At 41.3% G+C, this 288,358-nt stretch overlaps 1 protein-coding gene and 1 pseudogene across 1 annotated transcript; both read right to left on the reverse strand.

The window, feature by feature from the left end:
* Positions 1-3,515: 3,515 nt before the first annotated feature.
* On the reverse strand, positions 3,516-138,158 carry LOC127328277 (protein FAR1-RELATED SEQUENCE 5-like; annotated as a pseudogene).
* A 22,407-nt stretch (positions 138,159-160,565) lies between these two features.
* LOC127321349 (subtilisin-like protease 1) lies at positions 160,566-162,892 on the reverse strand. The gene has a single exon (XM_051350373.2). The coding sequence runs from the start codon at positions 162,862-162,864 to the stop codon at positions 160,621-160,623; it is 2,244 nt and encodes a 747-aa protein (XP_051206333.1). The 5' UTR covers positions 162,865-162,892; the 3' UTR covers positions 160,566-160,620.
* Between the last annotated feature and the right edge of the window lie 125,466 nt (positions 162,893-288,358).

A 288,358-nucleotide genomic window follows, 5' to 3' on the forward strand; every position in this document is an offset into this window, starting at 1 on the left:
CCTTTGTGACACTTGGTCAAAACATGTGCATTGTGATGATCCGGTAGTCCAAGCTAATTAGGACAAGGTGCGGGCACTATTAGTACACTATGCATGAGGCTTGCAACTTATAAGATATAATTTACATGATACATATGCTTTATTACTACCGTTGACAAAATTGTTTCATGTTTTCAAAATCAAAGCTCTAGCACAAATATAGCAATCGATGCTTTTCCTCTATGGAGGACCATTCTTTTACTTTCAATGTTGAGTCAGTTCACCTATTTCTCTCCACCTCAAGAAGCAAACACTTGTGTGAACTGTGCATTGATTCCTACATATTTGCTTATTGCACTTATTATATTACTCTATGTTGACAATATCCATGAGATATACATGTTACAAGTTGAAAGCAACCGCTGAAACTTAATCTTCTTTTGTGTTGCTTCAATGCCTTTACTTTGAATTATTGCTTTATGAGTTAACTCTTATGCAAGACTTATTGATGCTTGTCTTGAAGTACTATTCATGAAAAGTCTTTGCTATATGATTCACTTGTATACTCATGTCATATACATTGTTTTGATCGCTGCATTCACTACATATGCTTTACAAATAGTATGATCAAGATTATGATGGCATGTCACTCGAGAAATTATACGTGTTATCGTTTTACCCGCTCGGGACGAGCGTAACTAAGCTTGGGGATGCTGATACGTCTCCGACGTATCGATAATTTCTTATGTTCCATGCCACATTATTGATGTTATCTACATGTTTTATGCACACTTTATGTCATATTCGTGCATTTTCTGGAACTAACCTATTAACAAGATGCCGAAGTGCCGCTGTTGTTTTCTGCTTTTTTGGTTTCGTAAATCCTAGTAAGGAAATATTCTCGGAATTGGACGAAATCAACGCCCGGGGGCCTATTTTTCCACGAAGCTTCCAAGTCCGAAGACGAAACGAAGTGGGGCCACAGTGGTGCCCAAACCCTAGGCGGCGCGGCCCACCCCCGGCCGCGCCGGCCTGTGGTCCGGGGGCCCCCGTGCCCCCTCCGACTTGCCCTTCCGCCTACTTAAAGCCTCCGTGATGAAACCCCCGCATCGAGAGCCACGATACGGAAAACCTTCCGCAGACGCCGCCAACGCCGATCCCATCTCGGGGGATCCAGAGATCGCCTCCGCACCTGCCGGAGAGGGGAATCATCTCCGAGGAGGACTCTACGCCACCATGGTCGCCTCCGGTGTGATGTGTGAGTAGTCTACCCCCGGACTATGGGTCCATAGCAGTAGCTAGATGGTTGTCTTCTCCCCATTGTGCTATCATTGTCGGATCTTGTGAGCTGCCTAACATGATCAAGATCATCTATCTGTAATTCTATATGTTGCGTTTGTTGGGATCCGATGAATAGAGAATACTTGTTATGTTGATTATCAAAGCTATGTCTATGTGTTGTTTATGATCTTGCATGCTCTCCGTTATTAGTAGATGCTCTGGCCAAGTTGATGCTAGTAACTCCAAGAGGGAGTATTTATGCTCGATAGTGGGTTCATGTCTCCGTGAATCTGGAGGGGTGACAAGAACCTCTAAGGTTATGGATGTGCTGTTGCCACTAGGGATAAAACATTGGTGCTATGTTCAAGGATGTAGTCACTAGTTACATTACGCGCAATACTTAATGCAATTGTCTGTTGTTAGCAACTTAATACTGGAGGGGGTTCGGATGATAACCTGAAGGTGGACTTTTTAGGCATAGATGCATGCTGGATGGCGGTCTATGTACTTTGTCGTAATGCCCAATTAAATCTCACTATACTCATCATGATATGTATGTGCATGGTCATGCCCTCTTTATTTGTCAATTGCCCAACTGTAATTTGTTCACCCAACATGCTGTTTGTCTTATGGGAGAGACACCTCTAGTGAACTGTGGACCCCGGTCCAATTCTCTTTCTTGAAATACAATCCCATCGTAATCGTTTCTACTGTTTTCTGCAAACAATCATCTTCCACACAATACGGTTAATCCTTTGTTACAGCAAGCCGGTGAGATTGACAACCTCACTGTTTCGTTGGGGCAAAGTACTTTGGTTGTGTTGTGCAGGTTCCACATTGGCGCCGGAATCCCTGGTGTTGCGCCGCACTACATCCCGCCGCCATCAACCTTCAACGTGCTTCTTGGCTCCTACTGGTTCGATAAACCTTGGTTTCTTACTGAGGGAAACTTGCTGCTGTACGCATCACACCTTCCACTTGGGGTTCCCAACGGGCGTGTGCTTTACGCGTCATCACCTCCCTTCTCCGATGATAGCCATCATTGTGGTGGGTGGGGGACCCCCTCTCCAGTACATACTACACATGTAGCTAGGATTAGGTGCTTTATGCTAGGGTTCAGCTCAATGCCGGGTCGTTGGAGCTTGGTGCCACTGCACTAGAGCTGCAGGTGGTGATTTCGGCGATGCTCTTCTTGGTCGTGGCGGCGAGGTACTACGATCGTCTGGCGAGAGCAGCGTTGGCATCTCCTTTAATAAGCCCGCATATCGGCAGATTCAAAGGTTGTGGTTGAATCAAGGTCTCCTCCTTTCAGTTGTCATCGAGACGAGGGAGGTTGCGACCCTGATGCTCGTGCATGTAGCAGGTCGCATCCGCGGCAGAGAAGCGTCGAGGCTTCTCTTAGCGGGAATGTTGCAGTCGCTACCGTCTTCGATTGTCGAAGGGCGACCACTCCCACCTCTGAGGCAGCTTCGGTTCCTTCTGGCCGACGACTGATGGCGTTGAACAACCTCCAGACTGCCATGCCAAAAAGGAGACCCCTCTGTTCTACTACAGTGGGCTCACGCTGCCTTGTCCGAAGTAGTTTTATCCCCAGCTGCCTTGTCCGAAGTAGTTTCATCCCCGACAAAGAGGTGGTTGACTATGCTGTGACACAAAGCTTCGGTGGAGAAGGAGCCGGACCCAATAATTGTTTCTTTGTATACTTTTGGTTGACTATGCTGTGACACAAAGCTTCGGTGGAGAAGGAGCCGGACCCAATAATTGTTTCTTTGTATACTTTTGGGATCTTTAGTGTAAAAAGTGTGGACCTGATTGTACTTTTATATTTTTTTGTTCATCCTTGATGTAATTTGTTGCCCCACCGACGATCTAAAATAAAGCTTCTCGGTTCTACGGGACCATTCGCTATTCAAAAAAAAGGTTGGTGGCCAGCTGTTTTTTTTTTGTCGTGTTTGAGCGGGAAAAAATAGTTTTTGGTCGGTTTAAGATATAGCAAGTCAGGAAAGCTTATGGGCCAGATTTGACGGCCCAATGTAAAAGGAGCCTGTAGCGCCGGAATTTTTTTTGCTGGGAACGGGCCGCACGCTGCCTCTTTTAGGGCCCCTGTTAGATTGCGACACGTCACCCTCCGCGCGCATCGTAAAGCTGCTTAGAATCCCCTCATCAGTAGATACGTATCTGAAGAAGCTGGGCGTAACCGTAATGCTGTACAGAGTAGTGTTTCCAGGAAAAAGAGCATCAACCGCACGGAACCCTCACCAGCTGCATCTCACGGACGCGCCGCCCCCGGTGCCAGTGCCGACGACCGTCCGCCTCATCGCCGCGGCTTTCCGCTCACGAGCTGCCCCAGCTTGGCGTACTGCATCTCGCGAAAGCGATGGACCAGCGAGCGACCGATTCCTCACCGTCGCCTTCTGCTCGCAAGCCACCTCGCCGCGGCTTCGCTGCTTCTTGCGGAAGCTCGGGTGCTGGCCTGCGCCGATTCCAGTGAAGGAAAAACTAAGCTCAGCCCATGCCGTTCCACATATTTCTTCTCCACTTGTATTTTGTCCTATAGTTTTTAACTGAATTTTGGTGTTCTGTTATGCAGGATTGCAGGCACTGAACTTGTTCAGTAATTTTAGACTTCTCACATTCAGCTAGCAAAGATTTGATCTTCGATGCATAGAAAGCTTGCCACTAGAGTGCTGGATTGCTAGCAAGGCTCCCTCGGTTGCACTCATGCTACACTGCTATTATTCTTTGTGCCAAATTCTTTGAGGAAGTCTTTGAAGATGAAGAAAAAGCTTGTCAGCTGGGGCTCCAGAGCATCCATGATCCCTTTACATGGTCTGCCATCTTCGAGTTTGACAATGAAGGTGTAGAAAAATAGGAAGATTGTAATTCAGCAGCTTACTTTGTAGCTGCTTTAGCTAGAAATTCAAGTCAAAAAAGTTTCTGGTTAGGTTCTGTCCCAAACAGTCTAGCTGATCTAGTTGTCAAGTCTGTAAACTTTGTTATTACCAATCAATGAAATCCCTTTTTCCCGCAAAAAAGAACAATTGTTCTGTGTGCTATATGTCTATATTCGGATTGATGAATGAATGAACATATGGTTTTTTCCCCTCAAGCATAAGATTATTTGCAATATTTTACCGAAAAGGATAATCCTACCGCTAGAATGTACCCAGTAATACTTCAGAATGCTTGACATGACCTATATTTGTCATTGGGCTTGAGCTCATACTTGAGTGCAGGTGGAGAAAGCAAGCACTAGAAGTCTACTGCATCATTTGGTAAGAAGTACTCACTCTAATGATCCAGTGCAACATTATGTAAATTTTAGTTGTACAACTAACATTTATACATTTACCAGAAGAAGGAATACTACTATGTCTACTCCTTCTGTCCTCCAGGATTCGGTTGATCAAAATCCAATCTTCGCGAAGGGTGCAGCACCTCCGTAGCTTGATCAGTTTGAAGTAGAAGTTCAGTGTATCCTCCTTGGATGAATGGACGAAACATGGTCGAAGAATCCCCGTAAAAAGTAGTATTTGTGAAGTGTGGTACTGTACTATTAGAACTTGTGCCTGCCTCAAAAGATCCCTGTGCAATGAAAAGTTAGGAAATTGTTCAGAGGCTTTGTTTTATAATTATGTTGCATAAAAATTTAAGAAAAACTAGAGTAATTTGTCTTACTGCAAATTGTAAGGGACCTTGTCCATTAAACATATTATTGGAAAAGTGTGGCATTGTAATATTAGAGCTTGTTCCTGCCTGAAAAGATCCATGTGTCATGAAAAGTTAGTAAATTGTTTACAATTGTTCTTGCAAAATTATGTTACATAGAAATATAAGAAAAAATTTAGTAACTTGTCTTACAGTAAATTGTAGAGGACCTTGTCCATGAAACATATTATTAGAGAAGTGCGGCATTGTAATATTGGGACCCGCTCCTGCCTGAAAAGATTGATGTTTCATGAAAAGTTAGAAAATTGTCTTGAGTTCTTGTGGTACAGTTAAAAAACCTTGTGAGTCTGTCTTACAGTAAACTGTAGAGGACTTTGTCCCTGATACATATTATTTGAGATGTGTGGAATTGCTATATTAGTTGTTGTACTTGCGTCAAAAGTTCCCTGCGTCATCATAAGTATTAAAATATTTCAAAATATCGTGGCACAGTTGAATTGCATGAAACATATTAAATAACCGGCAATAATTTGTCTTACGGTAAACTGTTGAGGGCCTTCTCCGACCGGAGGATCCGCCTTTACTTTGTTTCCAGCACCTGCTATTGATGAAACCATATAAACAAGACGAACTTTACTGCTTGTCTAATCGTGAGAGAAAGAATAGTTGGTGTAGCACTACCTTTTTTTGTTCCAGATTTTGGCTTCTTTGTTCCACTTTTTGGCTTCTTTGGTCCTTTCTTTTCAACTGCATCTTTTGCTCTCTTTACCATTGGACCTTTTATTGCTTGGGGAACTTTAAATGATATATTTGCATTGGTTACATTTTCACTGCACACATTCGAATTCATGGCTACACTTTCAGGTTTGGAAGGTCCTCTTTGGCTTAGTGATTCATCTGCTTCTAGATCTAGCATATCTATAGCTTTCTCTAATTCTACAAGTAGCTCTTCTGAAATAGAGCACTTAAGTGCAACAGCAGTTGCTTTCCGAGAAATCCGAGCAGCATGTGTTTGTAAAGTTTCTTGAGGATTGTCCGGGTTATTAGAAGAGTAACCTCTTTTTGCATATTTTGTCCATCTGTGCAGTATATATTGCGATGGCAAAGTGATAACCTCATTGATGTTGAACACTCGGAGTGCATGCTTGCACAACAGACCTATGACATAAATACACACATGTTATGAAATATTATCATATACTGAAAAATTGTCAAAATCTGATTGCATACCTTTGGATTCGTACTTTCTACAGGAACATGATATGGTCACATTATCATGGTTGAAGGTAACTAGTGCGTCATCCTCAAATTGCATCGACATGACCTTATATGTTCTGACTGTTCCAACTGTGGAAACAATTTCGCACTTGACTAAATGTTGTTGTTTGAACTCCTCCTCAAAATCATTATAAATCCTCCTTGTATATGACTCAGCTGCAGTCTTCAACATAGGTAAATTTCTTACAAAAGGGACCGGTTTAGACTTTCGTGACTTGAAATCTGCATCTAGTTCATTTTCACGAAGGCTAGCAGCACACTTCTCATATTCTACTACGAGCTCTGAAAGACAGAGCTTCTTGCGAAATTGTTTCTTGAATACATTGTTCATACCTTCACTTCTTTGAGTTGAGGTCATGTCAGCGGAAAACGAATCATTGCGGTACACCGCAGCCCACTTCTCACGCAAACCATATAGATTTTGTATCCATGAGTTCTCCACAAGATCATAAGTAATCAACAATTCTTTCCACTTCTGCTCAAAGTATGCCACTGAATTTTCAAGGTATACAACTCTCTTAAAGTCAACAAGAAACCGAGGATGGTTTGAAATTACATGGCTAAGATGCTTGGCAGCATTTTGATAAATGTGCCAAAGACAGAGGCGGTGCTTCGTGCCTGGCAAAACCTTGTCAATTGCCTTGGCCATAGCTGCACATTTGTAATATCCCAGATTTACAGGCAATAAAATGAGAGAACACCAAAGAGTGCATTGCATTCATGCATAGAAAATCCGGGGGATTTTCGCGCTTTCAAATAAAACTTACCACAGTAACTGAAGTTTCACTTGACTTGCTGGAATTGAAGTAGATCATCAAGTCAAGCGCTATAAACTTCACTGTGATCTTTGCTAAAACCCTGTCTTGGGGGTAGAGATGATTTGATCTATGGGCTAGATCAAATAGAATTAGTTTTACAACAAACAACACCTTAAGTAAGGATCCACTACAAGATTTTATAAAAGATCTCCACATGGCATTCCTTACAACAACACATTCTTTAAGAATCAAATCCTAACTTAATAATACTTAAAAGTTAGCAACTACCTTTGTGTGTAATTTAATTCACTTCTAAATAAGGTAAACCACAGGGTTTAAAATGCATACAAGCCACACATTCTTATTTAAATCATAACTTATTAAGTATATGTAATATCATAAAACTAAATCCATTTACATTACGATTTATAGTTCAAACTATCTGAATCAAACTGATTATGAGTATTTTGAAACTCATATGATCATGCCTTGGTGAAATCAAACACCAACTATCTAAATCTGAGGAAATACCTTCAACCTTGATCTTTTGATCAATATTATAATATAAATCTAATCCAATATGATAAAGTGACTCATCCACAATAATAAAACCATCCACAAGATATTTAGTAACAAATGCCACTTGGCTATCCAAAAATAAATCATATGAGAGGATAATGATCTTGCCACATAGGATGAAAATATCTACATAACTTGCTTTCCAAGCTATGCCACCTCATGCTCAAAGGATTGCTATGGATGAGGGCATGACACCCAAGCACCTTACTCATCAAACCAACACAAGAGTCACCACCTATGTGTCATGATGCTAGAGCTTGCCCAAGCCTATAAATAGAGCCACACCTTTCATCCATTTGCTCATCAAGTACCATGATACATGGGAACAAACACATAGAGCCACTCCATGTGAATTAGCTAGGATCAAGATGAAGAAGCTAGGAGGTGGAGGCATACCACAAGATGCAGGTTTATCAGATTTCCTACACCGATTGAGAGAGACGAAGTCCCTGTCCCTTCGCATGCATACGTAAAGAAAACCTCCTCGTTATGATCCATTTACGAATCAAAGAAAATCTCTGAGGTGATTTCATTCCACAGTATCTTTGGACCCATCAATTTCAACAAGCTACAGAAGATACCAAGGTAGAATTCCTAGGCAAACCATATATTTAGAGGATCATATCATCATATCTTGAGTAGGACCTTAGGCTATTACAAGACATTTAGAAGTGAGAGAGATTATAGATATGTGCATAATCCTTATTATGATGTACTAGGCAAACCTAACAAAGTGTTCACCAAGCACATGTTATAATTTTCAACCATTCAAACAGATTGGTTCCTAAATAAAAAGGAATAGAGATAAACATTTAAACCATGACTATTTTCAATTTAAAATGCATTTCACAAGAACACCAAATTAATCAATTATGAAATGGTTGTTTATAAACAAAACAATACAACAGGTAGCATTATCAAATTGTTCCGATATTAACATATTTTAGAATCTGTAAAACAAAACAGAGTTCAAATTTGAAATCAAATAGCAAATTTAAATCAGTAAATAAATACAGCAAAATAAAATTTGAGATGAAAAATGGAGGGAAACTTACCTGGACCACCGCAGCCCAACAACCACCTCCGCAGCAGCCCAAATCCAAGGCCCAGGAGAAGCCCAGCCCACGAACAAATGCAACCCAACACTTACTGTTTCGTTGCTTTAGAAATCGTGCGAAGAGAGTCGTCGTCTTCGTCTTCCTCCACGGCGTCGACAGCGCAGAGAGAAGCTCTGGCCACGTCCTCGTCGTGGATAAGCTCACCCCGGACGCCGCAGAAGGTTCTAGAGCTCCACACTATTATCCTCGCGTCCGAGCCTATCCGGAGACATCAAGATTCGCGCCCAAATGCACTTCACCGTCGCCAGTTCATCTCCACCTCTGTCGCCGGCGAGCCGACGATTCTGACCTAATCATGGCCTATAAATAGGAGGGGAGAACCGCCGTGTAATCCTTGTTCTTCGCCGCTCATCCAATCCCTTCCTAGCCCTCTCCACATCTCACTGGAACCCCAGCCATGGCCGGCCAGTTCTCCGGCTAGCCTTCGATTGAGAGCACCCCGGAGTCTACCGTTAGGTCGAGGAGGTGTGCCTAGGCGTGTAGATCATCTGGGAGCATGATACGTCTCCGACGTATCGATAATTTCTTATGTTCCATGCCACATTATTGATGTTATCTACATGTTTTATGCACACTTTATGTCATATTCGTGCATTTTCTGGAACTAACCTATTAACAAGATGCCGAAGTGCCAGCTTGTCGTTTCTGTTTTTTGGTTTCAGAAATCCTAGTAAGGAAATATTCTCGGAATTGGACGAAATCAAAGCCCAGGGGCCTATTTTCTCACGAAGCTTCCAGAAGTCCGAAGGAGAGACGAAGAGGGGCCACGGAGGGGCCACACCCTAGGGCGGCGCGGCCCCCCCCCCCCTTGGCCGCGCGGCCCTGTGGTGTGGGGCCCCCGTGCCGCCTCTTGACCTGCCCTTCCGCCTATAAAAAGTCTCCGTGACGAAACCCCCGCACCGAGAGCCACGATACGGAAAACCTTCCAGACGCCGCCGCCGCCGATCCCATCTCGGGGGATCCAGAGATCGCCTCCGGCACCCTGCCGGAGAGGGGAATCATCTCCCGGAGGACTCTACGCCGCCATGGTCGCCTCCGGTGTGATGTGTGAGTAGTCTACCCCTGGACTATGGGTCCATAGCAGTAGCTAGATGGTTGTCTTCTCCCCATTGTGCTATCATTGTCGGATCTTGTGAGCTGCCTAACATGATCAAGATCATCTATCTGTAATTCTATATGTTGCGTTTGTTGGGATCCGATGAATAGAGAATACTTATTATGTTGATTATCAAAGTTATGCTATGTGTTGTTTATGATCTTGCATGCTCTCCATTACTAGTAGATACTCCGGCCAAGTTTTTGCTATTAACTCCAAGAGGGAGTACTTATGCTCGATAGTGGGTTCATGCTCGCATTGACACAGGGACAAAGGATGAAAGTTCTAAGGTTGTGTTGTCTTGTTGCCACTAGGGATAAAACATTAGTGCTATGTTCAAGGATGTAGTCACTAGTTACATTACGCACCATACTTAATGCAATTGTCTGTTGTTTGCAACTTAATACCGGAGGGTTCGGATGATAACCCGAAGGTGGACTTTTTAGGCATAGATGCGCTTGGATGACGGTCTATGTACTTTGTCGTAATGCCCAATTAAATCTCACTATACTCATCATGATATGTATGTGCATGGTCATGCTCTCTTTATTTGTCAATTGCCCAATCGTAATTTGTTCACCCAACATGCTGTTCGTCTTATGGGAGAGACACCTCTAGTGAACTGTGGACCCCGGTCCAATTCTCTTTACTGAAATACAATCTATCGCAATACTTGTTCTACTGTTTTCTCGCAAACAATCATCTTCCACACAATACGGTTAACTCTTTGTTACAGCAAGCCGGTGAGATTGACAACCTCACTTTGTTTCGTTGGGGCAAAGTACTTTGGTTGTGTTTTGCAGGTTCCACGTTGGCGCCGGAATCACCGGTGTTGCGCCGCACTACATCTCGCCGCCATCAACCTTCAACGTGCTTCTTGACTCCTACTGGTCCGATTAAACCTTGGTTTCTTATCGAGGGAAACTTGCCGCCGTGCGCATCACACCTTCCTCTTGGGGTTCCCAACGGACGTGCCAACCACACGCATCAAGCAAATTTACGGCGCCGTTGCCGGGAGATCAAGACACGCTGCAAGGGAGTCTCCACTTCTCAATCTCTTTACTTTGTTTTTGTCTTGCTTAGTTTTATTTACTACTTTGTTTGCTGCACTAAATCAAAATACAAAAAAATTAGTTGCTAGTTTTACTTTATTTGCTATCTTGTTTGCTATATCAAAAACACAAAAAAATTAGTTTACTTGCATTTACTTTATTCATCATGTTTCCTTTTAATTTTACCACAAAAAACATACCGGTAGGACGTGGGTCTATAGTTGGGAGAAATAATATAGAAGAATTTTTCAATCATGTTAGTACTATTGAAAATTTTGAAGATAGACACTTGGTAGACCTTGCGCCTACTTATGAAATTGCTGCTGCGCATTTAGTTCGCCTGTTGGAAACTAAATTTGTTAATCTTAATCCTATAATCCAACACATGTTTTTCACACTTGGTGATATGGAAGAGGGGGAAAAGAAAGATTTTGTATTAGAAACCCTTCTTAGAGAATTTGGTGGTCTAGCAAGAGAAGCTAGAAAGGTGTTTGCTAAATTTAATATGCTTGGTTCTCCTACTAATTTTGTTAGTCTCCTTGAAAGGATGGATATGGATAGAATAAGATACACTAATAATATTGATGATGGAGGGGAGATCAAAGCACCAATACCATGTAAGCTCTTAGCTATGAATGATGCATTAGAAAATAACTATGCTTGGCTAGTTCTGAAAATTTGTTTGATGAGAGTAGCACGCCTAAGACTAATGAAAAGGGAGATGCTGAAACTTATGTATCCAATATACTATGCCTAGTTGAGAAAACTCCACACCCCGCTGAGAATGCATCACCCTTCGATAATACTTGATACACACTTTCTGCGCCTAGCTGAAAGGCGTTAAAGAAAAGCGCTTATGGGAGACAACCCATGTTTTTACCTACAGTACTTTGTTTTTATTTTGTGTCTTGGAAGTTGTTTACTACTGTAGCAACCTCTCCTTATCTTAGTTTTGTGTTTTGTTGTGCCAAGTTAAGCCGTTGATAGAAAAGTAAGTACTAGATTTGGATTACTGCACAGTTCCAGATTTCTTTGCTGTCACGAATCTGAGTCCACCTCCCTGTAGGTAGCTCAGAAAATTAAGCCAATTTACGTGCATGATCTTCAGATATGTACGCAACTTTCATTCAATTTGAGCATTTTCATTTGAGCAAGTCTGGTGCCATTTTAAAATTCGTCAATACGAACTGTTCTGTTTTGACAGATTCTGCCTTTTATTTCGCATTGCCTCTTTCGCTATGTTGGATGAATTTCTTTGATCCATTAATGTCCAGTAGCATTATGCAATGTCCAGAAGTGTTAAGAATGATTGTGTCACCTCTGAATATGTCAATTTATATTGTGCACTAACCCTCTAATGAGTTGTTTCGAAGTTTGGTGTGGAGGAAGTTTTCAAGGATCAAGAGAGGAGTATGATGCAACATGATCAAGGAGAGTGAAAGCTCTAAGCTTGGGGATGCACCCGTGGTTCACCCCTGCATATATTAAGAAGACTCAAGCGTCTAAGCTTGGGGATGCCCAAGGCATCCCCTTCTTCATCGACAACATTATCAGGTTCCTCCCCTGAAACTATATTTTTATTCCATCACATCTTATGTGCTTTTTCTTGGAGAGTCGGTTTGTTTTTGTTTTTTGTTTTGTTTGAATAAAATGGATCCTAGCATTCACTTTATGGGAGAGAGACACGCTCCGCTGTAGCATATGGACAAGTATGTCCTTGGTTTCTACTTATAGTATTAATTGCGAAGTTTTCTCCTTCGTTAAATTGTTATATGGTTGGAATTGGAAAATGATACATGTAGTAATTGCTATAAATGTCTTGGGTAATGTGATACTTGGCAATTGTTGTGCTCATGATTAAGCTCTTGCATCATATGCTTTGCACCCATTAATGAAGAAATACATAGAGCATGCTAAAATTTGGTTTGCATATTTGGTTTCTCTAAGGTCTAGATAATTTCTAGTATTGAGTTTGAACAACAAGGAAGACGGTGTAGAGTCTTATAATGTTTTCAATATGTCTTTTATGTGAGTTTTGCTGCACCGGTTCATCCTTGTGTTTGTTTCAAATAAGCCTTGCTAGCCTAAACCTTGTATCGAGAGGGAATACTTCTCATGCATCCAAATACTTGAGCCAACCACTATGCCATTTGTGTCCACCATACCTACCTACTACATGGTATTTTCCGCCATTCCAAAGTAAATTGCTTGAGTGCTACCTTTAAAATTCCATCATTCACTTTTGCAATATATAGCTCATGGGACAAATAGCTTAAAAACTATTGTGGTATTGAATATGAAATTATGCACTTTATCTCTTATTAAGTTGCTTGTTGTGCGATAACCATGTTCACTGGGGACGCCATCAACTATTCATTGTTGAATTTCATGTGAGTTGCTATGCATGTCCGTCTTGTCTGAAGTAAGAGAGATCTACCACCATATGGTTAAGCATGCATATGTTAGAGAAGAACATTGGGCCGCTAACTAAAGCCATGCTCCATGGTGGAAGTTTCAGTTTTGGACAACAATCCTCAAATCTCAAATGAGAAAATTATTAATTGTTGGTATATGCTTATGCATAAAAGAGGAGTCCATTATCATTGTCTATGTTGTCCCGGTATGGATGTCTAAGTTGAAGAATAATCAATAGCGAGAAATCCAATGCGAGCTTTCTCCTTAGACCTTTGTACAGGCGGCATAGAGGTTGGGGTTTGTGACACTTGGTAAAAACAATGCATTGTGATGATCCGGTAGTCCAAGCTAATTAGGACAAGGTGCGGGCACTATTAGTACACTATGCATGAGGCTTGCAACTTATAAGATATAATTTACATGATGCATATGCTTTATTACTACCGTTGACAAAATTGTTTCATGTTTTCAAAATCAAAGCTCTAGCACAAATATAGCAATCGATGCTTTTCCTCTATGGAGGACTATTCTTTTACTTTCAATGTTGAGTCAGTTCACCTATTTCTCCCCACCTCAAGAAGCAAACACTTGTGTGAACTGTGCATTGATTCCTACATACTTGCTTATTGCACTTATTATATTACTCTATGTTGACAATATCCATGAGATATACATGTTACAAGTTGAAAGCAACCGCTGAAACTTAATCTTCTTTTGTGTTGCTTCAATGCCTTTACTTTGAATTATTGCTTTGTGAGTTAACTCTTATGCAAGACTTATTGATGCTTGTCTTGAAGTGCTATTCATGAAAAGTCTTTGCTATATGATTCACTTGTTTACTCATGTCATATACATTGTTTCGATCGCTGCATTCACTACATATGCTTTACAAATAGTATGATCAAGATTATGATGGCATGTCACTCGAAATTATACGTGTTATCGTTTTACTGCCGACGAGCAGAACTAAGCTTGGGGATGCTGATACGTCTCGACGCATCGATAATTTCTTATGTTCCATGCCACATTATTGATGTTATCTACATGTTTTATGCACACTTTATGTCATATTCGTGCATTTTACGGAACTAACCTATTAACAAGATGCGAAGTGCCGATTCTTTGTTTCTTTGTTTTTGGTTTCAGAAATCCTAGTAAGGAAATATTCTCGGAATTGGACGAAATCAAAGCCCGGGGCCTATTTTCTCACGAAGCTTCCGGAAGTCCGAAGGAGAGACGAAGAGGGGCCACGGAGGGGCCACACCCTAGGCGGCGCGGCCCCCCTTGGCCGCGCGGCCCTGTGGTGTGGGGCCCCGTGCCGCCTCTTGACCTGCCCTTTCCGCCTATAAAAGTCTCGTGTGAAACCCCCGTCACAGAGAGCCACGATACGGAAAACCTTCCAGACGCCGCCGCCGCCGATCCCATCTCGGGATCCAGAGATCGCCTCCGGCACTGCCGGAGAGGGGAATCATCTCCGGAGGACTCTACGCCGCCATGGTCGCCTCCGGTGTGATGTGTGAGTAGTCTACCCACTGGACTATGGGTCCATAGCAGTAGCTAGATGGTTGTCTTCTCCCCATTGTGCTATCATTGTCGGATCTTGTGAGCTGCCTAACATGATCAAGATCATCTATCAGTAATTCTATATGTTGCGTTTGTTGGGATCCGATGAATAGAGAATACTTGTTATGTTGATTATCAAAGTTATGCTATGTGTTGTTTATGATCTTGCATGCTCTCCGTTACTAGTAGATCCTCTGGCCAAGTTTTTGCTATTAACTCCAAGAGGGAGTAGTTATGCTCGATAGTGGGTTCATGCTGCATTGACACAGGACGGTGTGAGAAAGTTCTAAGGTTGTGTTGTGCTTGTTGCCACTAGGGATAAAACATTAGTGCTATGTTCAAGGATGTAGTCACTAGTTACATTACGCACCATACTTAATGCAATTGTCTGTTGTTTGCAACTTAATATCGGAGGGTTCGGATGATAACTTTGAAGGTGGACTTTTTAGGCATAGATGCAGTTGGATGACGGTCTATGTACTTTGTCGTAATGCCCAATTAAATCTCACTATACTCATCATGATATGTATGTGCATGGTCATGCTCTCTTTATTTGTCAATTGCCCAACTGTAATTTGTTCACCCAACATGCTGTTCGTCTTATGGGAGAGACACCTCTAGTGAACTGTGGACCCCGGTCCAATTCTCTTTCTTGAAATACAATCTCTTGCAATACTTGTTCTCTGTTTTTTCGCAAACAGTCATCTTCCACACAATACGGTTAACTCTTTGTTACAGCAAGCGGTGAGATTGACAACCTCAACATTTCGTTGGGGCAAAGTACTTTGGTTGTGTTTTGCAGGTTCCACGTTGGCGCCGGAATCACTGGTGTTGCGCCGCACTACATCTCGCCGCCATCAACCTTCAACGTGCTTCTTGACTCCTACTGGTCCGATTAAACCTTGGTTTCTTACTGAGGGAAACTTGCCGCTGTGCGCATGATGGCGTGTATTTCACACGTTCGTTGGGCAACCCCAAGAGGAAGGTATGATGCGCACAGCAGCAAGTTTTCCCTCAGAAAGAAACCAAGGTTTATCGAACCAGGAGGAGCCAAGAAGCACGTTGAAGGTTGATGGCGGCGGGATGTAGTGCGGCGCAACACCGTAGATTCCGCGCCAACGTGGAACCCGTACAACACAACCAAAGTACTTTGCCCCAACGAAACAGTGCTGAGGTTGTCAATCTCACCGGCTTGTTGTAACAAAGGATTAACCGTATTGTGTGGAAGATGATTGTTTGCAGAAAACAGAGAACAAGATTGCAAGAGATTGTATTTCAAGAAAGAGAATTGGACCGGGGTCCACAGTTCACTAGAGGTGTCTCTCCCATAAGACGAACAGCATGTTGGGTGAACAAATTACAGTTGGGCAATTGACAAATAAAGAGAGCATGACCATGCACATACATATCATGATGAGTATAGTGAGATTTAATTGGGCATTACGACAAAGTACATAGACCGTCATCCAACCGCATCTATGCCTAAAAAGTCCACCTTCAGGTTATCATCCGAACCCTCCGTATTAAGTTGCTAACAACAGACAATTGCATTAAGTATTGCGCGTAATGTAACTAGTGACTACATCCTTGAACATAGCACTAATGTTTTATCCCTAGTGGCAACAGCACATCCATAACCTTAGTGGTTCTTGTCACTCCTCCGCATTCACAGAGGCATGAACCCACTATCGAGCATAAATACTCCCTCTTGGAGTTACTAGCATCAACTTGGCCAGAGCATCTACTAATAACGGAGAGCATGCAAGATCATAAACAACACATAAGCATAGCTTTGATAATCAACATAACAAGTATTCTCTATTCATCGGATCCCAACAAATGCAACATATAGAATTACAGATAGATGATCTTGATCATGTTAGGCAGCTCACAAGATCCGACAATGATAGCACAATGGGGAGAAGACAACCATCTAGCTACTGCTATGGACCCATAGTCCAGGGGTAGACTACTCACACATCACACCGGAGGCGACCATGGCGGCGTAGAGTCCTCCGGGAGATGATTCCCCTCTCCGGCAGGGTGCCGGAGGCGATCTCCGGATCCCCGAGATGGGATCGGCGGCGGCGGCGTCTCCGGAAGGTTTTCCGTATCGTGGTTCTCGATGCGGGGGTTTCGCCACGGAGACTTTTTATAGGCGGAAGGGCAGGTCAAGAGGCGGCACGGGGGCCCCACACCACAGGGCCGCGCGGCCAAGGGGGGCCGCGCCGCCCTATAGTGTGGCCCCTCCGTGGCCCCTCTTCGTCTCTCCTTCGGACTTCTGGAAGCTTCGTGAGAAACTAGGCCCCGGGGCTGTGATGTCGTCCAATTCCGAGAATATTTCCTTACTCGGATTTCTGAAACCAAAAACAGCAGAAAACAAGAATCGGCACTTCGGCATCTTGTTAATAGGTTAGTTCCAGAAAATGCACGAATATGACATAAAGTGTGCATAAAACATGTAGATAACATCAATAATGTGGCATGGAACATAAGAAATTATCGATACGTCGGAGACGTATCAGCATCCCCAAGCTTAGTTCTGCTCGTCCCGAGCAGGTAAAACGATAACACAGATAATTTCTGGAGTGACATGCCATCATAATCTTGATCATACTATTTGTAAAGCATATGTAGTGAATGCAGCGATCAAAACAATGTATATGACATGAGTAAACAAGTGAATCATATAGCAAAGACTTTTCATGAATAGCACTTCAAGACAAGCATCAATAAGTCTTGCATAAGAGTTAACTCATAAAGCAATAATTCAAAGTAAAGGTATTGAAGCAACACAAAAGAAGATTAAGTTTCAGCGGTTGCTTTCAACTTGTAACATGTATATCTCATGGATATTGTCAACATAGAGTAATATAATAAGTGCAATAAGCAAGTATGTAGGAATCAATGCATAGTTCACACAAGTGTTTGCTTCTTGAGGTGGAGAGAAATAGGTGAACCGACTCAACATTGAAAGTAAAAGAATGGTCCTCCATAGAGGAAAAGCATCGATTGCTATATTTGTGCTAGAGCTTTGATTTTGAAAACATGAAACAATTTTGTCAACGGTAGTAATAAAGCATATGTATCATGTAAATTATATCTTACAAGTTGCAAGCCTCATGCATAGTATACTAATAGTGCCCGCACCTTGTCCTAATTAGCTTGGACTACCGGATCATCACAATGCATTGTTTTTACCAAGTGTCACAAAGGGGTACCTCTATGTCACTTTGTACAAAGGTCTAAGGAGAAAGCTCGCATTGGATTTCTCGCTATTGATTATTCTTCAACTTAGACATCCATACCGGGACAACATAGACAACAGATAATGGACTCCTCTTTTATGCATAAGCATATAACAACAATTAATAATTTTCTCATTTGAGATTTGAGGATTGTTGTCCAAAACTGAAACTTCCACCATGGAACATGGCTTTAGTTAGCGGCCCAATGTTCTTCTCTAACATATGCATGCTTAACCCTATGGTGGTAGATCTCTCTTACTTCAGACAAGATGAACATGCATAGCAACTCACATGAAATTCAACAAAGAGTAGTTGATGGCGTCCCCAAGAAACATGGTTATCGCACAACAAGCAACTTAATAAGAGATAAAGTGCATAATTACATATTCAATACCACAATAGTTTAAAGCTATTTGTCCCATGAGCTATATATTGCAAAGGTGAATGATGGAATTTTAAAGGTAGCACTCAAGCAATTTACTTTGGAATGGCGGAAAATACCATGTAGTAGGTAGGTATGGTGGACACAAATGGCATAGTGGTTGGCTCAAGTATTTTGGATGCATGAGAAGTATTCCCTCTCGATACAAGGTTTAGGCTAGCAAGGCTTATTTGAAACAAACACAAGGATGAACCGGTGCAGCAAAACTCACATAAAAGACATATTGAAAACATTATAAGACTCTACACCGTCTTCCTTGTTGTTCAAACTCAATACTAGAAATTATCTAGACCTTAGAGAAACCAAATATGCAAACCAAATTTTAGCATGCTCTATGTATTTCTTCATTAATGGGTGCAAAGCATATGATGCAAGAGCTTAATCATGAGCACAACAATTGCCAAGTATCACATTACCCAAGACATTTATAGCAATTACTACATGTATCATTTTCCAATTCCAACCATATAACAATTTAACGAAGGAGAAACTTCGCCATGAATACTATGAGTAGAAACCAAGGACATACTTGTCCATATGCTACAGCGGAGCATGTCTCTCTCCCATAAAGTGAATGCTAGGATCCATTTTATTCAAACAAAACAAAAAAAAACAAACCGACGCTCCAAGAAAAAGCACATAAGATGTGATGGAATAAAAATATAGTTTCAGGGGAGGAACCTGATAATGTTGTCGATGAAGAAGGGGATGCCTTGGGCATCCCCAAGCTTAGACGCTTGAGTCTTCTTGATATATGCAGGAGTGAACCACCGGGTGCATCCCCAAGCTTAGAGCTTTCACTCTCCTTGATCATGTTGCATCATACTCCTCTCTTGATCCTTGAAAACTTCCTCCACACCAAACTCGAAACAACTCATTAGAGGGTTAGTGCACATTATAAATTGACATATTCAGAGGTGACACAATCATTCTTAACACTTCTGGACATTGCATAATGCTACTGGACATTAGTGGATCAAAGAAATTCATCCAACATAGCGAAAGAGGCAATGCGAAATAAAAGGCAGAATCTGTCAAAACAGAACAGTTCGTATTGACGAATTTTAAAACGGCATCAGACTTGCTCAAATGAAAATGCTCAAATTGAATGAAAGTTGCGTACATATCTGAGGATCATGCACGTAAATTGGCTTAATTTTCTGAGTTACCTACAGAGAGGTGGACCCAGATTCGTGACAGCAAAGAAATCTGGAACTGTGCAGTAATCCAAATCTAGTACTTACTTTTCTATCAACGGCTTAACTTGGCACAACAAAACACAAAACTAAGATAAGGAGAGGTTGCTACAGTAGTAAACAACTTCCAAGACACAAAATAAAAACAAAGTACTGTAGGTAAAAACATGGGTTGTCTCCCATAAGCGCTTTTCTTTAACGCCTTTCAGCTAGGCGCAGAAAGTGTGTATCAAGTATTATCAAGAGATGAAGTGTCAACATCATAATTTGTTCTCATAATAGAATCACAAGGTACCTTCATTCTCTTTCTAGGGAAGTGTTCCATACCTTTCTTGAGAGGAAATTGATATTTTATATTACCTTCCTTCATATCAATGATAGCACCAACAGTTCGAAGAAAAGGTCTTCCCAATATAATGGGGCAAGATGCATTGTATTCAATATCCAAGACAACAAAATCAACGGGAACCAGGTTATTGTTAATGGTAATGCGAACATTATCAACTTTACCCAAAGGTTTCTTTGTAGAATGATCAGCAAGATTAACATCCAAATAACAATTTTTCAGCGGTGGCAAGTCAAGCATATTATAAATTTTCTTAGGCATAACAGAGATACTTGCACCAAGATCACATAAAGCATTACAATCAAAATCTTTAATCTTCATCTTAATGATGGGCTCCCAACCATCCTCTAACTTTTTAGGAATAGAGGCTTCACGCTCTAGTTTCTCTTCTCTAGCTTTTATGAGAGCATTTGTAATATGATGCGTGAAAGCCAAATTTATAGCACTAGCATTAGGACTTTTAGCAAGTTTTTGCAAGAACTTTATAACTTCAGAGATGTGGCAATCATCAAAATTCAAACCATTATAATCTAAAGCAATGGGATCATCATCCCCAATGTTGGAAAAAATTTCAGCAGCTTTATCACAGGCAGTTTCAGCAGTTTTAGCAGTTTCAGGCAGTTTTTCGCGCTTTGCATTCGAAGTGGAAACATTGCTAACACCAATTCTTTTATTAGTATGAGTAGGAGGTGCAGCAACATGTGTAGCATTAGCATTACTAGTGATGGTAATAGTCCAAACTTTAGCTATATTCTTCTCTTTAGCTAGTTTTTCATTTTCTTCTCTATCCCACCTAGCACGCAGTTCAGCCATTAATCTTATATTCTCATTAATTCTAACTTGAATGGCATTTGCTGTAGTAGTAATTTTATTATGATGATTCTCATTAGTCATAACTTTCGATTTCAAAAGATCAACATCAGCAGCAAGACTATCAACTTTAGAAGCAAGTATATCAATTTTCCCAAGCTTTTCTTCAACAGATTTGTTAAAAGCAGTTTGTGTACTAATAAATTCCTTAAGCATGGCTTCAAGTCCAGGGGGTGAACTCCTATTATTGTTGTAAGAATTCCCATAAGAATTACCATAGCCGTTGCCATTATTATAAGGATATGGCCTATAGTTGTTACTAGAATTGTTCCGGTAAGCATTGTTGTTGAAATTATTATTTTTAATGAAGTTTACATCAACATGTTCTTCTTGTGCAACCAATGAAGCTAATGGAACGTGATTAGGATCAATATTAGTCCTATCATTCACAAGCATAGACATAATAGCATCGATCTTATCACTCAAGGAAGAGGTTTCTTCGACAGAATTTACCTTCTTACCTTGTGGAGCTCTTTCCGTGTGCCATTCAGAGTAGTTGATCATCATATTATCAAGAAGCTTTGTTGCTTCACCAAGAGTGATGGACATAAAGGTACCTCCAGCAGCTGAATCCAATAAATTCCGTGAAGAAAAATTTAGTCCTGCATAGAAGGTTTGGATGATCATCCAAGTAGTCAGTCCATGGGTTGGGCAATTTTTAACCAGAGATTTCATTCTTTCCCAAGCTTGAGCAACATGTTCAGTATCTAATTGTTTAAAATTCATTATGCTACTCCTCAAAGATATAATTTTAGCAGGGGGATAATATCTACCAATAAAAGCATTCTTGCATTTAGTCCATGAATCGATACTATTCTTAGGCAGAGATAGCAACCAATCTTTAGCTCTTCCTCTTAATGAGAAAGGGAACAATTTTAGTTTAATAATATCACCATCTACATCTTTATATTTTTGCATTTCACATAGTTCAACAAAATTATTAAGATGGGCAGCAGCATCATCAGAACTAACACCAGAAAATTGCTCTCGCATAACAAGATTCAGTAAAGCAGGTTTAATTTCAAAGAATTCTGCTGTAGTAGCAGGTGGAGCAATAGGTGTGCATAAGAAATCATTATTATTTGTGGTTGTGAAGTCACACAACTTAGTGTTTTCAGCGTTGGCCATTTTAGCAACAGTAAATAAAGCAAACTAGATAAAGTAAATGCAAGTAAACTAATTTTTTTGTGTTTTTGATATAGCAAACAAGATAGCAAGTAAAGTAAAACTAGCAACTAATTTTTTTGTATTTTGATTTAGTGCAGCAAACAAAGTAGTAAATAAAACTAAGCAAGACAAAAACAAAGTAAAGAGATTGAGAAGTGGAGACTCCCCTTGCAGCGTGTCTTGATCTCCCGGCAACGGCGCCAGAAAATATGCTTGATGGCGTGTATTTCACACGTTCGTTGGGCAACCCCAAGAGGAAGGTATGATGCGCACAAAGCAGCAAGTTTTCCCTCGTAAAGAAACCAAGGTTTATCGAACCAGGAGGAGCCAAGAAGCACGTTGAAGGTTGATGGCGGCGGGATGTAGTGCGGCGCAACACCAGAGATTCCGGCGCCAACGTGGAACCTGCACAACACAACCAAAGTACTTTGCCCCAACGAAACAGTGAGGTTGTCAATCTCACCGGCTTGCTGTAACAAAGGATTAACCGTATTGTGTGGAAGATGATTGTTTGCAGAAAACAAGAGAACAAGATTGCAAGAGATTGTATTTCAAGAAAGAGAATTGGACCGGGGTCCACAGTTCACTAGAGGTGTCTCTCCCATAAGACGAACAGCATGTTGGGTGAACAAATTACAGTTGGGCAATTGACAAATAAAGAGAGCATGACCATGCACATACATATCATGATGAGTATAGTGAGATTTAATTGGGCATTACGACAAAGTACATAGACCGTCATCCAACCGCATCTATGCCTAAAAAGTCCACCTTCAGGTTATCATCCGAACCCCCTCCGTATTAAGTTGCTAACAACAGACAATTGCATTAAGTATTGCGCGTAATGTAACTAGTGACTACATCCTTGAACATAGCACTAATGTTTTATCCCTAGTGGCAACAGCACATCCATAACCTTAGTGGTTCTTGTCACTCCTCCGATTCACGAGAGGCATGAACCCACTATCGAGCATAAATACTCCCTCTTGGAGTTACTAGCATCAACTTGGCCAGAGCATCTACTAATAACGGAGAGCATGCAAGATCATAAACAACACATAAGCATAGCTTTGATAATCAACATAACAAGTATTCTCTATTCATCGGATCCCAACAAACGCAACATATAGAATTACAGATAGATGATCTTGATCATGTTAGGCAGCTCACAAGATCCGACAATGATAGCACAATGGGGAGAAGACAACCATCTAGCTACTGCTATGGACCCATAGTCCAGGGGTAGACTACTCACACATCACACCGGAGGCGACCATGGCGGCGTAGAGTCCTCCGGGAGATGATTCCCCTCTCCGGCAGGGTGCCGGAGGCGATCTCCTGGATCCCCCGAGATGGGATCGGCGGCGGCGGCGTCTCCGGGAAGGTTTTCCGTATCGTGGTTCTCGATGCGGGGGTTTCGTCACGGAGACTTTTTATAGGCGGAAGGGCAGGTCAAGAGGCGGCACGGGGGCCCCACACCACAGGGCCGCGCGGCCAAGGGGGGGGCCGCGCCGCCCTATAGTGTGGCCCCTCCGTGGCCCCTCTTCGTCTCTCCTTCGGACTTCTGGAAGCTTCGTGAGAAAATAGGCCCCTGGGCTTTGATTTCGTCCAATTCCGAGAATATTTCCTTACTAGGATTTCTGAAACCAAAAACAGCAGAAAACAAAGAATCGGCACTTCGGCATCTTGTTAATAGGTTAGTTCCAGAAAATGCACGAATATGACATAAAGTGTGCATAAAACATGTAGATAACATCAATAATGTGGCATGGAACATAAGAAATTATCGATACGTCGGAGACGTATCAGCGCATCACACCTTCCTCTTGGGGTTCCCAACGGACGTGCCAACCACACGCATCAGAGCAAGCAGGCATCAAGGGGAGCTCTGAGCCAGGAGAATTTCATCGTTCCCTCTCCGTCGGGTTCGCCGGGAAATGGTCAATCGCCGATGTCTCCGTCAGCAATCGTCGTCGCCGATCACACCCAAGGTAGTCAGAATCCCGATCCTACTACCAGAATCCTATGATTTGACGATCTTACATCACCGTATCGATCCAAATCCCACTTTGAATCCCAATCGCGTAGAATCCATGTTGAGTCCCAATCCAAATCATAGAATCCTTTAGATAATGTAGAATCTCGATCCCTTTTATGGATTTTTCCGATTCTACTTAGTCATTATTTTTCTCATCTGCAAAACCATACAAGGATACTACTTATATCACTTGCTTTACTACCCTTTATTTACCTACCAAATCTCAAATGATCTATCGCTAGAACCTTATTGCTAGAAACTTTATGTATTATAATTTTTATCTCCATTATACTTTTACACAAACTTTCTGTGTGATAAAAAGATCTTCTATGAGTAAGTATTGTAGGATCCCAGATTCTACGATTCGATACTACGACTCGATTCTGCCTAACGAAAATCGATCTGACTCCGAATCCTGACTCTGACTACCTTGATCACACCAGCAAGTTCACGGTGAGCTTGCGCATCTCTGGACTCCACTATTGTTTCCTGGAACCATCTATAGCTCCGTTTAGCCGTTTCGCCGGAGTATACCGCCGCGGGACATGAACGCTGGCGTAGCTCCGGTGATCTCCTCACCAAACCAACACCACCATCGTGTTCCTCTTCTCCTTCTCGTTCGATTGGTATCGACCACGCATCCAGGGGTACCCTGTAGCGGCGTCGCCGTCGCGTTCTGACCCGCCGGCGTCAAGCCGCCGGTGGTGTCGACGTGGCAGTGGGACCCGTTGAACTTTTTGACCTAGTCAACTGCCAACGAGGCAGGTGACCTGACACAGGACCCACCTGTCTGTCTCTCTGTGTGTAGAGTGAACCGGTATGTCTAGTAATTAGCATTTGAATTAAAAAAACCAGTAAATAGTTAAAACTTTGAAAAATCATATAAAATTCATTTCAACTCATAAAAATTCAAATAATATATCAAAATGCTCACAAAAATAAAATCTATTCAAATAAAATATAAAAAAAAATGTGTGTCAAAACAAAAATCCACTTATTTTTAATTTTGTTAATTATGCCTTTTCAATTATTTGAAATCCAATTTGAAATCAATAAATTAGATAGGTTCAAAATTAAATATTAGTTATTCAGTAACTAAGTAAAATGATAGGATTAATTTTGTTTATCATAACTGCATTAACTTAATTATTAGTGATAATTCATAAACCCTAATTTATAATTACTATTTTCTATTTTTCTTTAAATAGTAATAACTCAAGAAAATATTATAAGCCAATATTATTTTCATAATTCAAAACTTATTTACTTAAACATCTTTAGTTAACAAGTCATTATTTTAAAACCCAACAATAATTAGGAAACCCTGATTTCTAATCAAACCCTAATTAGTAATTATTTTAATTCTTAAACCCTCTAAAAATTAATAGCATGTTAAAATTATTAATAACTCTATTTCAACTACTTAATCACATTAGTTCTAGTATCAAGTATTACTTTAAGAATTGGAACATAATTTAGAAACCCTAATTTTATTATAAGTTAGAATCTGGATCCCATTATTTTATGTGATCATCTAAAAATACTTCAACCCTAAAACCTAGTTGATTATCACATATGATCATGTGAACTTCACCTTACATAAAGAACCTTATTATGTGACCAACTAATACAAGCCATGATCCACCAATATAGAACCCATTCACATGAGTCATCATTTTATGTCTCTAGTCTTGATTAAAACCTATATGATCCACTAATACCACCTAAGTATAAACCCTAACTTGTTAATATTTTAGCACCATTAATACTCATACTTAGTATCACACCATTCATCACCATACCACACCATTAGAATCAACCTCAATCATCCAACCCTAGTAGACCCATAATGATAAACCCTAGTATAACCTTATGTAGCAATTCACAACACATGCTCCTATTTCAACTAAACCTACTTAGGAAATGATAAGCCACTTAGCTTAGAAACTATTAGAGATTACTTAATGAAGCAATTGTGAAACCATAGTAAGCCCTAATAGCTAATTTATAGAACCATCTTGATAACCATCCTTTGATATGATACCATAATCAACCATCATAATAAACCTGCTAATACTTGCTATATAGAAACCCATTCAACTTAAGAACCCAACTAGTTCTTATTAGTGAACTAAATGAATCCAATAGTAAACCCTAGAAAGCCATAACACCTATGTATAGTAGTTCATGTTCTTATTTAACATGTTCTTCAAAAGTTATTCTTTTGAAGTACAAATGTCAATCAAACCTTAGAAGCCTTATCCTTCTTTGAACTACTAAATATTTCTTAAACAACATGTTCTTCAAAAGTTACTCTTTTGAAGTATAGTATAAGTAATCATCAACCATGATATGTAGCACTTAAAATTGACAACTGTTCTTTACATACTATTCCATCACTATTCTATGTGTATGATTGTTATGATGCCTTATATCACTTGGTTATGATGCTAATATAACCAAACCCTAATAAGAACCTTGTTTGAGAACCATTCTAAAAATGCAACCAACCCTAAAGAAATCTTTACAACTCATACATCCTAAATCATCGAGGTTAGGTTACGCTCGGAACGATTGCATCTCATACTATGCATTATAGCATCTTTGCCAGTTCTTTAAACATTGTCCTTACCGGACGATGATGGTATTTCAGCATTTGGAGTTCTCACGTATCGAAGCTTTTGCCTGCATAATCTTGCAGTCAAGAAAGGCAAGTTCATCGCTTGCTCATGTCATTTGATTATTTGTATCAAACTATATGCAAAGTACTATACTTATCACTCATGCATTGAAAAGCAAAGTATTATTTTACAATTATGAATATGACTATGTGGTGGGCAATGGAACCATGGTATGTGTTGATATGGTGGAGGTTCCATTGCATGGGCTATATCACCATAGGATTAATTACCAATGCCGTCTAGTGATTCTAGCGCCGTACAAACCGCGTTGACCATAAGATCTATAATGGCTCTGGGGAAGTCAGCTGTATCTTTTCCCTTCTGCACGCCAACGGATTGGTAGAGCCGGTGGGGTGTTGGAGGCACTGCCGCAATAGGTTGTGATATCCTTTTAAATCCCCATCCATTAGTGATGATAAGCTCTACGATCTATGATGGATTGTCCGGAGTACACCGTGAGTAAAGCCGTATTATCGGGAGAAGTCTACTGGGGGTGTACGGTTGGACAAAAGGGTGGGTTTGCAGTCGCGGAGAAGGCGGTGTGGACTTGGATCTTACACCTGGCCTCACACCAAAGGAAGTGTGGACGGGAAAGAATTCGCCTGGTTGGCAACAAGGATAAGGTCTCTTATGAGAAAAGTAACGCACCTCTGCAGAGGATACTGAATTGTGACTGTCACTCCCTGTTCCGGGAAGAGAACTGCGAACGCGGCAGGAAAGGAACTCCATGAAGTTCTGGTCAACCTGTGAAGACTGACGGGCATAGTTTTCAGAATAAAATAAACCTTTTGAAGAAATGTTTATGAAAACTTGCATTGGCCTATGACTTTCTGGTCTATGGCTATAGCTAGTGCATGATACACATATTTCCTAATATAAACTTGCTGAGTACGCTCGTACTCATTCTATCCCATTTGAACCCCCTTCTTAGATCAAGTCACCGAAGGAGAAACTACCGTGGAACTCGAAGACAAAGGAGTCAACTGCAACAAGATGAAGAATCCAATCAAAGAAGTCAATGGAGTCAACTTCTGTATCAGCTATAATGGAAACCTAGACTAGTATTAGAAGGGAACCTTTCCCTAATCATAGCACCTAAGTAGCTAGATTTCTATAGCAAGCCAAGTAGCTCTTAAACTTGAGTTAGCAATAAGATAGACTACGAGTCGTTCTTCTGGAGCTTTATTTGAAGTTTTACCTCACTGTAAAGTAGGAGGCTGTGTTGATCTTATGTAAACAGTTCGTGTGTACTTCTATAGACATACCTTGGACTCGCATATGTTTCTGTTGTACCACTCTGAGAGATATAATATGAGTGGAACGGTGTTTCACTTGTGTTATGTCAACGACTTGTGTACTACACCATGCAGTGGTACGCTGGGTCATCACAGCTGGTATCAGAGCAAATGTTTTGACCCTAGGATTAAAACCCTTTAAAGGAGACCTATAGGTTTGGTAGTGTCTATAGGAAGTGTTTTAGCTAAGCTAATTATGCTAAACCAACCATTCTTTTGACTTGAGAGGGGTATTCACTTGAGAATAATCCTGACACACTTGAGTCAATCTTTCTTATCCATCTTTCTTAAATAAAGTTAGTTAGTTATCTTGCTTCATTCCAAATAATTAGAACACCATTGGAGTTTAAGATAATGGGTGGTAGTAGACCACAGTTGGTATACAATACATGGTAGTCCAAAGAGAGGATACAACCATAAGGAAGATATCCTATTGGAAGAAGTATACCAATACAAGTATGGCTAAGTAAAAGTCAGTTAAAATGTTAAATGACTGATGTTAAGTAAGGGAGATAAGTTACATAAGGTAGTATATGTCTATGATGAGTCAATGATAGGAGGTAAGGAAGAGTGATAGGAGTTACATGAGTCTACTTTCAATAATAAACTAGGTACTCATATATGATTCACTTGAGAATCATGGTATGATGGAGTAGAACATCATAAGTATGATCGATAACAAAAGGATGATAAGGAGTAGGATTTAGGGAATAGTTCGAAAGCTTAGGCCTTAAAATCCTAATAACTGTACCAAGTATGTTAGAACCATAGTCCTTAATTTGAAGAAGGCTTATTTAGAGCATATCACATAGAGAAATCCTAGAGTTATAGGTGGTATATTCTAAACAATCATGTGTTTAGAGTAGACATGTTAGAACTAATTATATTTTAGGAAGTAGTCCTCAATAGCACACATATATGGTATACTATTTGTTAGTACTTCCAAAGAAAACTAGGTTAACTTCAACTATCCCAGGCCATTTTGTTTCAAGTTTGTCTCATTGCAAATGTGCAATTAAGACAAATGTTGAGACAAATAGTAGAAATTCACGTATTCGTGCTAAGTATCACGACCTAAACCTATCTTATGTGGTGTTATATATTGCACATCTGATCCTGATGTTTAGGGATGTCTTACCTAACTACTATATTCAGGCATATAAGGATGTGTATTATAAGCACAAAGCTGAATCTTCTTGGATTTTCTTGAATCTTCATTGATTGACTAGATCCATACATGAAGTTTGACTTTGATATGCAAATGCATGTTGCAATATCAAGCTCTTACTTGATGATATAGGTCTAGAGGGTAAAGGTATTCGTGTGAGGAAGTGACGAATTATGAAGATTTTTGGAAGACAAGATGAAGGTTTCCTAGAAGAAGGAAGTAAAGTTGTGGGAAGCAACCACAACAATCTGAAGGAAGGACCAATTAAAACTCATTTTTATCCTTAATCAAGGAGTACTTCAACATGGAAGTACCATGAAAGTGAGAAAAATAGTGAATATGGAGCAGAAGAAGTAGAGCTATATTCATTATTGAAGAAGGGAATGCAAGTGAAGTCACTTAAAATACTATTTTCATAGTATCCACAAGTGGTTATCTTGCAAAACAAACCCTAGAAGAAGGAAAATAGACAAGTGAAGTCGCAGCTGGTATAATAAGACCGCAGCTGATATAGGATAACCATGAAGAGAAAGAATGTGAAGTGAGGAATATCTTAACTAAAACTATGTAAGTAGCCACATCTGGTATCCAATAAGCCACATCTGGTACTAGGTAGTTTGCAGCTGGTACCAGATAGCCCACAGCCTGAACATTTCTTTACCCTAAAAGAAAGGGGGATTCCGCAGCTAGTATTTCACAGCTGGTATCTCGTAGTTGGTCAATATTTAGTCGAAGGATTCATAATGGATACCCACGACTGTGTGGATACACCGCAAAGAATTCTTCGTGAGACTTTAGAAAGGTACAAAATATAAACCAGACTTAAACCAACTATCTAACCTTGGAGTTTAATGATTAGAAGAAAGGAAGTTTGAAGATCATTAGTAAACTCCAAGGGGGAGAGGAAGGCTGAAGGAGAAGTATTAAGATATTATTTGTAGTGTGATAGATGGAGAAAAAGGTCTGAACTGAAAGGAAGTCCGATCTTATTTTTATAAGGTTGTTGGGAAGTACCCATATAATAGTACTCTCAGGAGGATGTCAGACCAGAAGCCGAGGTTCATATCTCGAGGAAGTAAGGGTTAGACCTTAACTTGAGTGGGTAATTGTAATTACTCGAAACCAAGAGAACTTAGGTAAGCCTTAGATACTGAAGTTGGAGGAAGAAGTTATCGGAGGACAATCAAAGCCTAAGAAAACATAAGACCGAAGGGTTTGACCATACCAAAATTGATGATTATTAGAAACATTCCTTTCATGGAACCTAAAGAAACCAAAAGGAAGATAACTAGTATAAACAAGAAGCCTTGATTGGATGGACTAAATGAGTCTAATTCATTCGTAGGACTCAACCACCAGGATCATGCCTATTGTAAATACCTTACGAAGTACCATTACTTTCGTTATGGTAGTAAGGGAAAACAATACCCTACCTTAAATAAATCTTTAGACTTAAGGTTTGGACATCGCAGCTGGTACACCATAGTGCCATATTACATCGCAGCTGGATTACCGCAGCTGGTAGAACCAAGATTTGAGTACCCAAATAGGAAGATGTCACCACAACCATTAGTAAAGGCCATTAACACAATAAGATGTTCTAATCCAAGAATCTTTGGATAGTAAGCCTATAATCTTAGAGTGTTGGAAGAAATCATAGAATAGAAGAAAGTATCAGTGCCAGACATCAGAAGACTCCAGGAAGGATCGGGACAAGGGATATATTCCACTATATCTAGGGTGATCACCATGGAGTTGAATGATGGTGATCTGTTCAAGACATTTCAACATTCCGAAACATGAGAGCGTTCGAACTTCGGGACGAAGTTCAGTTTAAGGGGGAGAGGCTGTAATATCCTAGGTTTAGAGGCAATAAAATGAGAGAACACCAAAGAGTGCATTGCATTCATGCATAGAAAATCCGGGGGATTTTCGCGCTTTCAAATAAAACTTACCACAGTAACTGAAGTTTCACTTGACTTGCTGGAATTGAAGTAGATCATCAAGTCAAGCGCTATAAACTTCACTGTGATCTTTGCTAAAACCCTGTCTTGGGGGTAGAGATGATTTGATCTATGGGCTAGATCAAATAGAATTAGTTTTACAACAAACAACACCTTAAGTAAGGATCCACTACAAGATTTTATAAAAGATCTCCACATGGCATTCCTTACAACAACACATTCTTTAAGAATCAAATCCTAACTTAATAATACTTAAAAGTTAGCAACTACCTTTGTGTGTAATTTAATTCACTTCTAAATAAGGTAAACCACAGGGTTTAAAATGCATAAAAGCCACACATTCTTATTTAAATCATAATTATTAAGTATATGTAATATCATAAAACTAAATCCATTTACATTACGATTTATAGTTCAAACTATCTGAATCAAACTGATTATGAGTATTTTGAAACTCATATGATCATGCCTTGGTGAAATCAAACACCAACTATCTAAATCTGAGGAAATACCTTCAACCTTGATCTTTTGATCAATATTATAATATAAATCTAATCCAATATGATAAAGTGACTCATCCACAATAATAAAACCATCCACAAGATATTTAGTAACAAATGCCACTTGGCTATCCAAAAATAAATCATATGAGAGGATAATGATCTTGCCACATAGGATGAAAATATCTACATAACTTGCTTTCCAAGCTATGCCACCTCATGCTCAAAGGATTGCTATGGATGAGGGCATGACACCCAAGCACCTTACTCATCAAACCAACACAAGAGTCACCACCTATGTGTCATGATGCTAGAGCTTGCCCAAGCCTATAAATAGAGCCACACCTTTCATCCATTTGCTCATCAAGTACCATGATACATGGGAACAAACACATAGAGCCACTCCATGTGAATTAGCTAGGATCAAGATGAAGAAGCTAGGAGGTGGAGGCATACCACAAGATGCAGGTTTATCAGATTTCCTGAAGAACAAGCTACAGAAGATACCAAGGTAGAATTCCTAGGAAAACCATATATTTAGAGGATCATATCATCATATCTTGAGTAGGACCTTAGGCTATTACAAGACATTTAGAAGTGAGAGAGATTATAGATGCTAACCATAGCCATGTCTATCCTAGAGAATTTTAGAGTAGTACTGATATGATATTTAGACCTTGCTTATCCAAACACTTGAGACAAATCCATCCAATTAAACATAACCAAGCTTATGCTCATACATAATCCTAGTTGTGTACCACATTGGTGATCACTACTAAAACCCTAAACCATATTTAAATTCCAATCCAAGTATTACTTTGGACCATAAGTAGAACCCTGCCATACCTCATGCCTATTCAATACTTCAATTAGTGAAGTATTCCCAAAACTCTAACCCTTCCATAAAGGATCCACCCCACATAAAATATTATGCCCTAACTGGTGTATCCTAGATCACAAGTGTAAACCAAGCCATATATACCTAAGGACTAGATTCCATTTGGTGAGTAGAGTGAAACCAATCCAATCACCTTGTCTACTTGCCCAAATGGAATATTGTGTCATAATTAAATCAACACCTTAATAAGTGAATTAACCATAATGAGCTTTTAGGATCTATGTTAAATAATTCAAGTCAGAAGTTTGCTAAGCAAGATTATTTAACACAAAGTGAAGCCAACCATATTCTTAAATCTTTGGAAACAATTCTTCACATAAAATCATGAACCAATCCATTCTCATTGCCATTTATTTTAAACTCTAGCTATAATTATAATATGTGCATAATCCTTATTATGATGTACTAGGCAAACCTAACAAAGTGTTCTCCAAGCACATGTTATAATTTTCAACCATTCAAACAGATTGGTTCCTAAATAAAAAGGAATAGAGATAAACATTTAAACCACGACCATTTTCAATTTAAAATGCATTTCACAAGAACACCAAATTAATCAATTATGAAATGGTTGTTTATAAACAAAACAATACAACAGGTAGCATTATCAAATTGTTCTGATATTAACATATTTTAGAATCTGTAAAAGAAAAAAGAGTTCAAATTTGAAATCAAATAGCAAATTTAAATCAGTAAATAAATACAGCAAAATAAAATTTGAGATGAAAAATGGAGGGAAACTTACCTGGACCACCGCAGCCCAACAAACATCTCCGCAGCAGCCCAAAGCCAAGGCCCAGGAGAAGCCCAGCCCACGAACAAATGCAACCCAACACTTACCGTTTCGTTGCTTTAGAAATCGTGCGAAGAGAGTCGTCGTCTTCGTCTTCCTCCACGGCGTCGACAGCGCAGAGAGAAGCTCTGGCCACGTCCTCGTCGTGGATAAGCTCACCCCGGACGCCGCAGAAGGTTCTAGAGCTCCACACTATTATCCTCGCGTCCGAGCCTATCCGAAGACATCAAGATTTGTGCCCAAATGCACTTCACCGTCGCCAGTTCATCTCCACCTCTGTCGCCGGCGAGCCGACGATTCTGACCTAATCATGGCCTATAAATAGGAGGGGAGAACCGCCGTGTAATCCTTGTTCTTCGCCGCTCATCCAATCCCTTCCTAGCCCTCTCCACATCTCACTGGAACCCCCGCCATGGCCGGCCAGTTCTCCGGCTAGCCGTCGATTGAGAGCACCCCGGAGTCTACCGTTAGGTCGAGGAGGTGTGCCTAGGCGTGTAGATCATCTGGGAGCAAGCAGGCATCAAGGGGAGCTCTGAGCCAGGAGAATTTCACCGTTCCCTTTCCGTCGGGTTCGCCGGGAAATGGTCAATCGCCGACGTCTCCGTCAGCAATCGTCGTCGCCGACCACACCAGCAAGTTCACGGTGAGCTTGCGCATATCTGGACTCCACTATTGTTTCCTGGAACCATCTATAGCTCCGTTTAGCCGTTTCGCCGGAGTAAACCGCCGCGGGACATGAACGCCGGCGTAGCTCCGGTGATCTCCTCACCAAACCAACACCACCATTGTGTTCCTCTTCTCCTTCTCGTTCGATTGGTATCGACCACGCATCCAGGGGTACCCTGTAGCGGCGTCGCCGTCGCGTTCTGACCCGCCGGCGTCAAGCCGCCGGTGGTGTCGATGTGGCAGTGGGACCCGTTGAACTTTTTGACCTAGTCAACTGCCAACAAGGCAGGTGACCTGGCACAGGACCCACCTGTCTGTCTCTCTGTGTGTAGAGTGAACCGGTATGTCTAGTAATTAGCATTTGAATGAAAAAAACCAGTAAATAGTTAAAAGTTTGAAAAATCATATAAAATTCATTTCAACTCATAAAAATTCAAATAATATATCAAAATGCTCACAAAAATAAAATCTATTCAAATAAAATATAAAACAAAAATGTGTGTCAAAACAAAAATCCACTTATTTTTAATTTTGTTAATTATGCCTTTTCAATTATTTGAAATCCAATTTGAAATCAATAAATTAGATAGGTTCAAAATTAAATATTAGTTATTCAGTAACTAAGTAAAATGATAGGATTAATTTTATTTATCATATCTGCATTAACTTAATTATTAGTGATAATTCATAAACCCTAATTTATAATTACTATTTTCTATTTTTCTTTAAATAGTAATAACTCAAGAAAATATTATAAGCCAATATTATTTTGATAATTCAAAACTTATTTACTTAAACATCTTTAGTTAACAAGTCATTATTTTAAAACCCAACAATAATTAGGAAACCCTGATTTCTAATCAAACCCTAATTAGTAATTATTTTAATTCTTAAACCCTCTAAAAATTAATAGCATGTTAAAATTATTAATAACTCTATTTCAACTACTTAATCAATTAGTTCTAGTATCAAGTATTACTTTAAGAATTGGAACATAATTTAGAAACCCTAATTTTATTATAAGTTAGAGTTTGGATCCCATTATTTTATGTGATCATCTAAAAATACTTCAACCCTAAAACCTAGTTGCTTATCACATATGATCATGTGAACTTCACCTTACATAAAGAACCTTATTATGTGACCAACTAATACAAGCCATGATCCACCAATATAGAACCCATTCACATGAGTCATCATTTTATGTCTCTAGTCTTGATTAAAACCTATATGATCCACTAATACCACCTAAGTATAAACCCTAACTTGTTAATATGTTAGCACCATTAATACTCATACTTAGTATCACACCATTCATCACCATACCACACCATTAGAATCAACCTCAATCATCCAACCCTAGTAGACCCATAATGATCTTTACTATTAAATTGCAATGCAACCGTGGTAAGTCATCGCTCTTTGACCGATTTACCCCTAAATTTAGAGAGAAATTACCCACCGTTGCCATAGGCAAAGTGGATTATTTTCTCTCATCAAAGTTTCCTAAAATCTTCCGTACCTAATTGTCCGCCGCGTTTGATTTTCCTTGCATGTAGTACACCCGTGTTACGTTCAGAGTCCTAGCCGATTATTTATTTGTCCAATCTCCCCCAAGCTATCCGGCTGGCAGGACCACTCGGCCACTCCGTTAACCATCGTAAGGAAGAGAAGGCGCAGGTCCCTGCCGGTGACGTATCCGCGTCGTGCGAAGCCTGAGTGGCCGCCTTGTTTTTTCTTGAGCGTCAATTTTCTCTGGTCATTCAATGTGCAGCACTGCGCAGTGCTTGGGCTCGATGTACTCGGGATCTGATGCGACACACAGTTCCTCACGCAAGGGCTCTCAGCTTGGGATGACTCCACACAACACAACGGAAGAAAAATATCAGCTCACGATAGGGGAGAAATTTGGGGATCACGAAAGCATCTCCAGGCTCCTTCTACCATTTTTATTCACTACATGGTACTTGTGTAATACTACTATCGTACCAAAGTTTAAAATAGCCGGCTATAGCCCGGCTATAGTCCGCTATAGCTGGTCGGAGGGACCTGCCGCTACGGCTATGCCCTTCAAAGGCTAAGAAGGGATAATCCACTATTAGCCTCAAAAACCCGCTATTAGCCCAAAAACAGGTAAAAAAATAGCCGCTAAGGCTATAATGTTGTAAATATAGTGGGAAAGAAAAGGAAAAAAGGAAAACTAGAAATTATTGCTACTTATAATGTTGTAATATGTGGACCGAACTGTGTCTTATTCATAGCTTTGTATGTAACCGTGTTAATATGTTATGTCTAATGCCAATAAATTATCAAATTTGTGAATTGGTGATAGAGATATATATGAATTTTGATTTTTTTTCCATGAATTAGCAAAACCGCTAAATGGATGATTTAGCCGCTATAGCTCAGCTATAGCCTTTCATAGCTGCCAGAAATACTGCCGCTATTTCCAATAGCCGGCTATTTTAAACTATGCTACGTACGGGGTATGATAGAGCAGGCAGATGGGCAGAGCTTTGGGACAGGTGCACTGGTATGTAACACTCATGTGCTAGGGCTAATTGAAATCAAGACCCTGTGTAAGAATCCAACAATGCGGCCAAGTAACTAATTCCTACAAAGTGATTCCCCCAAAGGGTATGGTTGGCACTGACCGAGCCGGTGGCGCCTGTACTGGTATCAACAAATTTCTCAACGAAATTCACATAGATGGGATATATATACATTCTTGCAAGTGAATTTAACAAACAACAAATTTAAGAAGTCGTCAGCAGGAAATCCAAGTTTGCAATTATGTTTGTTAAGGTAATGTACTATTTATGTCACTCATAAATCACAGATTCTTGCTTATAAGATTATTCGACTTTCTTTATAGTGCATAAACTTCTGGTGGTGTATTTGATATGATCTTTGTAATATTTTTTTTATGAAACTCATATGACTATCCCTTGCACATATACTCTCGAACTTTCATGCATTTAGCCGTACATGATGTGTCTATGACGTGCCATTATTTTTGCATGGGGCCACAACATGGATACATCTTTTTTTCATGAAGATGGATATGTCTCTTGCAATAGTACGATCAATAACATGTTATTAAAAAACAGATAGATAAAAAAAAATCAACTGTATAGTTTCTAAGCGGATTTACAATCGGCTAATCTCTGTGTTCCAATATGCTGGTTGACAATGTTGTCTATAAAAAAAATCATATGTTCAGCTTGGTGGAGAGAGAAGCCTCCCTCAAGGGATGAATAAAAAACCATGGATAATACATTTGAAGGCATTCCTCTAAAGTTTTGATGTTCCGGTCAATTTTGTCTCGTTTTCTACCCGGATGGTCGCTGAGGAGAGCGAGGATGAGATAATGCGAGATCTCATTAGGGAAATCATGAGTACCTTAGGTGTGGCAGTAGCTTTGCCTCAACGGCGTGCTCAACTTAACTCGCTGTCAACGTTGTGACTTTGACCTCACTGTCGGTGCCCAAGTCTCTGCCGCGCCCGTACACATCCGAGGTAATATTCAAATTTGATAATAAGCATCAATTTTTCAAGATAACTTTGGATTTCTCAAGTAGCAAGTACATCAAGATTCATAGAAAATACTTTTTTCTGATATGAAGAGTGCAACTAATATGCTTTCAATGGTACACAAGATAATCCGGAGGACACCTAAGTTGTTTGTAACAAAAACAAAATCTAGCGTAAATAAAATAATTTGTGGTATTTTCGGATGAGGATAATTATACATCTTTAAATTTGACCCATCGCAACGCATGGGCACTTTTGCTAGTAAACCCTAGTATAACCTTATGTAGCAATTCACAACACATGCTCCTATTTCAACTAAACCTACTTAGGAAATGATAAGCCGCTTAGCTTAGAAACTATTAGAGATTACTTAATGAAGCAATTGTGAAACCATAGTAAGCCCTAATAGCTAATTTATAGAACCATCTTGATAACCATCCTTTGATATGATACCATAATCAACCATCATAATAAACCTGCTAATACTTGCTATATAGAAACCCATTCAACTTAAGAACCCAACTAGTTCTTATTAGTGAACTAACACTACAAGAAAAGTTCTGATAGACAACGTCTCAAAATCGTCCGCTAAGGGGTATTTTTCGTCGCCTATGGGCCTAACCCGACGATATGGGTTCTGTTGTCGAAACTGCGTCAGGCAAAGTCCTACCACGTTTTTTTCGGTCCGTCGCGCTTGGGCGCCCTTCCGCCACGGAAAATCGGACCGTTGCAGAAGTGTTTCCGGGAGCCCGTTGATCGCCGACGTCATGCAACCGACACGTGGCGACGCCGTTAATCGCGATTAACGGCGTTAACCGCCGAAACCCGTGGTAGATGGTAGGCCCACACGAGGCCTGCCACGTCTTAAGCGGGCCGGCCCATTAAGTTTGCGGGCCGGGCCAGCTGACTTAGTTTGACCGGTCAACTATATAGCTGGGCTGGTCCATTAGTTACGTGGGCCGGGCCTAACCTCTAAGGTTGACTGATCAAAAGATTAATGGGCCGGCCCACTAAGCATGTGGGCCGGGCCGAATGCACTCGTTTGACCGGTCAACAGGCAAAAGGGCCGGCCCACAAAACATGTGGGACCCACTTTCATGTTATCGGGCCGGCCCATTTACCATGTGGGGTCCACCTTAAAGCAAGTGGGCCGGTCCAAGAAGTTATTGGGCCGGCCCAATTAGCATGTGGGTCCCACTTTCCTGCTATCGGGCCGGCCCATTTAGTACGTGGGGTCCACATTAGCTCAAATGGGCCGGCCCAAAAGCACAGGTGGGTCCCACTTTCCTGTTAAAGGGCCGGCCCATTTAGTATGTGGGGTCCACCATATAGCAAGTGGGCCGGCCCAACAAGATAGCGGGCCAGGCCAAAAGCACAGGTGGGTCCCACTTTCCTGTTAAAGGGCCGGCCATTTAGTATGTGGGGTCCACCATATAGCAAGTGGGCCGGCCCCACACGCAAGTGGGCGGGCCAAAAACAGTGGGTCCCACTTTCCTCTTAAAGGGCCGGCCCATTTAGTATGTGGGGTCCACCATGTAGCAAGTGGGCCGGCCCAACAAGATAGTGGGCCGGGCCAAAAGCACAGGTGGGTCCCACTTTCCTGTTAAAGGGTCGGCCCATTTAGAACGTAGGGTCCACCATATAGCAAGTGGGCCGGCCCAACAAGATAGTGGGCCGGGCCAAAAGCACAGGTGGGTCCCACTTTCCTCTTAAAGGGTCGGCCCATTTAGTATGTGGGGTCCACCACAAAAGCAATTGGGCTGGCCCAACTAGTTAGTGGGCCGGCCCAGTAGTTTGTGGGGTCCACCTTATAGTAAGTGGGCCGGCCCAACTAGTGTGTGGGGTCCACCATAAATCAAGTGGGCTGGCCCAATAAGTAAGTGGGCCAGCCCGTTTAGTTGCTGTTTATATGACGGCATAATAGGCGCTTTAGGATTTTGCGGGCCGGCACATATGTGATTTCGCTTAATTGGGCCGTTTAAGGGATGGGAATTCGTGATTTAGATACTTAGAATATTTACGCAAAGATTGATTTACGTCGGATAGCCTCACTTACCACAAGCACCAAAGAAAAAATGCGCGAAAGAACTATAAAAACTAACTAAATATTACATCAGCTGCAAGGCTTTGAAAAAATATTACAGAACCCAGCGAAATTGAATGGTAATTAAACCTAGCAATACAATGAAGCGATCCGGAAATCTTTTAAGTTGTCCATGCAGCACCTATATCTGAAACAAAGACATTACAAGTTAAGACAACAACAATGGAAAGGAAAATACACTACAATATTGTTTGCCAAAGAATTTGGAAGTCATCATTTCGTCGTTATAACAAGATCATTGTAATGCGCACAATAAGCAAACAAAGAATGCATGCCGCATACCAACAGCCAATATAACAGAGCATGTTAGAATGAAACAGCAGACTTACTACTGTCGAGTCCCATGCAAACCAACATGTTCAGGGAGTACAAAATTGGCATGAACAACATAGTAGCAGGCTATAAATTTTGTAACAACGACTGATCAAGATGAAGTTATGATGGCTACATCTACAGAGCAGGGAATGTAAACCAAACATAGTAGCAGGCTATAAATTTTGTAACAACGACTGAGCAAGATGAAGTTACGATGGCAAAAGCTAAAGAGGAGGGAATGTGAACCAACATGTGCCAAGTGCAATTACTTCATTTTGGCCGTGAACTAAATAATACTCCTGAACTTATAGTGAAGGGGATGCAAATCAAGATGTTTCGGGATATAAACTTGTAATGAGCAACACATAGAGGATAGTTAATGCTGGAGCTTAGGATGGACCAGATACAGAATATAGTGGGATCACATGTAAACTTGTCATATTACTAGATAATAATTTTGCGTGCCATCTTGTTCTTCAAAAGCTGCATTATTGACTTGTTTCTCTGACTTGGCATGACGCTCACATATGGAATGCTGAACATATTGGTCAATGGCATCACCTGTAGTACAGGGAATGCAAGCCAACATGTTCATGGAGTAAAAAATTGGCACAAACAACATAGTAGCAGGCCATAATTTTTGTAACAATGACTGAGCAAGATAAAGTTATGATGGCTAGATCTATAGAGCAGGCAATGTAAACCAAATATATAAGTTACGATGCCAAAAGCTATAGAGCAGGGAATGCGAACCAACATGTGCAATTACTTAAAATTGGCCATGAACTAAATAATAGCAGGATGTTACTATAATACCTATAATTTTTGTAACAACGACTGAGCAAGATAGAAGTTATGATGGCTACATCTACAGAGCAGGGAATGCAAACCAAAATGTTCAATCGCTTAAAGTTAGCAATGAACTAGAAAATAGCAAGGTGTTACGGTCATAGCTAGAAATGAACTAAAAGAGCTTCAGACAAACAAGCATCTGAACCCAGAACATGGCGCTAAAACAAGGGACTTACATTAGGAGAAGCACTCTGTGGGAGTCACAGCAGATCTTCTTGGGGTTGATAGATCCGGTGATGAAGTACGCAACATGTGCTACTTGGGGTTGGAGAGACAGCCATTACACTTCATGGTTACCCATCTCATCTGCAAAAACGTAACGGCGCGTCGTTAGCACAAACAAGTTCCCCCAAGATTAAACAAGAACTTGCAGGCAAGCAATAGAAAAGCGACAGTAGAAGAGTTTAGATCATGCACGGCACCGATGAAGCAGATCCGGTTCATGCACAGCGGTGTCGGTGAGCAAGATCCGATGCGCTGGACGACGGATCCGGCGAAGCGGCTCCGGTGGGGTGGACGATACCGCAGCTGAAGCGACTGCGGTAGACTGCTGGATGAGCATATGGTTTCGAGGTTTGGCGGGGATGATCCGGTCCGGTTGATGACGGCGTCGATGAAGTGGCTCCGGCAGGCAGCCGGATGACGAGGATCGCGAGGCCTCGGGTAGGCCAGGGAAGTCCGGCGGGGATGTTCCGGTGCGGTGGTCGTGGAGGTGGGAGAGAGGGACTTGGAAAGTTCCGGTGGGTGGTCTGAGGGAAATGAATTTTTTTTGGGAGGGTTTCCGGGCTAGGGAGGTGGTGATCCAAAAAATGACGGGCAGACCCCCCCCACCAACCGAATTTGCTATCATCTCCACAGGGGTAGAATGGGAATTTGGAAGCGTGTGAAATTTTTGTATTTTGTGGGCGGGAAGTTTTGCCGCTATGAGATTTTGAATTTGGCTAAGGTCCAACTATAATGATAAAAAATTGTGAGACCGTACTAGTACCTCTGTTCATGGCCGAGTGCAAAATCAAATCATCATCACATTAAATACCGGTTACTACCATGATCATCATCTATCTTCTGGACAGAGATCCAGTGCCCCCACGTTCACAGGGCGCAGCGTGACCTGAGGCTTCCCATCCACCATTCGTTTCAATCCAACGGCAAGGAAAGCAACAGCGTGACCCGATTAATTTCTGCTGAACTGAAGAGCTGTTGTGTTCTCTCGAACCTGAACAAATAGAGAAGGGAACAGAAGATGATTTCGGTTCCGAGCGCATCTGGCCGGGCCAAACATGCGTCTGGTACAAACTCCGGCGGGACGACGCATAGTGACTGGGCCGTTCGCAGCGACGCAAACATGCCCAAATATGCGTCTCGGATCCGTCGCGCGGACGATGCGTGGACGCGTAAAGTGTCCGCTCGCGTCTGGCGAACGTTTCGTCGGGCCCGCTTGGCAGTGACCCAGCGTCGATGCGTCTTCTTAGGGCGCCACTTCGGCAGTCTGCAGCCGCGTAATGGCGATGCCTCGCGTGGCGCGCGCCGTCACCTACCTCTGCGAATGGCGACGCCACGCGTGCAGCGGCCGTCGCCTGCCTCCGACATATATATACAGGGGTGCGTGCATATCGTCTCCTCCCACACTAAACCCTAGCCGATGTCGCTCAACCTCCTACTCGCCGCTGTTTAGTGTGGGAGGAGATGATATGTGTGCGCTCCTGTTTATATAGGTCGGAGGCACGCGGCGGCCGCAGCACGCATGGCATCGCCATTCGCAGAGGTAGGTAACAGCTCGTGCCACGCGAGGCATCGCCATTTTACGCGACTGCGGACTGCCGAAGCGGCGCCGCTAAGAAGACGCATCGACGCTAGGTCACTTCCAGGCGGGCCCAACGAAACGTCAGCCAGACGCGAGCGGACACTTTACGCGTCCACGCAGCGTCCGCGCGACGGATCTGAGGCGCATATTTAGGCATGTTTGCGTCGCTGTGAACGGCCCAGTCACTATGTGTCGCTCCGCTGGAGCGTGTACCAGACGCATTTTTGGCCCAGCCAGATGCGCTCAGACCGAAATCATCTTCTGTTCCCTTCTCTATTTCTTCAGGTTCGAGAGAACACTGCAGCTCTTCAGTTCAGCAGAAATTAATCGGGTCACGTTGTTGCTTTCCTTGCCGTTGGATTGAAACGGATGGTGGATGGGAAGCCTCAGGTCACGTTGTGCCCTGTGAACGTGGGGGCACTGGATCTCTGTCCCTATCTTCTTAATCCAATTCAAAAATGCGTTTGAAATATTTCAGGATTGGTGGGAGATTTTGCCGCCCGACTGAGATTAAATTAAACCACACGTTCGACAATTCAAACTTGAGACCTTGGCTATGATACCATTTAAGTTCGAACTGATTGAAAAAGGCTATGCAATTAATTTATATAACATCCACAGGAACAACTACCAAGTTGATCCCAAACGCAAATAAATGCATCCACCAACAAAAGTAGGAAAGGTGCCATAATCTAAGGAAACATTTCACAAGACCAATGTACTCACTATGTATTGTTCATCTCCAATTATCTATGGCATTTTCTTAGTCTTTGGGAGATTATAACGAACTTGATTGGCCTCGTGCAGTAGGGCATCACATGCTTCTAATCTCGATCTCAACATGTCAACTTTTGTTTTTAGCATAGCTGTTGCAACTCGTTCTACTTGGAGTTGTTCCTCCAAAACTTGAGCAGAGAAAGACTTGGACTTGGGCTTCAAAACCCAGCATTTCGCAGGAAAGAGTTTTTGGTGATATCTTTATCTTTCCCATGTTTTGCCATCTCGAATTTCATATTAGCATGACAAGTTTTGAGTTGTGTAAAAAGAAAAGTTATTACAGAGAAAAATGCAGATGGTAGATTTAATGTGTAGGAACGACTTTTAATCATACAAGTTGGCATGCCTGACTATAATAAGGACCATCTATCTTGCTAGCAGGCATAATTATTAAGGTATTATTAATGGGCTACCATGTTCATAGTCTTCGAAGAAACAGCCTTTATTGCATTACGAGCAGAAAACAGTTCACACGTGCGCTCAGATTCAAATTTTCAGCATGCAGCCGATTTATGGTTTAATTGAAGTACACAACAGGATATTATTTCACACAAAATACAGCAGCCACATGGAACATATCTAATTTTAGTACAACAACAAAATTTGCAATTATTACAGACCACGAAATTTTGAACGAAATTTTGAGCAGTAAGTAATTACAGCATTGGCATCAGCAGTCCACTTGGTGAACAATGAGAATCAAAGTTTATTTAGACACCTTCAATTCCCAGACACATCACAACTAGCTTACCATGACAAGTGCATAGGAGATTCTTTAGAACATTTTCTGTCAAAGTTTGCCTATTTTTCAATTCATGTATCTCTTGGCGTGTGTTGGCAATTATTTCATCAGTATCTTTGTTTTCCCGCCCAAATATATCAACTGCCTCTTGGAATGCATCCCCCAAATCTCTTTGTGCCGGATTAAGTTGAGCAATAGATACCATGGGCCTATGCGAGCAATATGCACTCTCACTGCTGCTTTGTGAAACATCAATACTTGAGGCATTGGCCCTTGCTTCTGGCTTTGTAGCTTTATTTGAAGCCTGAAATTTAGATAAACAAGTTACAACATCATATGATGCAATAAAAGACCTCCAATTTCAAGAGCATCATTGAGCTGATATAACATAGCAAGCAATCCAAAATAGAGCCTCGTACATCTATTTCTTCTGGAACGGTTGGTGTACTGGACTCAGTGGACCAATGAGAGCACATGCCACTGTCACTGTTGCTCTGTGAAATGACCGCAACAATTGATAAATGGGTTGTCCCTACTGACATTACAACTTTGTTTGCAGGCTTAAACTAAGACAAAACAAGTTAAAATGCAATACAATACACGGCAAACAAACAACACTGTTGACATAATTTTGAAAGAACCATGGGCAGATATAACAAAGAAACCAGTTAAGCCACATGCCTCTTAGAACAAACCAAACTAGATCATGGCGATGATGTATACAATGAACCAAGCAACTAGACATCATGTGCCCAATAACGAAGCCAGGTCACTGCACAGAAGAAATCTAGCAAATAGCCAAATACAGTCAAAACATGTGCATGTTGGATTGGCTACAATTAGGAAAATAATGTATGATTGATTTAAGCATGACTCAGATAGTGCCTTCGACAACGTAGAAGGTCAATGCAACAATTAATTGTATGGCTTGTATGAAGTGCCATAACATTTAAATTAAGCATAACGAGGCATTGCTTAATCTGAGAACTGAGTGCTATCTCAGTGGCAAGGCTTGCGAGTGCACAGCCAGCCCACCTGGGTTTGAGTACCAACGGGACCGAATTAAACACGAATGAAGCGAGATGTCAGTACAAGTAGTGGCAATAGAAATGCAAAATCCATAACAGGGCCAATGACAACATTCACTTGCCAACAAAATCTAAGGCTTTAGCTTTCATATACCATCAAAATTTAAAATAGTGTAATCCCCCGAAAGAGTATCATGGTATCATTTAATCTCAGCCATCTCACCCCTAATACCAAACATGTATCATTTAATCTCAGCCGTTCTTTTGTTTTACTCAAGAAAACATTTTTGTTTTGGGAGTTTATAGAAGCACAAGCCATCGTCTACATTGGCACTGTGTTATGAAAAATATCATCTTCATCGTACATGGTTATGTGAAGATATTGATATATAATTCTATGCTAGGAAAACAAATAGCAATTACTATGTTACAAGAACCATCTTCAAGCTCGAAGATACGAAGTTCATTGGTCCACCAACCAAGGCTGATAAAATATTATATATTAATTTAGTACTAATATTTCGTATTTACTCATATTAAGGTCTAACTTTTTTTCCCATGACAAACCAGTTTTGATATAAAATCTAACGGTGGCCATGTGTGGGTCACATAAAAAGTATTGAGGTAGTAAATTTATACATAGATATTGGATAATGTATTTTAAATTTCAAAAAATATGATACGGAGTAGAAATTTATAAATTAGATAGTCTTGCCGTGCAATATGCATGCCGCAAAAGGTAAGATAGATCCTTAAAAATTCTCGACTCTAATCACAAAAATATACATAATCCTAATGGGGTGTCCATGAAAAAGTTTTGTCACTTTCGTATTAGGGTATACTTCTATTTCATACTGACTAAAAAACTTAATTGTAGTGAACTCACATATTATTCCTTCCATTACTTCTTTTAGGGTGTATTAGTTTTTCAAAAGCCAAACTTTAGGCTTTGTGAGTAATTTTAGCAAAAAATAATAATTATCAACATCAAATAAAATATGGAAATATATTTTAAAATTATATATGTCGTGATGTGCAAAGCACGTGCTACTTACTAGTAGATTACTAGAAAATGAATGAAGCAATTGAACATGGAGCGTATTATATAAACAGCCAGATCATTTGAATATGGATATACCACATCATGTCAATGGGACTCAGAAAAACAAAGCTAGACATTTAAACAAGTAATATAACTATTTTTTTTCACAATGTTTCAAGTAGAATAGGAAGCTAGGTTAGGAATAAAGCAATCATGTTTCAAGTAGAATAGGAAGCTAGGTTAGGAATAAAGCAATCATGTTTCAAGTAGAATAGGAAGCTAGGTTAGGAATAAAGCAATAAAAAAACACGAAGTGCATCATTTCAGCTAGGATCATTTCTATCAAACTTCATGCACTAGCCATGGAACAACAGGCAAACTCAATGAAGCAACAGGCAAAAAATTAACATAATAGAATTTCAGGACTTGTTTAACATAGCCAAATCATGTAACTTATACCCAGGCATGCCGGATGCCAGATGGGTCAAAGGCAGTGTGCAATGTTCCATATGGTAATTGTTTATATTTTATTAGATTCCATTAGGCAACTTAGGTAGTGCAACATACAGAAAAATGATGCAATTGAACTACGCACAGGAGGTAAATTCACATTCCAAAAAAATAGGGAACTTACGTGAGCTTTTTTTTGAGTCACACGGACCTCATCAGGTACTTGGACAGAAGAACCTGGTGCCTCACTGTTTCTCCTCTGCATGAAGGAGAGGCCAATTGTAAACAGAAACAGGATCCAAGATATAGAAGTTTGCATTAAGCAATATACAAAAAACAGCAGGTACTTACATGATTATAGGCGAGCTTTACTCTACGTTTCTGAGTGTAAGATGTGCCTGCTGCATGTGTAATAACAACAAACAGTTACGAGTCAAGGATTTGCTATAATTAAATTGACACCAAACAGTAGTAGAAGCATTATGACGTGCATAAACATGTAATACAGGATCGCAGAAAGATATCAAACATGATGTAACTAGAGCAGTAGCCTACGGCCAAATAGTGAGAAATTGTAATCGTGTCAATGGTGGACTTGTATAGCCTACCCCAACTTGTTTGGGAATAAAGGCTTTGTTGTTGTCAATCGTGGACATGTAGAGCATTCAACGGTTCATGATTGGTGGCTCATATTTTGTAGAGTTTCAGCGAATGGGTGGGTTAAATCACTCAGACCACCACACTCTATATTTATATCATCTGAGTTAGGGTTACAATACCACTGGACATGGGCCTCTATGGGCCTCACACTGGATACAATATTACTACAGCGCTACTACTAAACTCACTCATGGTCCAACACACCCCCTCAAGATGATCATGGGTAAACAACCATGGCCATCTTGCAACAACAACATGACACATATGACAACGACGAGTAATGAACTTTCAGCATAAATCCTAGGATACATGACAGCATTGCACTTTCCATCATCTTGTCATCTCGATTCATCTCTTCATCAGCAGCGAAGACATCCAGCTTCAACCATCTGGGATAGGCACAACTCCTAACCATACACGTCCTCAACAACCCCGGCTGCCTCACCACATAAGTTCCGCAGAACCATCCACACTCGCCTCAATGTCCTCAGCCTCTCTTCTCCACTGCCCGGCCACTGACCTCTTCCGTCTCTCCCACAAACCCCCAGCCAACTCCTGCCTCAACCATCCACTCCTCAAGCACCCATGCCTATCCCCCGGTCAGGCCTCAACCAGTCTCACCTCAGGCACGCATGCCTTTCCCCTGGACATATCCACAACCATCACCATCACTACTAAACCGCAACCTCATCAACTCCATCACGACTCAACCGCAGCCTCATCAACTCCATCACAACATATCCTCACAGCCTCACATCTCCATTTTCTCCTCACTTCCACTCGGATGGCGCCTCGTCTGCGCGCCCTGGCCAACCTGGCAGACCGCACCTGGCCACATCGACCGGCACGCGCTGGTCAACATCCAGCACCAACCTCCGGCTCCGCCCTGCGCTCAAAGGCTCGGCCCACTCCGCACGCCTCCAACATCTCCCCCTCGCACGGATCCAGATCTCTCTGCCACGGATTAACTTCCTCTTCTCTCCTTTCTAAACCAAAACGATTTTCACCCTCTTCTTTGTCCCCGCGCGAGCAGCCGCCGATCTCACACAACTCACATCGCTGTGTGTGATAGCCGCAACCCACGTAGAGCACCTGATGCGGCCTCCCGCCGCCGGGATTTCTACATCTCAACGGTGGTTTTTTGGTCAAAGGAAGAACTTGTATGGTACTGTTTGGGGCGGCTAGCACTAGCAGGAAGGAAACCTAGGCTCTGATACCATGTAGAGTTTCAGCAAATGGGTGGGTTAGGTCAGGGAAAAAATACTTATGCATCGTGTTTAAATCTAAAGGATGAGGTGGTTACGAACGAAAGCACTTGTAAGTTAAAAATATAGCAAGAATTCAGAAATACAATCAGCTGCAATACTCCTAACAGAACAAAACGCGCAGGGATGTCTGGTTACCTATTTCTGGGCGGCGTTTAGACGTGTTCCGCGTTCTTACGGGTGACGTGGAGGTCGGCGAGGGGACTGCTGTTGCGGTGGGTGCCGGGGAAGCAGATCTTTGGGGGTCGGAGAAGGACATGCTGGGCGGTCGATGAAGTGTTCAGCGCGCCGGCCGAAGTAGAAGGTCGGTGAAGCAGATGATGTGCAGTGCACGGGGACTTCGGTGTCGGCGAAGCTGGTCAGGTGCGGTGGTCGATAGAGTCGGCGAAAGAGATACGGTGCAGTGGACGCCGGAGTAGGTGCGGATCAAGCGGATAGGGCAGCCTCGAAGTTTGAAGCCGTGGCAGCTTGAACGGCGAAGTGCGGCGGTGATTTTCCGGTGCGGCGGCCGTGAAGGTGGGAGGTAGGTAAGAGGGGCGATTTCTCTGAGGGCTTGCGGGCGAAACTAGGGCGAAGCTGGGCGATAGAGGAGAAAAAGGGAATTTCGCAGTCCTTCTTTTGAGGGGAAAAAATATTCGCAGATCTGAAACTTTGCGGCGCGAGATATTTGGGCGTTGGCGGGGAATTTTACCGCTCGATGAGATTAAATTTTGGCTGCAGTAGGTAATAATAATAAAAAATAGTAGGCCCATTATGTGAATCCAAGGGGGTCGAGGTAGAGGAATCCATTATGTGAATCCACATTTCAAAGTGTCAAAAAATTCTAAACTAAAATTTTCCTGTAAAAAAGACAAATTTTGATGTTGTAACACGACTACGTACAGGACATTTTTTGCCTTTTTTGTACACACCACACAAAATGTTGTTTTTCCACAAAAACTTATGAACGAACATAGGATGTCACAATGTATACCAAAAAAATTATGTCAGATTTTTTAAACATTTATATAATTGTTTTTTTATTATTTTCAATAATGGGTGCATATGCACGCGTGTGCCAAAACGCCACCTCTAGGGGCTAGGAGTTTCTAAACTTCTTATGGCACATCAAATAAAATGTTTTTCAATCAATAATAATAATGTGCTTATGATTGTTACTCCCTTCCACCATTAATAAAGTCCACATCGGTTTCGTGTCAAACTTTGACTCGAGATTTAGGTACCCACATGATAGTGCTAGTATCATAGCTAGTATCATACACATTGGTCCCACAAAACTGCTGATGTGGCAGCTAATTAAGTAGGAGAGAGGAGATTAGTGTAACATAGGTAGATATTGTATCATAGCGCAAACAACGAGATACATGCTTAGGGTTAGGGGTAGATACATGATTTTTTTGGTTTGAATATGTCTAGACCTTATTTATCAACTTAATTGAATGCTTACTATATAACATAAGAAGACCTTGTTTTTTATTTTATTTTTTAATTTTTATACGGATTTGAATCTTGGTCAAATCCTAGGTTTCACCAAGATTTGAATAAGTTTAAAACATGAATATGAAAAAGTAAGCATGCATGTATGCTTCTTAATTAATCACTTCAAAATGAAGCTCTTGGGAGGGTTTTTGAAATTTCCATGTTTGAAACCAAAAATCACATATCATCATGCTTGACTTCATGAGACAGAGTTTAGGGTTAGGGGGTAGATACATGATTTCTCTGGTTTGAATATGTCTAGACCTTGTTTATCAACTTAATTGAATGCTTACTATATAACATAAGAAGACTATGTGCCTTGGTTTTTCATTTTTTTCTTAAATTATGCCCATTTGAATCTTGGTCAAATCCTAGGTTTGACCATGATTTAAACAAGTTTAAAACCTGAATATAAAAAAGTAAGCATGTATCCTTCGTAGTCACTCCAAAATGAAGCTCGATCTTGAGAGGGTTTTTGAAATTTCCATGTTTGAAACCAAAAAACCACGTACTTATCTTCATGCTTGACTTCATAAGACAGAGTTAGGGGTTAGGGGTAGCTTGATACATGATTTTTCTGGTTTGAATATGTCTAGACCTTGTTTATCAACTTAATTGAATGCTTACTATATGACATAAGAAGACCTTGGTTTTCATTTTTTATACCCATTTGAATCTTGGTCAAATCATAGGTTTAACCAAGATTTGAACAAGTTTAAAACATGAATATGAAAAAGTAAGCATGTAAGTATGCTTCTTAGTCACTCCAAAATGAAGCTCTTGGGAGGGTTTTTGAAATTTCCATGCTTGAAACCAAAAACCACTTCTCTTCATGCATGCTTGACTTCATAAGACAGAGTTTAGGGTTAGGGGGGTAGATACATGATTTTCCTGGTTTGAATATGTGTAGACCTTGTTTATCAACTTAATTGAATGCTTACTATATAAGATAAGAATACCTTGTTTTTTTGAATTTTTATACCCATTTGAATCTTGGTCAAATCCTTGGTTCCACCAAGATTTGAATAAGTTAAAAACATGAATATGAAAAAGTAAGCATGTATGCTTCTTAGTCACTTCAAATGAAGCTCTTGGGAGGGTTTTTGAATTTCCATATTCGAAACCAAAAACCACATATCTTCATGCTTGACTTCATGAAACAGAGTTTAGGGTTAGGGGTAGATACATGCATGATTTTTCTTGTTTGAATATGTCTAGACCTTGTTTATCAACTTAATTTAATGCCTACTATATAACATAAGAAGACCTTTTTTGTTTTTTTTTTTGAATTGTTATACCCATTTGAATCTTGGTCAAATCCTAGGTTTCACCAAGATTTGAATATGTTTAAAACATGAATATGAAAAAGTAAGCATGCATGTATGCTTCTTAATTAATCACTTCGAAATGAAGCTCTTGGGAGGGTTTTTGAAATTCCAATGTTTGAAACCAAAAACGACATATCTTCATGCATGCGCTTGACTTCATGAGATAGAGTTTAGTGTTAGGGGGTAGATACATGATTTCTCTGGTTTGAATATGTCTAGACCTTGTTTATCAACTTAATTGAATGCTTACTATATGACATAAGAAGACTATGTGCCTTGATTTTTCATTTTTTTTTCAATTTTTCCCATTTGAATCTTGGCCAAATCTTAGGTTTGACCATGATTTAAACAAGTTTAAAACATGAATATGAAAAATTAAGCATGTATCCTTCGTAGTCACTCCAAAATGAAGCTCTTGAGAGGGTTTTTGAAATTTCCATGTTTGAAACCAAAAAACTGCGTACTTCTCTCCATGCTTGACTTCATAAGACAGAGTTTGGGGATAGGGGTAGCTTGATACATGAATTTTCTGGTTTGAATATGTCTAGACCTTGTTTATCAACTTAATTGAATGCTTACTAGATGACATAAGATGACTATGTGCATTGGTTTTTCATTTTATTGTTTTTTTATTTTTATGCCCATTTGAATACTGGTCAAATCCTAGGTTTGACCATGATTTAAACAAGTTTAAAAAATGAATATGAAAAATTAAGCATGTATCCTTCGTAGTCACTCCAAAATGAAGCTCGATCTTGAGAGGGTTTTTGAAATTTCCATGTTTGAACCAAAAAACCACGTACTTCTCTTCATGCTAGACTTCATAAGATAGAGTTTGGGGTTAGGGGTAGCTTGATACATAAATTTTCTGGTTTGAATATGTCTAGACATTGTTTATCAACTTAATTGAATGCTTAATTACTAGATGACATAAGATGACTATGTGCATTGGTTTTTCATTTTTTTTGAATTTTTATGCCCATTTGAATCTTGGTCAAATCCTAGGTTTGACCATGATTTAATCAAGTTTAAAACATGAATATGAAAAATTAAGCATCTATCCTTCTTAGTCACTCCAATATGTAGCTCTTGGGAGGGTTTTTGAAATTTCCATGTTTGAAACCAAAAAACACTTCTCTTTATGCTTGTCTTCATAAGACAGAGTTTGGGGTTAGGGGTAGCTTGTTGATACATGATTTTTCTGGTTTGAATATGTCTATACCTTGTTTATCAACTTAATTGAATGCTTACTAGATGACATAAGATGACTATGTGCATTGGTTTTTCATTTTATTGTTTTTTCTGAATTTTATGCCCATTTGAATCTTGGTCAAATCCTATGTTTGACCAAGATTTGAACAAGTTTAAATCATGAATATGAAAAATTAAGCATTTATCCTTCTTAGTCACTCCAAAATGTAGCTCTGGGGAGGGTTTTTGAAATTTCCATGTTTGAAACCCAAAACAACTTCTCTTCATGCTTGACTTCATAAGACAGAGTTTAGGGTTAGGGGTAGATACATGATTTGTCTGGTTTGAATACGTCTAGACCTTGTTTATCAACTTTAATGCTTATTATATGACATAAGAAGACTGTGTGCTTTGGTTTTTCATTTTTCCGATTTTTTTTATTTTTGATGCCCATTTGAATCTTGGTCAGATCCTAGGTTTGACCAAGATTTAAACAAGTTTAAAACATGAAAATGAAAAGGGAAGCATTTATCCTTCTTAGTCACTCTAAATGAAGTTTTTGGGAGGTTTTTGAAATTTCCATGTTTGAAACCCAAAACCACTTCTCTTCATGCTTGACTTCATAAGACAGAGTTTAGGGTTAGGGGTAGATACATGATTTGTATGGTTTGAATATGTGTAGACCTTGTTTATCAACTTGAATGCTTACTATATGACATAAGAAAACTACGTATGTGCTTTGGTTTTTCATTTTTCTGTTTTTATTTTTGAATTTTCCGCCCATTTGAATCTCTGTCAAATCCTAGGTTTGACCAAGATTTAAAAAAGTTTAACACGTGAAAATGAAAAGGTAAGCATGTATCCTTCTTAGTCACTCCAAAATGTACCAATTGATAGATGTGTTAACTTTGCTTCATGGAAAAAATAATGTCATGTAAATGAGTTAACTTGGATTTCGTACCCTTGAATCCATAGGAAACTTTGTTCTAATGCACTATAATAATCAACCGATGTTTTTACACCAACAGGTCTGTCACTTACGTGTGGTGCCCATGCGTGAGGTCCCACACTTCAGTGAGCACAAGTCACGTGCAATAGGTACGCAAACTCCCAGCCATTTTCTTTGTCAAGAGAAGATGCATCAGGATGCGTATTGGAAGTCTCTGGGTCCTTCAGGATCCTTCGGTTGTCCCTCTCACAAAAAAAAATCTCTCATTCTCGGCCTCGCTCGACTCGCTCGCTCGCACCTCCTGCTCACTGACAAACCCTGCACAACAGTCAACATCATCGCCCGAAAAAGGGGAGACACCATAATGCTCTCCCTCCTTCTTCTCTCCTTCCGAGTTTCACTCGACGGGCAAACCCATATGTGTTGCATAGTAGAGTAATAATAAAAAGGTACGTAGAAAAATCAACCTACGAATCTATAATTAAATAGGTTAAACTAGGGTTTTGCCCAGTACTACAGATCAAGGTTCAAAAAAATCCAACTACGGGGTTCGAACAACCCCATTTCTAATCAAAGAATTTTTTCGACGTCATCCAAATGGCCTCAAACTATAGCATGGGCGGATCCATACTATAGCCAAGGGGGGCAGCCGCCCCCACTCAATTTTTCTGAAACCTTGTACTGTACTTAGAAATATGTTAAGCTAAAGGCTGGTTTGCCCGCACTTAGAAATGAAATTTCCATGTTTGAAACCAAAAACCACATCTCTTGATGCTTGACTTCATAAGTCAGAGTTTAGGGATAGGGGGTAGATACATGATTTTTCTGGTTGAATATGTCTAAACCTTGTTTATCAACTTAATTGAATGCTTACTATGTGACATAAGAAGACTATGTGCCTTGATTTTCCATTTTTTGTTTTTCCTGAATTTTTATGCCCATTTGAATCTTGGTCAAATCCTAGGTTTGACCATGATTTAAACAAGTTTAAAACATGAATAGGAAAAATTAAGCATATATCCTTCTTAGTCACTCCAAAATGTAGATCTTGGTAGGGTTTTTGAAATTTCCATGTTTGAAACCAAAAACCACTTCTCTTCATGCATGCTTGACTTCATAAGATAGAGTTTAGGGATAGGGGTAGGTAGATACATGATGTTTCTGGTTTGAATATGTCTAGACCTTGTTTATCAACTTAATTGAATGCTTACTAGATGACATAAGATGACTATGTGCATTGGTTTTTCATTTTTTTTGAATTTTTATGCCCATTTGAATCTTGGTCAAATCCTAGGTTTGACCATGATTTAATCAAGTTTCAAACATGAATATGAAAAATTAAGCATCTATCCTTCTTAGTCACTCCAATATGTAGCTCTTGGGAGGCTTTTTGAAATTTCCATGCTTGAAAACCAAAAACCACTTCTCTTCATGCATGCTTGACTTCATAAGACATAGTTTAGGGGTAGATACATGATTTTCCTGCTAGTTTGAATATGTCTAGACCTTGTTTATCAATTTAATTGAATGCTTACTATATGACATGAGCAGACCTTGGTTTTAATTTTTTTATACCCATTTGAATCTTCGTCAAATCCTAGGTTTGTTGACCAAGATTTGAACAAGTTTAAAACATGAATATGAAAAAGTAAGCATGTATCCTTCTTAGTCACTCCAAAATGAAGCTCTTGGGAGGGTTTTTGAAATTTCCATGTTTGAAACCAAAAACTACTTCTTCTCTTCATGCTTGACTTCATAAGTCAGGGTTTACGGATATATTGGGGGTAGATACATGATTTTTCTGGTTTGATATGTCTAGACCTTGTTTATCAACTTAATTGAATGCTTACTATATGACATAAAAGACTATGTGTCTTGATTTTTCATTTTTTTAAATTATGCCCATTTGAATCTTGGTCAAATCCTAGGTTTGACCATGATTTAAACAAGTTTAAAACATGAATATGAAAATTAAGGATGTATCCTTCATAGTCACTCCAAAATGAAGTACTTGAGAGGGTTTTTGAAATTTCCATGTTTGAAACCAAAAAACCACGTACTTCTCTTCATGCTTGACTTCATAAGACAGAGTTTGGGGTTAGGGTAGCTTGATACACGATTTTTCTCGTTTGAATATGTCTAGACCTTGTTTTCAACTTAATTGAATGCTTACTATATATATGACATAAGAAGACTATGTGCATTGGTTTTTCATTTTATTGTTTTTTTTAATTTCATGCCCATTTGAATCTTGGTCAAATCCTAAGTTTGACCATGATTTAAACAAGTTGAAAACATGAATATGAAAAATTAAGCATATATCCTTCTTAGTCACTCCAAAATGAAGCTCTTGGGAGGGTTTTTGAAATTTCCATGTTTGAAACCAAAAACCAACTATCTTCATGCATGCTTGACTTCATGAGACAGAGTTTAGGGTTAGGGGGTAGATACATGATTTCTCTGGTTTGAATATGTCTAGACCCTGTTTATCAACTTAATTGAATGCTTACTATATGACATAAGAAGACCATGTGCCTTGATTTTTCACTTTTTTTAAATTATGCCCATTTGAATCTTGGTCAAATTCTAGGTTTGACCATGATTTAAACAAGTTTAAAACATGAATATGAAAATTAAGCATGTATCCTTCATAGTCACTCCAAAATGAAGCTCTTGAGAGGGTTTTTGAAATTTCCATGTTTGAAACCAAAAAACCACGTACTTCTCTTCATGCTTGACTTCATAAGACAGAGTTTGGGGTTAGGGGTAGGGCTTGATACATGATTTTTCTCGTTTGAATATGTCTAGACCTTGTTATCAACTTAATTGAATGCTTGCTATATATATGACATAAGAAGACTATGTGCATTGGTTTTTCATTTTATTGTTTTTTTTAATTTCATGCCCATTTGAATCTTGGTCAAATCCTAAGTTTGACCATGATTTAAACAAGTTGAAAACATGAATATGAAAAATTAAGCATATATCATTCTTAGTCACTCCAAAATGAAGCTCTTGGGAGGGTTTTTGAAATTTCCATGTTTGAAACCAAAAACCAACTATCTTCATGCATGCTTGACTTCATGAGATAGACTTTAGGGTTAGGGGGTAGATACATGATTTCTCTGGTTTGAATATGTCTAGACCTTGTTTATCAACTTAATTGAATGCTTACTATATGACATAAGAAGACCATGTGCCTTGATTTTTCATTTTTCTTAAATGATGCCCATTTGAATCTTGGTCAAATCCTAGGTTTGACCATGATTTAAACAAGTTTAAAACATGAATATGAAAATTAAGCATGTATCCTTCGTAGTCACTACAAAATGAAGCTCTTGAGAGGGTTTTTGAAATTTCCATGTTTGAAACCAAAAACCCACGTACTTCTCTTCATGCTTGACTTCATAAGACAGAGTTTGGGGTTAGGGGTAGCTTGATACATGACTTTTCTCGTTTGAATATGTCTAGACCTTGTTATCAACTTAATTGAATGCTTACTATATATATGACATAAGAAGACTATGTGCATTGGTTTTTCATTTTATTGTTTTTTTAATTTTATGCCCATTTGAATCTTGGTCAAATCCTAGGCTTGACCATGATTTAAACAAGTTTAAAACATAAATATGAAAAATTAAGCATCTATCCTTCTTAGCCACTCCAAATTGTAGCTCTTGGGAGGGTTTTTGAAATTTCCATGTTTGAAACCAAAAACCACATCTCTTGATGCTTGACTTCATAAGTCGGAGTTTAGGGATAGGGGGTAGATACATGATTTTTCTGGTTGAATATGTCTAAACCTTGTTTATCAACTTGAATGCTTACTATATGACATACGAAGACTATTTGCTAACGGAGGGAGTAAGCACTCTAGCTATGAAAAGTACCAAACGATGCATACCAAAATGATTTTTTAGAGGAATACTAGTTCGGATTATATAATTTTATATTAGCAGACCAAATCGAACCCCGTAGTTGGATTTTCAGAAATTGATCCGTAGTACTGGGCAAAACCCTAGTTTAGCTTATTTAATAATAGATTCGTAGGTCGATTTTTTTACGTTATTATTATTATTACTAGGCAGCACATGTGTTTGCCCGTCCAGTGAAACTCTTTCATTTCATTTTTCTTTTTCGCAAGGTCGGGAGTCGGAGGAAGAGGGATCACACGGGAGGAGACAAAGGGAGAGCAGTCACGGGGCCCCACTTATTTATGGTGTCTATCCTTTTTCTGGTGATATTGACTGTTGTGCAGGGTTGTCAGTGCGTAGGGGGGTGCGACTCGTGCGAGCGAGCGAGAAAGGCCGAGAATGAGAGAGAATTTTTTTAGAGGGACAACCGAACGATCCTGAAGGACCCAGATTTCCAATACGCATCAGAGCGCGCGGTTTACGACGGGACACAAAATTAACAGGAAATTACGTCTAAATCCCTAAGATTTACATGGTAGACCCCATGCTGAAAGCAAGAAATGCGATCGGGTCCTTAACAGCCACCGTCCGGATTGATCCTCGCCCCATGATATGTCTCCGACGTATCGATAATTTCTTATGTTCCATGCCACATTATTGATGTTATCTACATGTTTTATGCACACTTTATGTCATATTCGTGCATTTTCTGGAACTAACCTATTAACAAGATGCCGAAGTGCCGATTCTTTGTTTCTGCTGTTTTTGGTTTCAGAAATCCTAGTAAGGAAATATTCTCGAAATTGGACGAAATCAAAGCCCAGGGGCCTATTTTCTCACGAAGCTTCCAGAAGTCCGAAGGAGAGACGAAGAGGGGCCACGGAGGGGCCACACCATAGGGCAGCGCGGCCCCCCCCTTGGCCGCGCCGGCCTGTAGTGTGGGGCCCCCGTGCCGCCTCTTGACCTGCCCTTCCGCCTATAAAAAGTCTCCGTGACGAAACCCCCAGTACCGAGAACCACGATACGGAAAACCTTCCAGAGACGCCACCGCCGCCGATCCCATCTCGGGGGATCCAGGAGATCGCCTCCGGCACCCTGCCGGAGAGGGGAATCATCTCCCGGAGGACTCTACGCCGCCATGGTCGCCTCCGGTGTGATGTGTGAGTAGTCTACCCCTGGACTATGGGTCCATAGCAGTAGCTAGATGGTTGTCTTCTCCCCATTGTGCTATCATTGTCGGATCTTGTGAGCTGCCTAACATGATCAAGATCATCTATCTGTAATTCTATATGTTGCGTTTGTTGGGATCCGATGAATAGAGAATACTTGTTATGTTGATTATCAAAGTTATATCTATGTGTTGTTTATGATCTTGCATGCTCTCCGTTACTAGTAGATGCTCTGGCCAAGTAGATGCTTGTAACTCCAAGAGGGAGTATTTATGCTCGATAGTGGGTTCATGCTCGCATTGACACAGGGACAGTGATGAAAGTTCTAAGGTTGTGTTGTCTTTGTTGCCACTAGGGATAAAACATTAGTGCTATGTTCAAGGATGTAGTCACTAGTTACATTACGCACCATACTTAATGCAATTGTCTGTTGTTAGCAACTTAATACTGGAGGGGGTTCGGATGATAACCTGAAGGTGGACTTTTTAGGCATAGATGCAGTTGGATGACGGTCTATGTACTTTGTCGTAATGCCCAATTAAATCTCACTATACTCATCATGATATGTATGTGCATGGTCATGCTCTCTTTATTTGTCAATTGCCCAAGCGTAATTTGTTCACCCAACATGCTGTTCGTCTTATGGGAGAGACACCTCTAGTGAACTGTGGACCCCGGTCCAATTCTCTTTACTGAAATACAATCTACTGCAATACTTGTTCTACTGTTTTCTGCAAACAATCATCTTCCACACAATACGGTTAACTCTTTGTTACAGCAAGCCGGTGAGATTGACAACCTCACTGTTTCGTTGGGGCAAAGTACTTTGGTTGTGTTGTGCAGGTTCCACGTTGGCGCCGGAATCCCTGGTGTTGCGCCGCACTACATCCCGCCGCCATCAACCTTCAACGTGCTTCTTGGCTCCTCCTGGTTCGATAAACCTTGGTTTCTTTCTGAGGGAAAACTTGCTGCTGTGCGCATCATACCTTCCTCTTGGGGTTGCCCAACGAACGTGTGAAATACACGCCATCAAGCTCTTTTTCTGGCGCCGTTGCCGGGGAGATCAAGACACACTGCAAGGGGAGTCTCCACTTCTCAATCTCTTTACTTTGTTTTTGTCTTGCTTAGTTTTATTTACTACTTTGTTTGCTGCACTAAATCAAAATACAAAAAAATTAGTTGCTAGTTTTACTTTACTTGTTATCTTGTTCACTATATCAAAAACACAAAAAAAATTAGTTTACTTGCATTTACTTTATCTAGTTTGCTTTATTGTCTTGCACTCTATATTAAAAATACAAAAAAATTAGTTACTTTTGTTACCATGTCTAGCTCTGAACCTGTTAATTCTTCGCCTGAAGAATTAGTCTTCACTTTTAAACAAGGGGATGAGGAGAGTTTTAAGGATGCTTGGTCTAGAATTTTTACTTCTTATCGTAAAACTGAACCTCAGATGACTCTAAGTTTGCTCCTTAGTAATTTTTATTTCGGTATTATGATTCGCTATAGATATGCTTTGGATACTTTAGTGGGAGGAGATTTCCTTCATTGCAATGGGGATCAAGCTTTTAATGCCATAAAGAAGTTGGTTGCATCACATGATTCAGCTAATAACTTTAATTCAGTCCTCACTAGCATTTATAGTAGATTAAATAATCTCGAGATAAGTACATCTCGCTTGAATGATAATTATTGCCACGTTCGTAATCGTCTTGAACAAGTTTTAGTGAACTCTAAACTCTCAATGTGGGATCCTGCTGTTAAAATTGTCATCGGTGATCGAACTCTCCATGCCTACTGTGATATTATGTATGAATTTTGCCTTATGCCTGAAAGTATTTATAAATATTTGAAACTTTGGGGAGTCGAGGAAGGAGGAGAAGAAATAACTCTCATTGATAACTCTACTATAATTCCTAAAGGAATAGCCGCAGGTGTGCATACAACCATTCTTGGAAGAACAATATCCATTGATTATCTTGTTGTTGAAACAGGAAAACTCACACTCGGAAGATCCCTGCTGAAACTATTGGGAGCAGTCATTGATGTTGGAGAAGGCACTCTGAAATTCACCTCTATACCGGGGGGAACTCATACATTTCCTAAACCAAAGGGAAAGAAAAACAATAAGAAAGGTAAGGGTAAAGCCGAAGGTAATGTTGACACTTCGTCTCTTGATAATACTTGATACACACTTTCTGCGCCTAGCTGAAAGGCGTTAAAGAAAAGCGCTTATGGGAGACAACCCATGTTTTTACCTACAGTACTTTGTTTTATATTTGTGTCTTGGAAGTTGTTTACTACTGTAGCAACCTCTCCTTATCTTAGTTTTGTGTTTTGTTGTGCCAAGTTAAGCCGTTGATAGAAAAGTAAGTACTAGATTTGGATTACTGCACAGTTCCAGATTTCTTTGCTGTCACGAATCTGGGTCCACCTCCCTGTAGGTAACTCAGAAAATTAAGCCAATTTACGTGCATGATCCTCAGATATGTACGCAACTTTCATTCAATTTGAGCATTTTCATTTGAGCAAGTCTGGTGCCATTTTAAAATTCATCAATACGAACTGTTCTGTTTTGACAGATTCTGCCTTTTATTTCGCATTGCCTCTTTCGCTATGTTGGATGAATTTCTTTGATCCACTAATGTCCAGTAGCATTATGCAATGTCCAGAAGTGTTAAGAATGATTGTGTCACCTCTGAATATGTCAATTTATATTATGCACTAACCCTCTAATGAGTTGTTTCGAGTTTGGTGTGGAGGATGTTTTCAAGGATCAAGAGAGGAGTATGATGCAACATGATCAAGGAGAGTGAAAGCTCTAAGCTTGGGGATGCACCCGGTGGTTCACCCCTGCATATATCAAGAAGACTCAAGCGTCTAAGCTTGGGGATGCCCAAGGCATCCCCTTCTTCATCGACAACATTATCAGGTTCCTCCCCTGAAACTATATTTTTATTCCATCACATCTTATGTGCTTTTTCTTGGAGCGTCGGTTTGTTTTTGTTTTTTGTTTTGTTTGAATAAAATGGATCCTAGCATTCACTTTATGGGAGAGAGACACGCTCCGCTGTAGCATATGGACAAGTATGTCCTTGGTTTCTACTCATAGTATTCATGGCGAAGTTTCTCCTTCGTTAAATTGTTATATGGTTGGAATTGGAAAATGATACATGTAGTAATTGCTATAAATGTCTTGGGTAATGTGATACTTGGCAATTGTTGTGCTCATGATTAAGCTCTTGCATCATATGCTTTGCACCCATTAATGAAGAAATACATAGAGCATGCTAAAATTTGGTTTGCATATTTGGTTTCTCTAAGGTCTAGATAATTTCTAGTTTTGAGTTTGAACAACAAGGAAGACGGTGTAGAGTCTTATAATGTTTTCAATATGTCTTTTATGTGAGTTTTGCTGCACCGGTTCATCCTTGTGTTTGTTTCAAATAAGCCTTGCTAGCCTAAACCTTGTATCGAGAGGGAATACTTCTCATGCATCCAAAATACTTGAGCCAACCATTATGCCATTTGTGTCCACCATACCTACCTATACTACATGGTATTTTTCCGCTATTCCAAAGTAAATTGCTTGAGTGCTACCTTTAAAATTCCATCATTCACCTTTGCAATATATAGCTCATGGGACAAATAGCTTAAAAACTATTGTGGTATTGAATATGTAATTATGCACTTTATCTCTTATTAAGTTGCTTGTTGTGCGATAACCATGTTCACTGGGGACGCCATCAACTATTCATTGTTGAATTTTATGTGAGTTGCTATGCATGTCCGTCTTGTCTGAAGTAAGAGAGATCTACCACCTTATGGTTAAGCATGCATATGTTAGAGAAGAACATTGGGCCGCTAACTAAAGCCATGATCCATGGTGGAAGTTTCAGTTTTGGACAACAATCCTCAAATCTCAAATGAGAAAATTATTAATTGTTGTTATATGCTTATGCATAAAAGAGGAGTCCATCATCTGTTGTCTATGTTGTCCCGGTATGGATGTCTAAGTTGAAGAATAATCAATAGCGAGAAATCCAATGCGAGCTTTCTCCTTAGACCTTTGTACAGGCGGCATAGAGGTACCCCTTTGTGACACTTGGTAAAAACAATGCATTGTGATGACCCGGTAGTCCAAGCTAATTAGGACAAGGTGCGGGCACTATTAGTACGCTATGCATGAGGCTTGCAACTTATAAGATATAATTTACATGATGCATATGCTTTATTACTACCGTTGACAAAATTGTTTCATGTTTTCAAAATCAAAGCTCTAGCACAAATATAGCAATCGATGCTTTTCCTCTATGGAGGACCATTCTTTTACTTTCAATGTTGAGTCAGTTCACCTATTTCTCTCCACCTCAAGAAGCAAACACTTGTGTGAACTGTGCATTGATTCCTACATACTTGCTTATTGCACTTATTATATTACTCTATGTTGACAATATTCATGAGATATACATGTTACAAGTTGAAAGCAACCGCTGAAACTTAATCTTCTTTTGTGTTGCTTCAATATCTCTACTTTGAATTATTGCTTTATGAGTTAACTCTTATGCAAGACTTATTGATGCTTGTCTTGAAGTGCTATTCATGAAAAGTCTTTGCTATATGATTCACTTGTTTACTCATGTCATATACATTGTTTCGATCGCTGCATTCACTACATATGCTTTACAAATAGTATGATCAAGATTATGATGGCATGTCACTCCGAAATTATACGTGTTATCGTTTTACCTGCTCGGGACGAGCAGAACTAAGCTTGGGGATGCTGATACGTCTCCGACGTATCGATAATTTCTTATGTTCCATGCCACATTATTGATGTTATCTACATGTTTTATGCACACTTTATGTCATATTCGTGCATTTTACGGAACTAACCTATTAACAAGATGCCGAAGTGCGATTCTTGTTTCTGCTGTTTTTGGTTTCAGAAATCCTAGTAAGGAAATATTCTCGGAATTGGACGAAATCAAAGCCCGGGGGCCTATTTTCTCACGAAGCTTCCGGAAGTCCGAAGGAGAGACGAAGAGGGGCCACGGAGGGGCCACACCATAGGCGGCGCGGCCCCCCTTGGCCGCGCCGGCACGTAGTGGTGGGGCCCCGTGCCGCCTCTTGACCTGCCCTTCCGCCTATAAAAAGTCTCCGTGACGAAACCCCCAGTACGAGAACCACGATACGGAAAACCTTCCCGGAGACGCCGCCGCCGCCGATCCCATCTCGGGGGATCCGGAGATCGCCTCCGGCACCCTGCGGAGAGGGGAATCATCTCCGGAGGACTCTACGCCACCATGGTCGCCTCCGGTGTGATGTGTGAGTAGTCTACCCCTGGACTATGGGTCCATAGCAGTAGCTAGATGGTTGTCTTCTCCCCATTGTGCTATCATTGTCGGAGCTTGTGTGCTGCCTAACCTGATCAATATCATCTATATGTACTTATATATGTTGCGTGTGTTGGGATCCGATGAATAGAGAATACTTGTTAGGTTGATTATCAAAGTTATGCTATGTGTTTTTTATGTTGTTGCATGCTTTGCGTTACTAGTTGATGCTCTGGCCTAGTAGATGCTTGTAACTCCCAGAGGGAGTACTTATGCTCGATAGTGGGTTCATGCACGCATTGACACAGGGACGATGTGAAAGTTCTAAGGTTGTGTTGTGCTGTTGCCACTAGGGATAAAACATTAGTGCTATGTTCAAGGATGTAGTCACTAGTTACATTACGCACCATACTTAATGCAATTGTCTGTTGTTAGCAACTTAATACTGGAGGGGGTTCGGATGATAACCTGAAGGTGGACTTTTTAGGCATAGATGCAGTTGGATGACGGTCTATGTACTTTGTCGTAATGCCCAATTAAATCTCACTATACTCATCATGATATGTATGTGCATGGTCATGCTCTCTTTATTTGTCAATTGCCCAACTGTAATTTGTTCACCCAACATGCTGTTCGTCTTATGGGAGAGACACCTCTAGTGAACTGTGGACCCCGGTCCAATTCTCTTTACTGAAATACAATCTACTGCAATACTTGTTCTACTGTTTTCTGCAAACAATCATCTTCCACACAATACGGTTAACTCTTTGTTACAGCAAGCCGGTGAGATTGACAACCTCACTGCTTCGTTGGGGCAAAGTACTTTGGTTGTGTTGTGCAGGTTCCACGTTGGCGCCGGAATCCCTGGTGTTGCGCCGCACTACATCCCGCCGCCATCAACCTTCAACGTGCTTCTTGGCTCCTCCTGGTTCGATAAACCTTGGTTTCTTTCTGAGGGAAAACTTGCTGCTGTGCGCATCATACCTTCCTCTTGGGGTTGCCCAACAAACGTATGAAATACACGCCATCACCCCAGCCGGGGACGAATCACTTGGCGCGACCAAATCACCATGGCTACAGAGCCTGCAAACCATGGCCTACGAGCTGAGCTAGAAACGACCTGCCAAAACCGGCAGCCAACGGAGGTGGATAATTGGAGAGAGAGAGAGAGTGTGTGTGTTGATGCCTCTCTCTTGAAAAAGAAGATGGCTGGGAGTTTGCCTACCTAGCATACGTGACTTGTGCTCACTGAAGTGTGGGACCTTACGCACGTGACAGACTTTTGGCTCTAATAACTCGGGTGATCATTATACTGTATTAGTACATAGTTTCCTATGGGTCCTTCTTAGTCACTCCAAAATGAAGCTCTTTGGGAGGGTTTTTGAAATTTCCATGTTTGAAACCAAAAACCACATATCTTCATGCGCTTGACTTCATGAGACAGAGTTTAGGGTTAGGGGGTAGATACATGATTTCGCTGGTTTGAATATGTCTAGACCTTGTTTATCAACTTAATTGAATGCTTACTATATGACATAAGAAGACCATGTGCCTTGATTTTTCATTTTTTGTTTTTCCTGAATTTTTATGCCCATTTGAATCTTGGTCAAATCCTAGGTTTGACCATGATTTAAACAAGTTTAAAACATGAATATGAAAAATTAAGCATATATCCTTCTTAGTCACTCCAAAATGTAGATCTTGGTAGGGTTTTTGAAATTTCCATGTTTGAAACCAAAAACCACTTCTCTTCATGCATGCTTGTCTTCATAAGACATAGTTTAGGGGTAGATACATGATTTTCCTGCTAGTTTGAATATGTCTAGACCTTGTTTATCAATTTAATTGAATGCTTACTATATGACATGAGCAGACCTTGGTTTTAAATTTTTTATACCCATTTGAATCTTCGTCAAATCCTAGGTTTGTTGACCAAGATTTGAACAAGTTTAAAACATGAATATGAAAAAGTAAGCATGTATCCTTCTTAGACACTCCAAAATGAAGCTCTTGGGAGGGTTTTTGAAATTTCCATGTTTGAAACCAAAAACCACATATCTTCATGCTTGACTTCATGAGACAGAGTTTAGGGTTAGGGGGTAGATACATGATTTCTCTGGTTTGAATATATCTAGACCTTGTTTATCAACTTAATTGAATGCTTACTATGTGACATAAGAAGACTATGTGCCTTGATTTTCCATTTTTTGTTTTTCCTGAATTTTTATGCCCATTTGAATCTTGGTCAAATCCTAGGTTTGACCATGATTTAAACAAGTTAAAAACATGAATATGAAAAATTAAGCATATATCCTTCTTAGTCACTCCAAAATGTAGATCTTGGTAGGGTTTTTGAAATTTCCATGTTTGAAACCAAAAACCACTTCTCTTCATGCATGCTTGACTTCATAAGATAGAGTTTAGGGATAGGGGTAGGTAGATACATGATGTTTCTGGTTTGAATATGTCTAGACCTTGTTTATCAACTTAATTGAATGCTTACTAGATGACATAAGATGACTATGTGCATTGGTTTTTCATTTTTTTTGAATTTTTATGCCCATTTGAATCTTGGTCAAATCCTAGGTTTGACCATGATTTAATCATGTTTCAAACATGAATATGAAAAATTAAGCATCTATCCTTCTTAGTCACTCCAATATGTAGTTCTTGGGAGGGTTTTTGAAATTTCCATGTTTGAAAACCAAAAACCACTTCTCTTCATGCATGCTTGACTTCATAAGACATAGTTTAGGGGTAGATACATGATTTTCCTGCTAGTTTGAATATGTCTAGACCTTGTTTATCAATTTAATTGAATGCTTACTATATGACATGAGCAGTCCTTGGTTTTAATTTTTTTATACCCATTTGAATCTTCGTCAAATCCTAGGTTTGTTGACCAAGATTTGAACAAGTTTAAAACATGGATATGAAAAAGTAAGCATGTATCCTTCTTAGTCACTCCAAAATGAAGCTCTTGGGAGGGTTTTTGAAATTTCCATGTTTGAAACCAAAAACCACATATCTTCATGCTTGACTTCATGAGACAGAGTTTAGGGTTAGGGGTAGATACATGATTTCTCTGGTTTGATTATATCTAGACCTTGTTTATCAACTTAATTGAATGCTTACTATGTGACATAAGAAGACTATGTGCCTTGATTTTCCATTTTTTGTTTTTCCTGAATTTTTATGCCCATTTGAATCTTGGTCAAATCCTAGGTTTGACCATGATTTAAACAAGTTTAAAACATGAATATGAAAAATTAAGCATATATCCTTCTTAGTCACTCCAAAATGTAGATCTTGGTAGGGTTTTTGAAATTTCCATGTTTGAAACCAAAAACCACTTCTCTTCATGCATGCTTGACTTCATAAGATAGAGTTTAGGGATAGGGGTAGGTAGATACATGATGTTTCTGGTTTGAATATGTCTAGACCTTGTTTATCAACTTAATTGAATGCTTACTAGATGACATAAGATGACTATGTGCATTGGTTTTTCATTTTTTTTGAATTTTTATGCCCATTTGAATCTTGGTCAAATCCTAGGTTTGACCATGATTTAATCAAGTTTCAAACATGAATATGAAAAATTAAGCATCTATCCTTCTTAGTCTCTCCAATATGTAGCTCTTGGGAGGGTTTTTGAAATTTCCATGCTTGAAAACCAAAAACCACTTCTCTTCATGCATGCTTGACTTCATAAGACATAGTTTAGGGGTAGATACATGATTTTCCTGCTAGTTTGAATATGTCTAGACCTTCTTTATCAATTTAATTGAATGCTTACTATATGACATGAGTAGACCTTGGTTTTAATTTTTTTATACCCATTTGAATCTTCGTCAAATCCTAGGTTTGTTGACCAAGATTTGAACAAGTTTAAAACATGAATATGAAAAAGTAAGCATGTATGCGTCTTAATTAGTCACTCCAAAATGAAGCTCTTGGGAGGGTTTTTGAAATTTCCATGTTTGAAACCAAAAACCACTTCTTCTCTTCATGCTTGACTTCACAAGTCAGGGTTTACGGATATATAGGGGGTAGATACATGATTTTTCTGGTTTGATATGTCTAGACCTTGTTTATCAACTTAATTGAATGCTTACTATATGACATAAGAAGACTACGTGACTTGTGCTCACTGAAGTGTGGGACCTCACGCATGGGAACCACACGTAAGTGACAAACTTGTTGCTCTAATAACGCGGGTGATCATTATACTGTATTAGTACTCCTATGGATCCTTCTTAGTCACTCCAAAATGAAGCTCTTTGGGAGGGTTTTTGAAATTTCCATGTTTGAAACCCAAAACAACTTCTCTTCATGCTTGACTTCATAAGACAGAGTTTAGGGTTTTGGGGTAGATACATGATTTCTCTGGTTTGAATATGTCTAGACCTTGTTTATCAACTTAATTGAATGCTTACTATGTGACATAAGAATACTATGTGCCTTGATTTTCCATTTTTTGTTTTTTCTGAATTTTTATGCCCATTTGAATCTTGGTCAAATCCTAGGTTTGGCCATGATTTAAACAAGTTTAAAACATGAATATGAAAAAATAAGCATATATCCTTCTTAGTCACTCCAAAATGTAGATCTTGGTAGGGTTTTTGAAATTTCCATGTTTGAAACCAAAAACCACTTCTCTTCATGCATGCTTGACTTCATAAGACAGAGTTTAGGGTTAGGGGTAGCTAGATACTTGATTTTTCTGGTTTGAATATGTCTAGACATTGTTTATCAACTTAATTGAATGCTTACCATATGACATAAGAAGACTATGTGCCTTGGTTTTTCATTTATTTTGATTTATTTTGAATTTTTATGCCCATTTGAATCTTGGTCAAATCCTAGGTTTGACCATGATTTAAACAAGTTTAAAACATGAATATGAAAAATTAAGCATGTATCATTCTTAGTCACTCCAAAATGTAGCTTTTGGGAGGGTTTTTGAAATTTCCATGTTTGAAACCAAAAAACTGCGTACTTCTCTTCATGCTTGACTTCATAAGACAGAGTTTGTTGGGGATAGGGGTAGCTTGATACATGAATTTTCTGGTTTGAATATGTCTAGACCTTGTTTATCAACTTAATTAATTGAATGCTTACTAGATGACATAAGATGACTATATATGTGATGCATTGGTTTTTCATTTTATTGTTTTTTTTGAATTTTTATGCCCATTTGAATCTTGGTCAAATCCTAGGTTTGACCATGATTTAAACAAGTTTAAAACATGAATATGAAAAATTAAGCATGTATCCTTCATAGTCACTCCAAAATGAAGCTCGATCTTGAGAGGGTTTTTGAAATTTCCATGTTTGAAACCAAAAAACCACGTACTTCTCTTCACGCTAGACTTCATAAGACAGAGTTTGGGGTTAGGGGTAGCTTGATACATGAATTTTCTGGTTTGAATATGTCTAGACCTTGTTTATCAACTTAATTGAATGCTTACTAGATGACATAAGATGACTATGTGCATTGGTTTTTCATTTTATTGTTTTTTATTTATTTTTAAGCCCATTTGAATCTTGGTCAAATCCTAGGTTTTTTGAAATTTCCATGTTTGAAACCAAAAAACCGCGTACTTCTCTTCATGCTTGACTTCATAAGACAGAGTTTCGGGATAAGGGTAGCTTGATACATGAATTTTCTGGTTTGAATATGTCTAGACCTTGTTTATCAACTTAATTGAATGCTTACTAGATGACATAAGATGACTATGTGCATTGGTTTTTCATTTTATTGTTTTTTTTAATTTTTAAGCCCATTTGAATCTTGGTCAAATCCTAGGTTTGACCATGATTTAAACAAGTTTAAAACATGAATATGAAAAATTAAGCATGTATCCTTCGTAGTCACTCCAAAATGATGCTCGATCTTGAGAGGGTTTTTGAAATTTCCATGTTTGAAACCAAAAAACCACGTACTTCTCTTCATGCTAGACTTCATAAGATAGAGTTTGGGGGTAGGGGTAGCTTGATACATAAATTTTCTGGTTTGAATATGTCTAGACATTGTTTATCAACTTAATTGAATACTTAATTACTAGATGACATAAGATGACTATGTGTATTGGTTTTTCATTTTTTTTGAATTTTTATGCCCATTTGAATCTTGGTCAAATCCTAGGTTTGACCATGATTTAATCAAGTTTAAAACATGAATATGAAAAATTAAGCATCTATCCTTCTTAGTCACTCCAATATGTAGCTCTTGGGAGGGGTTTTGAAATTTCCATGCTCTTGAAAACCAAAAACCACTTCTCTTCATGCATGCTTGACTTCATAAGACATAGTTTAGGGTTAGGGGGTATATAGATACATGATTTTCCTGCTAGTTTTAATATGTCTAGACCTTGTTTATCAATTTAATTGAATGCTCACTATATGACATGAGCAGACCTTGGTTTTAATTTTTTTATACCCATTTGATTCTTCGTCAACAAATCCTAGGTTTGTTGACCTAGATTTGAACAAGTTTAAAACATGAATATGAAAAGGTAAGCATGTATGCTTCTTAATTAGTCACTCCAAAATGAAGCTCTTGGGAGGGTTTTTGAAATTTCCATGATTGAAACCAAAAACCACTTCTCTTCATGCTTGACTTCATAAGTCAGGGTTTAGGGATATATAGGGGGTAGATACATGATTTTTCTGGTTTGAATATGTCTAGAGCTTGTTTATCAACTTAATTGAATGCTTACTATATGACATAAGAAGACTATGTGCCTTGATTTTCCATTTTTTTAAATTATGCCCATTTGAATCTTGGTCAAATCCTAGGTTTGACCAAGATTTAAATAAGATTAAAACATGAAAATGAAAAATTAAGTCTTGATCCTTCTTATTCACTCCAAAATGAAGCTTTTGGGAGGGTTTTTGAAATATCCAGGTTTGAAACCCAAAACCACTTCTCTTCGTGCATAGTTTAGGGTTAGGGGTAGATACATGAATTTTTGGTTTATAGTAAGCATTCAAGTTGATAAACAAGGTCTAGACATATTCAAACCAGAAAAATCATGTATCTACCCCCTAAGGCTAAACTCTGTCATATGAAGTCAAGCATATAAGAGGAATGGTTTTGGGTTTCAAACATGGAAAATTCAAAAACCCTCCCAAAAGCTTCATTTTTGGAGTGAACAAGAAGGATCCAGGCTTACTTTTTCATTTTCATGTTACTGACTTGTTTAATTCTTGGTCAATCCTAGGATTTGACCAAGATTCAAATGGGCATAAAAATTCAATAAAGGATTCAAAAAATGAAAAACCAAAACACATAAGCTTCTTAAGTTATAGTAAGCATTCATGTTGATCAACAGAGTCTAGACATATTCAAACAATAAAAATCATGTATATACCCCAAACCCTAAACTCTGTCTAATGAAGTCAAGCACAAAGAGAAGTGGTTTTCGGTTTAATTTTTTATTTCTTTTTTTTTAAAATTTTTATGCCCATTTGAATCTTTGTCAAATCCTAGCAGGTTTGACCAATATTTAAACAAGTTTAAAACATGAAAATGAAAAGTAAGTATGGATCCTTCTTATTCACTCCAAAATGAAGCTTTTGGGAGGGTTTTTTAATTTTCCATGTCCGAAACCCAAAATGACATCTCTTCGTGCTTTACTTCATAAGACAAAGTTTAGGGGTAGGGGTAGATACATGATTTTTCTGGTTTGAATATGTCTAGACCTTGTTTATCAACTTGAACGCTTATTATATGACATCAAAAGACTATGTTTTTTTTGAATTTGTTATGCCCATCTGAATCTTGGTCAAATCCTAGGTTTGACCAAGATTTAAACCAGTTTAAAACATGAAAATGAAAAGTAAGCCTGGATTCTTCTTAGTCACTCCAAAATGAAGCTTTTGGGAGGTTTTTTAAATTTCCATGTTTGAAACCCAAAACCACTTCTCTTAATGCTTGACTTCATAAGACAGAGTTTAGGGTTAGGGGCCAAGTATATACATGATTTTTCTTGTTTAAATATGTCTAGACTTTGTTTATCAACTTGAATGCTTACTATATGACATCAAAAGACTATGTGTTTTGGTTTTGATTTTTTTGAATTTGTTATGTCCATTTGAATCTTGGTCAAATCATAGGTTTAACCAAGATTTAAATCAGTTTAAAACATGAAAATGAAAAGGTAAGCCTGGATTCTTCTTAGTCACTCCAAAATGAAGCTTTTGGGAGTTTTTTTAATTTCCAATGTTTGAAACCCAAAACCACTTTTCTTCATGCTTGACTTCATAAGGCAGAGTTTAGGGTTAGGGGGTATATACATGATTTTTCTGGTTTGATTATGTCTAGACTTCGTTGATCAACTGTAATGCTTACTAGATGACATAAGAAGCTTATGTGATTTTTTTATTTCTTTTTTGAATTTTTATGCCCATTTGAATCCTGGTCAAATCCTTTGTTTGACCAAGATTTAAACAAGTTAAAACATGAAAATGAAAAAGTAAGCCTGGCTCCTTCTTAGTCATGAAAATGAGTTAACTTGGCTTTCCAACCCTTGAATCCATAGGAAACTTTGTACTAATGCAGTATAATAATCACCCGAGTTTTTACACCAACAGGTTTGTCACTTACGTGTGGTGCCCATGCATGAGGTCCCAAACTTCAGTGAGCACAAGTCACATGCGGTAGGCAGGCAAAATCCTCGATCAATCCGGGCAGTGGCTGTTAAGGACCCGATCGCATTTCTTGCTTTCAGACTGGGGTCTACCATGTAAAAGTTTGTTCCTTTTGGATGCATCACTCGTATTTGCAAGTTTTTTGGGGGTCCCGCAAATTCAGGGTAGCATCATGCCCCCTTCCCACACCAACACAAACAGAATTCAACACAACCTAATTAAGCAAGGTTCAACACAGACATATATAGTTCAACAACCCCTAATTAAGCTAATAGGTTCACCACAAACGCTGCTGAGCAGCAAACATAAACAGAGTTCAACAAAAGATGCTGCTTTTGAAGCAGTAGGAGAGACAAACATGCACAACAGTTACGGAGTATATTTACCATCTTCTTCATGTCGCCTCCTCCCGGTCCCGCTTCTTCTGCTTCTTGCTGCCCATACCTTTAATCTTTGGTGGCTTGGGCTTGGGAGGAGGCACACGACCGGTCTCGATAGCTTGGTTCAATTTCTTCCTTAGGAATAGCCCATAGGCCATGTGGTTGGCTATGAAGCCGGGTCGGTTAACAGTTTCCCCAACTTTGAGATAGCCGGACCCACCGGCTTCGGCATGCTGCAGGACGCTTTGAAAGTCCACCTTTATGCTCTTTGTGCAGAAGGGGCAGCTGTTCCTGGCACCAGTCCAGGGTTCACTGCAATACTTGTCGAACTTCCCCGCCTTAAGCTTGTTGAGAGTGGCCCTGGACTTCCTATGACGCGACTCGACATCGATGTCAACCTCATCAGTAGCAACCTGATACATGCCAAATAAACAGGTGAAGCAAATATGTAGCAGTTGCAACTAATAATGAATATGAATCTAAAAAGATTCTGACGCTAATTCAAAACCCTATAGCGCAAAAAAGAGAGGGAGAGACCATAGAGCAAATCGATACAGGGCTATGTTGAATAAGGGAGAGAGGTGAATCAGATGTGAAGAAAATATGTAGCAGTTGCAACTACTGAATATGAATCTAAAAAGATTCTGACGCTAATTCAAAATGCTATAGCGCAAAAAAAAGAGGGAGAGACCATAGCGCAAATCGATACAGGGCTATGTTGAATAAGGGAGAGAGGTGAATCGGAACATACTTCCGCCCCCTCGTCGACGATATTCTCGTCGAAGGTCGGCGGCGGCGGTTCAAAGATGAGTTCAACCTCGTCCTCGTCATCTAGGGGATGCTTCCCAAGAGAGTGGACCCATCTACCAACAGCATCAGATGCCGATGAGCGACCGATGGCCCGACCTCCGGCAATGGCCTCCGCTTCGTCTTTGGCATCCGCTGCGGCGATGATCGCCGCCGTTGCGGCCATGCGTGCTGCGGTCGCGGCTCTGGACGCCTCCTCTGCGGCTAAGGCCAGCCGCGCGGCTTTTCGCTTTCGCTGCGTTGACGGCATCGGTTGGGCTCTCCATCGGTGGAATGGGAAGGGGAAGCGAAGAGAGGGTTTTTTCCTAGTCCGTGGAGAGAGGGAGAAGTGTGAACGTGAAATGGATAACTGACGATATTTCAAGATTTGGGAGACATAGCACGAACGGGCAGATGACAGCGCGTGGGTGCATTACCTCATACTGCCTCTGTCCTAGAAAGAGCGTACGTGTGGGTTTTCAAGGCATATTAAGGATTTTATTATTACATTGGGAAACTGTCATCGACCATCACTTTCCTCTTCAACTTTTCCACCTCCAATGAGCTAAATGCATGTAGTAAATAAGAAAACCATATTATGTTAAATACTACTACCTCCATCCCAAAGCGTAAGGCTTATATTATTTTTAGAAGCTCAAACTATGTCAAGGTAAACTAAGATTTTACCAAAAATCATTATCATGCAAAATACAAAATTAATATCAATACATAGACAATGAATTTTTTTGGTATGGTATCTACAAAATATTATATTAGTTGATAGATTGTTCTAAATTTTCGTCAACCTTTACTTGCTTTGACTCTTAAAAAAGGACTTAGGGCTCCTTTGATTTAAAGGATAGGAAAAGCATAATAGGAAAGGTTTAGGATTGGAATGGCATGTCTAATTGAATCCTATAGGAAGATGAAGTTTGTTTGATTGTAGCAAAGGAATTTTTCCATGAGGCATGAGCTAATGCTTTTTTCCTATAGGAATTACACTACAAGATTCCTATAGGATTTTTTCCTATAGGATATGTTCCTATGAATCAAACAACATGTATAGGAAATTTTCCCATAGGAACCAAATCCTACACAATTCCTATGCAAATCCTTTGAATCAAAGGAACCCTTAAGCTTTGTGATGGAGGTAGTACGTACTAGTCGTGAAGAAACTATATCCCTCGTGATGAGAAAGAAATATTTTTTACTAGGAGTACCACTCTTTTGTGGACAAATTTTGAAGTGCATTGCAAAACGAGAAGTACACTCTTTTATGGACAAATTTTAACTCTACACCCATTATTTCAGGATGGAGGGAGTATAGCCCAACTTGTTTTTTCTTCTTCTGGGCACTACACTGCTTTTTCCCTGTGCAATGCTTGGTTCTACCCTTTTTCTCATTGTAATGGTCACTTTAAGTCAATTTTTCCCACACACATTTATTTTGTACTTCTCTACAGTGTTGACCGTGCTACTACTATTTGTGTTAGTGCGCCAAAAACAAAATGTTATTTTCTAAGTGCCAAATTAATCTAGGGCGTTGGTTGTGAACCGGTGAACAAAAAAGATAGCCCAAAAGAGGAACACACCAAGGTACAAAAACTAGCATCTATGCATGTTTCTATGTACATATATATGACCCTGGGTTTGTAGATAAAAAACATTCATATATGCGCTTACTATTAATATACATAAGTTTATGCTGATTCTCTTGGTTTAGGTATATATATGGTTAGGCATCACTACTAATTCAAAAAAAACAAAAATGTAACCCTTCAAGTGAAGTCATTTTAAGTGACCTAACAACTAAAATTCATATATAGGATTTGTATAGGAATTATGTAGGATTTAGATCACATGTGAATTTTCCCCATACTAGTTGTTTGATTCATAGGAACATATCCTACAGGAATCTTGCAGTGCAAATCCTATAAGAATAAAACATTAGGTCATACCTCATGGAAAATTTCCTTTGGCACAATCAAACACAACTCATCTTCCTATATGATTCAACTAGCCATTAAATCTCAATCCTATGTTTTTCATATTTCTATGGTTTTCCCATCCTATGAATCAAAGGAGCCTTAGGGCTTATATCTTTTTTTAGAAAGGCAAACTATGTTAAGATTGGCCAAGTTTTACGAAAAACCTTTAACATGCAAAATACAAAGTTGAGTCATTTTGTTTGAATCGGAGGGAGTACATTTGACGTTATGGTACTATTTGACAGTTTGTAGCCTTTGTATTTTTTTCGAACCAAACTTCCCCCTTCATGAAGCTTTTATTTTGGGATAGAGCTTCAGTGACTTGATACATCCATATATATCTAGACAAGTTGAGTCAATTCATTTGAATCAGAGGGAGTACATTTGACTATATGGGTACTGTTTGACAACTGCTTGGCATTGTCTTCTTTTTTGAACCAAACTGCCCCCTTCACGAAGCTTTTATTTTGGGATAGAGCTTCACTGACTTGATACTTCCAAGTCTCACAGTGACTTGGTGCCACCATTCACCATCCATCTCAGATCCAATGTATGCGATCGACTTAGAATTTAAACTAAATAATTATTATAATTGCTCAGAAATATTTCAAGAGCTTCCAGTTAATCGTGCATATTTCGATTTATATTTTGGTGAAGTTTCATTAGATTTGAATCAAAGGTTTGTAAGCAAATATATACTCCCTCCGGTTCATATTAATTGACTCTAATATGGATGTACTAGACACATTTTAGTTCTAGATACATCCATATTGAAGTCAATTAATATGAATCAGAGGGAGTATTTAGTTTAAACTAGTGCCCGTATACGTAAAAAGCTCTTTAATCACAAGCTAGTCGTCCGAGTGGGATAAAATATTCACAGATTTTAGAACAAGGCATCTACATTTTACTGGATTTTTTTTCATAATTTTATGAATAATTTTTGTTTTTAGGTTCGAAATAAGAGATAGTTTGGAACGTTGGATCTCAAATGGTTGGTAGATGGTGGCACCAAGTCACAATGAGATTTGGAGACTTCAAGTCACTGCAGCTCTGTCCTTTTATTTTGACAAACTGCAGAGCCGCTGGTGCAACTATGGTTGCGTACGGCCGACGCCGATTCTTAGCAAGGAAGTTCTTCCTATAAGTAGTAGTATCCATACTCCACTCCAAGGCATGTATAAAAAAAATAACCCATCTCGTTCTCGTTTTCCCGATCACTCTTCTCTGAAGATGGAGGAGGCCCTCTTCTTGTGCCCCCTCTGCCTGCTGCCCGTCAAACCCCCCATATCCAAGGTCGCTCCCTTCCGATTTCATTCTTACTTTCACCTGTGAGAAATTTTAATGACAACTGATGCCACGTACGTTGTTCCGTGCAGTGCAAGGGCGGTCATATGGGCTGTCGGCGCTGCGTCGGCGAGCTTGCGCCGAACCCGTGCAAGAAGTGCGAGCAGCCGGCGAGGTTGCCGCCGTCGAATCTATCTGGGGCAAGATTGCCGCCGTCGAATCGATCTGGGGCAATGGTCAAGTGCGTCGACTACCAGAGCTTGGTCGCCTCCACGGAGTCCTACAAGCACTATATCGCGTGCCCGCATGGTCCGTGCGGCTGCACAGAGGCCATCAATACCGGCTGCAGCTTCACCGGCCCGCCGCGGGAGCTCCTGGTACACCTCCAAGCATCCCACTCCATCCCAGTGTTTACGTTCCAGTATGGCATACCCGCCTGGTGCATAGTTCGTGTTCTGGTACAACCGCAGGGACACCTTTTCATCGACAGTGGGGAAGAAGACGGTAGCGTGTTCGCCATCACCGTTGGCGCGCTCGGCCCAACCACCATTGTGTCCTGTGTGTGCATCAGGTCGGCCTTGTGCTTGTTTCCGATGTACAAGGCGCAGCTACTGGTGATTGGTCCGCCGGCGCCGGCGCCGGCTGGGACCAGTGACCTCTCGACGGACACCTTGATGGCGGTAATCGAGCCGACGAGCTCCCCGACGCCTAGCTCGATCATGTTGCAGCAGCTCACTTCTTTCCTGGCGGTGCCGCACCGTTACGCAAAGCATAATGGAGGGCAGTGTGTGTTGCCTATCTGCGTTTGCATCAACAAGAAGGTTATACAATAATCTTCGTTTAGTTACTCGAAGATCGGAGGGAGTAGTTTAGTTCGAAATAGGGTTCGTTCGGATGTATTTTGGACTTGTATAGTAGTACTACTACTCCAGAACTATTAGCTAGCTAGTTGGAGTGCTAGAATGCAGCTCGGAGTATTAGTATTTTGGTAGTACTATATATATGTGACTGCAATTTCAAACTAAAATGGAGTATTTCTTGCTAATGTTGTTCTCTTGGAGTCATCATTTTTTTCTGAACGTGTTAACTATGCTATTGTCTAAGGATTCGTTTAGATTTCTTTGGTTGAATTCATATTTCGTCTCTTCCTAATTTGGCAAAACTGCATTGTCATGGGCATTCTTACAAGGTCGCTGAAGTTTCGATGTTTCTTAATGTATATTGCGTAGGGTGTACCCCTTAACATGGATCTGTTGCATTTTTTGGTTGTATTTTTTTTTGGCAATTTTGAGGACCATAAAATAGCACGCCTTCAGTTGAAATTTGAATTACTTTTCGAAAAGTGGCCGATACTAGCATGGAGTAGTAAAGTTTTTTTGTACTCCCTCGGTCCCACCAAAAGTGTCTCACCTTTGTTAAAATTTAGATGGATAGATGTATTTTTTTTTACAAAGTTTAGACAACTTTGGTGGGATGGAGCCACGGAGTCCTAGTTGATGGCGAGAAGGTTGATGCCTTGCTAGGTTGGTGTATGTTGCAAAAAGAACAAGGTTGGTGTGTATTTGTTTTATTTGTTCACCATAATACTGACATGGCCATCGATTTGATTAGACAACACAAGCCTGGGACGTTTCACTTATTTATTGTAAGGAGCACGATTAATGGACTGTAATGATGGGGCTACTCCTATAGTCCGTCTGCTCCTAATCGGGTGTCGGGTCACAGTCACACTCTCCTCTTTTTTTGAACACATTCACACTCTCCTCTTTTTTTGAACACATTCACACTCTCCTCTTTTTTTGAACACATTCACACTCTCCTCGAAACTGCAGTAGGCAGTATATGCATAAGAGGAGGAGCGTCTCGGTTCACCTCCGTCGTCTATCCCCACTCCGCCCAGCTTCCATAGCATGCGCCTGCGTCTCCGCCATGGCGCTTTCGCATCCTATCCAGCAGTGCCCAGTTTGAGAGCCTCTGTTCTCCAACTCAAACCCCCACCTGCCGCCATTGATCGCCATCTCTCTCCCAAAGTTCGAATCAGTAAATCTCCCAAGAAAATACCAACCCCATTGTACCACCTGCCTCATTGCGATGGCGAAATCGAGCAGGGTTTGTGGATCTGGGCTGTTTCACAAGGTGTTTACGGAAGGCCCCCTTGAAGTGCTCATCAGCCAGTGCGACGCCATCACCGCTGCGTCCCTAGTCGGTTCCTCCAAAAGTATTCTTCAGTCATCCAAATACAGTACCACTCTGCCTGCTTCTCAGCCGTTTGGCCTTCCTTGTGTTCTCTGTTGTGACCCGGCAGATAAACCATGGGAGTTCAAGGAGGATTTGCCGGTGCACAGCAAGTGCAAACTATTGCCGCTGGACAGGTTCTCCTATGATTGCCTAATGCCACACGGTAAGGATGAGGAGCGGGCAGGCGCCAATGGAGATTGGATCGCCATGGTTGGCCCCAAAGGCAAGTGGAACCTCCTCAATGTCTACACTCATCGCAAGATTAAGCTTCCATCTTTGACGAAGAAGTTTGAAACCACACGCAATCCACTTATATTCGAGTATCAGGGTGATGCTATTCAACTGCAGAAGATAGCTATTTGCCAAGTTCCTACAGCTGCTAGGGGGTATAAAGATTTCTCCCTTGTCGCAATCTTCGACTTTGCAATTTCCTACCTCCATGGCGAATATCCTCGTACATGGATATTTCTTGAAAACCAGTTTCAGTACGGCGCCATATACTGCGATGCAATTATACATATCGGACTTGTGTTCGCCGTTACTAAGCTTGGAAATGTTTATGCATGGGATCCTAATCAATTTGGTAACATTTCCTCCCTATCTTTTTTCTATACGTAACTTATATAGTATTTCACCTCTTATTTGTTGAACTGTCTTGGCATCTTTTGGCTTAAAGGAATTCCATAGGCGCACACCATAACCCTCTTGTGGTACGGACATATATAGAATTTAACATCTATAGGAATTTTAGTATGGTCTAATGTGCATGTTGTTCCGTAGGAAAAAGGCCCCCTAGTAATTAAGTTTCTTTATTATTACTCCCTGGAAAATTGAAGGTAGAGTAGAAATATAATCAATAAAGGTGCCATGCAATATTGATAAAGACTTTCATTTGTTTATATTCCCCCGGTTCTAGAGAATAAGGAGTACTATATTCAAACCATCTAAAATTTGGACCAATATTTTGGGGAGCATGTTTTAAATCCATATGAAGTTTTACCAAGATGTTCGAAATATATTTCAAACCATCTTATGTTCGACCATGATTTTATAAAGTACTAGTATTGGCATCTACAATATCAAATCAATATCACTAGTAGATAAATCATGAAATATATTTTCATGTGACGTGTTCTTTCCTTTTTCAAGGTCCTATAGTGCTCCCTGCTCCATTCATTTCGTCGACGGCTAGATTTGATGACGATGATGATTTTGACTCTAATAGTCGTACGTTGTGGCTGGCAAGATCTCAAGATCGTTCTAGACTTCTCCTGGTCTATGCACGTGGCGTAATGTATTTTGACGCTGACGGTGCTCCAAGTTATTATGATAGTACCCCTTCTGTCCATTGCGGTCGCGCTGTTCACAGCTATTCGGGGTACACCTGCATGGTATTCTCGAATGACACTAGTCGGTTACTTCCAGCCAACCCGTGGGAAAGCGTTACTAATCTTGGAGACTATTCTATGTTCCTTGGGTTGAACTATCCGATTTTCATGCCAGTGGGTGGTGCAACATTTCCCCCAGGATATTTGACAAGAAGAAACTGCATCTACACCACGCCTCAGGCCATTGGCTCTCAGTTTGACACATCACATCAAGAAATTTTCCGCTTCAGTCTAAATGGCGAAGACCACCAAAGCATCTCTTTCTCAAGCAGCGGTCCAGCGGCCAACTGGCATACGGGGTTTTGGTTCATCCCAAGCTACACCAACGCACTGGACTGGAACAAAGACAATCAGAGTTAGGGATATTTATGTAATAGTAGGATCATACTACTAGCTAGCTCAGTTGGTCTTGACTCCTATTTAACTATTTATAGCTAATGTACTTAGGTGATAAATTTATGCTATTTGCATGAACCCAGGTGCTTCTTGTAATTTGATCAAATACGGTCTATACACATGCATGGTTGTTTGGCTGTTTCAGTGTCCCTAGAGGCATACATATATACTATTATTTAGCAATCTTTATCACAGTACAAAGGTCTTAACCTCATGGTTCACAGAAAGTATAAACGTAGATCAGCCATCTAAACATAGAAGACATTCTAGTGTATGATTCTTACATATAACATCAACGTCCTATCAGAAAATCTTAATGTGAATTGTACTGGCTGTACAAACCGTGCATCGTTCTCTAGCCGGTTGCACCCAAAAACAAAATCGTGGTACTTCATAGTTGACTGTATGTAGGACAACATACGGATCCAATGCGAAGCCATGGGTATCACCTGCATGACAGAACCATATTTCACATGGTTGGAGGTACTCCATATGGCATTTAAAATCATTCCTTGTCCTTCATATGGCCCTAAAAATAGTACAGTTGGATTTGTGGGTTTTAATTTTTTATTAACATACTCAATTAATTGCCCAAACATTGATTAATAATATTATTAAGGGGTGTGATGTTGAAAGCCATAATAACAATGTGCCAAAAAATCTTTGCTAGCGGACGGTAAATGTATACCCATCAGAAATATTAGTACTACTAGTAGTACTATCAAAATAATCAGCAGACGTGCATGTTTCTTTGGTCAGAATAACTGCTGCACCATCTTAAAAGTAAATGGCATGACCATTTATTTGATTTGATAGCGTGCAGCTAGATGGCGTACATTACTATCTCTACTTCCTTGGGTCGCCCAAATCTAGAGTACTAAAAGCAAATCCTGGTGATTCATTTGACAAGACAACACAGATGCGTCCAAATTTCTCCGCCCATATTATATTATAGTAATATACGAAATCTGGAGTGCGTTGCCTCGTTGCCTTCCAAGAGAAGCTGCATTCCTTGCCAAAAAAGAGAGAGAGGCTGTATTTATAACTACCTCACCGGCCGCCACTAGTGCAAACCATCACTCCATCTCCACCTCCACCTCCACCTATTCCCTAGTAGCTCCACCTCCATATCGGCGACGGACCACAATCGCGCGGCTTCGACTTCCTCTTCGACGGCGGCGGCGACAGAGGCGTGAGGCACCTTCTCCGTGGCGCATCACTCATCCTCGTCCCGCGGCAACAATGGCTGTATGTGAAATCACCATACCCTTGTGTATGGTAGAGATGATGATGTGCGGATAAAATTTTATTGGCGGTTGCTCATCCTTGTTTGAATATTTGGTGTAGATTCACAACTATGGCAGGGTGTCAAGCGGGGTGGGTAGCGGGCTAGCTAGTTTCAGTGCGAGTGCTTTAAATCTGCTCTAATCTCAACCACTATTTGCTCTAATTTTCTGCTTTGTGGGACGATTCGCGGACGCCGCTTGCAACCCTAATCTAGGGTATTGATCCTAGTTTAGTAGACTACTAGGATTTACATGCCAATTTGTTTTTAGACTAGATCCAGATATTTGTCAATACTACTACGTACTTCTTCCGTTCGTATTTAATTGACTCTAGTTGAAAGCATCGACAGTTCATTTTCTTCTCTCCCTCGCGTCGACTAATTAAAACCGAACATAGGGAGTATTAGGAATCCATGTGCATCCGTACTACCAGTAAGATATTGCGTTGTTGCAGAGGCTCAGTGTAATCAATATCTTTCGATATTAATATACTCACTTTATCAGAAAATAAATTAGTAATCCATGTTCAAACTTGCTAGTTTGATCGACGTTTGATGACTATTTGTGAGGCCATGTATGGGCCTAGTTTGTTTTGTCTGGTGGTCAGTAGGCTGATGATTTTTTTTTTGCTTGGTCGATCTGTGGTCGTTCCATGGCTACTGCTGATTAAGCATTACTAGAATCAACAATTTTTTGCTTGTCTGGTGATTGGAAGTGTATGCGCTCTTCTGAAGAGCACCATCGCATGATGATTAGTCTTAATGGAGATGCAGATGTCGATCAAGAGGGAGAAACATATCTTGATCATGCATTTCTCACGAGATTACTTGGTGATTGGAAGTAGAATCCACAATTTGTTGTGCAAACTTCTCAACATATGCATATATTCAATGAATTAGCTTTATGTGATCAATAGTACTTCTTATTGCAGATGGATGGAGGGGAAAGAGCGAAAAAACCGATACTTAGAGAGATGACTTCTCATTCTGTGACTTCTGATATCCCAGATGACAAGGTAAATATATAGAACGACGATTCGTAGGTGATAAAAGCAGAATCCACAATTTGCCGTGCAAACTTCTCAACATATGCATATATTTGATTAATTACTTTTATGTGATCAATAGTATTACTTATTCCAGATGGACGTAGGGGAAGGAACAAAAAAGCGGATGCTATGTGAAATGACTTCTAAATCTGTGTGTTCTGATATCCCAGATGACAAGGTAAACATATGGACCGACGCTTGTTTTGCCGCTGCCCCTGTTAGATGGCTAGATGCTCTGGTCTAATTTCTGTTCATGTGCTTATTATTGCAGAAACATAGAGTTGAAGAAAACTCTATATTGTCGATGACAAAGGTGAAATGGCATGCCGATCTTTTAAACCTCCGATGCCACCTTGTTCTTGTCTATGGAGCGATGCAGCTGGACACGGTGCTGATGAGCCTATACACAGCATCATCGTGCCACATGAAGAAGGTTGTGGATTGGGGTTACCCCCGGCTCTCGACACTGGAGGTGCCGCTGGAGCTGCGCGTGTAGAGCCTCTAGTGACCGGTGTCGTGCCACGGGAATTCTACGAGGCTGGAGCAAGACGGTTTACCTATTGTCAAAACCGATGTAACTGGTGCTGATGCTGGAGTTGCTACTGATGATCCTGCACCCGAAGTTGCCACGCCACCCGAAGGAGGTTTTGTATTGGTAGAACCCGTCATGACTATGCCCACAGTACTGACTGGTGGTGGACCTGGAGCTGGTAGGGTAGAGCCTCTAGCGAAAGGTGTCGTGCCACGAGAATCCTCTGAAGTGGATATTGGTGGTTTACCCTCTGTAGAGACTGGTGGTCTACCTGGAGCTGGTATTATAGAGATTTCAGCAAACGGTTCTGTCCCACCCAACTCCTATGAACTGGAGCATGTACCTGATGTGCCTTCTGTAGAACCTGATGCACCTGTAAGTAATGGTGATGATTCCGCTGAATCTGATCAAGAAGGATCTGCATCTCGAGGACAGGATGTCAGCTGTCATTCACCTGAACCCGAGCTGGAGTCAGCAACGGTAGCTTATATGGCACGGACTGTCCTTCAAGCTCTAAAGATCCAGTTGGGTGGTTCACAGGACCAGCTACTCCAAGCCATTGTCACTACAAAAGACCAGCCAGCATGCTTCATCATCTCCTGCATACTGTTTGACAAGCTGAAGCACTGCAACTGGCGCATTGTTCAATCCCATCAGCATGGAGAGAGGAGCTATGTTTATATCAAGATGATTCATGCTGATTTGGTAAGGTTCCATGATAAGATGTATGGGTGGGGTGAGGCAAGAGCCACATTTTGCAGCATTCACACAGTCTTTGCTCTTGAGCCAGACCCCATGGATGCTTACCCAGTGGTGCGGTGTCTTGACTTGATATATGTTTTATGATCGGTATCTTTCTTGTCGTGGGCTTGTGATGTGGAGCTACCTTTCTTATGGTTTCTAGGCTTTTGGTTTCAACATGTATTATGGAGCTTACCTTAGGACTTTCGCATGCGTTTGGCTGTTGACCTGTAATGTTTGTGGTTGGTTGTCTAATCTACTTGGCACAATCACATTGCAAAGGCAAATGTTCCTTTTCTCTTTAATTGTTATTATGATTTATGTGTTATAACCAGGCAAGAATATGCAATCTTGGTTCTCTGACCGATATATATTTACATACAGCTTTTGTTCACATAATAACACTTACACGGGAAAAGAGTAGCTTTCTCTGTTGGACAAACACCAAACCACAAAAGGGTAACAACACAATATCCAAACTAGGTACGGCACCTGTTGAGCATACATGACTTTTGGCGTAAAATCACGTTAACCAACACTAGCATCATCTTGTTCTTTGTAAGGTGCTATGCTTATCAGTCTAATCCCAATACACCACCTACTTCAGGTGGCACGATGATGTCAAGTGCAGGCTCACCAGTACCAACTCTCTTGCATCAGTCTCCATTGAAGGTACGCCACTGCTGCAGTAGACACCATTAGCAATGGAAGCTGAAGGTGTTCTTATCCTCATATGAGGATCACATAATACAGGTGTCAAGCTACATGCACTAGCCAACACAATCAAAAGTCCGAACTAGGATCGCTAGGAAAAAAACATGAAGATCTTTTTTTCGAATCCCACGCTGAACATCTTTTTCACTAATTAGGTAAGCTCCTGCTGACAAACATATTACAGCAACTCCAGCAGTGGCTCTATATTTTGGCGCTGTGGGTTGATGCTGCGCATGGAGCCGGCAATAGCTTCACCGGAAGCTGCAAACTGTGGCGGCCAAATGCAGGGCTGAAACAGCGTATTTTCAGAGGCGCTATAAATGCAGCGCCAAAAACAAAATATAATGAAAAATAGAGTGCAGTAAAACAGAAGATCAAACAAAGACTAGAAATAGACATAAAATAGGATAAAATTATCTTGATAGATACTCCGTAGTTCATATTTTTACAAAGTAGTGCGATAAAACTAAACTAAAACTCGACATCTGACGAGTCCGGTGTCGTGCCCGACACCGGATCCGACGAGAAGAGGTCAATCCAACGGGGGTCGTCCTCGCCAATGGTGGTCGGCCCGGCGAGCTGCGCTTCGATGAAGGCCCGCTTCGTCGCCTTCTCCGCCCTCCGTCGTGCGCGGTCCTCCTTCTTCGCAGCCCGCCTCGTCGCCTTCTCCGCCCTCCGTCTGTGGAAGTGCTCGTTCTCGGCGGCAACATCCTCGGGGAAGCGGGCCGCCCACTCGCGCGCCGCGCGCTCGTCCCGCTCGTCGATGCGCAAACGGCGCTCCGTCTCGCGGCGGCGGCGCTGTTCCTCCTATCTAACGATGTACGGCGGCGGCGCGAGATCCTCGGCCTGCTGGCGCGTCCACACGTCATGGAAATTCATCGACGATCGCGGGCGCCCGAGCCGCCACGCCACGGCATCGTACGCGCGCGCGGCCTCGTGCGCGGTCTCGTAGGTGCCGAGGCCGATGCGCTCGCCGTCGTCACGTATCTCCGCGTAATACGTACCTTTGGGGCGCGCGCGGACGCCGCGGTACCCCGTGCCCGAGACGCGATGCAGCGAGCTCGACGCGAGACGAGGCATGGCGGCGGCGGCGGAAGCGGAGCCGCGGCGGCGATATTAGGCGCAGATGGGCAAATTTCAGCAACCCGTGTCCATCTTTTTTTTGGGCAGGATTACGCCATGTACCACCTTCCAATTAGAAAATAGTACTGTTCAGTCTTCCCCTGTTGGGCCCAATATTTCACTTTGGGTTGCCAATGGCCATCTACATGGTAATTGCTATCGGCCTACTTGCTGTAATGTCCCAGGTTTAGAGACGATCGAGGGGTAGATTTTAAAAAGGGATGTGCATTGCATAGTAAATTCTGGGGAAATTTCGCGCTTTTAAACAAAAACTGCATCAAAGGGGGACAAGTTTCTCTCTCGACACCTTACAGGGTTAGGGTTTCGAGAGTGCGACAAACTTGCATCTCACTTTATTAGTTTAGGGTTTTAAGAAGAGAGGGGAGAGTTGCATGATTGAATTCTTGATAAGTGACATGGTTGAATTTAAACCAATGTTGAATTTGAATTTCAAATTCAAACATTAAAGAATTACCCTAAATAATTCAATTGTGAGGAAATTCATCAAGTAATTAATCAATAATAAACAATATAGACAATTATAATAAAGTAAAGCTCATTAGAGAAAACTTTGAGCTTTATTGATCATCACACAAATTACATTGTCATTACAATATTCATAAGTGAAATAAATGATTAATACAACACATTACATAAATGGGCAGAATAGAAGAAAGAAAATAAAGAAAAAAATACAAGTGAATGATCTATCCTAGACTACACTAGATGATCATCATGGAGATCTTGCCAAGAGGATCTTGATCTTCATCCAGAGCATCACATTGTCCCCTGTAATCACACAAACAAAGACAAAGACAAGTGTTATGCCAAGTGGCATTGCCACTTGGCAGGTTAGCAAGAAAATGTGAAGTTGAGAGGATATTATCAAGATCAGCCGAGCTGATCCACCAAATGGACCAAGTTCCAACCAGGAACTACACAAGCAGCTCACAAGGCTGTGTGCATGCCCACCAGCACATACACAGCCAGGGAGAGTCACCAAAATGACCAGGCCAAGCTGTCGACCAGAGAGAGCAGGAGGGCACCATATATAACCTTTTTGAGCCAAACCCTAGCTCATTCATCGGCAGGCTACTGGGTAAGTCATCAGAGAACAAGAACACTTAGAACAGGAAGAACACATAGCCATAACCCTCCTCCAGGAACAGCTCAAGCAAGGAACTGTTTTCTGTTGAGAAGAAAACCATGGAGTAGATCAAGCAGCAAGCTTACGGGAGGAGCGGGGGCAAGTAAATCCACCACAAGAACAACACATAAGCAATCCTCTACACCAACACTCATTGTCTAGGAGCTGGAGTGAGGTATACACAAAAGAACCTGAGCAAACACATGCTTTGCTCATCAATAAGCATACACATGCATCACAGAATCAAATAAGGGTAGGAAACCCTGGATATATCATCACTTGGTTGCAAAACCATTTGGTGCCAGTAAATAAAGCAAAGGCTAGAAGGAAAATAACCAAGGGAACATTGGTTGTGTCAACACAGTGACACAACCAGAGAAATCCATCATGGATTGGATCCTAAATAGCCATTCCAACTCATCTAGCACTACATGGTTTGCTAACCATCAGACAGATAGGCACTTGTGCCTATTCTAATTTGTCAACAGCAAATAGCACTGGAAACCCAACAGGGATTGCCAGAATTGTATCCACCAAGTCACAACAAGCCACAGAGAGGGGGAGCTACCCATGACAGCATCAAAGAGCTGCCAGGGCCACCTCAACCCACAACCAAAACTTTAAGCCAACACATCATCACCAGTAGGGTTCAGTAGAGGGCTAGGGTACCAACCAAAGGTTGTCATCCAACTAGCCCTAGATAATTAATTAATATGATCATCACTGCAAGGCAGTTCACATCATTTATCCAATTCATAAAGCAAGCTAATACAGATAAATGAACTACACAAGTAATCAAAGCACCAGAACCTTGCAGATGATCTAAAGGATCATTGCAAGCATCAACTGATGCTTGGGCTAGCACCATCACACATCAGGCCAAGCTTGTGTGATGCACACACATCACACGAGAGGGCAACCTTGATGAAGGCACAGGCAACAAGCATGTGATGATCATCTGATCATCAGGGCCTGCTAAAGCATGCCAAGACAAGCTAGAATCACTCACTGGTATTTCACATTAATTCTATACTTTAAACAGCCACATATAAGCAACAATTGAATCACAGACTAAATCATAAATCATTTTATAATTGTATCCAGAAGCATTCCATCAAGGGATGGAGCTGCCAAGTCAGTAACAATGCTCAATTGAGCATAATCATGTAATTATAGCACACAGAAGAGCACACTGGGGTACTGGCACTTGTAAATTTACAAGAATTCCACATAGCAACAAGCCAGAACATCATAAATGTATACACTTGAGTAATTGGTGAAGATAGCATCAAGAACAGAGACACTGGCACTTGCATACTACAAGGATCATGCATAATGATCAAGCCAGGGACAAAATTATGCACACACAGGATATCCTAGTAGCAATAATGATCACAGGAGCCAGCCAGCAGGTCATGAGCATCACTGGATGTGCATGAACAACCACAGAAATGCCAAAGTAGGAATCTAGCAGGCAACAGGAGTGCATAGAGCAAAGTAGAAGAGCAGCAAGCAACAGCTCAGAAGCTGAGCACGGCCAGCACCTCCACAAGGAGGGAAGCCATGGCCAGGGATACTGGAGGAGGAGGAAGAAAGGCCCAGGAGAAAGAGGGCGGCGGAGCACTTACTTGGAACAGAGCAGGTTGGTGTAGCCATGGCGGCTACGGCGGCACGCGTCGGAGCACGGCGGCGCCAGGCCAAGCCGGGCCATGGTGGTGCCACGGCAGTTCGCGCACACGGTGGCGAAGCCACGGCGGCGCCGTGACGCCAGGGACGTCGGCGGCGACGAATCGCCGCGGAACTCCTCGACCTTGCGAGCGGACGTGTTGAGGACGAGAAGTGGAGGCGGAGAGGACCAGATCGACGCCGTAGATCTGGTGCGCCATCACCAGGCGGTCCAGATCCGCCGCATCTCATCGCCAGAGATGGCCGGAGACGGCCGGAGAATCTCGGCGAAGGCAGCGGCGACCACGGCATCGCGAGAGCGAGGAGAGGAGTTAGGGTTTCCGCGCGAGGAGAGAGGAGAGGCCGAATGGGCCGACCGAGCCCAAAGGGTGGCTCGGGTTCGACCTAACCCGTTGGGCAACCTGACAGGTGGGGCCCAAGGGTATTTCAGTCTTTTCACAAATCAACAAATACATGAAACTTGAAAATTCAATAGAAAATTGATAAAAGCTCTTAAAAATAAATTAAAAATATGAAAAAGGATCAGCATAAAATTCTCTATCTAAATAAAATATCAAAGAGAATTTTTGAAGAGAAAGAAGAATAAGTCTTAATTTGATGATTTAAATAATGATTTAAATCACACATATTATCTATACCTAATAATAAAGAAAATAAGGCTTCTTGTTGGTCCGTTTTTGTTTGCCCTCAGTTTTCGTGTATATTACAACATCTGCCACCGGCGAGTCAAATAACTATTCGTGCTATTCCCCGTCAGTCCAGCCGAACACGAAAAAGAAAATCCTTGACCTCAAATCCCTCATACCCGGTCCACGCATCAGCACAGCTGTCGGCCGCGCGCCCATGCTCCTTCCGCCGCCTCTCCCCTAACCTCGGCGCAGCCGTCCTGCTCCTTGCGCCTCCACCTGGACAAAGGGTGCGACGAGCCCCGCTCCATCTCGGCTCCCCCGTGCCGCCGTGTTTGTCCTAGGACCTCCGCCTCTTCTTGGCAGCAGACCAAGGTGGCCCGCCGTCGCGTGGTTTCTGCGGCACCACATGGACACGGAGAAATTATGTCAGTTGTCCACCCAGGTACGAGCGACGACGAACGGTGTCCGGGCGCCGAGTGATGGTAGAGTTTCGCTCGGTGGTCGGCGTCGGCCGGTATAGTAGCGGCGGCGCGGCCGCTGGACCATATCAGCAGCTGGGGTCTCGCGCAGAAGGGGCAGAGCAGGGTGCGTCCCGGCGCGAAGGCGACCACATCGACGGGCGGCGGAGCGCGCCGGGCCAAAGCGAAGCTAGCAGCAGCGGCGGCGGCAGCAAGGGGATCGTGCGTGTGTGCTGAACCCGCGGAGAGGATAGGATGGATTGGGGTTGCGTCCGTCCGTAGATGACTGGCGTGGGCCTTGGGCCGGTTCGGATGGATTTTTTATTTTTTTTTGCGAATCTGATGGATCTAGCTTTGCTGCAGTGGTGTCTCGTGTAATTATGTCTGTATAATACACGTTATTGTTTGGCCCTTTTTTTTGACGTGATTGTTTGGCCCTTACTGTTTACACGGTAAAAATAGTGATTGGAACTTCACTTGCCCAGCTCGATCTGGATTCCAAAGTAAACAAACGAAAGAACTAGCTGTGTGCGATGGACTAGGTAAGTGAGGTGGGTACATTTACCAGATAAGCCCACTTCTAATACAGTGCTACTAAATTGTTGACGTCTCCCTAGGTGTCCATTAGATGAACATATGAACTTAAGATATTTGTCTACTTTAATAAAGCAATTAAAGGATTTCCAATTCAGAGAATAGTGTCATGCATGATTTTCTCCATGTACTATGTATTGCAGGCAAAATTTTCGAAGTACGAGATTTTAGGAAGTATTCAACGACTTCAGGATCCTGTTTTGTAAGATCACACGGAGATACTCCATGTAACATCATCATTTTGTAATCTTATACGTAATAATGCTTAACATTCAATTGTTGATTCTTTTTTTAGAAGTGCAATTGCATTGAATTGTATAAGATAAAAAAGTAATAGTGATATTTTTCTGTTTATATGGTACGAATACATTGTTAACAAAACCTACAAGCTATTCGGTAAATAGTAGTGTTATACATTTAAAAAAAATTCACACATGTCTTTCTTAACAAATTTGAATTAACTGTGGAGGAGATGAAATGCAGAGATAATAAGAAAGTCTCTTTTATTAACAGGTGCTCGTTTGTTTCTCTCACAGTTATGTAAAAATCCAAGAGCTCCTTTAGTTGTAGATTCTCCGAGGATGAACATGAAGGTATTTTGCCTATTTAGAATCCGCAGCAACGCGCGGGCATCTTCCTAGTTTTCAATAATGAAAATAAGTCCATTAATGCATTTGGACTTTAAAAACACCTTGACAACATTTCAAGGTTGTATTTTACTTTAAATCAAGTATTCTCAAATTATTCTTAGTATTAACCTCTTACATGAAATAATAACGACATCGGAAGGGGGGAACAAACCCTAAAAATAGAATCATGCATAATTGCTTCTTTAACCATTGCCCTTATCGGACAATGATGCTATTTTTCAGAGGCAGAGGACAAGGGTCAGTCCACACCTTCCAACTGCAAAACTTTGCAGTGTTCAGGCAAGTTCATCACTTGCTCATGTCATTTGAGTATTTTTATCAAATTACTTGCAAAGTATTATGGTTATCACAATTGCACAAAAATCAAAACCACTACTTTCATAACTATGAATATGACTAAGTGGTGGGCAATGGAACCATGGATTGTGTTGATATGGTGGAGGTTCCATTGCACGGGTTTATATCCATCTAGGATTAAACAATAAATGTCGCCAGTGATTCTTGTGCCGTAATACCCGTGTTAACCATAAGATCCGGAGTGGGACGGAGTAGTCAAAAGTGTTTCCACCTCTCGTTCATCAACGGATGCGCTTTACCGTAGTACACTTGTGATCCAAGGGGGCAAGCTGGTGAGGCTGGGGAGTCCTAATTCCCCACGGCATAGTCCGTAGTACACTTGTCGCCCGAAGGAGCAAGATGGTGAGGCTGGGGAGTCCTAAGTCCCCACGGTATTGCGGTCTAGGATGGGTTGCAGCTACCGGCGTAGGAGTGTATGGTGGAGCCCAGCACTGTTGTCATGGTCGGGGTCCACCTTGAAATCTACAGGAATAATGGGACCGACGTGGACCCAGGGTCGGGGCATGCAACAAAGGGTGGGTGTTCGAGGTAGCGGAGGAACATAATTGGCTAGACCTTATACCGGGCCTCACATCAAAGGAAGTGTGGACGGGAAAGCTGCCCGGTTGGCACCAAGGTTAAGATCTCTTATGGGTAAAGCAACACACCTCTGCAGAGTGTAAAGAACTGTGACCTGTCACTCCCTGTTCCGGGATTGAGGAACTGCGAACGCGGCCGGAAAGGAGCTCCATGAAGTTCTAGTAAACCGGTGAATGCTGACGGACATAGCTCTTTGAAATAAAAGCAATCTCTTGAAGAAATGTTTATCAAAACTTGCATTGGTATTAGACTTTCTGGTCTAATATCGTAGCTAGTGCATTAAACACCTCTTATCTATAATGAACTTGTTGAGTACGCTCGTACTCATACCACTCTTAAATCCCATGCTTAGATTGTCTGAACCGTCTGGAGGAGGACTACGACGACAATGAAGGAGCCGAGATTATCGGCTATGATGAACCTGACCTTTCAGGAGGAGTTGAAGGCGTAGACTATCTCATAGTCTACGGATCCGGGGAGGCTTCTGGAGGAGAACAAGCCTAGAGATATCTGATGAGTAGTTGAAGCCGAGCAGCACAAACTCTTAATATATAGCTGCTCGAGGAAATAAATGTTTAGCTTAATGAGACACCGATATTGTAAGTTAAGTTGGGTTCGCCTCGAACCCAGGAGTATTCCTCTTAGGACCCAAGAGGAGCTCCGAGACGACATGTGTATATTAATTGTAATAATATGTGAATGAGTTATGGACCTTGCTATGTTCTGTTGTACTACTCTGAGGGATGTAATATTTGCGGAATGGTACTTCGTGAATGTTATATCAACGACTGGCATACTACAACATGCAGTGGTATGCAGGGTCACCACAGTTGGTATCAGAGCAAAAGCTTTGACCTTAGGTTGGAACCTAGTAAATGGGACCAAACGTTAGGAGTCAAATAGGATTAGTAAAGAATTCTCTAAAAATATGGTGTATATTCAATTGAGAATACAACAATCATATCTTTTAGTGCGATAATTCTTTATTATCTCTATTATGATGCATTATTATTAATCTTATAATCTTTCTATTTTTACAGCCAACATGGCAAGTTCACGACCGGGAAGAAACGTGAAAGTTATGGATTCCACACTGAACGAATACCAAGGAGGACTTGCTGATATCCTACGAGCCATGTTATTGGAATTTGGGTGCGATCCCCAGATTCCAGTAAAGAAGTACATGTTCTATGATGGTCCTGTATTGGCCAAGTGCAGAGTAGGACTGCGACTTCCCGAATCTTTGGGAATGAGCGTAGTCATGCCAGCTGGAGAAGCTAGGACAACCAATACAGCCTACCATATAGCTGTTATGAGAGCTATAACCGACATACGGGAACATAAGACAAAAGAGCTTATGGATTCCGAGTTCTCCCATATTCCTCATAATCAGGAGGAAGAAGATCCCATGCTCAACCACTATAAATATGCTAAACGCAAACCCATAGCAGCGGCAAAATATATGGATAATAGCCGCAACTTCATATCATTACTCTTTCAGTTGAACCATCATCTGATAGGAGCAATTGATACGATGCTTGAGGAATTTACTGAACCCAAGGAGGAGAGTAGGGGGAAAGAACCTATGGAGAATGTAGTGCACACACCAGTTTATTCAGCTGGTGACTACATCGATATTGATCCACTTGCACGTGAACCTACACTGCTACACACAGGAACTACGGGTAGTTCCTATGGGGGATACGAAGGCGGAGAGGAATCCGGAAACAACCAGCGTTCCGAGACTCCTATCGAGAATTCCAGGGGTTGGCGTTGGGGATCGGATACTGGAACTCATAGTACTTCTGTGTATTATGATGGAGAGATGAATGATGACGCAACAACCCAGAACCAGAGCTATCCTAGTAATGAAGGAGTGGATGAAGGATATCCGACACAAGTTGAGTCGGGTATGAGTTTTGGTAACCCTTATGGTGGGGCTACAGGAGAGTACACCCGATGGGTGGACTATGATGCGCTCAACGATCAGTTTGTGAACACTGATTTCTCCCTAGGATCATCATCGGATTCGGATTACCAGCCAACGGGGAGACCTTATGTTCCAGGGTCTATCAGGAGGACGACACGTTCGACCGGATGGAAGCCTGGGATGTACCGGGAGTGAAGATCGAGTAGAGTCCACCAAGGGAGGCGAGGCTATAATACACAAGTACCACGTGTATTATAGTTTGTAATATTTGTATAAATTTGTACATATACTTTAATAAGTGAGTTTGCATACTCACATCGACTTGAGTATTGTAATAAGACCACTTATGTATGTATATACAGGGTATATGTTTTGTATGATTTGGATTTGCTTCTTGATTTCCATTGCGTGACTAGTTCTGTGCACAAAGTTGAGCTCAGAAAACTTGCGCATGGAGTAATTATGAGTATCATCTTGTGTTGCAGAACTAGGGGGATTATGTCGGGAACGTTAGGAAACGAGACTGAAGCGCAGCGCATGGAGCGCGAAGCAAAAGAAAAGGAAGAGGCTGAGGGTGCAGCCAGAGATCAGTTTCCACCACCACCACCACCCATGACGCAGCAAAACTTTATCCAGTACATGCAGCTGGTAGAGGAGCGACAGCGTGTAACACTGGAGCAGCAGAACAAATTCTTCCAGGATTTGTTGCAGCAGAACAGGGTGGAGAGACCTGAGAACCCGGGAGTCACATTAGCGGACTTCCAAAACACCAAGCCGATATCTTTCGCATACGCGCCCGAGCCAATGGACGCGGAAGATTGGCTGATGGATACGGAGCGCAAGCTCAACACCGTTGGATGTAACGATCAAGAGAAGGTTCGTTATGCTACCCATCTGCTATGTGGACCTGCCGCATCATGGTGGGATAATATTGTAGCCGTTTACCCGGCTGGAAAGGTATTTACCTGGGAAGAATTCACGAGGAAGTTCAGGGAATCCAATGTCCCTGAAAGTATTGTGGAGCTGAAGCGTCGAGAATTTGAGAGTCTCGAGCAGAAGGACAAGGCAATCCTGACCTATGTCAGGGAGTTCTCTAAACTGTCCCGGTACGCTGTTGAGGAAGTCAACACCGAGGACAAGAAGAAAAAGAGATTTCTGAGGGGGTTAAGTCCCCAGTTCAAGGTACAGCTCCGTATGATGAGAGCAACGGAGTTTCAAGAGTTGGTGGATGCAGCCATCACTCTAGAAGATGATTTCAAGCAACTACAGGAGGAGAAGAGGAAAAAAGGCCAAGTTTGAGCCTAAGAGGTTTGTTAGTAACAAGCCTAATACCAGCTTGAGTTTCAAGCCTAGATACAACAACAACAACAACAGCAACTACTACGGTAGTAGGAAGAATCAGGCATTCCAGACTGCAAATCAAAGCGTTTGCAGGAGTTGTGGACTCACAGGGCATTTCGCCAGGGATTGCAAGAAACCAAGGATTATATGCTTTGGTTGTCGCCAGGAGGGGCACATCTTTGAAGGACTGCCCCAAGAAGAATAGTGGAGGAGGTCGGTCGGGAGGAGGAGGAAACCGAGGAGGAAACACCGGAGGCAAGCGGAAGAATAAGAAGCCCTTCGGCAAGTTGAAGCTGCCGGTCTGGAGGAGGTGGTCAATTCTGACCAGGCGGTGATAGGTACGCTCCAGATACTCACTCATCCTGGCAAAGTACTTTTTGATACTGGTGCAACTACATCATTCATTTCTCAACAATTCATCATCAAACATGGGATTAGTTGCACTAAGTTAGATACACCCATAACCATACTTTCTGCGGGGAGAACGATAGTAGTAACCCATGCCAAACAAAAACAAGTTATTATGATCAACAAGTGCGCGTTTGACGCGGACCTGTTCATTTTACCGATGAAGGACATTGATGTCATTCTTGGTATGAACTGGTTAGAAGCTAATGGAGCATTGATCGACTGTGTAAACAAGACGGTGTCATTGAAAAGTCCCGATGGAAGTAGAATGATCTACCAAGGCGACAAACATACGCAGATTGAAGTTGAGCTACAGCTGAACAGCATGAAGGAGGTGAAGTTAGAATATATACCTGTAGTAAATGAATTCCAGGATGTGTTTCCTGCGGAATTACCTGGTATGCCACCAGATAGGGAGATAGAATTCACTATCGACCTAATCCCAGGAACAGCTCCGATTGCCAAAGCACCATATAAGATGGGGCCTAAGGAGTTGAAAGAACTTAAGGAGCAACTGGATGACTTGGAACAAAAGGGATTCATTCAGGAGAGTGTTTCACCATGGGGATCACCTGTGATCTTCGTGGATAAAAGAGATGGAGGAAGAAGGATGTGCGGAGACTATAGGAATCTGAACAACGTCACAATCAAGAACAAGTATCCACTTCCCAGAATACAAGATCTATTTGATCAAGTGAGAGGCGCGGGAGTCTTTTCCAAGATTGATCTAAGATCGGGTTATCACCAGATAAAGATCAAGAAGGAGGACGTTCCGAAAACTGCCTTTGTCTCAAGGTATGGACACCATGAATACCTTGTAGTACCTTTTGGATTAACCAATGCCCCAGCAATTTTCATGAATCTCATGAATAAGATTTTCATGCCATGTCTAGACAAGTTCGTCATCGTATTTATCGATGATATCTTGATCTATTCCAAGGATAAAGCTGAACATGCTGAACATCTAAGGATAGTGTTGCAAACACTAAGAGAACATCAACTCTATGCCAAGTTTAACAAGTGTGAATTTTGGCTAGATCAAGTGGAATTTCTTGGCCATGTCATTAGTAAAGATGGAATAGCTGTTAACCCGAGCAAGGTAGCAGCAGTTCTAGAATGGGAAGCACCCAAGACTGTCAAGGAAATCCGAGGATTCCTAGGAATGGCAGGATATTATCGGAGATTCATTGAAGGATTCTCTAAGATAGCAGGACCAATGACAAAGTTGCTAAGGAAGAACACACCATTCGTGTGGTCAGAGGAGTGTGAGAAGAGTTTTCAAACTCTGAAGGAGAAACTCACCACGGCACCGGTGTTAGCGATTAGGAAGTTGGCAAGGATTACAGGTGTCTTGTGACGCATCCAAACATGGATTGGGTTGCGTACTCATGCAAGATCGGAAAGTGATATCCTATGGATCGAGGCAACTCAGACCTCATGAAGTGAATTATCCAACACATGACTTGGAATTAGCAAATTTGTCGTATTTGCACTCAAAACTTGGAGACATTTTCTCTATGGAGCTAAGTGTGAGCTCTATACAGATCATAAAAGCCTCAAATATTTCTTCACTCAGAAGGAACTCAACATGAGGCAGAAAAGATGGCTAGAATTGATCAAGGATTATGATCTGACAATCAATTACACACCAGGGAAGGCTAATGTTGTAGCAGATGCCCTGAGTAGGAAGAGCACCGGAGGAGTGGAACAAGAAATATCACCGGAGTTGAGGAAGGAAATAAGTCAAGCCCAAATACAACTTTGGGAGAAGGAAGCCCATGAAGGATTATCGGCGTTGCAAGTAGCCGATGAGCTTAATGTCAACCTGAAGAATGAGATAATGATGGGTCAGTTGGACGATCCATTCATTGTAGAAGAGATGAGAAGAATAGATGAGGGAAGACCATCAGAATTTCACCGAGGAGAATCTGGATCTTTATGGTTCCAGAAAAGAATTTGCGTTCCGGATATTGCTGAAATTAAGGAAGTAATACTCCGGGAAGCTCATCAAACCCCATATTCCATACATCCGGGAAGTACAAAGATGTACATGGACCTAAAGGAACTATTCTGGTGGAATAACATGAAGAGGGAGATAGCACAATATGTGGCAGAATGCCATACATGCCAGAGAGTGAAGGCTGAACACCAGAGTCCGGCAAGAAAGTTACAACCTTTACCTATTCCAGAGTGGAAATGGGAAGAAATAGGGATGGATTTCATCACCGGACTACCCATGACTAACAAAAAGAAGGACATGATATGGGTAATCGTGGACCGGTTGACGAAAAGTGCACACTTCTTAGCGGTAAACCAGCAGGATAAAGGAGAGAAACTTATCGATCTTTACATCAAAGAGATCGTGAGTAAGCATGGAGTGCCTAAGAAGATAGTATCGGATCGAGGATCCGTGTTCACATCAGCATTCTGGAAGCAACTTCACGAAGCTTTAGGATCCAAGTTGGATTATAGTACCGCTTATCATCCCCAGACCGGTGGACAAACCGAGAGAACCAACCAAATCTTAGAAGATATGCTTAGGGCTTGTGCCCTAGACTTCGGAGGATCATGGGAGGAGCATCTACCTTATCAGAGTTCTCCTACAATAATAGTTATCAAAGCAGTATCAAAATGGCACCATTTGAAGCTCTGTATGGAAGGAAGTGCAGATCACCGATATGTTGGTATGAAGCCGGAGCAAGCAAGGAGTTCAACCCTGATTATGTCAAGGAAAAACAACAAATCATTGACATTATCAGAGATAGGCTCAAGATAGCCCAAAGTCGGCAAAAGAGTTATGCCGATCAGAAGAGAAGGACATGGGAGCCACGAGTTGGAGACATGGTTTATCTTAAGGTAAGCCCGATGAAAGGACTCCAGAGGTTTGGAGTAAAAGGAAAACTCAGTCCTAGATATATAGGACCTTTCAAGATACTGAGTCAGAACCGAGGCTTAGCCTTTGAATTGGATCTACCGGGAAGGTTAGCTCAAGTTCACAATGTATTCCATGTGTCACAACTTCGGAAATGTTTGAAGACCCCAGATGAACCAATATCACATGATGAGCTCGAGTTACAACCAGACTTGACATACATCGAGAAGCCACCCAAGATTCTCGAGGAGAGCTGGAAACAACTCAGAAATAAGGCGATCAAGTATTGCAAGATACAATGGAAGCACCACCCCGAGAGGGAAGCCACCTGGGAAAAAGAGGAAGACCTGAGGAAAACATACCCCGAGCTGTTCAGGTATTACAACCACAACTTCGGGACGAAGTTTTCTTTAAGGGGGAAAGGCTGTAATGTCCCAGGTTCAGAGACGATCGAGGGGTAGATTTTAGAAAGGGATGTGCATTGCATAGTAAATTCTGGGGAAATTTCGCGCTTTTAAACAAAAACTGCATCAAAGGGGGACAAGTTTCTCTCTCGACACCTTACAGGGTTAGGGTTTCGAGAGTGCGACAAACTTGCATCTCACTTTATTAGTTTAGGGTTTTAAGAAGAGAGGGGAGAGTTGCATGATTGAATTCTTGATAAGTGACATGGTTGAATTTAAACCAATGTTGAATTTGAATTTCAAATTCAAACATTAAAGAATTACCCTAAATAATTCAATTGTGAGGAAATTCATCGAGTAATTAATCAATAATAAACAATATAGACAATTATAATAAAGTAAAGCTCATTAGAGAAAACTTTGAGCTTTATTGATCATCACACAAATTACATTGTCATTACAATATTCATAAGTGAAATAAATGATTAATACAACACATTACATAAATGGGCAGAATAGAAGAAAGAAAATAAAGAAAAAAATACAAGTGAATGATCTATCCTAGACTACACTAGATGATCATCATGGAGATCTTGCCAAGAGGATCTTGATCTTCATCCAGAGCATCACATTGTCCCCTGTAATCACACAAACAAAGACAAAGACAAGTGTTATGCCAAGTGGCATTGCCACTTGGCAGGTTAGCAAGAAAATGTGAAGTTGAGAGGATATTATCAAGATCAGCCGAGCTGATCCACCAAATGGACCAAGTTCCAACCAGGAACTACACAAGCAGCTCACAAGGCTGTGTGCATGCCCACCAGCACATACACAGCCAGGGAGAGTCACCAAAATGACCAGGCCAAGATGTCGACCAGAGAGAGCAGGAGGGCACCATATATAACCTTTTTGAGCCAAACCCTAGCTCATTCATCGGCAGGCTACTGGGTAAGTCATCAGAGAACAAGAACACTTAGAACAGGAAGAACACATAGCCATAACCCTCCTCCAGGAACAGCTCAAGCAAGGAACTGTTTTCTGTTGAGAAGAAAACCATGGAGTAGATCAAGCAGCAAGCTTACAGGAGGAGCAGGGCAAGTAAATCCACCACAAGAACAACACATAAGCAATCCTCTACACCAACACTCATTGTCTAGGAGCTGGAGTGAGGTATACACAAAAGAACCTGAGCAAACACATGCTTTGCTCATCAATAAGCATACACATGCATCACAGAATCAAATAAGGGTAGGAAACCCTGGATATATCATCACTTGGTTGCAAAACCATTTGGTGCCAGTAAATAAAGCAAAGGCTAGAAGGAAAATAACCAAGGGAACATTGGTTGTGTCAACACAGTGACACAACCAGAGAAATCCATCATGGATTGGATCCTAAATAGCCATTCCAACTCATCTAGCACTACATGGTTTGCTAACCATCAGACAGATAGGCACTTGTGCCTATTCTAATTTGTCAACAGCAAATAGCACTGGAAACCCAACAGGGATTGCCAGAATTGTATCCACCAAGTCACAACAAGCCACAGAGAGGGGGAGCTACCCATGACAGCATCAAAGAGCTGCCAGGGCCACCTCAACCCACAACCAAAACTTTAAGCCAACACATCATCACCAGTAGGGTTCAGTAGAGGGCTAGGGTACCAACCAAAGGTTGTCATCCAACTAGCCCTAGATAATTAATTAACATGATCATCACTGCAAGGCAGTTCACATCATTTATCCAATTCATAAAGCAAGCTAATACAGATAAATGAACTACACAAGTAATCAAAGCACCAGAACCTTGCAGATGATCTAAAGGATCATTGCAAGCATCAACTGATGCTTGGGCTAGCACCATCACACATCAGGCCAAGCTTGTGTGATGCACACACATCACACAGAGGGCAACAGTAAGGCACAGGCAACAAGCATGTGATGATCATCTGATCATCAGGGCCTGCTAAAGCATGCCAAGACAAGCTAGAATCACTCACTGGTATTTCACATTAATTCTATACTTTAAACAGCCACATATAAGCAACAATTGAATCACAGACTAAATCATAAATCATTTTATAATTGTATCCAGAAGCATTCCATCAAGGGATGGAGCTGCCAAGTCAGTAACAATGCTCAATTGAGCATAATCATGTAATTATAGCACACAGAAGAGCACACTGGGGTACTGGCACTTGTAAATTTACAAGAATTCCACATAGCAACAAGCCAGAACATCATAAATGTATACACTTGAGTAATTGGTGAAGATAGCATCAAGAACAGAGACACTGGCACTTGCATACTACAAGGATCATGCATAATGATCAAGCCAGGGACAAAATTATGCACACACAGGATATCCTAGTAGCAATAATGATCACAGGAGCCGGCCGACAGGTCATGAGCATCACTTTGGATGTGCATGAACAACCACGAAATGCCAAAGTAGGAATCTAGCGAGCAACGAGTGCATAGAGCAAAGTAGAAGAGCAGCAAGCAACGGCTCGGAAGGCTGAGCACGGCCAGCACCTCCACAAGGAGGGAAGCCATGGCCAGGGATACTGGAGGAGGAGGAAGAAAGGCCCAGGAGAAAGAGGGCGGCGGAGCACTTACTTGGAACAGAGCAGGTTGGTGTAGCCATGGCGGCTACGGCGGCACGCGCCGGAGCACGGCGGCGCCAGGCCAAGCCGGGCCATGGCGGTGCCACGGCAGTTCGCGCACACGGTGGCGAAGCCACGGCGGCGCCGTGACGCCAGGGACGTCGGCGGCGACGAATTGCCGCGGAACTCCTCGACCTTGCGAGCGGACGTGTTGAGGACGAGAAGTGGAGGCGGAGAGGACCAGATCGACGCCGTAGATCTGGTGCGCCGTCACCAGGCGGTCCAGATCCGCCGCATCTCATCGCCAGAGATGGCCGGAGACGGCCGGAGAATCTCGGCGAAGGCAGCGGCGACCACGGCATCGCGAGAGCGAGGAGAGGAGTTAGGGTTTCTGCGCGAGGAGAGAGGAGAGGCCGAATGGGCCGACCGAGCCCAAAGGGTGGCTCGGGTTTGACCTAACCCGTTGGGCCACCTGACAGGTGGGGCCCAAGGGTATTTCAGTCTTTTCACAAATCAACAAATACATGAAACTTGAAAATTCAATAGAAAATTGATAAAAGCTCTTAAAAATAAATTAAAAATATGAAAAAGGATCAGCATAAAATTCTCTATCTAAATAAAATATCAAAGAGAATTTTTGAAGACAAAGAAGAATAAGTCTTAATTTGATGATTTAAATAATGATTTAAATCACACATATTATTTTCAATAATGAAAATAAGTCCATTAATGCATTTGGACTTTAAAAACACCTTGACAACATTTCAAGGTTGTATTTTACTTTAAATCAAGTATTCTCAAATTATTCTTAGTATTAACCTCTTACATGAAATAATAACGACATCGGAAGGGGGGAACAAACCCTAAAAATAGAATCATGCATAATTGCTTCTTTAACCATTGCCCTTATCGGACAATGATGCTATTTTTCAGAGGCAGAGGACAAGGGTCATTCCACACCTTCCAACTGCAAAACTTTGCAGTGTTCAGGCAAGTTCATCACTTGCTCATGTCATTTGAGTATTTTTATCAAATTACTTGCAAAGTATTGTGGTTATCACAATTGCACAAAAATCAAAACCACTACTTTCATAACTATGAATATGACTAAGTGGTGGGCAATGGAACCATGGATTGTGTTGATATGGTGGAGGTTCCATTGCACGGGTTTATATCCATCTAGGATTAAACAACAAATGTCGCCAGTGATTCTTGTGCCGTAATACCCGTGTTAACCATAAGATCCGGAGTGGGACAGAGTAGTCAAAAGTGTTTCCACCTCTCGTTCATCAACGGATGCGCTTTACCGTAGTACACTTGTGATCCAAGGGGGCAAGCTGGTGAGGCTGGGGAGTCCTAAGTCCCCACGGCATAGTCCGTAGTACACTTGTCGCCCGAAGGAGCAAGATGGTGAGGCTGGGGAGTCCTAAGTCCCCACGGTATTGCGGTCTAGGATGGGTTGCAGCTACCGGCGTAGGAGTGTATGGTGGAGCCCAGACGCGTTGTCGTGGTCGGGGTCCACCTTGAAATCTACAGGAATAATGGGACCGACGTGGACCCAGGGTCGGGGCATGCAACAAAGGGTGGGTGTTCGAGGTAGCGGAGGAACATAATTGGCTAGACCTTATACCGGGCCTCACATCAAAGGAAGTGTGGACGGGAAAGCTGCCCGGTTGGCACCAAGGTTAAGATCTCTTATGGGTAAAGCAACACACCTCTGCAGAGTGTAAAGAACTGTGACCTGTCACTCCCTGTTCCGGGATTGAGGAACTGCGAACGCGGCCGGAAAGGAGCTCCATGAAGTTCTAGTAAACCGGTGAATGCTGACGGACATAGCTCTTTGAAATAAAAGCAATCTCTTGAAGAAATGTTTATCAAAACTTGCATTGGTATTAGACTTTCTGGTCTAATATCGTAGCTAGTGCATTAAACACCTCTTATCTATAATGAACTTGTTGAGTACGCTCGTACTCATACCACTCTTAAATCCCATGCTTAGATTGTCTGAACCGTCTGGAGGAGGACTACGACGACAATGAAGGAGCCGAGATTATCGGCTATGATGAACCTGACCTTTCAGGAGGAGTTGAAGGCGTAGACTATCTCATAGTCTACGGATCCGGGGAGGCTTCTGGAGGAGAACAAGCCTAGAGATATCTGATGAGTAGTTGAAGCCGAGCAGCACAAACTCTTAATATATAGCTGCTCGAGGAAATAAATGTTTAGCTTAATGAGACACCGATATTGTAAGTTAAGTTGGGTTCGCCTCGAACCCAGGAGTATTCCTCTTAGGACCCAAGAGGAGCTCCGAGACGACATGTGTATATTAATTGTAATAATATGTGAATGAGTTATGGACCTTGCTATGTTCTGTTGTACTACTCTGAGGGATGTAATATTTGCGGAATGGTACTTCGTGAATGTTATATCAACGACTGGCATACTACAACATGCAGTGGTATGCAGGGTCACCACACTTGCTCTGGCTGTCGAAGCCCAATAACTACAAATGGGCCTTTCTGCTCATGCAATTTCGGCCCTTTTCTAATGAAACACAGATCCTATGAATGGCAAAAAAAAAACGCAGAGATTATACATAAAAGTTGTTTTTATTTATTTTGAATTATTGGGTTCCAATTTTTGAAACTGCTCATGCCCAATATGAAAATCCTTGATCGCTCCATACCCACATGGATAACGGTATTTTTAATAATTCATAAAGTGGATTTGAAATTTAAAACATATCCTAATAATTCTATGATTTAATCTATCAACTTGCAAGATCTTGGAGAGAAAAAGCTTGTATTAGTCTGCAGAATCCTCAACGTTTCAAAGGAGGCAGTGGATCAAAAGAAAAAAGGAAGTAGCCAGAAATTAGGGGTCAAAAATAACTCCAAGAAATGAAACTTTTATTGTTCGTAGAGGATGACATGCGGGACCCATGAGCCAGCAGCTTACTCAACGTTTCAAAGGCGGCATGAGATCGAAAGAAAAAGGCAAGTGACTAAATATCAGGAGCCAAAAATAATCCAAGAAATGAAACTTATTGTACATAGAGGATGACATGCGTGTCCCATTTTGCAGCAGCGGTTTCAGCGTTTCAAATGCGGTTTGAGATCAAAAGAAAAAGAAAGTAGCCAGCAATTAGGGGGTAAAAAAACTCCAAAAAAAGAAAGTTGATTGTACATAGAGGATGACATGCGGGTCCCATGAGTCAGCAGCTTACTCAACGTTTCTAAGGTGGCAGGGGATCAAAAGAAAAAGGAAATAGCCAAAAATCAGAGGGTGAAAAAAAACCAAGAAAAGAAATTTTATATTACATAGAGGATGACATGCGGGTCCCATGAGCCAGCAGGTTCCTCAACGTTTTCAAAGGCATTTGGGGATCAAAAGAAAAAGGCAAATAGCCAGAAATTAGGGGTAAACAATAAATCCAACAAAGGAAAGGTTTATTGTTCATAGATCTTGACATGTGGGACCCATGAGCCAGCAGCGTCAAGGCAAGTGACCAAAAATCAGGTGTAAAAAATCCAAGAAAAGAAACTTTATTGTACATAAAGGATGACATGTGGGTCCCATGAGCCAGCACCTTACTCAACGTTTCAGAGGTGGCTTGAGATCGAAAGAAAAAGGAAAGTGACCAAATATCAGGAGCTAAAAATAATCCAAGAAATGAAACTTTTATTGTACATAGAGGTTGACATATGGGTCCCACTAATACAAGCTCTTTCGCTCGAAGATCTTGCAAGTTGATTGTACATAGAGGATGACATGCGGGCCCCATGTGTCGTGACTTACTCGGTGTTTCCAAGGCGGCGGTGGATCAAAATAAAAGGAAATAGCCAAAATCAGAGGGTGAAAAATAAATCCAACAAAGGAGAGGTTTATTGTCCATGGAGGCTGACATCTGGGACCCACGAGCCAGCAGCGTCCTCTACGTTTAGAAGGCGACTGGGGATCGAAAGAAAAAAAAAGGCAAATAGCCAGAAATTAGGGGTACAAAATAACTCCAAGAAAGGAAATGTTTATTGTTCATAGAGGCTGACATGTGGGACCCATGATCCAGCAAAGTCTTCAACGTTTCAAAGGCGGCAGGGGATCAAAAGAAAAAGGAAGTAGCCAGAAATTAGGGGTAAAAAATAACTCCAAGAAAGGAAACTTTTATTGTTCATAGAGGATGGCATGCGGGACCCATGCTCCAGCAGCTTCCTCAACGTTTCAAAGGCGGCATGAGATCGAAAGAAAAAGGCAAGTGACCAAATATCAGGACCCGAAAATAATCGAAGAAAGAAATTTTATTGTACATAGAGGATGACATGCGGGACCCATTTAGCAGCAGCGGCCTCAACGTTTACAAGGCGGCAAGGGATCAAAAGAAAAAGGAAGTAGCCAGAAATCAGGGGGTCAAAACAAAATCCAAGAAAAGATATTTTTCAATTGGGCTGCATCTTGCCATCTGGGCCTTCGAACTATCGTGCTGGACGCCTTTTGACTCGTACAATTCCAGCCCACTACAAAACATGAAAGTCCTATGTTTCGCAAAAACAAAAAACAAGGAGATTCAACATATAAGTTTGTTTATGTAAAAATAAAGAGTTAATTTATCCGTTTGCAAAGCTCAGAGAGAAATAATCAAGATATCACATGTTTCTTGTACGGGGAGACTGACATCGGGGACCCATGAGCCAGCAGCGTCGTCAACGTTTTAAAGGCGGCAGGGGATGGAAAGAAAAAATAAACCAAAAATCAGTTGGTCAAAAATCCAAGAAAATAAACATTTATCGTTCTGAGAGGATGACATGCGGGACCCATGAGGCAGCAGCATCCTCAACGATTCCAAGGCGGCAGGGGATCAAAAGAAAAAAAGGAAATATCCAAATATTAATTAGGGGTTCAAAATAAATCCATCAAAGGAAAGTTTTATTGTTCATAGAGGATGACATGTGGGACCGACCTGCCAACAGCGTTCTCATCGTTTCAAAGGGGGCAGGAGATCAAAAGAAAAAGGCAAGTAGCCAGAAATTAGGGGTAAAAAATAACTCCAAGAAAGAAAACTTTTATTGTTCGTAGAGGATGACATGCGGGACCCATGAGCCAGCAGCTTACTTAAAGTTTCAAAGGCGGCATGAGATCGAAAGAAAAAGGCAAGTGACAAAATATCAGGAGCCAAAGATAATCCAAGAAAAGAAACTTTATTTACATAGAGGATGACATGCGGGTCCCATTTTGCCGCAGCGGTCCCAATGTTTCAAATGCGGCTTGAGATCAAAACAAAAAGAAAGTAGCCAGAAATTAGGGGGTCAAAAAAATCCAAGAAAATAAAGTTGATGGACATAGAGGATGACATGCGGGTCCCATGAGCTAGCAGCTTACTCAACGTTTCCAAGGCGGCAGGGGATCAAAAGAAAAAGGAAATAGCCAAAAATCAGAGGGTGAAAAAAAACAAGAAAATGAACTTTTATAGTACATAGAGGATGACATGCGGGTCCCATGAGCCAGCAGGTTCCTCAACGTTTCAAACGTGGCATGAGATCTGTAATATCCCAGGTTTAGAGACGATCGAGGGGTAGATTTTAGAAAGGGATGTGCATTGCATTGTAATTTACGGGGAAATTTCGCGCTTTTAAAGCAAAACTGCATCGAAGGGGGACAGGTTTCTCTCTCGACACCTTACAGGGTTAGGGTTTCGAGAGTGCGATGAACTTGTTCCTACTTATCTAAATTAGGGTTTTGAGAAGAGAGAAGTGATATTACATTGAAATCATAAGTTGCATGATTGAATTATAAGTTAAGTTGTATGATTGAATTCAAACCAAATTTGAATTTGAATTTCAAGTTCAAACATTAAATGATCATCACATAATTCAAATTTAAGATAATTTCACAAACAATTATCATTAAGCAAGAATATGAGTAATACAACAATTAAATTAAGCTCATTGAGAGAAACTTGAGCTTTATTGATCATCACACACATAATACATTGTCTTTACAATATTCAGATTTGAGTTATGGAATTACAACATATTACAAGAATTGGACAAAATAGAAAATGAAAAGAAAAGGAAATTACAATTTAATGATCTATCCTAACACTACAAGCTAATCTTCATTTAGCCTTGTACTTGATGATCTCCATGATCCTTGGAGCATCAGGTTGATCCCTGCAAACAACACAACATAGAGCACATTATGCCAAGTGGCATTGCCACTTGGCAGGTTAGCAAATATATGGTGAAGAGTGGATATGAACAAGGTTCTGCCGAGTAGATCCATGCCACAGATGGGATCAAGTCCAAGTGCACAGCACTTGCACACACACATAGCCTAGCAGCTCACCAGGTCTGGTGCATGCTCAACAGCACACACTAACCCGAGGAGTCACCAAATTGGTGCCAGGCCAAGCTGTCGACCAAGAGGGCCAGCAGGGGTTCATATAAAACCTTTTCCACCGCCAGAACTAGCTGTTCATCCACAGCAACTTCACAGAGTAAGTCACAAGAACAGCAGGAACTGAAGAACAGCCACTGCTGTTCAACCATCCCACAAATACCAGAGATAAATCAGGAATCAAGGTTTGCAAGGAAGAGCAGGGCAAGCACATCAATCCATCCAGAAGCAAACCCTCTACACCAACCCTATTTCTAGGAGCTGGAGTGAGGTATACCACACAAAAGCCTGAGCAAGATCATACCTTGCTCATACATAAGCATGCTTGCATCACAGGAGCACAGAAGGGTAGGAAAACCCTGGATGTATCATCATTTGGTTACTAAACCAATTGGTGTCAGTAAGTACAACCAAGGCTAGAAGGAAATCAAACCAGGGAACACTGGTTGTGACAACACAGTGTCAAAACCAGAGAAATCCAGCATGGATTTACTCCTATGTAGCCATCCAAATTCACAAAGCACCTATTAGCCTAGCTAAACCATCAGATTGATAGGCAACATGTGCCTATCTTGTTTATCAACATCAAAGCCACTGGAAATTCACCAAGTGACTAGCCAGTGGGCATCTATCCATCACAGAAAGCCAAAATAGGTGGGAGCTACCCTAACAGCAATGAATTACTGTCAGGGCTACCTCAACCACTGTACCAACTCCCACAGATAAGCTAAGCACATAAATCATTACCCAAAAGGGGTTCAAATGGAGCTAGGGTTCCCAATATCTTATTGGCATCCATCTAGCTCTACTAAATCATCCCATATGATCATCACTGCAGGGCAGTTCACATCATTTATCTAACTAAGCAATCAGAACTACACAGATAAATGAAATAGTCAAGCTACTTATGCACAGAGTCTTGCTGATGATCCAAGGGATCATTACAAGCATCCACTGATGCTTAGACAAGCACCAGCATACACAGGCCAAGCCTGTGTGATACACACACATCACTGAGTGGACCACAGTGAGGCACTGATAACAAAGAGCAGAGTCTACAAGTAACTGGTGATCATATGACCACCAGAAGCTTGCAAGGGCATGCTACAGCATGCTAAACATCTAATATAGCATCAACACATGGCCAGACAATTGAATTGATCACAGAACTGAAACAATGGCATCGTAGATAATCAAATAAGCTTGATATAAATCCAATAGCAGTTCATCAAGAGATAGAGCTGTGCAAGCACAGCTATGCTCAATGGAGCAGTTCCATGAATTATACTACACAGGAAAGCACACCAGAGGCACTGACTCTTGCAAACTTGCAAGGATTGCATACTGCAATCAAGCCAGTGCAGCATATAGGATCACATTTGAGTATTTGGCTAGTACAGCATCAAGAATAGAAGTACAGGGAAGCAGCAGCCAAGCACATGCATGAATACAGAAGAAATGACCACAGCAGCAGCACACGCATAAGCAGTAGAGCAATAGCAGCATAGCAACAGCATGCGCATGCCAGCACAATCACAGCAGAAATGGAGTAAGGCCGCAGAAGCATAGCCGCAGCAGTACACGGCAAGCTTCTCCACAGGGAGAGCAAGCCAGCGGCGGAGCTAGTCGAACAGGAGCTAGGAGGAGGAGTAGAGGTAGAAGAAAGAGAAGAAGCCACTTACAGGCGAAGCAGAGACGCGCAACCGTGGCGGCACGGCGGCACACGCCGGGCTAACGGCGGCGCCAGGCCAAGCCAGGCCAGGCCACCACCTCGCCGCAACGCCAGCTTCATCACGGCGGCGTCACGGCGCCAGGGACGCCGGCGAATGGCGGATCTTCACGGATCCAGGCGATTGAGGCGCAGCAGGGTTGGGGGCGAGCAGGAACGGCGGCGAACGCCAAATCAACGCGGACCCAAAGGTGCGCCGTTGAGCGGCGGCTCGATTGGTACCGACCTCGCCGGCGGGAAGGGCCGGTGGCGGTCGGATTGAGGCGGCGGCGGCGAGGCGACCGTAGCTTCGCGAGAGGGCGAGGGGAATTAGGGTTCTGCGCGAGGAAGAAAGGGGCGAGTGGGCCGACCGAGCCCAAGTGTGGCTCGGGTTAGGGTTAACCCCACTGGGCCACCCTGACAGGTGGGCCCAGGGGTAAATGTGTCACTTCACATTTTAAAATAAACAAGAAACTTTGGAAATAAATAGAAAATGATTCAAAGCTCTAAAAAAATAATTAAAAATATGAAAATTGATCAGTATAAAATTCTCTATCTAAATAAAATATTAAAGAGAATTTTTGAAGACAATTAAGAATAAGTCTTAATATGAGGATTTAAATAATGATTTAAATCACACATATTATTTTCAATAATGAAAATAAGTCCATTAATGCAATTGGACTTTAAAAACACCTTGACAATATTTCAAGGTTGTATTTACCCTAAATAGAGTATCTCCAAATCCATCTTAGTATTAACCTCTCATAAAATAACAACGACATCGGAAGGGGGAAACAAACCATAAAACTGGAAACATGCATAATTGCTTCTTTAACCATTGCCCTTATCGGACAATGATGCTATTTTTCAGAGACAGAGGACAAGGGTCAGTCCACACCTTCCAACTGCAAAACTTTGCAGTGTTCAGGCAAGTTCATCACTTTCTCATGTCATTTGAGTATTTCTATCAAATTACTTGCAAAATGTTATGGTTATCACTATCGCATAAAAATCAAAACCACTACTTTCATAACTATGAATATGACTATGTGGTGGGAAATGGAACCATGGATTGTGTTGATATGGTGGAGGTTCCATTGCAAGGCTTATATCCATCTAGGATTAAACAACAAATGTCGCCAGTGATTCTTGTGCCGTAATACCCGTGTTAACCATAAGATCCGAAGTGGGACGGAGTAGTCAAAAGTGTTTCCACCTATCGTTCATCAACGGATGCTCATTACCGGGTGCTCATGATCTTGCGAGACTTGATGCAGGGGTGGGAACCCGTAGAAGTCCCAACGGTAATGAGGTCTATGATGGGTTGCATCTGCTGGCGTAGGAATGTATGGTAGAGCCCTGCATTGACGTCGTGGTCGGAGTCCACCCTGAAATCTATGGGAATAATGGGGCCGGCGTGGACCCAGGGTCGGAGTATGCAACAAAGGGTGGGTGTTCGAGGTAGCGGAGGAACATGATTGGCTAGACCTTATACCGGGCCTCACACCGAAGGAAGTGTGGACGGGAAAGCTGCCCGGTTGGCACCAAGGTTAAGATCTCTTATGGGTAAAGCAACACACCTCTGCAGAGTGTAAAGAACTGTGACCTGTCACTCCCTGTTCCGGGATGAGGAACTGCGAACCCGGCCGGAAAGGAGCTCCATGAAGTTCTAGTAAATCGGTGAAGGCTGACGGACATAGCTCTTTGGAATAAAAGCAATCTCTTGAAGAAATGTTTATCAAAACTTGCATTGGTATTAGACTTTCTGGTCTAATATCGTAGCTAGAGCATTAAACACCTCTTATCTATAATGAACTTGTTGAGTACGCTCGTACTCATACCACTCTTAAATCCCATGCTTAGATTGTCTGAATCGTCTGGAGGAGGACTACGACAACAATGAAGGAGCCGAGATCATCGGCTATGAAGAACCAGACCTCTCCGGAGGAATCGAAGGCGTAGACTACCTCATCGTCTACGGATCTGGGGAGGCTTCCGGAGGAGATCAAGCCTAGAGATATCCAGTAGTAGTAGTAACCGAGCAGCTCGAACTCTTAGTATTTAGCTGCTCGAGAAAATAAATGTATAACTTAATGAGACTCTTATATTGTAAGCTAAGTTGGGTTCGCCTCGAACCCAGGAGTATTCCTCTTAGGACCCAAGAGGAGCTCAGAGACGACATGTGTATGATATTTGTAATAATAAACGAATGAGTTATGGACCTGCTATGTTCTGTTGTACTACTCTGAGGGATGTAATATTTGCGGAATGGTACTTCGTGAATGTTATATCAAAGACTGGCATACTACAACATGCAGTGGTATGCAGGGTCACCACAGTTGGTATCAGAGCAAAAGCTTTGACCTTAGGTTGGAACCTAGTAAATGGGACCAAACGTTAGGAGTCAAATAGGACTAGTAAAGAATTCTCTAAAAATATGGTGTATATTCAATTGAGAATACAACAATCATATCTTTTAGTGCGATAATTCTTTATTATCTCTATTATGAGGCATTATTACTAATCTCATAATCTTTCTATTTCTACAGCCAACATGGCAAGTTCACGTCCGGGAAGAAACGTGAAAGTGATGGATTCCACACTGAGTGAATATGAAGGAGGACTTGCAGATATTCTACGAGCCATGTTACTTGAATTTGGGTGTGATCCCCAGATCCAAGTAAAGAAATACATGTACTATGATGGTACTATATTGGCCAAGTGCAGGGTAGGACTGCGACTTCCCGAATCTTTGGGAATGAGCGTAGTAATGCCAGCAGGTGAAGCCAGAACTATCAACACAGCCTACCATATAGCCGTTATGAGAGCCATCACAGATATTCGGGAGCATAAGACGAAAGAGCTTATGGGTTCCGAATTCACTCACATTCCTCATAATCAGGAGGAAGAGGATCCCATGCTTAACCACTACAAATATGCAAAACGCAAACCAATAGCAGCTGCAAAATACATGGACAATAGTCGCAACTTTATATCATTGCTCTTTCAGTTGAACCATCATCTGACGGGAGCAATTGATACGATGCTAGAGGAGTTTACTGAACCCAAGGAGGAGATTAGGGGGAAAGAACCTATGGAGAATGTGGTACACACACCAGTTTACTCAGCTGGTGACTACATTAGTGTTGATCCTCTTGAGCGTGAACCTACACCTGTTGAACCTGGGAACTACCTGGGTAGTTCCTATGGGGGATATGAGGGCGGAGAGGAATCCGGAAACAATCAGCGTTCCGAGACTCCTATAGAAAATTCCACAGGTTGGCGTTGGGGATCTGATACGGGAACTCATAGTACTTCAGTGTATTATGACGGAGAGATGAATGATGACGCCACAACCCAGAACCAGGGTTATCCTATAATGAAGGAGTTGATGGAGGGTATCCGACACCAGTTGAGTCGTGTACGAGTGTTGGAAACACCTATGGTGGAGCTACAGGGGAGTACACCCGATGGGTGGACTATGACGCACTTAACGACCAGTTTGTGAACACTGACTTCTCCCTTGGATCATCATCTGATTCGGATTACCAGCCGACGGGGAGACCTTATGTTCCAGGGTCTATCAGGAGGACGACACGTTCGACCGGATGGAAGCCTGGGATGTACCGGGGTGAAGATCGACTAGAGTCCACCAAGGCAGGCGAGGCTATAATACACAAGTACCACGTGTATTATAGTATGTAATATGTGTAGAAATTTGTACATATACTTTAATAAGTGAGTTTGCATACTCACATCGACTTGAGTATTGTAATAAGACCACTTAAGTATGAATATACATGGTATATGTTTTGTATGATTTGGATTTGCTTCTTGATTTCCATTGCGTGACTAGTTCTGTGCACAAAGTTGAGCTCAGAAAACTTCCGCATGGAGTAATTATGAGTATCATCTTGTGTTGCAGAACTAGGGGGTTATGTCGGGAGCGTTAGAAGAGGAGACCGAAGCGCAGCGCATGGAGCGCGAAGCAAAGCAAAAGGAAGAGGCTGATGAAGCAGCCAGAAATCAGTTTCCACCACCACCACCCATGACGCAGCAGAATTTTGTTCAGTACATGCAGCTGGTGGAGGAAAGACAACGTGTAACGTTGGAGCAGCAGAACAAATTCTTCCAAGAATTGCTGCAACAGAACCGGGTAGAGAGACCCGAGAATCCGGGAGTCACCCTAGCAGACTTCCAGAACACCAAGCCTATATCTTTCGCATACGCGCCCGAGCCAATGGACGCGGAAGATTGGCTTATGGACACTGAGCGAAAGCTCAACACGGTTGGTTGCAATGACCAGGAGAAGGTCCGTTATGCTACACACTTATTGTGTGGACCCGTAGCCTCATGGTGGGACAACATAGTAGCCGTTTATCCGGCTGGAAAGGTATTTACCTGGGAGGAGTTTGCAAGGAAGTTCAGGGAATCCAATGTCCCTGAAAGTATTGTGGAACTGAAGTGCCGAGAATTTGAAAGTCTCGAGCAGAAGGACAAGGCAATCCTGACTTATGTCAGGGAGTTCTCAAAGCTGTCCCGGTATGCTGTTGAAGAAGTCAACACCGAGGACAAGAAAAAGAAGAGGTTTTTGAGGGGGTTAAGTCCCCAGTTCAAGGTACAGCTCCGGATGATGAGAGCGACGGAGTTTCAAGAGTTGGTGGATGCTGCCATCACTCTGGAAGATGATTTCAAACAACTGCAGGAGGAGAAAAGGAAAAAGGCCAAGTTTGAGCCTAAGAGGTTTGTTAGTAACAAGCCCAATACTAGCTTGAGTTTCAAGCCAAGATACAACAACAACAACAACAACAGCAACTACTACGGTAGCAGGAAGAACCAAGCATTCCAGACTGCAAATAAGATTGTATGCCGTAGCTGTGGAGGTACGGGGCATTTCTCCAAGGACTGTAAGAAGCCCATGATCATTTGCTTCGGTTGCCGTGAGGAAGGACACATGCTTAGGGATTGCCCTAAGAATAAGAATAAAGGAGGTCAATCTGGAGGGGGAGCAAGCCGAGGAGGAAATAACGGAGGGAACTGGAAGAATAAGAAGCCCTTCGGCAAGCTGAACTGCACTAGTCTGGAGGAAGTGGTCAACTCCGATCAGGCGGTGATAGGTACGCTCCAGATCCTCACTCATCCTGGCAAAGTACTTTTTGATACTGGTGCAACTACATCATTCATTTATCAACAATTCATCATCAAACATGGGATTAGTTGCACTAAGTTAGATACACCCATAACCATACTTTCTGCGGGGGGAACGATAGTAGTAACCCACACCAAACAAAAACAAGTAATCATGATCAATAAGTGCGCGTTTGACGCGAACCTGTTCATTTTACCGATGAAGGACATTGATGTCATTCTTGGTATGAACTGGTTAGAAGCTAATGGAGCATTGATCGACTGTGTGAACAAGACAGTATCCTTGAAAAGCCCCGATGGAAGTAGAATGATCTACCAAGGCGACAAACATACACAGATTGAAGTGGAGCTACAGTTGAACAACATGAAGGAGGTGAAGTTAGAGGATATATCTGTAGTGAATGAATTCCAGGATGTGTTTCCTGCGGAATTGCCAGGTATGCCACCAGATAGGGAGATAGAATTCACTATCGACCTAATTCCAGGAACAGCTCCGATTGCTAAGGCACCATACAAGATGGGGCCCAAGGAGTTGAAAGAACTTAAGGAGCAACTGGATGACTTGGAACAAAAAGGATTCATACAAGAGAATGTTTCACCATGGGGATCACCTGTGATCTTCGTGGATAAAAGAGATGGTGGAAGAAGGATGTGCGGAGACTATAGGAATCTGAACAATGTCACAATCAAGAACAAGTATCCACTTCCAAGAATACAAGATCTATTCGATCAAGTTAGAGGCGCGGGAGTCTTTTCCAAGATTGATCTAAGATTCGGTTATCAACAGATAAAGATCAAGAAGGAAGACGTTCCGAAAACTGCCTTTGTCTCAAGGTATGGACATCATGAATACCTTGTAGTGCCTTTTGGATTAACCAATGCCCCAGCAATATTCATGAATCTCATGAATAAGATTTTCATGCCATATCTAGACAAGTTTGTCATCGTATTCATTGATGATATCTTGATCTATTCCAAGAACAAGGCCGAACATGCTGAACATTTGAGGTTAGTGTTGCAAACACTAAGAGAACATCAACTCTATGCCAAATTCAGCAAGTGTGAATTTTGGCTAGATCAAGTGGAATGTCTTGGTCATGTGATTAGTAAAGATGGAATAGCTGTTAACCCGAGCAAGGTAGCAGCAGTTCTAGAATGGGAAGCACCCAAGACTGTCAAGGAAATCCGAGGATTCCTAGGAATGGCAGGATATTATCGGAGATTCATTGAAGGATTCTCCAAGATAGCAGGACCAATGACGAAGCTGTTAAGAAAGAACACACCATTTGTGTGGTCAGAGGAGTGTGAGAAGAGTTTTCAAACTCTAAAAGAGAAACTCACCACGGCACCGGTGTTAGCAGTTCCTGAAGTTGGCAAGGATTACACCGTGTACTGTGACGCATCCAAGCATGGATTGGGTTGCGTACTCATGCAAGATCGGAAAGTGATATCTTATGGATCGAGGCAACTCAGACCTCATGAAGTGAATTATCCAACACATGACTTGGAATTAGCAGCAGTCGTATTTGCACTCAAAACTTGGAGACATTTTCTCTATGGAGCCAAGTGTGAGCTCTATACAGATCATAAGAGTCTCAAATATTTCTTCACTCAGAAGGAACTCAACATGAGGCAGAAAAGATGGCTAGAATTGATCAAGGATTATGATTTGACCATCAATTACACTCCAGGGAAGGCCAATGTTGTCGCAGACGCCTTGAGTAGGAAGAGCACCGGAGGAGTGGAACAAGAAATATCACCGGAGTTGAGGAAAGAAATAAGTCAAGCCCAAATACAACTTTGGGAGAAGGAAGCTCATGAAGGACTATCGGCTTTGCAAGTAGCCGATGAGTTGAATGTTAACCTGAAGAATGAGATAATGATGGGTCAGCTGGATGATCCATTCATCGTGGAGGAGATGAGAAGAATAGATGAAGGAAGACCATCAGAATTTCACCGCGGAGAATCTGGATCATTATGGTTCCAGAAGAGAATTTGTGTTCCGGATATTGCTGAACTCAAGGAAATAATACTTCGGGAAGCCCATCAAACACCATACTCCATTCATCCGGGTAGTACAAAGATGTACATGGATCTAAAGGAATTATTCTGGTGGAATAATATGAAGAGAGAGATAGCACAATATGTGGCGGAATGCCATACCTGCCAAAGAGTGAAGGCTGAACATCAGAGTCCGGCAGGAAAGTTACAACCTTTACCTATTCCAGAATGGAAATGGGAGGAAATAGGGATGGATTTCATCACCGGACTACCCATGACTAATAAAAAGAAGGACATGATATGGGTAATCGTGGACCGGTTGACGAAGAGTGCACACTTCTTAGCAGTAAATCAGCAGGATAAAGGAGAGAAACTCATCGATCTTTACATCAAAGAGATCATGAGTAAGCATGGAGTACCCAAGAAGATCGTGTCGGATCGAGGATCTGTGTTCACATCAGCATTCTGGAAGCAACTACACGAAGCTTTAGGATCCAAGTTGGACTATAGCACCGCCTATCATCCCCAGACAGGTGGACAAACCGAGAGAACCAACCAGATCTTAGAGGATATGCTTAGGGCTTGTGCCCTAGACTTTGGAGGATCATGGGAGGAGCATTTACCACTAGCAGAGTTTTCATACAATAATAGTTACCAAAGCAGCATCAAGATGGCACCATTTGAAGCTCTGTATGGAAGAAAGTGTAGATCACCGATATGCTGGTATGAAGCCGGAGCAAGCAAAGAGTTCAACCCTGATTATGTCAAGGAAAAGCAACAAATCATGGACATTATCAGAGATAGGCTCAAGATAGCCCAGAGCCGACAGAAGAGTTATGCCGATCAAAAGAGGAGAACATGGGAGCCACGAGTTGGAGACATGGTATACCTTAAGGTGAGCCCGATGAAAGGACTTCAGAGGTTTGGAGTGAAAGGAAAGCTAAGCCCTAGGTACATCGGACCTTTCAAGATTTTGAGTCAAAACCGAGGGTTAGCCTTCGAATTGGAACTACCGGGAAGGCTATCTCAGGTTCACAACGTATTTCATGTGTCGCAACTCAGAAAATGTTTGAAGACCCCAGATGAACCAGTATCACATGAAGAGCTTGAGTTACAACTAGATTTGACATACATCGAGAAGCTGATACGTCTCCAACGTATCGATAATTTCTTATGTTCCATGCCACATTATTGATGTTATCTACATGTTTTATGCACACTTTATGTCATATTCGTGCATTTTCTGGAACTAACCTATTAACAAGATGCTGAAGTGCCAGTTGCTGTTTTCTGCTGTTTTTGGTTTCAGAAATCCTAGTAACGAAATATTCTCGGAATTGGACGAAATCAACGCCCAGGGTCCTATTTTGCCACGAAGCTTCCAGAAGTCCGAAGAGGAGATGAAGAGGGGCCACGAGGGGGCCACACCCTAGGGCGGCGCGGCCCCCCCTTGGCCGCGCGGCCCTATGGTGTGGGGCCCTCGTGCCGCCTCTTGACCTGCCCTTCCGCCTACAAATAGCCTCCGTTGCGAAACCCCCAGTACCGAGAGCCACGATACGGAAAACCTTCCAGAGACGCCGCCACCGCCGATCCCATCTCGGGGGATCCAGGAGATCGCCTCCGGCACCCTGCCGGAGAGGGGATTCATCTCCCGGAGGACTCTACGCCGCCATGGTCGCCTCCGGTGTGATGTGTGAATAGTCTACCCCTGGACTATGGGTCCATAGCAGTAGCTAGATGGTTGTCTTCTCCCCATTGTGCTTCATTGTCGGATCTTGTGAGCTGCCTAACATGATCAAGATCATCTATCTGTAATTCTATATGTTGCGTTTGTTGGGATCCGATGAATAGAGAATACTTGTTATGTTGATTATCAAAGTTATATCTATGTGTTGTTTATGATCTTGCATGCTCTCCGTTACTAGTAGATGCTCTGGCCAAGTAGATGCTTGTAACTCCAAGAGGGAGTATTTATGCTCGATAGTGGGTTCATGCCTGCATTGACACAGGGACGATGTGAGAAAGTTCTAAGGTTGTGTTGTGATGTTGCCACTAGGGATAAAACATTGATGCTATGTCTAAGGATGTAGTTGTTGATTACATTACGCACCATACTTAATGCAATTGTCTGTTGCTTTGCAACTTAATACTGGAGGGGGTTCGGATGATAACCTGAAGGTGGACTTTTTAGGCATAGATGCATGCTGGATGGCGGTCTATGTACTTTGTCGTAATGCCCAATTAAATCTCACTATACTCATCATGATATGTATGTGCATGGTCATGCCCTCTTTATTTGTCAATTGCCCAACTGTAATTTGTTCACCCAACATGCTATTTATCTTATGGGAGAGACACCTCTAGTGAACTGTGGACCCCGGTCCAATTCTCTAATACTGAAATACAATCTACTGCAATACTTGTTCTACTGTTTTCTGCAAACAATCATCTTCCACACAATACGGTTAATCCTTTGTTACAGCAAGCCGGTGAGATTGACAACCTCACTGTTTCGTTGGGGCAAAGTACTTTGGTTGTGTTGTGCAGGTTCCACGTTGGCGCCGGAATCCCTGGTGTTGCGCCGCACTACATCCCGCCGCCATCAACCTTCAACGTGCTTCTTGGCTCCTACTGGTTCGATAACCTTGGTTTCATACTGAGAGAAACTTGCCGCTGTACGCATCACACCTTCCTCTTGGGGTTCCCAACGGACGCGTGTTGAACGCGTATCAAGCGACTTTTAAGGCGCCGTTGCCGGGGAGATCAAGACACGCTGCAAGGGGAGTCTCCACTTCTCAATCTCTTTACTTTGTTTTTGTCTTGCTTAGTTTTATTTACTACTTTGTTTGCTGCACTAAATCAAAATACAAAAAAATTAGTTGCTAGTTTTACTTTATTTGCTATCTTGTTTGCTATATCAAAAACACAAAAAATTTAGTTTACTTGCATTTACTTTATCTAGTTTGCTTTATTTACTGTTGCTAAAATGGCCAACCCTGAAAATACTAAGTTGTGTGACTTCACAACCACAAATAATAATGATTTCTTATGCACAACTATTGCTCCACCTGCTACTACAGCAGAATTCTTTGAAATTAAACCTGCTTTACTGAATCTTGTTATGCGAGAGCAATTTTCTGGTGTTAGTTCTGATGATGCTGCTGCCCATCTCAATAATTTTGTTGAATTATGTGAAATGCAAAAGTATAAAGATGTAGATGGTGACATTATAAAATTAAAATTGTTCCCTTTCTCATTAAGAGGAAGAGCTAAAGATTGGTTGCTATCTCTGCCTAAGAATAGTATTGATTCATGGACTAAATGCAAGGATGCTTTTATTGGTAGATATTATCCCCCTGCTAAAATTATATCTTTGAGGAGTAGCATAATGAATTTTAAACAATTAGATACTGAACATGTTGCTCAAGCTTGGGAAAGAATGAAATCTCTGGTTAAAAATTGCCCAACCCATGGACTGACTACTTGGATGATCATCCAAACCTTCTATGCAGGACTAAATTTTTCTTCACGGAATTTATTGGATTCAGCTGCTGGAGGTACCTTTATGTCCATCACTCTTGGTGAAGCAACAAAGCTTCTTGATAATATGATGATCAACTACTCTGAATGGCTCACGGAAAGAGCTCCACAAGGTAAGAAGGTAAATTCTGTCGAAGAAACCTCTTCCTTGAGTGATAAGATTGATGCTATTATTTTTATGCTTGTGAATGATAGGACTAATATTGATCCTAATAATGTTCCGTTAGCTTCATTGGTTGCACAAGAAGAACATGTTGATGTAAACTTCATTAAAAATAATAATTTCAACAACAATGCTTACCGGAACAATTCTAGTAACAACTATAGGCCATATCCTTATAATAATGGCAACGGCTATGCTAATCCTTATGGGAATTCTTACAACAATAATAGGAATTCACCCCCTGGACTTGAAGCCATGCTTAAAGAATTTATTAGTACGCAAACTGCTTTTAACAAATCTGTTGAAGAAAAGCTTGGGAAAATTGATATACTTGCTTCTAAAGTCGATAGTCTTGCTGCTGATGTTGATCTTTTGAAATCGAAAGTTATGCCTAATGAGAATAATCATAATAAAATTGTTACTACAGCAAATGCCATCCAAGTTAGAATTAATGAGAATATAAGATTAATGGCTGAACTGTGTGCTAGGTGGGATAGAGAAGAAAGTGAAAAACTAGCTAAAGAGAAGAATGTAGCTAAAGTTTGGACTATTACCACCACTAGTAATGCTAATGCTACACATGTTGCTGCACCTCCTACTAATAATAATAAAAGAATTGGTGTTAGCAATGTTTCCACTTCTAATGCAAAGCGCGAGAAACTGCCAGAAACTGCTAAAACTGCTGAAACTGCCTGTGATAAAGCTGCTGAAATTTTTTCCAACATTGGGGATGATGATCCCATTGCTTTAGATTATAATGGTTTGAATTTTGATGATTGCCACATCTCTGAAGTTATAAAGTTCTTGCAAAAACTTGTTAAAAGTCCTAATGCTAGTGCTATAAATTTGGCTTTCACACATCATATTACAAATGCTCTCATAAAAGCTAGAGAAGAGAAACTAGAGCGCGAAGCCTCTATTCCTAGAAAGCTAGAGGATGGTTGGGAGCCCATCATTAAGATGAAGGTTAAAGATTTTGATTGTAATGCTTTATGTGATCTTGGTGCAAGTATTTCTGTTATGCCTAAGAAAATTTATAATATGCTTGACTTGCCACCGCTGAAAAATTGTTATTTGGATGTTAATCTTGCTGATCATTCTACAAAGAAACCTTTGGGGAAAGTTGATAATGTTCGCATTACCGTTAACAATAACCTTGTCCCCGTTGATTTTGTTGTCTTGGATATTGAATGCAATGCATCTTGTCCCATTATATTGGGAAGACCTTTTCTTCGAACTGTTGGTGCTATCATTGATATGAAGGAAGGTAATATAAAATATCAATTTCCTCTCAAGAAAGGTATGGAACACTTCCCTAGAAAGAGAATGAAGTTACCCTTTGATTCTATTATGAGAACAAATTATGATGTTGACACTTCGTCTCTCGATAATACTTGATACACACTTTCTGCGCCTAGCTGAAAGGCGTTAAAGAAAAGCGCTTATGGGAGACAACCCATGTTTTTACCTACAGTACTTTGTTTTTATTTTGTGTCTTGGAAGTTGTTTACTACTGTAGCAACCTCTCCTTATCTTAGTTTTGTGTTTTGTTGTGCCAAGTAAAGTCGTTGATAGAAAAGTTCATACTAGATTTGGATTACTGCGCAGAAACAGATTTCTTTGCTGTCACGAATATGGGCTGTTTTCCCCTGTAGGTAACTCAGAAAATTATGCCAATTTACGTGAGTGATCCTCAGATATGTACGCAACTTTCATTAAATTTGGGCATTTTCATTTGAGCAAGTCTGGTGCCATTTTAAAATTTGTCAATACGAACTGTTCTGTTTTGACAGATTCTGCCTTTTATTTCGCATTGCCTCTTTTGCTATGTTGGATGAATTTCTTTGATCCATTAATGTCCAGTAGCTTTATGAAATGTCCAGAAGTGTTAAGAATGATTGTGTCACCTCTGAATATGTTAATTTTTATTGTGCACTAACCCTCTAATGAGTTGTTTCGAGTTTGGTGTGGAGGAAGTTTTCAAGGATCAAGAGAGGAGTATGATGCAACATGATCAAGGAGAGTGAAAGCTCTAAGCTTGGGGATGCCCCGGTGGTTCACCCCTGCATATTCTAAGAAGACTCAAGCGTCTAAGCTTGGGGATGCCCAAGGCATCCCCTTCTTCATCGACAACATTATCAGGTTCCTCCCCTGAAACTATATTTTTATTCCGTCACATCTTATGTGCTTTGCTTGGAGCGTCGGTTTGTTTTTGTTTTTTGTTTTTTTTGAATAAAATGGATCCTAGCATTCACTTTATGGGAGAGAGACACGCTCCGCTGTAGCATATGGACAAGTATGTCCTTAGTTTCTACTCATAGTATTCATGGCGAAGTTTCTTCTTCGTTAAATTGTTATATGGTTGGAATTGGAAAATGATACATGTAGTAATTGCTATAAATGTCTTGGGTAATGTGATACTTGGCAATTGTTGTGCTCATGATTAAGCTCTTGCATCATATGCTTTGCACCCATTAATGAAGAAATACATAGAGCATGCTAAATTTGGTTTGCATATTTGATCTCTCTAAGGTCTAGATAATTTCTAGTATTGAGTTTGAACAACAAGGAAGACGGTGTAGAGTCTTATAATGTTTTCAATATGTCTTTTATGTGAGTTTTGCTGCACCGGTTCATCCTTGTGTTTGTTTCAAATAAGCCTTGCTAGCCTAAACCTTGTATCGAGAGGGAATACTTCTCATGCATCCAAAATACTTGAGCCAACCACTATGCCATTTGTGTCCACCATACCTACCTACTACATGGTATTTTCCGCCATTCCAAAGTAAATTGCTTGAGTGCTACCTTTAAAATTCCATCATTCACCTTTGCAATATATAGCTCATGGGACAAATAGCTTAAAAACTATTGTGGTATTGAATATGTAATTATGCACTTTATCTCTTATCAAGTTGCTTGTTGTGCGATAACCATGTTCACTGGGGACGCCATCAACTACTCTTTGTTGAATTTCATGTGAGTTGCTATGCATGTTCGTCTTGTCTGAAGTAAGAGCGATCTACCACCTTATGGTTAAGCATGCATATTGTTAGAGAAGAACATTGGGCCGCTAACTAAAGCCATGATCCATGGTGGAAGTTTCAGTTTTGGACATATATCCTCAATCTCAAATGAGAAAATTATTAATTGTTGTTACATGCTTATGCATAAAAGAGGAGTTCATTATCTGTTGTCTATGTTGTCCCGGTATGGATGTCTAAGTTGAGAATAATCAATAGCGAGAAATCCAATGCGAGCTTTCTCCTTAGACCTTTGTACAGGCGGCATAGAGGTACCCCTTTGTGACACTTGGTTAAAACATGTGCATTGTGATGATCCGGTAGTCCAAGCTAATTAGGACAAGGTGCGGGCACTATTAGTACACTATGCATGAGGCTTGCAACTTGTAAGATATAATTTACATGATACATATGCTTTATTACTACCGTTGACAAAATTGTTTCATGTTTTCAAAATCAAAGCTCTAGCACAAATATAGCAATCGATGCTTTTCCTCTATGGAGGACCATTCTTTTACTTTCAATGTTGAGTCAGTTCACCTATTTCTCTCCACCTTAAGAAGCAAACACTTGTGTGAACTGTGCATTGATTCCTACATACTTGCTTATTGCACTTATTATATTACTCTATGTTGACAATATCCATGAGATATGCATGTTACAAGTTGAAAGCAACCGCTGAAACTTAATCTTCTTTTGTGTTGCTTCAATACCTTTACTTTGAATTATTGCTTTATGAGTTAACTCTTATGCAAGACTTATTGATGCTTGTCTTGAAGTGCTATTCATGAAAAGTCTTTGCTATATGATTCACTTGTTTACTCATGTCATATACATTGTTTTGATCGCTGCATTCACTACATATGCTTTACAAATAGTATGATCAAGGTTATGATGGCATGTCACTCCAGAAATTATCTGTGTTATCGTTTTACCTGCTCGGGACGAGCAGAACTAAGCTTGGGGATGCTGATACGTCTCCAACGTATCGATAATTTCTTATGTTCCATGCCACATTATTGATGTTATCTACAAGTTTTATGCACACTTTATGTCATATTCGTGCATTTTCTGGAACTAACCTATTAACAAGATGCCGAAGTGCCGATTCTTTGTTTCTGCTGTTTTTGGTTTCAGAAATCCTAGTAACGAAATATTCTCGGAATTGGACGAAATCAACGCCCAGGGTCCTATTTTGCCACGAAGCTTCCAGAAGTCCGAAGAGGAGACGAAGAGGGGCCACGAGGGGGCCACACCCTAGGGCGGCGCGGCCCCCCCTTGGCCGCGCGGCCCTATGGTGTGGGGCCCTCGTGCCGCCTCTTGACCTGCCCTTCCGCCTACAAATAGCCTCTGTTGCGAAACCCCCAGTACCGAGAGCCACGATACGGAAAACCTTCCAGAGACGCCGCCGCCGCCGATCCCATCTCGGGGGATCCGCGAGATCGCCTCCGGCACCCTGCCGGAGAGGGGATTCATCTCCCGGAGGACTCTACGCCGCCATGGTCGCCTCCGGTGTGATGTGTGAGTAGTCTACCCCTGGACTATGGGTCCATAGCAGTAGCTAGATGGTTGTCTTCTCCCCATTGTGCTTCATTGTCGGATCTTGTGAGCTGCCTAACATGATCAAGATCATCTATCTGTAATTCTATATGTTGCGTTTGTTGGGATCCGATGAATAGAGAATACTTGTTATGTTGATTATCAAAGTTATATCTATGTGTTGTTTATGATCTTGCATGCTCTCCGTTACTAGTAGATGCTCTGGCCAAGTAGATGCTTGTAACTCCAAGAGGGAGTATTTATGCTCGATAGTGGGTTCATGCCTGCATTGACACAGGGACGATGACAGAAAGTTCTAAGGTTGTGTTGTGCTGTTGCCACTAGGGATAAAACATTGATGCTATGTCTAAGGATGTAGTTATTGATTACATTACGCACCATACTTAATGCAATTGTCTGTTGCTTTGCAACTTAATACTGGAGGGGGTTCGGATGATAACCTGAAGGTGGACTTTTTAGGCATAGATGCATGCTGGATGGCGGTCTATGTACTTTGTCGTAATGCCCAATTAAATCTCACTATACTCATCATGATATGTATGTGCATGGTCATGCCCTCTTTATTTGTCAATTGCCCAACTGTAATTTGTTCACCCAACATGCTATTTATCTTATGGGAGAGACACCTCTAGTGAACTGTGGACCCCGGTCCAATTCTCTAATACTGAAATACAATCTACTGCAATACTTGTTCTACTGTTTTCTGCAAACAATCATCTTCCACACAATACGGTTAAACCTTTGTTACAGCAAGCCGGTGAGATTGACAACCTCACTGTTTCGTTGGGGCAAAGTACTTTGGTTGTGTTGTGCAGGTTCCACGTTGGCGCCGGAATCCCTGGTGTTGCGCCGCACTACATCCCGCCGCCATCAACCTTCAACGTGCTTCTTGGCTCCTACTGGTTCGATAACCTTGGTTTCATACTGAGGGAAACTTGCCGCTGTACGCATCACACCTTCCTCTTGGGGTTCCCAACGGACGCGTGTTGAACGCGTATCAGAAGCCAGCGAAGATTCTCGAGGAAAACTGGAAACAACTCAGGAATCGAGCGATAAAGTACTGCAAGATACAATGGAAGCACCATCCCGAGAGGGAAGCCACCTGGGAAAAGGAGGAAGACCTGAGGAAAACATACCCCGAAGTTTTCAGGTATTACAACCACAACTTCGGGACGAAGTTTTCTTTAAGGGGGAAAGGCTGTAATATCCCAGGTTTAGAGACGATCGAGGGGTAGATTTTAGAAAGGGATGTGCATTGCATTGTAATTTACGGGGAAATTTCGTGCTTTTAAAACAAAACTGCATCGAAGGGGGACAGGTTTCTCTCTCGACACCTTACAGGGTTAGGGTTTCGAGAGTGCGATGAACTTGTTCCTACTTATCTAAATTAGGGTTTTGAGAAGAGAGAAGTGATATTACATTGAAATCATAAGTTGCATGATTGAATTATAAGTTAAGTTGTATGATTGAATTCAAACCAAATTTGAATTTGAATTTCAAGTTCAAACATTAAATGATCATCACATAATTCAAATTTAAGATAATTTCACAAACAATTATCATTAAGCAAGAATATGAGTAATACAACAATTAAATTAAGCTCATTGAGAGAAACTTGAGATTTATTGATCATCACACACATAATACATTGTCTTTACAATATTCAGATTTGAGTTATGGAATTACAACATATTACAAGAATTGGACAAAATAGAAAATGAAAAGAAAAGGAAATTACAATTTAATGATCTATCCTAACACTACAAGCTAATCTTCATTTAGCCTTGTACTTGATGATCTCCATGATCCTTGGAGCATCAGGTTGATCCCTGCAAACAACACAACATAGAGCACATTATGCCAAGTGGCACTGCCACTTGGCAGGTTAGCAAATATATGGTGAAGAGTGGATATGAACAAGGTTCTGCCGAGCAGATCCATGCCACAGATGGGATCAAGTCCAAGTGCACAGCACTTGCACACACACACAGCCTAGCAGCTCACCAGGTCTGGTGCATGCTCAACAGCACACACTAACCCGAGGAGTCACCAAATTGGTGCTAGGCCAAGCTGTCGACCAAGAGGGCCAGCAAGGGTTCATATAAAACCTTTTCCACCGCCAGAACTAGCTGTTCATCCACAGCAGCTTCACAGAGTAAGTCACAAGAACAGCAAGAACTGAAGAACAGCCACTGCTGTTCAACCATCCCACAAATACCAGAGATAAATCAGGAATCAAGGTTTGCAAGGAAGAGCAGGGCAAGCACATCAATCCATCCAGAAGCAAACCCTCTACACCAACCCTATTTCTAGGAGCTGGAGTGAGGTACACCACACAAAAGCCTGAGCAAGATCATACCTTGCTCATACATAAGCATGCTTGCATCACAGGAGCACAGAAGGGTAGGAAAACCCTGGATGTATCATCATTTGGTTACTAAACCAATTGGTGCCAGTAAGTACAACCAAGGCTAGAAGGAAATCAAACCAGGGAACACTGGTTGTGACAACACAGTGTCAAAACCAGAGAAATCCAGCATGGATTTACTCCTATGTAGCCATCCAAATTCACAAAGCACCTATTAGCCTAGCTAAACCATCAGATTGATAGGCAACATGTGCCTATCTTGTTTATCAACATCAAAGCCACTGGAAATTCACCAAGTGACTAGCCAATGGGCATCTATCCATCACAGAAAGCCAAAATAGGTGGGAGCTACCCTAACAGCAATGAATTACTGTCAGGGCTACCTCAACCACTGTACCAACTCCCACAGATAAGCTAAGCACATAAATCATTACCCAAAAGGGGTTCAAATGGAGCTAGGGTTCCCAATATCTTATTGGCATCCCTCTAGCTCTACTAAATCATCCCATATGATCATCACTGCAGGGCAGTTCACATCATTTATCTAACTAAGCAATCAGAACTACACAGATAAATGAAATAGTCAAGCTACTTATGCACAGAGTCTTGCTGATGATCCAAGGGATCATTACAAGCATCCACTGATGCTTAGACAAGCACCAGCATACACAGGCCAAGCCTGTGTGATACACACACAGCACTGAGTGGACCACAGTGAGGCACTGATAACAAAGAGCAGAGTCTACAAGCAACTGGTGATCATATGACCACCAGAAGCTTGCAAGGGCATGCTACAGCATGCTAAACATCTAATATAGCATCAACACATGGCCAGACAATTGAATTGATCACAGAACTGAAACAATGGCATAGCAGATAATCAAATAAGCTTGATATAAATCCAATAGCAGTTCATCAAGAGATAGAGCTGTGCAAGCACAGCTATGCTCAATGGAGCAGTTCCATGAATTATACCACACAGGAAAGCACACCAGAGGCACTGACTCTTGCAAACTTGCAAGGATTGCATACTGCAATCAAGCCAGTGCAGCATATAGGATCACATTTGAGTATTTGGCTAGTACAGCATCAAGAATAGAAGTACAGGGAAGCAGCAGCCAAGCACATGCATGAATACAGAAGAAATGACCACAGCAGCAGCACACGCATAAGCAGTAGAGCAATAGCAGCATAGCAACAGCATGCGCATGCCAGCACAATCACAGCAGAAATGGAGTAAGGCCGCAGAAGCATAGCCGCAGCAGTACACGGCAAGCTTCTCCACAGGGAGAGCAAGCCAGCGGCGGAGCTAGTCGAACAGGAGCTAGGAGGAGGAGTAGAGGTAGAAGAAAGAGAAGAAGCCACTTACAGGCGAAGCAGAGACGCGCAACCGTGGCGGCACGGCGGCACACACCGGGCTAACGGCGGCGCCAGGCCAAGCCAGGCCAGGCCACCACCTCGCCGCAACGCCAGCTTCATCACGGCGGCGTCACGGCGCCTGGGACGCCGGCGAATGGCGGATCTTCACGGATCCAGGCGATTGAGGCGCAGCAGGGTTGGGGGCGAGCAGGAACGGCGGTGAACGCCAAATCGACGTGGACCCAAAGGTGCGCCATCGAGCGGCGGCTCGATTGGTACCGACCTCGCCGGCGGGAAGGGCCGGTGGCGGTCGGATTGAGGCAGCGGCGGCGAGGCGACCGCAGCATCGCGAGAGGGCGAGGGGAATTAGGGTTCTGCGCGAGGAAGAAAGGGGCGAGTGGGCCGACCGAGCCCAAGTGTGGCTCGGGTTAGGGTTCACCCCACTGGGCCACCCTGACAGGTGGGCCCAGGGGTAAATGTGTCATTTCACATTTTAAAATAAACAAGAAACTTTGAAAATAAATAGAAAATGATTCAAAGCTCTAAAAAAATAATTAAAATATGAAAATTGATCAGCATAAAATTCTCTATCTAAATAAAATATTAAAGAGAATTTTTGAAGACAATTAAGAATAAGTCTTAATATGAGGATTTAAATAATGATTTAAATCACACATATTATTTTCAATAATGAAAATAAGTCCATTAATGCAATTGGACTTTAAAAACACCTTGACAATATTTCAAGGTTGTATTTACCCTAAATAGAGTATCTCCAAATCTATCTTAGTATTAACCTCTCATAAAATAACAACGACATCGGAAGGGGGAAACAAACCCTAAAACTGGAAACATGCATAATTGCTTCTTTAACCATTGCCCTTATCGGACAATGATGCTATTTTTCAGAGACAGAGGACAAGGGTCAGTCCACACCTTCCAACTGCAAAACTTTGCAGTGTTCAGGCAAGTTCATCACTTGCTCATGTCATTTGAGTATTTCTATCAAATTACTTGCAAAATGTTATGGTTATCACTATCGCATAAAAATCAAAACCACTACTTTCATAACTATGAATATGACTATGTGGTGGGCAATGGAACCATGGATTGTGTTGATATGGTGGAGGTTCCATTGCAAGGCTTATATCCATCTAGGATTAAACAACAAATGTCGCCAGTGATTCTTGTGCCGTAATACCCATGTTAACCATAAGATCCGGAGTGGGACGGAGTAGTCAAAAGTGTTTCCACCTCTCGTTCATCAACGGATGCTCATTACCGGGTGCTCATGATCTTGCGAGACTTGATGCAGGGGTGGGAACCCGTAGAAGTCCCAACGGTAATGAGGTCTATGATGGGTTGCATCTGCCGGCGTAGGAATGTATGGTAGAGCCCTGCATTGATGTCGTGGTCGGAGTCCACCCTGAAATCTATGGGAATAATGGGGCCGGCGTGGACCCAGGGTCGGAGTATGCAATAAAGGGTGGGTGTTCGAGGTAGCGGAGGAACATGATTGGCTAGACCTTATACCGGGCCTCACACCGAAGGAAGTGTGGACGGGAAAGCTGCCCGGTTGGCATCAAGGTTAAGATCTCTTATGGGTAAAGCAACACACCTCTGCAGAGTGTAAAGAACTGTGACCTGTCACTCCCTGTTCTGGGATGAGGAACAGCGAACGCGGCCGGAAAGGAGCTCCATGAAGTTCTAGTAAACCGGTGAAGGCTGACGGACATAGCTCTTTGGAATAAAAGCAATCTCTTGAAGAAATGTTTATCAAAACTTGCAATGGTATTAGACTTTCTGGTCTAATATCGTAGCTAGAGCATTAAACACCTCTTATCTATAATGAACTTGTTGAGTACGCTCGTACTCATACCACTCTTAAATCCCATGCTTAGATTGTCTGAATCGTCTGGAGGAGGACTACGACAACAATGAAGGAGCCGAGATCATCGGCTATGAAGAACCAGACCTCTCCGGAGGAATCGAAGGCGTAGACTACCTCATCGTCTACGGATCCGGGGAGGCTTCCGGAGGAGATCAAGCCTAGAGATATCCAATAGTAGTAGTAACCGAGCAGCTCGAACTCTTAGTATTTAGCTGCTCGAGAAAATAAATGTATAACTTAATGAGACTCTTATATTGTAAGCTAAGTTGGGTTCGCCTCGAACCCAGGAGTATTCCTCTTAGGACCCAAGAGGAGCTCCGAGACGACATGTGTATGATATTTGTAATAATAAACGAATGAGTTATGGACCTGCTATGTTCTGTTGTACTACTCTGAGGGATGTAATATTTGCGGAATGGTACTTCGTGAATGTTATATCAAAGACTGGCATACTACAACATGCAGTGGTATGCAGGGTCACCACAAGATCGAAAGAAAAAGGCAAGTGACCAAATATGAGGAGCCAAAAATAATTCAAGAAAAGAAAGTTTTTTTTTTTGATATTCAAAGAAAGTTTTATAGTACATAGAGGATGACATGCGGGTCCCATGATCCTGCAGGTTCCTCAACATTTCAAACGTGGCATGAGATCGAAAGAAAAAGGCAAGTGACCAAATATCAGGAGCCAAAAATAATTCAAGAAAAAGAAACTTGATTGTACATAGAGGATGACATGCGGGTCTCATTTAGCAGCAGCGGTCTCACCGTTTGAGAGGCTGCGCGGGATCGAAAGAAAAAGGCAAGTGACCAAATATCAGGAGCCAAAAATAATCCAAGAAAAGAAATTTTATTGTACGTAGAGGATGACATGCGGGTCCCATTTTGCAGCAGCGGTCTCAACGTTTCCAAGGCGGCACAGAACCAAAAGAAAAATGAAGTAGCCAGAAATCAGGGGGTGAAAAAAATCCAAGAAGAAAGATTTCAATTGGGCTGCATCTGGACATCTGGGCCTTCGAACTATCCTGCTTGGCCTTTTGACTCATACAATTTCAGCCCACTCCAAAACAGGAAAGTTCCGAATTTTCTAAAAAAAACAGGAAAGTCCTATGCTTCGCAAAGACAAAAAAACAAGAAGATTCAACATACAAGTTTTTTTATGTAAAATAAAGATTTAATTATCCGTTTGATATAGCTCAGAGCGCAATACACTGTTTATTGTCTGCAAAATAATCAAGATATCATTTGTTTCTTATACGGGGAGGCTGACATCGGGGACCCATGAGCCAGGAGCGTCGTCAACGTTTTAAAGGCGGCAGGGGATGGAAAGAAAAAATAAACCAAAAATATGTTGGTACAAAATCCAAGAAAAGAAACATTTTCGTTCTAAGAGGATGACATGCGGGACCCATGAGGCAGCAGCATCCTCAGCGTTTATTGTTCATAGAGGCTGACATGTGGGACCCGTGAGCCAGCAGCGTCCTCAACGTTTTAAAGGCGGCAGGAGATCGGAAGAAAAAATTAGCCAAAAATCATTTGGTAAACAAAATCCAAGAAAAGAAACATTTACCGTTCTGAGAGGATGACATGCGGGACCCATGAGGCAGCAGCATCCTCAACGATTCCAAGGCGGCAGGGGATCAAAGGAAAAAAAAGGAAATATCCCGAAATTAATTAGGGGTTCAAAATAAATCCATCAAAGGAAACTTTTATTGTTCACAGAGGATGACATGTGGGACCGACCTGCCAACAGCATCCTCATCATTTCAAAGGGGGCAGGAGATCAAAAGAAAAAGGCAAATAGCCAGAAATTAGGGGTCAAAAATAACTCCAAGAAAGGAAACTTTTATTGTTCGTAGAGGATGACATGCGGGACCCATGAGCCAGCAGCTTAGTCAACGTTTCAAAGGCGGCATGGGATCAAAAGAAAAAGGCAAGTGGCAAAATATCAGGAGCCAAAGATAATCCAAGAAAATAAACTTTATTGTACATAGAGGATGACATGCGGGTCTCAATTAGCAGCAGCGGTCTCAACGTTTCAAATGCGGCTTGAGATCAAAAGAAAAAGAAAGTTGATTGTACATAGAGGATGACATGCGGGTCCCATGAGTCAGCAGCTTACTCAACGTTTCCAAGGCGGCAGGGGATCAAAAGAAAAAGGAAATAGCCAAAAATCAGAGGGTGAAAAAAAACCCAAGAAAATAATCTTTTATAGCACATAGAGGATGACATGCGGGTCCCATGAGCCAGCAGGTTCCTCAACGTTTCAAACGTGGCATGAGATCGAAAGAAAAATGCAAGTGACCAAATATCAGGAGCCAAAAATAATTCAAGAAAAGACACTTGAGTGTACATAGAGGATGACATGCGGGTCCCATTTAGCAGCAGCGGTATCACCGTTTGAGAGGCTGCACGGGATCGAAAGAAAAAGGCAAGTGACCAAATATCAGGAGCCAAAAAGAATCCAAGAAAAGAAATTTTATTGTACATAGAGGATGACATGCGGGTCCCATGAGCCTGCAGTGTCCTCAACGTGGCATGAGATCGAAAGAAAAATGCAAGTGACCAAATATCAGGAGCCAAAAATAATTCAAGAAAAGAAACTTGATTGTACATAGAGGATGACATGCGGGTCCCATTTAGCAGCAGCGGTATCACCGTTTGAGAGGCTGCACGGGATCGAAAGAAAAAGGCAAGTGACCAAATATGAGGTTCCAAAAAAAATCCTAGAAAAGAAAGTTTTATAGTACATAGAGGATGACATGCGGGTCCCATTTAGCAGCAGCGGTCTCGCCGTTTGAGAGGCGGCAGGGGATCGAAAGAAAAAGGTAAGTGACCAAATATGAGGTGCCAAAAAAAATCCAAGAAAAGAAAGTTTTATAGTACATAGAGGATGACATGCGGGTCCCATTTAGCAGCAGCGGTATCACCGTTTGAGAGGCGGCAGGGGATCGAAAGAAAAAGGCAAGTGACCAAATTTGAGGTGCCAAAAAAACTCCAAGAAAAGAAAGTTGATTGCTCATAGAGGATGACATGCGGGTCCCAATTAGCAGCAGCGGTCTCAACGTTTCCAAGGCGGTAAGGGATCAAAAGAAAAAGGAAGTAGCCAGAAATCAGGGTGTCAAAAAAAATCCAAGAATAGAAAGAATTTTGGTTCATAGAGGATGACATGCGGGACCCATGATCCTGCATCGTAAACGGCTCGATCAGAGAGCGTTGAACGAGATGGCACGATCGAGAAAAAAAAACAATGCCAGAGAGGCTGCCATCTGGGCCCTACATCCCTCGGCGGTGCGGATTTGCGTTGACTCGGCCGGCGAACCCGAGAATTCGAGATGCACCACGTCTCGGGCCACCATACGCAACGTTTTGGCCGGTTTCGTCGGGCTAGGTGGCCTCAAAAACGAGAAAAAAACGTTTTGACATGCACAACGGACAGACCCAAAATCGTCGGCCATGGTACACCAGCAACCACGACGCGACTTCAACTTCGTCGGCCATGGCAACTTTTCTTGTAGTGTAAATGAATCCAATAGTAAACCCTAGAAAGCCATAACACCTATGTATAGTAGTTCATGTTCTTATTTAACATGTTCTTCAAAAGTTATTCTTTTGAAGTACAAATATCAATCAAACCTTAGAAGCCTTATCCTTCTTTGAAATACTAAATATTTCTTAAACAACATGTTCTTCAAAAGTTACTCTTTTGAAGTATAGTATAAGTAATCATCAACCATGATATGTAGCACTTAAAATTGACAACTGTTCTTTACATACTATTCCATCACTATTCTATGTGTATGATTGTTATGATGCCTTATATCACTTGGTTATGATGTTAATATAACCAAACCCTAATAAGAACCTTGTTTGAGAACCATTCTAAAAATGCAACCAACCCTAAAGAAATCTTTACAACTCATACATCCTAAATCATCGAGGTTAGGTTACGCTCGGAACGATTGCATCTCATACTATGCATTATAGCATCTTTGTCAGTTCTTTAAACATTGTCCTTACCGGACGATGATGGTATTTCAGCATTTGGAGTTCTCACGTATCGAAGCTTTTGCCTGCATAATCTTGCAGTCAAGAAAGGCAAGTTCATCGCTTGCTCATGTCATTTGATTATTTGTATCAAACTATATGCAAAGTACTATACTTATCACTCATGCATTGAAAAGCAAAGTATTATTTTACAATTATGAATATGACTATGTGGTGGGCAATGGAACCATGGTATGTGTTGATATGGTGGAGGTTCCATTGCATGGGTTATATCACCCTAGGATTAATTACCAATGCCGTCCAGTGATTCTAGCGCCGTACAAACCGCGTTGACCATAAGATCTATAATGGCTCTAGGGAAGTCAGCTGTATCTTTTCCCTTCTGCACGCCAACGGATTGGTAGAGCCGGTGGGGTGTTGGAGGCACTACCGCAATAGGTTGGGATATCCTTTTAAATCCCCATCCATTAGTGATGATAAGCTCTACGATCTATGATGGATTGTCCGGAGTACACCGTGAGTAAAGCCGTATTATCGGGAGAAGTCTACTGGGGGTGTACGGTTGGACAAAAGGGTGGGTTTGCAGTCGCGGAGAAGGCGGTGTGGACTTGGATCTTACACCTGGACTCACACCAAAGGAAGTGTGGACGGGAAAGAATTCGCCTGGTTGGCAACAAGGATAAGGTCTCTTATGGGAAAAGTAACGCACCTCTACAGAGGATACTGAATTGTGACTGTCACTCCCTGTTCCGGGAAGGTAACTGCGAACACGGTAGGAAAGGAACTCCATGAAGTTCTGGTCAACCTGTGAAGACTGACGGGCATAGTTTTCAGAATAAAATAAACCTTTTGAAGAAATGTTTATGAAAACTTGCATTGGCCTATGACTTTCTGGTCTATGGCTGTAGCTAGTGCATGATACACATATTTCCTAATATGAACTTGCTAAGTACGCTCGTACTCATTCTATCCCATTTGAACCCCCTTCTTAGATCAAGTCACCGAAGGAGAAACTACCGTGGAACTCGAAGACAAAGGAGTCAACTGCAACAAGATGAAGAATCCAATCAAAGAAGTCAATGGAGTCAACTTCTGTATCAGCTATAATGGAAACCTAGACTAGTATTAGAAGGGAACCTTTCCCTAATCATAGCACCTAAGTAGCTAGATTTCTATAGCAAGCCAAGTAGCTCTTAAACTCGAGTTAGCAATAAGATAGACTACGAGTCGTTCTTCTGGAGCTTTATTTGAAGTTTTACCTCACTGTAAAGTAGGAGGCTGTGTTGATCTTATGTAAACAGTTCGTGTGTACTTCTATAGACATACCTTGGACTCGCATATGTTTCTGTTGTACCACTCTGAGAGATGTAATATGAGTGGAATGGTGTTTCACTTGTGTTATGTCAACGACTTGTGTACTACACCATGCAGTGGTACGCTGGGTCATCACAACATTGATCTGTGAAAATTGTAACATGTCGTTTGCCAGACATTGTTGTTAAAAATGTGTTGAAGAGCCATATAAATGAATCGGTGGTTCATCAAAGAATAGCGCAGCTCCAAAAAGAATTGTTTGTTTATGATGGTTAGTTCCAAGAAGTGGTGCAAAGGGCATCTCAAACTTATTTGTTTGAAAAGTGGAGTCAAATGACAAAGCATCGCCAAAGCAAGCATAATCCATGATAGATTGACCATCTGCCCAAAAGAAATTAGCTATCCGGCAATCCTGCTCATCTAATTGTATGGCATAAAAAAAAGAAGGATCTTCTAACTGTTTGTTTTTCAAGAATTCCAACATTGTTTGTGCATCATTGACATCTAAATACTTCTTTCGTTCACGGCCAATATAATTATTGCTATCCACCCGCAAGAAAGGTACATGTTGAGGTCCTCCATACCACTGCTTGAAAAACTTGAACACTTGGGCGGGCTTTAATCCCGCTTCCCTCATATGACCAATCACAAGTTTATCAGACTCTACCAAACGACATTGTGACCGCAACATGTGTCTCTTATCTGGACTCGCGAGATAATGATTGTGCTCGAGTACAACCTTCTGCACCGTCCAAACGCCCTCACGAGTAATACTTAACTGAATACGGGCATCACAACTAGACCTTGTGGCAGCATTTTGTTTCAGAGTGTCATGTTTCGAATGAGTACCTCTTTCCCCTTCATTACTACAAACTATGTGTTTCTGATATACTGATTTATCAGGTCTCAACTTTGAGTGGCTCTTTCGGATGCTAAAACCAATCTTACCGGCATACTCATTGTAAAATTCGTATGCATCCTCCTCGGACTTGAAAGACATTCCAATTTTAGGAACAAGTAATTCAGAACTAGTACCATGGACCTGCATTCAAATATATTTAAACTAAATTTCTACGAATAAATCATGACACTGTTTGCACCAATACATAGATCAGTTTTGTACCTCATTGGAGTTTGCCATTGTAGATGAAGCTTTCAAGGTGGACAGATTTGAGCTCGATTGGATCGCCGTGAACGTGGAAGCCCGTTCATCTGGCATGTGAATTGTCTTGTCGCCGGCAAGGGGCGAGGAGATGGCCATTGAAACTGACTGAGCGCCGGCGGCAGCAGCGTTGTACTGGACATTGGAGACATCGGCTCCTGTGATCACCTCACCACCAGCGGTAGCGGCGTTGTGCAGAACATCGATGGTATCGGCTCCTGTGATCACCTCACAACCGGCGACAGCAGCGTTGCACTGCACATCGGCGGTCTCAGCTACTGTAATCATCTCATGATCGGTGGACATTAGCACTAGAGCTGCGGCAACGTCAGATTGCCAGACGGCGGAGGCGACCGCGGCGCGTAGTTTCTAGATGCGATGGTTATGTCCTTCTCTTCAATATCAATCTACTTTTCGTTTGTTGCAACTTGCAAGTAATGAACCACGATCTTCCAGATTGTCCGGCTAATACGAAGGATACAACGTACGTATCATCCCTTTTCCTTTCCTCCGATCGGTACTAAAGATACGTATCTATTCTAGGCTAGGCAGCTTTGAGATACGTGCGGAAGGTGACGTGTCGCAATCTAAAGAGGGGCCCTAAAAGAGGCAGCGTGCGGCCCGTTCCCAGCAAATTTTTTTCCTGTAGCGCCGCCCCGCCCCACCCAGCCATGCTAGAGAAAGCTCGTCTTTTTTAGGAACCATGCAGGAGACTAGGAGAGCTGCATGTATCATATTAAGAAGAGAAGAAGCCCAGAAGGCAAAAGTACATGATCGAGACAACTAGATTCACACAAGAAATAGACCCCAGCCTGACAGTCAACTGGAACACTAGTCACTACCCTGTATTATGGGAGTCTTTAAGACTGAGACATAAGTTATGTCTCAGTCAATTGACGTCATTGCTGTTTCGTTTGAATCTGTTTGACCTGGGTTGTCAAGTTGTCCTTATTGGGCCAGTTTTGTTCCAGGTTGTTGGGCCAGTTTTGTTCTTGGGCTTCTTCATAAACAAAAAGCCCAACTTGAAGCACACGAAATCAACCACTTCTAGATCCCTGTCGAGTACGAGAAAATAGAAACGATAACCACTCTCAGATTCGTTTCTTCCACCTCCAGCTAAACTACAGGAAGGAGAATGAATGAGCAGATCTGGCGGAGGGGATCTAGTTCATGAAGAAACTAGAACAATGGATAAAGGAGACGAGGCTTACCATGGTAAATTCTCTTCGATCTGACTTTCTACCCAAACCCTTTCCCCAAAAATCTTGCCCAAACCTTCATCAGTCGATGATAAGGAACCATCCTTTGCTAGAACCTGATGCATTGATACGTCTCCGACGTATCGATAATTTCTTATGTTCCATGCCACATTATTGATGATATCTACATGTTTTATGCATACTTTATGTCATATTTATGCATTTTCTGGAACTAACCTATTGACGAGATGCCGAAGAGCCAGTTGCTATTTTCTGCTGTTTTTGGTTTCAGAAATCCTAGTAAGGAAATATTCTCGGAATTGGACGAAATCAACGCCCAGGGACCTATTTTCACACGAAGCTTCCAGAAGACCGGAGAGTCAATGAAGTGGGGCCACGAGGTGGCCAGGAGGTAGGGCGGCGCGGCCCAGCCCTTGGCCGCGCCGACCTGTCTCCTGGGCCCCTCGTGACGCCCCTTGACCTGCCCTTCCGCCTACAAATAGCCTTCGTCGCGAAACCCCCAGTACCGAGAGCCACGATACGGAAAACCTTCCAGAGACGCTGCCGCCGCCAATCCCATCTCGGGGGATTCAGGAGATCGCCTCCGGCACCCTGCCGGAGAGGGGATTCATCTCCCGGAGGACTCTACACCGCCATGGTCGCCTCCGGAGTGATGAGTGAGTAGTCTACCCCTGGACTATGGGTCCATAGCAGTAGCTAGATGGTTGTCTTCTCCTCATTGTTCTTCATTGTCGGGTCTTGTGAGCTGCCTAACATGATCAAGATCATCTATCTGTAATGCTATATGTTGTGTTTGTTGGGATCCGATGGATAGAGAATACCATGTTATGTTGATTATCAATTTATATCTATGTGTTGTTTATGATCTTGCATGCTCTCCGTTATTAGTAGAGGCTCTGGCCAAGTTGATGCTAGTAACTCCAAGAGGGAGTATTTATGCTCGATAGTGGGTTCATGTCTCCGTGAATCTGGGAGAGTGACAAAAACCTCTAAGGTTATGGATGTACTGTTGCCACTAGGGATAAAACATTGATGCTATGTCCGAGGATGTAGTTATTGATTACATTACGCACCATACTTAATGCAATTGTCTGTTGTTTTCAACTTAATACTTGAAGGGGTTCGGATGATAACCTGAAGGTGGACTTTTTAGGCATAGATGCATGCTGGATAGGGGTCTATGTACTTTGTCGTAATGCCCAATTAAATCTCACTATACTCATCATAATATGTATGTGCATGGTCATGCCCTCTCTATTTGTCAATTGCCCAACTGTAATTTGTTCACCCAACATGCTATTTATCTTATGGGAGAGACACCTCTAGTGAACTGTGGACCCCGGTCCTATTCTTTACATCTGAAATACAATCTACTGCAATACTTGTTCTACTGTTCTCTGCAAACAATCATCATCCACACTATACATTTAATCCTTTGTTACAGCAAGCCGGTGAGATTGACAACCTCACTGTTTCGTTGGGGCAAAGTACTTGGTTTGTGTTGTGCAGGTTCCACGTTGGCGCCGGAATCCCTGGTGTTGCGCCGCACTACATCTCGCCGCCATCAACCTTCAACGTGCTTCTTGACTTCTACTGGTTCGATAAACCTTGGTTTCTAACTGAGGGAAACTTACTGCTGTACGCATCACACCTTCCACTTGGGGTTCCCAACGGTCGCGTGCTGTACGCGTGTCATGCATCAACAACAAAGAGGTCGAAAAAGATAGTATTATCCTCTAACTAATAGCTGATTTCATTTGCAACAGATTCGAATTTGGAGGCTGATTTCATAATAGGGACACAGGTAAACAGCACAACAATGGCTCCAATTTTTATAAAAGCAAATTTGTATGAAAGGTACCCATACTGAGTTAAAAATCCAACACTGCATACATTTCCAGATACCAAAGTACCCATACCTGGAAGTTGCAGGAAGCAGTAGCAAGAATTATGACACCTTCTGCCTGAATCAGGTACCACTTCTCTGAAAAGAAGTTATGCATGTACCTGCAATTTATATTGACTACAAGTTAATACTGACTACATACATCATCCAGTTCGAGTACGTGCATTCAAAATTTGTCCGTTGCATTCAAAATCTGGTATGTGCATCCATGTTTGCTAGTCGATGGGTCGTGAGTATGCAAAATCTTCATGTTCCTCCTGAGCATGTGCCCAAAACATGCAAACATGTACATATGTCTGACAAACTGAAAGCATGTACATATCCAAAAAAAACCCTATACAGGCTACTACGCTCATGATTTAATAAGTATACCTCACATTTGCATGTTCTACACTTATTTACCAGCAAAATAAATATCATACTAATATATAGATATCTCTCAGAAAATGCAAAGCATCTACATATCGATCCAAAATGCATTTGCACTTCTTCATACGGAAGTATATGAACATAGCAAAATATACTGAGCCTTACCAGCAACAAGTGATCTAATGTTACTGTGTTAAGAAGCTCCCGACTATAAGTAAAACAAACATTGATGTGTCCCAACTTGCTGAACACGGAAAGCAAGCGAAAACATGAAGGGCAAAAAAATCGAAAAGAAGCCAAAAAAATATGATCATGACATAGCTAACCTCACTATTGCATCTTCGTTGTCTAACACGTCCTACATGAGAAGCAGAAAACATCGCTGTAGATTGCATCCTTTTGTATCACTGTTATCGGAATTTGCAGAGACGTAATAATAGTTGGTTAGAGCAGGTTGAATCACAAAAACAAATTAGAAAACAAAAAAAAATAGCAGGTAATAACAAGATACGGAGGAGAAACTGTAACTAAATTGGAGAGGACAATGTGGAACTCGATTCCAACAAGAAACCAGTCACCGCCAGAAGAAAGCAAATTCAGAAGCCGAATTTGTGGACAGTAGTTTCTATTTCTAGCAAACAAAGTTGTTTTACTTCTCGCATTATTTCCAAGACTATATAAGTAGTAGTTTGTTGTGTCACAGTAGTTTTTATTTCTAGCAAAAAAGTTTTTTATTTCTGGCATTAATTGTCAAGACTATATACAAAAGCAGAATAAATTGGATTTATATGGCTATTATTTTTCCATGCAGAAAAAAACTGAAGCTCGCACAGCAAGCTATACTTTGAACAACAACTATGTTAACATGCAGGTTACTTTGATTTACTTTCTGAACTACATATCAAAACATGAATTACAACTCAACTTTATATACTAACATATGTTTTAATGAACTTGATGTTTAGACTAAGACACCAGCATGGACATATGACTACAACTCAAAGGAAGCTGAACAAGGTGATCTTGAAGATCGCTATGCTGTAAGTTGTTCCATACTAACTTTATTACATAATTATATGATCATAAACAACATTGAAATATGGGATAATGGGATGACAGATGGATTAATGACTTATCTGAAACTAAAAATGCAGATATCCTTATCACAAGGTAATGGTATGTCCTTCATGGAAATGTTGTTGTCTGTCGAAGCACCATCAACATCACAGGTAAGAAGCAACATACATAGCGCAGCGAAAATGTTGTTATAAGAAAGTTCCTGGTTGTTTAAACTGACTATTATTGTAAAAATATAAATTTGCAGAGCTATTTACAAAGAAATTTCAATGGAATGGAAGAGGGAATGGGTTCAGAGGTAAAAAAGATAACTGTGACTACAAATTAACTATGGATTATCTTTAGCTGCATATTATAGATAACCAAAAATTAAAAAATTGTGCAGAACAAGACATTTATGATAACTGGCAGATATGCAAGTTCCTAGTCTACGCTCCTAGATGTACAAGAAGAAGAAGAAGCTTATGAGCAACCAGTATTTGGTGATGAAGATGACGAATTAGCTGAAGATGAGACAAATATTGGAAATGAAGATTTGCCGAATTATGGTTCAGATAGCTACTACAATTTGCAATTTGATGACAATGAAAATCAGAATAATGATCCAGTACATAATGAGCAGCATATTCCAGAGGAAAATAATAGTTTCGACAAAGAAACTCACAATAATGAAGATGGTGAAGAAGCAGCTATGGAGATGCCTGAAGGATTGGAGCAGCTAACTCAAGAAGATATCCGTATTTTCCTTGAAAATGAAAGTGTTGTTGCAGCATTACAAGCTAGTCAGGAAGTTACTGGGCATCATGCTCCACACTTAAACATGGTATTTAACACTGAAGAGGAAGCCTACAAATTTTACAATGAATATGCTTCAATTTGTGTATTCTCTGTGAAGAAAGCGGGAAACTACAAAGGCAAAAATATTGGAAATGCTATTGGCACGAGAAGAACTTACACATGCAGTAAGTTTGGCAAAGTAGTTGCACCTGAGGTAATTGAGGAAAGGAAGAAGAAGAGACAAGAGAGAAACCAACAGAAAGCTGGTTCTGGACCGCCACCTAAAACAAGAAAAATAAGAAGAAATGTAAATCCTGTTTCAGGTTGCAAAGCCAAAATGGTGGTTACACTAAAAGGAGACAAGTGGGTTGTGACAAACCTAGAGTTGCACCACAACCATGAGTTAAGCCGCCCTGATGAGAGCAAATTCCTGGCATCCCATAGACATATGACCGATCAAGAGAAGCTCTTCATTCGCACTTTCACTTCTGTGAAGCTTCCAGCACGAAAGATAATGGCAATACTCACATACCTGCGAGGAGGAAAGCCAAAGAATGTTCCTTACAACAAGAAATATGTGAGCAATGTCATGACTGCAATCAGATTAGAAGACATCACAAATGATATGATGAAAGTTCTATCTTATTTTAGGCAGAGGCAAGAAGAAGATCCAAGGTTCTACTATAATTTTGATCTTGGAGAAGGGAACAAGGTCAAATGCATTTTTTGGTCTAATGGATTTTCTCGACACATGTATGACTTATACGGAGATTGCCTTAGCTTCGACACAACATTCAAGACTAACAAGTATAACCTCCCATTTGCTCCTTTTGTCGGAGTGATAGGACATGGCCACAACTGCCTATTTGCTTGTGCAATAATCAATAATGAACAAGCAAGTACCTTTGAGTGGTTATTCGAGGAATTCCTCATATGTATGGGAGGGAAGCATCCTGCAACAATTATCACAGATCAAGATGCTGCAATGGCAAGAGCAATAAATGAAGTTTTCAAACAATCTTGTCATAGAAACTGCTTCTTCCATATAAAGAGAAAGTCGGAAGAGAAGTGTGGAGGAAGCTTTAGTAAAATACCAAACCTTCATGCAGATTTCTCTGATATTCTGCGCAACTCACTGACTATAGCTGAATTTGAGCATTTGTGGCCAGAAATGATTTCCAGATACAATGTTGGACACCTGAAATACTTGAAAATTATGTGGGAAAACAGAAAGAAGTTTGTCCCCGTTTACTTCAAGCATAACTTCTTACCTTTCATTCACTCAACTGCAAGAATTGAGGGCACTAATGCAATCTTCAAAGACAATGTAGGGTCTACATATAGTGTTATCAGCTTCTTGGGTGAGTACCAGAAAATATCTGAAAACATAGAGGAATTGGAAAGAGAACATGATTCAGTAACAAGGATAACAGAGCCGGACTATTGGGTGCATAGCGAGATAGAACTTCAAGCTGGTCGCATGTACAACCGGAAGATATTCTATCGGTTCCAAAAACAAATAATGTTCACAACAAAATTGCATGTTCAGGAGGTTCAAAAGTTTGTCAGGTATGAGGTCTACAAGACACCTATGCTACAACTGCAAGATTTCAGGTCAAGAAAGTACCTTGTTTCTGTAAACCTACAAGCACAAGAATTCGCCTGCATATGCTGCAAGTTTGAGAAGGATGGCATAATATGTGCACATATACTGAGGGTCCTCATCCACCTTAACTTGTCAGAGCTTCCTGAAAAGTACTACATCAGTAGGTGGAGGCCAAAAGATAGAAAATACATGAGAGATAAGCAGTCCATCCCAATAGATCTAACAACAAGTAACAAACATCTGAGATCTTTGCGTGCTATCTAGGAAATTTTGCAATATTGCCTCGGAAGGAGCTGTGACTGAAAGGAAATACTTGTTCTTGCTGGATGAAATCAAAAGGATAGAGGACAGACTAGATGAAATGACTCAAGAAGATGAAACTGCGGAATTCCAGAAAAGAGGAAAGGGCAAACAACCATGTGCAACTAGTGAACAGCAAAATACAAGTGAACAACAACATAAAGATGGTTTCCCTGATAACCTACAAGATCCTGATGTTGTTCCTTCGAAAGGACGTCCAGAAACTTCTAAACGACAAAGGACATTCGTTGAAGAATTGATGTCAACAAATCAAATTACATGCAGCCACTTTGGTTCGCATCAACATAACATTGCTACATGTACAATGAGGCACATACCCAAGTCATTTTTTGAGAAAAGTGTGAAAACCAGCAACAAGAAGACAGCGGGTAAAAACAAAACATTAGCTAAAAAAGAGCAATTATAAAGTATTTCCTATGTTTATAATGTTTAGAAACTAATTGCTAGAGAATTTTCATTTTGTTGCAGGTAAAGCTGATGGTGAGAATACAACAAAGAAGCAAACACAAAAGAGAAACCAGGCGAAATCAACAGGCAACATGAAGAAGACATCGTCAAAAAGCCAGGGGAAAACATGCCTCTAAAACAGCAAGCTGGAGATTTGTGTGAAAAAGATTCTAGCTATTTATTGATGTTGTGAAGTAGATTCTAAACAATGAATCTGAGATACTGAAGCAAATAAATGTAATAGTACTAGTCATACCTGGAAAAAAGCTTCTGCATTTCTTCTCTGTGTCAGATTCTGATATGTCTTCTGCATTTCTTAACAAAAGCTTGTCATACATGTCTTTACTTATGAAAAGTGAAAATATGCAGTTGTCATGGTACTTATAGAAAAAGACAGTAAAGCAACCAGAGGCTGTTTCCGCATATCCAGAAAAAATTAAAACAACACTCAAAAGGTGTGAGATAACATGCCATGTTCTCCGATAACAGGGCGACAGTAAAACATTGTTCTCCGATAACACTCAAAAGGTCTGAGATAACATGCCATGTTCTCCGATAACGGGGCGACAGTAAAACGTTGTTCTCCGACAACACTCAAAAGGTCTGAGATAACATGCCATGTTCTCCGATAACAGGGCGACAGTACTTATATACACATCTCTTTGAATTTACATAAGAGAAAGAACAAACAACAAATCATTAACTATTTCGAGCACTGTGGTAGTCACTTTGGGAGTATATTCACAGCTTATGCAGCAATTTTGTTTGAAGTTCACCATTTCCATGTCTTCTTTTGATATTCTTCTTCTGACAATAACAAAAACACAATAAATTTAGTTCTAATAAAAATCATTAGCAAACAACAGTAATATATTGACCTAAAAATATAACACTATACCTATGAAGAAAACTGAATGGCTAAATTTTTGGCATCATTCTCAACATTGTAGTCGCACATAAAGATGTCATGAGCATATTTCATACGAAACGCCGTGATGTCCAAATGAGAAAATGAGCACTGAGCAGGATTCCTAGCAGTAAAGAGTTCCAGATACTTCATGCTGAAAATTCCACAATCATTCCTGCGGCGAAGACAGACAAAAAGAAAGGCAAGATGAATAGAAGCACAACATCTAAAAATGCATAAAGGAATCAAAGAAAGTGCCACAAGAAAAAACAATGCATACCCATTCCTTTGCTTAGGTACATTTGGATATGCTAATCCAAAACTGTTGAAGTCCAACTTCTTTAGCCCGGCCTCGTTTCAGGTTGCCTTGAAGTTTTTAATCTGTTTCATGCACAAAAACAATGATAGCTAGTATTACTAGCAAGAGGCAAAATTCAGGAAAGGATTACGAAAAAGAAACTACAGAAGAAAATTATTATTACCAGCAAGTTTGCAACTTTCTTCTGATAACTAGTTTCTTGAGAATAATATGAATCTAGGAATATGAAGTTGCGATATTTGATGTCAACCATGAACACGAACCAATGATCATCAAACACACTAGGAAAATACAGCTGGAGCATATAAAATACAAAATTAGATAAGCTAGAATAATAGAAACAGCAGATAATGAAATTTCGGATCATAGAAGAACAAAAAAATACCCCATCTGACAAGTGCAATGATCTGGCTTTATTTGATAAGGTGAATGATTCTACTGCTTTCTGTTTCCAAATTATCCTAGTTTCTTCATTTTTCCATTTTTCAAGAAGATAATCCTGTTTGAGAGATACAAAACTGAAACATAAATGATTTACCCTTGTACAAGTAAACTGAACAACAGATACTAGTTTCAGCAAAAAGACTTACCGAAGTAGTATTGAAGAAGAAATGCTTGTTAGATTTTCTAGGATGCTTGTCTCTAAATAATTTGCGACAGAATGCATTCATTAGCCAAGCCTCAACCCAACCGTTCACTTTCATTGAGTTTCCTAACTGCAACATGGATACTCCAATATTATCAATGTTAATTGCCCATATCCTGCAAGACATTAAAAATCAAAGTAACTTGTTTAGAGAATGCAAACTGAATAAAAAAAAAAATATTACAGAAATAAACTTACAATCTATCAGGTTCTACATCACACAGAGAAGTGACAGCTTCCCAATTTTTTTGCTGAAAAGGTTGTACTGCCACTGCGGGGCTTGGGTTGACATCAAAAGGTGAACATATGTACTTGCTGCGTTGTGGTATTCGTTGCGGAAGCACATTTTCTTTCCCATGCCATGAGGAACTCCCAAGTGACAAGCTAGTATTATACAGCTTTTCTGCTTCATCATTCATAGTATTGCAGTTCTCTTTGAATGATTTTTCACCCAAAATCTGAACCTCTGGTGATGATGACTCCTGAATTACAAAATTAAACAACATAATTACATACTAAATTGCAAAAAGTGCAACTACGAAAAGCTATAGTCATGACTCAGTTGCAAGTGTTATTGCAACTCGAGAATTCATAGGTTGCGAGACATTTTGAAACTTAACAGAGATAATAGGGAGTTGGAACTAATTTTGAAACTGACATAACACTCATTTTTGAATTCCTACCGGAAAAAGTATTGGAACTTGAGTTCAACCAGTATTCTAACTTGGTATGCAGTATTCTAACTTGGTATGCAAAAATGATAAAAAGGACTTGCAACTATGCTTGAAACTGGCATATTATTTGACTAAGGTTGCCAACCCGAGTTGCGACTAAGGTTGCAAGTAATGTATAAAAGACAGCCAGTTGCGACAGGAGTTGCAATTAAGATAAGTTTTACAGATGCCAATCCGAGTTGCGACTAAAGTTGCAAGTAATATATAAAGACGGACAGTTGCGACATTAGTTGCAATTGAGATAAGTTTTACAGATGCCAATCCGAGTTGCGACTAGGTTTAAAGACGGACAATTGCGACAGGAATTGCAATTGAGATAATTTGTACAGATTCCAATCTGAATTGCGACTAGGGTTAAAGACGGACAGTTGCGACAGGAGTTTCAATAGAGATAAGTTTTACAAATGCCAATCTGAATTGCGACTAGGGTTGCAAAAACTATCAGTTGTAACATGGGTTGCAAACTCGCGTATTTTGGCATTTGCAACTCAGGTTGAAACTATGCAACCTGAGATAGATATTAATCCAAGTGGTGACTAAGGTTGCAAATTAAATGTTTACAGTTGCGACTGTGATATATAAACCTAACAAGGCTATACGCGATATATAAAATCAGTCAGTTGCGACATGGGCTGCAAACTGGGTTATTTTTGCAGTTGTGACTCAGGTTGTAACTACACAGATTAGTCTTGCACTTTCAACTGAAGAAAAATGGCAATGATAAATAAAAATAGAAGACATGTATTTGATGATGTGCATACCTTGCCAAAGTTGTTCAACATTTGCTTGACAGGACTCTTGCTCATTGAGCTGGAATCATAATTCTGATTCCCTTCAAAAAGCCTACGGCCAACAATTGAAGCTCTGTTGTAGGTCTGCATTATTATAGCAGGAAAAGAAAGGAAAAAAGGAAGAATATATCAAAATCACTATTATCTTTTTTTTAAAAATAGAATAGTTAGAATAAAAGAAAATACAAGAATCTCACATGTGTTGATTTATATGAAGTGTCATGTTGATCCACGGAATCTATATATCTGTCATGTGTTTCTGGCGAAACCTAGAAACAAGAGAAAAAGAGCAAAAGTAAATACTTAGAAAAACAAAATTTGCTCCACCCAAAACTAATATTTAAAAGAACAAAAGTAAAAAACAACTTACAAGATCTATAAAATCATGACCCAATTTCGATGGCCATCTTGGGGAGTTGGTAAGACCAGTAACACTAGGATGATTTTGTGCACATTGAATGGTAGTGTCACATTCGGAAGTGTCAATTCTCTGATGACAAAAATAATATAATTTAAAACAACATAAATAGGAGACAACAATTAATACAAGTTAACTGAAAAAATCTGGAAGTAGATTGGCACCTCTGGTGTACTATCTATCTTGGTAACAGAATGAGTGACAGTTTGTTTGATTGAACATGTGCTGCTCAAATCCTTCTTGCAGTTCAATATAGCTAACTGTGGATTTGCAGAATGATGAGAAAAAATATATTACAAAACAGATAAAAATGTAAGAAAAACAGACTTTAAAATAATAAAAAAGGCTATACAAAATTACCTCAATCTGCTTATTATATGCGTAATCATTCATACCAATTGGACGAAACAATTCAGGCTCTTGAATTGATTTGCCCATGTCATCCTCATCTTCTAACAACCTAAATGATATTCCAGTGTCATTCCAATAGTACTTGTGTCGTGCAATCTGTAGATATTCTCCTCTATTCTCTGCAAAATATGTGTTTCGGTATAAGCATTCAGGGCAATGATAAAAAACCTAATGATATATGAAGTAAAATCAATTAAACAAATGGTTTTTAGCTAATAAAAAACAAGAATAAATCAAAAAACAGTACCAAAGTTCTGAATATTGAGAGCATCAACATCCATTGATCTGCCTGCCTCTTTTTGATCCTTGTTTTCTTGAAGGATGTCACCGTGTTTTAGTTGGTGTGAAGTATGCTGTAATTATAATAAAAGAAGTATGTTGTTAATGACGCCACACAAATTTCATAGACAAAAATAAAGTACAAATCCAATTCTAGAACACGTATTTAATAATAAAAACATTAATACTGAGTGTTCAGATGGTATGAATGGCATAGTAATGTCCTGCTATGGGAAAGCAACAACAACATGGGACAAAAAACAAAGTGAAAAAGAGCCAGCACGGGGAAAGAATCTTTCCACGGGAGCTTGAATTGAATATTACACAGACAAGTTGATACTGAAACGGGTGTAGAAACAACTAAATTTTAGAATAAAATAAGTTGTGGGACCGTATAATTTTACCTGGTCAGTATTAGTTGTGTTGAATCCATTGAATTCTTCTTGTTCTTGTTCAATACATTTTTTATTCAAATCCATCTTTACTGACGTTACTGAACAAAATCAAAAGAAAACAGTGGATTAAGAGAAACTTCATGAAAAAAAACAAAATGATATTATCAGTAACTCATTAAAAAATAAATTGAAAGTAACTATTGAAGATTTGCAATCTACATTCTTTTACACCAACTTTTTGAGTGGGTCTGTTAACTTGTCGAGAAGATAAATCATCATCAATTGATGCTCTCTCTGACTTAATATTTGCGGGCAGCATATATCCAAGACTTGCTGAGTGAACAGGTTGGGACACAATATTTGCATTTCCAGGTATATCCTTCATAGATATAAGAGAAAACAATCAAAAAGGAGAGTATGTAAGAGACACTCCAAAAAAAATGCTTTGAACTAGTTTTCATTTGCCATTCTACCTTGAATGGTACATTGTGTTCCTCAAAACTCATGTTGGCTGTTTGGGAATTACTTGAATGCTGTGAAGTACTATTCAATACTATTCGTCTCCTTTTCCTATGATATAAAGCACCCTCTATACAGAACCAAAATAGATAAAAAATGATGTTACTCTTAAGAGATAAAAATGAAGTTATTATTTACAGGAATGAATGATCCAAAAAAAAAGAATACATGATAAAAAATCCTAATTAAAAATGACAAAAAATTTACCATCGCTAGCTATTTCTTGGTCACTAGATGGCAACTTTTCAGTAGTGCGAGAATTTATTGCAGTTTTGTCAGAACCATCATCGGAACAATTCAACTTCAAAGTATCCTGGGATCCAAAGTTATTTGATTGAAAAGCTTGAACCACTTTAACAACTAGCTCTTGAGCTTTCATACAAAAACTTTTTCCTTCATCTTTCATGATACTTATGAATGAAGAAGAAATATCTTCCTTCAACTGAAGAAAAGAAAAATGTACCAACAATTCAGAAAAGTTATAAAAAAAGAAAAAGAACATTTATATAGTAATATAAACTACTGTGCTATGGATACCTTGTTGTTAACAAGACCACCAAGAGCTGCATGTAATGACTGCTTCATAATTTCATTGGACCATGCAAACTCACTTGTAGTGTTGGTATTTGTTGAGTAACATGTTTCAGATATATCCTTGATCTAAGAAATGATATAAAAGGTTATTATACCTGATAAAACATAAGCATTACTGATAAAAAAGAATAATAAGAAAAAAAGAAAAGAGATAACTTACTGGATATGCGCCGTATTTTGCATTAGTGCCAATGAACATGTCACTGAAGACTTTAATTAAATTCCCTTTCCAGATTCTGATTCTTGGCAATGTTGACGGTATATGAATTGGACTGAAGTCCACGAAATCAAGACAACGAATCTGGAAAAACCAAACCAAAATTAGTTATGAAAAAAACTAACAAACTAAGTGGCTCATAGCAAACTAACAAACTAAATTAGAGAAGAATAATCATACCGCTAAAAGATAAATACATCCACCAAGAGTTCGATTGAGTCGTCTTGCATTAAGTGGCTCATTCTGGTACTTCCTGATGTAAATCATCGTCCACTCATGAATAAACTTGGACCAGTTGCGATCTTTTATTCTATCAACAACTACTAGAGCTCCCATGTACTTGGTACTAATTTTTGTGTTTGAGTTTGGACAGAAGGGAGTTCCTAAACAAACCGCCATGAAACAACGGCAAAAAACATCATCAGGGAGAACCTCCTTAGACAGAATTTTTTCCCAAAGAATTTGATTGAAGGAACATCAATAAGGCCAAAAAGAGCAAGAAAAGCAACTTTTCCTAATTCTTCGTCACTATCAACAAGGATTTCACCGGAAGGAGTTCCAAAAGTATCAACAACTGCTTCAGGTGACAACTTGATTGATTTGGAGCCAAGTTGAATGGCCTCATCAGAACAAGAAACATTGTCTGCAACCCATTGAACAAATGCCCTTGGCACGCAACAATCATCCATATTCAGAACCTCGCCAAAACCCATCCAATTGACAAGACGCACATAGTTGCTATTAGATCGAACTGCTGCTAACACTTTGTTTAAGAACGAGATACTGCATCTGCTATAAGCTTTCAACTCATTATCTGCTTCACTGCCATTAACTTCAGATCTTGCAAAATTATACCTCTACCAAAATAAAGAAACATAAAAAGGAAGAAGTGAGAACTGATAGTGTAGAAAATTAAACAACAGAAGTACATACTAAAATATATAGTCCTGACTCACTTGCAAGTGTGGTTGCAACTTGCAACTCACACTATCAGTTGCAACTTTACTTGCAACTCGAGGGAATTTTAAGTTCCTATTGGAAATATTGGAACATGAGTTGCAACCAGTATTGAAACTTGGTATGCAATGCTGGTAGAAAATCAAAAAAAGATTTGCAACTACGCTTGAAACTGACATAAGAATTTCAATAAAAGGCAGTTGCGAGTAGGGTTGCAACTAGGCGGCTTCGATTAATCTAACTAGTGATATAGTTGCGACTAAGGTTGCAATTAGCATAATTGACTATGTAAAAAGGCGCAATTCCAACTAAAGTTGCACCTAGACAAAAATTCAACTAGCAAACACTCCAAATTTAGCCATGCATCGGGGAAATATTTACTCCAGCTCCGCCCCTGCTTCAGGTTAAAGGTCAATTGCAACTGTTGTTGCAACTGGCATATTAATTGACAAAAAATCCTTGATAAAAGCACTAAGATTATACATCCCAATCCGAGTTGCGACTAAGGTTGCAAATAATATATAAATATGGACAGTTGCGACACGAGTTGCAAATTGAGATAATTACATACATGCCAATCCAATTTGCGACTAAGGTTGCAAGTAATATATAAATATGGACAGTTGCGACACGAGTTGCAATTTGAGATAATTACATACATGCCAATCCAAGTTGGGACTAACCTTTCTCTTCTGCTTCTTAGCACTATTACGTCTCTCTTTCTTTTGAACACTATTGATAATCTATAAAAAAGTAAAAGAGAATGCTCAGATTGAAGCTCCAAAAATATAAGAGCAAAAGTAACAAATTCAGTTTCAACAACAGCAAAAAGCAAAAAAAGATCAAAGGATCATACCAGCCTTATAATCTCCTGCGATAAATCATCATCACTCACATATTCATAATGATTGGCTTCATTTTCTGCAACATTCTGATGGCCATCATTGATATAATACCCATCAAATGAATAATCCATTCGGACTTCAGTATCCATGTTCGCTATCAAAGAATCAGATAAAAAAGATGAAAAAACATGACCAAAGGGGTAGTACCTTGCAAATTAAATTTAGGATACAAGCATCCAAGAACTTTAAAACTATTTGTTCTCACCACTGATTTTACTTTTAATTACTCAAGACAACTACACAATTAAACATGACTATAGGCAGTTTGAAACTATGTTAATCCAATCATTAAGCAATTTAAAAAACAGGACCAGCTATTGTACTTTGAAGGCATGCAGTACAGCCAACCAATTTCACTTCTGAAAAATTATAGAACACTACCAGCCAGAGATCCACGAAAATCGCACCAACTAGACAACGAACCCACATAAGAGGACAACTACTTTCTCCCTATCATTCCAGGTTTCAAAATAGCAAGTGAATATGACATGAACAAACAACGAGGCAAATCTATCAGATCTCTCCATCCTGAAAAACGCACACGAACGTACCACAAAAACCTACCAGATCTCTCCATGAACCAACAGTAATGCTCAAAAAACAAGCATAATCGACTAGCACCATCATATAGACAACATATTCAAGGCTGGTTACATAGGGATTCGACGAATTGACACCCAGATTTGGTCCGCAACTAGCAAATACAGAGCAAAAAACCAGCCGATAGAGAACCTTCTCACCTTCCCCCGTCGATATCCTGACCGCCTCCAACGCAGGAGACGACTCACTCCTCCGAGGCGGCGAAACCATCTCTCCTTCTTCGCCGGCGACACCTCCCTCCTGCGACGCCGCCGAGTCCTCCATCAGGCGACGCCAGCGACGCCTCCCTAAAGCGACGCTGGCGACGCCTCCCTCCTGCGACGCCGGCTACGGCTCCCTGCTGCGACGCCGGCGACGGCTCCCTCCTACGACGCCGGCGAAGCCTCCCCACCGACGGCAGCAACGCCTCGCCCCCCATCCCCTTCTTCTCCCTCTGCCGCTCCGTGGTTCGAACAGTGGAATGGATAGGAGAGGAAAAAGCGGTGGACGATACGCTCACAACTACCAGACACAGACAAGCGGGACCCACACAGGCAACGGTAGGCAACAAAAAAAGCCCAACAACTACCAGACCACAACCCAAATAACAATCTGGGCCCAACTAGACAACATAACGGGCTGACTGGGCTGACACAAATCTTGATGCACATACAAATCCAACGGACAGAAAAACGACCGAGACATAACATAAGTTTCAGCTGACTGAAACTTAGCAAATTCGCTGTATTGTTGCTACAGGAAACTCCCACCGGCCACGACGCACATCGCCAGACCAGAGGCCGCCAACGCCAGCACCGGCCACTGCAGCAAGTTTTGTTCATGGTATATCGTGACGCAGAGTCCAGGCTATATCCAAGCTATTGGTGTGCTCCTACAGTCCTACTACTATACACAAACATGTCCACTACCCATCGCCGCTCAAGCTTAGCTCGATCGATGAACCCCTTCCCTTGCCTTCTCGGTGGCGACGTCCTCTTCACACCCTTCAGTCCTTACCATGGACCTCCCGCCTTCCCCGCCACCAGGTCCTTGGTCTTCTCTGTCACCTCCGCCGCCTTCCCCGCCGCCAGCTTCTTGGTCTGCTCTGTCACCTCAACGCCGCTGTCCATGAACTCTGCGAGCTCGGGACCCACGGTGTCCCCTGTGACGCCGACGCCGACGAACCTGGGGCCCTGCTGCGCGGCCTGCTGCTCAACGAGGGCGTCGTCGCCGTGGTGGTTCTCGCCTTCGCCGACCACGCGCGCGCGCTCGGTGCGGGAGTGCGTGATCTCGCGCGCGGCCTCCTGTGCGTCCGCCGCCGCTCGCGCGCCCTCCGACCTCGACGACATGGCTGGTTCGTGCAATGTATGTGTGGCGGTAAGCAGGACGGTTGATATGTATAATTGTGCGCTGAGTGATGGCAAGTGGACACGTTGATTCGGTGGAAAACTGGAAACACACGTACGGACTTACGTGGAGCGGTGGAGGTGACACGCGACACGTATATGCTCTTCTCCCCGGCGGTGGTTAAGTTCCTCCGTCTCTCCCCCGCAAAAGGGAAAATCTTCCTGTCTCTGCTCTAAGTTAGACCGCGGTTCCCCATTGCGCCTCCTCTTCTGCAGTTCCAGTATCACTGCACCCTTAACTTAGAAGATCTTCTGTTAAAATACAACTGAACAGCCTCTCTTCACGAAAAGTGGTAATGGCACATGAGCTCCAGTGATCCCGCCAGCTGGAGCTCTTCTCAGCCGTTCGCGCAGCAAAACTGGCTCATCCATCTAGCCGTAGCCTTGCAGTAGAGAGAAAGCTTCATTAGTGTATACATGTAAGTATATGAGCAGAGTTGATGTATTTCCTGCCGCTGCCCATTTAATGGACACCACTGACCACGTGCACAGCACCTGTGCCAACATCACATACGTAACGTGTGAACGTGCACTGTGTGTATGTACCCTGTAGCTGTGCCTGCAGGCTGTAGCTGCAAGAGGAATAGCCGGATAGGTGTGGGTATGTCATCCCACCACGCGTCTACCCATGACATCGAAGGTCGAATCCCACCATGGGTTAGAGCATCTCTAGCAGAATCCGTAAAACGCGAAGTGAAAAATAAGAGTTCAGTTCACCGAACTCGTATTTACGGGTCGGAAAACTGCTAGCGCAGAACAGAGCCCCTAATCAAAACCGTGAAACAACCAAAGGTCCACGTGTCAGCATTTTTCTTTTTTTCCTCTTTCTCTTTCCCTTCCTCTTCCCTGAGCCTGCACAAGCCCCGCCTGCACCTGCACCAGCCCCGCAGCGCCGGCCCCGCGCGCCACGCACCGCCGCGTGCCGGCCCTGTCCCGCGCCAGGCATCGCCGCGTTGCCGCGCGCCGCCCCCGTCCCGCGCCGCGGCCGAAGACACACACAAAGTTCATATTAAAAAAACCAGAACTGAAAAATTTCTAGGTTTTAAATTTTTCAGATTTTAAAAGTGTTCAGAACATGAAAATATTTAGATTTTGAAAAGTTTCCAAATTTTGGAAATATTCATATATATATATTTTTGGAAATATTCAACTATTACAAAAATTCATATTTAAAAAATGTTCAGATTTTTGAAAATAGTCAAGTGACGATGCGGCAGACAACAGAGAGGAATTACCACGCTGATTCGTCTAACAGTAAGCCCGACTAACTAAATGGTCTTCAAGCTGCTTAATTACTTTTATGTGGTCTGCCCAAACAATTATAGCAAAATATAGTGTTTCTTGCAACAACAAACCACTGTTGTGGTTCTTTGCGAGAAAGACACCAACAAGTGGTTCCTCTCTCTAGCAGCATGACACAAACGGGCATAAAGTCATCGTTTGGCTATCCGCGGTGATGTAAATATGGCTCAAATTTGTATCGTGAATGCGTCGACGCGGATGCTGCGCCGTCGCACCGCGTGAGCGCTCCAATCTTCCACGGGCCCACCTGGCAGGGACCCCGTACGCTTCGTCTTCTGGGCGGCGTGGCGTAGCAGTACCGGTGGGGCGACATCGCTTTTCTGCACACGAAATTAATGGCTTCTAGCCGCAGCAATGCAGGTTCACCAGGCCTTGCCATGCGTGCAGACCTTAATGCGTGCCACCGCCCCATCAGCTGCCTCCGACGTATAAATTGGGCCTTTGCGCATCCACCCCCGTCACACAACCCTAGCCACCTCCCAAATCTCCAATTCTAGCTCCACCACCAACCTTATCTCTATCCACCTTCTCCCCACGAGCTCCATGGCTGGTCCTAGGGGGCGAGGTCGCGAACGCGGCCGGGGGCAGGGCGGTCGTGTTGGATCTGCACTGCCTGCCTGATCGATGTTGCCTGCCCACTCTCCGCCGCCGGAGTGAACGCACGACAGTTATTTCGCGTTCGTCGTCCACATCACTGAGGACCCGTTTGGTAGAAAGAAACTTCCGAAAACTTCACGGAGTTTCTTGTTGAATGGGAGTCGGCGGCCTGAACCTGTGAGAAGTCAGCTGCGGCTTTTGTCTGTGGCCCGTCGAAGTCTTGTTCGACGGGCAAGGCAAGATGTACCTCGATGCTGGCTTCGAGGAGTTTGCTCGCGCCCACCGCCTCGAGGTCAGGTGCCTAGTGCATTGCCTCTACGAAGGCGGTGGCGACATGAGCATGAGGGTTTTCAACGACCCATCATGTCGCATGCACTACCACAGGGTGATGACAACGAGGGGCAGCTGTAGGTTACATGGTATTCTTTCTTTGCAGCGAAGATGACGAGTGACAATTGAAGCCACAAGTTAGGTTTACTCATTTTACACTATTTACAATTGATATATGTCTCAAAACATATGTAATATGTGTTTATCTATCAATGAAAAAATACCTACAAAATAAGAAGTAGGACAGGCCGTTGGGGGCACCCCCAGACGCAAACGACCAATCATGGCCCGACGATCAATTTCGTGTCCGCGGCGCCGACAAAAACAGACACACAGGATCATTTTTGGTGACTTGACCGAAATGCATCGGACCGCTCAAGATACCCTAAATGTAGTTACTAAATGCGTCAGGCCGCTGAAAATACCCTAAGCTTAAGAATTTAGTTACTCTAATCTTATGACTGCAGAGTTGAACTTCAGACCATAGATATAGACGAAGGACCAGTAGTGCGGGTCAAGTTCCCAGCACCCCCAAAATTCAGAAGGCGGAACTCAAATTTTAAATAGGGCAGCTGGCAGCAGGACATCAAATTGAATGCCACTGAGCACCGTTGTCCACACTATGTGCAGGCATAACAGGTGACAGATGGTATACAGTTGACTTCCGGGGGGCCGCACCGTCTCACCAAACTTCTGACCGTGGCAGTGTAGTCCAATACGGAACAGATGGTATACTGGATTTTTCAAGCGTGCGTATTTCCTGCAAAATATTTCTAGCACAGCTACCAACACGAAAATCAGCGAATCACAGAGCACCAGCTGGCGGGAGCACTGGTGCTCATGTGCATGAAATCCCCTTCCCTTCACGAAAATTCCTCTATGCACTCCGAATTAGAAACAAATTTCCCGTGTTTAAGATACACGGTGGAACCAAAACACCAAATTCCTCTGGCGGACGGAATACTAACGAGAATGGGTTTTAGGAAGGTGGATGGATCAATAGCTACACCCAATTGCACGGTATTCAGTTTAACTTATCTAATCAGACTGTTAAATGCATGCTTTTTTCTTATCAATTATTTATCTCCTTAATGTGCATGGTTCTAGGCTTCTAGATATGGTGGCTAAGACAAGATCGTATACATACATAGTTACATACGCAAGGAGTGGACACGCACGAACGCAGCTGGAAGTGGTCAGACACTATATAAGACACAGGTTCTCTGCTGGCTCAACTTAGCCATTTCAGATCGTTACATAAGCTCGTATGGAAAATGGAGAATGCTGAAGGTTACTTGTGAACACAAGACATAACAACCTTGAAAGCACAACACTAATTTTTTTTAACTCATGCATGTCTCTGGGATACCAGCATACTTGTCGACGGCAGTACACAGCTATGAAACTTACGGAACAGGCAAACTTGTGATGAGGTTAAGATCAACACTTCCCAAATTTCTTTTGAAGAACAATTAGGAGCAGCTCTGCATTAAAGCGGAAACTGAGCGGGACGTGATCGACCTAATTGAACATCGAGTCTCCGTTTCACTTTTTTACACCGTTACTTATCGGACGAAAGTTACACGAATGAAAACAGCATCAGAATACAGAAGTTCCATCAGTTTTAAGTTGACACCAAGCTCTCTGAATCTATTTTCTGTCCTCGACGAAGTATGGTCAGCAGTCCCTGCGGCTAAGTCACAAGGGCACATAACCCTTCTGGAGCTTTCTAATCGTCATAAGGGCACCCTATCATGTTTTTCCCACCTATCTGAGCCAGCGCAGTTTCAAACAGATGTATTTAATTATCACCTTTTGTACCGAAAAGTGTATTTGGCACATGAGCACCAGTGCTCCTGATTTTTAAAAATCATATTTTTTGGATTTGAAAAAATATGAAATTAAATACTCACATACATATAAACATTCTGAAGGTACGGTAGAAATTTTGAAGAAAAATATGCTATATTTTAAGCTATACAAAAAAGACAATTTTCTGACAAATATATACCTCTATACGTAGCCAAAAATTTGTTTTTTTCCTGTAGCTCAAAATACAATGCAATTTCTACCGAAACTTTGCATGAATATTCATAATATGTGTATGTATTCATGGAATAAATGTGATAATTTTTTGAAATGCAGAAATTCAGTTTTTTAAATATTTTAAAAACTAAAAGCACTGGTGCTCATGTGCACCAAATTTGCTTCCCTTTTGTACTAGGTACACTACGGGAGAGACGGCGTGTGCCGACGGCCAGTCGATGTGCCGATGGCCAAATGTCGGGGCCGTCGGCACAGAGGCCCTCGTCGACCGGCGACGGAGTTGACCGTCGGCACAGGCCGGCCGTCGGCGACGGAGTTTAGGTAAGATACTTTCTCCCTTAACTGATATAAGATGTTTTAGCTTTTTGTAGATTTATTTATTTGATATGTATCTAGTTTACTTTTGGTATATAGATTTACTCATTATGGTGTGTATTTAGTTTACTTTATAATTTCTAAAACATCTTATATTTTGAACAAAGGGAGTATTTATTGTCGAATGAAAGTTTTTAAAAGATTCCTCATAAGGTATTTAAATGACATAACCACAAAAGGCTGAAAAGCTTCTGGTCTCTGCATTTGACAACACCCACCAGATTCAAATAGAATGTGACCGCATGCAACAGGGCACAAAATGCTGAAATATTAATTATATTATACTGGTAAATAACAATTTTGTTCCAATACTACTGTTTATGTGATATTTTTTACTAAAGAACGACGGACCGCTATAGCGGCTACGACAATGGGGCTCCGCACAACATGTCTGTCCGACACCCATCTCAAACTTCCCTCGAAGAATAGTTCTTTACCTATGTGGCTGCTCGCTGTCACACTAAATGTTTTCTTCTCTCCGACCTTGGAGAACGTGAGTGTCTCCGGGAAGACGCGCACTACCAGTGACTTGGGCACATCCACCTTTGCCGTGTATGTCGATGTTGCGGGCCCAACATTCGTCACAGTCCGGTTCACGGTGAAAGGCGTTGATGTCATCGGCATAGTAATCGTCGGGTAGTTGAGCTGCACATCCTCGATCTTCGGCAGGTTCGTGCAAGTCAGGCTTGAGTTGCGAACGATGGTTGCCAAGCCATCCTTGCCGAGGAACCAGCAAATATAACCCGCATAGTCAGTGATGCCAAGGTCGTACACCAGACCAGGGTCTGCGGCTCTTGTGACATTCACATGGCCTGCACCTGTGTCATACACACTAGCTTTGGTGTGATGCTGATCCAAGATGGAGCCACCAGTGCTATTGACCATGTCTGATGTTGTCAAGATGGCGGACTTGATGGCGGCTGGTGACCAGCTGGGATGAATGCTCTTGAGAAGCGCTGCAACGCCGCTGATGTGCGGCGTGGCCATGGATGTGCCAGATATGATGTTGAAAGGCCCAGATGCAGAGTCCATCTTTGGTGGCCATGCTGCTAGGATGTTGAGACCTGGGGCTAATATGTCTGGCTTAAGAAAGCCAGGAACAATGAAGCTTGGACCCCGCGAAGAGAACCATGACACGACAGGGGCCGGGCGGATGCCAAGCAATGTGTTGTTGTAGTTGAAAGAAGCCACAGATGTTGTCTCCGATGATGCCGCATAAGATGTGAGGATAGCGCCATCGGCCGCGGTTACCTGCACCACGGTGGAGTTGTAATCCCGAAGAAGTGTGGTGTAGCCACTGAGGTCATCGTTGAACAACACCACGCCAGCTGCGCCGGCGCCGATTAAGCTGTGGACTTGAGACTTCTGAAAAGCCGACATCGTGGACTCACAAACAATGATCTTACCGGCGACGGAATTTTCATCGCCGTATTCACAGTACCGACGCGCCTCGGAGAAGAGGAGAGGGTACGACTTCGACCTCGGCTTTGCTTCCTGTGTAAGCGCTTCCCCGTGGATGCTCTTGCCATTGCCGAGATGCACCTCCGCTCCAAAGCTCCTGTCCACTGTACCGGCAGCGACAGTGAGCAGCCATGGCGCGTCATTTGTGATCGAGCCTGAGTTGGGACCATTATTTCCGGCCGCGCTCACAACGATGACACCCTTGGATACGGCGCCAAAAGCACCGATGGCCACGGGGTCCTCATCAAATCTTCTGCCCGTGTTTCCACCGAGGGAAATCGAGAGCACATCCACCCCATCCTTGGTGGCTGCATCCAACCCAGCTAGTATGGCGGATTCAGCACACTGATTGTCGGCACATACCTTGTACATGGCGACATGGGCGCCAGGAGCTATTCCAGCTGCTGTACCCGTGCCAACGCCATGGTACGCGCCAGGGACGAAGTTCCCGGCGGCCGTGGATGAGGTGTGTGTTCCATGTCCCACCTCGTCGCCAGAGTCATCTCCGACAAACGACTTGGCACCGATGAGCTTGTTGTTGCATCGGGCCGCCTTGCACGAGCCCTTCCACCTTGGTGGGGGCGGTGGTATTCCATGGTCATCAAAGGAAGGGTGTGCCGCATGGATGCCAGTGTCGAGCAACCCGACGATGACTCCCTTCCCGTAGCGAGCTTCGCTCCAGAACCCAGTGCCGTTCCTGAGCCCGAGGAACGCCGGCGTGTGCGTGGTCATGAGTTGCAGCTTACGGTCCGGGAACGCACGCAGGAACCCTGGCTTCTTGGCCACCGAATATAGCTCAGCCTTAGTGAGCCTCGCGGTGAAGCCATTAAACACTTCGGTGTAGGAGTGGAGAAGCCGGGACTCGATGGATTCACCGGCATGCAAGCTTGGCAAGAAAGACTCGTGCCACCTACGGTGAGCGTCTTTCCCGGCATCCGAGCGCAGTGGCTCGACAAGCACGATGTAAGTGCGATAGGCAGAGGGTTCTGCGACATTCCGTTGAGGCCTTGCGGTGGATGGATTGATGTAGCATAGTGCAGGTGTAGAGAAAAGGGTGGCTAGCAAGACAAGGGGCGGTAGGAAATTGGAAAATGACGCCATTGCTAGAGCCAGACACACAGATAGGATGAAGGTGATGGCGATGCTGGAATAGGATCGACCACCGGGTCATCTTTATACAACAGGAATGGCCATTGTAGATTACTTGATAAATGCACCGCATGCAGCAAACATAAATGACTTTAATTTCTTGATAAATGCATATAAGACATAAATGGTTAGTATATCGTATCTTTGGCACAAGTTAATTTCTTGATAAATGCAGCGCATGTAAATGACTTTAATTTCTGCCAAATCTGGATGATCTGGTTAAGATCGTGGGATATGTGCAGAATATACAGGATCTTTTCTTTTATTATCCACGTAATCTTGAAGATCACTACTACTATTCGGATGAACATAGTATATAGTCATAAATGGAAATGAGATTTTCGAATTAACGGCTGGTGGGTTGCCCCGACATTTATGATGTGTAGTATAGTATCTTTACGCAAAAAAATAAATGCATATCGTCTCATAAATTATATCCAAAAAAATCTTGTCATAAATGAAAATATAGAAACATGGGATGGGACCAGTCTCACAATTACCTCAAATTATGGGTTTAGTCAAAGTTAGACTTTGTAAAGTTTTACTTAATATCTAAGAAAAAAATACCAACATGTACAATATAAAATCTATTGTATCAGAATCTTCATAAATTATATTTTCAAATTATATGCATTTGATATTATGAATGTTGATATTTTTTCTTCTATTCTTGATTAAACTTTACAAATTTTGACTTTGACTTTGACTAAAGCAAAACATAAGGTAATTGTGAATGGAGGGAGTGGATTAGAATATGTCGACGCATTTCTATCTAGAAATGTAAGTGAGATCCCACCAAAGTTCCACTTATAGTTTATTTTATTTTATTGACTTTAAGATTTTACCAAAATTTTGAACTAGAAAATTCAAAATGAACTATAGGTGAGACTTTTGTGGGATCCCACTTGACACCTTACTTCTATCATTTGCAAATCTGAATATTTTATATATAAGGAACGTGGACTTTAGAACCTGAGTATTTTTTATATGAATCAATTGTTAATCTTAGCAAATAAGTGTCATAGGGCTAAAATATTATTGAACAGATTGTTAATCTGAATATTTGAGTAATCCTAATAAAAAGGTTAAGGTGACTAAATCTCCTATTGCTTCCAAATGAATTGCATGTTTAGAAATAGCAGAGGTCTAAAGAACTTGGCTAAGCACTTACACATCGTTGATAGTATTAGAGAACATGCTTTAGATTTTATTGCCATTTCTAAGACGGGCAAGCAAAATTACTCAACAAGTTTTCTAAATTGCCTTTCAGGCGGGGAAGACTTTGATTGGGTATCCCGCCCACCTCGAGAGCGATCCGATGGCCTATTAGTTGGGGTTCGAACTTCGGCTATGAAAATTTTACATAATTCTGGAGGAGATTTTCATATACAACTCTACATACATAATAAATCTGATAATTTCATATTGAGTTTGGTTTCCGTCTATGGGGCTGCTCAGGATGCTGCTAAACCTGCTTTTCTTCGCGAGTTGGTTAATCTAGCAAAAGATAATCTGTACCCAATCATTATTGGGGGTATTTTAATTTGCTAAAATTCCCACGGGTGAAGAGTAGGGGCAGGTTCGACACGCATTGGCCTTTCTTATGCAATGACGTCATTGACAGCTTCGATTTAAGGAAGGTTTCAATGATTGGGAGATAATTTACATGGGAAAATAGCCTCCCAAAGCATACTTACGAGAAGCTAGACCGGGTATTGATGGACTCGGATTAAGAATTAAAGTTCCCTCTTGTCTCGGTACGGGTCCTGCCTTGTATAAAAGCTTTGTTGGACCATGCTTCTATTTTATTTACAACCGGGACACCATCACCTCAGCGTAGACGCCGGTTCAAATTTGAACTTGGATGGCTACAAAGGGAGGGTTTCTCGGATATGATTAAATTTATATGAGACAAACAATTGCTGGGAATAACCCAATCCAAAGGTGGAACAATAAAATACGCTCGACGCGTAAATACCTTGGGGATGGTCTAAGCACATGACTGGGCTACTCAAAAAGGAGAAATTCATCCTATTATAAAAAAATGATCTAGAGGAACTCGCCGATGTACGACCATTGACTACGCATGAGATTGAACTTAAAAGTCAATTCAATTCAACGTTAGCTGGTCTACTACGTGAGGAGGAACTCAAGTGGTACCAAAGATCGTAGGCCTAATTTTTACTAGAAGGATATTCGAATACAAGATACTATCTTAGTGTCGCCAATGGCCGACACAGAAAGAAACTCATTCATTCTCTAGTCCAGGAAGAGAGAGTGATTGAAGGTCATGACCAACTAAAGTCCTATATTACTCATTGGACCGTACACATCTGTATGTATGATTTCCAATAAATCTATAGCTCGCTCCATAATACCAGAGAATGGAGTCTTAGTCATTTTTCCCATCAGACATGCTTCACATCTATCAAGTGATTCAAGTAGTCCATCAGAATGGAGTTTCTTCATGCGCTTCACTCCAATATGACCAAGACAACAGTGCCACATGTATGTACAATTATCATCAGTTTTTAATCGTTTAGCATTAATGTTATAAACATGTGTATTATTACTATTGAGATTTAACAAGAATAAACCATTCATCTCAGGTGCATGACCATAAAAGATATTATTCATAAAAATAGAACAACCTTTATTCTCAGACTTGAATGAATAACCGTCTTGCAATAAACATGATCCAGATGTAATGTTCATGCTTAACGCAGACACAAAATAACAATTATTTAGATTTAAAATTAATCTCGACGGTAGATGAAGGGGGAGTGTGCCGAATGCGATCACATCAACCTTGGAGCCATTTCCAACGTGCATCGTTACCTTGTCCTTCGCTAGTCTTCGTTTATTTCGTAGTTCCTGTTTCAAGTTACAAATATGAGCAACCGAACTAGTATCAAATACCCAGTCATTACTACGATTACTAGTAAGATACACATCAATAACATGTATATCAGATATACCTTTCTTCTTGATGTTGTCGTTCTTCAGATCTGCCATGTACTTAGAGCAGTTCCGCTTCCAGTATCCTTCTCCCTTACAACAAAAGCACTCAGTATCAGGCTTAGGGCCAACCTTGGGTTTCTTAGGAGGCGCATCAGCTTTTTTGCCGCCCTTCTTGAATTTACCATTTTCATTAGGCCTGCCCCGTTTCTTGAAACTAGTGGTCTTATTGAACATCACTTGATGCTCTTTCTTGATCTCCACTTCAGCAGTTTTCAGCATTGAGAAGAGTTCAGGTAATGTCTTGTTCATGCATTGCATGTTTTAGTTCATCACGAAGTTCTTATAACTAGGTGGCAGTGATTGGAGGACACGATGAATCCCCAAAGCATTAGGAATCGTAATTCCGAAATCTTGGAGTTTCTTTGCATGCCCAGACATTTTGAGGACATGCTCGCTAATGGAGCATCCCCTCTTCCATTTTACAGTTAAAGAACTGTTTAGAGGCTTCACAGCTTTCCACGGCCGAATGAGTTTCAAATATCATTTTGAACTCACTGATTATATCATGAGGGCCGTGGTTCTCGAAGCGTTTTTGAAGCTCTGACTCTAATCCATAGAGCATGGTACACTGAACTATGGAGTATTGAGTCTTCCGAGTGAGGTAAACATTTTTAACCTCATCAGGAGCAATCTCTGCAGGTGGATCACCCATCGGTGCATCGAGCACATGGAGAAGTTGTCCAGTAGTGAGGACAATTGTTGGGGGTGCTCCCCGACAATGCCCACCATAAGGGTCTTAGGGCTGATGGAATCCTGTAGGCTAGTATGAGACACCGGTGATCGAACAAACGGGAGAGAGATTTACACAGGTTTGGGGCCCTCGATAAGGTAAAACCCTTACTTCCTGCTTGTCTGATCTTGATTATTGAAAGTATATCGGGTTAGAATGGGGTAGGCAAAGGACTACGATGGTCTCGCCGAGAGGGAAGGGTTCTAAGCTCTAGGTTTGATCTTGCGGTAGTTCTATGCATGTAAGTTGTGTTCCGGCAGATCCTTTCCTGGCCTTTATATAGCAGGCCAGGTCTCGAGAGATCTCTTCGGATCGACTAAGTTACAAAGAGTCATAAAACGTTGTCGACGCTGCTAGCTCACGGGTCCCATATGTCAGCCTCTATAAACAATAAACATTGAGGATGTTGCTGCCTCATGGGTCCCGCATGTCATCCTCTCATAACGATAAATGTTTTCTTTTCTTGGATTTATTTACCAACTGATTTTTAATTTTTTTTATTTTTGATCCCCTGCCGTCTTTGAAACGTTGACGACGCTTAGGCTCATGGGTCCCCGATGAAAGCCTCCCCGTACACGAAACATGTGATATCTTGATTATTTTGCAGACAATAAACAGTGTACTTCGCTCTGAGCTATTGTAAACGGATAAATTAAATTTTTATTTTTCATAAACAAACTTATATGTTGAATCTCCTTGTTTTTTGTTTTTGCGAAGCATAGGACTTTCCTGTTTTTTTTTAGAAAATCCGAATTTTTCCTGTTTTGGAGTGGGCTCAAATTGTACGAGTCAAAAGGCCCAGCAGGATAGTTCGAAGGCCCAAATGTCCAGATGCAACCCAATTGAAATCTTTCTCTTCTTGGATTTTTTTCACCCCCTGATTTCTGGCTACTCCATTTTTCTTTTGGTCCTGTGCCGACTTGGAAACGTTGAGACCGCTGCTGTAAAATGGGACTCGCATGTCATCCTCTATGTACAATAAAGTTTCTTTTCTTGGATTATTTTTGGCTCCTGATATTTAGTCACTTGCCTTTTTTTCTTTCGATCTCATGCCAACTTTAAAACGTTGAGGAAGCTGCTGTCTCATGGGTCCCGCATGTCGTCCTCTATGAACAATAAAAGTTTCCTTTGTTGGATTTATTTGTTACCCCTAATTTCTGGCTATTTTCCTTTTTCTTTTGATGCCCTGCCCCCTTTTAAACGATGACGACGCAGCTGGTAGGTCGGTCCCACATGTCATCCTCTATGAACAATAAAAGTTTCCTTTGATGGATTTATTTTTGACCCTACTTAATTTCTGGCTATTTCCTTTTTTCTTTTGATCCCCTGCCGCCTTCGAATAGTTGAGGATGATGCTGCCTCATGGGTCCCGCATGTCATCCTCTAAGAAAGGTAAATGTTTTTTTTCTTGGATTTTGTTTACCAACTGATTTTTGGCTTATTTTTTCTTTCGATCTCCTACCGCCTTTAAAGCGTTGACGACGCTGCTGGCTCATGGGTCCCCAATGTCAGCCTCACTGTACTGCAAATCCTCTTTATGCAAAGGTTGAGGATGATACTGCCTCATGGGTCCCGCATATCATCCTCTCAGAACGATAAATGTTTATTTTCTTGGATTTTTACCAACTGATTTTTGGTTTATTTTTTCTTTCAATCCCCAGCCATCTTTAAAACGTTGACGACGCTGCTGGCTCATGGGTCCCCGATGTCAGCCTCCCCGTACAAGAAACATGTGATATCTTGATTATTTTGCAGACAATAAACAATGTTTTTCGCTCTGAGCTTTGCAAGCGGATAAATTAAATCTTTATTTTACATAAACAAACTTATATATTGAATCTCCTTGTTTTTTGTTTTTGTGAAACATTGGACTTTCATGTTTTGGAGCGGGCTGAAATTTTACGAGTCAAAAGGCGTCCAGCACGATAGTTCGAAGGCCCAGATGGCCAGATGTAGCCCAATGGAAATATTTCTTTTCTTGGATTTTTTTGACTCCCTGATTTCTCGCTACTTCCTTTTTCTTTTGATCCCGTGCAGCCTTGGAAACGTTGAGGCCGCTGTTGCTAAATGGGTCCCACATGTCATCCTCTATGTACAATAAAATTTCTTTTCTTGGATTATTTTCGGGTCCTGGTATTTGGTCACTTGCCTTTTTCTTTCGATCTCATGCTGCCTTTGAAACGTCGAGGAAGCTGCTGGCGCATGGGTCCCGCATGTCATCCTCTATGGACAATAAGAGTTTCCTTTCTTGGAGTTATTTTTGACCCCTAATTTCTGGCTACTTCCTTTTTCTTTTGATCCTCTGCCGCCTTTGAAACGTTGAAGACTTTGCTGGCTCATAGGTCCCACATGTCAGCCTCTATGAACAATAAATATTTCCTTTCTTGGAGTTATTTTTTACCCCTAATTTCTGGCTATTTTCCTTTTTTCTTTCGATCCCCAGTCGCCTTCGAAACGTAGAGGACGCTGCTGGCTCATGGGTCCCAGATGTCAGCCTCTATGAACAATAAACCTTTCCTTTGTTGGATTTATTTTTCACCCTCTGATTTTTTGGCTATTTCCTTTTTCTTTTGATCCACTACCGCCTTGGAAACATTGAGTAAGCTGCTGACACATGGGGCCCGCATGTCATCCTCTATGTACAATCAACTTGCAAGATCTTGGAGCGAAAGAGATTGTATTAGTGGGACCCATATTTCATCCTCTATGTACAATAAAAGTTTCTTTTCTTGGATTATTTTTTGCTCCTGATATTTAGTCAATTTCCTTTTTCTTTTGATCTCATGCCGCCTTTAAAACGTTGAGTAACGTGCTGGCTCATGGGACCCGCATGTCATCCTCTATGTACAATAAAGTTTCTTTTCTTGGATTTTTTACCCCCTGATTTTTGGTCACTTGCCTTTTTCTTTCGATCATGTGCCTCCTTTGAAATTGAGGACGCTGCTGGCTCATGGGTCCCACATGTCAGCCTCTATGAACAATAAACCATTCCTTTGTTGGATTTATTTTTTACCCCTAATTTTTGGCTATTTGCTTTTTCTTTCGATCCCCAACGGCCTTTGAAAATGTTGAGGAACCTGCTGGCTCATGGGACCCGCATGTCATCCTCTATGTACTATAAAAGTTTCTTTTCTTGCAATTTTTCTCACCCTCTGATTTTTGGCTATTTCCTTTTTCTTTTGATCCCCTGCCGCCTTGGAAACGTTGAGTAAGCTGCTCACTCATGGGACCCGCATGTCATCCTCTATGTACAATCAACTTTATTTTTTGGAGTTTTTTTACCCCCTAATTTCAGGCTACTTTCTTTTTCTTTTGATCTCAAGCCGTATTTGAAACGTTGAGACCGCTGCTCCAAAGTCGGACCCGCATGTCATCCTCTATGTACAATAAAGTTTCATTTCTTGGATTATTTTTGGCTCCTGATATTTGGTCACTTGTCTTTTTCTTTCGATCTCATGCTGCCTTTGAAACGTTGAGTAAGCTGCTGGCTCATGGGTCCCCCATGTCATCCGCTACGAACAATAAAAGTTTCCTTTATTGGAGTTATTTTTGACCCCTAATTTCTAGCTACTTCCTTTTTCTTTTAATCCCCTGCCGCCTTTGAAACGTTGAGGATTCTGCAGACTAATACAAACTCTTTCGCTCCAAGATCTTGCAAGTTGATAGATTAAATCATGGAAATATTAGGATATGTTTTAAATTTCAAATCCACTTTATGAATTTTTAAAAAATACCGTTATCTGTGTGGGTATGGAGCGATCAAGGATTTTCATATTGGGTATGATCAGTTTCAAAAATTGGAACCCAATAATTCAAAATAAATAAAAACAACTTTTATGTAGAATCTCCGTGTTTTTTTGCCAATCATAGGATCTGTGTTTCATTAGAAAATGGCGGAAATTGCATGAGCAGAAAGGCCCATTTGTAGTTATTGGGCTTCGACAGCCGGAGCAAGTAGGCCGATAACAATTACCATGTAGATGGTCGTTGGCAACCCAAAAGTGAAATATTGGGCCCAACAGGGGAAGGTTGAACAATACTTTTTCTATTGGGAAGGTGGTACATGGGGTTATCCTGACAAAAAAATGGAACATGGGTTACTGAAGGTTGCCCATTTGTGCCTAATATGTTTGTCAGCAGGAGCTTTACCTTCCGCCACCGCCGCCATGCCTCGTCGCGGGTCAAGCTAGCGGTACGGCGGCGTCTCGAGCTCGGGGTACTGCAGCGTCCGTGCGCGCCGCAAATTAAGGTACTTATTACGCGGAGATACGTACCGGCGAAGAGCACATCAGCCTCGGGATGGCACCTAGGATAGGCTCGGCTGGCCTTGGGGCAATTACCCCTAGCCTCTTCCGTGCTGAGGTTTTAGAAATGTTTCTGGCTCTATTCAACACGGGATCAAATTTGTCAACATGACCATTCTTATGGAGTAACAACGAGTTGAATCTCTCGAAACTCTTTAAGTTCTGCAATATAACAACTAATTGGTACTACCTTATATAAAATGATTACATATCCTTATTTTGGATGCAAGCAATCACACACTTATAGTTTACTAGTCAGCTGCACGTGCTTTGCACGTTAAAAATCAGCAATTATAATGAATAAACCTGTAATTTTCACTTAAAATGCATTAAGGAGCATCAAAATTGACAAATCAAACCATGTCTTACTGAAAATTGACATGTCTTTCTCATGCAGAAATGTAAAATTATCCATGCATGTGCATTTATACATGTTAAGTTTTGCACGTGTTATTTTTTGTAACTTTTCTGACTACCTTCAAAGCTCCAATCCTTCTTCATCATATTTGTTGTACCGCACTGATGCAAGTGAATGCGAGCTGCTCGCCAGACGCGACTTCGTGTCCGATGTGTGTACTATGCCTTCTCCATCTAGTGCTTTGTTACCTCTGTCATTGCAACTGTGACTCACCTCGACCATCGGAGCCCAATCACAAGAGCGAGCTTAATCTCAACCAGAGAGGCATGTGTCTCATGGTTATCTATCTACAACTTGCTGTCTTACTAAAACCGTGCCTATCATAGAGATCACCTCGTTGGTGTAGCAATGGCTGCTAGTAGCTGCTAGCATGAGAGAAGGGGATAAGGAAGAAAAGATTTAAAAAATGGGGTGGGGACAACAAGCAGGAAAGATATCTATAGCTTTATGGATGTTTCCGGAATTGGGTAGAAAATAGTAGATGACACTGTAGCAGCGAATCCCAAAGAGCAAGGTCGTTGGATGATGTCTAATGAACGGCAGAACTGTGTTCAAGAAAAAAACGGCAGAACAAAATAGGCGAAAGTAGCTTGAATTTTGATTACAAATCTTGGGCATTTTCCCTCGAACATGATGTACTACTATTATACTCAACTTTGGGTAGTCTCTGGAGTAGTCTCCCTCGTCCACCAATTATTATTACTACTGCGGAAAGTTGAGGGCAGTGCCTAGTCCCGAGCACTTCGCCCACTTCCCCTGGCCTCATCCCAGAGATCTCACACCAACCACCTACCGTCGACTAGCCGCCAGTCTACACCCCTCCGAAGAATCCCCAATGGCGGTGACAACCCTACTAGAGCGCTCCTCACGCTAGCGCATCATCGAGTCTGGCCCCCATGTCTTCCGTGCCTGCCGTGTGTCGGCAAGCACGACCGACTTCTCCGTCGGCGAGCCGCCAGCCGTGGGCGAGGTGCCCCCGTACACTATGACAGTGCTTATCTTCTTCTCGAGGACATACGAGCTCAGGAGGATGGCCGGCCCCCTCCCTGCCCCACTGGATGAGGACGATATCACCACTACACCCTGCAAAGAGGTGGTGCTGGATCTTGGCTTGCCTCCGAGGGAGCTGCGTAGTGGGGTCAATGTCGTGCGAACTATGTGCGAGATTCTTGCCCGTGTATGGCTGCTCAAGAACATTTTAACCTCACGGAGGAGGAGTGGGACATCATCATGCCTTACGATGTTATGCACCTGATGTGGTAGCAGGCGTGTCGTCGGGTCGATGGCCTCCACTTCTACCTCACCCTTAGGGTGGACCACCGGCTCATCGTCAACTTGCCGGCGCTGCAAGACAGTTGGGTCCTAGTTGCGCCGGAGGACGGCCACTGCAGCATATGCATGATGGGGTTGTCGCAGCGCACAACGGTGTGTCTCCGGGGATGCAAACATCCGTTCCATAGGAAGTGCATATTCTCCTGGCTTGTAACGAACGCCAGCTGCCCTATCTGCCGCGATAAAGTGCTGACTGATGACCCACAAGTATAGGGGGTGTATCGTAGTATTTTCGATAAGTAAGAATGTCGATCCCAACGAGGAGCAGAAGGTGTTGACAAGCAGTTTCGATGAAGGATTCACTGTAAATGCTCACAGACAAGTATTCAGGGGGTTTTGATGTAGCAGATGAATAAAGTACGAGTAAGTAAAGTGCGAGAGAAATAATTGCAGCGAGTGGCCCAATCCTTTTTAGCACAAAGGACAAGCCGGTTTGTTTACTTATAATGACCAAACGTTCTTGAGGACACACGGGATTTTAGTCTAGTGCTTTCGCTACATATGGCTAATTAATCTTCATTGTTTTGATAAGTGTTGTGTGGGTGAACCTATGCTAATGCACCGCCCTTCCTAGGACTAATACATACTTGTGATTATACCCCTTGCAAGCATCCGCAACTACAAGAAAGTAATTAAGATAAATCTAACCACAACCTTAAACTCTGAGATCCTGCTATCCCTCCTGCACCGATATACCAACGGGGGTTCAGGTTTCTGTCACTCCGGCAACCCCGCAATTGGCAAACGAATACAAGATGCATTCCCCTAGTCCCATAAAGGTGAAGTATCATGTAGTCGACGTTCACATGACACCACTAGAAGAATAACACCACAACTTAAATATCATAACATTGAATATTACTCAACCATACTTCACTACTAACATTTAGACTTCACCCATGTCCTCAAGAACTAAACGAACTACTCACGAGACATCATATGGAACATGATCAGAGGTGATATGATTATGAATAACAATCTGAACATAAACCTTGGTTCAATGGTTTCACTCAATAGCATCAATAACAAGTAGAAATCAATACCGGGAGAGTTTCCCCTATCAAACAATCAAGATTCAACCCAAATTGTTACAGCGGTGACGATGTGCAGCGGTGGAGACGGCGGTGATGATGATGTAGATGATGACGATGGTGATTGATGTCTACGGGTGCTTCTATTCTTGTAGACAATGTTGGGCCTCCAAGAGCAGAGGTTTGTAGAACAGCAGCAAGTTTCCCTTAAGTGGATCACCCAAGGTTTATCGAACTCAGGGAGGAAGAGGTCAAAGATATCCCTCCTCAAGCAACCCTGCAACCACAAAGCAAGAAGTCTCTTGTGTCCCCAACACACCTAATAGGTGCACTAGTTCGGCGAAGAGATAGTGAAATACAGGTGGTATGAATATATATGAGCAGTAGTAACGGCGCCAGAAAAGTGCTTTGCTGCCCAGGACTGGCGTGTGGTTGATGGTGGTAATATTGCGGACAGTACAGATGCAGTAGAACAGTAAACAAGCAGCGATAGCAGTATTTAGGAACAAGGCCTAGGGATCATACTTTCACTAGTGGACACTCTCAACATTGATCACATAACAGAATAAATAAATAGATGCTAGACTCTACACTCTCTTGTTGGATGATGAACACCACTAACTGTGTAGGATTACACGAACCCTTAATGCCGGAGTTAACAAGCTCCACAATATTCGATGTTCATATTTAAATAACCTTAGAGTGCACGACAGATCAACACAACTAAACCAAGTACTAACATAGCATGCACACTGTCACCTTCACGCTACGAAAGGAGGAATAAATCACATCAATACTATCATAGCAATAGTTAACTTCATAAGCTACAAGAGATCACAATCATAACCTACGCCAAGTTCTACACGATGCACACACTATCACCATTACACCGTGCAGGAGGAATAGACTACTTTAATAACATCACTAGAGTAGCACACAGATAAATTGTGATACAAAACACATTGCAATCATAAAGAGATATAAATAAGCACTTCACTATGCCATTCATAACAGTGAATAAGTATTCTGTGAAATATAGCCTAAGAGACCCACACGGTGCACACACTGTCACCTTTACACACGTGGGACAAGGAGTCTCCGGAGATCACATAAGTAAAATTCACTTGACTAGCACAATGACATCTAGATTACAAGCATCATCATATGAATCTCAATCATGTAAGGCAGCTCATGAGATTATTGTATTGAAGTACATAGGAAGAGAGATTAACCACATAGCTACCGGTACAGCCCTTAGCCTCGATGGAGAACTACTCCCTCCTCATGGGAGACAGCAGCGGTGATGAAGATGGCGGTGGAGATGGCAGCGGTGTCGATGGAGAAGCCTTCCTTGGGGCACTTCCCCGTCCCGGCGGCGTGCCGGAACAGAGACTCCTGTCCCCCAGATCTTGGCTTCGCGATGGCGGCGGCTCTGGAAGGTTTCTCATACCGTGGCTTTTCCGTATCGAAGACTTAGGTCAGGGGCTTCTTATAGGCGAAGAGGCGGCGTCAGAAGGGGTCTGGGGACACCAGACACTAGGGCGGCGCGCCCCCCTGGGCCGCGCCGCCACCATGTGTGGGCCCCCTGTGGCCCTTCTCTGGCGGCTCTCGGGTGTTCTGGAAGCTTCATGCAATCCTAAGACTCTGGGCGTTGATTTCGTCCAATTCCGAGAATATTTCCTTACTAGGATTTCTGAAACCAAAAACAGCAGAAAACAGGAACTGGCACTTCGGCATCTCGTCAATAGGTTAGTTCCGGAAAATGCATAAATATGACATAAAGTATGCATAAAACATGTAGATATCATCAATAATGTGGCATGGAACATAAGAAATTATCGATACGTCGGAGACGTATCAGCATCCCCAAGCTTAGTTTCTGCTCGTCCCGAGCAGGTAAACGATAACAAAGATAATTTCTGGAGTGACATGCCATCATAAGCTTGATCATACTATTGTAAGCACGTGTAATGAATGCAGCGATCAAAACAATGGTAAATGACATGAGTAAACAAATGAATCATATAGCAAAGACTTTTCATGAATAGTACTTTCAAGACAAGCATCAATAAGTCTTGCATAAGAGTTAACTCATAAAGCAATAAATTCAAAGTAAAGGTATTGAAGCAACACAAAGGAAGATTAAGTTTCAGTGGTTGCTTTGAACTTGTAACATGTATATCTCATGGATATTTGTCAACATAAAGTAATATAACAAGTGCAATATGCAAGTATGTAAGAATCAATGCACAGTTCACACAAGTGTTTGCTTCTTGAGGTGGAGAGAGAGATAGGTGAACTGACTCAACATAAAAGTAAATGAATGGGCCCTTCGCAGAGGGAAGCATTCATTGCTATATTTATGCTAGAGCTTTGGTTTTGAAAACAAGAAACAATTTTGTCAACGGTAGTAATAAAGCATATGCATCATGTAAATTATATCCTACAAGTTGCAAGCCTCATGCATAGTATACTAATAGTGCCCGCACCTTGTCCTAATTAGCTCGGATTACCTGGATTATCATCGCAATACATATGTTTTAACCAAGTTTCACAAAGGGGTACCTCTATGCCGTCTGTACAAAGGTCTAAGGAGAAAGCTCGCATTGGATTTCTTGCTTTTGATTATTCTCAACTTAGACATCCATACCGGGACAACATAGACAACAGATAATGGACTCCTCTTTAATGCATAAGCATTTAGCAACAATTAATATTCTCATAAGAGATTGAGGATTGTTGTCCAAAACTGAAACTTCCACCATGGATCATGGCTTTAGTTAGCGGCCCAATGTTCTTCTCTAACAATATGCATGCTCAAACCATTCAACTCATGGTAAATCTCCCTTACTTCAGACAAGACGGACATGCATAGCAACTCACATGATATTCAACAAGGAGTAGTTGATGGCGTCCCCAGGAACATGGTTATCGCACAACAAGCAACTTATAAGAAAAAAAGTGCATAAGTACATATTCATTACCACAATAGTTTTTAAGCTATTTGTCCCATGAGCTATATATTGTAAAGGTGAAGGATAGAAATTTTAAAGGTAGCACTCAAGCAATTTACTTTGGAATGGTGGAGAAATACCATGTAGTAGGTAGGTATGGTGGACACAAATGGCATAGTGGTTGGCTCAAGGATTTTGGATGCATGAGAAGTAATCCCTCTCAATACAAGGTTTAGGCTAGCAAGGTTTATTTGAAACAAACACAAGGATGAACCGGTGCAGCAAAACTCACATAAAAGACATATTGTAAACATTATAAGACTCTATACCGTCTTCCTTGTTGTTCAAACTCTTACTAGAAATTATCTAGACCTTAGAGAGACCAATCATGCAAACCAAATTTTAGCAAGCTCTATGTATTTCTTCACTAATAGGTGCAAAGTATATGATGCAAGAGCTTAAACATGAGCACAACAATTGCCAAGTATCACATTATTCAAGACATCATACCAATTACTACATGTAGCATTTTCTGTTTCCAACCATATAACAATTAACGAAGCAGTTTCAACCTTCGCCATGAAAATTAAAAGCTAAGAACACATGTGTTCATACGAACCAGCGGAGCGTGTCTCTCTCCCACACAAGCATTTATTCAAACAAAAACAAAAACAAAAACAAATAGACGCTCCAAGTAAAGTACATATGATGTGACCGAATAAAAATATAGTTTCAAGAGAAGAACCTGATAATTTGTCGATGAAGAAGGGGATGCCTTGGGCATCCCCAAGCTTAGATGCTTCAATCTTCTTGAAATATGCAGGGATGAACCACCGGGGCATCCCCAAGCTTAGAGCTTTCACTCTCCTTGATCGTAGTATATCATCCTCCTCTCTTGACCCTTGAAAACTTCCTCCACACCAAACTCAAAACAACTCATTAGAGGGTTAGTGCATAATCAAAAATTCACATGTTCAGAGGTGACACAATCATTCTTAACACTTCTGGACATTGCACAAAGCTACTGAAAGTTAATGGAATCGAAAAATCCATCAAGCATAGCAAAACAGGCAATGCGAAATAAAAGGCAGAATCTGTCAAAACAGAACAGTTCGTAAAGACGAATTTTATTGAGGCACCAGACTTGCTCAAATGAAAATGCTCAAATTGATGAAAGTTGTGTACATATCTGAGGATCACTCACGTAAATTGGCATAATTTTCTGAGTTACCTACAGAGAATTAGGCTCAGATTCGTGACAGCAAGAAATCTGTTTCTGCGCAGTAATCCAAATCTAGTATGAACCTTACTATCAAAGACTTTACTTGGCACAACAATGCAACAAAACTAAGATAAGGAGAGGTTGCTACAGTAGTAACAACTTCCAAAACACAAATATAAAACAAATTACTGTAGTAAAATAAACACATGGGTTATCTCCCAAGAAGTTCTTTCTTTATAGCCATTAAGATGGGCTCAGCAGTTTTAATGATGCACTCGCAAGAAATAGTATTTGAAGCAAAAGAGAGCATCAAGAAGCAAATTCAAAACACATTTAAGTCTAACCCACTTCCTATGCAAAGGAATCTTATACACAAATGAATTCATGAAGAACAAGGTGACAAGCATAGGAAGATAAAACACGAGTAACTTCAAGATTCTCAACATAAAGAGGGGAAACTTAATATTATTAAGATGCAAATAACCATGTTTCCCTCTCTCATAATAACTTTCAGTAGCATCATTGATGAAATCCACAATATACCCATCACTTAAAACATTCTTATTATGGTTCATATGCATATAAGTATCATTAATTTTAGCATAAGAAGAGTTCTTCTCATTAATAGTAATTGGAGCAAGATTATTATCAAGAATTTGAACATGGTAAACAAGTTGCATATTAAGGGAATTGTTTTTGGTAATCCAATCATGACTATGACAAGTTTCAAAAGGATAGTTATAACCTATATCATAGCATTCTTTATAATAATCATCAAAGGTCGGAGGCACAGTGTCATCATAAGAAATAGAATAGTTATCTTTCACAGTCAGTTTATCTGTGACCATACCATCATTGTTATTAGAAGGAGATGTATCAAACACATAATGATCAGTAGCAAAAGGATTTTCAAACACCTCTTCCCCAAGCTTAGAGCTTTCTATATCATTATGGGAGGAAGCATGGATAGCACTGATACTATGGCAATTATTATCATCATTTTCAGAATTAGTTTCCCAGAGATTTGCAATATCAAAAGTAGTGTGCTCATTCAAATCATGATCACTAATGTATGTAAAGGGCATAGGAAGATCATTGTATTCAGATTCATTGTCATAATAATCCTTAGGAGCAACATACTTACGGTTACCTAGCGTTATCTCATTCACGCGGGGATATGCCGTTACCTCTTTCTCTTTATTCTCCTTCTTGTTCTTCTTCTTCTTCGTTCCCTTCTTCTTCTTCTTCTTCTTCTTCTTCTCTTCCTTCTCCTCGTTCCCTTCTTTAGGTGGAAGAGGCTTGAAGGGTGGCTTGTCCGCATAACCTGATTTACTTTCAGAAACAATAGAAGAAACTTGGGAGGATTCCTCCTTTTCATTAATTATTTCAAAACACACATCGGTCCTATCATATTTTGGCAAGGTGTCATCTTCTAAAATATTTTGTATGTAAGTATTTGTATGGCTATTATCAATGCAATAAGAAAAACACCCATGCAGGACATCATCAATATCAAGATCATTAATATCTAACAAAGAAATTTTCCTTGATAACTCTTCACACCACAAAAATAAAGTGAGTTCATCATGCTGATTAGGAGTAATTTCATCATCGCAATACAACCTTGTAGCACTCATGGGGTTCAGATTATCATTGGAGGAGCATTGAAAATTAAAATGACCCACTCTATGGCAAAGTTCACAAATAAAAGGATAGAGGGCACACACTTTTTTACCAAGATCATCTAGAGCCCTAAACCACTTTCTAGTTTTTTCATTAATATGATGGATACAGTATTCATCTTTGATTTGATTAATTCCACAAGGTCTATGCATTCCACAAAAATTAACATGCTTATAGGAAATAGCATTCTTAGGAGTTTGAGCATGCTTATTGCAATCATTAACAACAATCTCATTCTTCATGCAAGCCTCTTTAAAAGGTTCATGATACTTATCAAAATTCTTCTTAGGCAATTCAAAATGAGAAGCAAAGGCTTTATAAAGATTTGCAGCAACTTGAGAGTCGAGACCATGAGTAGCACTCATATTTCGGAATTTATCAGTATCCATAAAAGCTTCAATGCATTCATAATCATAATTTATACCTGACTCTTTACCTTTGTTGTTCTCCCATTCTTCAGCGTTCTCCTCAATCCGATCAAGAAGATCCCACCTAGCTTAAACCTCCTTGCTTGTGAAAGATCCCTCCGAACAGGCATCCAGATAGTCCTTGTGTTGTCCTGAAAGCCTCGCATAAAAATTGTTAACAATAACATTACGGGGGAGCTCATGGATCGGACATTTGAGCATTAGTGACTTCAATCTCCCCCACGCTTGAGAGATACTCTCTCCATCACGAGGATAAAAGTTATAAATGTAATTCCTATCAATATGCACTTCATGAGGAGGATAAAATTTAGAGTAAAAGAGAGATACAATTTCCTCCCAACCAAGAGAATGACTATTCTTCAACAATTTATACCAATGCGCCGCTTTACCGCAGACAAATAAACAGAGAATAGCTTCTTCCTCACTTCATCCATAGAGATACCTGCACACTTGAATAACCCGCATAATTCATGCAAAAACAGTAAATGATCTCCAGGATGGACAGTTCCATCCCCTTCATAGCGGTTATCCATAACACGTTCAATAATTTTCATGGGTATCTTGAAAGCAGTACTTGCAGTTGGTGGATTTAAAATATCACAAGCATCATTAGAGTTATCGCATATGGGAGATAAAGCATTATCAGAAGAAATTTTCTCCCCTAAAGATGGGAAACTAAAAAGATCACAAAAACTAGCTTCCCCAAGCTTAGACTTATCCATAGCATTAGCAGTGATTGCGTTCATACTAATAACATTGCTACTAGCATGCAATTGAGGCTCCATAGGTTCTTTAATTTTCGCATCACACAATTCATGTCTTAACTTAGGAAGTAAATTAAAAAGCTCATAGTTGTATTCCATTATGCCTAACTAGTGTAAAACAAGAAACAAAAAGATGCAATTGCAGGATCTAAAGGAAATAGCTTCGAGTACTTACGACGGCGGAAAATAGCTTGGTAGCCGAGATCCGGAGTTTGAGCACCTTTTACCTTTCCTCCCCGGCAACGGCGCCAGAAAAGTGCTTGATGTCTACGGGTGCTTCTATTCTTGTAGACAGTGTTGGGCCCCCAAGAGCAGAGGTTTGTAGAACAGCAGCAAGTTTCCCTTAAGTCGATCACCCAAGGTTTATCGAACTCAGGGAGGAAGAGGTAAAAGATATCCCTCTCAAGCAACCCTGCAACCACAAAGCAAGAAGTCTCTTGTGTCCCCAACACACCTAATAGGTGCACTAGTTCGGCGAAGAGATAGTGAAATACAGGTGGTATGAATATATATGAGCAGTAGTAACGGCGCCAGAAAAGTGCTTTGCTGCCCAGGACTGGCGTGTGGTTGATGGTGGTAATATTGCGGACAGTACAGATGCAGTAGAACAGTAAACAAGCAGCGATAGCAGTATTTAGGAACAAGGCCTAGGGATCATACTTTCACTAGTGGACACTCTCAACATTGATCACATAACAGAATAAATAAATAGATGCTAGACTCTACACTCTCTTGTTGGATGATGAACACCACTAACTGTGTAGGATTACACGAACCCTTAATGCCGGAGTTAACAAGCTCCACAATATTCGATGTTCATATTTAAATAACCTTAGAGTGCACGACAGATCAACACAACTAAACCAAGTACTAACATAGCATGCACACTGTCACCTTCCACTGCAAGAAAAGTTGCCATGGCCGATGAAGTTGAAGTCGCGCCGTGGTTGCTGGTGTACCATGGCCGACGATTTTTGGTCCCTCCGTGGTGCATGTCAAAACTTTTTTTTTCTCGTTTTTGAGGCCACCTAGCCCGACGAAAGCGGCCAAAACGTCGCGTATGGTGGCCCGGGACGTGGTGCATCTCGAAATCTCGGGTTTGCCGGCCGAGTCAACGCAAATCCGCACTGCCGAGGGATGTAGGGCCCAGATGGCAGCCTCTCTGGCATTGTTTTTTTTCTCGATCGCGCCATCTCGTTCAACGTTCTCCGATCGAGCCGTTTACGATGCAGGATCATGGGTCCCGCATGCCATCCTCTATGAACCAAAATTCTTTCTATTCTTGGATTTTTTTTGACCCCCTGATTTCTGGCTACTTCCTTTTTCTTTTGATCCCTTGCCGCCTTGGAAACGTTGAGACCGCTGCTGCTAAATGGAACCCGCATGTCATCCTCTATGTGCAATCAACTTTCTTTTCTTGGAGTTTTTTTTGGCACCTCAAATTTGGTCACTTGCCTTTTTCTTTCGATCCCCTGCCGCCTCTCAAACGGTGATACCGCTGCTGCTAACTGGGACCCGCATGTCATCCTCTATGTACTATAAAACTTTCTTTTCTTGAATTATTTTTGGCACCTCATATTTGGTCACTTACCTTTTTCTTTCGATCCCCTGCCGCCTCTCAAACGGTGATACCGCTGCTGCTAAATGGGACCCGCATGTCATCCTCTATGTACTATAAAACTTCTTTTCTTGAATTATTTTTGGCTCCTCACATTTTTTCACTTGCCTTTTTCTTTCTATCCCCTGCCGCCTCTCAAACGGTGATACCACTGCTGCTAAATGGGACCCACATGTCATCCTCTATGTACTATAAAACTTTCTTTTCTTGAATTATTTTTGGCTCCTGATATTTTTTCACTTGCCTTTTTCTTTCAATCTCATGCCACGTTTGAAACGTTGAGGAACCTGCAGGCTCATGGGACCCGCATGTCATCCTCTATGTACTATAAAAGTTCATTTTTTTGGTTTTTTTTCACCCTCTGATTTTTGGCAATTTCTTTTTTCTTTTGATCCCCTGCCGCCTCTCAAACGGTGATACCGCTGCTGCTAAATGGGACCCGCATGTCATCCTCTATGTACTATAAAACTTTCTTTTCTTGAATTATTTTTGGCTCCTCATATTTGGTCACTTGCCTTTTTCTTTCGATCTCATGCCACGTTTGAAACGTTGAGGAACCTGCTGGCTCATGGGACCCGCATGTCATCCTCTATGCGCTATAAAAGTTTATTTTCTTTATTTTTTTTCACCCTCTGATTTTTGGCTATTTCCTTTTTCTTTTGATCCCCTGCCGCCTTGGAAACGTTGGGTAAGCTGCTGACTCATGGGACCCGCATGTCATCCTCTATGTACAATCAACTTTCTTTTTCTTTTGATCTCAAGCCGCATTTAAAACGTTGAGACCGCTGCTGCTAAATGGGACCCGCATGTCATCCTCTACGTACAATAAAGTTTCTTTTCTTGGATTATCTTTGGCTCCTGATATTTTGTCACTTGCCTTTTTCTTTGGATCTCATGCCGCCTTTGAAACGTTGAGTAAGCTGCTGGCTCATGGGTCCTGCATGTCATTCTCTATGAACAATAAAAGTTTCCTTTCTTGGAGTTATTTTTTACCCCTAATTTCTGGCTATTTGCCTTTTTCTTTTGATCTCCTGCCCCCTCTGAAACGATGAGGACGCTGTTGGCAGGTCGGTCCCACATGTCATCCTCTATGAACAATAAATGTTTCCTTTGATGGATTTATTTTGAACCCCTAATTAATTTCTGGATATTTCCCCTGCCGCCTTGGAATCGTTGAGGATGCTGCTGCCTCATGGGTCCCGCATGTCATCCTCTCAGAACGGTAAATGTTTATTTTCTTGGATTTTGTTGACCAAACGATTTTTGGCTTATTTTTTCTTTCGATCACCTGCAGCCTTTAAAACGTTGAGGACGCCGCTGGCTCACGGGTCCCACATGTCAACCTCTATGAACAATAAACGCTGAGGATGCAGCTGCCTCATGGGTCCCGCATGTCATCCTCTCAGAACGAAAATGTTTCTTTTCTTGGATTTTTTACCAACAGATTTTTGGTTTATTTTTTCTTTCCATCCCCTGCCGCCTTTAAAACGTTGACGACGCTGTTGGCTCATGGGTCCCTGATGTCAGCCTCCCCGTAGAAGAAACATATGATATCTTGATTATTTTGCAGACAATAAACAATGTATTGCGCTCTGAGCTATTTCAAACGGATAATTAAATATTTATTTTTACATAAACAAACTTATATGTTGAATCTCCTTGTTTTTTTGTCTTTGCGAAGCATAGGACTTTCCTGTTTTTTTAGAAAATTCGGAACTTTCCTGTTTTGGAGTGGGCTGAAATTGTACGAGTCAAAAGGCCAAGCAGGATAGTTCGAAGGCCCAGATGTCCAGATGCAGCCCAATTGAAATCTTTCTTCTTGGATTTTTTTCACCCCCTGATTTCTGGCTACTTCATTTTTCTTTTGGTTCTGTGCCGCCTTGGAAATGTTGAGACCGCTGCTGCAAAATGGGACCCGCATGTCATCCTCTACGTACAATAAAATTTCTTTTCTTGGATTATTTTTGGCTCCTGATATTTGGTCACTTGCTTTTTCTTTCGATCCCGTGCAGCCTCTCAAACGGTGATACCGCTGCTGCTAATTGGGACCCGCATGTCATCCTCTATGTACAATCAAGTTTCTTTTCTTGAATTATTTTTGGCTCCTGATATTTGGTCACTTGCCTTTTTCTTTCGATCTCATGCCACGTTTGAAACGTTGAGGAACCTGCTGGCTCATGGGACCCGCATGTCATCCTCTATGTACTATAAAAGTTCATTTTCTTTGTTTTTTTTCACCCTCTGATTTTTGGCTATTTCCTTTTTCTTTTGATCCCCTGCCGCCTTGGAAACGTTGAGTAAGCTGCTAGCTCATGGGACCCGCATGTCATCCTCTATGTCCATCAACTTTATTTTCTTCGATTTTTTTGACCCCCTAATTTCTGGCTACTTTCTTTTTCTTTTGATCTCAAGCCGCATTTGAAACGTTGGGACCGCTGCTGCAAAATGGGACCCGCATGTCATCCTCTATGTAAATAAAGTTTCTTTTCTTGGATTATCTTGGGCTCCTGATATTTTGTCACTTGCCTTTTTCTTTCGATCTCATGCCGCCTTTGAAACGTTAAGTAAGTTGCTGGCTCATGGGTCCCGCATGTCATCCTCTACGAACAATAAAAGTTTCCTTCTTGGAGTTATTTTTTACCCCTAATTTCTGGCTATTTGCCTTTTCTTTTGATCTCCTGCCCCCTTTGAAACGATGAGGGCTCATTTGTTGGCAGGTCGGTCCCACATGTCATCCTCTATGAACAATAAAACTTTCCTTTGATGGATTTATTTTGAACCCCTAATTAATTTCTGGATATTTCCTTTTTTTCTTTTGATCCCCTGCCGCCTTGGAATCGTTGAGGATGCTGCTGCCTCATGGGTCCCGCATGTCATCCTCTCAGAACGGTAAATGTTTATTTTCTTGGATTTTGAATACCAAATGATTTTTGGCTTATTTTTTCTTTCGATCTCCTGCCTCCTTTAAAACGTTGAGGACGCTGCTGGCTCACGGGTCCCACATGTCAGCGTCTAACATTAAACGCTAAGGATGCTGCTGCCTCATGGGTCCCGCATGTTATCCTCTCAGAACGAAAATGTTTCTTTTCTTGGATTTTGTACCAACAGATTTTTGGTTTATTTTTTCTTTCCATCCCTGCCGCCTTTAAAATGTTGACGACGCTGCTGGCGCATGGGTCCCCGATGTCAGCCTCCCCGTATAAGAAACATGTGATATCTTGATTATTTTGCAGACAATAAACAGTGTATTTTGCTCTGAGCTATTGCAAAGGGATAAATTAAATCTTTATTTTTACATAAACAAACTTATATGCTGAATCTCCTTGTTTTTTTTGTCTTTGCGAGGCATAGGACTTTCCTGTTTTGGAATGGGCTGAAATTGTACGAATCAAAAGGCGTCCAGCTGGAAAGTTTGAAGGCCCAGATGGCCAGAAGCAGCCCAATTGAAATATTCCTTTTCTTGGATTTTTTGACACCCTTATTTCTGGCTACTTCCTTTTTCTTTTGGTCATGTGCCGCCTTGGAAACATTGAGACCGCTGCTGCAAAATGGGACCCGCATGTCATCCTCTATGTACAATAGAAGTTTCTTTTCTTGGATTATTTTTGGCTCCTGATATTTGGCACTTGTCTTTTTCTTTCGATCTAATGCCGACTTTGAAACCTTCAGACCGGTGCTGCAAAATGGGACCCGCATGTCATTCTCTATGCACAATAAAGTTTCTTTTCTTAGATTATTTTTGGCTCCTGATATTTGGTCACTTTCCTTTTCCTTTCGATCTCATGCCGCCTTTGAAACGTTGAGGAAGCTGCTGGCTCATGGGTCCCGCATGTCATACTCTATGAACAATAAAGTGTCCTTCATTGGATTTATTTTTTACCCCTAATTTCTGGCTATTTACCGTTTTCTTTTGATCCCCTGCCCCCTTTGAAACGATGAGGACGCTACTGGCAGGTCGGTCCCACATCCTCTATGAACAATAAAAGTTTCCTATGATGGATTTATTTTTGACCCCTTTTGATCCCCTGCCGCCTTGGAATCGTTGAGGATGCTGCTGCCTCATGGGTCCCGCATGTCAGCCTCTCAGAACGGTAAATGTTTCTTTTCTTGGATTTTTTTACCAACTGATTTTTGGCCTTTGTCTTTCTATCTCCTGCCGCCTTTAACACGTTGGGGACGCTGCCGGCTCAGGGGTCCCACATGTCAGCCTCTATGAACAATAAACCTTTTGTTTGATTTATTATTGACCCATAATTTCTTGGTATTTGATTTTTCTTTCGATCTCATGCCGCCTCTAAAACGTTGAGACGCTGCTGGCTCATGGGTCCCTGTCAGCCTCTATGAACAGTAAAAGTTTCCTTTGTTTGATTTATTTTTGACCCTAATTACTGGCTATTTGCCTTTTTTATCCCCTGCCGCCTTTGAAACTAAGAGGACGCTGCTGGCCCATGGGTCCCACATCTCAGCCTCTCTGAACGATAAACCTTTCCTTTCTTTTTTTTCGATCCCGTGCCGCCTTGGAAAATGTGAGACCGCTCCTGCAAAACGGGACCCATATGTCATCCTCTATGTACAATAAAAGTTTCTTTCCTTGGATTATTTTTGGCACCTGATATATGGTCACTTGCCTTTTTTTCGATCCCCTGCCGCCTTTGAAACGTTGAGGACGCTGCTGGCTCGTGGGTCCCACATGTCAGCCTCTATGAACAATAAACATTTCATTTCTTGGATTTATTTTTGACCGCTGATTTCTGGGAACTTTGCTTTTTCTTTCGATCCCCTGCCGCCTTTGTTAAAGTTGAGGACGCTGCTGCAAAATGCGTCCCACATGTCAGCTTCTCTGTACGATAATTGTTTCCTTTCTTGGATTTTTTTCCACGGCTGGCCGATGGGTCCACGATGTCAGCCTCTATGTACAAGAAATATGTGATTTCTCGATATGTTTTAACCCGAGATATGTAGGATACTTGCTTTTTTCGATCCCTTTTGTTTGTCTTTACCTTCAAATGTTGAGGGACGCTACTGGCAAATGGGTCCTGCTCTAGCATTCTCAACTGAAGGAAAAACTGAAATATTGCCTATTCATTTGTTTTTCGTACTCCATGCACATAATCCATACTAACTGTTGATCCGGGTTTTAGTTCAACTTAATTAGTTCAAATTTGATCTACGAGGAAGTATGTAATATATTTTGGGTTCACAACGCTACACTTGTTAACAACAATCTGATGAAGAGGTTTGTCATTTTTTTTAAACTAAAATACACTCTAAGATCTTGTAAACTGATAGAATAAATCTTGGAACTTTAAATAATTTATGAAAATTTTGAAATCAACTATATGAATATATCAAAATATAGAGCCCATGTAGATGCGGATACTGGCTATGCGCATTTAAAAAAGAATCATAATCATAATTGATACGAAATAAAAATAACTTTATATTTAGAATCTCGGTTTCTTGAGGGCCAATCATAGGATCTCCGTGTTTAAATTAGGAAGGGCCCCAATGGCATGAGTCGGAGGCCCATTAAATGTTTTTGGATTGTTATCAAGCAAGCGGTGGCTGACAGCAATCACCATGTACATGGCCAGCGGCAGCCCAAAAGTACAAACAATTGGCCCATGCAGGGAAGGTAGTACTTTTTTTTATTGGGAAGGTTGTCTGGGCTAACCCAAAAAAAAAAGTGGTGCTACATGGGGTAGCACTTGAACCCGGAATGAGAGCATGAACAGTACATATGGTACATGCTACAGTACTTAGTTCTTAGCTATCTATTTTCGATCCAACGTCCAAATCTACAAGTCAACCAACTGTTCATCTGTGCTTGCTGATGTCAAGGCACTGGATCCTGGACGCTTGAACCCATGATCGTTACTGAGGGTTGCCTATTTGCGCATAATATGTTTTGTCAGCGGGCACTTCACTAGTTTGTGCAAAACATATCCAGCGCAGGATTCGAAAAAACAACACGTTTTTTTCTTTACGGAAACAACAGAACATCTCATGTTCATCACAATCCAGCCAACATAAGCACATAATAATTAATAGTACAACTAGAGAGCTGTACATATAAATAAGGTTTGTCAAGCTTCATGCACTAGCCAACGCAACCAAAAGTCCGAACTGATGGAAAGGGCTAGGCAATCCACTTATACATCTGAACACCCCTCCTCACGTGTGACCGGAAGAAGGGAAGAGGTCAACACAAGGAGACTCTCAAGAGGCATATACGTGGACTCCGAGGAGGGCAACGGATTTTTACGATAAATTACGAAAGCCAGGTCTCGAACTCGAGACCCTGGGCTCTGATACCATGCCAAGCTTCATACACAAGCCAACGCAACCAAAAGTCCGAACTAATGGAAAGGGCTAGGCAATCCACTTATACATATCAACATCCCCCCCTCACATGTGACCACAATCCAGTAATGGTACCATCATGTTCACCACAATACATCATCATTATACTACAGAACATTTGTAAGACAACTTAATACAGCTGTGATTCATTTTGTTGCCCCAGCGATGGGTGATAACCTGAACACCATATAACCTTCTCACAGCAATTGTAACCAAATATGAGCACCTGCAATGATTTGGTGTCAATCTTCTTGAAGGTCAGGAGGTATCCTACCTTCAAGTCATGTGCTTTGACAAACTCTGGCCATCCTGCGTCCATTAAAACATTGCCATCTTGTTGCTTCAGGTCCACAATCCAGGTGCATGGAGTGGACATCTTCAGGTTGATGGACTCTGGACACCCACCGTAAAACCAGGGTAGAACACGACTGGGGATGGTAATCACCTCTAACTCCGATGTACATATTACCTTGCAGAAGCTGTCAGCGGTATTCTCCTCATCGATGCGCCTAAACACCTTGCACACTGGGGCTGGCTCTACAGATGTCTCCTTCCATGATAAGCTCTCTCCAAGCTTGAGCTTCTTGTTTGAACACTGCAAAAAAGAGGCCTCAATTAGATAATGCCTCTAGCTTCTGACCGTAATTCCAAGCAAATGCATAATCAAAGGCACCTAGCAAAGTCAGCGGATCATTGTTCTTATCGAACACACAGTCTGAACAATAAGCTTCTGAATCTAGCTAGGCTGATATGTACAACCTTGTATCATCAAATTATTCAGCATAGTGTATCATTGTATCGCAGAAGCCAAATCGATATAAATAGTAGCTATGAGAATAGAAATCAAGCTAGCATGAGCCATGCATGCTTGCTGGCTAGGTCTAGTCTCAGAGTAATGCATCTGCAGTTCATCATCCGCCAGTACAGATCGACCAAGCAAACAATAAAAAATCAGCGTCGGCCTAAAGAGTCCATAAGCCAGACATGCATGCTCGGTGTCCTCATATGTGATTATCGGCCGTGGATTGACCAATATCATATTTGAACGATTATTATTGCACACATTAGATCCAGTCCCAACCTAGCTAGCATGCGTGCATGTGTAGCCCGAGTCTTTACCATAGGATTAATATATACACTGGATGAGAGAAATAGTCTATATCAAACAATGCTAAGCAACCGGCAATACAGCTTAGATATAATAAAGATGTGACCGGCAACCCTAGTGATTCGGGGGAAACATACCGCCATTGTAGCCATGGACCGAGAGAATCGGGGATGTCGCGCCGCCTTAGTGGAGTTTTTAGGTGCGACGTCGCCGCATCCGTAGAGGACGGAGTCCAAGCCGCGTAGTCCGAGCGGTGGTGGACGCCGGTGGTGTAGGGAGAGGACTCAGGGGAGATGGACGGCGAGGGATCTGGGGAGATCTGAACATGAGGGGGCTGTGAGAAACTGAGAATGATACATCAGCAAGGGAATAAATGCGCGTGTCCCCCCGGTCAAAAAAATGCGCGTTTCTTGGAGGAACGAAGCCAGGTACGCAGGAATCCACACAGAAAACTTCACCCGGCGGGTCACTAGGCTTTATCAGTATCTGGTGGGGCCTGGACCTACATACCAGTGAGACAGGTCGTGTGGGTTATGATCCGATCAGTGTGCACACAGAAATTGCATTCAGAGCTAAGGGCCTCAGACTACGTTGTACTATACAGTATATCCGTTTCTTTTGGTAAAATGAAACTGATACTCCATCTGATCCTCATTACTTGATGATAAAATGGATGTCTCTACAACTAATATGTGTCTAGATACATCTATATGAGAGCGTCTGTGTTTGTACTGTGTATCTCAAAAAAAATGGATCGGAGGGAGCATTAAGAGGTGTCAAAAAAAACTGCAAACAAACATGGATGTAAGCAGTTGAGTATTAAACCAGTGCGTAAAATACCTTTATATCTCGACCATGTAACAATGAATATGAGAAGTTTTGGGGGTTTGACCATCTGCACTTGTGTTCGCTACAATCGTTCGCTACAATCAGATCAAAAAAATTGGTCACTTTTACACTTCCTAAAATAAAATGTATTTTTCCCTGAGATTTTACAAGCTCGTACAAGAAAGCATTGACTACATATGGGATATATCACATTTACACTTACAAATCTATGAATATTTCAAAATGTTGAGCTCCATGTAGCTAGGTATAATACAAATCATCAGACCGCACATTGAAACTACCGCAGCATATCACAGTAAATTAAAGTAAAATAAAACATGTCTAACATATACTATATTAGCTAATTAACAAAGTCTCATCACAGTGTATCTGATCCCCAGTTCAGCTTAATACAAAAACCAAGTTCAGCATGAACATCAGCAGGGCACTACCCCAGGTCCAAAAGCAGCATCTAGTTAATTCAATAAAATATTGAGGTGTTTCTGATCCCCTCTTCCTAAAAGCACCGCAGATCATGTATGCAACTAAGGGTGATCAGCACAAAATATTACCCTCTGGGTGGAGGTGTTACAGTCGTAGATCAACACATTCATCAAGGAAGTGTCTTTCACCTCGAAGATGAGAATGTCATCGAGCTGCAGTTCATGCGCCTCTGCAAACCCGAACCAACCATCCTTATGGGCCAGTTCACCCTGGTACTCATCGATGTGCACATACCAGGCGCAGCCTACGCTCGTCTTGAGCTTGATAGGCCTGGGAAGAATCCCTTTCAGACATTGCTTGAATTCTCTGGGGATGACCAACATATACATGTCATCGTTGCCATCCAGTTGCACATAGAAGCGCGAGGGCTGAGGAGGGTCCGCCGAGTGACCAACCCGTTTAGGGCGGCCTTTCCCTCGCCCTTTTAATATAAAACGTTGAATTGCTGCATCACGCCTGCCCGTCACCTTTGGCTTTTTGGCTAGTGAGTTTCTTTGAATTCTGAACTCGGGGGGGTGCAGAGGACATGTACAATCGACAAATTCTAAGACGTAGTTGCTCATTGACGTTGGAGCGAGTTTGCTTCTGCATCTAGTTAAGCACGGTATATATCAATCAATAGCATATAAATCAGAACGTAACATACATGGAGAAAATGCATCTAGCTATCTCTTTAATTAGTTTGCACAAAATCTAGCAGCAGCAAGACAATTTGATTTTACAGGTACTGAGCAAGCTTTCAGACTTTCTGAAACAGGTAACATGGAGCATATATTTGTATGTTCAGACTGCCAAACCCTGCTCTGTGATGGATACTATTACTTAACATCTTTTTTTGCCAGAACTAGTACTTAACATCTACTGTTTCCCGTCATTAAAAAAACATTTGCAGAAGAATACTAGTTTCCCATCATTAAAGAAAAAAGAACTTGTTTAAAACCCCAACTATCATTGACTACTTACACCTGCATCCTAGTGAGTTCAGGACAACTTACAGCCACTTTTGGTGCTGCCGCCACCGGAAAAGACCGTGCCGCGGGGGTTGGGGTCGGCGTAGCTGGAGAAGCTGGTGCCGCCGCCAGGGAAATCAGTGCCGAGCCAGATGGTGCTTCCAGCGGAGAAGAAAGTACCGCGAGAGATGGAACCGACGCTGCCAAAGGGTAAGAAACGGATGTACTCGTAGATCCTTCTCTAGTCACGATCTGGATAGAAGAGACTGGACGTCCATCAAGCTGCTGGAGGATGCGGTGGATCAGATCGGCTGAGTTCAGGAAATATCGGCGATGTTCATCTAGGTCGGCGGCCGTTACCGCCAGGCAGCTACCGGTGGAGGGAGGAGGCGAGCCGTTCATGGCAGTCATTAGTGTAAAAGAGGTGAAGTAGGTGGGAGAGATAGAGGGTTCGGGACTGAAGTAATTGTAGTCTGCTCTCTCATTTTTACAAGCATGCGTCCTCAGGCAGATTTTTTTTTAGATGCGTACTCAGGCTGCTTTGTCAAACCAGGGCCTCAATGAAGCCCAGTTAACTATTTCTCCGCTAAAAGCGCACTATAGCATATCTAGAGGGTCCACGCTTAGTAATTTTGCACGCTGTGGCGCTATTTGCGAAACAGCATGCTATATCGCCCTACTTCATAGTGTTAGCGCGCTATTTTTTTCAGGCAAGTTGCTTTCACTTTTTCGTGGTGATGAACTACAATCTGTTGGTTCCACTTCTAAGTCAGAAGATAATATCGCTCATGCTAATATGTTTTAATAAATAATTTATACTATGTTGTTGCCTTGTGAAATGTTGATGTTAGCCTTCTAAAATACTTGAGATCTATTTCTATATGTGGTTATGTATGTATGATTCAGTCACTTTTGGACTATATATATCTATTCGCTCTAGTAAAATTATTTATTTTTAGGCTATATTTAGTATTATTTTGAAAATGCTATTTAAAATATACCACACTATTACCACGATATAGCGTTCATATCGTTTGAAGGAGGCTGCCGCTAATTCATTTAACACGCTATTTTAAACATTGGTTAAGACGCGTTTGGCGGCCTGCATCCAGGCTGGTGGGGAAATACCGTACCCAAGTGCTTAAAATATTGCAACTTTTAGCAGGAAAACATTAGGGCACGTCCAACACAGGCGCTACTGCAAGGGGCGTGAAACTCTTTTCACTAGTCCTAGCTACAGCACCGGAACCAACAGGAAGTCGATCGCCATCAGCAATTAGCGCTGTAAGGAGAGTACCTGGAGGATTTTACAATCTTTTCACATTCATTTGTTCTCTATTAGCGCCATATAGTATATAGCATTGTAATGCCCTTATACTCCTCTCAACATTAAAAAAAAGGTGTGCATATACTAATAATAGTTGCTGAAATGAAACAAAAAATAAACAGACATGCACGGTTTACGAAGGATGGAAATACAGAGTTCATCACCATCCGTTTAAATAAGATTAGATTACTTCAATGTGGGCTACATACACACTAAAATGAGTAAACAGACACACTGAAATGGGTCAAGGTATATAAGATTCAGAAAAAAGGAAGAGCATATTAAGATACGGAACAGGTTACTGAATTGTTCAAATATATCGTACAAAAAAGATTATTTTCTCCAGAAAGATTCATGGCTCAGTTTAGGGTTGCATCAACATGCGGATATTTTTCAGACTAGGCTTAAACCACATTGTCGCCTGTCGGGGAAATCCCCAACCTTCTTTTGGAAGGGTGATAACTCCCATGAGCTCATTTTCCCCTTGCTGCAGGTTACAACGACAAATACAACTAAATGCTGGTTCCCGAAATGCATAGTACGCGATGTACACACAATTTGACCTCATGAATGGAGTCAATGTTCCATCAGGAGCATTGCCATCATTTATCTTCAGGTTCATTGGATAATTCAGTCCAATGAACAGAGTGTGTGTGCCAAGGCTGTCAACTCGACTCCAATTGGGTCCAATCAGGGATAGATCTTTCTCAAAAATATGTATGAAAGGGGCAGGACACTCCCGCAGGATAAGGCCATTACCATCATGCAGAACTTCTGCAGGCTCAAGGTGATCATTGCTACGTATATACCGATCTTCATGGATGATCATCAAGCGCTTGCCATTGGCTGATCGAGCTAAAAACCATCTGCCAAATGGATCCTCCATCGGTGATGGGATCACGAATGGCAGGGCAAGGTGTGCATCTGCATTGTAAACGGAGACCAAAAAAATTAGTGTTTGAATAGCTCAGGAAGACAATAATACCAGTAGCTGCAACTTCACATTTGTAGGATCAAATGGAAGATGCAGTCATTATACTTGTATAAAAACTCGAAGAAATAAAATTGTTCCCATTTGAGATGTATGTTAATTACACTCATATTCATTGATGGTAGATACATGTCTCAACCTTATCTGATCCATGATTGTAAAGCTTTGAGTACATCGAATATTCAAATAAATTGAAAGTTTGCATGCATCAATTGATGAAGAGGCCAGGGCTAAGCTCCTTATTCATATTCTGACAAGAGCATGCAGTAACTAATTCAGGAATGCATTCATATACTGCAATAATCTGGTTTGGGTTGACAGATTAGTGCACTGCATATAGTACTGTAATTCGTTTGTAGCAATGGTTCAGTCAGGTTTGGATAATTAAATGGTGCACAGTCATTTGAAAGGTGAAAAAAATCTTATTGAGCAATTAGTTAATTCAGTTACAATATATCATGAATGCGCTTGATATTAAAATTTATTGCGAAGTATATCATATGGATTGAAGAATTACCGGCCTGTGATTGATCCCAGCAATATGTGGTGCCGGTCCACCCATCCACCGCAACAATGAAGCCGTTGTGCTCGATGGCGTCACTGTAATCTACACCCCAACTAGCAAGAGAGAATAACCTCCACTCCTGGCTACCATTAGCCAGGTAAGCGAGTCCAGAATTGAATAGAGCGATGAGCTTGTAATCTGAGTAATGTCCAGCTTTTGTGGGCACTTCGCAAATTACAATCTTCAACAAAAACATGGCACGCCCATACGTCATGTACCTTTCAGGAGGCAAGTCGGGGAAAGCCAATCCATTCCTCCCGAAAAATGTTGCAAGTTTCCGACGATGGTAGGGAGATTTCTTGGTGCGTGTAGATGTTCGCGAGGAACCAGTTCCCACCACGGTCCACGCCGGCGATCCAGTCGCCGTTCATGCCAACCCAGAATCTATTGTCCATGAACGGCAGGATGGCTGTGCGCCGAGGATGGTCGAGGGGCACAACGTGGTACACCGTGTGGTGCGCACTACTATCATCATAGTGCCAATGGGCAGAATCGGGCATCAGCAAGCAGGGTCCATCCCAATGGTGTAGATTCATGTTGTCGGCGACATGGCGGCACAGCGTTTTGGAGCATGCGGCCAGCCGGACGTCGACTGTAACGTCCAGACTCTGGGCAATGAGATTGAACAGCTCGGCGGGGAGCTTCCCCCAGTCGCCATACAGCTGGTCGTCGTTCGATGCCGCCATGGAGACGAGATGGATTTAAGAGGGCGGAAGTAAGTATGTGTGATTGGAGATTTGTAGGAGAGTCGAGCGGGAAGGAGGAGTGCTGCGGTTCATGGAGGGGTGAGGAGAGAAAGCTATGCAAATGGGGGATCTAGAGGATGAAAAAATTTGCTAGCAGCGCTTGGCGAGTGGAGAACGATGATGGAAGTGGAGAGCCAAGGATGGAAACGATGGAGGTGAAGAGTAGGAGTGGATATGACTTTTTTTATTCTTCAAGCTGCATCGATGCGCCGAGTAAAACTTCGGCTAGGATAGCACGCCACTACGTCCTGGTGCGATTCGTCCGTCAAATCAGTTTGACCACAGAAATGGTTTCTTTATTAGTACAGTATAACTTAATTTTTTCGAACAATATATACTAATCCATTTAATATACTCACTCCGATTCATATTACTTGTCAAATGATATGGATGAATCTTGAACTAAAATGTGTCTAAATATATCCATATTATAGTCTACTAATATGAATCGGAGTTTGTTTGGTTCAAAGGATTTCTAAAGGTATCTTGTACGGAGTAGGATTTTTACACATAGGGCTTTTTCCTATAAAGCTTGCTTGATTCAAAGGATTGAGAACCCTCCAAAATACCTATGGATTGCTTTCTCTACAATCCTATCTCTTGGTAATATTGCTATGTGTCTATAACAACTATGAAATGAACTCAATCTCAATAGAAATTTCCTTTGTCTTTCCTAATCAAACAACTAGTTATTTTATGTCTTCGTTTACAAATTAAGATAATTTTTAGGTTATAGGTAATCATCGAGCTTATGTGATCATCTTTTATGATCAAACTTACTTGATCAGCCACGGAGGCGCAAAGGACTAAAGGAGCAGTGGTGTGCATTAATACGGCCGCATGAGGAAGGCACAGCTAGCGACGATGAGACGTATCGCCAGCATTGGCCTAGGGAACCGTCGCCAGCATTAATAAAAGCTATCCCTTTGGGCACCATGTCTCCCACTACTCGTGTCACGCGCGCATGTGGGTTACGGATGGATGGGCTGGGGAAGCCGGACAGAAAACATGACAACCAGGGGGGAAATGAATAAAAATAATACAAAGTCGAAAATATTTCAAAAAATAAACTTTGTAAGAAACTCCATGCGTTTAGAAAATGCGAAGGTAATATGTTGAAACACGTCTAGACCACGTCTAGAACCACCGTCCCAAAGCTTAAGGATTAAATTGATTTTTCGAAAGTCAAACTAAGTTAAGTTTGACTAAGTTTTTACCAAAAGCATTAATATGCAAGATACAAAATCAATATTATTAGATAGAAAATAAATTATATTTTCATATGGTGTCTACAAAATATTATATGTGCTGATAGATTCTTTTAAGAGTTTTGTCGAACTTTACTTGGTTTGACTTTTCAAGATAAATATACTAAGCTTTAAGCATTGGAACGGAGGTATTTTTCGAAGCACCTACATGTCTTTAGAAGACAAAAGAAAACATGGAGTAAGGTTGTTTTTTGTGCAAAAGTTTACGTCAAAATCTGGTTATTTGTGTAAAAAGAATCTCAAATTGTGTTATGTGCAAAAACTGCACCAACAAGTGGTGGTATGTGCAATTTCCTCCGTCACACAAAAGGCAAGCCATTGATACATACTTAATTGTGAATAATTACAAAAGTAGTAGGCAACTAATAAGCGCACATGATTAAACTGCTATGCGAGATCTTCAGCCACCAGAAGTCGTTCCCGCGCCTCTCTAGCATTGAAAATCACGCGTTCTGCGACTTCCATCAAAGAGACAAGCTGAGCTTTGATCCGTTCTCCCAGATGAATGGCCTCGTCACAACTCCTACGAGCACAGGCCGTGATCTCATCCACTTCTAGGAAAGACACCGCCTGCCTGTACCGAAATATCTTGATCCCTAACTCTCTGTTCTCCTCCCGCATGTCTTTGGCAAGATCCAACTTCATCCTTCGACAGGATAAGCAAGGGGAGTGATCCTGCCAAAGGTAACAACAAACATATCGAGCGTTACCGGCAAACGAAGGGCACAAATTGGCTGATTAATGAATGTGGTCACAAACATGTAGGACAGACTTAAGTGGTGTCTACATGTCAGTGACTCGAAGTACCCAAAAACTAGCAACCCAAAGTCAGCTAATATTAACCTCTGTCTTCAGCTCCTTCATCCTCTTGAACGGCGGGGAAGCTGGCAACTTATCTTCTTCTACGACCTCTCGCTGGAACCTGACGTCGAAGGATGAGAGATCCTGCGAACGGATGTGCTGCGCCTGCGCGTGCGATTCACCAGGGCGCTTCTGGCGTAACTCGGAGTTCTCGGCGCCGAGATGCGGAAGTTCCGCTCCCGGGGCCTTGTTGACCCTAAGCCGAGATAGCTCCTGTGTAAGCCGACGAAAAACGTTCAAAATGTTACAGATCAGGCATATCATTACCAGTGCAAACGAGGTAAGTGAATCTCCGGGATCTCGCCCAACGACCGCGGTTGGTCCAATGCCACCACATCTTCTCCGAGATTGACTAACTCCTTTACATCATCTTCTCCGACATTGACTATCTTCTTTACATCATCTTCTGCTCCGAGCTTGACCATCTCCTTTACATCATCTTCTACTGTGAGCTTGATCATCTGCCTCACATCATCTTCTCTGGCGATATCGACACTCTCCTGCGGAAGATAACAGATATAAGTCCGAGTATTAGCAGCAAAACGAAGGTAATTAAAAGAGGCGTAGTAACCCTTGTGTCCTGGCTCATCAACGGCGGGGACGCTGAGCCCGCATCGTATCCTCCGAGATCTCCCTTCGGAGGCAGGATTGTTAGAGACAGTGTACTTCTGGTAGTAGTATTTATGCGTGGGGCGCCAGGGGGTCGAGAAGCTAGGACTGCATCTTCTCCTCCGAGCTCTTCCTTGGTAGACATGACAAATGAAACGAGGTGTGAGGGGCGTAAGGTATAAAAATGGCGGACGGCCGCCCCGCCTCGGCCCTCCAAGGCTTATTTTTTTTGCCTTACTAAACTAAAAAACATATTTTGCGTCTCACACGTCTGCCCTAAGAGGGCTGCAGGGTCCCATACATGCAGGTCCCACACTTTAGTGAGCACAAGTCATGTGCGGTAGGTAGGCAAACTTCCAACAATCTTCTTTGTCAAGTACTCAAGTGAAAACACGTCGTCAAGACTCTCTCTCTCTCTCTCCCCCCTTTTGTCATTGAAAAAAAAAGAATATTAGACGGGCGCGTAGCCTGCACTGCAGGGGGCGATTTTGACAAAGTAACCCTTTTGGCGAAGAAAAACACAGAATGAGCCACACAAAAAGGTTAGTCCGGTGAAATAGATTGCTCGTAGGCTCACCCGTGTTTTTCTTTGCCAAAAGGGTTATTTCTGTCAAAATCGCCGCACTGCAGGTTTGCAGCACTGAAAAACCTTGCGTGCCAGTCAACATCACTTCCCGGAAAGGTTGAAGCATTTCGAGGCTGTGACTGCTCTCCCTTCCTCTTCTCCTTCCGTGTGACCCTCTTCCACCTTTTATCCTTTGCAACATTTGCAAAAAATTGTCCGTGACTTGTGCTCACTGAAGTGTGGGACCTCACGCATGGGAACCACACGTAAGTGACAGACCTGTTGGTGTAATAATTCGGGTGATCATTATACTGTATTAGAACTCCGTACAAAGTTTCGTATGGATTCAAGGGTAGGAAAGCCAAGTTAACTCATTTACATGACATTATTTTTTCCATGAACCCAAGTTAACTCATCTAACACTTGGTACATTTTGGTTATATATTCGAAATTTTACTTGAAACTTGTTGGTCATGCCATTTTACTACTCGCCTAACACTTTTCCGCGCGTGAAGGGATGGTGGGACCCCAAAAAACTTGCAAATACGAGCTAAATTTGTGGGACCCCAAAAAACTTGCAAATACGAGCGCTTCATCCAAAAGAAACACACTCGTGTCCCCTACCACCACCACCACCCCATGATTTTGACCTAAATTTGAAATCAAGCCAAAGGTGGTTCAAAACCGGCAATCGGAAAGCATGGATTGTGTGTCGTTTTTCTATATAGCTAGGGAAAATAGCAGACATGCCATACCAATGTTTTAGAAAAGAGAGCTTTTACTTGTGCATTTTGGGTTGTCGCGCATAAATGTGCTTTTACTTGTCTGCCACCAATTAATCCAATTCTCATTTGTGGGGAAACATGATGACATAGGCATCCCAAATGGGCCTGCCGAAGATAGTACCCGGGGTTTACTGAAGGCCCACTACCCGAAGAATAAGAAGATTCGGAAGCCCAAGATATTATTAAGGAAAGCTAGAGTTGTAATAGGAAGCGTTATTTGTAATCTTGCGGGATGAGTTAGAAACCATCCCGGACTCTGTAACTTGTACAACACGAATCCCTCGGCTCCACCTCCTATATAAAGGGGGAGTCGAGGGACGAAGAAGGCATCGAATCATTGTCTACAAACCCTAGTTTTCACAATCATCGAGTACTTTTCGGCTGAAACCTTCGAGATCTACTTGCCCTCTACTTCTAACTAAACCCTAGCCTACAATCCATAGGCATTGACAAGTTAATACCTTGTCAATTGGCGCCGTCTGTGGGAACTAGAGGCGTAAGGATCTGATCTCGATGGCACGTTCAAGATCTTCGGCATCATCAACCGCAAGCAACGCAATGGATCGAGGTAAACAGATCGCTGCTGGTCCTGTCGATTTTGTTCCTCACCCACCCTCCCGTTTGGATGCATATGCGTATCTGGCGGAGCCTATGGAGATGACGTTCGGAAAGTTTCGCTTTCGCGTCGAGAAGGAAGGATCGTATCGTGTCGAAATTCCGATTTCGTCGGGATCGTCGGCGGTCGATTCCGATTTTTCAAGCTATACATTGTCAACCGAATCAGGAGAAGAAGAAACTTCGTCGACACGCTACGTCAGCACAAGGGCAAGAGAGAAACTCGCCAAGATCTTCAGCGACATGTCGTTTGAGTCATCTGCGGACTCATATATAAGCGATGGCTCAAGCAGTGTCGACAGTTACGTCTTCATCGACAAATCTATTACAGTGGGCAAGGTCTTCATCAATCTCAACGATGGTGTCACCAAACCCAACATAGATCTGAATACAAAATATCATCAGATTTATGCCATTGAAGAGCCAAGCAATGATCAAGAAGAAACATCTGAGGCTTTCGACGATCTGGGAAATCCATACGTCGATCCCTCCGATTTGCGACGAGGCCTGGGCAATAAGTACGTCGGGCCACAGCCGCGACACAGAGTTCAACTCCCGCAAGCAGCGTGGGATAGAGCCGCGAGAGCTATGGACGGCTCAGAACCAATGGCCACCACAACCACGCCAGAGGAATTGCAAGCATATGAATATAGGCTAGCACGAGCTGCAAGAGAATTGGAAAAACAGACAGCTGAGTTAAACAGGAGAAAGGAGGCAGCTTCTGCATCCAGCAGGAGAAGGGCAGATCTGAGTCGACAATCTAGAACTTCGGGTGATAGCCACAGGGAGGCTCGGAACAGAGCAAGATCAAGGTTACAACACATACCCGAAGCAGAAAGAGAGCACTTGGTCCAAAACCTCGACATGTCCTTTATGTCGATAGATACAAGAGGAAACATCATCCCTAAGACACCAGAGGCTGGGTATATGGCGACACATGCTTTTATCCTCGCATCTAAACCACCTCCAGGAGATCCAAGGGAAACACTATACAATATGGCGATAGCAGGAGTTGGAGCTATGGGGACAGCGTTTGTATCAACGCCTCCCGAAGGAGCGGCAAGGCAAAATAGTCCACGACCTGCAGCAGCAACAGCGGCAGCCCCTGAAGGACCAAGTGGAGCAAGAGACACGGCAGCACAAGCAAGGGTCGACAGAGCACGGCAAAGCAGAAGGGAACATCGGCAATCCCCAGAGCTTAACGATGAGGATATGTGTGGCTTGCCGTGCTTCACGAGGAGAGTCCGAAAAACTCGAGTCCCTTCAGGATTCAAGTTACCTGACAACTTCAAGAAATTCGACGGCCTTCAGGATCCAGAGGACTGGCTAGTTGATTATCTCGAGACGGTGAAGCTTGATGTCTACGTTCCCCCTCCTTTCCTGTAGACAGTGTTGGGCCTCCAAGAGCAGAGGTTTGTAGAACAGCAGCAAGTTTTCCCTTAAGTGGATACCCAAGGTTTATCGAACTCAGGGAGGAAGAGGTCAAAGATATCCCTCTCATGCAACCCTGCAACCACAAAGCAAGAAGTCTCTTGTGTCCCCAACACACCTAATAGGTGCACTAGTTCGGCGAAGAGATAGTGAAATACAGGTGGTATGAATATATATGAGCAGTAGCAACGGTGCCAGAAAAGTGCTTGGCGTGTAGTTGATGGTGGTGGTGTTGCAGCAGTAGTAACGCAAAGAAACAAGAAACAAGCAGTAGTAACTCAGCAGTATTTAGGAACAAGGCCTAGGGATTACACTTTCACTAGTGGACACTCTCAACATTGATCACATAACAGAATAGATAAATGCATACTCTACACTTTTGTTGGATGATGAACACATTGCGTAGGATTACACGAACCCTCAATGCCGGAGTTAACAAGCTCCACAATAATGCTCATGTTTAAGTAACCTTTAGTGTAAGATAGATCAACGCTACTAAACCAAGTACTAGCATAGCATGCACACTGTCACCTTCATGCATATGTAGGAGGAATAGATCACATCAATATTATCATAGCAATAGTTAACTCCATAATCTACAAGAGATCATGATCATAGCACAAACCAAGTACTAACACGGTACACACACTGTCACCTTTACACACGTGCAGGAGGAATAGAACTACTTTAATAACACATCACTAGAGTAGCACATAGATAGTAGTGATACAAAACTCAGATGAATCTCAATCATGTAAAGCAGCTCATGAGATCATTGTATTGAAGTACATGGAGAGATATGAACCACATAGCTACCGGTACAGCCCCGAGCCTCGATGGAGAACTACTCCCTCCTCATGGGAGCAGCAGCGGTGATGAAGATGGCGGTGGAGATGGCAGCGGTGTCGATGGAGAAGCCTTCCGAGGGCACTTCCCCGCTCCGGCAGCGTGCCGGAACAGAGATCCTGTCCCCCAGATCTTGGCTTCGCGATGGCGGCGGCTCTGGAAGGTTTTCGTGGGTTTCGTCAATCGATATAGGGTTTTCTGATCCAGGGGCTTCTTATAGGCGAAGAGGCGGCGCAGGAAGGTCGAAGGGGGGCCCACACCCTAGGGGGGCGCGCCCCCCCTAGGCCGCGCCGGGGTGTGGTGTGGTGGCCCTGCCTCCCTTCTCTGGCGGTTCTCGTGTGTTCTGGATGCTTCCGGGTAAAATAGGAACTTGGGCGTTGATTTCGTCCGATTTCGAGAATATTTCGTTACTAGGATTTCTGAAACCAAAAACAGCAGAAAACAGGAACTGGCACTTCGGCATCTTGTTAATAGGTTAGTTCCAGAAAATGCTCGAATATGACATAAAGTGTGCATAAAACATGTAGATAACATCAATAATGTGGCATGGAACATAAGAAATTATCGATACGTCGGAGACGTATCAGCATCCCCAAGCTTAGTTCTGCTCGTCCCGAGCAGGTAAAATGATAACGCAGATAATTTCTGGAGTGACATGCCATCATAAACTTGATCATACTATTTGTAAAGCATATGTAGTGAATGCAGCGATCAAAACAATGGTAATGACATGAGTAAACAACTGAATCATAAAGCAAAGACTTTTCATGAATAGTACTTTCAAGACAAGCATCAATGAGTCTTGCATAAGAGTTAACTCATAAAGCAATAATTCAAAGTAGAGGTATTGAAGCAACACAAAAGAAGATTAAGTTTCAGCGGTTGCTTTCAACTTATAACATGTATATCTCATGGATATTGTCAACATAGAGTAATATAATAAGTGCAATAAGCAAGTATGTAGGAATCAATACACAGTTCACACAAGTGTTTGCTTCTTGAGATGGAGAGAAATAGGTGAACTGACTCAACATAAAAGTAAAAGAATGGTCCTCCATAGAGGAAAAGCATCGATTGCTATATTTGTGCTAGAGCTTTGATTTTGAAAACATAAAGAGAGCATAAAAATAAAGTTTTGAGAGGTGTATGTTGTTGTCAACGAATGGTAGCGGGTACTCTAACCCCCTTGCCAGACAAACCTTCAAAGAGCGGCTCCCATTTTATTTTATTTTTGGGTGGCACTCCTTCCAACCTTTCTTTCACAAACCATGGCTAACCGAATCCTCGGGTGCCTGCCAACAATCTCATACCATGAAGGAGTGCCTTTTTATTTTAGTTTTATTATGATGACACTCCTCCCAACCTTTGCTTACACAAGCCATGGCTAACCGAATCCTTCGGGTGCCGTCCAACAATCACATACCATGGAGGAGTGTCTACTTTTGTTAATTAATTTGGGACTGGGAATCCCATTGCCAGCTCTTTTTGCAAAATTATTGGATAAGCAGATGAAGCCACTAGTCCATTGGTGAAAGTTGCCCAACAAGATTGAAAGATAAACACCACATACTTCCTCATGAGCTATAAAACATTGACACAAATCAGAGGTGATAAATTTTGAATTGTTTAAAGGTAGCACTCAAGCAATTTACTTTGGAATGGCAGAAAATACCATGTAGTAGGTAGGTATGGTGGACACAAATGGCATAGTGGTTGGCTCAAGTATTTTGGATGCATGAGAAGTATTCCCTCTCGATACAAGGTTTAGGCTAGCAAGGCTTATTTGAAACAAACACAAGGATGAACTGGTGCAGCAAAACTCACATAAAAGACATATTGAAAACATTATAAGACTCTACACCGTCTTCCTTGTTGTTCAAACTCAATACTAGAAATTATCTAGACCTTAGAGAAACCAAATATGCAAACCAAATTTTAGCATGCTCTATGTATTTCTTCATTAATGGGTGCAAAGTATATGATGCAAGAGCTTAAACATGAGCACAACAATTGCCAAGTATCACATTACCCAAGACATTTATAGCAATTACTACATGTATCATTTTCCAATTCCAACCATATAACAATTTAACGAAGGAGAAACTTCGCCATGAATACTATGAGTAGAAACCAAGGACATACTTGTCCATATGCTACAGCGGAGCGTGTCTCTCTCCCATAAAGTGAATGCTAGGATCCATTTTATTCAAACAAAACAAAAAACAAAAACAAACCGACGCTCCAAGAAAAAGCACATAAGATGTGATGGAATAAAAATATAGTTTCAGGGGAGGAACCTGATAATTTGTCGATGAAGAAGGGGATGCCTTGGGCATCCCCAAGCTTAGACGCTTGAGTCTTCTTGATATATGCAGGGGTGAACCACCGGGTGCATCCCCAAGCTTAGAGCTTTCACTCTCCTTGATCATGTTGCATCATACTCCTCTCTTGATCCTTGAAAACTTCCTCCACACCAAACTCGAAACAACTCATTAGAGGGTTAGTGCACAATAAAAATTAATATATTCAGAGGTGACACAATCATTCTTAACACTTCTGGACATTGCATAATGCTACTGGACATTAGTGGATCAAAGAAATTCATCCAACATAGCAAAAGAGGCAATGCGAAATAAAAGGCAGAATCTGTCAAAACAGAACAGTTCGTATTGACGAATTTTAAAATGGCACCAGACTTGCTCAAATGAAAATGCTCAAATTGAATGAAAGTTGCGTACATATCTGAGGATCATGCACGTAAATTGGCTTAATTTTCTGAGCTACCTACAGGGAGGTGGACCCAGATTCGTGACAGCAAAGAAATCTGGAACTGTGCAGTAATCCAAATCTAGTACTTACTTTTCTATCAACGGCTTAACTTGGCACAACAAAACACAAAACTAAGATAAGGAGAGGTTGCTACAGTAGTAAACAACTTCCAAGACACAAAATAAAAACAAAGTACTGTAGTAAAATAACACATGGGTTATCTCCCAAGAAGTTCTTTCTTTATAGCCATTAAGATGGGCTCAGCAGTTTTAATGATGCACTCGCAAGAAATAGTATTTGAAGCAAAAGAGAGCATCAAGAAGCAAATTCAAAACACATTTAAGTCTAACATGCTTCCTATGAAGAGGAATCTTGTAAATAAACAAGTTCAAGAAGCATAATGCAACAAGCGTAGAAAGATAAAACAAGTGTAGCTTCAAAAATTTCAGCACATAGAGAGGTGTTTTAGTAACATGAAAATTTCTACAACCATATTTTCCTCTCTCATAATAATTTCCAGTAGTATCATGAGCAAACTCAACAATATAACTATCACATAAAGCATTCTTATCATGAGTCTCATGCATAAAATTATTACTACCCACATAAGCATAATCAATTTTATTAGTAATAGTGGGAGCAAATTCAACAAAGTAGCTATCATTATTATTCTCATCAAGTGTAGGAGGCATAGTATAATCACAACAAAATTTACTCTCCATAGTAGGTGGCACCAAAAGACCACTATCATTATCATCATAAATAGGAGGCAAAGTATCATCAAAGAAAATTTTCTCCTCAATGCTTGGGGGACTAAAAATATCATGCTCATCAAAGCCAGCTTCCCCAAGCTTAGAATTTTCCATATCATTAGCAACAATGGTGTTCAAAGCGTTCATACTAATATTACTACCAGCATGCAAATAAGATTTCATAGGTTTTTTAATTTTCGCATCAAACAATCCATGTTTTAAATCAGGAAATAGAACAAGAAGCTCATTGTTGTCCATTATGCCAAACTAGTGTAAACAAGAAACAAAAAGTTGCAATTGCAGGATCTAAAGGAAATAGCTTCGAGCACAAACACGACGGCGCCAGAAAAATACTTTACCTGGAACCGGAGTATGAGTGCCTTTTACCTTTCCTCCCCGGCAACGGCGCCAGAAAAGTGCTTGATGTCTACGTTCCCCCTCCTTTCCTGTAGACAGTGTTGGGCCTCCAAGAGCAGAGGTTTGTAGAACAGCAGCAAGTTTTCCCTTAAGTGGATACCCAAGGTTTATCGAACTCAGGGAGGAAGAGGTCAAAGATATCCCTCTCATGCAACCCTGCAACCACAAAGCAAGAAGTCTCTTGTGTCCCCAACACACCTAATAGGTGCACTAGTTCGGCGAAGAGATAGTGAAATACAGGTGGTATGAATATATATGAGCAGTAGCAACGGTGCCAGAAAAGTGCTTGGCGTGTAGTTGATGGTGGTGGTGTTGCAGCAGTAGTAACGCAGTAAAACAGTAAACAAGCAGTAGTAACTCAGCAGTATTTAGGAACAAGGCCTAGGGATTACACTTTCACTAGTGGACACTCTCAACATTGATCACATAACAGAATAGATAAATGCATACTCTACACTTTTGTTGGATGATGAACACATTGCGTAGGATTACACGAACCCTCAATGCCGGAGTTAACAAGCTCCACAATAATGCTCATGTTTAAGTAACCTTTAGTGTAAGATAGATCAACGCTACTAAACCAAGTACTAGCATAGCATGCACACTGTCACCTTCATGCATATGTAGGAGGAATAGATCACATCAATATTATCATAGCAATAGTTAACTCCATAATCTACAAGAGATCATGATCATAGCACAAACCAAGTACTAACACGATGCACACACTGTCACCTTTACACACGTGCAGGAGGAATAGAACTACTTTAATAACACATCACTAGAGTAGCACATAGATAGTAGTGATACAAAACTCAGATGAATCTCAATCATGTAAAGCAGCTCATGAGATCATTGTATTGAAGTACATGGAGAGATATGAACCACATAGCTACCGGTACAGCCCCGAGCCTCGATGGAGAACTACTCCCTCCTCATGGGAGCAGCAGCGGTGATGAAGATGGCGGTGGAGATGGCAGCGGTGTCGATGGAGAAGCCTTCCGGGGGCACTTCCCCGCTCCGGCAGCGTGCCGGAACAGAGATCCTGTCCCCCAGATCTTGGCTTCGCGATGGCGGCGGCTCTGGAAGGTTTTCGTGGGTTTCGTCAATCGGTATAGGGTTTTCTGATCCAGGGGCTTCTTATAGGCGAAGAGGCGGCGCAGGAAGGTCGAAGGGGGGCCCACACCCTAGGGGGGCGCGCCCCCCCCCTAGGCCGCGCCGGGGTGTGGTGTGGTGGCCCTGCCTCCCTTCTCTGGCGGTTCTCGTGTGTTCTGGATGCTTCCGGGTAAAATAGGAACTTGGGCGTTGATTTCGTCCGATTCCGAGAATATTTCGTTACTAGGATTTCTGAAACCAAAAACAGCAGAAAACATGAACTGGCACTTCGGCATCTTGTTAATAGGTTAGTTCCAGAAAATGCTCGAATATGACATAAAGTGTGCATAAAACATGTAGATAACATCAATAATGTGGCATGGAACATAAGAAATTATCGATACGTCGGAGACGTATCAAAGCTCACAGGAGGAACTAGGGCAACAGCTATGCAAAGCATCCAGGTGCATTTGAGTGGAGCCGCACGATCTTGGATAAAGAAACTTCCTCCAGGATCTATCGACAGCTGGGAAAGCTTCGAGGACGTGTTCGTCAAGAACTTCCGGTCCACATGCAAAAAACCTGCATCGTTGGAGGAGTTGAGAGCATGTCGACAAAAGCCGGATGAGCCAATGAGAAAATATATCCAAAGATGGAACATCATCAAAAACTCAGCAGAAAATATATCTGACGAGAGAGCGATAGATGCGTTTGTCGCAGGAATCAGGCGTGGAGATTTTGTCGAGGACTTGGGAAGGACCAACCCAAAGACAGTATCGGCGTTAATGGAAATAGCCAACAGATGGGCAGATGGAGAAGATGCTGTCCACAACAAACGGCACAGGTCGCCAGAGGAGGACCGTGGTCGAAATTATCAACCGAGGCGACGATTTCCTCGGCAGTACCCGAACTATGATGCTCCAGGACAAATTTCGGCAGGTTTTCGGGCAAACACAGGAGGAAACAACAGAGATGATTATCAGAGAAGCAATGAGCAGCGAGGCGATAATAGGGATGATTCTCGAAACAACAGGCAAAATAGCGGGCCTAGGTTCCCGAGGCCTTTCGTGTCTCCCGAAGAGATGATGAATGGGCCGTGTTAGATGCACTTTTTTCTCGACAGCAACGGAAAAAGACAGTCAGGACATCTGCAGAAAGATTGTCGCAATTTCCAGGCAATGTTAAGCTGGGCAGAGCACGCTAACGCTCGAGCAGCACAGAGAAATCCTCGAGAACCCAGGAGCGAGATTCACTTGCCACCTCCTCCCGCGATTACAGAAGACAATCGACATCAGCTCAGAATAGCGGCAACACCTCCACCACCACCTTACGTTGATCCTAACTCCAACGGAGTGGTGTCGATGATTCAGAAGGGAAGGCCATCCAACAGAGCTCAGAAAGTAATCTCACGACAGGTGTTTATGGCAGAAAAAATGCCTCCACCAACAGTCGAGTATCTTAATTGGTCAGGGCAAGATATTGGCTTCACCATAGCAGATCATCCGCAGCAAGTTCCTCGACCAGGGCAGTCAGCACTTATTTTACCAGCAGTTATTGCGGGATTTGATGTCTCTCGAGTGTTCATAGACGGCGGCAGCAGCTTAAACCTTATGTATGCAGATACATTGAGGAAGATGAACATATCCCTAGCAAACTTGAAGCCAACAGACACAAGGTTCCATGGTATCACACCAGAGAAACCAAGTTATCCATTGGGGAAGATCAATCTCGACGTTCAGTTTGGAACCCGAGAGAATTATAGAATCGAGAGGCTGGAATTTGAAGTTGTGGATTTTCCGTCGCAGTACCATGCTCTGTTGGGACGACCAGCATATGCTAGATTTATGGCAGTGCCACACTATACATACCTGTTGTGGAGGATGCCTGGACCAAAGGGACCAATCACAGTCAAAGGAAGCTTCGCCTTAGCCTATAAGTGCGATAAGGATTTTCATCGGATATCAGAAACTTTCGGGATGCAAGCTGAGTATTTGGCGTCAAGAAGTATGACTGACTACGACGTGCTGCCAGACGTTGGAAGGCCAAATAAAAAATCAACTTTCAATACCGAGAAAAACTCTAAGGAGGTACAGATTCACCCGACAGACCCGAAAAAGACGACGTCCATTGCAACAAATATGGATCTCGCATAGGAAAACGCGCTCGTCAAGTTCCTCCGTGAGCACTGGAAAATCTTCGCATGGTGTCCAGCTGACATGCCAGGAGTACCCAGGGAACTTGCCGAGCACCACCTCAACTTGGATCCTCTCGCGAGACCAATCAAACAACCCTTGCGGCGTTTTTCGGAACCAAACCGCAAAGCTATGCTATCAGAAATAGATCGACTCAAGGATGCTGGTTTTATCAAAGAGATATCTACAGAAGCCACATGGGTAGCTAACCCAGTGATGGTGCCGAAGAAGCACACGACAGTCCTTCGCATGTGCGTCGACTTTACGTGTCTCAATAAACATTGTCCTAAGGATCACTTTCCCCTCCCAAGGATCGATCAAATCATCGACTCCACGGCAGGATGTGAACGTCTTTCCTTTTTGGATGCATACTCTGGTTATAACCAGATCAGACTAAAAGAAGATGATGAGGCCAAAACAGCGTTCATAACACCTTACGGCGTGTTTTGCTACAGAACAATGCCCTTTGGTCTAAAAAACGCGGGAGCAACATATCAGAGGATGATGCAGAAGTGTTTGGCGACACAGATCGGGAAAAACGTGCAAGTATACATCGACGATGTCGTCATAACGTCAAAAATGGGGGCAACTCTGATCGAGGATCTCAAGGAAACCTTTGACAACCTCGACAAATTCTGCCTCAAGTTGAACCCGACGAAGTGTTCTTTTGGCGTCCCAGCAGGAGAACTTCTGGAGTTTCTAGTTTCAGCAAGAGGAATTGAAGCAAATCCCGACAAAATACAAGCTATCGTAACAATGAGGAAGCCAACAAAGTTGAAAGAAATACAGCAGCTAACTGGGCGAGTCACAGCTTTGAGCAGATTCGTCGCCAGGCTGGGAGAAAAAGCGTTACCATTTTACGCTCTGATAAAGCATGGAGAGAAATTCCAGTGAAACGAAGAGGCCGACAGAGCTTTCGAGGATTTGAAGCGCACAATCTCGACACCACCAATCTTGGTGGCGCCAAAGGAAAAAAGAACCTCTTCTGCTGTATATTGCAGCCACGCCCCAAGTGGTTAGCACGGTGTTAGTTGTTGAAAGAGAAGAAGAAGGAAAACTCCATGGAGTGCAAAGGCCAGTATATTTCATCAGTGAAGTTTTATCGCCTTCCAAACAGCGGTACCTGCAGTACCAGAAACTAGCATATGGAGTAATTGCAACGGCAAGGAAGTTGCGCCACTATTTTTCGGCACACCCGATAATAGTAGTCAACGAAGCACCTCTTTCAAATATACTGAACAATCCAGAAGCTACAGGGCGTGTCTCCCTTTGGGGAATAGAACTTTCCCCTCGGGACATCACGTATGAAAAAAGAAAGGCAATCAAGTCGCAAATTCTGCCAGATTTCATTGCAGAGTGGATGGAGCTACAAAACACGGGACCCCCAGATTTGTCGAGAACTTGGACCATGAACTTCGATGGGTCCAAGAGAGCAGAAGGAGCCGGCGCAGGAGTAGTACTTATATCACCTGAAGGCGACAAATTGAAATACGTCCTTTGGATGACTGATACGTCTCCGACGTATCGATAATTTCTTATGTTCCATGCCACATTATTGATGTTATCTACATGTTTTATGCACACTTTATGTCATATTCGTGCATTTTCTGGAACTAACCTATTAACAAGATGCCGAAGTGCCAGTTGCTGTTTTCTGCTGTTTTTGGTTTCAGAAATCCTAGTAAGGAAATATTCTCGGAATTGGACGAAATCAAAGCCCAGGGGCCTATTTTCTCACGAAGCTTCCAGAAGTCCGAAGGAGAGACGAAGAGGGGCCACGGAGGGGCCACACCATAGGGCGGCGCGGCCCCCCCCCTTGGCCGCGCCGGCCTGTGGTGTGGGGCCCCCGTGCCGCCTCTTGACCTGCCCTTCCGCCTACAAATAGCCTCCGTGACGAAACCCCCAGTACCGAGAACCACGATACGGAAAACCTTCCAGAGACGCCGCCGCCGCCGATCCCATCTCGGGGGATCCAGGAGATCGCCTCCGGTACCCTGCCGGAGAGGGGAATCATCTCCCGGAGGACTCTACGCCGCCATGGTCGCCTCCGGTGTGATGTGTGAGTAGTCTACCCCTGGACTATGGGTCCATAGCAGTAGCTAGATGGTTGTCTTCTCCCCATTGTGCTATCATTGTCGGATCTTGTGAGCTGCCTAACATGATCAAGATCATCTATCTGTAATTCTATATGTTGCGTTTGTTGGGATCCGATGAATAGAGAATACTTGTTATGTTGATTATCAAAGTTATGCTATGTGTTGTTTATGATCTTGCATGTTCTCCGTTACTAGTAGATGCTCTGGCCAAGTAGATGCTTGTAACTCCAAGAGGGAGTACTTATGCTCGATAGTGGGTTCTTGCCTGCATTGACACCTGGGACGATGATGAGAAAGTTCTAAGGTTGTGTTGTGCTGTTGCCACTAGGGATAAAACATTAGTGCTATGTTCAAGGATGTAGTCACTAGTTACATTACGCACCATACTTAATGCAATTGTCTGTTGTTTGCAACTTAATACTGGAGGGGGTTCGGATGATAACCTGAAGGTGGACTTTTTAGGCATAGATGCAGTTGGATGACGGTCTATGTACTTTGTCGTAATGCCCAATTAAATCTCACTATACTCATCATGATATGTATGTGCATGGTCATGCTCTCTTTATTTGTCAATTGCCCAACTGTAATTTGTTCACCCAACATGCTGTTCGTCTTATGGGAGAGACACCTCTAGTGAACTGTGGACCCCGGTCCAATTCTCTTTACTGAAATACAATCCCATCGCAATACTTGTTCTACTGTTTTCTGCAAACAATCATCTTCCACACAATACGGTTAACTCTTTGTTACAGCAAGCCGGTGAGATTGACAACCTCACTGTTTCGTTGGGGCAAAGTACTTTGGTTGTGTTGTGCAGGTTCCACGTTGGCGCCGGAATCCCTGGTGTTGCGCCGCACTACATCCCGCCGCCATCAACCTTCAACGTGCTTCTTGGCTCCTCCTGGTTCGATAAACCTTGGTTTCTTTCTGAGGGAAAACTTGCTGCTGTGCGCATCATACCTTCCTCTTGGGGTTGCCCAACGAACGTGTGAAATACACGCCATCAATGATGTTCCCTAATGCATCCAACAATGAAGCAGAATATGAAGCCCTCATACACGGGATGAAGATGGCGAAAGCTTGCGGTGCAACTCGACTAAAAATCTTTGGCGACTCACAATTGGTGGCTCAGCAGGTTATGAACCAATGTGACGCGGTCAACGACAGCATGATGGCATACAAGGAGGTGTACAATGAGCTAGAGAAGCTATTTGATGGATGCGAGGTAAATCACATCAGTAGACTGAGCAATGATGAAGCCGACGTTCTCGCAAACATCGGGTCGCAGTGCCTCCCAATCCCGCCAGGAGTATTTTGGTAAGAAATAGCGGAGAGATCCACGAAGCCAAAAAAGGTGCAGAAAAAAGCAAAGGAAGAGAAAACTTCGGCACCCCTCAAAGAAACCACGGAGGATGAAGAGGACCAAGAGCTTGTGATGATGGTAGAAATTCCTTGGATGCAAGCATATATATCATACATCCTCAGGAAAGAAATACCCGACGATCCAGTTGAGGCAAGGCGAGTTATTCGACGATCCAAAGCTTTCACAGTGATCAAAGGGGAATTATACAAGCGAAGTATTTCAGGCGTCCTGCAAAGGTGTGTCACACCCGAAGAAGGAAGAATAATTCTGAAGGATGTACACGAAGGAATATGTGGCCACCACGCAAGTAGTCGAGCTATTGCAGCCAAGGTTTTTCGGGCAGGATTCTATTGGTTGACAGCAATCGAGGATGCCAAGGAAATAGTACGAACCTGCGACGCGTGTCAAAGGTTTGCCGCAAAACCTCACTCTCCAGCGGTAGAACTAACACCAATACCATTGTCATGGCCCTTTGCCCAATGGGGACTCGATATGGTGGGCAAGTTGCACAAAGCTTCACCTGGAGGGTATGAGTACTTGCTGGTCGCTGTCGACAAATTCACCAAGTGGGTAGAAGTGAAGCCAATAAATTCACCAGATGCAGCGTCGGCAATAAAGTTTGTGAAAGGCCTCGTTTTTCGGTTTGGCATGCCTCATAGCATTGTTACAGACAGCGGTTCAAACTTCACATCCAAGGAATTCAAGGAATACTGCGCAGAAGTAGGCATTAAATTGCACTTTGCGTCAGTTGGGCACCCGCAAACTAACGGACAAGTCGAGAAAGCCAATGGTATCATCTGCAACGGCCTCAAAAAGCGCCTGCTAGGACCGCTTGAAAAAGCTCGACATACTTGGCCAGAGGAATTGCCAAGTGTTTTGTGGAGCATCCGAACTACACCAAATACAGCGACACAAGAAACTCCGTTTTTCTCGTCCACGGAGCCGAAGCAGTACTACCAATTGAAATAGAGCATGATTCTCCAAGGGTAACAGAGTATGACGAAGAAACATCACAAAAAGCTCGAGAGGATGATATGGACGCACTCGACAAAGCTCGCGATGAAGTACTTTCACGAGTCACCAAATACCAGCAAGACCTCAAAAACTACCACAGTCGACGGTTAAGACCAAGATCTTTTCAAGTTGGGGATTTGGTCTTGCGGTTAAATCAAAAAAGTACTGAGAAGCTTGAATCACCATGGTTGGGGCCTTACGTTGTCACGGAAGTCATCGACGGAGGCGCATACAGGATCAAGGATAAGAAGACGGGGGCTCCCGAGAAAAACCCCTGGAACGTAGCACAGCTCAGGCGGTTCTACGCTTAGAGTCGAAATATAGTCCTTCTCTGTAAAAATACAATGTACTGAAACGCCCGCGAGTTTTCAGACGCACTCTTTTCCTTTTCGGGGCACCGAGTGGGGCCGGAAAGGTTTTTAATGAGGCGGGCTCGCGGTGCTGCAATATAATAAAGATAGTGGAGATATATTTCTTATTCTTCGACACGCTCGGGGGCTCAACGCCTCCAAGTCTCAAAATACGTACAATATAGACAAATTAGACTTACCAAAATATTTCGCCTTGGTACACTAAATACCTCGCCAAATATCGGAAGCTAACAAATTATAAATATAGTGCACACGCCAAAAATCTTATTGCTTTGGTCCAAGAAACCTCGCAACAAAAATATAGGACTTCGACATTAAGATACTCGGAGGCTTGCAACCTATTCGGTGAAAAAATAAAGATATCTTCTTACGGCAAGAGGAAAAATCTTCGAGATGGAAAAAACAGTACAAACTCTAGCCAGAAGGTTCGGGGGCTCCAACAATATAGAGAACTTTACAATATACAACAAATTTCTTCGGAAATCAAAAAAGATACAGACATAATGTTGTCCAATATAGTACAAATCAGTCAAAGCCTAAAATACTATCTATGGACAAGCCTCTGGTCGTTTTATGTTCAGCATAGGACCCCTTGACGAAGAATTCTGAGTCCATCCGAAGAAGCTCATCTATCATCGATTCAGCCACAGGAGTTACCATCTCATTGATTGTATCAATATCATTCTTTCGCCGCGATTTCTTGGCCAGGCAATCAGCAACAATCTTCGTCAGGTCTAATTTTGGATGGCAAATATTTATCATAATCATGGCGAACCTCGCTCCAGCAGTCAATTGAGCTCGCACAAAATTATGAATGCGGGGAGCATCTCTGAATACCTCCAGCAATTCAGGAAGAGTTTTGGGAACTTCATTTCGAGGAAACAAAGTCTTGTAAACAAGGGTTAATGTTGTCGTGCAAAAATTGAGAAATTCGTGCACTTGGCAAGCACGATCTTGAAACCTGACAATTTGCTGGGTTCATTCAGGGGAGGCCCAGAATAAACAGCCATGGTTCAGGGAAAGATTGACGAGAAGATTTGTTCTCTCGTTCACTCTTCGATCTTCGGCGGCAGCATCAAGAACCGAGCCTATTAAGCGACAAGGCAAGAAATTTGAAAGGGGGCATGGCAAAATAAAGAGGAAGCATTGTGAGTTTGGAAAAACATACCTAACATATCTGTGCTAGCCTCCAACATTAGCTCGAGCATGCTATTTTCTCGGGTAGCGGCTCCCTTTGCTTCCAATACAGCAGTATCCTTGGCAGCCATAGCCTCTTTGGCTTGTTGGAGAGCAAGTTTTTCTTGTTCGGATGCTTTCCGAGACTGTTCCATCATTGCCAGAGTTTGTTTCTTCATGGATTGAAGTTGTTGTCGAAGTTCTTGCAAATCCTCCGAGAAATGTTTGCTCGAAGAACCTTCAAGGGGGTCGTTATCAACTAGCATTTTCTTCGAGAAGGAAGAAGCAGGTGAAGCATCGGCAGAGCAAGGATTGGTCGAATAGTTATCAAATATTAACTGGAAAAGAAAGCGCCAGGATCAATGATAGTGCCAGAAGGAATTTCATTAATTTCTAGAAAAATTTACATAGACATTACAAAAGAAGTTTCTCCAAAAGGACTACCAGGATAATTGTCGCCACAGCTAAATTGGCGACAAGGGCAAAAGAGACAGAGAAAGCAAAAAACAAAGAGGCATGCAACTAGACCTCCAGCTTCGATGAGCTAGGAGTTGAAGATGGCTTGATCCCGAGATAGGCCAGAATTTTCTTCGTATTGGGTTTGGCTGCCTTGATCAAAGACCGCCATTTTGATTGCTCTATCTGCTCGGTGTCGCCAACCTTCATCCAGTCAACGATCCGTTTGTCAGCGACCAAGGCAACAGTGCTCTCGACAGCAATCTTCATGTTCTCCTGGCGCATTTTCAGCCCAAGATCCTCTGATGGATTGAAGCTCTGAGCAAGGGCAAGGAAAGTCTTGGGGAATAGCTTCGACAATCCTGCGTCAGCATTCACCACACGTTCACGAATTTCGGATCCATGAAACTCTAGATAAGAAAGTGCGTCAAGGAGAGGATCATTGTCGGGATTCTCCAGATCAAACTCTTGGTTTGTTTGGCCTGCCATAGGAAATAAACGTTGGTCAAAAAGCAAGAAAACGCAGGTCCTATAAAAAATAGAAGAGATCGATAAAATTACCTTTGAAGCGCTGACTTTGCGAATTCAGGCGCTTGAGGATTCCCTTTTCACGAGCAGCCTGTGCGGCTTTGTGCTCATTTAATGCAGCTTCAGCATCCTCAAGTCTCTTCTGCAGCTCTTCGACACTAGCAGCTTTTGCTTTGGCTTCATCAGCCTCTGCTTTGGTTTCGCTAGCAACAAGTTCGGCTTTCTTGCGGGCCGCTTCACTTTGCTCCAGTTTTTGAGCAAGTGCGTCGGCAAGCTTGTTGGCCTCTGCAAGTTTCTCTGTCGAAATAAAAAAGAAAGGTCAAAATTGCGACAAAATAACAGGAGCAAGAAGTCAGAAACAATGACAGCAAAAAAGTTACTACCTTCAGTTCTGCTGGCATACTCACGGTACCCAATAAATTGGGATCCGATGCGGATAAGCTCTTTGATCATGGGCTGTCAAAGAAGAACAAAGAAAGAGAAACATCGGTATGGAAAAAGAATGAAGGCGTAAAAAAGCAAATAGAGGAAATATAGGTATTGGCAAGAAAATTAAAAAACTTACATCATCCAAGAGCAGAGTAGAAGAGCTACCCAATTGAGGGGCAGGCTCAATGATCGTTTCAATCCTTGTCCTTTTTGGTGAAGGAGCAAGGGGGCTTGATGGCGGAGTAGTGGTGACGACGTTTTGTTGAGGAGGCGAGGATTCTTCTCCTTCAACTAGCGTATCCGAGGCAAGTAAAGTATGTGACGTGCTCGTCCGAGGAGCCACGTCAAAAGTTGGTACTTCTTCCTTGTCATCGCTGTGATTAAAAATCGATAGCATAAAAAGCAAGACAAGACAAAAATTTCGAGTACAGAAATAAGGAGAAATAAAAATGACTTACGAGCTGACGAGGGATTCAAGATAAGGATCATAAGCTGCCTTCTGACGTGAAGGATCAACTTCTTCGGCTTTGGATGTGCCGGAATCTTCGACGTCATTCCTCTTCCTTTTGCCTTTTGGAGAAACAGCGGGAGGAGGAGATAGTGCCGACGCAGTGCCTTCGGAAGATCCCGCAGATTTTTGAGAATCCACGGGTTCATTCACAAAAGACGGAGCTTCTTGATTGTCATCAGTGACAATGGCCCTTTCTTCGACTTCTCCACCTTCAGGAAGAGGAGGAAGCGAGACAAGGTCTGGATGATTCTGTGCAAAATAAAATAGGGAGAGACGTCAGAAAAGAAGTTACAAAAAAGTTAGCAAAGCAACAACAAGACAATAGACAAAGATTACCTGGGGGAGTGGATTGGCGGCGCTGAATGGTTTTACACGACAAGAAGCAGGGACAGGATCTTTTTTGCTGAGAGATGAGATTTTTCGGACAAGCTTTTCCAAGTCTTTGACCTCTAAATCCACCGACAGCCGATCTTCGTCCTTCTCGCCAGCATATTTCCAGAGAGGATACTTGCGAGCTTGAAGTGGCTGCACTCTAGTCCTAAGAAAGTATGCAGTGATTTGGATACCCAATAATTCTTTGCCGCGAGTATTTTGCAACTCGTGGATGCGAGCCATCAAGGCTTCAGTCGACGTTTTTTCTTCATCGGTGGCCTCCGCGTCCCAGGAGCGGCGGCGAAAGATTTTCTCGGCGCCATCAAAAGGAGGGATGTTGTCCTCCGCACATCCATGGTTCTCCTCCTGAATGTACAACCACTTCTTGCGCCATCCTTGAACTGAGTCAGGAAGCTTGACGTCGAAGTAGTCGACAGTGGGCCGAACAGAAATCACAACGCCGCCTATATTATAGGCGACATTGGGCGAGCCATTACGGCGGCAGAAGAAAATGCGCTTCCATAGCGCCCAGTTAGGCTGGACGCCAAGGAAGGCCTCGCACAAAGTGATGAAAATGGAAATATGGAGGATTGAATTTGGCGTGAGGTGGTGGAGTTGCAAACTGTAGATAAAAAGAAGTCCACGGAGAAAAGGATGAATGGGGGCGGAAAGACCGCGGATGAGGTGGTCGACAAAACTTACCCGGTACCCCATTGGAGGGGTTGGGTAGCTTTCCTCACGGGGGAAGCACAGTGCCTTGGGTTTCTTGCTGATCCCCAGCTTCTTCAGCATGTTGATGTCCTGGGTGGAAATCTTCGATCTCTCCCACTCCGCTGTCCCCAGATCCACGGCGGCCATGGAGGATTCCGGCGTGCTGTGCCTCGTCAATCGACGCGGTGGCATCAACAATGGCGCGAGGTTCGCAGCTTGGAGATGAGGAGCTTAGGTGGCTGTGGGTCGCAGGAGGAAGTTTGCAGATGAGAGCAGGAGGACGGCGCGAGCGGAAGTGCCCAAGGAGGAAGAAGACGAACTTATATAGGGGTGCGGTGAAACGACGAACCGTTGGATAAGGAAAATGTGTGACAGATGATAGCCATGTGGTAACAAGGGTAAAAAAGTAATTCAACGTTGCGGAAGTTACGGTGCGTGCGCCAGAAAAAGCGGAGGACGTGTGTCCCTGATGGCGTGTATTTCACACGTTCGTTGGGCAACCCCAAGAGGAAGGTATGATGCGCACAGCAGCAAGTTTTCCCTCAGAAAGAAACCAAGGTTTATCGAACCAGGAGGAGCCAAGAAGCACGTTGAAGGTTGATGGCGGCGGGATGTAGTGCGGCGCAACACCAGGGATTCCGGCGCCAACGTGGAACCTGCACAACACAACCAAAGTACTTTGCCCCAACGAAACAGTGAGGTTGTCAATCTCACCGGCTTGCTGTAACAAAGGATTAACCGTATTGTGTGGAAGATGATTGTTTGCGAAAAACAAGAGAACAAGTATTGCAGTAGATTGTATTTCAGTAAAGAGAATTGGACCGGGGTCCACAGTTCACTAGAGGTGTCTCTCCCATAAGACGAACAGCATGTTGGGTGAACAAATTACAGTTGGGCAATTGACAAATAAAGAGAGCATGACCATGCACATACATATCATGATGAGTATAGTGAGATTTAATTGGGCATTACGACAAAGTACATAGACCGTCATCCAACTGCATCTATGCCTAAAAAGTCCACCTTCAGGTTATCATCCGAACCCCTTCCAGTATTAAGTTGCTAACAACAGACAATTGCATTAAGTATGGTGCGTAATGTAACTAGTGACTACGTCCTTGAACATAGCACTAATGTTTTATCCCTAGTGGCAACAGCACAACACAACCTTAGAACTTTCTGTCCTTTGTCCCGGTGTTAATGCGAGGCATGAACCCACTATCGAGCATAAGTACTCCCTCTTGGAGTTACAAGCATCTACTTGGCCAGAGCATCTACTAGTAACGGAGAGCATGCAAGATCATAAACAACACATAGCATAACTTTGATAATCAACATAACAAGTATTCTCTATTCATCGGATCCCAACAAACGCAACATATAGAATTACAGATAGATGATCTTGATCATGTTAGGCAGCTCACAAGATCCGACAATGATAGCACAATGGGGAGAAGACAACCATCTAGCTACTGCTATGGACCCATAGTCCAGGGGTAGACTACTCACACATCACACCGGAGGCGACCATGGCGGCGTAGAGTCCTCCGGGAGATGATTCCCCTCTCCGGCAGGGTGCCGGAGGCGATCTCCTGGATCCCCCGAGATGGGATCGGCGGCGGCGGCGTCTCTGGAAGGTTTTCCGTATCGTGGTTCTCGGCATACGGGGGTTTCGTCACGGAGACTTTTTATAGGCGGAAGGGCAGGTCAAGAGGCGGCACGGGGCCCCACACTACAGGCCGGCGCGGCCAAGGGGGCCGCGCCGCCCTATGGTGTGGCCCCTCCGTGGCCCCTCTTCGTCTCTCCTTCGGACTTCTGGAAGCTTCGTGAGAAAATAGGCCCCCGGGCTTTGATTTCGTCCAATTCCGAGAATATTTCCTTACTAGGATTTCTGAAACCAAAAACAGCAGAAAACAGAATCGGCACTTCGGCATCTTGTTAATAGGTTAGTTCCAGAAAATGCACGAATATGACATAAAGTGTGCATAAAACATGTAGATAACATCAATAATGTGGCATGGAACATAAGAAATTATCGATACGTCGGAGACGTATCAGCATCCCCAAGCTTAGTTCTGCTCGTCCCGAGCAGGTAAAACGATAACACAGATAATTTCGGAGTGACATGCCATCATAATCTTGATCATACTATTTGTAAAGCATATGTAGTGAATGCAGCGATCGAAACAATGTATATGACATGAGTAAACAAGTGAATCATATAGCAAAGACTTTTCATGAATAGCACTTCAAGACAAGCATCAATAAGTCTTGCATAAGAGTTAACTCATAAAGCAATAATTCAAAGTAAAGGCATTGAAGCAACACAAAAGAAGATTAAGTTTCAGCGGTTGCTTTCAACTTGTAACATGTATATCTCATGGATATTGTCAACATAGAGTAATATAATAAGTGCAATAAGCAAATATGTAGGAATCAATGCACAGTTCACACAAGTGTTTGCTTCTTGAGGTGGAGAGAGATAGGTGAACTGACTCAACATTGAAAGTAAAAGAATAGTCCTCCATAGAGGAAAAGCATCGATTGCTATATTTGTGCTAGAGCTTTGATTTTGAAAACATGAAACAATTTTGTCAACGGTAGTAATAAAGCATATGCATCATGTAAATTATATCTTATAAGTTGCAAGCCTCATGCATAGCGTACTAATAGTGCCCGCACCTTGTCCTAATTAGCTTGGACTACCGGGTCATCACAATGCATTGTTTTTACCAAGTGTCACAAAGGGGTACCTCTATGCTTTGTACAAAGGTCTAAGGAGAAAGCTCGCATTGGATTTCTCGCTATTGATTATTCTTCAACTTAGACATCCATACCGGGACAACATAGACAACAGATAATGGACTCCTCTTTTATGCATAAGCATATACCAACAATTAATAATTTTCTCATTTGAGATTTGAGGATTGTTGTCCAAAACTGAAACTTCCACCATGGAGCATGGCTTTAGTTAGCGGCCCGATGTTCTTCTCTAACATATGCATGCTTAACCATATGGTGGTAGATCTCTCTTGCTTCGAGACAAGACGAACATGCATAGCAACTCACATGAAATTCAACAATGAATAGTTGATGGCGTCCCCGGTGAACATGGTTATCGCACAACAAGCAACTTAATAAGAGATAAAGTGCATAATTACATATTCAATACCACAATAGTTTTTAAGCTATTTGTCCCATGAGCTATATATTGCAAAGGTGAATGATGGAATTTTAAAGGTAGCACTCAAGCAATTTACTTTGGAATGGCGGAAAATACCATGTAGTATAGGTAGGTATGGTGGACACAAATGGCATAGTGGTTGGCTCAAGTATTTTGGATGCATGAGAAGTATTCCCTCTCGATACAAGGTTTAGGCTAGCAAGGCTTATTTGAAACAAACACAAGGATGAACCGGTGCAGCAAAACTCACATAAAAGACATATTGAAAACATTATAAGACTCTACACCGTCTTCCTTGTTGTTCAAACTCAAAACTAGAAATTATCTAGACCTTAGAGAAACCAAATATGCAAACCAAATTTTAGCATGCTCTATGTATTTCTTCATTAATGGGTGCAAAGCATATGATGCAAGAGCTTAAACATGAGCACAACAATTGCCAAGTATCACATTACCCAAGACATTTATAGCAATTACTACATGTATCATTTTCCAATTCCAACCATATAACAATTTAACGAAGGAGAAACTTCGCCATGAATACTATAAGTAGAAACCAAGGACATACTTGTCCATATGCTACAGCGGAGCGTGTCTCTCTCCCATAAAGTGAATGCTAGGATCCATTTTATTCAAACAAAACAAAAACAAAAACAAACCGACGCTCCAAGAAAAAGCACATAAGATGTGATGGAATAAAAATATAGTTTCGGGGAGGAACCTGATAATGTTGTCGATGAAGAAGGGGATGCCTTGGGCATCCCCAAGCTTAGACGCTTGAGTCTTCTTGATATATGCAGGGGTGAACCACCGGGTGCATCCCCAAGCTTAGAGCTTTCACTCTCCTTGATCATGTTGCATCATACTCCTCTCTTGATCCTTGAAAACTTCCTCCACACCAAACTCGAAACAACTCATTAGAGGGTTAGTGCACAATATAAATTGACATATTCAGAGGTGACACAATCATTCTTAACACTTCTGGACATTGCATAATGCTACTGGACATTAATGGATCAAAGAAATTCATCCAACATAGCGAAAGAGGCAATGCGAAATAAAAGGCAGAATCTGTCAAAACAGAACAGTTCGTATTGACGAATTTTAAAATGGCACCAGACTTGCTCAAATGAAAATGCTCAAATTGAATGAAAGTTGCGTACATATCTGAGGATCATGCGCGTAAATTGGCTTAATTTTCTGAGCTACCTACAGGGAGGTGGACCCAGATTCGTGACAGCAAAGAAATCTGGAACTGTGCAGTAATCCAAATCTAGTACTTACTTTTCTATCAACGGCTTAACTTGGCACAACAAAACACAAAACTAAGATAAGGAGAGGTTGCTACAGTAGTAAACAACTTCCAAGACATAAAATAAAAACAAAGTACTGTAGGTAAAAGCATGGGTTGTCTCCCATAAGCGCTTTTCTTTAACGCCTTTCAGCTAGGCGCAGAAAGTGTGTATCAAGTATTATCAAGAGACGAAGTGTCAACCTTACCTTCGGCTTTACCCTTACCTTTCTTATTGTTTTTCTTTCCCTTTGGTTTAGGAAATGTATGAGTTTCCCCCGGTATAGAGGTGAATTTCAGAGTGCCTTCTCCAACATCAATGACTGCTCCCAATAGTTTCAGCAGGGATCTTCCGAGTGTGAGTTTTCCTGTTTCAACAACAAGATAATCAATGGATATTGTTCTTCCAAGAATGGTTGTATGCACACCTGCGGCTATTCCTTTAGGAATTATAGTAGAGTTATCAATGAGAGTTATTTCTTCTCCTCCTTCCTCGACTCCCCAAAGTTTCAAATATTTATAAATACTTTCAGGCATAAGGCAAAATTTATACATAATATCACAGTAGGCATGGAGAGTTCGATCACCGATGACAATTTTAACAGCAGGATCCCACATTGAGAGTTTAGAGTTCACTAAAACTTGTTCAAGACGATTACGAACGTGGCAATAATTATCATTCAAGCGAGATGTACTTATCTCAAGATTATTTAATCTATTATAAATGCTAGTGAGGACTGAATCAAAGTTATTAGCTGAATCACGTGATGCAACCAACTTCTTTATGGCATTAAAAGCTTGATCCCCTTTGCAATGAAGGAAATCTCCTCCCACTAAAGTATCCAAAGCATATCTATAGCGAACCATAAGACCAAAATAAAAATTACTGAGGAGCAAACTTAGAGTCATTTGAGGTTCAGTTTTACGATAAGAAGTAAAAATTCTAGACCAAGCATCCTTAAAACTCTCCTCATCCCCTTGTTTAAAAGTGAAGACTAATTCTTCAGGCGAAGAAGTAACAGGTTCAAAGCTAGACATGGTAACAAAAGTAACTAATTTTTTTTGTATTTTAATATAGAGTGCAGGACAATAAAGCAAACTGGATAAAGTAAATGCAAGTAAACTAATTTTTTTGTGTTTTTGATATAGTAAACAAGATAGCAAGTAAAGTAAAACTAGCAACTAATTTTTTTGTATTTTGATTTAGTGCAGCAAACAAAGTAGTAAATAAAACTAAGCAAGACAAAAACAAAGTAAAGAGATTGAGAAGTGGAGACTCCCCTTGCAGCGTGTCTTGATCTCCCCGGCAACGGCGCCAGAAAAAGAGCTGTTGCCGTGGGAGGCAATTCTCTGTGGTGTAGCTTTTCTTCAGTTACCCGGCAACGGCGCCAGAAAAAGAGCTTGATGGCGTGTATTTCACACGTTCGTTGGGCAACCCCAAGAGGAAGGTATGATGCGCACAGCAGCAAGTTTTCCCTCAGAAAGAAACCAAGGTTTATCGAACCAGGAGGAGCCAAGAAGCACGTTGAAGGTTGATGGCGGCGGGATGTAGTGTGGCGCAACACCAGGGATTCCGGCGCCAACGTGGAACCTGCACAACACAACCAAAGTACTTTGCCCCAACGAAACAGTGAGGTTGTCAATCTCACCGGCTTGCTGTAACAAAGGATTAACCGTATTGTGTGGAAGATGATTGTTTGCAGAAAACAGTAGAACAAGTATTGCAGTAGATTGTATTTCAGTAAAGAGAATTGGACCGGGGTCCACAGTTCACTAGAGGTGTCTCTCCCATAAGACGAACAGTATGTTGGGTGAACAAATTACAGTTGGGCAATTGACAAATAAAGAGAGCATGACCATGCACATACATATCATGATGAGTATAGTGAGATTTAATTGGGCATTACGACAAAGTACATAGACCGTCATCCAACTGCATCTATGCCTAAAAAGTCCACCTTCAGGTTATCATCCGAACCCCTTCCAGTATTAAGTTGCTAACAACAGACAATTGCATTAAGTATGGTGCGTAATGTAACTAGTGACTACGTCCTTGAACATAGCACTAATGTTTTATCCCTAGTGGCAACAGCACAACACAACCTTAGAACTTTCATCCTTTGTCCCGGTGTTAATGCAGGCATGAACCCACTATCGAGCATAAGTACTCCCTCTTGGAGTTACAAGCATCTACTTGGCCAGAGCATCTACTAGTAACGGAGAGCATGCAAGATCATAAACAACACATAGCATAACTTTGATAATCAACATAACAAGTATTCTCTATTCATCGGATCCCAACAAACGCAACATATAGAATTACAGATAGATGATCTTGATCATGTTAGGCAGCTCACAAGATCCGACAATGATAGCACAATGGGGAGAAGACAACCATCTAGCTACTGCTATGGACCCATAGTCCAGGGGTAGACTACTCACACATCACACCGGAGGCGACCATGGCGGCGTAGAGTCCTCCGGGAGATGATTCCCCTCTCCGGCAGGGTGCCGGAGGCGATCTCCTGGATCCCCCGAGATGGGATCGGCAACGGCGGCGTCTCTGGAAGGTTTTCCGTATCGTGGTTCTCGGTACTGGGGGTTTCGTCACGGAGACTTTTTATAGGCGGAAGGGCAGGTCAAGAGGCGGCACGGGGGCCCCACACTACAGGCCGGCGCGGCCAAGGGGGGGGCCGCGCCGCCCTATGGTGTGGCCCCTCCGTGGCCCCTCTTCGTCTCTCCTTCGGACTTCTGGAAGCTTCGTGAGAAAATAGGCCCCTGGGCTTTGATTTCGTCCAATTCCGAGAATATTTCCTTACTAGGATTTCTGAAACCAAAAACAGCAGAAAACAAAGAATCGGCACTTCGGCATCTTGTTAATAGGTTAGTTCCAGAAAATGCACGAATATGACATAAAGTGTGCATAAAACATGTAGATAACATCAATAATGTGGCATGGAACATAAGAAATTATCGATACGTCGGAGACGTATCAGTCCCCCACTTGCACGACGTGTCAAGATAATGGATTAATTGGGCCCGCATGGCAGCGAGAAAGGACTTGTCGCAAATTTTTGACAAGCAATCGTGGCTATCGTCAGCAACAACGTCATCTTGGCAGAAGAAAAAATTCGACTCAATAGCTTCATAAAAGGCGACACGGAAAAATAATGTTGAGCCTTTGATCAAATACAAGTTTTTGATCAAATGCTCGGGGGCTACTTTGGAAAAAAGAAAAAAAGATCCAGAAAGACAAAATAGAAATGGCGTAAGCCTATGACCAAATACAAATATTTGTTCATAGCCTCGGGGGCTACTCCCATCGGGAGCGCTGTTCGCGCACCCGAGAAATTATAAAACTTCGGGAGATAAAAGAAAATATATCGGCATAAGGCGCGGAGCCTACACCCAAGTACAAGTCCTTGGCTGTAGCCTCGGGGGCTACTCCCATCGGGAATGCTGTTCGCGTGCCCGATGAAATTATAAAAAGAAAGAAAGAAAGAGAAAAAGAAAGATAGAAGAGCAAAAGAGTATATTTCGAGTTATAATTAACTCTACATATACTCCCATCGGGAGAGCAATATAAGTCATCTTTGACTCGATAAAATGTGCCATTCCAACAGCCGAAAAAGCACTCGACAATATATTCTCAGAACGCCAAAGTTGCGATCAATTTCTGAATGCCGCAAATTTGCGAAGGTAAGACCCCAGATCCGTTCTGCTGGGCGTGGCATCGCCGAAGACTGCGCTCTGCTACTTTTATCCGTATCAACAGATACGAAGAAAAATCCTAACAAACGCGTTAGGTACCCGATAAATTTTACTGGGACTCGACAGAATGGTAAGACCTTAAGCGGCACCTGTCGAAGTTTACACTGGTATCCCGAGGTCATGTCCAGGGACGTGATCTTGAAGTAGGTTTTTGCGGATTGCCACTAGAGCAGTTAACTAGTACCTGATCCGTCAGATGAACTAGCCTCAACTACCATTATCCCTGTACAATATAGATGTTTATGAGAAGAAATATAGAAAAGTCAAAGCTGTCGAATAAAGATAAACAGTGGAGATTTTCCTTGACCCTACGATTCAAGCAAAATCTCGGGGGCTACTGACATAGGCATCCCAAATGGGCCTGCCGAAGATAGTACCCGGGGTTTACTGAAGGCCCACTACCCGAAGAATAAGAAGATTCGGAAGCCCAAGATATTATTAAGGAAAGCTAGAGTTGTAATAGGAAGCGTTATTCGTAATCTTGCGGGATGAGTTAGAAACCATCCCGGACTCTGTAACTTGTACAACACGAATCCCTCGGCTCCACCTCCTATATAAAGGGGGAGTCGAGGGACGAAGAAGGCATCGAATCATTGTCTACAAACCCTAGTTTTCACAATCATCGAGTACTTTCCGGCTGAAACCTTCGAGATCTACTTGCCCTCTACTTCTAACTAAACCCTAGCCTACAATCCATAGGCATTGACAAGTTAATACCTTGTCACATGACACTAGATGGCCATTTCCAAAGTTTCATGAATTATCTCAATGTGAATCCATATATGTACCATTTTTGGGGGCTAAATTGCTTAAATGCAAATTTGAACAGTGCATAGATGAAGTACATATCAAACAAATAACTGAAAAAAATACAGAGGTGTGTGACCCGAATGTCTGGAGCCATGGTACAAGAGATATAATGGCTAACCACACGAGCCCCTTCGTCCAACTAGCTAGCACAAAACAAGGGTGAGCGTCATGAGATTGATCGACATCAATTTCAGAACATGCCAAAGTTATTGTGGGGCTTGATATAAAAAAGCTCGAAACAAAGCATGAATATTGAGTCATATCATTTGTGGTTTACATACTACCTCTATATATATATGACAATACCAAATGAACGTGTGGCATATATATACACACTTGTATATCCTCTTTTAGAGGAACCCTGCACAGTTTTCGGCACCACATGTGTGTTTGAGTACAAGTTCCACTCACTTCCCAAAAGTGTGTGAGCATTGTATTAAGTACTACAAGAAAACAATGGCAAACCTTTGAATCCCATGACTGATTTTTTGTTGTAGTGATATATAGATTTATAAGTGTTTAGGGTTAGGGGGTTAGGGTTTATAGAGATGATGCACATATTTTGATTTCACGCTTGTGATGTACAATACTACATAAGTAAGAAATTAATTAAACAAGCATGACCTTTGTTAGAATAACATTTAACATGTTCTCTCACCATTCATATATGTTGGAGTTTGCCTTGCTTCTTCAATTTCCCACGTGCACATGTTACTACGAGAACCAAGGCAAACTTTTAAATCATTGTTGGGACTGGCTAGATGCACCACCATGCCCAATTTGGGCACATTATAATAAAATATGTCACAAATATGGCCATATATAACTATATATATTATTCGGCTTGAAACCCATGAATCTTCATACACGATAGTCCATTTTGTGAAGAAAAAATGTTTTTTATTACCCTATCACGGGTTTCTTATTTTCCCTGTCCACTAGTACACCTATATATGAGCACTCAATGCGGAAGGGTTTCATTTTTTATTTCAAAACCAGATCAAAATGGTCGACATGATTATCCATTCAAAGGGGTTGAATATTTCGGTACTATCAACTGGTTTATGTATATAGTGTAAGTAATATGAATCTAAAAATGATTTTGGGGGATTTCTATGACCAAGTTATAACACACCTACATTTCAAATTTGAATTACTTCCAATAAATCAGCATATAGTCATTTAAATGTGTGAAACTGGCTAAAAACACTAAAAATTGTAAAGAGTTGGGAATTGGCACTAAAATATGGCCTAGTTTATCTTAAAAATGTAGAGGCGCCATTTTGACCCGTATCTTATGTACCCCACTCGAAAATGATAAACTATCACGAATTACCATTTATTGTAGGCATTACTTTTCACGGTAAAATGATAAACTATATCACGAAGTTCCATTTCCGTCAAGATAGTCCGCATTACTTTTTTGTTGAGATATAAACCCCCACAACGGCGGACACAGATCATGTGACATGCACCTTTTGCATGTCAGTCTAAATTCAAATTTAAACATTGCGAAAAAATCTGGAAAAATCATGCATGTTCACAGCACATATTAAGATAACCCCTAAAAATTTCATATCAAAATTCGAAACATACATCGAGAAACAAAACAGAGAAACTCAGATGTGAATAGTGTACAGAGAAACTTAGATTTCTCTTTTCTGTTTCTCGATGTATGTTTCGAATTTTGATCTGAAATTTTTAGGGGTTATCTTAATATGTGTTTTGAACATGCATGATTTTTTTAAGATTTTTTCGCAATGTTTAAATTTGGATTTAGGCCGCATGTCCCACGGGACATGCAAAAGGTGCATGTCACCTGATCTCTATCCCACAACGGCCATCTCCTCCTTAATTTATTGTGTAAAACCCCCACAACGGTCACCTCCTCCTTAATTTATTGTGTAAACCCCTACAACGGTCATCTCTTCCTTATAAACAACCACAACGGCCATCCCTTGTGTCAATAGGTTCTGCCTCTCTCTTGTTCGTTCACATACACTTGATCCATTGCCATGGCGTCCACGTCTCGGACACCGACCAGAAGGGGAAGGGGAAGGGGAAAGGGAAGGGGAAGGGGCGGCTGGGGTGATGGATCATCATCATTGCCACCACCACCGTCAACACTGCCTTTGATCATAGAGGAGTTCTTCATCGTCGTCTATGAAGACCCTTTGGTCAAGAAGGTACGTACGCGTTCCCACATATATGATGCATGTGATTAATTATGGGCATGTTCTAAAAAGCATTTAATTTCAAACGATCGGCGCTCGATCTCTTTGCAGGCTCTCCCAAAAAAGTTTGCAGACTATCTTGACGGGCAGGAGCCAGCTAAGGTGTATCTGCGAGCAGCTGACTGCGGTCCTCGTCTCTGGACCGTGGAGGTCCTGTTTGACGGACAAGGCCGGATGTACCTCGACAAGGGCTGGGAGAATTTCGCCATCGCGCACGGTGTGGATTTCGGCTGCTTCGTACACTTCAAATATGAAGGCGATGATGTGCTCACAGTGAAGGTGTTCGACGGAACAATGTGCAGGAAGTACTACTACTCGGGCGATGATGATACTGACGATGAAAGCGACGACGACGTGAAGCCATGCATCCATCCTCTTTAGATAAGGGGATTATGACCAAGAATATATATGTAGCTTCATATGCATCGATTTTAGAGAGAGAGAGAGAGAGAGTCTTGATGCGTCTTCTCTTGACAAAGAAGATGGGAGTTTGCCTACCTACCGCACATGACTTGTGCTCACTGAAGTGTGGGACCTCACGCATGGGAACCACACGTAAGTGACAGACCTATTGGTGTAATAACTCAGGTGATCATTATACTGTATTAGTACAAAGTTTCCTATGGATTCAAGGGTAGGAAAGCCAAGTTAACTCATTTACATGACATTATTTTTTGCATGAAGCCAAGTTAACTCATCTATCAATTGGTAAATTCTGGTTATATTCGAAATTTTACTTGAAACTTGTTGGTCATATATGCCATTTTACTACTCGCCTAACACTTTTTCCGCGCGTGAAGGGAGGGGGTGGGCATGATGCTACCCTGAATTTTTGTGACCCCCAAAAACTAGCAAATACGAGAGAGGCATCCAAAGAAACACACTCATCCCCTACCCCCCCCCCCCAATTTGAAATCCAGCCAAAGGTGGATCAAAAAAGGCAACCGAAAAGCGTGGATTGTTCATCTTTTTCTATATAGTTAGGGTTAGGGTTTATGGTTTATAGAGATGCACATATTTTCATTTCACATTTGTGATGTACAATAATACATAGGTAAGATTCCAAGCATGACCTTTGTTAGAATAACCTTTAACGTGTTCTCTCACCTTTAGATTCAAATGGGCATAAACATTCAGAAAAAATCAAAAAATGAAAAACCAAAGCACATAGTCTTCTTATGTCATATAGTAAGAATTGAAGTTGATAAACAAGGTCTAGACATATTCAAACTAGTCAAATCATGTATCTACACCTAACCCTAAACTTTATCTTATGAAGTCAAGCATGAAGAGAAATGGTTTTGGGTTTCAAACATGGAAATTTCAAAAACCTCCCAAAAGCTTCATTTTAGAGTGACTAAGAAGGATACAGGCTTACCTTTTCATTTTCATGTTTTAAACTTGTTTAAATCCTGGTCAAAACTAGGATTTGAACGAGATTCAAATGGGTATAAAAAAATAAAAAAACGCACATAGCCTTTTTATGTCATATAATGCATGAGCACTCAAGTTGATAAACATGGTCTAGACATATTCAAACTAGAAAAATCATGTATCTACCCTGGCCCTAACCTTAAACTTTGTATTATGGAGTCAAGCATGAAGAGAAGTGGGGTTTTGGGTTTCAAACATGGAAATTTCAAATTGATGAACAAGTTCTAGGCATATTCAAAATAGAAAAAGCATGTATCTACCCCCTAACCATAAAGTCGGTCGATCTTACGAAGTCTATTGGTTTCAAACATGGAAATTTCAAGAACCTCCCAAAAGCTTCATTTTAGAGTGACTAAAAAGATCCATGCTTGCCTTTTCATTTTCATGTTTTAAAATTGTTTAAATCTTGGTCGATCAAACCTAGCTAGTATTCAACCAAGATTTAAATGGGCATAAAATTAAAAAAAAAACAGAAAATGAAAACCAAAGCACATAGCCTTCTTATGTCATATATAGTAAGAATTCAAGTTGATCAACAAGGTCTAGACATATTCAAAACAGAAAAAAGCATGTATCAATCTACCCCTAACCCTTAACTTTGTCTTATGAAGTCAAGCATGAAGAGAAGTGGTTTTGGGTTACAAACATTATATTGAGATTTCAAGATCGACCCCCCCCAAAAGCTTCATTTTAGAATGACTAAGAAGGATCCAGGCTTGCCTTTTCATTTTCATGTGTTTTAAACTTGCTAAAATCTTGGTCAAACCTAGGACTTGACCAAGATTCAAATGGGCATAAACATTCAGAAAAAATCAAAAAATGAAAACCAAAGCACATAGCCTTCTTATGTCATATATATATAGTAAGCATTCAAGTTGATCGATATGAACAAGGTCTAGACATATTCAAAACAGAAAAAGCATGTATCTACCCCTGGCCCTTAACTATATATGTCTTATGAAGTCAAGCATGAAGAGAAGTGGTTTTGGGTTTCAAACATGAAAATTTCAAAAACTTCCCGCCAAAAGCTTAATTTTAGAGTGAATAAGAAGGATCCAAGCTTAATTACCTTTTCATTTTCAGGATTTATATGCTTGTTTAAATCTTGGTCAAACATAGGATTTGACCAACACACATATAGTCTTCTTATGTCATATAGTAAGCATTCAAGTTGATAAATAAGCATGCATGTCTAGACATATTCAAATTAACCCGACAAATCATGTATCTACCCCTAACACCCTAAACTCTGTCTTATGAAGTCAACCATGAAGAGAAGTGGTTTTGGGTTTCAAACATTGAGATTTCAAGAACCCCCAAAAGCTTCATTCTAGAATGACTAAGAAGGATCCAGGCTTACCTTTTCATTTTATGTTTTAAACTTGTTTAAATCTTGGTCAAACCTAGGATTTGACAAGATTCAAATGGGCATAAACATTAATTCAGAAAAAAACAAAAAATGAAAATACAACGCACATATAGTCTTCTTATGTCATATAGTAAGCATTCAAGTTGATAAACAAGCATGTCTAGACATATTCAAACCCGACAAATCATGTATCGATCTACCCCCTAACCCTAAACACTCTGTCTTATGAAGTCAACCATGAAGAGAAGTGGTTTTGGGTTTCAAACATTGAGATTTCAAGAACCCCCAAAAGCTTCACTTTTGAATGACTAAGAAGGATCCAGACTTACCTTTTCATTTTCATGTTTTAAACTTGTTTAAATCTTGGTCAAACCTAGGATTTAACCAAGATTCAATGGGCATAAAAATTCAAAAAACCAGAAAATGTAAAACCAAAGCACATAGCCTTTTTATGTCATATAATGAGCATTCAAGTTGATAAACATGGTCTAGACATATTAAAACAAGAAAAATCATGTATCTACCATGTCCCTAACCCTAAACTCGATCTGTCTTATGAAGTCAAACATGAAGAGAAGTGGTTTTGGGTTTCAAACATGGAAATTTCAATAACCTCCCAAAAACTTCATCTTAGAGTGACTAAGAAGGTTCAATGCTTACCTTTTCATTTTCATGTTTTAAATTAACTTGTTTAAATCTTGGTCAAACATAGGATTGACCAAGATTCAAATGGGCATAAACATTCAGAAAAAATTTAAAAATAAGAAACGAACGCACATATAGTCTTCTTATGTCATATAGTAAGCATTCAAGTTGATAAACAAGCATGTGTAGACATATTCAAACCCGACAAATCATGTATCTACCCCCTAACCCTAAACTAGATTTGTCTTATGAAGTCAAGCATGAAGAGAAATGGTTTTGGGTTTCAAACATGGAAATTTCTAGACCCCCCCCAAAGCTTCATTTTAGAGTGACTAATTAAGAAGGATTCAGGCTTACCTTTTCATTTTCATGTTTTAATCTTGTTTAAATCTTGGTCAAACCTAGGATTTGACCAAGATTCAAATGAGCATAAAAATTCAAAAAACATAAAAAAATGAAAAACTAAAGCACATAGCCTTCTTATGTCATATATATATAGTAAGCCTTCAAGTTGATGAACAAGGTGTAGACATATTCAACATAGAAAAAGCATGTATCTACCCCCTAACCCTTAACTCTGTCTTATGAAGTCAGGCATGAAGATAAGTAGTTTTGGGTTTCAAACATGGAAATTTCAAAAACATCCCAAAAGCTTAATTTTAGAGTGACTAAAAAGGATCGAAGCTTACCTTTTCATTTTCATGTTTATGCGTGTTTAAATCTTGGTCAAACATAGGATTTGACCAAGATTCAAATGGGCATAAACATTCAGAAAAAAATAAAAAATAAAAAACCAACGCACATTAGTAGCCCAAAATCGAACCAGTAGTTGGATATTTTTGAACTTGATCTGTAGTAGTGGGAAAAACCCTAGATTAACCTATTTAATCATAGATTCGTAGGTCGATTTTTCTACTTTTTTATTATTACTATGCAGCACATGTGTGTTTGCCCGTCGAGTGAAACTCGAAGGAAAAAGAGGGATCACTCGGAAGGAGTGAAGAAGGGAGTGCATTATGGTGTCTCCCCTTTTTTGGGTGATGATGTTGACTGTTGTGCAGGTTTTGTCAGTGAGCAGGAGGTGCGAGCGAGCGAGCGAGCGAGTCGAGCGAGGCCGAGAATGAGAGAGGTTTTTTTTTGTGAGAGGGACAACCGAAGGATCCTGAAGGACCCAGAGACTTCCAATACGCATCCTGATGCGTCTTCTCTTGACAAAGAAGATGGCTGGGAGTTTGCGTACCTACTGCACGTGACTTGTGCTCACTGAAGTGTGGGACCTCACGCATGGGCACCACACGTAAGTGATAGACCTGTTGTGTAAAAACTCAGTTGATTATTATAGTGCATTAGAACAAAGTTACCTATGGACTAAAGGGTAGGAAATCCAAGTTAACTCATTTACATGACATTAATTTTTCCATGAAGCAAAGTTAACACATCTATCAATTGGTACATTTTGGAGTGACTAAGAAGGATCCATGCTTACTTATTCGTTTACACGTGTTAAACTTGTTTAAATCTTGCTCAAACCTAGGATTTCACCAAGATTCAAATGGGCAGGAAAATAAAAAAACGGAAAAAATGAAAAACCAATGCACATAGTCTTCTTATGTCATATAGTAAGCATTCAAGATGATAAACAAGGTCTAGACATATTCAAACCAGACAAATCATTTATCTACTCCCTAACGACCCTAAACTATGTCTTATGAAGTAAGGCATGAAGAGAAGTGGTTTTGGGTTTCAACCATGGAATTTTCAAAAACCTCCCAAAAGCTTCATTTTAGAGTGACTAAGAAGGACCGAGGCTTACCTTTTCATTTTCATGTTTTAAACTTGTTTAAATCTTGGTCAAACCTAGCTAGTATTTGACCAAGATTCAAATGGGCATAAAATTCAAAAAAATCAGAAAAATGAAAAACCAAAGCACATAGCCTTCTTATGTCATAAAGTAAGAATTCAAGTTGATCAACAAGGTCTAGACATATTCAAAACAGAAAAAAGCATGTATCGATCTACCCCTAACCCTTAACTCTGTCTTATGAAGTCAAGCATGAAGAGAAGTGGTTTTGGGTTACAAACATTATATTGAGATTTCAAGATCGAACCCCCCAAAAGCTGCTTCATTTTAGAGTGACTAAGAAGGATCCAGGCTTACCTTTTCGTTTTCATATTTTAAACTTGTTTAAATCCTGGTCAAACCTAGGATTTGACCAAGATTCAAATGGGCATAAAATTCAAAAAAAAATAGAAGAATGAAAAACAAAAGCACATAGTCTAGCTTCTTATGTCATATAGATAGTAAGCATTCAAGTTGATAAACAAGGTTTAGATATGTGTTCAAACCAGACAAATCATGTATCTACCCCCTAACCATAAACTCTCGGTCGATCTTATGAAGTCTAGCATGAAGAGAAGTCGTATTGGTTTCAAACATGGAAATTTCAAGAACCTCCCACGAGCTTCATTTTAGAGTGACTACAAAAGATCCAGGCTTGCCTTTTCATTTTCATGTTTTTAAATTGTTTAAATCTTGGTCAAACCTAGCTAGTATTTGACCAAGATTCAAATGGGCATAAAATTAAAAAAACCAGAAAAATGAAAAACCAAAGCACATAGCCTTCTTATGTCATATAAAATAAGCATTCAAGTTGATAAACAAGGTCTAGATATATTCAAAATAGAAAAAGCATGTATCTACCCCTAACCCTTAACTCTGTCTTATGAAGTCAAGCATGAAGAGAAGTGGTTTTGGGTTTCAAACATGGAAATTTCAAAAACTTCCCAAAAGCTTAATTTTAGAGTGACTAGGAAAGGATCCAGGCTTAACTTTTAATTTTCATGTTTCAAGTTTGTTTAAATCTTGGTCAAACCTAGGATTTGACCAACAAGATTCAAATGAGCATAATAATTCAGAAAAAAACAAAAAAAACCAAAGCACATAGTCTTCTTACGTCATATATATAGTAAGCATTCAAGATGATAAACAAGGTCTAGACATATTCAAACCCGACAAATCATGTATCTACTCCTAACCCTAAACTCTGTCTTATGAAGTCAACCGTGAAGAGAAGTGGTTTTGGGTTTAAACATTGAGATTTCAAGAACACCCCAAAAGCTTCATTTTTAGAATGACTAAGAAGGATCCAGGCTTACCTTTTCATTTTCATGTCTTAAACTTGTTTAAATCCTAATCAAAACTAGGATTTGAACGAGATTCAAATGGGTGTAAAAAATAAAAAAAACGCACATAGCCTTTTTATGTCATATAATGCATGAGCACTCAAGTTGATAAACATGGTCTAGACATATTCAAACTAGAAAAATCATGTATCTACCCTGCTGGCCCTAACCCTAAGAAAGATCCAGGCTTACCCTTTTCATTTTCATGTGTTTTAAACTTGCTTAAGTCTTGGTCAAACCTAGGACTTGACCAAGACTCAAATGGGCATAAAAACTCAAACCCGATAAACATTCACCTTTTTCTATATAGTTAGGGTTAGGGTTTATGGTTTATAGAGATCGATGCACATATTTTCATTTCACATTTGTGATGTACAATAATACATAGGTAAGATTCCAAGCATGACCTTTGTTAGAATAACCTTTATAACGTGTTCTCTCACCTTTAGATTCAAATGGGCATAAACATTCAGAAAAAATCAAAAAAATGAAAAACCAAAGCACATAGTCTTCTTATGTCATATAGTAAGAATTCAAGTTGATAAACAAGGTCTAGACATATTCAAACCAGCCAAATCATGTATCTACACCTAACCCTAAACTTTATCTTATGAAGTCAAGCATGAAGAGAAATGGTTTTGGGTTTCAAACATGGAAATTTCAAAAACCTCCCAAAAGCTTCATTTTAGAGTGACTAAGAAGGATACAGGCTTACCTTTTCATTTTCATGTTTTAAGTTTGTTTAAATCTTGGTCAAACCTAGGATTTGACCAACAAGATTCAAATGAGCATAAAAATTCAGAAAAAAATCAAAAAAAATAGAAAAGAAAAACCAAAGCACATAGTATTCTTAAGTCATATATATAGTAAGCATTCAAATTGATAAACAAGTTCTAGACATATTCAAACCCGACAAATCATGTATCTACCCCTAACCCTAAACTCTTTCTTATGAAGCCAACCATATGAAGCGAAGTGGTTTTGGGTTTCAAACATTGAGATTTCAAAAAAACCCCAAAAGCTTCATTTTAGAATGACTAAGAAGGATCCAGGCTTACCTTTTCATTTTCATGTGTTTTAAACTTGCTTAAATCTTGGTCAAACCTAGGATTTGACCAAGATTCAAATGGGCATAAACATTTAGAAAAAAAATCAAAAATTGAAAACCAAAGCACATGAATCTTCATACACACTATAGTCCATCTTGTGAAGACATTTTGTTTTTTACTACCCTATCACAGGTTTCTTATTTTCCCTGTCAACTAGTACACCTATAAGCACTCAATGCGGAAGGGTTTCATTTTTGAGGTTTTCTTCATTTTCATTTATTTATTTCAAAACCAGGTAAAAATGGTCGACATGATTATCCATGCAAAGGGGTCGAATATTTCTAGGCAGCACATGTGTTTGCCCGTCCAGTGAAAATCGGAGGAAGAGGGATCACACGGAAGGAGACGAATGGAGAGAAGTGAGTGGGGCCCTCTTATTTATGGTGTCTGACCTTTTTCAGGGTTTGTCAGTGCGCAGGAGGTGCGAGCGAGCGAGCGAGGCCGATAATGAGAGAGTTGTTTTTTCTTTTTTTGAGAGAGAGAGGGACAACCGAAGGATCCTGAAGGACTCAGACTTACAATACGCACCAGAGCACAGTTTACAACAAGACACAGAATAAACAGGAAATTTCATCTAAATCCCTAACTTTTACATGGAAGACCCCACGCTGAAAGCAAGAAATGCGATCGGGTCCTTAACAGCCACCGCCCAGATTGATCCTCGTCGCAGCCGGGGATGAACCACTTAGCGCGACCAAATCGCCATGGCCTACTGTGCGTGCACACCATGGCCTCCGAGCTGAGGTAGAAACGCAATGCCAAAACCAGCAGCCAGCGGAGGTGGATAACTGGAGAGAGAGAGGGGGGGAGTTTTGATGCGTCTTCTCTTGACAAAGAAGATGGGAGTTTGCCTACCGACCGCACATGACTTGTGCTCACTGAAGTGTGGGACCTCACGCATGGGAACCACACGTAAGTGACATACCTGTTGGTGTAATAACTCGGGTGATCATTATACTGTATTAGTACAAAGTTTCCTATGGATTCAAGGGTAGGAAAGCCAAGTTAACTCATTTACATGACATTATTTTTTCCATGAAGCCAAGTTAACTCATCTATCAATTGGTACATTCTGGTTATATTCGAAATTTTACTTGAAACTTGTTGTTCATGCCATTTTACTACTTGCCTACCACTTTTTCCGCGCGTGAAGGGAGGGGGTGGGCATGATGCTACCCTGAATTTTTGTGACCCCCAAAAACTAGCAAATACGAGAGAGGCATCCAAAGAAACACACTCGTCCCCTCCCCCCCCCCCCCCAATTTGAAATCCAGCCAAAGGTGTATCAAAAAAGGCAATCGAAAAGCATGGATTGTTCATCTTTTTCTATATAGTTAGGGTTAGGGTTTATGGTTATAGAGATGCACATATTTTCATTTCACATTTGTGATGTACAATAATACATAGGTAAGATTCCAAGCATGACCTTTGTTAGAATAACCTTTAACGTGTTCTCTCACCTTTAGATTCAAATGGGCATAAACATTCAGAAAAAAATAAAAAAAATGAAAAACCAAAGCACATAGTCTTCTTATGTCATATAGTAAGAATTGAAGTTGATAAACAAGGTCTAGACATATTCAAACCAGTCAAATCATGTATCAACACCTAACCCTAAACTTTATCTTATGAAGTCAAGCATGAAGAGAAATGGTTTTGGGTTTCAAACATGGAAATTTCAAAAACCTCCCAAAAGCTTCATTTTAGAGTGACTAAGAAGGATACAGGCTTACCTTTTCATTTTCATGTTTTAAACTTGTTTAAATCCTGGTCAAAACTAGGATTTGAACGAGATTCAAATGGGTATAAAAAATAAAAAAAACGCACATAGCCTTTTTATGTCATATAATGCATGAGCACTCAAGTTGATAAACATTGTCTAGACATATTCAAACTAGAAAAATCATGTATCTACCCTGGCCCTAACCTTAAACTCTGTATTATGGAGTCAAGCATGAAGAGAAGTGGGGTTTTGGGTTTCAAACATGGAAATTTCAAATTGATGAATGATGCGTGTGGTTGACACGTCCGTTGGGAACCCCAAGAGGAAGGTGTGATGCGCACAGCGGCAAGTTTCCCTCAGTAAGAAACCAAGGTTTAATCGAACCAGTAGGAGTCAAGAAGCACGTTGAAGGTTGATGGCGGCAGGATGTAGTGCGGCGCAACACCAGGGATTCCGGCGCCAACGTGGAACCTGCACAACACAACCAAAGTAATTTGCCCCAACGAAACAGTGAGGTTGTCAATCTCACCGGCTTGCTGTAACAAAGGATTAACCGTATTGTGTGGAAGATGATTGTTTGCAGAAAACAGTAGAACAAGTATTGCAGTAGATTGTATTTCAGTAAAGAGAATTGGACCGGGGTCCACAGTTCACTAGAGGTGTCTCTCCCATAAGATAAACAGCATGTTGGGTGAACAAATTACAGTTGGGCAATTGACAAATAAAGAGAGCATGACCATGCACATACATATCATGATTAGTATAGTGAGATTTAATTGGGCATTACGACAAAGTACGTAGACCGCCATCCAACTGCATCTATGCCTAAAAAGTCCACCTTCAGGTTATCATCTGAACCCCCTCCAGTATTAAGTTGCAAAGCAACAGACAATTGCATTAAGTATGGTGCGTAATGTAATCAACAACTACATCCTTAGACATAGCATCAATGTTTTATCCCTAGTGGCAACAACACAACACAACCTTAGAACTTTCTGTCCTTGTCCCGGTGTCAATGCAGGCATGAACCCACTATCGAGCATAAGTACTCCCTCTTGGAGTTACAAGCATCTACTTGGCCAGAGCATCTACTAGTAACGGAAAGCATGCAAGATCATAAACAACACATAGATATAACTTTGATAATCAACATAACAAGTATTCTCTATTCAACGGATCCCAACAAACGCAACATATAGAATTACAGATAGATGATCTTGATCATGTTAGGCAGCTCACAAGATCCGATAATGATAGCACAATGGGGAGAAGACAACCATCTAGCTACTGCTATGGACCCATAGTCCAGGGGTAGACTACTCACACATCACACCGGAGGCGACCATGGCGGCGTAGAGTCCTCTGGGAGATGATTCCCCTCTCCGTCAGGGTGCCGGAGGCGATCTCCTGGATCCCCCGAGATGGGATCGGCGTTGGCGGCGTCTCTGGAAGGTTTTCCGTATCGTGGCTCTCGGTACTGGGGGTTTCGTCACGGAGGCTTTAAGTAGGCGGAAGGGCAAGTCAGGAGGCGGCACGAGGGGCCCAGACCATAGGGCCGCGCGGCCAGGGCAGGGGCCGCGCCGCCCTATGCTCTGGTTGCCTCGTGGCCCCTCTTCGTCTCGTCTTCGGACTTCTGGAAGCTTCGTGGAAAAATAGGCCCCTGGGCGTTGATTTCGTCCAATTCCGAGAATATTTCCTTACTAGGATTTCTAAAACCAAAAACAGCAGAAAACAGCAACTGGCACTTCGGCATCTTGTTAATAGGTTAGTTCCAGAAAATGCATGAATATGACATAAAGTGTGCATAAAACATGTAGATAACATCAATAATGTGGCATGGAACATAAGAAATTATCGATACGTCGGAGACGTATCAGCATCCCCAAGCTTAGTTCTGCTCGTCCCAGCGGTAAAACGATAACACGAGATAATTTACGGAGTGACATGCCATCATAATCTTGATCATACTATTTGTAAAGCATATGTAGTGAATGCAGCGATCAAAACAATGTATATGACATGAGTAAACAAGTGAATCATATAGCAAAGACTTTTCATGAATAGCACTTCAAGACAAGCATCAATAAGTCTTGCATAAGAGTTAACTCATAAAGCAATAATTCAAAGTAAAGGCATTGAAGCAACACAAAAGAAGATTAAGTTTCAGCGGTTGCTTTCAACTCATAACATGTATATCTCATGGATATTGTCAACATAGAGTAATATAATAAGTGCAATAAGCAAGTATGTAGGAATCAATGCACAGTTCACACAAGTGTTTGCTTCTTGAGGTGGAGAGAAATAGGTGAACTGACTCAACATTGAAAGTAAAAGAATGGTCCTCCATAGAGGAAAAGCATCGATTGCTATATTTGTGCTAGAGCTTTGATTTTGAAAACATGAAACAATTTTGTCAACGGTAGTAATAAAGCATATGTATCATGTAAATTATATCTTATAAGTTGCAAGCCTCATGCATAGTGTACTAATAGTGCCCGCACCTTGTCCTAATTAGCTTGGACTACCGGATCATCACAATGCCTTGTTTTAACCAAGTGTCACAAAGGGGTACCTCTATGTCACTTTGTACAAAGGTCTAAGGAGAAAGCTCGCATTGGATTTCTCGCTATTGATTATTCTTCAACTTAGACATCCATACCGGGACAACATAGACAATAGATAATGGACTCCTCTTTTATGCATAAGCATGTAACAACAATTAATAATTTTCTCATTTGAGATTGAGGATATATGTCCAAAACTGAAACTTCCACCATGGATCATGGCTTTAGTTAAGCGGCCCAATGTTCTTCTCTAACAATATGCATGCTTAACCATAAGGTGGTAGATCTCTCTTACTTCGAGACAAGACGGACATGCATAGCAACTCACATGAAATTCAACAAAGAGTAGTTGATGGCGTCCCCAGTGAACATGGTTATCGCACAACAAGCAACTTAATAAGAGATAAAGTGCATAATTACATATTCAATACCACAATAGTTTTTAAGCTATTTGTCCCATGAGCTATATATTGTAAGGCGAATGATGGAATTTTAAAGGTAGCACTCAAGCAATTTACTTTGGAATGGCGGAAAATACCATGTAGTAGGTAGGTATGGTGGACACAAATGGCATAGTGGTTGGCTCAAGTATTTTGGATGCATGAGAAGTATTCCCTCTCGATACAAGGTTTAGGCTAGCAAGGCTTATTTGAAACAAACACAAGGATGAACCGGTGCAGCAAAACTCACATAAAAGACATATTGAAAACATTATAAGACTCTACACCGTCTTCCTTGTTGTTCAAACTCAATACTAGAAATTATCTAGACCTTAGAGAAGCCAAATATGCAAACCAAATTTTAGCATGCTCTATGTATTTCTTCATTAATGGGTGCAAAGCATATGATGCAAGAGCTTAATCATGAGCACAACAATTGCCAAGTATCACATTACCCAAGACATTTATAGCAATTACTACATGTATCATTTTCCAATTCCAACCATATAACAATTTAACGAAGGAGAAACTTCGCCATGAATACTATGAGTAGAAACCAAGGACATATTTGTCCATATGCTACAGCGGAGCGTGTCTCTCTCCCATAAAGTGAATGCTAGGATCCATTTTATTCAAACAAAACAAAAAACAAAAACAAACCGACGCTCCAAGCAAAGCACATAAGATGTGATGGAATAAAAATATAGTTTCAGGGGAGGAACCTGATAATGTTGTCGATGAACAAGGGGATGCCTTGGGCATCCCCAAGCTTAGACAGCTTGAGTCTTCTTAATATATGCAGGGGTGAACCACCGGGGCATCCCCAAGCTTAGAGCTTTCACTCTCCTTGATCATGTTGCATCATACTCCTCTCTTGATCCTTGAAAACTTCCTCCACACCAAACTCGAAATAACTCATTAGAGGGTTAGTGCACAATAAAAATTAACATATTCAGAGGTGACACAATCATTCTTAACACTTCTGGACATTGCATAATGCTACTGGACATTAGTGGATCAAAGAAATTCATCCAACATAGCAAAAGAGGCAATGCGAAATAAAAGGCAGAATCTGTCAAAACAGAACAGTTCGTATTGACGAATTTTAAAATGGCACCAGACTTGCTCAAATGAAAATGCTCAAATTGAATGAAAGTTGCGTACATATCTGAGGATCATGCACGTAAATTGGCTTAATTTTCTGAGCTACCTACAGGGAGGTGGACCCAGATTCGTGACAGTAAAGAAATCTGGAACTGCGCAGTAATCCAAATCTAGTACTTACTTTACTATCAAAGACTTTACTTGGCACAACAAAATACAAAACTAAGATAAGGAGAGGTTGCTACAGTAGTAAACAACTTCCAAGACACAAAATAAAAACAAAGTACTGTAGGTAAAAACATGTGTTGTCTCCCATAAGCGCTTTTCTTTAACGCCTTTCAGCTAGGCGCAGAAAGTGTGTATCAAGTATTATCGAGAGACGAAGTGTCAACATCATAATTTGTTCTAATAATAGAATCAAAAGGTAACTTCATTCTCTTTCTAGGGAAGTGTTCCATTCCTTTCTTGAGAGGAAATTAATATTTAATATTACCTTCCTTCATATCAATGATAGCACCAACAGTTCGAAGAAAAGGTCTTCCCAATATAATGGGACAAGATGCATTGCATTCAATATCCAAGACAACAAAATCAACGGGGACAAGGTTATTGTTAAAGGTAATGCGAACATTATCAACTTTACCCAAAGGTTTCTTTGTAGAATGATCAGCAAGATTAACATCCAAATAACAATTTTTCAGCGGTGGCAAGTCAAGCATATTATAAATTTTCTTAGGCATAACAGAAATACTTGCACCAAGATCACATAAAGCATTACAATCAAAATCTTTAACCTTCATCTTAATGATGGGCTCCCAACCATCCTCTAGCTTTTTAGGAATAGAGGCTTCACGCTCTAGTTTCTCTTCTCTAGCTTTTATGAGAGCATTTGTAATATGATGTGTAAAAGCCAAATTTATAGCACTAGCATTAGGACTTTTAGCAAGTTTTTGCAAGAACTTTATAACTTCAGAGATGTGGCAATCATCAAAATTCAAACCATTATAATCTAAAGCAATGGGATCATCATCCCCAATGTTGGAAAAAATTTCAGCAGCTTTATCACAAGCCGATTCAGCTTTTAGCGATTTCGAGCAGTTTCTCGCGCTTTGCATTAGAAGTGGAAACATTGCTAACACCAATTCTTTTATTATTAGTAGTAGGAGGTGCAGCAACATGTGTAGCATTAGCATTACTAGTGGTGGTAATAGTCCAAACTTTAGCTACATTCTTCTCTTTAGCTAGTTTTTCATTTTCTTCTCTATCCCACCTAGCACGCAGTTCAGCCATTAATCTTATATTCTCATTAATTCTAACTTGGATGGTATTTGCTGTAGTAGTAATTTTATTATGATGATTCTCATTAGGCATAACTTTCGATTTCAAAAGATCAACATCAGCAGCAAGACTATCGACTTTAGAAGCAAGTATATCAATTTTCCCAAGCTTTTCTTCAACAGATTTGTTAAAAGCAGTTTGTGTACTAATAAATTCTTTAAGCATGGCTTCAAGTCCAGGGGGTGAACTCCTATTATTGTTGTAAGAATTCCCATAAGAATTACCATAGCCGTTGCCATTATTATAAGGATATGGCCTATAGTTGTTACTAGAATTGTTCCGGTAAGCATTGTTGTTGAAATTATTATTTTTAATGAAGTTTACATCAACATGTTCTTCTTGTGCAACCAATGAAGCTAACGGAACATTATTAGGTTCAATATTAGTCCTATCATTCACAAGCATAGACATAATAGCATCAATCTTATCACTCAAGGAAGAGGTTTCTTCAACAGAATTTACCTTCTTACCTTGTGGAGCTCTTTCCGTGTGCCATTCAGAGTAGTTGATCATCATATTATCAAGAAGCTTTGTTGCTTCACCAAGAGTGATGGACATAAAGGTACCTCCAGCAGCTGAATCCAATAAATTCCGTGAAGAAAAATTTAGTCCTGCATAGAAGGTTTGGATGATCATCCAAGTAGTCAGTCCATGGGTTGGGCAATTTTTAACCAGAGATTTCATTCTTTCCCAAGCTTGAGCAACATGTTCAGTATCTAATTGTTTAAAATTCATTATGCTACTCCTCAAAGATATAATTTTAGCAGGGGGATAATATCTACCAATAAAATCATCCTTGCATTTAGTCCATGAATCAATACTATTCTTAGGCAGAGATAGCAACCAATCTTTAGCTCTTCCTCTTAATGAGAAAGGGAACAATTTTAGTTTAATGATATCACCATCTACATCTTTATATTTTTGCATTTCACATAGTTCAACAAAATTATTAAGATGGGCAGCAACATCATCAGAACTAACACCAGAAAATTGCTCTCGCATAACAAGATTCAGTAAAGCAGGTTTAATTTCAAAGAATTCTGCTGTAGTAGCAGGTGGAGCAATAGGTGTGCATAAGAAATCATTATTATTTGTGGTTTTGAAGTCACACAACTTAGTATTTTCAGGGTTGGCCATTTTAGCAACAGTAAATAAAACAAACTAGATAAAGTAAATGCAAGTAAACTAATTTTTTTTTTGTTTTTGATATAGCAAACAAGATAGCAAGTAAAGTAAAACTAGCAACTAATTATTTTGTATTTTGATTTAGTGCAGCAAACAAAGTAGTAAATAAAACTAAGCAAGACAAAAACAAAGTAAAGAGATTGAGAAGTGGAGACTCCCCTTGCAGCATGTCTTGATCTCCCCGGCAACGGCGCCATAAATTTGCTTGATGCGTGTGGTTGACACGTCCGTTGGGAACCCCAAGAGGAAGGTGTGATGCGCACAGCGGCAAGTTTCCCTCAGTAAGAAACCAAGGTTTAATCGAACCAGTAGGAGTCAAGAAGCACGTTGAAGGTTGATGGCGGCGGGATGTAGTGCGGCGCAACACCAGGGATTCCGGCGCCAACGTGGAACCTGCACAACACAACCAAAGTACTTTGCCCCAACGAAACAGTGAGGTTGTCAATCTCACCGGCTTGCTGTAATAAAGGATTAACCGTATTGTGTGGAAGATGATTGTTTGCAGAAAACAGTAGAACAAGTATTGCAGTAGATTGTATTTCAGTAAAGAGAATTGGACCGGGGTCCACAGTTCACTAGAGGTGTCTCTCCCATAAGATAAACAACATGTTGGGTGAACAAATTACAGTTGGGCAATTGACAAATAAAGAGAGCATGACCATGCACATACATATCATGATGAGTATAGTGAGATTTAATTGGGCATTACGACAAAGTACATAGACCGCCATCCAACTGCATCTATGCCTAAAAAGTCCACCTTTAGGTTATCATCCGAACCCCCTCCAGTATTAAGTTGCAAAGCAACAGACAATTGCATTAAGTATGGTGCGTAATGTAATCAACAACTACATCCTTAGACATAGCATCAATGTTTTATCCCTAGTGGCAACAGCACAACACAACCTTAGAACTTTGTCATTGTCCCGGTGTCAATGCAGGCATGAACCCACTATCGAGCATAAGTACTCCCTCTTGGAGTTACAAGCATCTACTTGGCCAGAGCATCTACTAGTAACGGAAAGCATGCAAGATCATAAACAACACATAGATATAACTTTGATAATCAACATAACAAGTATTCTCTATTCATCGGATCCCAACAAACGCAACATATAGAATTACAGATAGATGATCTTGATCATGTTAGGCAGCTCACAAGATCCGATAATGATAGCACAATGGGGAGAAGACAACCATCTAGCTACTGCTATGGACCCATAGTCCAGGGGTAGACTACTCACACATCACACCGGAGGCGACCATGGCGGCGTAGAGTCCTCCGGGAGATGATTCCCCTCTCCGGCAGGGTGCCGGAGGCGATCTCCTGGATCCCCCGAGATGGGATCGGCGTTGGCGGCGTCTCTGGAAGGTTTTCCGTATCGTGGCTCTCGGTACTGGGGGTTTCGTCATGGAGGCTTTAAGTAGGCAGAAGGGCAAGTCAGGAGGCGGCACGAGGGGCCCAGACCATAGGACCGCGCGGCCAGGGCAGGGGCCGCGCCGCCCTATGCTCTGGCTGCCTCGTGGCCCCTCTTCGTCTCGTCTTCGGACTTCTGGAAGCTTCGTGGAAAAATAGGCCCCTGGGCGTTGATTTCGTCCAATTCCGAGAATATTTCCTTACTAGGATTTCTGAAACCAAAAACAGCAGAAACAAAGAATCGGCACTTCGGCATCTTGTTAATAGGTTAGTTCCAGAAAATGCACGAATATGATATAAAGTGTGCATAAAACATGTAGATAACATCAATAATGTGGCATGGAACATAAGAAATTATCGATACGTCGGAGACGTATCAATGAACAAGTTCTAGGCATATTCAAAACAGAAAAAGCATGTATCTACCCTCTAACCATAAAGTCGGTCGATCTTACGAAGTCTATTGGTTTCAAGCATGGAAATTTCAAGAACCTCCCAAAAGCTTCATTTTAGAGTGACTAAAAAAGATCCATGCTTGCCTTTTCATTTTCATGTTTTAAAATTGTTTAAATCTTGGTCGATCAAACCTACTAGCTAGTATTCAACCAAGATTCAAATGGGCATAAAATTAAAAAAAATAGAAAATGAAAACCAAAGCACATAGCCTTCTTATGTCATATATAGTAAGAATTCAAGTTGATCCACAAGGTCTAGACATATTCAAAACAGAAAAAAGCATGTATCGATCTACCCCTAACCCTTAACTTTGTCTTATGAAGTCAAGCATGAAGAGAAGTGGTTTTGGGTTACAAACATTATATTGAGATTTCAAGATCGAACCCCCCAAAAGCTTCATTTTAGAATGACTAAGAAGGATCCAGGCTTGCCTTTTCATTTTCATGTGTTTTAAAGTTGCTAAAATCTTGGTCAAACCTAGGACTTGACCAAGATTCAAATGGGCATAAACATTCAGAAAAAATCAAAAAATGAAAACCAAAGCACATAGCCTTCTTATGTCATATATATATAGTAAGCATTCAAGTTGATCGATATGAACAAGGTCTAGACATATTCAAAACAGAAAAAGCATGTATCTACCCCTGGCCCTTAACTATATATGTCTTATGAAGTCAAGCATGAAGAGAAGTGGTTATGGGTTTCAAACATGGAAATTTCAAAAACTTCCCGCCAAAAGCTTAATTTTAGAGTGAATAAGAAGGATCCAAGCTTAATTACCTTTTCATTTTTAGGATTTATGCTTGTTTAAATCTTGGTCAAACATAGGATTTGACCAACACACATATAGTCTTCTTATGTCATATAGTAAGCATTCAAGTTGATAAATAAGCATGCATGTCTAGACATATTCAAATTAACCCAACAAATCATGTATCTACCCCTAACCCCTAAACTCTGTCTTATGAAGTCAACCATGAAGAGAAGTGGTTTTGGGTTTCAAACATTGAGATTTCAAGAACCCCCCAAAAGCTTCATTCTAGAATGACTAAGAAGGATCCAGGCTTACCTTTTCATTTTATGTTTTAAACTTGTTTAAATCTTGGTCAAACCTAGGATTTGACAAGATTCAAATGGGCATAAACATTAATTCAGAAAAAAACAAAAAAATGAAAATACAACACACATATAGTCTTCTTATGTCATATCGTAAGCATTCAAGTTGATAAATAAGCATGCATGTCTAGACATATTCAAATTAACCCGACAAATCATGTATCTACCCCTAACACCCTAAACTCTGTCTTATGAAGTCAACCATGAAGATAAGTGGTTTTGGGTTTCAAACATGTAAATTTCAAAAACATCCCAAAAGCTTAATTTTAGAGTGACTAAAAAGGATCGAAGCTTACCTTTTCATTTTCATGTTTATGCGTGTTTAAATCTTGGTCAAACATAGGATTTGACCAAGATTCAAATGGGCATAAACATTCAGAAAAAAATAAAAAATAAAAAACCAACGCACATTAGTAGCCCAAAATCGAACCAGTAGTTGGATATTTTTGAACTTGATCTGTAGTAGTGGGCAAAACCCTAGATTAACCTATTTAATCATAGATTCGTAGGTCGATTTTTCTACTTTTTTATTAATACTATGCAGCACATGTGTGTTTGCCCGTCGAGTGAAACTCGAAGGAAAAAGAGGGATCACTCAGAAGGAGTGAAGAAGGGAGTGCATTATGGTGTCTCCCCTTTTTTGGGTGATGATGTTGACTGTTGTGCAGGTTTTGTCAGTGAGCAGGAGGTGCGAGCGAGCGAGCGAGCGAGTCGAGCGAGGCCGAGAATGAGAGAGGTTTTTTTTTGTGAGAGGGACAACCGAAGGATCCTGAAGGACCCAGAGACTTCCAATACGCATCCTGATGCGTCTTCTCTTGACAAAGAAGATGGCTGGGAGTTTGCGTACCTACTGCACGTGACTTGTGCTCACTGAAGTGTGGGACCTCACGCATGGGCACCACACGTAAGTGATAGACCTGTTGTGTAAAAACTCAGTTGATTATTATAGTGCATTAGAACAAAGTTACCTATGGACTAAAGGGTAGGAAATCCAAGTTAACTCATTTACATGACATTAATTTTTCCATGAAGCAAAGTTAACACATCTATCAATTGGTACATTTTGGAGTGACTAAGAAGGATCCATGCTTACTTATTCGTTTACACGTGTTAAACTTGTTTAAATCTTGCTCAAACCTAGGATTTCACCAAGATTCAAATGGGCAGGAAAATAAAAAAACGGAAAAAATGAAAAACCAATGCACATAGTCTTCTTATGTCATATAGTAAGCATTCAAGATGATAAACAAGGTCTAGACATATTCAAACCAGACAAATCATTTATCTACTCCCTAACGACCCTAAACTATGTCTTATGAAGTAAGGCATGAAGAGAAGTGGTTTTGGGTTTCAACCATGGAATTTTCAAAAACCTCCCAAAAGCTTCATTTTAGAGTGACTAAGAAGGACCGAGGCTTACCTTTTCATTTTCATGTTTTAAACTTGTTTAAATCTTGGTCAAACCTAGCTAGTATTTGACCAAGATTCAAATGGGCATAAAATTCAAAAAAATCAGAAAAATGAAAAACCAAAGCACATAGCCTTCTTATGTCATAAAGTAAGAATTCAAGTTGATCAACAAGGTCTAGACATATTCAAAACAGAAAAAAAGCATGTATCGATCTACCCCTAACCCTTAACTCTGTCTTATGAAGTCAAGCATGAAGAGAAGTGGTTTTGGGTTACAAACATTATATTGAGATTTCAAGATCGAACCCCCCAAAAGCTGCTTCATTTTAGAGTGACTAAGAAGGATCCAGGCTTACCTTTTCGTTTTCATATTTTAAACTTGTTTAAATCCTGGTCAAACCTAGGATTTGACCAAGATTCAAATGGGCATAAAATTCAAAAAAATAGAAGAATGAAAAACAAAAGCACATAGTCTAGCTTCTTATGTCATATAGATAGTAAGCATTCAAGTTGATAAACAAGGTTTAGATATGTGTTCAAACCAGACAAATCATGTATCTACCCCCTAACCATAAACTCTCGGTCGATCTTATGAAGTCTAGCATGAAGAGAAGTCGTATTGGTTTCAAACATGGAAATTTCAAGAACCTCCCACGAGCTTCATTTTAGAGTGACTACAAAAGATCCAGGCTTGCCTTTTCATTTTCATGTTTTTAAATTGTTTAAATCTTGGTCAAACCTAGCTAGTATTTGACCAAGATTCAAATGGGCATAAAATTAAAAAAACCAGAAAAATGAAAAACCAAAGCACATAGCCTTCTTATGTCATATAAAATAAGCATTCAAGTTGATAAACAAGGTCTAGATATATTCAAAATAGAAAAAGCATGTATCTACCCCTAACCCTTAACTCTGTCTTATGAAGTCAAGCATGAAGAGAAGTGGTTTTGGGTTTCAAACATGGAAATTTCAAAAACTTCCCAAAAGCTTAATTTTAGAGTGACTAGGAAAGGATCCAGGCTTAACTTTTAATTTTCATGTTTCAAGTTTGTTTAAATCTTGGTCAAACCTAGGATTTGACCAACAAGATTCAAATGAGCATAATAATTCAGAAAAAAACAAAAAAACCAAAGCACATAGTCTTCTTACGTCATATATATAGTAAGCATTCAAGATGATAAACAAGGTCTAGACATATTCAAACCCGACAAATCATGTATCTACTCCTAACCCTAAACTCTGTCTTATGAAGTCAACCGTGAAGAGAAGTGGTTTTGGGTTTAAACATTGAGATTTCAAGAACACCCAAAAGCTTCATTTTTAGAATGACTAAGAAGGATCCAGGCTTACCTTTTCATTTTCATGTCTTAAACTTGTTTAAATCCTGATCAAAACTAGGATTTGAACGAGATTCAAATGGGTGTAAAAAATAAAAAAAACGCACATAGCCTTTTTATGTCATATAATGCATGAGCACTCAAGTTGATAAACATGGTCTAGACATATTCAAACTAGAAAAATCATGTATCTACCCTGCTGGCCCTAACCCTAAGAAGGATCCAGGCTTACCCTTTTCATTTTCATGTGTTTTAAACTTGCTTAAGTCTTGGTCAAACCTAGGATTTGACCAAGACTCAAATGGGCATAAATACTCAAACCCGATAAACATTCACCTTTTTCTATATAGTTAGGGTTAGGGTTTATGGTTTATAGAGATCGATGCACATATTTTCATTTCACATTTGTGATGTACAATAATACATAGGTAAGATTCCAAGCATGACCTTTGTTAGAATAACCTTTATAACGTGTTCTCTCACCTTTAGATTCAAATGGGCATAAACATTCAGAAAAAATCAAAAAAATGAAAAACCAAAGCACATAGTCTTCTTATGTCATATAGTAAGAATTGAAGTTGATAAACAAGGTCTAGACATATTCAAACCAGCCAAATCATGTATCTACACCTAACCCTAAACTTTATCTTATGAAGTCAAGCATGAAGAGAAATGGTTTTGGGTTTCAAACATGGAAATTTCAAAAACCTCCCAAAAGCTTCATTTTAGAGTGACTAAGAAGGATACAGGCTTACCTTTTCATTTTCATGTTTTAAGTTTGTTTAAATCTTGGTCAAACCTAGGATTTGACCAACAAGATTCAAATGAGCATAAAAATTCAGAAAAAAATCAAAAAAAATAGAAAAGAAAAACCAAAGCACATAGTATTCTTAAGTCATATATATAGTAAGCATTCAAATTGATAAACAAGTTCTAGACATATTCAAACCCGACAAATCATGTATCTACCCCTAACCCTAAACTCTTTCTTATGAAGCCAACCATATGAAGCGAAGTGGTTTTGGGTTTCAAACATTGAGATTTCAAAAAAACCCCAAAAGCTTCATTTTAGAATGACTAAGAAGGATCCAGGCTTACCTTTTCATTTTCATGTGTTTTAAACTTGCTTAAATCTTGGTCAAACCTAGGATTTGACTAAGATTCAAATGGGCATAAACATTTAGAAAAAAATCAAAAATTGAAAACCAAAGCACATGAATCTTCATACACACTATAGTCCATCTTGTGAAGACATTTTGTTTTTTACTACCCTATCACAGGTTTCTTATTTTCCCTGTCAACTAGTACACCTATAAGCACTCAATGCGGAAGGGTTTCATTTTTGAGGTTTTCTTCATTTTCATTTATTTATTTCAAAACCAGGTAAAAATGGTCGACATGATTATCCATGCAAAGGGGTCGAATATTTCTAGGCAGCACATGTGTTTGCCCGTCCAGTGAAAATCGGAGGAAGAGGGATCACACGGAAGGAGACGAAGGGAGAGAAGTGAGTGGGGCCCTCTTATTTATGGTGTCTGACCTTTTTCAGGGTTTGTCAGTGCTCAGGAGGTGCGAGCGAGCGAGCGAGGCCGATAATGAGAGAGATGTTTTTTCTTTTTTTGAGAGAGAGAGGGACAACCGAAGGATCCTGAAGGACTCAGACTTACAATACGCACCAGAGCACAGTTTACAACAAGACACAGAATAAACAGGAAATTTCATCTAAATCCCTAACTTTTACATGGAAGACCCCACGCTGAAAGCAAGAAATGCGATCGGGTCCTTAACAGCCACCGCCCAGTATTGATCCTCGTCGCAGCCGGGGACGAACCACTTAGCGCGACCAAATCGCCATGGCCTCTTGTGCGTGCACACCATGGCCTCCGAGCTGAGGTAGAAACGCAATGCCAAAACCAGCAGCCAGCGGAGGTGGATAACTGGAGAGAGAGAGGGGGGAGTTTTGATGCGTCTTCTCTTGACAAAGAAGATGGGAGTTTGCCTACCGACCGCACATGACTTGTGCTCACTGAAGTATGGGACCTCACGCATGGGAACCACACGTAAGTGACATACCTGTTGGTGTAATAACTCGGGTGATCATTATACTGTATTAGTACAAAGTTTCCTATGGATTCAAGGGTAGGAAAGCCAAGTTAACTCATTTACATGACATTATTTTTTCCATGAAGCCAAGTTAACTCATCTATCAATTGGTACATTCTGGTTATATTCGAAATTTTACTTGAAACTTGTTGTTCATGCCATTTTACTACTTGCCTACCACTTTTTCCGCGCGTGAAGGGAGGGGGTGGGCATGATGCTACCCTGAATTTTTGTGACCCCCAAAAACTAGCAAATACGAGAGAGGCATCCAAAGAAACACACTCGTCCCCTCCCCCCCCCCAATTTGAAATCCAGCCAAAGGTGTATCAAAAAAGGCAATCGAAAAGCATGGATTGTTCATCTTTTTCTATATAGTTAGGGTTAGGGTTTATGGTTATAGAGATGCACATATTTTCATTTCACATTTGTGATGTACAATAATACATAGGTAAGATTCCAAGCATGACCTTTGTTAGAATAACCTTTAACGTGTTCTCTCACCTTTAGATTCAAATGGGCATAAACATTCAGAAAAAAATAAAAAAAATGAAAAACCAAAGCACATAGTCTTCTTATGTCATGTAGTAAGAATTGAAGTTGATAAACAAGGTCTAGACATATTCAAACCAGTCAAATCATGTATCAACACCCAACCCTAAACTTTATCTTATGAAGTCAAGCATGAAGAGAAATGGTTTTGGGTTTCAAACATGGAAATTTCAAAAACCTCCCAAAAGCTTCATTTTAGAGTGACTAAGAAGGATACAGGCTTACCTTTTCATTTTCATGTTTTAAACTTGTTTAAATCCTGGTCAAAACTAGGATTTGAACGAGATTCAAATGGGTATAAAAAATAAAAAAACGCACATAGCCTTTTTATGTCATATAATGCATGAGCACTCAAGTTGATAAACATTGTCTAGACATATTCAAACTAGAAAAATCATGTATCTACCCTGGCCCTAACCTTAAACTCTGTATTATGGAGTCAAGCATGAAGAGAAGTGGGGTTTTGGGTTTCATACATGGAAATTTCAAATTGATGAATGATGCGTGTGGTTGACACGTCCGTTGGGAACCCCAAGAGGAAGGTGTGATGCGCACAGCGGCAAGTTTCCCTCAGTAAGAAACCAAGGTTTAATCGAACCAGTAGGAGTCAAGAAGCACGTTGAAGGTTGATGGCGGCGGGATGTAGTGCGGCGCAACACCAGGGATTCCGGCGCCAACGTGGAACCTGCACAACACAACCAAAGTACTTTGCCCCAACGAAACAGTGAGGTTGTCAATCTCACCGGCTTGCTGTAACAAAGGATTAACCGTATTGTGTGGAAGATGATTGTTTGCAGAAAACAGTAGAACAAGTATTGCAGTAGATTGTATTTCAGTAAAGAGAATTGGACCGGGGTCCACAGTTCACTAGAGGTGTCTCTCCCATAAGATAAACAGCATGTTGGGTGAACAAATTACAGTTGGGCAATTGACAAATAAAGAGAGCATGACCATGCACATACATATCATGATGAGTATAGTGAGATTTAATTGGGCATTACGACAAAGTACATAGATCGCCATCCAACTGCATCTATGCCTAAAAAGTCCACCTTCAGGTTATCATCCGAACCCCCTCCAGTATTAAGTTGCAAAGCAACAGACAATTGCATTAAGTATGGTGCGTAATGTAATCAACAACTACATCCTTAGACATAGCATCAATGTTTTATCCCTAGTGGCAACAGCACAACACAACCTTAGAACTTTCATCCTTTGTCCCAGGTGTCAATGCAGGCATGAACCCACTATCGAGCATAAGTACTCCCTCTTGGAGTTACAAGCATCTACTTGGCCAGAGCATCTACTAGTAACGGAAAGGATGCAAGATCATAAACAACACATAGATATAACTTTGATAATCAACATAACAAGTATTCTCTATTCATCGGATCCCAACAAACGCAACATATAGAATTACAGATAGATGATCTTGATCATGTTAGGCAGCTCACAAGATCCGATAATGATAGCACAATGGGGAGAAGACAACCATCTAGCTACTGCTATGGACCCATAGTCCAGGGGTAGACTACTCACACATCACACCGGAGGCGACCATGGCGGCGTAGAGTCCTCCGGGAGATGATTCCCCTCTCCGGCAGGGTGCCGGAGGCGATCTCCTGGATCCCCCGAGATGGGATCGGCGTTGGCGGCGTCTCTGGAAGGTTTTCCGTATCGTGGCTCTCGGTACTGGGGGTTTCGTCACGGAGGCTTTAAGTAGGCGGAAGGGCAAGTCAGGAGGCGGCACGAGGGGCCCAGACCATAGGGCCGCGCGGCCAGGGCAGGGGCCGCGCCGCCCTATGCTCTGGCTGCCTCGTGGCCCCTCTTCGTCTCGTCTTCGGACTTCTGGAAGCTTCGTGGAAAAATAGGCCCCTGGGCGTTGATTTCGTCCAATTCCGAGAATATTTCCTTACTAGGATTTCTAAAACCAAAAACAGCAGAAAACAAAGAATCGGCACTTCGGCATCTTGTTAATAGGTTAGTTCCGAGAAAAATGCACGAATATGACATAAAGTGTGCATAAAACATGTAGATAACATCAATAATGTGGCATGGAACATAAGAAATTATCTAAACGTCGGAGACGTCACAGCATACCCAAGCTTAGTTCTGCTCGTCCCGGCGAGGTAAAATGATAACACGAGATAATTTACGGAGTGACATGCCATCATAATCTTGATCATACTATTTGTAAAGCATATGTAGTGAATGCAGCGATCAAAACAATGTATATGACATGAGTAAACAAGTGAATCATATAGCAAAGACTTTTCATGAATAGCACTTCAAGACAAGCATCAATAAGTCTTGCATAAGAGTTAACTCATAAAGCAATAATTCAAAGTAAAGGCATTGAAGCAACACAAAAGAAGATTAAGTTTCAGCGGTTGCTTTCAACTCATAACATGTATATCTCATGGATATTGTCAACATAGAGTAATATAATAAGTGCAATAAGCAAGTATGTAGGAATCAATGCACAGTTCACACAAGTGTTTGCTTCTTGAGGTGGAGAGAAATAGGTGAACTGACTCAACATTGAAAGTAAAAGAATGGTCCTCCATAGAGGAAAAGCATCGATTGCTATATTTGTGCTAGAGCTTTGATTTTGAAAACATGAAACAATTTTGTCAACGGTAGTAATAAAGCATATGTATCATGTAAATTATATCTTATAAGTTGCAAGCCTCATGCATAGTGTACTAATAGTGCCCGCACCTTGTCCTAATTAGCTTGGACTACCGGATCATCACAATGCACTGTTTTAACCAAGTGTCACAAAGGGGTACCTCTATGCCGCCTGTACAAAGGTCTAAGGAGAAAGCTCGCATTGGATTTCTCGCTATTGATTATTCTTCAACTTAGACATCCATACCGGGACAACATAGACAACAGATAATGGACTCCTCTTTTATGCATAAGCATGTAACAACAATTAATAATTTTCTCATTTGAGATTGAGGATATATGTCCAAAACTGAAACTTCCACCATGGATCATGGCTTTAGTTAGCGGCCCAATGTTCTTCTCTAACAATATGCATGCTTAACCATAAGGTGGTAGATCTCTCTTACTTCAGACAAGACGGACATGCATAGCAACTCACATGAAATTCAACAAAGAGTAGTTGATGGCGTCCCCAGTGAACATGGTTATCGCACAACAAGCAACTTAATAAGAGATAAAGTGCATAATTACATATTCAATACCACAATAGTTTTTAAGCTATTTGTCCCATGAGCTATATATTGTAAGGCGAATGATGGAATTTTAAAGGTAGAACTCAAGCAATTTACTTTGGAATGGCGGAAAATACCATGTAGTAGGTAGGTATGGTGGACACAAATGGCATAGTGGTTGGCTCAAGTATTTTGGATGCATGAGAAGTATTCCCTCTCGATACAAGGTTTAGGCTAGCAAGGCTTATTTGAAACAAACACAAGGATGAACCGGTGCAGCAAAACTCACATAAAAGACATATTGAAAACATTATAAGACTCTACACCGTCTTCCTTGTTGTTCAAACTCAATACTAGAAATTATCTAGACCTTAGAGAAGCCAAATATGCAAACCAAATTTTACCATGCTCTATGTATTTCTTCATTAATGGGTGCAAAGCATATGATGCAAGAGCTTAATCATGAGCACAACAATTGCCAAGTATCACATTACCCAAGACATTTATAGCAATTACTACATGTATCATTTTCCAATTCCAACCATATAACAATTTAACGAAGGAGAAACTTCGCCATGAATACTATGAGTAGAAACCAAGGACATATTTGTCCATATGCTACAGCGGAGCGTGTCTCTCTCCCATAAAGTGAATGCTAGGATCCATTTTATTCAAACAAAACAAAAAACAAAAACAAACCGACGCTCCAAGCAAAGCACATAAGATGTGATGGAATAAAAATATAGTTTCAGGGGAGGAACCTGATAATGTTGTCGATGAACAAGGGGATGCCTTGGGCATCCCCAAGCTTAGACGCTTGAGTCTTCTTAATATATGCAGGGGTGAACCACCGGGGCATCCCCAAGCTTAGAGCTTTCACTCTCCTTGATCATGTTGCATCATACTCCTCTCTTGATCCTTGAAAACTTCCTCCACACCAAACTCGAAATAACTCATTAGAGGGTTAGTGCACAATAAAAATTAACATATTCAGAGGTGACACAATCATTCTTAACACTTCTGGATATTGCATAATGCTACTGGACATTAGTGGATCAAAGAAATTCATCCAACATAGCAAAAGAGGCAATGCGAAATAAAAGGCAGAATCTGTCAAAACAGAACAGTTCGTATTGACGAATTTTAAAATGGCACCAGACTTGCTCAAATGAAAATGCTCAAATTGAATGAAAGTTGCGTACATATCTGAGGATCATGCACGTAAATTGGCTTAATTTTCTGAGCTACCTACAGGGAGGTGGACCCAGATTCGTGACAGTAAAGAAATCTGGAACTGCGCAGTAATCCAAATCTAGTACTTACTTTACTATCAAAGACTTTACTTGGCACAACAAAATACAAAACTAAGATAAGGAGAGGTTGCTACAGTAGTAAACAACTTCCAAGACACAAAATAAAAACAAAGTACTGTAGGTAAAAACATGTGTTGTCTCCCATAAGCGCTTTTCTTTAACGCCTTTCAGCTAGGCGCAGAAAGTGTGTATCAAGTATTATCGAGAGACGAAGTGTCAACATCATAATTTGTTCTAATAATAGAATCAAAAGGTAACTTCATTCTCTTTCTAGGGAAGTGTTCCATTCCTTTCTTGAGAGGAAATTAATATTTAATATTACCTTCCTTCATATCAATGATAGCACCAACAGTTCGAAGAAAAGGTCTTCCCAATATAATGGGACAAGATGCATTGCATTCAATATCCAAGACAACAAAATCAACGGGGACAAGGTTATTGTTAAAGGTAATGCGAACATTATCAACTTTACCCAAAGGTTTCTTTGTAGAATGATCAGCAAGATTAACATCCAAATAACAATTTTTCAGCGGTGGCAAGTCAAGCATATTATAAATTTTCTTAGGCATAACAGAAATACTTGCACCAAGATCACATAAAGCATTACAATCAAAATCTTTAACCTTCATCTTAATGATGGGCTCCCAACCATCCTCTAGCTTTTTAGGAATAGAGGCTTCACGCTCTAGTTTCTCTTCTCTAGCTTTTATGAGAGCATTTGTAATATGATGTGTAAAAGCCAAATTTATAGCACTAGCATTAGGACTTTTAGCAAGTTTTTGCAAAAACTTTATAACTTCAGAGATGTGGCAATCATCAAAATTCAAACCATTATAATCTAAAGCAATGGGATCATCATCCCCAATGTTGGAAAAAATTTCAGCAGCTTTATCACAAGCAGTTTCAGCAGTTTTAGCAGTTTCAGGCAGTTTCTCGCGCTTTGCATTAGAAGTCGAAACATTGCTAACACCAATTCTTTTATTATTAGTAGTAGGAGGTGCAGCAACATGTGTAGCATTAGCATTACTAGTGGTGGTAATAGTCCAAACTTTAGCTACATTCTTCTCTTTAGCTAGTTTTTCATTTTCTTCTCTATCCCACCTAGCACGCAGTTCAGCCATTAATCTTATATTCTCATTAATTCTAACTTGGATGGCATTTGCTGTAGTAGTAATTTTATTATGATGATTCTCATTAGGCATAACTTTCAATTTCAAAAGATCAACATCAGCAGCAAGACTATCGACTTTAGAAGCAAGTATATCAATTTTCCCAAGCTTTTCTTCAACAGATTTGTTAAAAGCAGTTTGTGTACTAATAAATTCTTTAAGCATGGCTTCAAGTCCAGGGGGTGAACTCCTATTATTGTTGTAAGAATTCCCATAAGAATTACCATAGCCGTTGCCATTATTATAAGGATATGGCCTATAGTTGTTACTAGAATTGTTCCGGTAAGCATTGTTGTTGAAATTATTATTTTTAATGAAGTTTACATCAACATGTTCTTCTTGTGCAACCAATGAAGCTAACGGAACATTATTAGGTTCAATATTAGTCCTATCATTCACAAGCATAGACATAATAGCATCAATCTTATCACTCAAGGAAGAGGTTTCTTCGACAGAATTTACCTTCTTACCTTGTGGAGCTCTTTCCGTGTGCCATTCAGAGTAGTTGATCATCATATTATCAAGAAGCTTTGTTGCTTCACCAAGAGTGATGGACATAAAGGTACCTCCAGCAGCTGAATCCAATAAATTCCGTGAAGAAAAATTTAGTCCTGCATAGAAGGTTTGGATGATCATCCAAGTAGTCGATCCATGGGTTGGGCAATTTTTAACCAGAGATTTCATTCTTTCCCAAGCTTGAGCAACATGTTCAGTATCTAATTGTTTAAAATTCATTATGCTACTCCTCAAAGATATAATTTTAGCAGGGGATAATATCTACCAATAAAAGCATCCTTGCATTTAGTCCATGAATCAATACTATTCTTAGGCAGAGATAGCAACCAATCTTTAGCTCTTCCTCTTAATGAGAAAGGGAACAATTTTAGTTTAATGATATCACCATCTACATCTTTATATTTTTGCATTTCACATAGTTCAACAAAATTATTAAGATGGGCAGCAGCATCATCAGAACTAACACCAGAAAATTGCTCTCGCATAACAAGATTCAGTAAAGCAGGTTTAATTTCAAAGAATTCTGCTGTAGTAGCAGGTGGAGCAATAGGTGTGCATAAGAAATCATTATTATTTGTGGTTGTGAAGTCACACAACTTAGTATTTTCAGGGTTGGCCATTTTAGCAACAGTAAATAAAACAAACTAGATAAAGTAAATGCAAGTAAACTAATTTTTTTTTGTTTTTGATATAGCAAACAAGATAGCAAGTAAAGTAAAACTAGCAACTAATTTTTTTGTATTTTGATTTAGTGCAGCAAACAAAGTAGTAAATAAAACTAAGCAAGACAAAAACAAAGTAAAGAGATTGAGAAGTGGAGACTCCCCTTGCAGCGTGTCTTGATCTCCCCGGCAACGGCGCCAGAAATTTGCTTGATGCGTGTGGTTGACACGTCCGTTGGGAACCCCAAGAGGAAGGTGTGATGCGCACAGCGGCAAGTTTCCCTCAGTAAGAAACCAAGGTTTAATCGAACCAGTAGGAGTCAAGAAGCACGTTGAAGGTTGATGGCGGCGGGATGTAGTGCGGCGCAACACCAGGGATTCCGGCGCCAACGTGGAACCTGCACAACACAACCAAAGTACTTTGCCCCAACGAAACAGTGAGGTTGTCAATCTCACCGGCTTGCTGTAACAAAGGATTAACCGTATTGTGTGGAAGATGATTGTTTGCAGAAAACAGTAGAACAAGTATTGCAGTAGATTGTATTTCAGTAAAGAGAATTGGACCGGGGTCCACAGTTCACTAGAGGTGTCTCTCCCATAAGATAAACAACATGTTGGGTGAACAAATTACAGTTGGGCAATTGACAAATAAAGAGAGCATGACCATGCACATACATATCATGATGAGTATAGTGAGATTTAATTGGGCATTACGACAAAGTACATAGACCGCCATCCATTTGCATCTATGCCTAAAAAGTCCACCTTCGGTTATCATCCGAACCCCCTCCGGTATTAAGTTGCAAAGCAAAGACAATTGCATTAAGTATGGTGCGTAATGTAATCAACAACTACATCCTTAGACATAGCATCAATGTTTTATCCCTAGTGGCAACAAGACAACACAACCTTAGAACTTTCTGTCACTTTGTCCTGTGTCAATGCAGGCATGAACCCACTATCGAGCATAAGTACTCCCTCTTGGAGTTACAAGCATCTACTTGGCCAGAGCATCTACTAGTAACGGAAAGCATGCAAGATCATAAACAACACATAGATATAACTTTGATAATCAACATAACAAGTATTCTCTATTCATCGGATCCCAACAAACGCAACATATAGAATTACAGATAGATGATCTTGATCATGTTAGGTAGCTCACAAGATCCGATAATGATAGCACAATGGGGAGAAGACAACCATCTAGCTACTGCTATGGACCCATAGTCCAGGGGTAGACTACTCACACATCACACCGGAGGCGACCATGGCGGCGTAGAGTCCTCCGGGAGATGATTCCCCTCTCCGGCAGGGTGCCGGAGGCGATCTCCTGGATCCCCCGAGATGGGATCGGCGTTGGCGGCGTCTCTGGAAGGTTTTCCGTATCGTGGCTCTCGGTACTGGGGGTTTCGTCACGGAGGCTTTAAGTAGGCGGAAGGGCAAGTCAGGAGGCGGCACGAGGGGCCCAGACCATAGGGCCGCGCGGCCGGGCGGGGGCCGCGCCGCCCTATGCTCGGCTGCCTCGTGGCCCCTCTTCGTCTCGTCTTCGGACTTCGGAAGCTTCGTGGAAAAATAGGCCCCCGGGCGTTGATTTCGTCCAATTCCGAGAATATTTCCTTACTAGGATTTCTGAAACCAAAAACAGCAGAAACAAAGAATCGGCACTTCGGCATCTTCTTAATAGGTTAGTTCCAGAAAATGCATGAATATGACATAAAGTGTGCATAAAACATGTAGATAACATCAATAATGTGGCATGGAACATAAGAAATTATCGATACGTCGGAGACGTATCAATGAACAAGTTCTAGGCATATTCAAAACAGAAAAAGCATGTATCTACCCCCTAACCATAAAGTCGGTCGATCTTACGAAGTCTATTGGTTTCAAACATGGAAATTTCAAGAACCTCCCAAAAGCTTCATTTTAGAGTGACTAAAAAAGATCCATGCTTGCCTTTTCATTTTCATGTTTTAAAATTGTTTAAATCTTGGTCGATCAAACCTACTAGCTAGTATTCAACCAAGATTCAAATGGGCATAAAATTAAAAAAATAGAAAATGAAAACCAAAGCACATAGCCTTCTTATGTCATATATAGTAAGAATTCAAGTTGATCCACAAGGTCTAGACATATTCAAAACAGAAAAAAAGCATGTATCGATCTACCCCTAACTCTTAACTTTGTCTTATGAAGTCAAGCATGAAGAGAAGTGGTTTTGGGTTACAAACATTATATTGAGATTTCAAGATCGAACCCCCCAAAAGCTTCATTTTAGAATGACTAAGAAGGATCCAGGCTTGCCTTTTCATTTTCATGTGTTTTAAACTTGCTAAAATCTTGGTCAAACCTAGGACTTGACCAAGATTCAAATGGGCATAAACATTCAGAAAAAATCAAAAAATGAAAACCAAAGCACATAGCCTTCTTATGTCATATATATATAGTAAGCATTCAAGTTGATCGATATGAACAAGGTCTAGACATATTCAAAACAGAAAAAGCATGTATCTACCCCTGGCCCTTAACTATATATGTCTTATGAAGTCAAGCATGAAGAGAAGTGGTTTTGGGTTTCAAACATGGAAATTTCAAAAACTTCCCGCCAAAAGCTTAATTTTAGAGTGAATAAGAAGGATCCAAGCTTAATTACCTTTTCATTTCTAGGATTTATGCTTGTTTAAATCTTGGTCAAACATAGGATTTGACCAACACACATATAGTCTTCTTATGTCATATAGTAAGCATTCAAGTTGATAAATAAGCATGCATGTCTAGACATATTCAAATTAACCCGACAAATCATGTATCTACCCCTAACCCCTAAACTCTGTCTTATGAAGTCAACCATGAAGAGAAGTGGTTTTGGGTTTCAAACATTGAGATTTCAAGAACCCCCCAAAAGCTTCATTCTAGAATGACTAAGAAGGATCCAGGCTTACCTTTTCATTTTATGTTTTAAACTTGTTTAAATCTTGGTCAAACCTAGGATTTGACAAGATTCAAATGGGCATAAACATTAATTCAGAAAAAAACAAAAAAATGAAAATACAACACACATATAGTCTTCTTATGTCATATCGTAAGCATTCAAGTTGATAAATAAGCATGCATGTCTAGACATATTCAAATTAACCCGACAAATCATGTATCTACCCCTAACACCCTAAACTCTGTCTTATGAAGTCAACCATGAAGATAAGTGGTTTTGGGTTTCAAACATGTTAATTTCAAAAACATCCCAAAAGCTTAATTTTAGAGTGACTAAAAAGGATCGAAGCTTACCTTTTCATTTTCATGTTTATGCGTGTTTAAATCTTGGTCAAACATAGGATTTGACCAAGATTCAAATGGGCATAAACATTCAGAAAAAATAAAAAATAAAAAACCAACGCACATTAGTAGCCCAAAATCGAACCAGTAGTTGGATATTTTTGAACTTGATCTGTAGTAGTGGGCAAAACCCTAGATTAACCTATTTAATCATAGATTCGTAGGTCGATTTTTCTACTTTTTTATTATTACTATGCAGCACATGTGTGTTTGCCCGTCGAGTGAAACTCGAAGGAAAAAGAGGGATCACTCGGAAGGAGTGAAGAAGGGAGTGCATTATGGTGTCTCCCCTTTTTTGGGTGATGATGTTGACTGTTGTGCAGGTTTTGTCAGTGAGCAGGAGGTACGAGCGAGCGAGTCGAGCGAGGCCGAGAATGAGAGAGGTTTTTTTTTGTGAGAGGGACAACCGAAGGATCCTGAAGGACCCAGAGACTTCCAATACGCATCCTGATGCGTCTTCTCTTGACAAAGAAGATGGCTGGGAGTTTGCGTACCTACTGCACGTGACTTGTGCTCACTGAAGTGTGGGACCTCACGCATGGGCACCACACGTAAGTGACAGACCTGTTGTGTAAAAACTCAGTTGATTATTATAGTGCATTAGAACAAAGTTACCTATGGACTAAAGGGTAGGAAATCCAAGTTAACTCATTTACATGACATTAATTTTTCCATGAAGCAAAGTTAACACATCTATCAATTGGTACATTTTGGAGTGACTAAGAAGGATCCATGCTTACTTATTCGTTTACACGTGTTAAACTTGTTTAAATCTTGCTCAAACCTAGGATTTCACCAAGATTCAAATGGGCAGGAAAATAAAAAAACGGAAAAAATGAAAAACCAATGCACATAGTCTTCTTATGTCATATAGTAAGCATTCAAGATGATAAACAAGGTCTAGACATATTCAAACCAGACAAATCATGTATCTACTCCCTAACGACCCTAAACTATGTCTTATGAAGTAAGGCATGAAGAGAAGTGGTTTTGGGTTTCAACCATGGAATTTTCAAAAACCTCCCAAAAGCTTCATTTTAGAGTGACTAAGAAGGACCGAGGCTTACCTTTTCATTTTCATGTTTTAAACTTGTTTAAATCTTGGTCAAACCTAGCTAGTATTTGACCAAGATTCAAATGGGCATAAAATTCAAAAAAATCAGAAAAATGAAAAACCAAAGCACATAGCCTTCTTATGTCATAAAGTAAGAATTCAAGTTGATCAACAAGGTCTAGACATATTCAAAACAGAAAAAAGCATGTATCGATCTACCCCTAACCCTTAACTCTGTCTTATAAAGTCAAGCATGAAGAGAAGTGGTTTTGGGTTACAAACATTATATTGAGATTTCAAGATCGAACCCCCCCAAAAGCTGCTTCATTTTAGAGTGACTAAGAAGGATCCAGGCTTACCTTTTCGTTTTCATATTTTAAACTTGTTTAAATCCTGGTCAAACCTAGGATTTGACCAAGATTCAAATGGGCATAAAATTCAAAAAAATTAGAAGAATGAAAAACAAAAGCACATAGTCTAGCTTCTTATGTCATATAGATAGTAAGCATTCAAGTTGATAAACAAGGTTTAGACATGTGTTCAAACCAGACAAATCATGTATCTACCCCTAACCATAAACTCTCGGTCGATCTTATGAAGTCTAGCATGAAGAGAAGTCGTATTGGTTTCAAACATGGAAATTTCAAGAACCTCCCACGAGCTTCATTTTAGAGTGACTACAAAAGATCCAGGCTTGCCTTTTCATTTTCATGTTTTTAAATTGTTTAAATCTTGGTCAAACCTAGCTAGTATTTGACCAAGATTCAAATGGGCATAAAATTAAAAAAACCAGAAAAATGAAAAACCAAAGCACATAGCCTTCTTATGTCATATAAAATAAGCATTCAAGTTGATAAACAAGGTCTAGACATATTCAAAATAGAAAAAGCATGTATCTACCCCTAACCCTTAACTCTGTCTTATGAAGTCAAGCATGAAGAGAAGTGGTTTTGGGTTTCAAACATGGAAATTTCAAAAACTTCCCAAAAGCTTAATTTTAGAGTGACTAGGAAAGGATCCAGGCTTAACTTTTAATTTTCATGTTTCAAGTTTGTTTAAATCTTGGTCAAACCTAGGATTTGACTAACAAGATTCAAATGAGCATAATAATTCAGAAAAAAACAAAAAAAAAACCAAAGCACATAGTCTTCTTACGTCATATATATAGTAAGCATTCAAGATGATAAACAAGGTCTAGACATATTCAAACCCGACAAATCATGTATCTACTCCTAACCCTAAACTCTGTCTTATGAAGTCAACCGTGAAGAGAAGTGGTTTTGGGTTTAAACATTGAGATTTCAAGAACACCCCAAAAGCTTCATTTTTAGAATGACTAAGAAGGATCCAGGCTTACCTTTTCATTTTCATGTCTTAAACTTGTTTAAATCCTGATCAAAACTAGGATTTGAACGAGATTCAAATGGGTATAAAAAATAAAAAAAACGCACATAGCCTTTTTATGTCATATAATGCATGAGCACTCAAGTTGATAAACATGGTCTAGACATATTCAAACTAGAAAAATCATGTATCTACCCTGCTGGCCCTAACCCTAAGAAGGATCCAGGCTTACCCTTTTCATTTTCATGTGTTTTAAACTTGCTTAAGTCTTGGTCAAACCTAGGATTTGACCATGACTCAAATGGGCATAAAAACTCAAACCCGATAAACATTCACCTTTTTCTATATAGTTAGGGTTAGGGTTTATGGTTTATAGAGATCGATGCACATATTTTCATTTCACATTTGTGATGTACAATAATACATAGGTAAGATTCCAAGCATGACCTTTGTTAGAATAACCTTTATAACGTGTTCTCTCACCTTTAGATTCAAATGGGCATAAACATTCAGAAAAAATCAAAAAATGAAAAACCAAAGCACATAGTCTTCTTATGTCATATAGTAAGAATTGAAGTTGATAAACAAGGTCTAGACATATTCAAACCAGCCAAATCATGTATCTACACCTAACCCTAAACTTTATCTTATGAAGTCAAGCATGAAGAGAAATGGTTTTGGGTTTCAAACATGGAAATTTCAAAAACCTCCCAAAAGCTTCATTTTAGAGTGACTAAGAAGGATACAGGCTTACCTTTTCATTTTCATGTTTTAAGTTTGTTTAAATCTTGGTCAAACCTAGGATTTGACCAACAAGATTCAAATGAGTATAAAAATTCAGAAAAAAATCAAAAAAAATAGAAAAGAAAAACCAAAGCACATAGTATTCTTAAGTCATATATATAGTAAGCATTCAAATTGATAAACAAGTTCTAGACATATTCAAACCCGACAAATCATGTATCTACCCCTAACCCTAAACTCTTTCTTATGAAGCCAACCATATGAAGAGAAGTGGTTTTGGGTTTCAAACATTGAGATTTGAAAAAACCCCCAAAAGCTTCATTTTAGAATGACTAAGAAGGATCCAGGCTTACCTTTTCATTTTCATGTGTTTTAAACTTGCTTAAATCTTGGTCAAACCTAGGATTTGACCAAGATTCAAATGGGCATAAACATTCAGAAAAAAATCAAAAATTGGAAACCAAAGCACATGAATCTTCATACACACTATAGTCCGTCTTGTGAAGACATTTTGTTTTTTACTACCCTATCACAGGTTTCTTATTTTCCCTGTCAACTAGTACACCTATAAGCACTCAATGCGGAAGGGTTTCATTTTTGAGGTTTTCTTCATTTTCATTTATTTATTTCAAAACCAGGTAAAAATGGTCGACATGATTATCCATGCAAAGGGGTCGAATATTTCTAGGCAGCACAGGTGTTTGCCCGTCCAGTGGAACTCGGAGGAAGAGGGATCACACGGAAGGAGACGAAGGGAGAGAAGTGAGTGGGGCCCTCTTATTTATGGCGTCTGACCTTTTTCAGGGTTTGTCAGTGCGCAGGAGGTGCGAGCGAGCGAGCGAGGCCGATAATGAGAGAGATGTTTTTTCTTTTTTTGAGAGAGAGAGGGACAACCGAAGGATCCTGAAGGACTCAGACTTCCAATACGCACCAGAGCACAGTTTACAACAAGACACAGAATAAACAAGAAATTTCATCTAAATCCCTAACTTTTACATGGAAGACCCCACGCTGAAAGCAAGAAATGCGATCGGGTCCTTAACAGCCACCGCCCAGATTGATCCTCGTCGCGGCCGGGGACGAACCACTTAGCGCGACCAAATCGCCATGGCCTACTGTGCGTGCACACCATGGCCTCCGAGCTGAGGTAGAAACGCAATGCCAAAACCAGCAGCCAGCGGAGGTGGATAACTGGAGAGAGAGAGAGAGGGGGGAGTTTTGATGCGTCTTCTCTTGACAAAGAAGATGGGAGTTTGCCTACCGACCGCACATGACTTGTGCTCACTGAAGTGTGGGACCTCACGCATGGGAACCACACGTAAGTGATAGACCTGTTGGTGTAATAACTCGGGTGATCATTATACTGTATTAGTACAAAGTTTCCTATGGATTCAAGGGTAGGAAAGCCAAGTTAACTCATTTACATGACATTATTTTTTTCATGAAGCCAAGTTAACTCATCTATCAATTGGTACATTCAGGTTATATTCGAAATTTTACTTGAAACTTGTTGTTCATGCCATTTTACTACTCGCCTACCACTTTTTCCGCGCGTGAAGGGAGGGGGTGGGCATGATGCTACCCTGAATTTTTGTGACCCCCAAAAACTAGCAAATACGAGAGAGGCATCCAAAGAAACACACTCGTCCCCTCCCCCCCCCAATTTGAAATCCAGCCAAAGGTATATCAAAAAAGGCAATCGAAAAGCATGGATTGTTCATCTTTTTCTATATAGTTAGGGTTAGGGTTTATGGTTTATAGAGATGCACATATTTTCATTTCACATTTGTGATGTACAATAATACATAGGTAAGATTCCAAGCATGACCTTTGTTAGAATAACCTTTAACGTGTTCTCTCACCTTTAGATTCAAATGGGCATAAACATTCAGAAAAAAATAAAAAAAATGAAAAACCAAAGCACATAGTCTTCTTATGTCATATAGTAAGAATTGAAGTTGATAAACAAGGTCTAGACATATTCAAACCAGTCAAATCATGTATCAACACCTAACCCTAAACTTTATCTTATGAAGTCAAGCATGAAGAGAAATGGTTTTGGGTTTCAAACATGGAAATTTCAAAAACCTCCCAAAAGCTTCATTTTAGAGTGACTAAGAAGGATACAGGCTTACCTTTTCATTTTCATGTTTTAAACTTGTTTAAATCCTGGTCAAAACTAGGATTTGAACGAGATTCAAATGGGTATAACAAAATAAAAAAACGCACATAGCCTTTTTATGTCATATAATGCATGAGCACTCAAGTTGATAAACATGGTCTAGACATATTCAAACTAGAAAAATCATGTATCTACCCTGGCCCTAACCTTAAACTCTGTATTATGGAGTCAAGCATGAAGAGAAGTGGGGTTTTGGGTTTCAAACATTGAACTTTCAAATTGATGAACAAGTTCTAGGCATATTCAAAACAGAAAAAGCATGTATCTACCCCCTAACCATAAAGTCGGTCGATCTTACGAAGTCTATTGGTTTCAAACATGGAAATTTCAAGAACCTCCCAAAAGCTTCATTTTAGAGTGACTAAAAAAGATCCATGCTTGCCTTTTCATTTTCATGTTTTAAAATTGTTTCAATCTTGGTCGATCAAACCTACTAGCTAGTATTCAACCAAGATTCAAATGGGCATAAAATTAAAAACAAACAGAAAATGAAAACCAAAGCACATAGCCTTCTTATGTCATATATACTAAGAATTCAAGTTGATCCACAAGGTCTAGACATATTCAAAACAGAAAAAAGCATGTATCGATCTACCCCTAACCCTTAACTTTGTCTTATGAAGTCAAGCATGAAGAGAAGTGGTTTTGGGTTACAAACATTATATTGAGATTTCAAGATCGAACCCCCCAAAAGCTTCATTTTAGAATGACTAAGAAGGATCCAGGCTTGCCTTTTCATTTTCATGTGTTTTAAACTTGCTAAAATCTTGGTCAAACCTAGGACTTGACCAAGATTCAAATGGGCATAAACATTCAGAAAAAATCAAAAAATGAAAACCAAAGCACATAGCCTTCTTATGTCATATATATATAGTAAGCATTCAAGTTGATCGATATGAACAAGGTCTAGACATATTCAAAACAGAAAAAGCATGTATCTACCCCTGTCCCTTAACTATATATGTCTTATGAAGTCAAGCATGAAGAGAAGTGGTTTTGGGTTTCAAACATGGAAATTTCAAAAACTTCCCGCCAAAAGCTTAATTTTAGAGTGAATAAGAAGGATCCAAGCTTAATTACCTTTTCATTTTCAGGATTTATGCTTGTTTAAATCTTGGTCAAACATAGGATTTGACCAACACACATATAGTCTTCTTATGTCATATAGTAAGCATTCAAGTTGATAAATAAGCATGCATGTCTAGACATATTCAAATTAACCCGACAAATCATGTATCTACCCCTAACACCCTAAACTCTGTCTTATGAAGTCAACCATGAAGAGAAGTGGTTTTGGGTTTCAAACATTGAGATTTCAAGAACCCCCCAAAAGCTTCATTCTAGAATGACTAAGAAGGATCCAGGTTTACCTTTTCATTTTATGTTTTAAACTTGTTTAAATCTTGGTCAAACCTAGGATTTGACAAGATTCAAATGGGCATAAACAATAATTCAGAAAAAACAAAAAAATGAAAATACAACACACATATAGTCTTCTTATGTCATATAGTAAGCATTCAAGTTGATAAATAAGCATGCATGTCTAGACATATTCAAATTAACCCGACAAATCATGTATCTACCCCTAACACCCTAAATTCTGTCTTATGAAGTCAACCATGAAGAGAAGTGGTTTTGGGTTTCAAACATGGAAATTTCAAAAACATCCCAAAAGCTTAATTTTAGAGTGACTAAAAAGGATCGAAGCTTACCTTTTCATTTTCATGTTTATGCGTGTTTAAATCTTGGTCAAACCTAGGATTTGACCAACAAGATTCAAATGAGCATAAAAATTCAGAAAAAATCAAAAAAAAAAAATAGAAAAGAAAAACCAAAGCACATAGTATTCTTAAGTCATATATATAGTAAGCATTCAAATTGATAAACAAGTACTAGACATATTCAAACCCGACAAATCATGTATCTACCCCTAACCCTAAACTCTTTCTTATGAAGCCAACCATATGAAGAGAAGTGGTTTTGGGTTTCAAACATTGAGATTTCAAAAACCCCCCAAAAGCTTCATTTTAGAATGACTAAGAAGGATCCAGGCTTACCTTTTCATTTTCATGTGTTTTAAACTTGCTTAAATCTTGGTCAAACCTAGGATTTGACCAAGATTCAAATGGGCATAAACATTCAGAAAAAAATAAAAAATTGAAAACCAAAGCACATGAATCTTCATACACACTATAGTCCGTCTTGTGAAGACATTTTGTTTTTTACTACCCTATCACATGTTTCTGTATATAGTAAGTAATATGTATCCAAAAATGATTTTTGGGGATTTATAGGACGAAGTTATAACACACCTACATTTCAAATTGGAATTACTTTCAATAAATCAGCATAAAGTCATTTAAATGTGTGAAACTAGCTAGAAAGCACTAAAAAACGTAAAGCGTTGGGAATTTCCACTAATATGTGGCCTTATTTATCTTAAAAATGCAGAGGCGCCATTTTGAGCCATATCTTATGTACCCCATTCACAAAACAAACCTATTTTGTCATCTAGAAATGGATAAATGAGTTTTATATACCGAAAAGTTGAAAAGTCTAGTCAGCAACATTATTGGGAATGGCAAGATGCACCACCATGCCCAATTTGGGCACATTGTAACAAACTATGCCACAAATATGGCCATAACTATATCATTTGGCTTGCAAACCAGGAATCTTCATACACGATAGTCTGCTTTGTGTGAAGACATTTTGTTTTTCACTACCCTATCACATGTTTATTATTTTCCCTGTCAACTAACACATACAAGCACACTCCATGCGGAAGGGTTTCATTTTTGAGGTTTTCTTCATTTTCATTTATTTATTTCTAAACCAGGTCAAAATGGTCGACATGATTATCCTTGCAAAGGGGTTGAATATTTTAGTACTATCACTGGTTTCTATATATAGTAAGTAATATGTATCTAAAAATGATTTGTGGGGATTTGTAGGACCAAGTTATAACACACCTACAATTCAAATTTGATTTACTTTCAATAAATCAGCATACAGTCATTTAAATGTGCGAAACTAGCTAGAAAGCACTAAAAACCGTAAATTTGGGAATTGACATTAAAATATGGCCTAATTTATTTTAAAAATGTAGATGCGCCATTTTGACCCATATTTTATCTACCCCATGCACAAAATAAACATATTTTATCATCTAGAAAATGAAAAACGATTTTTTATACCGAAAACTTGAAAAGTCTAGTCATCAACAGTGTTAGAAATGGCAAGATGCACCACCATGCCCAATTAGGGAACACTATAACAAAGCTGTCCAGGGAGAATCAAACTTGGTAATATTAACTATGAGATTGAACAAAACGTTATATTTGGTTTACCCTTTGAACCTCCTAACTTACCACAACATTGACTTCTTAATTTTATTTACAAATAGATATTTTAATATCCCATTGTTGTGCAATAATATATGTTTTTATCTCAAATCAATTAGCATTTGATTTTAAAAAACTACCATAATAATTTATGAGAAAGCGTTGAACAAGTTTCAGAATGTAATTTTATACTTGATATGACCAATAATAGACTTAAATTAAATTGGATTTCAAAGTTCAGATTTTATAAGCGAATAGAGTTTCATGTTGCAGACTATGTATTAGCTTGACGGGCACCCCTAGAATAAAGTAGGCCGGTCACTTACGTGTGGTTCCCATGCATGTAGGTCCCACACATCAGTGAGCACAAGTCACGTGCGGTAGGTAGTTAAACTCCCAGCAATCTTCTTTGTCAAGTAAAGACGCATCGTCAAGACTCTCTCTCTCTCTCCCATTTGTCGCTGAAAAAAAAAGAATATTAGACGGGCGCGTAGCCTGCACTGCAGGTCTACAGAACTGAAACCCTGTGTGCCAGTCAACATCACTCACCGAAAAAAGTGAAGCATTTCTTTTCACCATAAATAACAGCGGCCCCGTGAGGCACTGCTCTCCCTTTCTCTTTCTCCTTCCGTGTGATCCCTTTTGCACCTTTTATCCTTTGCACGAAACTCCACTTATTGTTGTCATTGTTGCACGTAACACTCAGTTAACCTGTTCTTTTGCACATATCACCAACTCATGTATTTGTTGCACAAAGGTCTAAATCTCTGGCTAAGCTACTTTTCTCTAAGGGCTCCTTTGATTCAAAGGATAGAAAAAGCATAGAAATAGGAAAGTCATAGGATTAAATGGCATGTCTATTTGAATCCCATAGGAAGATGAAGTATGTTTGATTGAAGCAAAAAGGAATTTTTCATGAGGTATGAGCTAATGTTTTTTTCCTATAGGAATTACACTACAAGATTTCCATAGGAATTTTTCCTATAGGATATATTCGTATGAATCAAACAACATGTATAGGAAAATTTTCCATAGGAACCAAATCCTACACAATTCCTATGCAAATCCTATGAATCAAAGGAGCCCTAAATCTGATGGCCGGGACCTAGAAGGTAGTGGTAATATCCATTGTCATTGTGTAGTGTGTTTTTAGAACTCTAAAAGAATATGAAAATATTTTAGCAATTGAAATAATATAAATTAACTAATATGGGATATTCATGAAATATATTTTCTACTATCCGGCCAATAGCGAGTGTCATGAAATATATTCATTGTAAACTTAGTGATAATCACTCGAGTTTGATATGAATGGCCTAGCTAGCTATGGGCATCTCCCACTATATATGTTGTCCACACGACCAACCAACAAGCAAAAGGTATTCCATGAGGAAAGTTTCTTATGGGTGACTTTCGTCTCTGCCACAAAACACGCGCCGAAATTGTTGGCGCGTCCCATTTTCAAGCTACCCCAAAACCTGCGGTTTGCCCGTCGGCCTATAAAACTTCGGTCAACAGAGGATATTTCCCTGCAGAGCACAATTCGAACACCACATCTTTCTCATGCTTCTACCAGGCACACTCCCACGACGACGGCCGTGCCTACCGCCCCTCCTCACCATCACTGCCTCCTCACCGGCCACCGTAGTGACCGACCACGTTTTACCGACGGACCTCCCTTGCTGTCTAGCAAGCCGGATTTGCTTCCTCGACGCCGACGTTGACCGCGCCATATCTGCTCCGGATCTGCTTCCCCGACTCTGTAGTCCACCTCACCGGAGATCGAGATGGGCAAAAAACGCGGCCCCAAAGTCGACCACCCCCAACCAAAGAGTAAATCCGCCCTGGCCTCAGACGAAGGTTGATGAATACTTTACATGTCCGCTTTTGTTATATGCATTTGATTTCTGACACTAGTTTTCGTTGCTTTCTTGCAATGCATTCTTGCTGATATTAGATCAGTGTAGATAGTTGTTTGCCGCGTAGCTATATGAGATCTCAACCTTACATCTGCTGATCGAGAGGAAGATCGAGGTTATGTCCGCTTTCGCTATGCATTTCTTTTCCGAGAATCACTTCTGTGTGATATGTTTTGGGGGTTTGAAGTATGCATTTTACAAAGGTTATGATAGCAGTCAAGCTAGCAGAGCAATTTGTTGATAGTATTAAACTGCCTGTATTTTTTTTTATCTCGGAACTCTGCTGATCGTAACCTTACATCTGCTGATGAAGAGGCAGAGCTTATGTCCGCTTTCGTTACGCTTTTCTTTTCCAAATATCACATCTGTGCGGTACTTTTTTGGGGTTTGAAGTATACTACCTCCACCCCAAACCTGAAGGCTTATTTATAGAAGTCAAACCAAGTAAAGTTTGACCAAACTTTCAGAACAATCTATCAAGAAATATAATATTTCGTAGATACCGTACGAAAATATATTCGTTATCTATTTAATGATATTAAATTTGTATTTTGCATGTTAATAATGATTTTTGGTAAAAACTTCGGGATGGTGGTAGTACGTTTTACAAAGGTTATGATAGCAGTCAAGCTAGCAGAGCAATTTATTGATAGTATTAAACTGCCTGTATTTTTTCTATTTGCAACTCTTTGTGCGCCATGTGGAATTGCATGCTCTAGCCAGTTCATCCAATGAGGTTTTATCACTTAACACCAGAAGTTCGGGATTTTATTTTATCACAGAACCACAACCCTATAAATTTGTATCACAAAACACCAACATTTGGGGTAATTGTTTCGCAGAATACATGATCTCTGTTTGATAGCCCATTAGTGACTTCAGGCCACCGTCAGTTTAAGAGTGACAGCAGGTGAAAGACAATTAGACTTTATTTTGTGGTATTTTCTATTAAACACTAAATACAAAGCTGTTTGTCAACACTAGTAGTTTAATCTTATGTCCAGACAGTTCAAAAAAATCTTATGTCCAGGGTAGTTGTATTGGTACACATTATCAAAACCTTATCTTTGGTACAGAATATATTACCCAAATCTCATGTTCTTGTGTGGTTATAATTTCAATGAATATTTGTCATATGGTAATTCATTTTGTGTGTAGCATATGTAACAAGTGTGACTCATATTCTCATTTCCACAGAGTGTCTACAAAATTTCACACCAAAATTCATTTGTTTGTAGCAAACATGCTCACGTACTGTAAATTGGTGTCACGCTGTAGGGTGATGCTCTTGTCAAGCCAACTAATGACAAATAATGTGTTATGTGAAATAATTTCCCCAAATGTTGGTGTTTTGTGATAAAAAATCCCCAACTTGTGGTGCTAAGTGATAAACCGCTCATTCAATAGACCGAGCCTTAGGCATGTATCATTAGATATTTTTTTAGGAAGGCTGGAAATATTTATTTTGAATACTGCGTTGCTACTTGCTAGGATTTGAACTCAGGACCTTGTAGGTCTGATACCATTTCGAATTGCATGCTCTAGCAAGTTCATCCAATAGACCGATCTGTTGGAACTTGGAAGACCCTAGGGAATTATATTAAGCACACGCCATTCCATATGGTTAACCATTGGCATGAAATGACACTTATATGTGTTTGAGTGTATATGTGGATTCCTTAGCCCTTTCCATCAGTTCGGACTTTTGGTTGCGTTGGCTACTGCATGAAGCTTGACATTCATACTTATCCTAAAAATTGTTGCTGCTGCCCTCTGTTGCCCAACGTAAATTATTTTTGAGCCATAATTTGTTTGCCCTTTCCATCAGTCCGGACTTCCGGTTGCGTTGGCTAGTGCATGAAGCTTGACAATATGAACATCAATTATTTTTGAGCCATAGTTTGTTTGTCATTACACCTTTTGAGCAGTCTCACTGCTACTATTAATTTGTTCTTACATGCACAGTTCCATGATAAATCTCATCTGCATTTCTCGCCAATGCATGTTAGGTCTTCCACTCGAGAATGAGTACGAAGAGCAAAGGAGGCAAACTATCCTGCATAATAGCCGAGTTGCAGCCTCGTTGGGCCTAACACTACATCCTTCTACAAGGTCTAGTGCAAAAACGCCACCCACGTCCCTCACAAAGGATACGGAACATTCCTCTGATTCAGAATTTGATCCTGCTGATTGTGATGGCGAGCTGACTCAGGAAGATGCCCTGGTCGACTATCCTCTGCAACACAACAAGGTGAGTTTTCTCTGTCCTGTCATCGAATTATTTGTCCCAACTTCCATTTGTTGTATCCCAGTCCTACCAAATATGTTACCCATGCCATGTTCAATCTCATTACTACATTTTTCCTGCTTAGTTAACGCATCATATATGTTTTTGCATATGTTGCCTTACTGTTTTTCCATTCCATCTGCATATCATCATCATATAATATTGTACATTGAAATATCATTTATGTGTGACAGGCATCTGCAGATTCGGGCAAGAACTTTTCAAGAACGAACAGGAGGAAGAACACTCAACAGGAACCTCAGGCTGATACCGGAGGATGGGTGACAGTGCGTAATAAAAAAAGGTTAAGCCTGATGCTCGTGCTGCTCCTCCTATTACAAGGTCTAACAAAAGACTGACACGAGGTGGCGAACAGGCCGAGAATGATAACAGTAAAAGGTCTCGTAAAAACCACAAACCATCGAATCAGACAGAAGTAGCCCCAGCATGTACCAGCCCACACATTCCACAACCACCAGTTGCCAATACTGTTTCTCAGCAACAATTGCCAACAGAACCAGTTTCCACAGCAAATTCGAGCCAACAATTGGCATCATCAGGAGTGGTGGTAGGTAATAATGGCCAAGGACACATGATGCTAGTCCCAGATGATACAGCCTCAAATGTCCAAACAGTGCTGCCATAACACCAGCGAACTGGTGATGATCTCCCTCCGACCCTTAGTCCTGCGAAAGACAACTCCTCTCCCGATGACGAGACCCACGCCAAAAAAGGTAATACTTTTTTCAAGACTTGTAGTTTAATGCTCCCTTATGTATCTATATACCATGATAGCTTGATGTAATGATTAACTTGGTAGGTTCGCCACGATCAATAAAAACGAGGGCCAACGGTAGGAAGAAAACTTGCAGCTAAGATTTCTGGAATGGGTTCAAGATTTCGCATCACATCTATTGTAGGTGGCAGAAGGCCACTTCATCCGCATGAATCTTCATATCTTGTATCACATATTGGCTATTTTATCAGGAATGAACTTCCTACCTTCCCATTGTGGAAGCAGCACGTTGACACCCCTTCACAGTTCGAGAGTTTAGTGCATAATTTACATGTAAGTCATGCTTCTCCTGGTAATGATAAATTATTCCACATTGATCTGTCCCATTTCTTGTAGCTTACTGTTGTTTCTATGCTATATAACTCACCAATCATTCCACCATTCTGAGCAGTTAAGGTTTGAATTCGATGAGGATAATGAGGATGTAAAGTTTGTCATCGCTTCCATATTCAAAGAATTGTTGCGCCAAAGACCGCTATAAGCTTAAGGCGACATACTTCACTGGCCAGATTACTGCCAATGTTCGAACAAAGTCTCCTGCACCCTGTATGACTGACGAGCAGTGGGGAGATCTTGTCAAGCACTGGTCTGATCCAAAGAATGTGGTATGGCTTATGAGGACCGTGAAACCAGATTAAATTCCAAATACTTATTTTGTGCCAGTGTCTCACTAGTCTCTTTTTGCAGACGTTGTCTAAAAGGAACCAGGCTAACCGCTTGAAACAACGTTTACCAAGCCGTACAGGATCTCGTCACTTGGTTGGGCATCTCTGGCAAAAAGTAATGCCCCGCTGGTCTGTACTGCTACATATGTTACTCGTAAATTGTGTAGAACTCCATGTGCATGTTATATTTCCATCCTCCATTTTAACCACGTTATTTGATTTCTATATGATTCTACAAAAATGCAGAAAGTAGATCATGCAAACAACATGCAACCAGACAAAGAGATGACTCTGGCAGAGCAGTTCGAGGCATGCCAGAAGAACAAACATAATGTGATAGGAGAACTCGCAGAAAGTGTTATTGTAAGTCTTCTTTATGATTTAATTTTTTTAACGACACACTTGCCAATTTGTAGGAGCAATAATGGGCATGTCAATATGATCTTTTAGGCGTTTTTGTGAAAATGCATTTGATGTGTAATCAGGCATACCAACTTGTAGGATTAAAAGTAGTTCATACACATTAAATCTACCGTCTGCATGTTTCTCTGTAATAACTTTAATTTTTACACGACTGAAATTTTTCAGGCAAATATGAAATTGGAGATGGCAAAACCCGGGAAAGACGGTATGGAAAAAACTCTAGAAGAATGTATGGAGACATTTACCATGGTACTTAAAAATAAAGATATCACCAAAAACACTTTCCTGCGAAATGCTGGGTTTTTGCAGTCCAAGTCCAAGTCCAAGTCCAAGTCTTTCTCTGCACAAGTTCTGGAGGAACAACTCCAAATAGAACGAGCTACAGTAGATGTGTTAAGAAACCAAGTTGATATGTTGAGATCGAGATCAGAAGCATGTGATGCCCTACTGGAGGAGGCCAATCAAGTTCGTTATAATCTCTCAAAGACTAATAAAATGCCATAGATAATTGGAGATGAACACTGACATTGACATGTGAGTACCTTGGTATTGTGAAATTTTCCTGAGACTGAGGCAATGTTCCTATTTTGTTGGTGGATGCATTTATCTACGGCTGGGATCAACTCTGTGGATGTTTTATAAATTGGTTGCCTAGCCTTTTCAACCAGTTTGAACTTAAATGGTATTAGAGCCAAGGTCTCGAGTTTGAATTGTTGATGGTGTGGTTCAATTCATCCTTAATTTGTTGGTGCCCCATTGGCCCTTGTAAAGCTTCATGTGCCTACCTCCGAATCCAGTGTTGAATTTCTCTTGTCACACAGGAGGATGGCTGTTAATGTGTGTATAAGTGGGTTGCATAGCCCCTTTTATATAAGTTTGCAAGTTTCCGTATTGTGTTGTGCCTTTGGGACTCAGCCTGCACTTCTGACTTTTGGTTGCGTTGGCTACTGCATAAGTTTAATATACTAGTTCCATGTGGTTTTTGTTGAGATCTATAATAAGTGGATTGCCTAGCCCTTTCCATCATTTCGGACCTGTGGTGTGCTATTCTCTTTTCCACGTGTTAGACCTCCTCTTCTTAACAAGACTCCATGAGTAGGAGGCACTATGATTTTATTTTTTTGCGCATGAAATTACTCAATTAGACAACTTAATCCCATTTGTTGACTCTCTGTTGACCAGCCACTTGAGGGTAAAACTGAGTATATTGCACTAGCCACTATACTCGAGGGGAAAACTGAGTACGGAGTACATATATTTTTCCAGTGTAAGGTTCGACGGTAGAACTGAGTACACGTAACGGTGCAGACGTGCAGTACCACGGACGCGTGTCGTGGTGCGCAGCGGTTAGGCGGTGCGCGTGTTGAGACCAAACGTCTAGCTTTTTTGAGAAACTGCCGAGACCAACCGTCACGTTGCCTGTACAGAGCCCCTCTGTCCCTCCCTCTGCACACAGTCTCATTCTCACTCACGCACGCAACCACGCCTCTCACGTCCCATCAACTTCTCCAAATCGAATGAAAAAACACCAACCACCCTACGCGCGTTCCCTGCCGGCGATGGACAAGAAGAATGCACCGGCGGCCGTCGCCCCCGAGACCGTCACCTCCGAGGGCGGCGCATCCAAGCGCGGCGCCTCCGTGGACTGGGCCTCTCTCAGGGCTGACGGACCACTTCACAAGATCGGGGACTGCTTACTGGCGAACGAGGAGTACATGGACACCTACTCTGCTTTGAGGCAAGTTTGTAGAAATTGGCGCTCAGGTTTACCTGAGCCCGACGTGCACCTGCATGAATGGATCATGGTAGAACACGTCCTTCCACGCGCTGCTGATTTCACCTTCCTCCACCTCCGCACATCCCGCTACGTCACCATCGATCTAACGGAAGTTCATGCAAGGTTCAAATTCCTCCATATCTATAGAGTTAATCTATTTTTATTTTCAATCGTAAACATCTTAGTGCTGAATGTTATCTTCATCAATATATTTTAGATACTACTTCGTCGGCTTTTACCGTGGCGTCATCGTCCTTGCCCAGAAGAACCAGCCGCACAAGATACGGCTTTTGAACCCACTCACAAAGACATTGAATACTAGGTTTGAGGCGCATATGCCATATGTTATTCTGAAGTCGGGCCGTCGTAATGAAGTCCCCGACTATGGTCTTTGTTTCCAAAGATTACCCGGCGGAAATTGCTTGGGTCGATGAGAGCACTCCAACTAAGGGTATAGATGAAGACTGGGGAGAAGGAAGATTTTTGACCGAGCACCATTCTCTGCGTTGCATTACCCCGTTCAATGGTGAACTGTATGCAATAGCTGTGAACAATTTTGAGTTCGGAAAATTAGTGTGCACCAACAATGTCCAGTTGGAGCAGCGCGCGAGCAGTGTCAACATGGATACACTATTTTCATTTCCAGAACTTGGAAATAACAAGTTCTACCTTGTGAAGTCGGATGGTGCTCTGCTGCTTGTGTTGTTGGACAACAAGCATTTGGAGGAAGGTCAACCATTGGTGTACCGTGTGGACACTGAGAGCCGCTCTCTCCATGCCGTCAATAACATTGGCAGTCGTGCCTTCTTCCTCCATTATATCCGGTGTATCTCCGTCAACACCAGAGTGCACCCGACACTTCGACCTGGCTGCATCTACTACGCAGATTTGGGTTATATCAGAGAGTACTTTGATGATATAAAGGCCTGGGATGAATGGCCAATACGTGTGGATAGATTAGGAAACTATGGTATGAGAAATGAACAAAGGCCATACCGTTTGGAGGATGTATTGGCTGCACACTGCAGACGGAAGGAGTTCAATGAATATTTCCTTCAGATCAGAGAACGGAGTGACGAAGAAATATATGCTGAATGAAGATCAGATTCATTCATCTTGGGGTATCCTAATCTTCATGTTGGCCATACATTGCGTCTTGTATTATTTTCAGATTAGTTTGTTGTGAACATTAACATTGTTATTGGCTGCTTTTGGCTGTTGTATGTAGTTGATGTATTATACTCCGTACTTAGTTTTCTGGATTTATTATGCTGCTGTGATTTTTCCTATACTAGCTTCTAGATTTGACTGATTTTGTTTGTAATGATGATGGCTTGATGTGGCTGTTGGCCTTGACTGCCGGAGCAGAGAAATTAGTACTTAACCAGGTTTACCGTCTTTATATTAGTATTATATTATATTACTTGACCATAGCCATATTCAAAATCAAATCTCAGTCGGGCGGCAAAATCTCCCGCCAATCCTGAAATATTTCAGATGGGTTTTTGAATGGGATAACAAGATAGATCACGATGATAGTAACCGGTATTTAATGTGATGATGATTTGATTTTGCACTCGGCCTTGAACAGAGGTACTAGTATGGTGTCACAATTTTTTATCATTATACTTGGACGGTAGCCAAATTCAAAATCTCATAGCGGCAAAACTTCCCGCCCACAAAATACAAAAATTTCACACGCTTCCAAATTCCCATTCTACCCCTGTGGAGATGGCAACAAAGTCGGTTGGTGGGGGGGTATGCCCGTCATTTTTTGGATCACCACCTCCCTAGCCCGGAGACCCTCCCAAAAAAAATTCATTTCCCTCAGACCACCCACCAAAACTTCCCAAGTCCCTCTCTCCCACCTCCACGACCACCGCACCGGAACATCCCCGCCGGACTTCCCTGGTCTACCTGAGCCCTCGCGATCCTCGTCAGCCGGCTGCCTGCCGGAGCTGCTTCATCGACGCCGTCATCAACCGGACCGGATCATCCCCGCCGTACCTCGAAACCATATGCTCATCCAGCAGTCTACCGCAGTCGCTTCAGCTGAGCCGCTTCGCCGGATCCGTCGTCCACCGCATCGTATCTTGCTCACCGACACCGCTGTGCATGAACCGGATCTGCTTCACCGGCGCCGTGCATGATCTAAACTCTTCTACTGTCGCTTTTCTATTGCTTGCCTGCAAGTTCTTGGTTAATCTTGGGGGAACCTGTTTGTGCTAACGACGCGCCGTTACGTTTTTGCAGATGAGATGAGTAACCATGAAGTGTAATGGCCGTCTCTCCAACCCCAAGTAGCACATGTAGCGTACTTCATCACCGGATCTATCAACCCCAGGAAGATCTGCTGTGACTCCCACATAGTGCTTCTCCTAATGTAAGTCCCTTGTTTTAGCGCCATGTTCTGGGTTCAGATGCTTGTTTGTCTGAAGCTCTTTTAGTTCATTCCTAGCTATGACTGTAACACGTTGCTATTTTCTACTTCATTGCTAACTTTAAGCGACTGAACATTTTGGTTTGCATTCCCTGCTCTGTAGATGTAGCCATCATAACTTCTATCTTGCTCAGTCGTTGTTACAAAAATTATAGGTATTATAGTAACATCCTGCTATTATTTAGTTCATGGCCAATTTTAAGTAATTGCACATGTTGGTTCGCATTCCCTGCTCTATAGCTTTTGGCATCGTAACTTCTATATTTGGTTTACATTCCCTGCTCTGTAGATCTAGCCATCATAACTTTATCTTGCTCAGTCGTTGTTACAAAAATTATGGCCTGCTACTATGTTGTTTGTGCCAATTTTTTACTCCATGAACATGTTGGCTTGCATTCCCTGTACTACAGGTGATGCCATTTTTTGTATCTAGTTCATTGTAAGCTAACAAAGTAAGGACTTAGTTTGGCATGCTATCACTCTGCTATCTAGCCTGTAGTACAAATAAACTTGTCATACTACTAGATAATAATTTTGCGTGCCATCTTGTTCTTCAAAAGCTGCATTATTGACTTGTTTCTCTCGACTTGGCATGACGCTCACATATGGAAAGCTGAACATATTGGTTTGCATTCCCTCTTATACAAGTTCACAGGTGATCCCACTATATTCTGTATCTGGTCCATCCTAAGCTCCAGCATTAACTATCCTCTATGTGTTGCTCATTACAAGTTTATATCCCGAAACATCTTGATTTGCATCCCCTTCACTATAAGTTCAGGAGTATTATTTAGTTCACGGCCAAAATGAAGTAATTGCACTTGGCACATGTTGGTTCACATTCCCTCCTCTTTAGCTTTTGCCATCGTAACTTCTATTTTTGGTTTACATTCCCCGCTTTCTGTAGATGTAGCCATCATAACTTCATCTTGCTCGATCGTTGTTAAAAAAATTATAGCCTGCTACTATGTTGTTAACGCCAATTTTGTACTCCCTGAACATGTTGGCTTGCATGGGACTCGATAGTAGTAAGTCTATTTGTTTCATTCTAACATGCTCTGTTATATTGGTCGTTGGTATGCGGCATGCACTCTTTGTTTGCTTATTGTGCGCATTACAATGATCTTGTTATAACGACGAAATGATGAGTTCCAAATTCTTTGGCAAACAATATTGTAGTGTCTTTGCCTTTCCATTGTTCTTTGTCTTAACTTGTAATGTCTTTGTTTCGGATATAGGTGCTGCATGGACAACTTAAAAGATTGCCGGATCCCTTCATTGTATTGCTAGGTTTAATTACCATTCAATTTCTCCGGGTTACGTAATATTTTTTCAATGCCTTGCTGCTGAGGTAATATTTATTTAGTGTTTATAGGTCTTTCGCGCATTTTTTCTTTGGTGCTTGTGGTAAGTGAGGCTATCCGACAGAAATCAATGCTGCGTAAATATTCTCAGTATCTAAATCACGAATTCGCATCCCTTAAACGGCCCAATTAAGCGAAATCACATATGTGCCGGCCCGCAAAATCCTAAAGCGCCTATTACGCCGGCATATAAACAGCAACTAAACGGGCTGGCCCACTTACTTATTGGGCCAGCCCACTTGATTTACTGTGGACCCCACACTTTTATTGGGCCGGCCCACTTGCTTTAAGGTGGACCCCACCCACTACTGGGCCGGCCCACTAACTAGTTGGGCCAGCCCAATTGCTTTTGTGGTGGACCCCACATACTAAATGGGCCGGCCCTTTAAGACGAAAGTGGGACCCACCTGTGTTTTGGCCCGGCCCACTAGCGTGTTGGGCCGGCCCACTTGCTATATGGTGGACCCCACATACTAAATGGGCCGGCCCTTTAACAGGAAAGTGGGACCCACCTGTGTTTTTGGCCCGGCCCACTAGCATGTTGGGCCGGCCCACTTGCTATATGGTGGACCCCACATACTACATGGGCCGGCCCTTTAACAGGAAAGTGGGGCCCACCAGTGTTTTGGCCCGGCCCACTATCTTGTTGGGCCGGCCCACTTGCTATATGGTGGACCCCACATACTAAATGGGCCAGCCCTTTAACTGGAAAGTGGGACCCACCTGTGTTTTTGGCCCGGCCCACTATCTTGTTGGGCCGGCCCACTTGCTATATGGTGGACCCCACATACTAAATGGGCTGGCCCTTTAACAGGAAAGTGGGACCCACCGGTGCTTTTGGCCCGGACCACTGGCTTGTTGGGCCAGCCCATTTGATCTAATGTGGACCCCACGTACTAAATGGGCCGGCCCGATAGCAGGAAAGTGGGACCCACATGCTAATTGGGCCGGCCCACTAACTTCTTGGGCCGGCCCAGTTGCTTTAATGTGGACCCCACTTTGTAAATGGGCCGGCCCGATACCAGGAAAGTGGGTCCCACATGTCTTGTGGGCCGGCCCTTTTGCCTGTTGACCGGTCAAACGAGTGCATTCGGCCCGGCCCACATGCTTAGTGGGCCGGCCCATTAAAGTTTTGACCAGTCAACCTTAGAGGTTAGGCCCGGCCCACGTAACTAATGGACCAGCCCAGCTATATAGTTGACCGGTCAAACTAAGTCACCGGCCCGGCCCGCAAACTTAATGGGCCGGCCCGCTTAAGACGTGGCAGGCCTCGTGTGGGCCTACCATCTACCACGGGGTTTCGGCCGTTAACGCCGTTAGCGGCCACGTGTCGCTTGCATGACGTCGGCGATCCAACGGGCTCCCGGAAACACTTGGGCAACGGTCCGATTTTCCGTGGCGGAAGGGCGCCCAAGCGCGACGGACCGAAAAAATCGTCGTAGGACTTTGCCTGACGCAGTTTCCACAACAGAACCCATATCGTCGGGTTAGGCCCATAGGCGACGAAAAATACCCCTTAGCGGACGATTTTGAGACGTTGTCTATCAGAACTTTTCTTGTAGTGTTCACGCTACGAAAGGAGGAATAAATCAATCAATACTATCATAGCAATAGTTAACTTCATAATCTACAAGAGATCACAATCATAACCTACCCAAGTACTACACGATGCACACACTGTCACCATTACACCGTGCAGGAGGAATAGAGTACTTTAATAACATCACTAGAGTAGCACACAGATAAATTCTGATACAAAACACATTGCAATCATAAAGAGATATAAATAAGCACTTCACTATGCCATTCATAACAGTGAATAAGTATTCTGTGAAATATAGCCTAAGAGACCCACACGGTGCACACACTGTCACCTTTACACACGTGGGATAAGGAGTCTCCGGAGATCACATAAGTAAAATTCACTTGACTAGCACAATGACATCTAGATTACAAGCATCATCATATGAATCTCAATCATGTAAGGCAGCTCATGAGATTATTGTATTGAAGTACATAGGAAGAGAGATTAACCACATAGCTACCGGTACAGCCCTTAGCCTCGATGGAGAACTACTCCCTCCTCATGGGAGACAGCAGCGGTGATGAAGATGGCGGTGGAGATGGCAGCGGTGTCGATGGAGAAGCCTTCCTTGGGGCACTTCCCCGTCCCGGCGGCGTGCCGGAACAGAGACTCCTGTCCCCCAGATCTTGGCTTCGCGATGGCGGCGGCTCTGGAAGGTTTCTCGTACCGTGGCTTTTCCGTATCGAAGACTTAGGTCAGGGGCTTCTTATAGGCGAAGAGGCGGCGTCAGAAGGGGTCTGGGGACACCAGACACTAGGGCGGCGCGCCCCCCTGGGCCGCGCCGCCACCATGTGTGGGCCCCCTGTGGCCCTTCTCTGGCGGCTCTCGGGTGTTCTGGAAGCTTCATGCAATCCTAAGACTCTGGGCGTTGATTTCGTCCAATTCCGAGAATATTTCCTTACTAGGATTTCTGAAACCAAAAACAGCAGAAAACAGGAACTGGCACTTCGGTATCTCGTCAATAGGTTAGTTCCGGAAAATGCATAAATATGACATAAAGTATGCATAAAACATGTAGATATCATCAATAATGTGGCATGGAACATAAGAAATTATCGATACGTCGGAGACGTATCAGTGATGGAGATGATGTCCAGCTCGATGACGGTGACGATGGCGTCGATTTCCCCCTCCGGGAGGGAATTTCCCCGGCGGATCTCAGCCTGTCGGAGAGCTCTTTTCTCTCTGGTGTTCTCCGCCCCGCAGAGGCGGCTGTGACTCTTCGTGACTATCCCCCTGGAGCTTAGGTTTTCGGGACGAAGAAATACGCGAAGGAGAGGAGGCCAGAGGGGGCTGTGGGCCCCCTCCCCACAAGGCAGCGCGGCCAGGCCTTGGCCCACGCCGGCCTGTGAGGTGGGCCCACGGTGGCCCTCCTCGGCTCCCCCTTCTGGCTCCCTTCGTCTTCTAGAAAAATAGGATTTTTCATATAAATTCCGTCAATTGTTGATCTTCT

Source organism: Lolium perenne, chromosome 2, assembly GCF_019359855.2.
Source record: "Lolium perenne isolate Kyuss_39 chromosome 2, Kyuss_2.0, whole genome shotgun sequence".
Classification (NCBI taxonomy): Eukaryota; Viridiplantae; Streptophyta; class Magnoliopsida; order Poales; family Poaceae; genus Lolium; species Lolium perenne.

Excerpts from the sequence above, each read along its gene's own strand:
- LOC127321349 (XM_051350373.2), bottom strand. The coding sequence starts at position 162,864 with ATGGCGTCATTTTCCAATTTCCTACCGCCCCTTGTCTTGCTAGCCACC.